At 39.5% G+C, this 250,885-nt stretch overlaps 12 protein-coding genes and 4 long non-coding RNA genes across 29 annotated transcripts; 9 read left to right on the forward strand and 7 right to left on the reverse strand.

Annotated features, from left to right (window-relative positions):
- Positions 1-3,476: 3,476 nt before the first annotated feature.
- Positions 3,477-12,660, forward strand: LOC119792584. The gene is made up of 2 exons (XR_005282007.1): positions 3,477-3,882; positions 11,819-12,660. It is a non-coding gene; the product is annotated as an uncharacterized LOC119792584 (long non-coding RNA).
- A 5,298-nt stretch (positions 12,661-17,958) lies between these two features.
- LOC119792602 (SAP30 binding protein) lies at positions 17,959-45,729 on the forward strand. Of its 3 annotated transcripts, none has more exons than XM_038299306.1 (10): positions 17,959-18,114; positions 19,598-19,707; positions 23,436-23,480; positions 31,946-31,985; positions 36,637-36,725; positions 39,438-39,529; positions 39,658-39,770; positions 39,842-39,900; positions 43,053-43,143; positions 45,188-45,729. In XM_038299306.1, exons 1-10 carry the CDS (start codon positions 18,024-18,026, stop codon positions 45,367-45,369), a joined length of 912 nt encoding a protein of 303 aa, XP_038155234.1. In that variant the 5' UTR covers positions 17,959-18,023; the 3' UTR covers positions 45,370-45,729. The 3 variants fall into 3 exon arrangements, with proteins under 3 accessions (XP_038155234.1, XP_038155235.1, XP_038155236.1); XM_038299307.1 differs by having other exon boundaries at positions 45,191-45,729; XM_038299308.1 differs by having other exon boundaries at positions 43,053-43,139; positions 45,187-45,729.
- Positions 45,730-56,403: 10,674 nt separating this feature from the next.
- Positions 56,404-81,951, forward strand: itgb4 (integrin, beta 4). Of its 8 annotated transcripts, none has more exons than XM_038299315.1 (43): positions 56,404-56,722; positions 59,256-59,338; positions 59,761-59,843; positions 60,078-60,179; positions 60,264-60,468; positions 61,769-61,865; positions 61,950-62,121; positions 63,886-64,149; positions 64,231-64,320; positions 64,403-64,525; positions 65,211-65,378; positions 65,485-65,561; positions 65,642-65,847; positions 66,064-66,167; positions 66,249-66,347; positions 66,443-66,569; positions 66,674-66,799; positions 69,025-69,143; positions 69,234-69,267; positions 69,358-69,552; positions 69,641-69,744; positions 69,819-69,877; positions 70,017-70,040; positions 70,142-70,290; positions 71,579-71,758; positions 71,870-72,018; positions 72,122-72,329; positions 72,423-72,740; positions 73,240-73,415; positions 73,486-73,666; positions 73,786-73,923; positions 74,003-74,185; positions 74,267-74,395; positions 75,336-75,491; positions 77,216-77,383; positions 77,469-77,618; positions 77,972-78,106; positions 79,071-79,220; positions 79,326-79,514; positions 79,607-79,762; positions 79,869-80,033; positions 81,022-81,141; positions 81,225-81,951. In XM_038299315.1, the coding sequence occupies exons 2-43, from the start codon at positions 59,263-59,265 to the stop codon at positions 81,350-81,352; spliced, it is 5,982 nt and encodes a 1,993-aa protein (XP_038155243.1). In that variant the 5' UTR covers positions 56,404-56,722; positions 59,256-59,262; the 3' UTR covers positions 81,353-81,951. The 8 variants fall into 8 exon arrangements, with proteins under 8 accessions (XP_038155243.1, XP_038155244.1, XP_038155245.1 ...); XM_038299316.1 differs by having other exon boundaries at positions 73,243-73,415; XM_038299317.1 differs by lacking the exon at positions 77,972-78,106.
- Positions 81,897-88,304, reverse strand: zgc:194990 (uncharacterized protein LOC568410 homolog). 4 transcript variants are annotated; one of them, XM_038299327.1, is made up of 10 exons: positions 88,125-88,304; positions 86,950-87,046; positions 86,498-86,596; positions 86,055-86,156; positions 85,815-85,973; positions 85,519-85,659; positions 85,225-85,276; positions 85,032-85,058; positions 83,343-83,369; positions 81,897-83,260 (listed from the first exon to the last, which is right to left on the reverse strand). In XM_038299327.1, the coding sequence occupies exons 2-10, from the start codon at positions 87,010-87,012 to the stop codon at positions 82,701-82,703; spliced, it is 1,230 nt and encodes a 409-aa protein (XP_038155255.1). In that variant the 5' UTR covers positions 87,013-87,046; positions 88,125-88,304; the 3' UTR covers positions 81,897-82,700. The 4 variants fall into 4 exon arrangements, with proteins under 4 accessions (XP_038155255.1, XP_038155252.1, XP_038155254.1 ...); XM_038299326.1 differs by having other exon boundaries at positions 82,701-83,260; positions 86,049-86,156; positions 86,950-87,043; XM_038299325.1 differs by having other exon boundaries at positions 82,701-83,260; positions 86,049-86,156; positions 88,125-88,303.
- Positions 88,305-93,416: 5,112 nt separating this feature from the next.
- Positions 93,417-100,175, forward strand: si:ch211-250n8.1. Its single transcript, XM_038299295.1, has 16 exons — positions 93,417-93,590; positions 93,804-93,911; positions 93,986-94,061; positions 94,152-94,308; positions 94,401-94,446; positions 94,532-94,590; positions 94,689-94,724; positions 95,825-95,877; positions 95,961-96,093; positions 97,828-98,045; positions 98,118-98,163; positions 98,238-98,303; positions 98,388-98,447; positions 98,520-98,605; positions 98,683-98,777; positions 100,097-100,175. Exons 1-16 carry the CDS (start codon positions 93,554-93,556, stop codon positions 100,129-100,131), a joined length of 1,311 nt encoding a protein of 436 aa, XP_038155223.1. The 5' UTR covers positions 93,417-93,553; the 3' UTR covers positions 100,132-100,175.
- Positions 100,176-100,211: 36 nt separating this feature from the next.
- On the reverse strand, positions 100,212-102,158 carry LOC119792590 (histone H3.3A). Its single transcript, XM_038299296.1, has 4 exons — positions 102,006-102,158; positions 101,176-101,313; positions 100,945-101,098; positions 100,212-100,852 (listed from the first exon to the last, which is right to left on the reverse strand). Exons 2-4 carry the CDS (start codon positions 101,301-101,303, stop codon positions 100,724-100,726), a joined length of 411 nt encoding a protein of 136 aa, XP_038155224.1. The 5' UTR covers positions 101,304-101,313; positions 102,006-102,158; the 3' UTR covers positions 100,212-100,723.
- A 180-nt stretch (positions 102,159-102,338) lies between these two features.
- On the forward strand, positions 102,339-118,508 carry unk (unk zinc finger). 2 transcript variants are annotated; one of them, XM_038299293.1, is made up of 15 exons: positions 102,344-102,642; positions 104,625-104,834; positions 106,224-106,400; positions 106,500-106,630; positions 109,803-109,938; positions 110,032-110,149; positions 110,239-110,323; positions 110,413-110,708; positions 113,956-114,021; positions 114,116-114,299; positions 114,377-114,478; positions 115,189-115,374; positions 116,352-116,533; positions 116,658-116,918; positions 117,026-118,508. In XM_038299293.1, exons 1-15 carry the CDS (start codon positions 102,491-102,493, stop codon positions 117,179-117,181), a joined length of 2,442 nt encoding a protein of 813 aa, XP_038155221.1. In that variant the 5' UTR covers positions 102,344-102,490; the 3' UTR covers positions 117,182-118,508. The 2 variants fall into 2 exon arrangements, with proteins under 2 accessions (XP_038155222.1, XP_038155221.1); XM_038299294.1 differs by lacking the exon at positions 117,026-118,508 and having other exon boundaries at positions 102,339-102,642; positions 116,352-116,537; positions 116,658-116,883.
- On the reverse strand, positions 118,058-154,029 carry unc13d (unc-13 homolog D (C. elegans)). Its single transcript, XM_038299297.1, has 34 exons — positions 153,896-154,029; positions 153,082-153,108; positions 149,534-149,590; positions 149,395-149,451; positions 149,216-149,323; positions 149,084-149,143; positions 148,831-148,897; positions 141,809-141,989; positions 141,686-141,730; positions 141,543-141,614; positions 141,385-141,454; positions 141,193-141,297; positions 134,940-135,032; positions 134,759-134,859; positions 130,908-131,025; positions 130,485-130,606; positions 130,311-130,401; positions 130,169-130,225; positions 129,583-129,680; positions 129,375-129,426; positions 129,148-129,278; positions 128,246-128,363; positions 127,917-128,069; positions 127,738-127,833; positions 127,454-127,660; positions 126,570-126,644; positions 126,385-126,464; positions 126,185-126,299; positions 121,981-122,052; positions 121,047-121,130; positions 120,832-120,952; positions 120,231-120,354; positions 119,865-120,082; positions 118,058-118,643 (listed from the first exon to the last, which is right to left on the reverse strand). Exons 1-34 carry the CDS (start codon positions 153,953-153,955, stop codon positions 118,531-118,533), a joined length of 3,348 nt encoding a protein of 1,115 aa, XP_038155225.1. The 5' UTR covers positions 153,956-154,029; the 3' UTR covers positions 118,058-118,530.
- A 4,721-nt stretch (positions 154,030-158,750) lies between these two features.
- On the forward strand, positions 158,751-167,746 carry wbp2 (WW domain binding protein 2). Its single transcript, XM_038299300.1, has 8 exons — positions 158,751-158,972; positions 161,013-161,121; positions 163,746-163,881; positions 163,966-164,058; positions 164,137-164,283; positions 164,354-164,476; positions 165,495-165,571; positions 166,711-167,746. The coding sequence occupies exons 1-8, from the start codon at positions 158,914-158,916 to the stop codon at positions 166,756-166,758; spliced, it is 792 nt and encodes a 263-aa protein (XP_038155228.1). The 5' UTR covers positions 158,751-158,913; the 3' UTR covers positions 166,759-167,746.
- Positions 167,747-169,149: 1,403 nt separating this feature from the next.
- On the reverse strand, positions 169,150-174,291 carry trim65 (tripartite motif containing 65). The gene is made up of 7 exons (XM_038299302.1): positions 173,845-174,291; positions 173,670-173,765; positions 170,644-170,874; positions 170,235-170,403; positions 170,076-170,165; positions 169,780-169,997; positions 169,150-169,700 (listed from the first exon to the last, which is right to left on the reverse strand). The coding sequence occupies exons 1-7, from the start codon at positions 174,271-174,273 to the stop codon at positions 169,392-169,394; spliced, it is 1,542 nt and encodes a 513-aa protein (XP_038155230.1). The 5' UTR covers positions 174,274-174,291; the 3' UTR covers positions 169,150-169,391.
- Positions 174,292-177,119: 2,828 nt separating this feature from the next.
- On the forward strand, positions 177,120-186,516 carry mrpl38 (mitochondrial ribosomal protein L38). The gene is made up of 9 exons (XM_038299290.1): positions 177,120-177,242; positions 178,253-178,441; positions 178,518-178,649; positions 178,728-178,930; positions 179,006-179,078; positions 179,176-179,221; positions 179,315-179,473; positions 186,052-186,188; positions 186,312-186,516. The coding sequence occupies exons 1-9, from the start codon at positions 177,158-177,160 to the stop codon at positions 186,446-186,448; spliced, it is 1,161 nt and encodes a 386-aa protein (XP_038155218.1). The 5' UTR covers positions 177,120-177,157; the 3' UTR covers positions 186,449-186,516.
- An 882-nt stretch (positions 186,517-187,398) lies between these two features.
- fdxr (ferredoxin reductase) lies at positions 187,399-204,940 on the reverse strand. Its single transcript, XM_038299330.1, has 12 exons — positions 204,527-204,940; positions 203,682-203,788; positions 195,913-196,008; positions 194,618-194,740; positions 194,417-194,530; positions 194,226-194,327; positions 193,353-193,460; positions 192,405-192,489; positions 189,614-189,813; positions 189,362-189,533; positions 189,115-189,288; positions 187,399-188,606 (listed from the first exon to the last, which is right to left on the reverse strand). The coding sequence occupies exons 1-12, from the start codon at positions 204,606-204,608 to the stop codon at positions 188,476-188,478; spliced, it is 1,494 nt and encodes a 497-aa protein (XP_038155258.1). The 5' UTR covers positions 204,609-204,940; the 3' UTR covers positions 187,399-188,475.
- Positions 204,941-205,416: 476 nt separating this feature from the next.
- On the forward strand, positions 205,417-205,961 carry LOC119792592. Its single transcript, XR_005282008.1, has 2 exons — positions 205,417-205,584; positions 205,660-205,961. It is a non-coding gene; the product is annotated as an uncharacterized LOC119792592 (long non-coding RNA).
- A 5,540-nt stretch (positions 205,962-211,501) lies between these two features.
- Positions 211,502-211,930, forward strand: LOC119792597. Its single transcript, XR_005282013.1, has 2 exons — positions 211,502-211,553; positions 211,629-211,930. It is a non-coding gene; the product is annotated as an uncharacterized LOC119792597 (long non-coding RNA).
- Positions 211,931-216,180: 4,250 nt separating this feature from the next.
- LOC119792601 lies at positions 216,181-219,743 on the reverse strand. The gene is made up of 4 exons (XM_038299305.1): positions 219,509-219,743; positions 217,599-217,964; positions 217,389-217,513; positions 216,181-217,312 (listed from the first exon to the last, which is right to left on the reverse strand). Exons 1-4 carry the CDS (start codon positions 219,582-219,584, stop codon positions 217,139-217,141), a joined length of 741 nt encoding a protein of 246 aa, XP_038155233.1. The 5' UTR covers positions 219,585-219,743; the 3' UTR covers positions 216,181-217,138.
- A 9,000-nt stretch (positions 219,744-228,743) lies between these two features.
- LOC119792593 lies at positions 228,744-234,765 on the reverse strand. Its single transcript, XR_005282009.1, has 3 exons — positions 234,636-234,765; positions 230,926-231,017; positions 228,744-230,798 (listed from the first exon to the last, which is right to left on the reverse strand). It is a non-coding gene; the product is annotated as an uncharacterized LOC119792593 (long non-coding RNA).
- Positions 234,766-250,885: the final 16,120 nt, after the last annotated feature.

Raw genomic sequence — 250,885 nt, forward strand, 5'->3', positions numbered from 1 at the left:
ATCAGTTTGTTCATATCCGACTCATTACTCATGTTCTGTATATTTAAAACTACAATAAATTAAAAGTAGTGAAAAACTCTGGAGTTCAATCATGACAACTGAAAAACAACACACTGTCACAATGATTGTGTGTTTTTTAGTCCCTGTTGCATCTGGAATAAAAAACTACAATGGATGATTCACTGAGGATTTCGGCTTTTCCTCATTTATCTGTTTTATGTGGTGATTAATCCCAGATTCATCCAATAGCCTGGAAGAGTTGGTAACGTTTTCCTTTACAGTACACCAATAACCATGTAATAAAATGGTAATAACATAGAAAATCACACTATATTACTTGGTAACAAGACAAACTGTATTTGGTAATTACCTGCATGTAATTATTACAACTGTATGTTACTATGTAAGGATGGAGACTTTTGGTTTCTATTATTGGCCACCACCTACCTAACCTAAAGGCTTACAAAGTAAATTGCAACTAATGATCAAGTGACTAAAACATTATAAAACTGAAGTCAAGTTTCATCTAAATAAGAGTTTAGTTAAGAAGGTTGTCTTGCTGTCTTCTAGGTTTGATTTACTGTTATATGTCAACTAATAAACAGCATTTTACTAGATAATAACATTAATTTATTGATGTTGGTGAAATGAATGGGTAACTTGGTAATAACTGTTTAAAATCTAGGAAGTTTGACTTGATTTAAAGACTTGAACTAACTAATTCTCCATAAAGTTTTTTTTTCTTTTTACCTAGTAATGTAGTATAACTTGCTATGCTATTACAATGTTATTGCATGATTATTAATGTACTGTAAAAGAAGCATTTCTGAAGAGTTTGAGGATTAAAGGTGAATCCAGTTTTCTATTGGTTTGTTTAGTGAAGGTGACCTTTGTTCCATGTGACTCCATCAGGTATCGATTATCAATCCTTCTCCGCGCTGAAGTTAAATTCCTGAAGATGTCCTTATTGGTGTTTTTGCATTGCTGTTTGTTTAACACTCTCAGGTTTTCAATGTTAACCTGGAATATTAACCATGAACACCCCGTTTGGTCAGAAAATCAGGGAGGACTCCTACAGCGCTGTACGTGTTTCCTGTATTTACTGTTTTCTGCTGTTTATTATTTTCTTCATTAAAAGAGAAAAAAATTAAAAAGATTAACAAACTAAATTGAAAAAAAAATCCATTTCTAAAAGACTGTGCTATTAATTGGGGGAGAGCTTCCTAAGCAGACATGAATATATGTGAAAAAGGCCCCCTTGTTAAATCAAAAATACATGCTTTTTTTCATGGAAAGACTCTGACGTCACCATCAGGCCTGATTAATGCAAGGCTTTTAGAATTAAGGAATTAAACAGAACACAACACAAAGACGGCTAAAAGAACAATATCACCAGGTTGACTTGCTGTAACTGATTAAAAATATGGATTCTACTCCTTTAGTTAAAAAATCCTCTAACTGCAGCGGGATAACAGACGAAAGCACCTCAGCAAGACCCCCTGAAAACTACTCAGTTACCACAAAAGTGAAAATTCATGGTATGGAAAGGCTACATTTAAGGTTTAAACCAGATGGGGATGATGACACGTGACTTTAAACCAAACTCTGACTAGAAAAACCTTTAGTGTGGCTAAATTAGAACAATGCTGCATTGAGAAGCTTACCAAAGCCCCTTTTAGTGGTGTAAAACATTTATTTCTAGTTGCAGCAAACTACCCAATAGCAGTTATAACTTCTTCTCATAACTGAATTATCTTTTTTTTTTAAAGGTGTCATGATGCTGTAACCTTCAGGATAAAAATCCTCGAGCCATATTGCTTTTGCATTTACTGAAGTGGAAAGAAGACATGTTTCTCCATCAGAGGAGCTGAAACTCTGATATCACCTTTTTAAAAATATACCGGTATTCAACGTACACTTCCTCGCTCTGTTCTGATACGGCTTTGGAAAGTGAGTAATGGCTCCATGCTGATGAATTGATTCAGCGTAGAAAGCTGGAAATATTTTCCATACACCCACTCAACTGCTTTCCATCCACACCTGCCTCTAACTGGGTCTGGGTCCAGAGTAGCCATTTTATTAAATAACAGCAGTTAACCAACAGATCAAACAGATACAGCACCCCTCTTCACCTACTTTTCACATTTAGTCACTTCACTTCCCCAAAACCTGAAGTATTTTAGTAATATCCCCATGAGGTTGATGGAAACTTGCTGCAGGTCTTTGGAGATCATCTCCTTACATGTAATTACTAACATGCTTGCAAATGCTTCTTTGCAGCCAAGTTCAGTCAGATTCATTACAAAGAAACTATGCAAAGACAACTTTAGACCTTACCAAGGCTTTGCAGTTGGATTTAGATCTGGACTTTGACTAGGCCATCCCTCTCTAACCTCTGATTATCTATTGCGAATGTCCAGGCTCTTTGGATATTTTTCCAGAGTTGTCTCATATTTAGCTTCATCTATTTCCAAAACCAACTGTTATTAGCTTCCAACGTGGTTGTATGACAGCACCAGTCCCTTAGCATGATTCTGCCACCACCATACATCATTATGGAACAAATGGCCTCCCTCAAATCACTTAGACTTAGACAACTTTTATTGTTATTTTGTTTACACGGTGCATACAAAACAAAATTTTGTTTTGTACAGCTTTCAGACAATGAATGAGCCGCACATTTCCATTCATAAAGTGCAGCACTGATCGCGTATAAACAGTGTGGCAGTGAGATGGTGCAAAAGGCATTGATGTGGAAGTTCAGAGCAGTGCAAAAACAAATGTATATGGTAAAAAAATGCAGTAGAACAACATTTTTGAGTTGAGTTCTATTTGGTTTGGTGTTGTGTATGTTCAGAGTTATGATTTGTGGCTTCATTTAGGGCAGGTGGGCTCTCCTCATCCTCCACAGGAAGTACAAGCGCTTCTGTGCCAGCAATAACCCAGATAAGCCAAAACTGACTTATCCATTCTGACAAATAATGTGCTTTCAAGCTGTTTCAGGTTGTTTTCTTTCTGGAAGATAAAACTTCACCTCATTATTTATTTTTATTTGATTGTTTTTGCAGCCTCTAACAGGTTTTCAACCAGAAAAACATTCCCACATTATGAGCAGAGTGGTTTATTTAATATGTGTCCCTTATCTTTATATTTTTTGCATCATCTACACTGGGTTTATTTTTCACCCCAAAATCACCACTAAAATTTATAGCAGTGTAGCTCAGTAAAGAGAAAAAAACAGCAGTGAAATTGTTGTGAATACTTGTGCACAGAAGAGGAGGAACATGCATTGACTTCAACGTTTCCGTGGAACGATACAGGAAACATGGGTGAATCAACATGAAAATGTTAATGCAACAGCTCTTCAAAAATGTGGGTGTCAGCTGGTGAGACACCAGATGGGAGACATACACACACAGACACACCCAGCAGGGCCTGCTCCTTTTAGAAGGAGACCATCCCCACAGCAACTACTGACAAAAAAAGGGGGCCCTTTCCACAGCTGGTCTGTGGGAACACAGAGGGAGCACAGGAGGAAAGAAAAAAATCTATGAATGAGTGTTTGGTGCCCACCGACGGAGGGTGAGGAGGAGTGAGAGACGACATAAACACCAGAGAAGGGAAGGAGTCTGAAGGGGCCAACAAGAGGGAGGAGAAGGAGGAGGTGCACAAATGAGAGGAGGGGAAAAAAACGAACTGAGCAGCAGTCAGACGTAAATAACTGCTGGTCCTCTGAAAGAGTCGGATTACCTCTAAACGTTGAGAACCAGCGGCCTGCAGAAAGAAGCTGACAGAGAGGAGAGTGTGATGAGCAACACTAAACTTCATTTCTCCTGTCAGAGAACAGAGGATCCCACAGAGCTGAACACATTCACCATAGAGGTAAAAACAGAAAAACTCTTAAGTGTTTTCTTTCTTCTTTTCTCTCAGATGTCAACTTTTACTGCACAAAACTTTTTCCAATAAGAAGTAAACTTGCTCACATACCCTGAGATAGGAACGAACCTCATACTTAGTGACATTTTCTCCTCAGAAGGTGTTTTGGGTCTGTGCTGCTGGTGAAGTATAACATAGGAGAGATATGAGGACAGAGCAGCATGAAGAAGGTCACAAATACCTTGGACAGCTTACTCAGCTGGAGGACTGAGATTCCTGAACATATTCACACCCTGCATAAATACATCTAATGGTAGAATGTGAAATAAAACAGGCTAGTTGAATGGATCAGAGCTTAAATCACACATTGTTCTAAGTGTTGACAACTCTTCCAAGAACCGTTCAGACTGGCATGTCATTTCTAAACCATTTCAAACATTTCGAAATAGTCACTGTGGTAAGAGAAAAAAAATCTCCATCCGGACTGAAAGAATGGTGTCTTTTAACCACTTTCTGAGCTGATGAAATGATAAAAACCTGCAACATAAACACATGTCAATGACAGGTTTTGAATTGTACGTGTTGGTTCCAGTCTGGCCTTATATGACAAACCAAAGTTAAAACTTTTTAAAGTACATGTAAAATTGATCATGCTTTGAAGATGCTTTTCTCCAGCAGGAATTGGGAGGTTTGTTGGAGTTAATATCAATGAGCTAATTAGTGCACAGTCGTGAAAAGAGATAACTATCTACAAAATACTTTTGAGTACATGGGTTATAGGTTAATGGTCGGTTTGAACAAGCACACCTCTAAGTATCTAGAAGCATATATCCTAAGTATTTAATTTTCATTTTAACTGCAGCTAAATAGAAACTTATTAAATAAATAAAAACAAAACAAAAAAAGTTAAAAAAGAAGGAATCTTTTACCTCTACCTCAAAAAGTTATTAAATTTCAATGAGAAGATCAGACCAGCTTACCATTTCTTACTAAAAAGATCCTCCCTGCAGGGTGATGCAAGCAGTTTTTACTATAGGCATGATGCCTTCAGGTGACGATGGGTAGAAACAGTTTTCAACCTATTTAGCAGTTTGACTTTAGCAAAACAAGTTTAACGCTGTTTACTTTCATTCAATTTAACACATACAGAAGCTCCATAAAATACATTTAAATGGTTGGGCATGGAATGACATTAGGTCTGTTTAATTAAGTGTAGAGAGCGACGGCGTTGAACACAACACGTGGCAACTGTTCCCATAGCAACGCCAGCGCGCAGGATTCAAGGGTACTGTAATCTACCTGTTGCTTTTAGTTTTAAATAAGCAAAAAAAATATATATATATATGTTTTAAAAATAATACAAAATGTAATAATTAAGTAAGGAACTAACTATTTAAAAATCTTTAATAATTTTTAAGACAAACTATCTTACCAGAGTTAATTTCCTATCATTAAATGTGTTGGTATTTAGTATTAAAAATAGCTGAGCAAGACATAAAGCACTTATGAAGTGAAACTTGTATTATTAAAGAAGGACAGAGAGAATATAATGTTTAAAACTCATCACTTAAAACAGATTTGAAGGCTTCCTTCTAAAATGTGTCAGTCGCTGATACAGTCATGGGGAGGACTGCTGACTGGACAGATTTCCAGGAGATAGTCCAGAGTAAACAACAAAGTCAATACTAAAGAATCTGGTTGTCCAGAGGGCTGCACATGAGCATTTTCATAGAAAATTGAGTGGAGGGAAGAAACTTGGAAGATAAGGGGACTTATATATGAACCTATAACAATGTAGGGTTAGGGTTATTTTTGTCGAGTCAAATGTTGGAAGATTCTTTAGTCCTCTGACTGCAAAACAAGCCCAGAGGATCACCCTTCCTCCACTGTGCCTATGTTGTTTACACTGATGTGTTTGGGTATCTTCAAACGTGGCACTATTACAGCCAAGTATCTCAGCCTCAGTCCTTCATGTCCAGAAGCTAAAGTGTCAGACTTCTTGTGTTTTGTTTAGATGTTCTTTGGTAAATGTCCTGCTGTTATATGCTGTTTAGAGAGAAAAAATATATTTCTCTTTGGAAACCTTCCAAACAAAAGAGCTGCGCTTGTTTAATCTCAAAAGACTTTTCATACCTAATTAGAAACCCTTGCTTTTAAAGACAACCTCATAACACATCAATTAATGAAATTCTAATATGAATGCTTTATCATAGGTCTGTGTGACTCAGTTACTGCAGTCTTTAAAGGATCATCAGCCAAAAGCCTACATGCACTGATCCAATACCGATATTGGCCCCGATATCCACCAGTACAGTTGCATCAATATAAAACAAGTTTTAGGCAGCTGCTCTATTTAAATTGCATCTTTAAAATCTCTGCAGAGCACGCTACATGGAAGTGTTATTTCTTTTTTCTGCTAACGTGTGATTTATTTGCCAGTTAATAATGTTAAGCACATTTCTATCTGTGTTCATTTTTTACATTTTTGTAACAATGTTTAAACCCTTAAAGACCCAGCTATTGGAGAGCATCTCTTTCTCCTAAAGGCGTTCTCCTTTGTAGCTTCTAACAAAACCAGACTGTTGGTCCTCCTTCTAAGGAACTTATTGTTAGTCTGATATTACCTTTATTGTTACATCCTGATTTATACTCCAACTTTAATCGTAAAAAAAAAAAATCAATTTTTATTAAACCCAGACCTACATTATGGCAATAAACCTTATTATTAAATCCCCAGTAAAATCGTATATTAATCATGGACGAAATTTTGATTTTAGAAGTGTGGGGGATGCAAATATTTTTTTAATATAACTAACTCCAGTGTGTTTGACCATCCAATCACAGACCTGATAGAGTGGCGCTTCAGATGTTTTTAAAGTGAGTTTCTAAGGAGTGACAGCGGTGACAGCCAATTACACAAGAAAAGACGGTGGGCCAATCAGGAGCTAGGGGGTGGCAGTTTTCTGCTTGGTCCTAGTGCTGGACGAGTGTCTGTGTACTGTAGTGTAACATTTTTGGACAGTAAAGCAAGCAGGCGACCAAAATGGATGTTTAAAAAAGTGCAGGGACATGTCTCCCCATGTCTCCCCGAAAAATTAAGTCCATGATATCAATAACCAAGCAAAAGCCAAGTGAACCTAAATAAGGATTTTGTTTCACACTATCCCTCTGAGGTCTTTCCATTGACTTCCATTCATATTGCATTAATTTCCATGCCCTAACCCTAACCGCTACTAAAACATGCCACCCCCACTTCAAGAACAGTACTTCTCCTCATGGAGAACAGTCATCGGTCCCCACAAGTATCTAAAAGTCCCCAAAATGTAGCATGTTTCTGGGAAATTGTCTCCACAGGGTAACAAAGACATGTCCACACGAAGTACACACAAAGATTATAATTAGACTTAGACATATTTATTTTGTCATTTTGTTTACACAAGTGTAAAACAAAAAGAAATTTCGTTTAATACTGCTCTCTGGACAATTTCATCTTTTTTAAAAGTGCAGCCTTGAAAAATAGTAAAAACATTTATATAAAAACAGTAATATCAACATATGACTGTAAATTTACAGTTCAAACATTTTTTTTAATAATGATAAAATATAATAAATGTAATAAAATACAATACAATTACCCATTTTGCAAAACATTCAGCAGTCTAATGGCAGTGGAGAAGAAACTGTTGTGGAATGTGATGGCGGTGGGGAAGAAGCTGTTGCAGAATCTGCTGGGCCTCTTCCCAGAGGGCAGCAGGGAGAACAGTCCATGGTTGGAGTGTGAGGGGTCATTGATGATGTTATGGGCTGGGATTAAATGTCTTTAATGGAGGGAAGAGGAGCCCTGATGATCTTCTCTGCTGTTCTCACCACTCTCCTCGCTTTCTTCCAGTCTAAGGCGCTGCAGCCTCCATTCCACACAGTGACACAGCTGGTCAGAACATAAATAGAATATAAAAGTAGAGTAAATAAGGTAGACACAGACAATGAAATACTGTTTTAGGATAGGCTTCAAAAGGTGAAAAGAGGCATGTTAAAGAAGATAAATAAATTATATATACATACATGCTTTAAGTTACTTTAAAATAACAGTATTTAAATATGCATAAACAACCAATCAATCGATGTATTAAACTAAATAGTTTGATCTAATTTTTTTTTTTTTTTTGTTTAATGCACTGATCACACTGCAAAAACGATCTAGAAATAAGTAAAAAAATTCTTAAATTGAGTGTACTCACCCTTAATTTGAGCAGGTAAGTGAGAAAGTTTACCAATGGAATGAGTAATTTTACTCTTAAAATAAGATAATTAGATAATATGCACTTGAAATAAGACAGTGCAATTGTGTTTTCTTATTTTAAGTGTAAGTTGTCTTGTTCCATTGGCAAAATGTCTCTTTTACCTCCTCAATCCAAGAACAAATGCACTTATTTTAAGAAAAAATGACTTATCTAGATTCAGATTTTTTGCAGTGCAGTGATTTGAGACGATCAGTGTAAATCAGGTCATCTTATAAATAGTCCCCCTTGTCATAACCGCCCATTGAGAATGTATCTGTGGTGACGACAGTCTCCGGTGTCCTGTCCTGTTATGACTTCACAGCTGTGTCCTTATATCCTGGCTTGTATCAGCCGGTGAGGTCTCACCCACACACAGCTGCCCCAGTGATGATGATGATGATGATGATGATGATGATGATGATGATGATGTGAGGCTTCACACGTGAAATGTCAGACCTTAAATAGTTCTGTCTGTTTATAGCTGAGCTGAACATCCAGCATGGCTTCTCCTCTGTGTGGGTGGAAACGTAGCAAGTGAGGGCAGAGGACGTTATTCAGTCCGGTGACATGTGGTTCCACTCAAAAAGGAGGTTTGTGTGTAATGAGAGGGAACTTATGGTATTTAGGGATGCGGAGCCCATAATCTTCCCAGGGTGGATGCTTATAATTAAAGTAGTTCAGGGTGGAGCTCCTTTTAAGTGAATATTTATCTACAATGTCCTCTTGTTTTCTTTTTTTAGGAGTAATCTTTCAGTGGAGGATTTTTACTTTAAATCCAAACCAAAGTTATTTCTGCATTTTATCTGACCGGATCCAGAGAAGATCATGGAGGTTAAAGAAGAGTTTATGGAAATTATTCGTCAGGCGTGGACCAAGCTGCAGGGCCTTCCGCAAGCATGTGCATTGGACCAAGGAGCTTTCTCCGTCCTTATCCTCTTTATCGGTAAGTTGCATCTGACATCGGATCCAAATGCAATTTATTGAGAATAGATAGAATAAAGCATTAAACAGAAAATTAAAAAGTTTGATTTATTTTATTAAAGTAGATGAAGTTTATCCCAGTCAGCGAAAGAATTGTGCTGGATATGCATACTGATATGGAACAGGTTATTTGTTAGGAACAGAAGGACAACTTTGTTTGATGGAAACAAAAGCTGTTCATCACCAGACAGCTTCATCTAATGTCACTGAGAAAGTGAAAGTAAAAAACAAACAACAATTGATTGCGGTTAAAAAACAAAGCTTGGCATCCTGAGGCCCCTCTTCCCACATCCACCTGACGGCAAAAGACATACTTAAACATTACATCTCACAGATCATCTGCAGCTTTCTACTACTTTAAAGTAGTGGAATCCCCCAGATGGATTTCATTTTCTGTTTATCTTATTTATTCGTGGACTAATGAAATATGTTTGTTTCAAGAGTCTCTACAAACTGTTCCTCTGCACCTGCTTGTCCCACATCTTCCTCTGTGGTGATTGTTTTGTTATGTCTGCCTGCAATATAAATTTACCCTTTTATTTCTCAAAAGGATGCAGTAAATTGCAGTAATTCAAACCACTCTATTTATTTAGGTCTTTGTGAGAGTCAAGCGGGAGAGATTTTGCATTTGATTCTGTTACTCAGAGTTGGTTTGGGTCAGACAAACCGACTTAATGGACTATAAACTAACATCAGTCTGTTGTTAGTCAAAACCATTTAAAGCTTATTTAGGAGCTTAAATGTTTCACAATCTGAATCTAAATGCAGAGTCAGCTGTTGAGACATTGTTTGGTGAATGTTACAACATGTGAAAAATACAATATATAATTTTCACCAATAATTAAAAAGACTATTATTATTATTAGATATGGCAACCTAGTGGTTAGGGCAGTGCGCTTTGAATCCAGAGGTTCTGAGTGCGAGCTCCACTCCCACAGACTGCCACTCTGTGTCCCTAAGCAAAGAACCTTAACCCCCAGGCTTTTCCCTGGGCACTGCACAATGGCAGCCCACTGCTCCCCAATGGGATGGGTTAAATGCAGGGAGTCCATTTCATATCTCTGTATTTGTGACAGTGTAATTACAATAAAAGCTTGGGGAAAAAAAGCTGGGAGAAAGCAAAGATTTTCTTTCCAATTTTGTAAGACATCTTTGATCAGAGGACAATAAATTATTCATTCTAGATGAGTTTGCCTTATTGCAGATGCCAAAGCTTCAAATTGTATAAAACACAGCACTTTTAGTGACAAAGGAAAAATATAACAACCTGTACGCCTCTCAAGTTTTCTTTTGTATGCTGTCAGTATATTTGTTCATTATGCAAAATATACTCTTAGAGAAAAAAAAGCGTTGTGAAAAATGCAGCTGTATTTACAATTAACTATAAAACTGCCACAAGCAACCCGTTATCTACTTATGTACATGCCAATAATTACATTTAAAAACGTAAAGGGCATCTTTTTTTTCTTTTTTTTTTTATGTATGTGTATTTGTATAAAGTGAAACTATTAAATATATCATCCTAAACACATAAAGACACAGTTGTTTAAAAAGTATGAACACACACACACACACACACACACACACATACTTAGTACATAAAGCTGTCCCCGCTCTAATCTGATGAATTATACGGTAACAAACTAATGAACAAATGTTAGAAATGCTGGTATTTGATCTGTTTATTAATGAGGACAGTCGTTGCAGCTGTTACCACGACGTGTCTTCCTGTCATCCATGAATCAAAATGTTTCAGCAAACCAGATTTGCTAAAAGTTAAATTAACAACTGTTTAAACCACATACTGTAGGTTTGACCTAAATCACAGATGGCATTTCAAAAACCAACTAAACAAAGCTCTTCTATACCTGTTATCAGTATTTTTCTCCCCCACCTACCAGTCCTGCTGATGGGTTTAGGTCCTCCAATGACCCACGTCTCCCGGAGTAACATTTTATCTCCTTGAATCATCTCCATGCTCTTTAGCCTGTGCTCGGAGACACAGCAAACCGTCTGGCGGTGGCACATATTGATGCACCTTCCTTTCTATTGGCTTTGCATCCAGTGCTCACCCTGACCCCAGTCTGATGTAACACTACTAAAAATCTGTCAAAAATATCACTCACTAGATGAACATTCAAGCAAATAAACTGACTTATAATCTCCTTATAAAGAAGTGTTATTAAAATGGATAATAATGGTTGAAACCATTCCAGCACTCTACAGGGAGGTACAACCACAAGGTTTGAGGGCTTCATCTTTTCCAGCTCAGCTCAGGTTGCATGTTGATGCATTTTTTCCCCATTTATAAGTAAGAGAGTAAATTAAAAATGCTTTTTCATTTTATTTTGGTGTAATGTTCTGTTTTATTCCGGCCTTAGAAAATATTGCGGTGTGAAAGAAAAGCAAAGATAAGAAATCTGTTGTATGGGGCCATACCCTTTTTGACATAACAGATTTGAGAACATTGCAGAGGTGACCGTGCGTATTTAAACCTACATAGCATGATTTGTTCTCTAAAGTAGTAAACTAGCAGATGTTTAAGTTCTTCACAGGACAAGGCTGCACAGATAGCTTGTTTTTTTTCTCTAACATATCATACATGCTTTTTTTTTTTTTTTATCGTTGTCTATTGCTATTTTGACCCTATTTGTTCTCCTGCCTCCTGTTTGTCGTTCCAGCCACAGTCCTTTTTTTGATCTTGATCGCCTGCATCCACTCCTGCTGCTGGAAGCAGAAATATCAGGGCTCAAGAGTTCAGCCGCTGTCGACTGTCTGATTGGGTGAAAGAAAAGCAGAGCCCAAAGCCTCCAACCCTCCTTTTTTCTCCTCCATGATGAAAAATCTTAAGTAAAGATCACAGGTGGAAATCAATATTTGTTACTGGTTTGTTTGGAGGGATAATTTGGGCATTACAAATGTAATGTAAATGGGACAAAGTGAAGAAAACATGGGACTCATCGCTCTGACGTTGGCAGGACTGATTTCCAAACTGCTGCAACATCCAGGGACCAGCGCCATCGGAATCCATATGAATCCATGGAGTGGCCCGCCTCATGGAAAAGCATTGCAATGCAGTACAATGAAACTCTGTGTGGCAGCGTTTTGGACATGAAAGGACCCAGTAAAAGCTGCTTTGTCCTCCAGTTAAACAGATACTGATGTATTATAATTGCGGTTCTTCTGTTTCCAGTTTATATTCACTGATTTAACTGTGACTAAGAAACATGGAAAGGTTACATTCCAACAAAAAATTTGACTTTATTGTTTTTGAATTGGGAGAAAAATGTCATAAAGAGACCATTTTAGTTGGAGAAAACACAGAGCGCCATCTACTGGCTCATTGAGAGCTTTCTTTTTTACAAATTGTTCCTCAGAGGTAAAGCCTGAGCTGTTTATATTTTAATATAACACATTTCTGTATATAAATATATAGAGCTGACACAAATAGTGTTCTATGTGGCTGTAGTTGGTTCCTCTAAGTCTAATTTAATAAATGTTGCATATATTTCATCAAAACAAACTCTACTCTCTATTTCTTTTTCTTTTTTTTTTACAGCAGTAGCTAAAAAAAACTCACCTTTAAAAGTTAATAATAATGATTAAGAAGCAGAATATTTGTACGTCCTAATTTGGATTTCTTGGGACAGACCAAATTTCCATCAGGGAAGTACTGTCTGTGTACTGTGTGCTTCCCTTATCACACTACCCCTCCTTTGTTTAAACATTAACCAGCAGCGGTGGTTTTTACTAGGTCGCACCCACATACAAAGACAACTGTAATCTCCCCAAAGCAGATCAGGAGCTATTTGGATGTTCAGAATGAGTCGTCTGAGCTGAAAGTAACAGCAGACTGGGATATGGGGTTAGTGTGAAAGGTTTCAGCTGCTGGGTCCATCATTTCTCCTGTAGACACGGTTTATTGGAAGCAGGTGAGCTGTGACTGGATCGTTCAACAGGACATGGCGGTGAGGTGAGTTTAAATAAGGAATGTGGCAAGTTATATAAACATTCCTATTAAATACAACCTCTTTTTTTTATGTATTCTATAAAGAAATGTATTGCGTCATTATAGATTTTGAGCATTTTAGTTAAAAGCAAACGTATGAGGGTATACATAAAAGTTAACACCGCTTGAACTTTTACCAGTTTTGCAAGAATCAATAATGTTTTAGTGGGTTTAAACCAAAATATATGTAATAATTAGTGTTGCGCTGATGCCCTTTTTTGACCCCAGTACTGATACACGATACTTGGCTGTGCAGTATCGGCCGGTACCAATACAATACCGAGACCAACTGTTTGAAGTTTATGTGTGTGTCTATATATGAAGAACTGCATAGTACTTGGATATAAAATAATTGCCATCATGGCTTTGTCAAGCTGCTGCCTACCTTTGTGAAGCAGAAAAAGACTAATACTGCCTACCTGGAATGGGTGACAATAGTTGAATAAACTTTTTGCTCTCAAAATGGCATCAGTGCCTTCTATGCTGGTGCACGCCGATACCGATACCACCATTTTAGTGCTGGATCAGTGCAACACTAGTAATAATGAATTGTAATTTGTAGAACTGGGTTTTTCAGTGTAGATAGATGTCTTTTGAGGTGCATCCCATTGGTTGACCATCAGATTCAGATTATTAATGGTAATTAAGTATATCCATTTCCAAATGACAGAATCTAATTTTGATTTGATGCCATTATACCCAGATTTAGTTCTGGATGTTTCTTCTTGCAGGATAACCCTGCATTTTACTACACCCATTATTTCTAACCAGCTCCTTGAAACAAATATTTCCACTGCATAATGCTGCCAACACTTTGCTTCACCATGTTGAGGTAAAATTCAGAATAATGTGCAGAGTTTATTTTTAACCAGACATAGAATTACTGCATCTTATCCAAAACACATTACTTTGTGTTTTATCTGACCAGAGCATCTTCTTCCACATGTTTGCCGTTCCCTAAATGGTGTTTAACAAACTGCAAACAGGGGTTTATACCAGTGTTTACCCAAAATGCTGTTCTTCTTTTTTCTTCCTTTATTTACAAACACGGAAAATGCAGAGAAAATATTGATCTCAAAACGAGAAGTGATGCTCTGCACCAGTATTAGCTAATAGCTGTTTTCCATTTGTAGTCCTCTTCACTCTTTACAAAAGTGTTTACATGGATACTCCTCAAAGAAATTTGGTTTAAAAAGAGGAACTAGGCAGGGATGTCCTCTTTCACCTCTACTATTTGCTATCAGCATTGAGCCCCTGGCAGAAAGAATACGGACAGACCCTAGAATTCATGGAGTAACAGCAGGTGGAGTCACTCATAAAATATCACTATATGCTGATGACATTATTTTGTATATCTCTAATCCTCTGTGCTCAATCCCTAGACTTATGACTAGTTTAAAAGACTTTGGAGAAATCTCCGGCTATAAAGTGAATGAAACCAAGTCAGAAGCTATGATGTTAGTGGGAAAATGGCCTATAGATTTAGATAAAGAGGTCACCTTCAATTGGTCCAAGAGGGGATTCAAGTATTTGGGTGTGACGATTACACCACAAACCTCACAACTATTTAATGGAAATTTTAGTAGCTTAATCACACAAATAAAATCAGACCTGTCTAGATGGGAGATTCTCCCTCTGTCCTTTTTGGGCAGAATAGAAACAGTGAGAATGAATATACTCCCACGATTAATGTATCTATTTCAGGCACTTCCTATTTGGATACCTGCCTCCACTTTTAAAATTTTAGATAAAATTATTAATAACTTTATTTGGCAAAGGAGGAAAGCAAGAATCAGACAGAAGTTACTGTTAAGCCCAAGAAGAAAAGGTGGCCTTGGTTTGCCTAATTTGAAATTGTACTACTGGGCAGCACAACTTAGCGCGGTGGTCCAGTGGCTTGTGCAGGATGAGGAGACGAACTGGATTGGTCTGGAGAACAATGCTTGCCCACTGGTACCTCTTGAAGCGATGCTATTTATGGAGGGAAAAAAATTGGAAGGATTTAAAAATTGAAAATGAGTGGATTAACTGTACATACAGAGTCTGGTCTCTAGTGAGGAAGAAAATAGGAGCACCTTTAACTATATCACGCATGATAAAAATAGCCAAGATTACTGACTTTTTTCCAAACAAGCTAGATACGGGTTACCAGAGATGGGCTCAGAAAGGATTAATAACAATTAATCCGTTATTCAGTGGAGAAAATATTAAGACCTTTAAGTAATTACAGGACAAATATGGATTATGCTCAAAAGATTTCTATAAGTATTTACAATTAAGAGATTATCTTCTATCACATAAAGAATGGCCTAAATTGAAACAAAATACTTCACCTTTGGAAATGTTTTTGATAAAATGTGTGGAGGAAAATAATAAGAGGAAGATCATATCTAATCTATATAAACATTTACAAATGCATTTCTCTGACAGCTCTATAGACATAAAACAAAAGTGGGAACTTGAAATGAATATTGTTATTGAAGATGAGGAGTGGGAGGAGATTTGTGAGAAAGGTTTTAAGATCACCCACAGTCCAAATTGGAAAGAATTTGACTGGAAATTAAAAATGAGATTCTTCAAAACACCTTTCAGTATTTCAAAATACGACAGAAATGCTACAAATATGTGTTGGAGGAATTGTAGTCAGATTGGGGATCACACTCACATTTTTTGGGACTGCCCAGTACTGATTCCATTCTGGCAGGGGGTTCAGATAGAAATTAAAAATATACTCAAGTTTACGTTACCACTGAACCCATTGCATTATATACTGGATTTGACCCCAGGAGATGATATTGGGAAAAAGGAAGTCCAGTTACTACAGATTCTGCTACTAGTAGCAAGAAAAATGATACCTTTGTCTTGGCTCAAGCCTTTGCCTCCCACCCTTCAACAGTGGCAAGACAGATTGAAGAATGTGTATATCATGGAAAAGATAACAGCAAAACTTCATGTAAAAATTTAAATTTTTTTTGAGTGTTTGGACCCCAGCTATTTCCCACTTTGGATGGCCACTTTGATAAAGATGCTAAAACTGCTAATCCCCTTGACATGTCTCTCTCTTTTAATGAAAGACACTGGATATAAACATTTCTCTTTCATGTGAGCCGATGAGAACCTCTAAATGTCAATTGCCAAAATGGACTTAAGTGTTTGCTGAGACCCCCCCCCCGTTTGTTTTTTTTTTTTTTTTCTCTATGTAAGTACATGCATAAATATACATGTGTATATGTTCTGGATTCCTAATAATCTTAAATAAAGAATGTTCAAAAAAACAAAAGTGTTTACAACAGATTTGCAGCTTTCCCACCTGAGACATGGGTCTCTGCTGCTCCTCCCATTTAGATAGACCTTTAAGTCATTTCTCTGTTTAATCCCCTTCTTCATCTGCCTATCAGCTAAGGTGTAAAAACTTGCAGACATTTTAACTGTTAGCGTATGTTGTCCACAAATTTGGCCTTTATAGAAGAAATGTAAAAAGAAAGCCAGTTTTGAGGGAAAAACATAAAAGATCCGGTTACCAGCTTCCCACAGCTTCTATTTTAATTTGACAAACTAGATTTTACTTCTATTGGAATAAAGGAGGAAACATAAGTTTCAGTCTATCAAAAAATCCATCTAAAACCAGCTTCTGTTTGTAATATGACAAGATTTGAAAACATTTTGAAGCGTATGCAGACATATGTAAGTAACAGACGTTCTTTCTGATCTCCTGTGTGGTTTATTTATCTCCTCTGCAGTCTGCCTGAGAGTCAGATGCCCACAAGCTCACCCGACGAGTGGGTGGACTGGTTCCTGTACAGTCTGCAGCTTGATCCATGGATGCTGGGCGGTTTGGTGGTCATCGGCTTGTTTGCAATGGGGACTCTTTCACTGGTGCTCTTTGCTCTGCTATATGGATGCTGCTGTGGCTCAAAGGAACCGAGGCAAAAGAAGAGGAAACAGGGGAAGAATGCAGTGATTTAGTTTCATTGAAATATTTCTTGAACTGAATGTCACTTAAAAATAATTTGGCTGACTATCTTCACAGCAGAGGCATTTTTGTAAAAAAAAAAAAAAAAAAAGAAAGGCCTGAGAACATAGCGGCTAAGTAATGTTTTTTTTTTCTGTCAAATAACATTTAAAAACATTTCACTATTATTGTATTGTATTTTATTTGCACTTATTCCAGAAAATATGAATAGACCAAAAGCCAGTTATCTGTCAGATGGAACTCCTTTTGTCATATAAAAAGATGATCCTAACTCATAAGCAAGGCGGTGGCTGCATCATGTCGTGTGGATTCTTTTTTCCAGCTGGGAAGTTATGCAGAGGTCATGGGCAGACATTTGAGGATCAATACAGGCCATTGCTGGATATTCCTTTGTTGCAGGATGACTTCAAGCACATCCACAGATATATACTGATTTTTGTTTATGCTTTGGTAAAAATCCCTAAAGTCTACTATTAGAATTTGGAAATAAAAATAAATCAAGTTGTGATTACTGTTGATCTTTTATAAGCCACTGAAATAAAATGTATTTTATGGTAAATTCGTGTCCTCTCTTTTTAGAGCCAAAGCTTTAACTATTCATGATCTTAGTTCAAGTAGGCTGGTTGTATTGTCATCTGCTCTGTTACTATATGTAGCTTTAATGCTAAACATCCAAAGCCATCCTGTACAAACACATACATTTGGTGTACAGATCGATTTTTTTATTTAATAATAAAATATTCTTTCACATTATGACATTTAAAATGCTTTACGAAGGACAACATCGCCAACTGGAACAGTTGCAACGTTTGTGCGCATTGCTCACTGCGCAGTTGACGCGTCTAGTCCTCGTGACGTAGTTAACGTGCGCCCGTCAGACGTCTGCGTTTATGCGACGAACGGAATGGCGAGCGGTAAAAAGAATCTCATCTGGTCTCTAGCGGATTATACTGACGATTCAGAGCCGGACTCCGACCAAGAACAAGAAGATACAGGTCAATGTTATTTATTTAAGAAGGACTGTAACTGTTAGGAGAATAAAAGTTAATGTTTATTAGAGAATAGTGACTGAATCTGAGTGTAGGCTAACGTTAGCTTAACAGCTACCCAGGTCATGGCAATCACTAAACTATTTGCATTTAGCCGAACTTAGTTTATGGATATTGTTTACTTTGCTAGTTTTTAAGAGCCTAGTTTTCCTTAATTCTGTTGATGTGTTTGTTTAATCTGATTATAGTTTTTTAGACGGCCTGCCGTTATGTTGTTTTTTTTAATCGTTGCATTCTTCCGGATTGTAATTGTTTATTCTGACTCTTTGGTTGATATTTTGATTTCTGTTGGTGATCTTTAATTTTTTTCTCAGTCTGACCGGGTTAAGCACTATATTTAGACTATATTATACCCATTGCATTCATTTATTTTGTCAAAGTCCTTACTAATGATATTGGAAGCTTGAGAACACGACAATGTGAACTTATTAAAACCTGTTAAAAATATATAGTATTAATGTTTCACTAATTGTGGTAGAAATCCAGATATCCGTCAGAAAATGCACATTTTTAAAATTTTATGGGTAAATATATATATATATATATATATATATATATATATCTCAAGCACAGTTAAGTATAATTATATATAAATAAATAAAAAACCGATGTTAGGTAATTAAATAACTAATCCTTAAAACAAGGTAAAATATTAAAACCTTACACTATAATTATAGCTATGCTCAATTTAGCATTGTTAATATGAAAAATCATCTAATGTCTGAAAGAAAACACCCTTCGTGCCCATGTTTGTGTTTATTCTAATTAATAGTCATGTTTTATGACATATTTGGGCTCAAAATCAATAACTTTTAAGGGGTCAAAATGTGCTGGAAGAAACCTTTACTGCTATAATTCCAACCAGTAGCACTTTTGTCCTAGGTGGTGTGTTTTAAGGTTTTACAGATGAAATCAAGTGACTTTAATTACTAAATATTATAGCAGGGACATCATTAGTGTCAGTGCTGATAACTGTGCTTGATAAATGCTTGAAACCAATATTTGATACTTCAAATGTCCTTCATCATTCCAGTAGTGTTGGTCGACTTGATGGATTGACCTACATCTTAACTACTAAGATCCATACTCATGTAAAGAACAGTGGGATGACTATTAAAAAGAAGAAAATAAATAAGGGAGATAAATGCAGTAATGTTGTCATAATTTTAATAGAATCACAAGTATTTTTTTTTCTGATTCTGCGGAGCATCAGTATGGAGGTATTTGTGAATATACAAACTTGAATTGATTAAACATAATTTTATTTTAAAATCATGTATTTCCTTAACCCAATCACTCATTCTTAAAACTCCATACCAGTATAATTATTAATATTTTTTAGGGGAGGCTGATTATTAAAATATAACAGAGTTAAAAGGCCTATAAAATGGAAGCTGCAGATGAACCTTTCCTGTTTCGTTGTGTCCAGGGGGGCGAGGAGTAGCCCTTGTTTATGGCTATGGAGAGGACGACCTGAACCGCACCGAGGATGTGGAAGAGAAAGCATCTGGAAATGAAGACAGCCAGGATAGCAACTCGGTCAGTATCTGACCTCTGAGCTCCTCCCTACAGGTCTCCTTTGGATCCTGACTGAATCCTGGCTGAAACTAGAAATAAATATTGAGTAATGACAGGAAGCGATAATCTAGTAAACCGCTGTTTTACCGGAATTTCAAATACTGAACCTAAGCTGTAGTAGAAAAACATCACTTTGTAAATATATTATTCCAGAAGCCCAATACTACAAGAACTGAGATTTTATCTGCTGATTCCAGTTTTAAAAGCAATGCATAAGCGTAAACACGGGCATTTCCAGTTTGTTGATGAAGACTGTAGTAATTTGAATCCATAGAGGAAAGAAAGGAAATACGTTTTTGCTGTCTTTGCATCAAATTATGTCTGCAATGTTGATTTTGGTTGATGCATTTATCGACTGCAGACAGTTTGGTATTTCTGGGAAGTTAGGTAAATGCATGGTATAACAAAACGTCTTCCTAACTACTCCTTCTGTACCGATATTAATATGTCCCTAAGCTGCAGCATCTCATTCATGAAGATCTGTGATAAGTAACCAGCAATGTTCAGCAGACATTCCTCACCAGACGTATTTAAATATCTGTGTAGACTTTGTTTCACAGTAAAATGTGCAAATATTGACTGTTAAAGAGGAAATAAAGATGCCCTCCAGGTGCATTAACACAGACCGATGTTTTAAATCCATCAGAAAATGAGCAGTTAGTTAAAAGTTAGTTTTTTCCTTTTATTCACATCAAATGAAGTTAATCTTGTGATTTTATAACATAAAATAAAAAATAATGAATTGCATGGAAAACTCAAAGAAGTTCAATGTTTTAAATGCATTTATTTAAAAGAAAATACCAGTTGGTTATGATGAATTACATGTCATATTACAGAATGAATCAGGCCAACCTTCCTGTTAATCCATTGAAAGAATTGCATATTTTGATTAAGATGTTGGAAGCTGTTTAATGATTTTAGGATTGTTTGAATGAACTAATTTACTTCCTAATTTATTTGGCTGATTTAGCATCATCCAAGCAAGGGTGGAGTACCTTTTGTTTTTTTTGTGTTGAGAAAGAAAACACTGCTGTTAGTTGGTGGAATTGTACTAACTGTGGTTATTTTTCTCTGTCTGCTGCTGCGTTGTGATGAAATCATGAAACCTGGTATAATTGACATGCTTCCTTCTGAATGAGTGCCAAACAGACAGCAGATTAGCACAGCTTGCCGTTTTCTTTCATCGAGCTTTCAGTTGTTTTTCCGTTTGGTTTAAGGCATGTTAGGAATGAGAAAGCAGCTCCTTATGCAAAGTCCACCACATGTAATGGGTCTTGTTCTTAAAAGTAGGGTTAGATGATTAATCATATTTATTGAATAATTTCATTCTTGTTTATGAAGATTTGATTTTTGGAAAATCTGTATTTCGGTTTTCTCACCAATCCAGTCTTTGGACTTCCTCCGCTCAGAGTGACATCAGTACTTTTTGTTCTTCGATGTAAACTTATTACTGATAAACCAGCTCACTGTGTGATCCCACTCGCTGCTAACATTTAGTTTTATATTTTGATTGCTGTGAAACATCATTTTACAAGCAGGTTTCACAGCCTGAATTTCTTTGCTCTTTAAATTGAACTGTCCAGAGGACAAAACTAGTTTTTAAAAATGTGTCTTCTTTTTTTTTTTTTTTTTTTTTTTTACTCTGTAAATTAAGTGAGGAAAAAAATCGACCGATTTAAATTTGGTTTGGAAAAAAAAAATCAGATATTATATTTTAAGGCATATCTCCCAGTCCTATTACTTATAGTCCTACTTAAGATATGGATAAGTAGTAATGTGATTATATGTAGGAAATGCTAAACTTGAAAGACTGGAAGATTTAAGAACAACCTGCACAGAATAGAAAACTGTATATTATTGGAAACGATCAAATAGTCATTATTTGGTGATGGGTTAGTTATTCTACCTTTATGAATGAAAGAAGAGCCACCGTCATGGCAACGTCTGCACCTTTCAGTCAAACACATGTATTGCTTTTTGTCAAGTAACACAGATCCTCAGTTTTCTCATGAAGAGAGTTTGTTGATTTTTAGGCATCTTCATTTAAGTTTTGTTGTATTTTTATTATTGATTTTATATATTTTTAAACTTCAGTAAATTTTTTTAATCGTCCTCTGAATAAACTGGGTGCACAGGTGGCTCTATGGTTCAAGGTAGTGAGTAATAATTTTATCTTTTATTTATCTAAGACACCATCTCTTGGAAAACTAGTTTTTTTTTTATCTAACCAATCAGACCAATGTACTGCAGATTTTTAAGAGCATATTCTTTAGGTTTATATTTATTTCTCTTTTAAATTAAAAATGACACGATGATGACGGATGTTCAGTTTAAACAAAAAGAAGCATTAATTATCAAAGAAAATGCTAATGATGGAAAGCTAATGAAGGAAGTGGCAATGCATGCCTTCTGATCTGAAGCATGGCTGCAGAATAAACTGATGACTGCAAACATGTTTATAAATCGACTGATTCAAAAATAAAACAAAACAACAACTATGATGTATCGATTTATCTCCAATATCCGATATTAATATCGGATATTGGTCTGATATTAACCTAAAAACTAATATCGGATTTTATCAGCTGACTTCTAAAATCTCCAGTATTTTCATGCTGATAGGAACACTATGCTACGCTAAGTTTCTGTAACTCGTTAGTTAATTTTACATTATTCCGTTGCTTTCTTACCTTTTGTTGTTGACTTTGTTTCCCCGGTTTTATTAATACTACTTGATCAAGTCTATTCTGAAATTCTACAATATAAAAGTAATAGAGGCCGGTATTAGAGGTGGGAGAAATCGATCCTAGGATCGATAGTATCAATACCAACTTTGGTAAAGATACTAAACACTATTGGTTAAACAAAATCGTTACTTTTCCTTCTCTCCCGTACGCACTAACTGCAGCAGATTGACCAGTCTGCACGCTTGTGTTACATCGCTTTGCTGCTTCCCTCTCCCCTCTCGTTACCGGCTCAACATGCAGGCTCAGCCTGGCCCCATCCACTCAGTGCTCTCTCCACTCAACACATACAACTATTTTAATAATGTAAATGAAACAATGGCATTCTGTATGGTTTGTAAAAAGCCTATTAAATGCAGTGGAAACACAACAAGTTTATATAAGCACATGAAAAAGCAACACGAGCAAGAAAACCTCGAGCTACTTTGCTCATTGCCCCAATAAATAAATAAATACATAAAACCTAAATGTTAAAAAGTATTGGTATGGTATCAATATCTGCGATACTGACCCTGTATTTACGTGGTATCGTGTCGATTAAAAATTCCCGGTACCGCAACAACATCAGGAACCAGTTGATCTCCACTCATCCATCCATAATGTGACTTTATGACTTCCTGGCTAATAGGTGATCAACAATACTAAAATCTGATCAAGACCCAGATTCTCTGTGCTAAATAAAATTATTCTTAACATCAACTCTTTATAATGTGGCTCAATAAATTATTCCCATACAGAACTGATTCCTCAGTTCACAACACTAACTGATCTAGTCCCTTCCTATAAATTAGCATCCTGTTGTAGATTAGATCAAGTTTTAGATTTTTTTAGGTTCTTTTGTGTTTTATAGGTTATGTGGAAGGGGTCTGCTGCCCTCTGACCCCCCCCCCCCCCCCCCCCCCCCCCCCATTACAGTGTTAACCCTCTGCGTTTTTGTTTTTATAGGATGTGGACGAATCAGACGAGGGGAGGCACGCAGATGATGTGGAGGTATTTGAACAACGACCTGAGGTGGAGTAGATTTGGTTTAGAAATCAGCTCCGATCACTAGATGGCGCTGTGGGCTTATGTATGCCTGGATTGAGACTTCAGGTCACTGAGATGAATATTGTTCCTGATCTTAACTTGCTGCCCCTCTGAGGCTGATAACCTTTGTCTGTTAAAGTTGCTGTGCAGTGAAGAGACAAAGATGATGACTCTATCAGTGTAAATATCACGGTAACTGAGGTCATCTTTCCTGTGCTGACATGTTATAAGCTGCTCACAGAAGCACCACTGTTCTTTGCAGCAGAGGATGATAAGCTAATGCATTGGTGTTGTTTTTATCTTATCTGGTTTGATGTGTGCCTCATGGCTCAGAGCTGCAGAAAACATGTTTTGTGTTGGTTATGATTTCTGCTTATTAGTCTGCAGGAGGAGAAGGGCTGTTTGCTTATCTGATGGCTCCAAGTCTTCTCTGCTTATTTCTGTTGTGAAACAGTTTGAATGTTTCACAATTTTACTGCCTGCTTCTCACTGGGTGCTCACTCTGACAGTGATTTGCTTTCTCCTCTGGGCTCAGTGAAGCCTTTCTGGTCTCAGAAGGAGGAGTAATATCTGGCTTTTGGGCGAAAACGGTGCTGGGGCTGTGCCTTGGGGAATATTTACTAATAAGTTTTGCGATATTTTCACAGTATTTTTAGTCTTTAGCGTTGACTCCATGCAGAAGAACCGTCTCTGTCAGGAAGCCGTAGGTCTGCCAGCCGTGTGGCGGGTCAAACATGTTGTTCCCAAGCAGAGTGTGAATACATTTTTCACCAGACTTTTTGTGTTCATTGAGATCAGATATTGTGCAGTACTCCTGCGGCTGTGAGCGGCTGAGATGATAAAAAAAAGTTGGTTGTGTTATCAGACTTGGTTTTCACTGGTTCCAGACACATTTTCCAGATGACTGTGGTTTGTTTTTGGTCCGACTTGCCATGACCGAAATACTGCCAGACTGCCGAACTACAAAAACCTTTCTTTGAAACAATTTCCTCCGCCTCTCCTTGCTGCATCTTCATGTGCTCTGTGTTGTGGTTTGAGAGGGCGGCGCTTGGTGACGGCGTGCCTGGGTCCGCAATTGTGATTGGTTGGGAGGAAGCAGTGACTAGCATAAACCTACATGATAGGCTACAATGAGAAGGAAGGAAAACTACATTTCTTTTTTATCGAACTTTTATCGACCCTCTTTTTTTCTATTGCGCCACACGTCTATCGATCGATATATATCGTTATTGAATTATCGCCCAGCCCTAGTTTTAGAATATGTCCGTAAGAAACCAAAACAGAGTTGGATCAAGTCAAACGGGCAAATGGAAGACCGTTCTGCAAATGGATGCATGAAGCAGCTCTTTTCTGTTTTTATTTATTTTTTTCCAGAACCATTAGATCCTAATCTGTTTGTTTTGAAGCTTTTAAAGGCTTCTTGGATTGTAATGTAGAGATTGGTGCTGATAGCTGGCGTGACATATTTATGATTAGGGCTACTTTTACCTTTAAAATCTGCTCACTATTGAATCCCAACTGTTTTATCGCATGCTGCTTTTTCCTCACTGAAAACATTCATTTTAAATATTGCTGATAAAACATTACAAATGGTAAGAATGTATGATTTTTGTACCAAAGTTGGTTTTTGGATAGAAAACAGATGTTTATTATTTCCTAACCTTACATTTTAAGTTTGTGTTTTTGCTCACATATGATATTCTTCCTTTCTAAAACCACCAGAAGAAACTCAGGAAGGCAGTTTATTTGGAGGCCTCTGGTGTGTCGTCTAAACAAGTCTAAGCAGAATCAGCAGCCCTGCCCTACGGTTAGACTTTTAGCTGCACACTTTAACCACTCTTAAATATTACCGTATCAGTAAAAATGAAGTACGAGGCTAGAGATACACGTGTCAGGCCTCTGCTGGTCTTTACCTGTTCTAACTGCACTTTTAAGGCTACAACGATACCTTTTGGATTTTGGACCGTACGTGAAAATACAGAACATTTTCATCCCATCACGGGAACCAGAGGCGTAACTTTCTGAAGGACTGGTGTTGACATGTCCCCACCAACTTTGGCATGGAGGGACAGTCTCCGCCAATAATTTCTGTTTTTTTCCCCCCTTTCAGCTGATTTACTTTAGCCAACAGTTACTGGGGTTGGGTGCAGCTAATGTGTTCACAGCCTTTTACAGTCTGTGTTTTTTTTCCTTTCGAGTCCAACCTCATATCATCGGATCTGTCTCTTTGGGACATAATATTATTTGGGGTCGCTATTCACTGCGTACAGAGTATCCACGTGGAGGAGGAGAGACACAGCAGCACTCAGTGGCTACAGATTAAAATTAATTAGAATCAGACTGCAGAGCTTCTAGAAAATTAGTTTCTCTGGCATCATTATATGGGTTCATAAATCTGTTTTTAAGCAGAGCAGAGAAACAATTAGGGACAGCTGCAGATTTAAAGGTAAAACAGATTTACTGGGATATGCAACATGCAGTTAAATATATCCCCAAGTTTACAAGAAAAAATATGCAATGCTATAATAAAATTCAACATATCTTTTTGTCTTTCTTAATTTAACAAGACTCAGAAACAGCTGTGCCAGCCAAACCAGAGACAGACAGACTCACAGGAAACAGACTTAAAATTAAAATATGAGAAACCTACAAGAATTAAAATAATAAAAATCAGTGTATAAATGATTTTGAAGGAGGATAATCACTAATGTAGCTTAAAGGGAAGCCATGCATGGATGGAAGTAAAGTTATGTCTGTACTAGGGATGCATGATATATTGATGTTGGCATTGGTATCGACTGTTATTCATCATATTTTATACCTTAATGTTTTTGAGCCCTTTATAAATAATTCACAAAAGGCAGGCATCTGTCTATAACTATATATATCAGTGAACTGTGGTGTTCTTGTGTTCTCAACAATGGGAAAGCATTCAATAAATATATGTTTGACCTCATTTTTTGGAAAATATAAACCCTATTGAAAGCCCTCTACCTTTACATTTGTTTCTTGAAATAAAACGACGTGTAATGGAGTAAGATCAAAAGTTGTCTGACCAGTTTAGCCAGTGAAAGAGATGTGGAGTTTGCTCATTTACCTGTTGACAAATGAGAGCCCACTGTGACCGTTTGCGGCTCGTTAAACTAACAAGCAGTGATTGTCAACATCAAAGCAGCTGATTTTACCCAAAATGGTTGGATGACTCTACTTGGCACCTGAAGGCAGAATATAGGTATTATGTCTTCTATTACATGAAACTAGTGATGTCCAAATACACCAGTTATTAGATATTGACCTGATGCAATATCCGCATGAATCACACATACTTTTATTACTTATTTAATTGTTGTGTGGAAGTAAAAAAAAAATAAAGAAATGTTTATGTTACCTAAACTGAGAAAAACCGTCAACAATAAAAGCTATGGAGACGGTGTTTCTATCGGATCAGGACATCCCCAATATCAGCATTACACGCACTAAATAAATGTTGATTTAACAGTAAGATTCACCATGAAATTGGCTTTGTTCTATAGCCGTGCAGGTTTTTTTGTTTGTGTTTTGTTGGGTTTGTTGCAACAGCTGATGGAGGGGAACCTAAGGATCTCTTACTAAAGTGTTCATAAATGCTTCTTCTGCTACCTATAGGGTTGGCTTTCTCCATCATAGCTCCTACACTGAGATGGCGGCGTACAAAGTAAACATTAAATAATGTAAATACCTGTTAAGCTTTTATGCTCTAAGTTAAGTCAGTCAAACTGATCCAGTGATTAAGAAGGAGACTGAGCCAATTATCGGTCGGTTAAAAAGCCTTGGCCTTTAACTGATCAGTTCTTTTGGTTCCTTGTTTGCCTTTCTGTTAATTTATTTTCATTTTAAATTTAACCAGAATTACATTCCTCTTTTTGAGATTTGGCGCTCAATTACTTGATAAGGATTCAGCTAAAGTGCCGACAAACTATTAATATATGTGTTGAACACTATTTCTCCTATGAAATGGTGTCTGTTTTTAACAACAGAGGGTTTGCGTTTAAGTGTTCTCAACAGTAGGGCTGTGTTAAAAAATATAAATTTTTGCAATTCTGAATTGATCAATGCATACCAGCAAAGATTGATTTAAAAAAAAAAGCCTTTTCCACTGTCCTTACATCCACCACTACCTACTAATACTCTATTCTTTGCTGTTGAATGTTAATATTCTACAGGCTCCAATGTATTGCATGACTACAGTTATTTTATTCATCTAACGGATAAAAAAGGTTTTAATACCAGCAATCCAATTTGAGATCAGATCGGATTGGATCAGAAAGAATCAATTCTAAATCTAAAGAATCAACATTTACTTGATTCTTGAAATTAAAGTCAGTCTAGTTGATTATCTTCCAATAAAAATAATTAAATACTGATATTTTATCTATTGTCGCTTCAGTCGTGTCCTAGGAGAACACACTTATGCCTTGCCTGCTGTTGGTGGCACCGATTATAAGGCAGGCTTGCTTCTGCCAGTCTGCCTGAGGGCATCTTTAGCTACAATGCTGCTCACCACCATCAGTGTGGGAATATGTGCATGAATAGCTGAATGCAGCATAAACCCCTTTGGGGTCCCTGGACTTAATGGGCTGTATAATTACAGGACACCATCTCCAACAGATTCTCCTCTGGAATCTCGCTCAGCTGATCCAAAACTTAACTATTACTTTCACTCACAGGAAACATGTAGGATTGCTGTTAATCATTGAATTAATTTTAAAATATTACAGTCTTTAAAATAAGGTTATTTACTTTTATCATCAGTGACCTGTTGTTACTAACTAGCAGCCAGCATTAGTAAAACATCTGTCTATTTAACTTACCTGTTCAGAGAGTCAACCTGTTACTTAGATCTGTTTTTTTTTTTTTAAGCTACCAAAGTGTCTTATTCAACAGGTTTGCCAATAATAAACTGGGTTTAACGTTTTAGGAAAGCAAACGACATTCTAACGTAGCCTTCCTGTTATATGTCTTGCTCTCTTACAAGAACAACAACATGGTTTAGAAATAATGTCATTTTACATAGTGTCTTACATCCTTTACTTCCGATTTTATTTTTTTATTACGTAATTGCCAACAAAAATGGTTGACTTGTGTCTCTTTTCACAAAAAATGACCACAAAGGGTTTCATTAGTCGGAAAACCTGTTTAAACACAGAAACAGTCGGATTTTAGTGGAAGTGGGAACAGCTCATTGACGCAAGTCTACCTGGGACAAACGCCTCGGCAAGCGACCCGTGTTAAAATCACCTCGGCTCTGATCGTAATGCTGTGGGAACACCAGAGCTGAGTCGACCTGCTAACTTACGTGACACCATTGAACGCAATGCACTGACGTGAACACACCGTACCAGTCGCGTCTGATCTAACAAGGCCAAACAACTCTGTTTGCAGTCGATAAACATGGCGCAGCGTTGGTAAGAGGGATTCAGACAGATAAAAGTGAAACAATAAAGCACACTTAAAACACCTTGGTTTCCTTACATGGTGCTCTCCATTGTTTACTTTCCTGACATGTCACACTGATGACATCATCAACACTAACCCACAGTGATTGTGTCACAAGACACACATCCACCAAGGGACAGATGTTGTCTGTGACGGGTTAAACCCAGTTTTTTTTGCCAATGAGAATGGAGCCAAATGCTGATTGTTAGTGGGTTGACCCTAGCTTGAAATAACTTTCATTGACCCGGTATTTTCAGTGGGAAAGAGGCTATTGTTACACCAACCCTGCAGTGCATCAGTGTTGTTACGATTACTGAATGGAACATTTTTGATACTTCCATTCAGGTCCCCAAAAAATAAATCATCATCTCAGTGATACAGATTACTGTTGAAAAACAATCGAAACAAATGTTATGTTTTTGATTCTGTAGGCAAAATGATGATGAAACCAGACAGAAAACCTACGTTTTCTACCATCTTTACAGCAAAGTTCTGCTTCTTTTAAACATTTGTTTGCTGGTGTCATTTTAATCGATTTTAAGCAGTACTTCAAAAAATGTAACCATTCAAACTGAAGCCTTTTGCTCATATTGTCAAACCTAGCAGTACTGGAGTTTCCCCCCCTGCAGGAGCTCAGCGGACCCAAAACATAAGCTACTGCTGGGTGTTTAAAGCTCTGTTAACATGTTGGGTAAAATGTCCGAAATATAAGCCGTAGCCAAAAAGAAAAAAACCAAAGGATGGGAGCAATTTTCTATTTAAGGTAGTTGGAAAAATGGCTTAACAAACAGATGAATGATGCTAGCTGTGCTAGTGCTATAAGCTAACATTCCAACATTGATGACTGAGAGCGACTTAAAAATAGCTAAACCTGAAACAAAGAAGCTAGCAAGCTAATGCTATCTGTTTAGATATCCCCGTCACAAGCTGCCAGACTGAGTTCACCTGTCGAGACCAGAGATACTTAATTAATACTTGATTAAAAGTGCATACTACGAAAAAGGATGTACATATAAGGTTGGGAATTGATAAGATTTTCATGATTCCTATTCCCTTATCGATTCTGTGAAACGATTTGATTCATTATCGATTCTGTTAACAATGATCTTGGTTAGTGTACGTTCGTCTACCTTTGCTTGGGACATTCTATTTCTGCCTGCCTTGGTGAAAACAGTAGGCTAAATAAATGTGTCTTATTGCATGTTGTGATCCATCAGCTCTGATCATTTTACAAAAAGTATGTTGCCATGGCATCTAAAGTACTTTAGAATAGGGCTGGGCGATAATTCAATAACGATATATATCGATCGATAGACGTGTGGCGCAATAGAAAAAAAGAGGGTCGATAAAAGTTCGATAAAAAAGAAACGCAGTTTTCCTTCCTTCTCATTGTAGCCTAGCTTGTAGGTTTATGCTAGTCACTACTTCCTCCCAACCAATCACAATCGCGGAACCAGGCATGCCGTCACCAAGCGCCGCCCTCTCAAACCACAACACAGAGCACATGAAGATGTGCAGCAAGGAGAGGCGGAGGAAATTGTTTCAAAGAAAGGTTTTTGTAGTTCGCCAGTTTGGCAGTATTTCGGTCATGGCAAGTCGGACAAAAAACAAACCACAGTCATCTGGAAAATGTGTAGGGAACCAGTGAAAACGAAGTCTGGTAACACAACCAACTTTTTTTTTTTTTTTCTATCATCTCAGCCGCTCACAGCCGCAGGAGTACGAGATGTGTAGGCCCCGGCGCGGCTCTCCTCCGAGGAATCTTCGTGAATTTCGGGAAAATATTCAGGGCATTTATTTATTTGTTATATTTATTTTGGTCACTTTTCCGGTCACTTTAGTTTATTCTTTGTCAGTTTTTTATAACATAACCCAGGTCTCTTAAGTTATTTTTCTTTAAAACAATTCTGTTATGGTTAAAAAAAGTTGGTTAAATAAAGATTTCATTTGAAGTCTGTGTTTGTATTTTTTATTAAAATTAAATCATTTAGCAATATTGTAAAAAGTCTAGGCAGAGCTGCACATAAAATATGGTTTCAAATCTTTTCAATAATTATCGATATCGATCAATATGCATTTTTTTTATCGATAAGCTTTTTTTCTATATCGCCCAGCCCTACTTTAGAATATCTTTCTCCGATTGTAGCTTGAAACTGTCACATATGCTTTTGACGCTCAATTTTATGGAAACTCCTTTTTTTTTTCTCCAATATATAGTTATTTAAAAAAAGAATTGGTAAAATGTGTTATAATTGATTAGAATTGCTCATTCTTCTGCCAAGTGAAGGGTTTTGTTTAGGTTAGAAACCTTATGGGTTTGCTTTGCTGTGACTGAGTGAACGTTGGTGTGAAGTCCAGTTAAATGGGAGCTGAATGTCAAACAGCGGCTGATGAATTAGAAACAACTCGCCGTCTCCGTGTTTTGCGTTTGGAGTATTGCCAGCGATCCGCTGAACTTTGTCCTCCTCCTTTCTTGCGGTGTGGACAATTATTTGATGTGCCGGCATGGTTGCTAGGTGATGGTTCAATTCCTGTGAATAACAGCACTCTTGTGCTGAACCTGGATTACCTTCAGGGTGCTGGCACAGCACAGGGCATATTTTAGAGATTGTGGAGGACGACTCCTGTGGCTGAGACGAGGCTTTCTTTGGAAACTAAACATATTTACAATCTGTACTTGGCTCCTAGAAACGGTTCATAGTGGGCTGTGATGGGGCGGGGTCGTTCTGGGATTTGTTTTGGTCCACACATAGAGCTTTTGTTTTTGTTTTCTTTTTTTTTCACTAGCTCTAATTGTTTAGTAATTGATCCTAACTGTTTAGACTGACATTTCCTCTTCTGTTCATATTTCCCTGCAAACAATGTAGTTATTATGGAGTCTTATTTTTTTTATTTACTTAATTAACATCTGAATGTACAATGGGGTCCCCCCCCCTTTCTTTCTTTTATTACAGGCATCAGAAGCTGAGAAGAAGGACCCCAATGAGCTTGTTGGTAAGTGCTCCATAATTCAGACGAATAAAGTAATAAACAAGGTCATAATTCTCAATAATGGCACAAGTTATGGTGGGATATGATGCACGTTATTGCCTGGTCTGCCTTCACACACTTAAACTTGAGCTGCATGGTATTATGCCACCGCACCCTTGGGAGACTGTCACTGCTTCAACTCTTCAGGGAATAATTTTTATGCAACACTTAAGGATGTTTTTTCTATGAGAATGTTGCTCAGTTTTTCCAGAAGCCCTTTTGTAGGGTCAGACACTGATGTGGGACTCAGACAAGCATAACTTACCTTTGCTAGTCGGACCAGTCTGGTAAGGCTCCAGTCTAACTGGCTGCTGCTAGAGTTTTTAGGGTTGTTTTTTTTTAACAAATACATTTTCCTTAACATTTAGAGTTATCTGATTGGTTCTTAACTATTTCCTCTAACTCCGATAGTCCCTGTTTTGAAATCAGGCCTTTCCACTCTGACTTGCCATGTACACGTCTGGTTTATCAGGCTAATGTTGAGCCATCACAAAGGGACAGGAAAGAGAATTCCCCCCCAAATTGGTCTGATGAAGCTGGGAACATTGGCCAGATTGTGTCGGCATGCTGAAGCGCTGACATCTGCTTTACCTGGAACCATAACTTCCCATTTAGTCCAAACTGAGTTAGATTTTTTAAACTCGTGGCTGGAGCTTCAAAAAGACTGAGTGAGGAAACTCTTTATGTTTAGAAATATGATTCATGATGCACAATGACACTGTTACTGTGTAAAAACTCTTGCTAAATTTGCTTTGAATATAAAACTCTGCCTGAAAAGGAAATTGCTTTAAGCAATCTCTGTCACAGTCATTAGAATCCTTCAGCTATATGTAAGAGGAACAAAAGACAGTTTTTAGCTTCATTTTTGTAGCAGTTTGAATCATTGTTGTACTAAAAGAAACAGATTTTTCCTGCTTTTTATGAAGTTTTGTTGAATTTGATATATTCAGGTCCTTTTCCTTAGTGGCACACACCTTTAATGTGTAATTAAATCAACCTTTTAAAGTAATTCTGCAAAATGATAAAGAGATCCTGTTTCCTAAACCTACATGTCACTTATATTACATATTTCTAATGCAGTTTTCCTTAAGCTTCAAATTCATTTGTTTGTCTTACCTAAGATCAGTCTATTAAATTGAATTTTGTGCATTTTAACATGTCATAAATAAATAAAAAAAAACTTTTAGTTTAGTGAGGGTTTGTGCATTCAGAGAATTAGGTCTGAGAGGTTAATGTTATTAGGCTGATATTAGGACTTTTCATGTCTGTTGGCTGTAGATGCATTTAATAGATCAGTCATTAACTAGACCAGGTTTTAGTGAAGGGCTGTTAACCAGCTGGGAAGCAGGATTATGAAAACTTACCTTTAACTGATGAATAAGGATTTTACCGCAGAGGTGGGGATGAATGTTTCACATCAGACCGGATGTGACTGATGCAGGGAGCGGCGTTTTATTCACCAGCCTTACTGTGAACCTTTTCTCCTTCATGACTCACTGCAGACCATGAATTACAGCACATTTAATGCTAATCATAGACATATTGTTGTCGCTTTTTACTTTGATTTTAAATAAATCAGAATTAGCCCCAAGGTCTAAATGAAAAATATTATATATATTATATACGGTATATTGGTCCGATGTAGAGGAAGGTAACGGTCTTAGATTGGATCTTTGATAGGCCAGCAATGGAGCAGTCCTTTCCATCAGTAAATGTCAGTGTTTTTGGCCAGAAGCCCCCCGTCACCAAGCTGAAGTCTGGTCTTTGTCTGCTGAAGAGACAGACATTGTCCAAGAATGGCCCTTAGGGCACAGATCGCTTCTTTCTTTCTAGAAGACAAATTCTCATTTGGAAGCGAACTACAATCTTGTCTCTGTATTTTGCAGTCTGCTTAATGTGCCTCTGCTGTAAACCAGTCATTTTTCCAGTCGCCGCTGGTTATTTATTACATTTGTTTTGCATAATTGATAATAATTCTGCTGAAGTGAAGCAACAGAGTTTGTGTAGATTCTTTGGGAAGATATTTCAGCAAGGCTGCAGTTTCCCTGCTTGTCTGTAGAGGATTAGCAGGTTTTCACCATATTAAGTCTCTTTTCAGATGCGCTGCAAAGTGCCTATCTGTGTTTAATGAAACACCAGGCCACCACCCTAATGCCTGACTCATCAGGCCTGTTGTGTCAGGCTTTTGTTGATGCTAAAAGGCAATAGTTTTGATTCTTTTTACTTGTGTTTCTATGCTTATGTTTTAATTAAAAATAAAGATGTTTTCGTTGCGAAAATAAGTTTGGTATTTTCTTCACGTTATTAAATGTTTAATAGGATGAGTTTAGAAACCATCTTGTTTGGAAACGTAACAGACAGATGGATGTCCCAGGTTATTACTATGAGATTCTACCAGCAGGAGGAAAAAAATCTGTCTTTTTGGCTGCTTAAATACCTGCCAGCTAGTTTTTGTTTTAGATTCAATCTAGCTGGCAAGTTATCTTTAAATCTATGGAGTGAAGATACAGTACAAATATTGCTGCAAGCAAAGAACACATTTTGTTCATGGAAATTAAAAAAAGGCATGACAGCAATAAAATGTTGTAAACTTATTAAAAACAAAAGTTTGGGGAGTAACTGTAATGTTTTCCCAAATGTATTTTGTTCAAATTCTATTCATTATTCTTCTATTCATAATTAATTATTTTCAAATTAAATTTTTGTGAAGATTTATATTAAAATTTTTTATTTAAACAGATTTTCAAACTATATTTTTTCAGTTTTATGTATTTATTTTTTACTAAATTTGATAATTTAATTAATTCAAATTATTTTCAATTTTTTTTTTTACAAATTTTATATTTAAAAAAAATCTTTTTTTACTTCTCCTTATCAGATTGAGTTTCATGAGTTTCCTTCATTTGCAATTACATTTTAAGGCTGTGGGGGCGGGCTCTAATCTAGAATAAAGAATAAAGATGGATTTCTATTGGTCTGTGTGGACGTCAGCAACATTTTTACCGAACTCTTCCGGCCTACAAATGACTCAATGTAGGTCGGGGGACGCAATCGCTGAAATCGAACACAGCCAGAGAGTGAATGCTATTCTAAAGTGTAAAAAAGAGAAATTTGAAGAAAAAAAAATAATAATAGAACATGAAAATTATTCCGTAAAAATTCAAAAAAATTCAAAAAATATCCACTGGATATTTGAATTTTTACGTAATGACTATGACCTGGATGACTGAGAACCTTCATCAGCAACATGAAAATTACTTTTATTCTCAGTAAAATCTGAGAGAACAGCAAAGTTGCATTTATGACCTTTATTTTTTTATTACAAAGTTTTTTAAAGTTTAATTTCTGGATTGTTTTTTTTTTGGTTTTCCATTTATAAAATGTGTTCTTTGTTTGCAGCAATAATGGAACTAAATTCATATATAAATCTGTTTTCTTTAATTATAATAAATGTGTTTAAATACTGTTTAAATGACATTGATATGACTTAAGTTCCAAAACCTTTAATAGTAAGGCATTGAATATGTTTTGTTTTCTTTGGCTGAAACTGAAGTGAATGAAAGCAGCTTCAGCAAAAAAAAAAAAAATCTTATCAAAATATAAAACGTCTTAATCTTATATTTAACGTTGAATATTAGCTTCAAATGTCAAAATAAGAGACTGCAGCATAGATAGCATTGTTATAGCTCCCATCGTTGCATAAAAATAAAAATATTTTAGAATCATACAGTAAAAATAACTGGGAGAGGACGGCTGATTTTGATTCTTATGTTTTGATGCCCCGCTAACCTTCCTTCTCACCACATCTTAAAGTAAACCAATGTAAACCCAGAGCTGAGTCACATACATGCAAAGTTACTTCACTCTTAAGGGTTTTTAAACCTAAGAGGCTGTGGAAGATTAGCAGAACTTCAAAGCAGGGGTAAATAAATTACAAAAGGAAAGTTTTCCAGTTGAAATGCAGCCTATATCTCCATACCCAGATCAAATATTGGAGGCTGAGGGTTTCTGAGCCGTTTGGTCGTAACAATAAATTACAGGAAGGGAAAGTTATGAAAATTGGCTTCAAGTGCAACTTTTCATTTAATTGAAAGCTGAGTGTTTGAGTGGAATTTTCCTCCAATCTTTTCTGATGATAAATGTTCGCAAGAGACCAAGTTGCCTTTCAAAATGTTATTCTCGTGTTGAGTCAAGTTTTAGCCTGTCTCTGTTCCTCAGCAAATGTCAGCAACCGCAGACTTCTGCTTTTACAGGCCGACATTCACCTAAAGCACATCTGCATGGTGCCTGATGGGGCTGAGTAAAGGCTCCATGTGATTGAGATGTGGTGACACTGAAAAATGCCAGAAAAGCAAAACAAGGGACAGGTCCAAAAGGAGGGAGAGGAGCCTCCCTTTTCCCAAACAAGTCCCAACAGCAGCCCCTCCTGTGCGCTCATCATACCACACCGTGCTGTAAATCCCCCTCTGCTGATAGTTTAACCCACATCCACTCCGTATTACCACCTTCCCTTTTTGTTTCCCCCCCTTTCTGAGACTGGTTACCTGGTTAATGCTCCTGCATGTGAAAACAAGCTGAAACGTTGGAGGTTTCACCTTTTGTTTGTCTTTTTCAGCGCTTTTTTCAGAGAAAGTGAGGAACATGTCCCCAGATCAAATCAGAATCCCCCCCGAACCTGCCGGACGCTGCTCGAGTCATCTACAGGTACCCCGCCCCCAGAGCATCAAACACGACACAAAAAACATCAAATCCTGCTGCTACAGTGTGGAGTGGGGGGGTTAGGGTGTGGCTGTCTAAGTTTAGTTTAAGAGGATCCTTACTAGTCTGTGGGCTCCTTTTAAAATGCCAAATAAACATGTTTTCAGACTAAATGTCCTGTTAGATAGTGAGAAGCTAAACCTGCTCCCTACAGAATCCACCAGTGGTTCCTTCAGAGGATGTTTATCAAACCTGGAAGGTTTACAAAAGCTGCTTAAAAAGCAGCAAATGAGAAGATCTGCAGCTTAAATCGCTCCCTACTAGGAACAGAAATAAATGTCAGTGTTGACATGAATTCTTGGCGTCCCTTTAATTAAAGCTGTGGTCTCCTCAGTCACCTCTGCTCTGGTTCTGCCTTTCCAAACTGCTGCCTTTTGCTCCTCTCCACTTTCCTTCCCTGCGTGGAGTCAAGGCAGGTCAGGACACACAGCTGACTCTGAAAGAGTTCAGCAAACTTTGTGGCCAGAGGGCTGACACTCCCCCACCTGTCTGATGAACATGTTATGATTCACCTGAACAGCCTTCTTGCCTCTTCTGCCTTCAGGACACATACAGGACGTTATGCTCTGACTGGATTTGGTAAATAACAGGTTGTCCATGACTGCACCTTAAAACACCTCCAATATAAAGAAATGAATGAGAGAAGGGAGAGGCCATACAGGCGCTAGAAAAATAAACTAACTTTTGATTGATTTTATTACATTAATAAATAAGTATATAAACATCTCTGATATGATGCAAAGCTTTAGCTGATTAGTCCAGTTTAGTAAAATGTACAAAAAAAGCTGACGTTATGATAATTAATTAAACCTCATGGCATCTATGAGCATGAATCTGCCCGTTTAGCTCATTTCAGCTGCTCTGGTTGGTTAAGCTAACATGCGTCACCAAGGGTCACAGCATGAATGGGGGCGGCAGTACCAGAGCTCACCTCTGGCTGTACTGCTCCTGCATTACTGAACATATCCATCCATATATCCCCTTAACAACATCCTTCATCTTCTCTGTTTGAGGCAAAGACTGAAGAAAGGGTTTAAGGTTTTTAGAACCACGGCCTTAAAACATACAAGATGGAGTCTGATGCCCAGTAAAGTAAAGTAGTACCAAGTTCCCATCTCTATTACCTTCATTAACTGTATTCAGATGACGGCATCTTTTAGGGTGACAATGATTTTGTTTAATGAGCAAAAAGGGTTCTCCACTTCTAGACCCCTGCTGCCACAGGGAGCTGTACATATCAAGGTTATAAAATCCTATAAAAACAACAAAACGGTTTGAAAGAGTAAAACAATGACATGCTCTAAAGCCCAAGGACATGATGAGATTTTATCATGATGTTGGAATTAAAATTATAATCCTCTCCGAACCGATTACCACTATTTATCAACAATGTATTTATATCTCACTGCAGTTATGATTCTTTAAAGTCGTAGGGAAGTCATATTTAAACGTCAAATCATTCTGGCTTAAACATGTATATAACTGTACTGTTTATCAGACCATTTAGTCTCAAAATTTAGAAAATTTCTATTTTTATTTTTAAAGAAAATCCTGTCTTAAAATGTTTGTTTTTTTTCGTTATCTTTTACAGGCCATTTATTTATATGTCAGATCATACACCTAAATTCGGCCAATCCTATATCAACGGTCATCTGTCAATCAATTTTTTTCAGTCATAGCATCTTGATTCATATGTCGCAGCTAATATACGCAACGGTTGAAATCAGAATAATTTACTTTACCATTGAGTTCCATCCCAGTGTTCACAGGGATGGACGTCTGTGTCTTCAGCAGGCGTAGAGCTAACAGAACTGGCAGCGTTGCGAGGCAAGGGCTCAAACATGTACGGCTGTAAGCCTTCTACACCAAACCAAGCTTCTGCCACCCTGGCATCCTCTTCCACGACACCTTTATCCCCACTTTCCTCCTCTAAATAAAAATGTATGACAGAGGAGACTCATCCACGACCTCCGACACTAAACTCTCCTCCTCTTGCATGTTTCTGCTGTCGTTTCTAAGTCACCAATTTAGTGCTACTTGGTCCCAATGTTATTTCCCATTGGAACCTACTAGCACTAAGTTGCTAACTGGTTAGCAAGATGCTTCATGGAAACCGGTCAAAATCAGACTTGCCTGCGAACCTTCTGCCACAACAATCCCGCCCCTTTGATAAACGGCCAATCACATTCACTTTATTCACTCGTAAGAATTCAGAAATGCAACGGTTGGAACAGCCGCTTCCCTATGACTTTAACTTTTATTTCCATAAGATCATCACTAACTTTCAGCAAAGCATCAAATTAATCTTTATTTAGCCGTATTAAACTTGCCTTGATGTTTACTTTTTTTAGCCATATTTGTGTTTGTTATGCTCAAAATTTTGGTGAATAAAATAGATTTTTAAAACAATATATTTCTAATCTTTATTAAATATAACAATATATTTAAGCACCCATATCCTTGGGGCCTGACGGTGAGCTATCAGGTTGTTATGTTTCATAGCTTGGTTGGAAAATGATGTTGCACAGTGAACAGGTAGTCTGTACACTTTAATATGTTCCTGATCAGGTTCTTTTTAATTTTACATCCAGCCTAATGCAGCATCTGCAGATCCCAGTCTGCCTCTCCGTTCACGGACTTGCTTTGTTTTGGAAACAGGAGAAGATCTTCAAGCTGTACGAGAGGAGAATCCACGGAGACTTTGACACAAACAGCCACATTCAGAAAAAAAAGGAGTTTAGAAACCCGAGGTATGCAGCTCGGCTGCAGAGCACATGCCAGCGAGGCACACGCCCTCACACTTCATATCAGATGCACTTGTTTTGCACATTAAGTTAATTAGCAGAACCCTAAACCCACTTCTCTGCTTTTCTTTCAGTATTTACGAAAAGCTCATTCAGTTCTGTGGAATCGATGAACTGGGGACCAACTACCCCAAAGACATGTTTGATCCACACGGCTGGTCAGAAGACTCCTATTATGAGGCTCTGGGTAAGATGCCGCCCACCGTCTTCTTCTGTGTTTGTTCCCACTAAAGCTGACTGCTTGTTTTCTCCTTCCAGCCAAAGCTCAGAAAGTGGAGATGGACAAGTTGGAGAAGGCCAAGAAGGAGCGAACTAAGGTGAGGTTACCAAAGAAAGGAGGAGGAGAAATGCGCTGTCAGGGGCAAGTCTCCACCAGCTGCTCTTCATTTTTACTTAACGATCTTCCTCTGAAGCACACCACTCACTTTTGCCAATTTGAGCTGTCATAACAGCTCAACCCTGCACAGCTCTGCAGCTTGGCTGTACTCTCTAAGATCTTTATTTTTTCCTTTTTTTTTCTTGGTGATGTTGTTGGAGTAGAACCTTCCCGTAAGTGATGAGTGGAGGCAGTGGATGGGTATCGTTCCTGTGGAAAAGTGCTGCAGAATCATCAATAAATGTTCAAACAAGTTTAAACTTCCAGCCAAGGGAGGAATGACTCCACCTAAGGTGGAAAAAATGGCTTTGAAAGAGAGTTTCTAGAGAAGTAAGAATACAGAGGAACCTGTGGATTTGATGAAATGTGTGATCTAAGCCCTCCAGACACTTTAGGCCTGAACACACCGGCTACGTACGACTTTTTAATCTCTAATCTGATTTTTTTCCATGTCACACTGACTGTGTATAGAGAGACTACGACTAGGCAGGGTGAGCAGATCTGCAATTGTTTTTTTCCACTTACCGTATTTTCACGACCATAAGGCACACCGTACTAAAAGGCGCAGTCTCAGTGATGTGTCCCATTTCTGTATTTAACACACACATAAGGCACACCGGACTATAGGGCGCGTTTTTTATATACAGGTACAAGTCCTCTACTACCTTTAAATAGCTCTACTGTGTATTTAAAAATACAGCGTTGTGTGATCACTCCTAAATTAACTTAAAATCCTGAAACCTGCTGACGGAATATGTTCGCTTTTATGGGTGCCTGCAGTTTAAATTATTTAGATGAAAAACACCTGCCAGCCACTGCATGAACCCGGAGGCTGCCCAGCCTAGAGGCTGCTGATGAAAGGATTTCTACTGTCGGTGCACCGCTGGTATGTGGGGGTCTGAGCGCCTCCGAAAGAAATAGATAATCTGGATGAACTGACTTTCTCACTTAAAAACATATTAAAACTACTTTATTCCCACTGATCACAGCAAATATAGCTGCAAGATTTAGATTATTTAGATGAAAAAACACCTGCCAGCCGCCGCGGTGAAGAGGAGGAGACCCGCCCAGAGGCTGCTGTTGAATTAAGTTTTCAGGTAGAAAAATAGAGCGGGAGCAAAACTGAGTATAATTGTGCTTTATTCATGTATTTATTACAAAGTATTAATCAAACCCATCAAAGTCATCATCCTCTGTTTCTGAATAAAACAGCTGCGCTAAATCAGACATGCCAATTTCCCCTTCTTCGCTGTCAGTCACTTTCCGTGCCGCGCGGCTCCTCAGAAATGATGCCGGCTTTTGCGAAAGCTGGAACAACAGAGCTAGCAGACACGTTAGTCCAAGCATCTACAATCCATCCGCAAACTGTGGCGTAACTTGCCTGGCGCTGCCTTCCACTTATCCTGAAACTGTGGTCTCAGTCTGTCATCCATCGCTCCCACGCCGCTCGCAGCCTTACTTTGAACGGCCGCTTCACACCGATGTCGAGCGGTTGAAGTTCCTTTGTCAGACCCCCGGGATAACAGCGAGCACAGCGTTCATTTGATTCACCTTTTTTTCACATCGGCTGTGAGATGGGCACGCAGCGATGGTGATGCGTGGAAAAAACCACCTGGTCTCCTCACATAGGCTACACCTGCCTCAGCTACGCTTTCATCATCTCTTCATCCATCCAGCCTTTTCCATTTGCGTTAATATCATATGTCATCAGAGCGCTGTGTCTGTCTCGCTGTCAGCTCCCAGATCAGCTTCTCTGATTGGTTGATGCGTCCAGCAGCAAAACTTCAATTTTTCCATCTCGAGCAGCAGCAGCGCGTTGGCGGTGCGTCAGATGCTTAAACGCTCCTGCTGCTCAAAACGCGCTGCAGGACCTTTTGCTGCACCTATACGCGCGTCAACCATTGACTTTGCATGTAAACACGCTGCTTCTGCTGCACCTGCTGGGTCCGGTTCACACCGATGTCGAGCGGTTGAACAGCGAGCACAGCGTTAATTTGTTTCCCCATGTTTTTCACATCAGCTGTGAGATGGGCACGCATGGAGTTACAGATTAACAGCGATGGTGATGAGTGGAAAAAAAACACCTGGTCTCCTTACATTCAGCCACTCTTTCATCATCTCCTCAATGAGGTGGTCTCAAAAGTCGCAGTTACAACACACATAGGGTGCACCGCACCATAGGGCGCACCGCACATTTTGAGGGAAAAAAAAGACGTTTAAGTGCGCCTTATAGTCGTGAAAATACGGTATGTCCCTGTGCTATACACAATAAAAAAAAAATCCCACATTTGACTTGGCCAGACGATGAAAAGTTATTATTAGAATTATTATTAGAACAGATAAAAGGTATATGAAAAAAATTATGAGATTTACATCTAAAGAAAAAACCAAAACAGCAATAAACGCTGTGGGACGGTTTCTATGCTGACTGAGGCAGAGGTGATTCTCAAAGAGAGATCTGGAAAGTTGAGTTTTTTTTTTCTTTTTTTCATAAAGAGGTGAGCAATACGCCGCGCTTACCTGCTCTGTCTGTCCCTCGTTATTTCGTTTTTTGTGAGGCTTAGTTTTTTCTCCTGAAGTTTTTTTTTTTTTTGGATAAATTTAGCTTTTTTTTTGTGAGGCTGAAAGAGGATCTCTACTTTATCCCTTTTCTGTCCTCCTGAACTCCTATCATGGGTAAAGTATTGGGTTTTTAATGTTTCATTGATCGTTTTTGCACGAGTCTGTCCTGCTTGCTGTGTATCTCTGTGTGACTCCAAATGGACTCTTTCCCAGTGCGATTAGATTTTATTTTGTATTTTCCGCCAAAGCGGATGTGTTTTACCTTGTAACCGCATCTTCCGGTCAGATCCATGAAATTGCTTCTGAATTGCTGTAGTCCGACTAAAATGGATCTGGGGTCTATCTCAGTCTGATCTACACAAGTCCGTCGCATAAAATCGGGTCGGGTGTGATCAACCCCATTGACTGTCAATGAGCGCTAAAAGCCAGGACCTCGTCTGACACGATTATTTTGTCAGATCAGACGCAAAATCAGATTTGATGTGTTCTGACCTTAAGCCTGAGCTTCTTTTCTGTTTTTCTTTTCTCTAGATCGAGTTCGTCACAGGAACTAAGAAAGGCACCAACGCCTCCAGCACAACCGCCTCCACGACCAGTAGCAGCAGCACCACCACAGCCACCGGTAAGGATCGCTGCTGCAACCTAACCAAAGATGGTTTCATTTTTGATGCCTGTACAAGTTTAGTCCTGATGCGAAGCTGAAGCATTGTTACCGGTAATATTTGCTGTGATCGGGTAAAAAGTAGTTTTAATATGATTTCAGTGAGGAAGTCTACCTTAAAACTTCATATGTGCAGTCAGTTCATCCAGATTACCATCCTGCCTTCAAATATTATTTCGCTGTCAGGGCAGCTCAGACCCCCACATACCGGTGGTGCACTGTCACTAGTAGTCCCATTGAACAGCAGTCTCTGGCCCGTTCATCTCTTCGCGGTTTGCCGTGGCAGCTGAAAGGCGTTTTTCATATATGTAATCTAAACTGCAGGCACATGGATAATAAAAGTGAACACGTTTTGCCGGCAGATTTCTGCATTTTAAGTTAATTTAGGCGTTAATAAACTTGATTCAGAGGAGTGATCATAGTGATCTGCATCAGCAGTTATGTGTTTGTCTCCCTGCCAGCTCCTAGATCAGCTTCTCTGATTGGTTGATGTGGCGCGTCGAGCAGCAAAAGTTCAATGTTTTCCAACTCAAGCAGCAGCTGCTTTTGCAGCATGTCCCGCACGTCAGATGCTCAGAAGTTCACGACGCACACCTTCAGCTGCTCAGACGCGCTGCAGGACATTTTGCTGTGCCTTGATATGCGTCAACCATTGACTATGCATGTAAACTATCTGCTCCTGCTGCCTTTGCTGCTTTAGTTGTGAACGTAGCATTTCCGTCACAATGCGATACTAACGTACCTAATGAGGGGTTTCCAACTATTTCAAAGCCTTTTTTAAAAACCCAAGAGTAATTTCTATTGTTCAGTCTGTTGATATTAGTCCAAATCATAAGCTGTCTCTAGAGGTTTTATTTGTTAATGTTTCAACATTAGGATCAGATGCAAAATCTGCGCCGGACTAGAGTTGTGACAGGCAGCCCAGGCCACAGCCGGCTACGCTCTACCCCTTCTATTCATTCGGCTAGATAATCTGAATCGTTCAATTCCATTTTGAGAGCGAGATCATCTGTGGTAGTAGCACTAGACATCTTCCAGGCATGTGAGGAAAATTAGCAGCAGTTCAGCGGACATGATAAAGGAATGGTAGCCGGCGCGCGCGGATGACGTCATACACACTCCGCTTTGGTTTAAAAAAATATAAATATAAAAAATATAACCGCGGATGTCTGGGGGACAGTGATTTGCCTACATGTTATGAATGCTGGCGTACCATAAAGAATAAATTATGAACAGTTTAGTTTGTGACTTCAAGTCGTTGCCCATAGGAAGACGTTACTTGGATATAACCTAACAGAATATCTTCAGAACGGCTCCAAATGACACAAAACTCATATGGGTGAGTAGAACATGATGGAATAACCTAAAATCAAGGTCCCAGCGTAAAAATACGGCGTTCCCCTTTAATAACATGTACATGAATAAAAACACTTCCTGCTTTAAGGGCGCCACCACCGATGCATCCCCGTACAGAGGTTTTCTGTCCTGTTGGCATGACAGCAAAGAGGGAATTGTTCTGAACTCGAGGCTTTAATGAAAAACCAAATAGATTTTGAGCACACAAGACATTGGTTAAACTTTTTGACCCTCAAGACAGTTCAATTCAATTCAATTTATTTATATAGCGCCAAATTCACAACACATGTCATCTCAAGGCACTTTACAGTTCAACCAGATCATACAGTCAAATTGATACAAAGTTTTCTATCTAAGGAAAACCAGTTGATTGCATTGACTCATTGACTCAAATACAATCCCCCACACTAAGCATGCTTGTAGCGACAGTGGAGAGGAAAAACTCCCTTTTAACAGGAAGAAACCTCCAGCAGAACCAGGCTCAGTGTGAGCGGCCATCTGCCGAGGCCGACTGGGGTTCAAAGAGACAGAAGCAGAGATACAAAAAGCAGCTGTAAAAGGCAGTTTAACAAGTTTCCTTCTCAAACCCATTTCAGTTCTGTCTCGGAGCTTATTCTGCCATCTCCTATTCTGTGTTTTATCTCCTCAGCAGACGCCCAGAAGAGGAAAAGCAAGTGGGACTCGGCCATCCCCGTCACCCTGGCTCAGCCCACCCTCATCACCACTACAGCGACGCTCCCTGCAGTCGTGTCGGTGACCACCACAGCTAGCGGCACAAAGACTACGGTCATCTCTGCAGTGGGAACCATCTTAAAGAAAGCAAAGCAGTGAACTATTGGACTATAGGAGCAGAGCTTCTGCTGAACAAGGACTAACCCAAATCATCACCAAGCCAAAGTCTAGTGGTGACATCTCTATATCTGATGCACAGTTTGTCAAAAGATGTTTTTATATGAGGGATACAGCTGATTATTTAATACCACTTAAAGTCCTAAACAGACTGGTTGAAATATCTGAAAGTGTTTTTTTTCTCGATTGTTGTAGTTAAATGTCGTCAGGCTTTCTCTGTCTGTCTGCAAACATTTTCTTTTTTGTGACATAGTGAACGTTTTTCAGGTATCCTATATTTTTTACACTTCTACATACGCATTGTTTGTAAGGAAATAAATGAGTCGGATGCAACTTTTTAATTTGAATTTCTCTCTATGCGATGTTCCTGATAAAAGTTGTACAGTTTTACTGTCTGCAGGGAATAGGAGGCCATGTTTAAACAGGAAGCGACTCTTCTTTTTTACCCGTTATTTTGAACACAAACCTGAATCTAGTCGTTGGACTGCTGGATTTAAAGCCAACATCCACAAACAGCCTCCCTCCTCAGGTGGAGTGTTTGTTACCTAGCTTTATGTTTACACTCATTTTATTACATCAATTCAGATTTAGAGCTTGTGATTTTATTTAAAATGTGTTTTCCTTAGAAACTGGAACTCTGGATTTCTTACATGATTAAATTCCATTTAAAGTCAGAAAGTCTGCCTCAGGTGATCCAAATCCCGGATGAGATCGTAGCCTGGCTGAATCATTAATGCGCATCAGCTGAATCATACACACCTTTGGCTACAAGCTGTGACAGAAGCCATCCATTTGGTTCAGGGCATGAGTGAATGTTGGCGCTCTGCTTGTACCGTAACGTGTTTTTGCAGAGTCTGGAATGCAGTACTGTCAAAAAATTACAACAAAAAAACCTAAATCTCCATCTCGCAGCAGTCAGGTACTCTTTGCTCTGGTGGTTTAGGTGTTACCACATGTCTCGCTCTGGATAAATCCCCGCCGTGTTAAAGTAAAGGCGAAACGTAAAACGTAAAGATGAAATCTGAGTTTATATGAGTTTTTTTCTTAATTTAAAGAAAATGATCTTATTCTGTTGGTAAATTGTGTCACTTAGCTTGATAAAATCAAAGGAAAACAGGATAACGTTCTGGACCCACATTTGTAAGGATTTCTGATAATGCCGAAGAAGGTCTGGAAACAAGATAAATCTACTATAAAGTCAAAAATTGTCATAATTATAGAACATGATGCAACTCCAAGATCTTAATGAGATCACATTATTTTGTGATGTTGCTTTCAATGAGTGCAGCAAGCTAAAGTTTAATATCGACAGCGGAATCTGTTTTTGTTTTGTACATGAATAAATGAAAAAGTACATGTGGGAACAAGATATAAAATAACCTCTGCTTTCCTGCTAGAAAACATCAATGAACAAGCCTCATCATGCAGCAGCACACGGCCAAATAAAGATGGAGAAAATGGAGAGCGATGTTCAAGCCGTTATCTGAGGATGCGGAAAATACGGCTGGTTGAAATTTACCAGGGTGGATAATGAAAAGAAAAAACAGCAAAAATAGCACATTGTTTAGTATATTAGGTGTGCTAAGAGTTGCAAACCCCTGATCTAACCAATGAAAACTGTGATGCTGTCATAGTAAGAATAAAGCAGTCTAATATATAAATAATTTATGTAAAATATAAAGGCGAAATATGGTTGAAATTAACAATCACATATGGTCTGTTATGTCAGCATATAAGAATTTGATTTAGTATAATGCTGCAAAAACTGATCTAAGAAAATAAACAATTCAAAATAAGTTTATCCCTAATTTAGGCAGATAATTATGGTGGTCGGTCAATGGCATTAGTAGTTTTGTTTTTAAAAATAGGATCATTGGATATTATGCACTTTAAAAAAGTTTTTTCTTATTTTAAATTAAAATAATCTTATTCTGTTGGAAAATTAATAATAATAATAAATCCAATTTGTACCGCACTTTTCATTAACAAAAATCTCAAAGTGCTACACAGTGCAAATAAAATCAAAGATAAAAATCAACATCATAAAAATCATGTGGAGGCAGAATAGGCTTGCTTAAATAAAAAAAGTCTTCAAGCCTCTTTTAAAATTATTCAGTGGTTGTGGAGCTCTCAGATGATCTGGGAGAGAGTTCCAGAGACGGGGGGGCAGCGACAGCGAAAGCCCGATCTCCCATGGACCTTAATCTGGAGCGAGGAAGGTGAAGGAAGTTGCAGTCTTGTGATCGAAGAGATCTGGTGGATGAATGTGGAGTGAGAAGGTCCTTCAGATAATCCGGTGAGGATCCGTTTAAACACTGATTGGTGATGAGCGTGATTTTGTATTGAATTCTGCAGGTGATGGGAAGCCAGTGAAGGTCATGCAGAATACGTGTAATATGGGCAGATTTGCGGGCCCTCAAGAAAATCCTGGATGCGCTGGTTTGAATGTATTGGAGCTTCTGAAGATGTTTTTTATGGATTCCAACAAACAGAGAGTTGCAGTAGTCTAACCTGGAGGAGACAAATGCATGAACGAGAGTCTCAGCATCAGAAAAAGAAAGAAACGGACGAATTTTGGAGATATTACGAAGATGAAAGAAACAGATTTTAGACAGATGCTTAATGTGATTTTCAAATGTAAGTTAAGAATCCATTCTAACTCCAAGATTTGTAACTATGGTGGAAAAGGGGATGTCTTGTCCAGAAAAGAAAACAGTCGTCATAGTTGAAGATTGAACCTGGTGAGGTGTTCCGATCAGCATGGCCTCAGTTTTGGAGCAGTTTAACTGAAGGAAATTCTGAGTCATCCACTTCCTTATCTCCTCCAGGCAGGTAGTGAAAGCATTAAGTGAAGATGGTGATGATGCTCCAGTTCTAATATGAAGTTGTATATCGTCGGCATAGCAGTGAAAGGAGATGTTATATCGATTAATGATTTGACCCAAAGGCAGCATGTAAAGGGAAAACAGCAGGGGCCCTAATACTGACCCCTGTGGGACACCACAGGAGACAGAGACAGCCTGGGACTTGGCCTTGCCGAGGCTAACACATTCCAGCCGATTGGAGAGAAAAGATTTAAACCAGTCCAGAACGGTGTCACAGAGACCGACCTCCACATGAAGACGGTGTAGTAGGAAGTTATGGTCCACAGTGTCAAAGGCTGCAGTTAGGTCAAGGAGAGATGTAGACCCAGCATCAGCTGCCATCTAGATGTCATTAGTAACTCTCAGCAAAGCGGTCTCAGTGCTGTGAGCAGAACGAAACCCAGACTGAAATTTCTCGTACAGGGAGTTTTGTTCTAGATGAAGCTGCAGCTGAGCGGCAACAGCTTTTTCCAGCACTTTTGACAGAAAAGGAAGATGTGAAATTGGGCGGTAATTGGAAAGAATATCTTGATCCAGGGTAGATTTCTTTAGAAGAGGTTTAATGATAGCTGTTTTAAGAGGTAATGGAACATGACCAGATTTCAGTGATTTGTTTATTATTTGTGTGATTAACGGACTTATTTCGGCATGATTAGATTTTATGAGTGATGAGGGGCAGGGATCCAGGGCACAAGATGAAGGCTTCATTTTCTTGAGGATGTTCTCCACTTCACTCTTTGCAACTTCATCAAAGCAGCTCATGGACCCATGGTGTACAAGGGTAGATGGCAGCCGAAGATCAGGAAGGCTGTGGAGCTGAGATCTAAGAGAATTAACTTTGTTTTTGAAGAATGAGAGAAACGGATTGCATTTTTAAGTCGAATCCTCATCCTCAGTTTGTTGATTGGGATGAAGGAGATGTTTTATTGTCGAGAAAAGCTGTTTGGAATTTCCCGGACAGCTGTTGATAATGTTGGAATAATACTTAGACCGTGCTTCCTTAAGATTGTCTCATAAATTGTCTCACTTAGCTTGATCAAATCAAAGGGAAATAAACTTATTTACAGAACAATTGATTCAGAATAAATTTTTTGCACTGCATGTTTTAAGCATGTTGTCTGTGACAGGGTTATGTTTGAGGTTTGATGGACAGTGCAGAAAATTATTGAAGCCTGATAAGGATACCTAACCAGGCTCAGTGTGAGCGGCCATCTGCCGAGACTGACTGGGGTTCAAGGAGACAGAAGCAGAGATACAAAAGGTAACTGTCCAGCTCCACAGGCGGCCCCATCCAGGAAACACACAGCCAGGAAGACGAGCACATCCAGTTAGTCACAGTCAGAGAAACAGGACTACACTGAAAACCTGGCCAATCTTGAACATCTTTAACAGAAGTCACGGATTAACGGACCGCGGTACGGATCCAGAACCACCTACTGGCTAATCCGGACCCAACCTGATTTAAAACATTTCTAAAGTACAGCATGTTGTCCGTCTACAGTGTCTAACTTCACTTGCGCCACTTCTCCAGTCAATATGGTAAAGCCATCCGGAGCGTCTGGGACCAGGCTGCATGTGATACAAATTAGCCAATGAGCTGCTGTCAGTCTGGGCTGCTGCTGCTGCTACTTTTAGAGACAGCAGGCAAACCTGTGGCAAGCCAGGCGATGGGAAAGAAGGAGAAGAAGATGAGAAAAAGAGAGCAGAGAAAGTGTGGACTGCTGGAAGAACTGCAAGGAACTGGTGACAGAAAAGTGAAATGGCGTGCTCAAAGATGACCCTGCACATTTAGAGTATGTTTGGCTCAACCTACTGCTGTGAAGCAGGATTCTCCACCATGAATATAATTAAAAATTAATATGGATCCAGGCTCATAATAAGCACCTTGATATGTACTTTAGAATGGCTTAGTCTGCATTCAAACTCAGGTTTAAAGCCTTGCAGGGCAGAATAAAGCCCACTGCTCTCAGTAAGACAGAAAAAAGAAAGAGAAAATAATAGTCAGTTCATGTGTTTTATAAAATACGTGAATCAGGAAATTGTCTATATACCAAACTGAACGATTGTTGTTCTCTACTTCGAAAAACAATTTAGATTTTAAAATGGAAATATGTTCTTTTTTTTTTATATCTCCTTATTTTAAAAATCAATTTATAACATGGATACCTAAAACTTGCTTTTTATTTCAGTGTTAAATAATGTTTAAAGTAATAGATTATAATTAGGCCCCGCTGATTAATTGGTTACCCCTGCTCTATAAACAAAGGTGTTGATGGCAGCAGCATCGATGATATTTTTTCCAGGATGGTGTCACAGTCAATAAAATTATAAGTATTAAATGCTCAATTTAAAAGAATAAGTAAAGTAGCCTTTATCTTATAATCAATTATTGTACGTTCCACTTTTGGAAATCATCAATACTTTTGACTGAGAGGGTCCTCATGGTATGAAAAATTGCCCAAAGGGGTAAACAAGTAAAAAAAAAAAGGTTGAGAAACACTGATATAGAGAACAAAAATGTTAAAGACCATGTAAGGGAATGTTGCTTTTTTTTTTTTTTCAAACACAGTGTATACGTAATAAATCTATTGTTCCCAACTTGTGAAAAAAAAGGCAACATTTAAACATTTATTAAAGTCTTATAACTTAATTTAGATTTCAAGATTTCTGTGTTTTTGGTTGTGGTTAAAAGGGAGGTTCTGTGATGATATATCTTTATCTATATATATATATATAGATATATATATATAAAGTTTAAGTATAATATAAGGCATTTTGTATTCACTTCCCCCTGTACCAGGGTAAGCCGTTGCCATAGCAGTGCATTCCAGAGGCCACGCCCCCTGTGTTTCAGAGCAGAGAAACTGGTGTTTGTTTCATTACTTTTGAGACCTACTTTTGAATGCTGAGTAGTTTTATTAAGAATTCCCTTTGCCTGACTGATTATTAATAACACATATTTCTCTGTTTTGAAAAACCCAGAACACATTAATTGCTACTTTAATGGATGTAAAAAGCAAATTTTTCCAAACCTGGCAGAGCCATTTTCTTTGTGGGGTTGAGATGACGGTGTTCTGATTCACTGATTTTTAATTACCCCTCACTGCAGGTGTGTCATTGAGCGGAAGCCGATGAGCCACGCCCAGAGCCCAACCTGTCCTGGCTGATTGTCGCCACTTTCTCTGTCAGTTATTATCACCTCTGCAAACACAACACAGACAGATAATAAAAAAAATATATCACTTTCTGAGTCACTTTTACATTTATGTTTTTAAATGCATAATGTTGAGCCAACGGGGGAATTTTTTTCTGATATAAAATAATAATTTGGCTTATTGTCAACATTTGATTGTTTACACACTCCTTTGATCCAAAAAGCCCAGTTATTGTCATTTTGACCCAGACTCCAGTGCTCAGAGTGGAGCACAAGGTGGAGTCATTTTCTGGATGGTCGAGGGGGGTTTGTCTCAAATCCATACTTAATGCTGTCCTGCGGTTTCCCCCCCTTTTTTATAGGATGTGGGTTGAATTGCTCTCCCACTATCCTGCTTTATGACTCCAGTGCAACTCCACAGCATCTCATTTACTGTAAGTAATCTGTTTGTTGAATACAGGCAGTAAGGATCTAAATCAGCTCTCTAATCTGAGTAGATTTAGGTTTATTTATACTTTATTACAGTTTCTATCTGAATTCAAGTTTTATTAGAATAATCTGATCCAGAATTAGGTTATATTTGGTTTGTAAATACTTTATATCACAACCTGTTCATGTCTGTTTTTACTTCATAGTAATAACCTGGTTTGTTCCTCAGCAAAATATTTCTATTTCAACATAAAAAAAGGCATGAATAGTTCTTGAACTATTTCTATTCTCCCTTCTCCATGTATTTACAGTCCATCGCGTAAGGGGCGGACCAGAGACCCTCCTCTAATGAAAGGGTTGCTTAGAAGCGCTCTGCTATTTAAGTGTCAGCCGAGGCCTTCAGAGAGGAGTTTTGTTCCCATTTAGTCAGAGTCCTCCATTGTACGTTAAACCAGATCCAGTTGCTAGGAGCTCAGCTATTCAGTGTAGTGTGTACAGTACAGAGGAACAGAGCTGCTTTCACCTCTAGACCAGATCTGATCCAGGGTCTGTGAATGGAGCAAACTGATGGATGCTCCAAACTCATTCATCCAGAAAAATGATCATGGATTTTTATTTACATGGTAAAACTTTAGGCAAATAGATCTAATTCACGTAGCAGGACTTTGTTTAAACAGCTCAACAGATAAACTGTAGTACATTAAATATCTTTATGCTGGATGTAGTTTAGTGTGCCCAAACAGAGTTGCCATTCTCACTATTTAGGATGTAGCCGTTGCCTTTAATTCACAGTGATTCATAAGCAGAGGCATAAAGTTTACTCAAACATATGTAAGTTAGAGTAGAGCAGCACTACTTTAACATTTTCTTACTCATGTAAAAGTAGAAAGTTGTTGTCCAAGGAATAACTCTATTTGGTTGAATGTATACTCTGTATAAATGTAATCTAAATAAATGTAATCTGACAAACAGTGAAGAGTAAATTCTGGTATTTAAAAGTATAAAATAAAATAGAAAATAATAAGAATAAATTCATTATTTTTGATTATTCATTATTTATTATTAATTCCGTGCAATTACATGCATTGGATCGCACAAGTTAATGCAAGTTCATCGATTTGAACTAATGAGTCATAAGAAAAAGTAGCAAAAAAAAAAAAAAAAAACAGGCCTGAAAGGGAGTGGGAAGTAGAAAAGTTATTAAATCCCGATGCTTATTCACAGTAAACATATATATATTTATTGGCTACGTTTTTCTTTTCTGTTTTTATTATCATTATTATTATTTTTTTATTATTTTTATGGCAACTTAGAGCACAAATTGAAAGGTCAAAAGCAGGCAAAATCACAATTGTGTTAACCGAGCATATAATTAATCACATTGTATCTTTTTATTTTTTATAATACCAGCAATGATTAATACAGAAAAATGGTAATAGTTTACACAGTATCAACAATAGTAAATAAAACTAACAAACAATGGTAATGGATAAATACCAGCAATGGTAATAAGCACACATTGACCTAATATACATTTATGATTACATGATTACAAAATTACCAATAGGGGCTAAAAAAAACATTTTACCAAACATTTTTCTCAGCATAAACTTATAATTACAAATCTTTCCAGCGTATCAGGAGAGGTTAAAGAACTTCCAGTGACAATATCTGCTAGATATAGATCTATATATCAGTCAGCAAATATTTTTTCTATTGCTTATTCATGCATGTTTTGTCCGACTCATTAGTGTATCCAGCAACCACCTTTATTATGGTTTTCTTTGTGTAAATGTAAAATATAAATGTTGTTTTTGTTTGTGTGTTTGTTTTTATTTTTTAGGTTTAAATTAAGGCATAATTTTTTCGTTTTTTATCATAGAAAATGGAGGAAGAAAAACATTAATTATCTGCATCACCCTTAATAAACTTGCACCGGCCAATCTCTAATATCTACGGTTTACTTTGTTCTAATCTAGTCTCTGAATATTTCTATATTGCAAGTCAGCTGGTTCATGATCACTAAGTTACTCATGGTGGACAGAGCATCCAGAAACTTAACTCAAGTAAAAGAAGGGACTTTAAATTAGATTGTTAATTTAGTAAAAGGAAAAAGTACAATAAAGTAAAACTACTTCTAAAAGTACATTTTATCTTAAAGTTATCCAAGTAATTATAACTAGTTAATGACCATTTCTTCAAAAGCAGTTCTAACAATTTATTATACCTTACTAAAGATTTAAATAGTTTTACTTCCCTATAAACAAATAAAATAAATAATTTTGCTGATATGTATTTATTTTTCATTATAATCCTGAAAATGATCATTTGGTTTAAGGAACAGGTTAAAAAAAAACAGAGGCCCTAATAAAACCGTATTTAATAGATGTTTTAAGATGATTCTGTAATTTTATTAATCTTCATTAAATTATATTTAATAATCATTTTGGGGAGTGTTTGCCTAGTGGTTAGAACGTTGCACTTATGCTCTGAAAAGGTTGCAAGTACCGGATTCAATCCCCACAGACTCTCTCTGAGCAAGACCCTTTACCCCTCACTGCTCCCCAAAAGGATGGGTTAAATGCAGAGGTAAATGTGAGATCAATAAAGTTCTATTATTATTTTTATTAATTTCCAAAAACTAACTGATTATGTTTGATGAAAATGCAATACTAGCAGCTAGTTTTCAACTTATTAACATTTTTTTTTAGCTTTGTCGCTTGGCAGATTAAATTACAATGTTTGTTCAGTGATTAGTTGCTGGAATGTCATCTCTTTAGTAGAGGCATTACAAATAAACAAACCAATCTTGTTCTTTCACTAGTGGCAGTGGTTTAGGTCCCACCCCTTGTAGGGAACGCCAACTTTAGCTCCTCCCCCCATAAAGAGCAGCCATGTCTCAGGTCCCTGTGGCCTTTCATTCAGGGACGACAGTCAGAATTAAAGCCAGCAGTGAAGGACAACAGCTGTGACACTGATTTCATAACAGCTAAAAAAAAAACATAAAAATTCAAACATTAACGGTGGATTTCTTCTGTGAAAGGACCCTTCAAAAGTCATATGTTGAAATTAAAGCTGTATACCTCAGCTTCTTTTTCTTAATGTCAGAAAGGATTCCTGACTTTGTTGAAGATTTTGGAAGTAGCCTCTCTCCCCTCCCAGACTGATTTGCAGCTCCATGTCTTTTCCCTTTGAAATTTTGTTAAGCACCAGATAAATGCCTCAAAAATCAAACTTTTAGGGAGGCACTCAAAGATGCCTCCATCAACTACTATTGGCCCCCATATTAAGAACATACGCTGCACTGAAAAAAATCAAAACAAAGCAAGTCTATTTTTCTTGAATTAAATCTATTTATCATAAGGCAATTTGCCAATGCAATAAGTTGATTTCCATAAAAAGAAAAAAACTCCATTATCTTATTTCAACTGTATCATAACTTCTTATAAGATTAACAATATTCATTCATATAGTTGATTATTTTATTTCGCTGCTTAAATTTAGCGGCCCAAATGAGTTTCCTCCCCTAAAATACCAAACAATGTGCTCCATCCCTGTTTTTTGCTTTCTTTTCTTCTGTGCTCTCCCTGGCCCCCCTGGTAAACCTTCTTCTAGGACCGCCACTGATGTTCAGATTTATTATCATCTAAACCTGCAGAGTAATTGTAGACATTTTCTTGATCTCTTTACCTTAAAAAGCATGGTACTGTACTATAAAACTTATAAATAAAAGAAAAAACATATTTTTAGTTGAATTTTTAATACATAGTCGATTGGATTGTTGGGAATATTTAAAGATATTAAAGCCTTAAGTTATGAAGTCTTCACCTACGTTTAAACTCTGTGTATTAAAGAGTTCCTTTGTGTGAGTCTGTTGGGACATATAACTCATCACTTGACATATTAGCTTTCATTGTCATGGTTACGGTACCATATGGACTTGTCTGTACAGGAATGCAGATGCCCTGCTTAACTCTCAGCTCGGTTACAAAATAAAATGAGTTGCAAGGACAAAAAAAAATAAGGATTTGAGGTAATCATTCTGCTAGTGTGAAATATTTGCCAAGCAGAAATGTACCTGTTAGCATGAGTACATGGCTGAGTAAACACAAGTCACAAAAACAGTTTCCCATAGCCTGCAGGCAGTGTTCTTCAATGTGAGCCACTCCCAAGAGGCTGGGAGGCGGCCTGGAAGACGGGCCTGCCTCCAGAACCTCAAGCCCACACAGGTGAACTGCTGCTGGGCTGGAATGCAGCAGGCAGGAGGAGGCGGAGGGGGGGGTTTGACACATTGAGGTGTGGAGCAGCAGGGTGGGAAACAGAGAAAGGGAGGTAACACAGCAGCTTACCTGGACAGGGAAGGGTGTGTGTGTGTGTGTGTGTGTGTGTGTGTGTGTGTGTGTGTGTGTGTGTGTGTGTGTGTGTGTGTGTGTGTGTGTGTGTGTGAGTGTGTGTGTGTGTGTGTGTGTGTGTGTGTGTGTGTGTGTGTGTGTGTGTGTGTGTGTGTGTGTGTGTGTGTGTGGGTGTGTGGGTGTGTGTGTGCGCAGCAGCAAAAAGGATCCACTCCCAGAGCTTCCTCTGACATTCCCTCTGAGTCTCTGTGGCTCTCAGATCTCCCCCTCAGACTCTTGGACATAAACTCCTCACTGAGCTTAAGAGCAGAGAAGTAAATGTTTGACCATAGTGCACCTAACAGCAGAGGAACAGAAAAGCAAAGGGAGAAGAACTGGAACTTTTCTTTTACTTTTTAAGGGGACTTTGAACTTGGACAAAAGGACAAAGATTTTTATATAAGCCAGGTGGACATCTAGAAAAAGAGGAAATACTTTTTTTCTTTAACATAGTTTTGGACTTTTAGACGTGGACTGGGCGCCTCCACTCTCCAGAGGTTTGTTTGATCAGTAATCCTTTGTTTTCACCCATAACTTTCCTAATAACTCCTTTGTTTTCGTCAACTTCACTTCTAAGTGTTGCAAAAGTGTCTGTATGGTGGAGCCTTTGGGGCGAGGCGAGCGAAGGCTGTAAAGCAACAGGTTTATGACTTTATATCACTCTACACGGATAAGGTGGTACGGGGCCTTAAGGAGGATCTCGTATGAGGGGCCCCACCTTTAGTTAAAGGTGTTACCCATCAGCCACCTCTTCTTGTTGGGTGTTTGACTTTTCAATGTGATTTTATTATAAATCAACAATCAAATAAAAAAGATTGCTTTTTGGGTTCATTTTCTTTAGATAATAATGACGCAACCATGTCTCGTATGGAGCCAAGTTTAATTCATTGTGCTTTCTACTAAAAGTATGAAATATTTCTTTATATGCTGCAACTTATTTACCTATTTAGCGTGTATATTTTTAATTTCTCGCAGATTTTTTCTAGAATCTGGAGGAACAATGATTCATATCTAAACAGTTTAAATCTATATCCTTTGTAAATAATAAGTTGTGTTTTGAACTTCAGGTGTTTCTGATTTCTTTGGGTCTAACTGGAGCTTCTTACAGGCAGGATGGGATTGTTTTTGTTTTATCTTGAGGAGTACAGTCAACTTTAAAATGGCTGCAGGTTTTACCCTCCCCTAATTTTTTAAGACCCCCCACCATCCCTTTCCCTTTCTCCTGAATGTGATGTCATGTCAGGGTCAAGCCCACACCCACTGGTGGCAAGTCCACCCAAAAGGTATGTTTTTGTGTGAGGAGAAACAGTTGGAGTGCCTCCTTTCCTGCCAGAGAAGCTTTCAGACAAAGAGCAGTGGAATGAGAGGCTGGAGGCTGTAATTTGGCTCCGAAGCGCCGGCTTGTCTGTGATTTTCATCAGAGTGGGAGCAGAATATAAAGAGCTGGTTTCCATGTATTTACTGGTTCATGGCAAAGTTTGCAAAAGAGCAGATTGTTTGTTGACCGTCTTTGCTTGGTGATCTACCTGTAGGGCTTCACATTGAGGCGTAAACCTGCCTGTCCCATTTGCTTCCAGGAGGTGGTTTGACCTCCAGCTGGTCAGTCTCTCGCCTCAGGGAGACATTCCTTCCAGGAGTTACCTTGTTGTCAACACACAAATCATCCATTTGTTTTCCTTCATCCCACTGAGGCAATTACAGGCCTTTACTGACACACAGCAGTCTCTGTTGGCTGTTTGTCTCTCAGATTGTCCTCCATCCAAGATTCCTGCAGGAAATTATAATGTGGTTTTATAGTGAGGAGCACACACTGCACGCTGCCTGGAGCCTCTCCAGATCCCACCCTGCAACGGTCCTTTCCCGACCACACTGCATCGTGTCTCAACTAGATCTGAAATTATATGATGATACCAAAGGATACATGAGGTTAAATGAGGGGGTTTTATCATGGATTTTGGAAAAGGCGTCAATTTATTAAAGCATGCAAACTCCAAATAGATTGAAACAAACAGCATTTGTTGCATTTATAACTTACATTAAACTCCAGAGTGTTTCATTTTACTTATTTATAGTGGAGTTAAAACGAACTGGAAGAGTCACTTTGTTGGTCAGAATTATTCTAAACTTTAAGTTTTTTTTTTACTTTGTTCAACTGTTTCTATAAAAAGTGAAAAGACTTTAAAAAAATACAAAACCTCTTAAAAAGACTGATAAATACAGTTTTTATATCTATATGTCGGTATTAATACTTATCTAAAAATGACATTTTAATAGTATTTATCCCAGTCCAGGCCTGGATTAGTATCAGAAAAAGGAAAATCTACTTTGGGAAAAATGCTTACATTCTAGGGTGCAAACATTTAGAAAATTATAGATCCAAAATGAATAAAAAATTACACTAACTCTGATATCTATTTGAATATTTAACATGTCATGATTTGGTGTGAAATAAAGCCATAGAGGTTTACTAAGCCGAGCTTGGCTGAGGTTTTCCACGTTCAAAATAAGAGACAAATATGGTGGAATAGCCCTTTATCAGACTGGTTCATTAGATACCAGCTTCAGCACTGGGATTTACAGGTAATAAAACCTCACAACCAACACTTCCAGCTTTAAATTCTGTTGAATGTTCTATTATTATATTATAAAACCAATTGTAAAGTGAACTTTTAATGTAATTTTTTACATATGACTCGACATTTGAATCTGAAAATGTCCCATTAGGGGACGTGTTGGCCTGCTAGTTAGAGCAGTGAGCTTGTGCTCTGAGAAGGTTGCAAGTTCAATCCCCACAGCCTTCACTGTGACCCTCTGAGCAAACCCTTAACCCCTGATCGCTCCCTGGGCGTCGCACAATTGCAGCCCACTGATTCCCCAAAGGAATGGGTTAAAATGCAGAGATACATTTCTCCAGTGTAAGATCGGTAAAATCAAATTAAATTATAAAATGTGTTGGAATCAGGAATTGTTGAAGTAGCAGTTAAACTGTTTTATCAAGCTTTTTGTCTGTTTCTGTTGTTTCTTTTCCAGGAGGGAGATGAGGAGTTGGTCGTTACATTTCCTCGCAGGACTCGGTCTTCTGGCCGTCCTGCTGACCTGCTGCTCTGCTGAAGGTGAAAATCAGAAACATCTCTTCTCTTTAATTAGATCCTTCAATGGATAAAATGATATCTTTTTAAATAGATAAACCCCCTCTTCAGTAATTTTGGGAGAAACTGAGAAAAATATTTCTTCACATTTTACTTTCAAATTTTTTCACAATTCAAATAGAAGAGTTTTGAAGTCATTAAATATTTATGTAGCTGACGTCTGACCAGTAGAAGTATTAAAGGTCCTATGAATACCCTTCTTTTGTACTTTGGCTTCCCCCTAGGCCATGCCACCCTGGGTAGAGAGCCCCATTGCTCATATCTAAGTAGCTGAAATGTTCCTCCACAATATTTTGTGCAACCAGGGGTATTCTAGTAATGCTTTATGCAATGAACTCACTCTGTTCCCTTTCTGTGACTCTCCCTGACGGTCCCGGCCCGAACAGTGAACTACTGCCACGCCTTCAGCTCGGGTTCCTGCTCAGAGTGTCTGCAGGCGGGGGTAGACTGCGTATACTGCCCCGACGAGGTGAGAGCAGAGAACTACAGGGAGCTGCTTTCATAACCTTATTGTTCTCAGACTGAAAATAAATATTTTGCATCATATTTACTTTTGACCTTGATTAACCCATTCAATTTCTTTTTGTTGTTTTTCTGCTATTTCACCATGCAGCCATGTTTGTTTACAAGTTATTAGCAGATGATTAAAGAATTAAAATACTAAAAGCATAAAAACTTTTGCTCGTGCTCCCTGTTTATTCAGACGTTTAATTTTCATCGCTGTGACCTCTATAAGAACATCATCGCCCATGGCTGCAATGACAGGTCTGTCATTAGAGCCAAAAGCTTGCAGAAGATAGAGAAAGTAAGTTAATTGTCCAATTTATATAACATTTTAGTATTCTATATATTTTTTATATTTAATGTTTTCTCTTCATCTGTGTTGCAGAAAGATGCAATTAATGTGGCGCTTCAGCAGTCTCAGGTGTCGCCACAGCTGGCAACCATGACCTTTCTGCCTGGAGAATCTAAAGATTTGGACGTGGAGGTGTTTGCTCCGACTAAAGGCCCTCTGGATCTTTACATTCTTATGGACTTCTCAAACTCCATGAAGGACGATTTGGACAACTTAAAGAAAATGGGCAATCAGCTGGGTGAGCAGACTTTGGCTCTGGAGATGTGTAGCCAGTGGCGGTTCTAGACTATATTTATATTTATATTTATATTCATTAGGAGGGCCAGGATGGGGACAGAATGTTTTCATGGGGGCACAGAAGATCATGAAACAAAAAACAGGGAAACAGTTTATTAACAATCTAAAAAAAGAAAATATTTCTCAAATTAAGTATATTTACCCTTAATATCAATAGGTGAATACGATGACTTGCCAATGTACTGCAAAAACAATCTAGGAGTAAATAAAAATTTTCTTAATTTAAGTGTATTTACCCTTAAATTGAGTACGTAAATAAGATGATTAGCCAATTGAATGAGCATTTTTACTATTGAAATAAGATTGTTAGATTATTTGCAGTTGAAATAAGACAATGCCATTGTTTGTTCTTATTTTTTATTTTATTTTTTTAATTTTATTTAATTTTAAAAATGCACCTATTTTAAGAAAAAAATGACTTAATTAGATTTTTTGCAGTGTGGAATGAGTATTTTAACTCTTAAAATAAGATAATTAGAAAAAATGCAGCTGAAATAAAAAAATTGCTTTGTTGTTTTCTTTCCTCCCCAATTCAAGAAAAACAAAATGCACTTATTTAAAAAAAAAGACTTATTTAGATTTCTAATTTCAGTGCATGTCATATAGTTTAAAACAAAATTTCACGTTGTTCCAATTGAAAATTCTAATTTATTAATTTTACTTTCCCTGAAATAAAAACAATCAATTAAAGTGCAGAAAAAATGTAACAGAAATAATTAGATGCAAATTAAATATGTACTAAAAGATGAAAGTAAGCTTTTGAATATTAGGTCAATTTATAATTATAATTCAGGAATATTATATACTTTTGACTTGTTTTAAATGAAAATGACATGTTTTAATCGAATAAGAATTAGAACTGAACTAAACCGATAAATTCTGCTGTAATAAATTGAAGACATTTTTAAAAAATTTGGTTCAAAATAACATTTAGCAGAAACTGGGATTCTATCTCAATATGACTGAAACTATCACCTTCATTTTAGAATCATAATTAAAACAGAAACCTAAAGAAAAAACTCAAGGGGTCCAAGGGAGTTATCAATCACTATGTTTGTTCCCGTGTATATCATCATTAGATTTTTTTTTTAGTATTATGTCTTCAGTACAGGGGCCATAACTGGGACCAGGACCATTTGTATCAGGGCCCCTCTCTCTTGTCCCTGTTGGCCCCTATCTAGAACCGCCCATGTGTGTTGCTATTCCTGTAATTCAATCTTCTTGTCTTGTTTTACCTGAAGCGGAGGTGGTGAAAGAGCTTTCAGACGACTACACCATTGGATTTGGAAAGTTTGTGGACAAAGTAATTGAGCCTCAGACTGACATGAGACCTTCCAAGTAAGGAGAAAAACAGCAGATAGATACAGAAACTTTTCTTGTTTTGGCTTCTTTCTAACTTAAAATTCCTCTTTTGTATCTCAGGCTTAAACAGCCATGGCCCGATAGTGATTCTCCATTCTCCTTCCAAAATGTTATCAAGCTGACAAACAATGTAGATTCCTTCATATCAAAGCTCCAAAACCAGAGGATATCTGGCAACCTGGATGCCCCCGAAGGAGGATTCGATGCCATTCTGCAGGCAGCAGTGTGCGAGGTTAGTAGAGTCCCATGTGAGACATGCATGTCCTGAAGAAAATACAAGCCTGAAACTTCACATTTCCAATCAAATTTATTTTACTTACTTTATTAATTATGTCATTTATTCCAGATTGTAAAGGTAATTAATGGGATTTTAAAGGTATAGTGGAGGATGTTCTTTTTCTGGGTGGATCATCAAAATAAGTGGTCCTCCTAATTGTCAATCATTCTGGTGATGTGTTTATGTAAGGCCGTCCTACGTGCTCGTCCCCATTCTCACTTACCGGTGGTGAGTCTGACATAGTGGAAAAATTGCAAACCTTCTTTTGTAAAGTAAATTGTATGAGCGATGCAAACAGCAACTTTTAAACAGAGCGTGCACAAGGAGAAACTGAAATTTTGATTTTCAAAGTATTTCACTGAGTGCCCTTTGAAGGGTTAAGAGCCTATTATTTAACTAGAAAGTTAAAAAAATAATATATGTTTTATTTTCATAAGGATAATGTCAGGTACTTTTTAATAGATCTGGATATTATAAATTCTGTATCACTTATTTTAGATTGTAAAACATTAATTTGATAAAATTTCATATTTTAAGTTCTTTATTTCTTTTTATTTCATAATTATGGTTAAAAATAACAAAAGCCACAAATTTATTATCCCAGAAATATAGAATATTGTAAAACAGTGAGTTAAAGAAACTCTTGGTTTGACTTTCTAATTAGCTAATTAACCAAAAGTGAGTAATGTGTGTAAATGTTTCCTGAATCTCTAAATGCTCTTGCTGACACAAGTCCTGAAGACGGTCATCAACATTTGGATGAGCTTCGCCAGGGTTGGACCTGTGCTCGAGTCAAAGCCTCGAGATCCACCGGTCACCAATATATCACATCTTTCATGTTGAGTCACTTCTGAACCAAAGAGAGCATCAGAAGTGTCTCACTCAGGCTAAGGAGAACTGGGCTGTTGCTTAGAGATCCAAAGTCTTAATTTTATACAGAAACCAAAGTGTTAGAGTCTACAGGAAAAGTGGAGCAGATCCACATTAAAGGGTGTGAGTGTGGATTCTAGTATGTCATCTGCTGTCAATAATCAACACAGCCACCTAACATGAGATTTTAGAGCACACAATGTTTCCTTCTTCTGAAAATCCCCGTTGGAAATGCTGAAAATGCAGCATCAACCCACACTTCCGAAGCTAGTAAAACCCGGTTCAGTGACCAGTATTATTGGCTGGCAAACCCTGCCCTGACTTAAAACTGATGTATAATCTGCCGCACCTTGACCAGAGAAAGATGAGAGGCACATGACCTAACAATGAAGATGAGCTTAAGGCCACTGTTAAAGCTTTCTGGACTCCCACCAGAGCCCAGCAGAACCAAAGTCTGGCCGTGTGTCACACAACATCGATGCAGTAACCAAGTATTGACAGCGTAGAAGTTCAGAAGTCTGATATTTCAGTTGCTCCATGTAGGTTAATTTATATAAAAGTGATTTTCTAGCATCTCTTTCAATGCCTTACTTTGACTTGGACATTACAAACAGTTTGAGTCATTAAGAGATGGATTACTGGTGTACTTTTGTTCATTATACTTGTGCCAAAGTCAATCTCACTCACAGATTACCGGGCCTTCAAGATGTCTTCAAGATGAAAAAAAAATAGCAGCCATCACAGTCCTAAGAATAGTGGTTTTGTCATTTGAAGAAAATAGATGCATTAGAACTTATTCATCTTTCTAATTTCCTTTTTCCATATATGGTCCTTTCTTTCCTATTCCAGGATCAGATTGGTTGGCGCGAGCGCAGCACTCATCTCTTGGTTTTCTCAACCGAGTCAGCCTTTCATTATGAGAGTGATGGCGCCAACGTGCTGTCTGGTATTCTGCCACGCAACGACGAGCTCTGCCACCTGGACGCAGATGGAAAATACACAGAGGCCACAAAGCAGGATTACCCCTCTATACCCACACTCATCCGTTTGCTGGGGAAACACAATATCATCCCCATATTCGCTGTCACAAACCACTCCTATACTTTCTATGAAGTAAGCAGACTGCAGCTGCTCGCCTTTATAAATGCTTTTCAGTTTAGAGGCTTCAAATGACTAATTTTTTTGTGTTTGCAGAAATTAAAAGAGTATTTCCCCATTGCCGAAATTGGTTTGCTTCAAGAGGATTCATCCAACATCCTGGAGATCATGAGGAATGCCTTTGAGGTAAATGCTTGAAACTCTTAAATTTTGGGAAAAGTAGAAGGAGGTGCCTCATGGCTGATCCCTCGTATTCTTTTTGTTTCAGAGTATCCGCTCTAAGATGAGCATCCGTGCAGAAGACAGGCCAAAGGCTTTTGGTGCCCAGTTTTTTCATCCAAACAATACAGTTGCCGAGTATGGGAGCTTTAACTTCAAGCCTGGACAGATTGTAAGGATTACATAGAATGAAATATAAACATTTCACTTCTTGATCCAGCTGGATTTGAGGTCCAGAAGATCTCATCAGCTGCGTTTACATTAATCATATAAATGCACTTGCATACAGTGGTTTTCCAGCCATTTTGAAATTTATGTGTTTTGCAAAAAGTGCAAAGGAAACTTTTTTTCACATCACACGAGTCATATATTTAACATAGACGGTTTTGCTGACAACACAAAAAAAGACAACTTGAATTAGTAGGAGGAGGATGGCGATGCCTCGTGATTTTGATTAGTTATTGGGTACACAAACATTTTCACACGTGATTTTAATTGCATTTGGTCTTGACAATGATTGCAGAACTGGGTTGTTTTATTTCAACGTCAGCATAATACTGACTGTCTGACTGCGATTTAAACCAGAGAGCAGCTAAACATAATATGTAATACTAAGACAAACTAGCTGGTGATGGAGAAGCATGCTCTGTTTCCTGCATGTAGGGTTTGGTACAACATGTTTACTGGTTGCTTTTTGACACAGCTCTTTGTCAAGTCTAGCATATGAAATCTTTCATAACAATCTTAATCTTTACAGTGTTTCATTGCGATTTTATGTTATAGACTGACACAAACAACATAGCAAAAGATTTTAAGGAAATATGTTTGGGTGTGTGTGTGTGTGTGTGTGTCTCCAGGGCAAGTTTAAGGTGAAGCTCACAGCCCAACAAATGATTGGTGAGACACTTGTCTGCAAAATGGATCCAGATGAAAAAGAAGGTACAATCAGAGTCAAACCAACAACTTTTAATGCAGCGGTCGATGTGAAGGCCTCCATTTTGTGTCCAACCTGTCCATGCGAGAAGGTTAGAGAAACACACTTAAACTGAAGCACATAAAGGTGTCCTTATGCTAATTTTTTGACCTGTTATGCATCAGAATCAGACGGTCTTTTCATGTTTCTGTTTTCAGACAGGTATTCCGAAAGCTGAGAGGTGCAATGGAAATGGAAAGTTGGTGTGCGGGAAATGTCAGTGTGATGATGGCTGGTGAGACTTTAGAGGACTGCATTTTGCCACATGAGACTCCGCCACCCCCTCCTAATGTCCTCACTTTTTCATTTTTTTAGGCAGGGCCCTTTCTGTAACTGCTCAAAAGCCTCTGAGTCAAACAAGAACCAGTGCAAAGGCCCAAACATGAAAGAGCCCTGCTCAGGCCGTGGAGACTGTCAGCCATGTGGAACCTGTGTGTGCTATAATCCAGACCAGTATGAAGGACCCTACTGTGAATATGACAAGACCCAATGTCAACGTTATGGAGGCTTCCTTTGCAATGGTATGTTGAGTTGAAAGGATGCATTAAAGCAGGTTACTCTGACCTTCCCGGAAGTGTTTCTAAAGGTCTCTGGAAATTATCCTCCCTGGATTATCTTCTAATGAAAAGAAAAGTATTTGGATCTGTTTAAATAGGGAGGTAGAATGTGTTTAACCTAAGGAAACAACACAATACCCTGTAAAGATGTTTAAAATGCTTTTGCTTCACTTTTGTCAGATCGTGGTTCTTGCGTGATGGGTCGTTGTTCCTGTTCAGAGGGTTGGGAGGGCGCTGCCTGTGAGTGCGCCAAAAACAATGAAACCTGCTTGGACAGCAATGGGGTGAGCGGAGCTACTGGTTTACGTTCAGACCACGCTCTCCAATATGTGGACGATGCCTTAACCTATCTTTATGTGTTGTAGAACATTTGTGGTGGTCGGGGCGAGTGTGTCTGTGGGAGGTGTAAGTGTCCAGAATCCAAGATGGAAATGTCTTCAACCTGTGAGCTACAAACCTTTGAGGTTGGTCAAGTATGCAGACTAAAATCATAATGTACTGGTTACGGTGTCTTGAATTTGTAGCCTTGTCTGATCATCCTTTTGAATTGTGCGTCTAGTACCAACAAGGCTCATGTGAGATCACAAGGAGTTGTGTCTTGTGTCAAGCATGGAATAAGGGAGAGTTTAAAGACAAAAATTGCGAAGGCTGCTTCAAAGTCGTCATGGTGGATAAGCTGAAGGAAGGTAAGCTCAAACCCTAAGGATTCATCTGTGTCTCCGAAATTAAGATAAGCTTGTTGAAATTTGTGGTCAAATCATCTAATAGTTGTGTACAATAATGTTTTCAGCGGAGGAAGTGCTTCACCACTGCAGTTTCCGAGATGAAGACGATGATTGCACATATCAGTATACTATCGCCGACAGTAAAGGCATGGAAAATGAGGACCTGCTGGTTGAGGTGCTCAAAGAAAGAGGTGAGATGCATGGATCCAAAGTATACAAATCCAGATGACTGCTTAAATGATACACTATTGCAAAATGAAAAGTAGTTGAAACTTGTAAAAGAAAATCCCCTTTCCCTCCCTTTATCATGTTTTGGTGCAAGTGAGCAAAGAAAAGCTGATTCTAAGTCATGTGTTACTACCATGTTTTTCCAGCCGGCATTAGTTCTTAACAAGGTACACTTGGAAAAAAGACAGTTATACCAAACAGTATACTGCTTGGATCCCTCTTGGACAACTTCTAGATATCAGTGGTTCAGTCCAGGTTACTGTCCAGGTGTATTCCAAGTGTATAACTAATTACCGAGTATATATGAACTTACTTCTTCTAAAGTTCATAACCATATCCTTGGTCTTTGTGGAGCAAAGCTAGGTAAAGGTTTTCCTCTGCTTTGTTTCATATCACCAACGAACACAACCACTACTGGATGATCAGAGAATTTCTGTATAAAGTTGCTCTATATGTGTGATGAAAGTTAGGGGCAAAAGGAAAGGGACAGACGTACTTTGGTCTATGTGTCAAACAGTGCAGACTGGATGGTATGGGATGCACTTGAGAAGTGGAAGTACTCACTGTGTTCCAGAAGGTGATACATTGTAGAGGACCAATTTATCCAATCGTAAAAGTCCTGAAATTAGCAAGGACCAGACTCTCTAGATTTAAAATACAGCAAATCAGGACAAACCCTTAGGCCAAAGGGGAAGCACATCAGCGGGTGCCATGATAAGTGCTTTACGAGCAATGCTGGCAGTAAGGAAGAAGGTAGGGAGAGGAAGCAGGATGCTTCCTATCATAGTTCCTTTAACAGAGGAACCTCTTAATGTTCGGGACTTAGGATAAACAGATTCCCACAATGCTGTGCATGATAGGGCATACATTCACCGACCACTTTATTAGGTACACCTTGCTGTTACCAGGTTGGATTAAATCTTAAATCTTCATGGCATAGATTCAACAAGGTACTGGAAGCATTCCTCAGGGAGTGTTGTCCATATTGAGATGGTAATATGAAGCAGTTCCTGCCAATTTGTTGGCTGCACATCCATGATGCGAATCTCCTGTTCTGCTACATAGCAAAGGTGCTCTATTGAATTCAGACCTGTTGACTGCAACAATATTCAGGCTGTGGCTTTGAAAACGGCTTTGAAACGATGCTCAGTTGGTACTGAGGGACCCAATGTGTTCAAGAAAATGCTCCCCACAGCATTACACCACCAGCATCAGCCTGAACCATTAGAACACGGCAGTATGGATCCACGCTTCCATGTGGTTGATGCCCTACCATCAGAATGTCGTGGGAGAAATCCAGACCAGGCAACATTTTTCCAATTTTTTATTGTCCGATTTTGGTGAGCCTGTGAGAATTGTAGTCTCAGATTCACATTCTTAGCTGACAGGAGAGGCACCTTGTGTGGTCTTCTGCTGCTCTAACTCATCCGCCTCAATGTTCAACGTGCTGTGCATTCAGAGATGCTCTTCTGCATACCTCGGTTTTTAATTATTTGAGTTGAATGCTGCCTATCAGCTCAAAACAGTTGGATCAATCTTCACTGACCTCTGGCATCAACAAGGCATTTGTGCCCACATAACTGCTGATCGTAGAATATTTCGTTTGACAATTCTCTGTGTATCCTAGATATGGTTGTACGTGATAATCCCAGTATATAAGCAAATTCTGAAATACTGAGTATTATCCGTCGGGCACCAACAACCATGTCAAGTTCAGAGTAATTTAAATCACCTTTGTCCCACATTCGGATGCTCGGTTTAAATTGCAGATCGTCTTGACCATTTCTACATGCCTAAATGCATTGAGTTGCAGCCATGTTATTGGCTGGTTAGAATAGCTGTACGTGTAATCTGTGTGACACATGTAAAACTTCACCTCCTCATGCATTTTTATACAGTAGAGCTTGAACTGTCCATTCAAAAATGGCCTGACACATTACACAAAATAATGGCCGCATCCTGAAGTAAACACAGTCTTCTTTTTTTTATTTGAAAAATTAATGACAACCCAACTCGGTTAAAGTGCACTCTTTAACTTTAACTTTAACTTTATCTTAAATGTTAAATGTCGGTTCTGATCTGTCATAGTCTCCTAATGTCCCATCACCCCACCCTAAGGTGAGACACTAACAGGACCACATGGTATACATATGTTTCACACTTGATGTATTTTATATTTCTCTTCCAGATTGCCCACCAGCTAGTCTGCTGTGGCTGCTGCCACTCATCCTGTTCCTCCTGCTGCTGCTGGCGCTCCTGCTGCTCTGCTGTTGGAAATACTGTGCCTGCTGCAGCTCATGCTGGCAGGTACAACCGCTCACTACTTGAAATATAAAAGCTTGATTTTTTTCCAAATGATGGTTCAACTAAAGGTTTTTTCATTTTTATTTGATACAGAGCTGTCTGGCCTTGCTGCCATGCTGCAGGAGAGGTAAACATATAGTATGAGATGCAATAGAACTGCCTTAATCCCCTCGTTTTAAACCACCTACCATGTATACTAAGCAACACTTCCTTTTAGGTCGCATGGTCGGCTTCAAGGAGGATGAGTACATTTTCCGTCAGTCTCAGCTGACCTCTAACCATTTGGACACACCGATGGTGAGGACCGGCCCACCTAAAGGAACTGATGTGGTTCGCTGGAAGGTCACGGATAATGTGCACCGTGCGCCCAATCATCCACAAGCGTTGTTACAACCAAACCCAGATGAAATGAGTAAGTCCCATTTGAGATAAACCTCAGCTAATGTTAGTAGTTAGAGCAGTAAAAGCAACTAAATCTTTTTTTTTTTCACCTTTTTTAGTCAACTTCCCAGTCTCCCTCCGATTAAACAGGCTGTTCTCTGAGAACCTGTCTCGCCTTGATTCAAAGGACGCTGAGCTGCTCCGTAAAGAAGCGGCTGACAACGTGAGCTGGGTTTTTATATGCTGCTGGGTGCATATTCTGATGGTGTCTGATCACTGTTTTGTTCTTGGTTACAGTTAAACGAGGTGTACAGGCAGATACCTCAGGCGCAGAAGGTGCAAGATATTTCATTCAGGTATTTTACTTCTCAATGCGACACTCCCTTTTTTGTTTTGTTGTTGTTGTTTTTTTTAAAATGTCTTATCATTTTCTAAACCCGTATTAAAATGAAATATCTTCCCAGTCAAAACTCACATCAATTTTCTTCTCCACAGAACGCAGAAAAATTCTGGAAAAAGGTAAAAGTTCAATCCAGCATATATTTGAGACTGTTTTTTTTTTTATTATTGCTGTAACTAGAGGTGTTTTATCTCTAACATACGTCATCTATGCCCCTCAGGGAGGACTACACCATCTTGGATACTGTGCTGTCAGCTCCCCGCAGATCCTATCCAGATATAGTCAAACTGACTGAGAAGAACGTCCAGTCCGGAAGCTTTGGTGACCTTAAAGTGGTCCCAGGCTACTATACTGTGGCCACAGATCGAGGTGAGTGGCATAAATTCGTAGTCTTGGTACAGTACAAGGGAATGAATTATTTGTAAATCTATATAAAAATATTTCATATTTATTAATGTTTCATTAATCATGTTACATCTGCAAACCAGACATGAACAAAGTGGTGACGAACAAAACTAAAAATGCAGTTTTCAAAATTTGGTATTTGCATCACAGTTCTTTGTAACCAGAGCTTTAAGCTCTTCGTCGTATGTCTTTACCAGGTTTCTTTTATGGAAACATATATTTTGCCTTATTACGAAATGGTTTGGGCCAAGTTGGATTGGCGAAAATCTATAAACTTATAACCCCTTTCTATAATGCATGCATGCATTATAGAAAGGGGTTTTACGTTTTAAAAAACAATGATAATATTGATGTACACAATAAATGTACCGGCATTTGTTTGTCCTGTTTGCCAAAATAATTTTGTGAATCAATGTCCCTGAGCGAGATGACAGCCCAACAGATTTGTATTCACAAGCAGATCATTATGGTTGTTGCCATAAGGTTTCACTTCATACTTATATATGAAAATTTATGATTTAGGGAGTACAATAATATACAACGGACATGCGGTTGGAAAGGAAGGGGATAAGTATTAAGGAGAGAGAGACCAAGATAGAGACAGGAAAGAGGGAGGAGAAAATTAAACCAAGAGAAAACAAAACAACAAAGCAAAACATGACCTGCATGAGGTGAGAGTGACAGAAAACAGAACGAAACAGCAAAAAAGCTTCCAGAGTAGCAGGAAAATGTGTGTGGAAAACGATTTTATATATCTGTTGCTAGAGCTTAGTATTTAGTATTAGTGTGTATGCATGAACACCTGGAACCATATTCTGTGGTATGTATGGGCATGCTTTTTTATGAAGGATTTAGAAAGCTTCTCCAGAAGGAAAATATGCTCAGTAGGAGGTGTGGGTGGCCCCAGACTAGCCCTACAGGGCCAAGGACTGATAAAGAGGCAACGCAAGCCTCAGATATCCACAGGCACCCCAGGTTCCCCCATATCAGCAGTTTTTTGTTAGAAATCTTTCATTTTGTGGCATTAGTACTTGGTACAGAGTTAATTTGATGGTATCAGAGTAAAGGAGGGAGTTATAAATAACCACCAACCTTTCTTTAGATTTATATGAAGAAAATAAGGTTGAAGATATCTAATTTGCCTTTGCTATTCGAAAATGTAGCAGCGTTTTGTGCTAGTCTATAAAAGCCCTATAAAAGTGTTGATTTCTGTTGATGTCTAACGTTGAAAGAACCCCCTGCTCCCCTACAGAGGCTGCAGGAGCTGTGGAGTTCCAGGAGGACGTGGAGTTGGTGGATGTTCATGTGCCACTGTTTGCCAAGGATGATGACGACGACAAGAAGCAGCTGCTGGTGGAGGCTAGGGATGTGCCGTTGGGCATCGCAGAGATTGCAAAGCGCTATGTTAACATAACCATCATCAAAGACCACGGTGCGTTATATATGTTATTTATACAAATCATTCGTAATGGAATAAAAATGAAATGTGAATACAATCACTACTGCATAGAGTTAATTGAATCTCCCCTCTCTGTCTCCGTAGCCACAACTATCTTCTCATTCCTCCAGCCAAAATACACATACAGCAGGAAGGATGGTATGGCAAAGATCCCCATCAGCAGGGAGATCATTGAGGATGGACGCTCTCAGGTCACCTACAACACACAAGACCTCACCGCCAAGAATAAGAAGGTGAGCTGAGCCTACTCTGTGTTTACACAACGCATCACATGTAGCCTGCGAGGACCGTCACTGACTGAACAGTATGTCCCTCATCTGCCTCCATTGAATTTAGGACTATAAAGAAATGCAAGGAGACCTCTCCTACGGTCCTGGTGAGACTACGAAGATTGTTTACGTTCCTTTGCTTGAGCTAAGTGAAAAAGATGGCTTTTTGGAGGAAAAACAGGTAAAGCAGTTCATTATGGACCTCAGTAACCCGCGGCAGGGAGCCAAGCTAGGACGGTACCCAAGAACCACCATCACCATCACAGACGAACCAGGTAAATGACTGCCTAGAAGTTTTTGGATGATAACTGAAAGCTTGGGTACTGGCTTTAATTCAAACTGTTTGTTCATCTATTTTTTCACTAAAGAACCAAGTGTGATGATGTTCAAGAAGGCTACACAGAACTTCAGCAGGTTAGATCCGACCTACAGCATCCCAGTGGTGCGCTCTCGCAACGAAGACAGCCCAGCCACGGTGAAGTGGCGCACCAAGAAGGATCCGCGCTTTGATCTTTCTGGTATCCTGAAGTTCGCTCCAGGAGAAACGGAGAAGTACATAACGATTGACTCTAAAGCCCATCCTGGTCTGATTCAGCAAGATACCTTCCAGCTGGAGCTGCTTGAACCCAGCTCCAATGCTGCTATTGGAGAAAGGAAGAACACCATCGTCAATATAAAAGACGGGGGTGAGACACAAATCAGGAGACATTTGATGTATTCATAGCTCCATAACAACACCACATTAGTTCCAGTTTCTCTGAAAAGTATTCACACCCCTTGAATCACATTTTGGGGTTTTACATGATGGAGCAGTAAAAGCAACAAAAAATATAGATTTGTTATTATTAATTGATTTATTATCTTCACTCCCTTTATTTGTATGACCTTAAAATATCTAGAGCCACTAATTACTTTCAAAATGTCCTTACAAATTAAGAAAATATTAGCACTCAAGGTGAAGTAGAGTGGTGTCAGCATCATGCTTTGGGTGTTCTTTTTTATGGGGTTTAGAGGCTGATCAAATAGAGCTAAAAAGCTACTTTTGTTGGTCTCTTAGATATAATATATTAAACATTGGAAAAAACTCAAATGGTATGAATACTTCTGCAACCTACTGATCCAGTTTGATGAGCTTGCTCAGTATTGCTGCTTGACTTTGTTTCTTGGAACATTATATTCTTCCAGCAGTACCAAGATCTCCAGAAATAGCGCAGACTCAGTCGAAGGGCTACGAGAGCCCAAAGTGTGCCTCCCCTGGCGGTCTCCTTCTCCCTCCAGGGAACCTTAAGTCCAAAGCGACCGGACCCAAAAACATCCGTCTGAACTGGGACTCACTACAGAATAACATTCTGGGATACAAGGTATGCCTCACTGATCAGTTTCCATATCTCAGTCGCAGCTGCAGTCTCTGAGACTGTGTTCGAACGCTAGGTCAAGTATTGGATCTATGGCGACCCTGAGAAAGACGCCCAGGTTCTTGACGTGAAGACACCTCAAGCCGAGCTGACGAATCTGTACCCCTACTGCGATTATGAGATGCGAGTATGTGGCTATAATGCCTTTGGAGACGGCCTTGAAACCGATGTGGTTTCCTGTCAAACTCTCGAAGACGGTAATCACTGAGAAATCAAAGTTCACTGCTATGAGACATGAACGGAGAGAGACTGGTTCTCCAGTTTGGCTCTGGATCTAGAAGTAATGTGGTGTGCTTTGGACTCTGTTTTCCTGCAGTGCCTGGTGAACCCGGTCGTCTGGCATTTAACGTCATCAGTCCAACCGTTACTCAGGTCAGCTGGGCAGAGCCTGCAGAGACCAACGGCAACATCACAGCTTATGAGGTCATCTACACGCCGATGGATGATGAAATGAGTAAGACATTTTCCTCTAAATGGTAAAACCGTACTCAGATGTGTTGCATTATCCAGTCTGTTGTCTTCTTTTCAAACAGAACCTGTTGGAGCAGCCAAAAAGGTCAAGATCGACAACCCAAAGAAGCGGATGTTGCTGATAGAAAACCTCCAGAGCGCCCAAACCTATCAGTACAAAGTTCGAGCCCAGAACAGCGTTGGCTGGGGCCCCTTCAGAGATGCTACCATCAACTTGGCATCACAGCCTGCCAGACCTCTATCCAGTCAGTTTGCACCAAGCAAATTTGGGTTCTTCAATCTGGTTCAACTGGACGAAATTAACTCCTCCTCACTCCTGTCTGTAGTTCCCATCATTCCAGATGTCCCTATTGTGGATGCAGAGGCAGGAGATGAATATGACAGCTACCTGATGTACAGCAGTGATGTGATGAAGTCACCAACAAGCTCTAAGGCACCGAGTGTCTCTGGTGACGGTGGGTACCAAGAACCAAAACATCGCTTTTAAACTCAAAACTCCCTGAAATTCCCAATGTATTTAATTGCTGTTTTATATAGAGAGTCCAAAACAGGGAGGGGTGTGAATAAGAGCAGCTTCCCCGTCCAATCAGAAGTACATTTTTGCAGCATGATGCATAAAAGGCCAAAAGTACAAACAAATACTACGGTTCTCAGATTTGTATAAACAATTAAAATCATATCATATATACATTTTCCACTCAACAGGAATGCATGATAGTCTATCCAATAAATCCCTAATAAAAGGTTTGTGGTTATAATGAAAGCAGTTTAACTGATGGAATGCACTGCTGCATATTTGGCAAAATAAAAGCAGGCATGTGCCAGACTCAGGAAGTACGCATTTTCTGGAAAATTTTAAATCAAGTTGTTTCAGTTCACTCTCTATACTGAGGCTCTTCAAAACCCCATGTGGTAGAAAATATATGGGGGAAAAAAGTGTGCAGCAGATATATCCTGTAATCTTTATCTTTGTGTTGGTTTTGAATAAAGGCCAGGCATCGGCTCCCGTCCTCACATTTAAAGGCTCACACAGAGCGTCAGAACTGAACTCCTTCTCCTCATGGTTCTGCTTTTTTATTATCTCCATCTGGCAGACATAATAGCTGTAGACAACACTCCAAACTGGGAGAGCAACGAATCTTGTCCCGATGCGTCTCTGTCTATATGGCCTCATGCTTTACAATGACTAACCTCAAGCTCTCCATCCTATAGACCTCCTGTCGCTCCTGTTTATTATCTTTGCTGGTTACTTGTCCTCCTTTGAGACAATAAGGACTTTCCTAAACTAACATGAGATAAAGTAATTTGTTGTTCCATGTGTAGTAAATCAAGCCCTTCTTCCCTGCCAATCTATCCCTGCAATCGCTGCTTTTCTTCTGTGACCACGCAATCAAGGCTGGCAGTATGTCAAGTTGGTGGGGTCAAACCTGGATCTCCGTCAAGTGTCATGGAAAAAGCGAGTGGAGGTCATCCCCAGTCGGCTCAGCACAGACACAGAGATGAGCTCAGATGAGGTTCCCCACCCCGGCTCCTACCAGACGCCCCTGCCAGGTGAAGACAACCCCCCCCACAAGATCGACTGCTAAGACAGGCAGACAGCGAGCATGCCAGCTGCTATGCACGGCCGGTTACTTTGCCAATGGGGCATTGAGGTCGTTTCTCTACAGCTGCATTTCAGGCTTCAATCCTCGTCTGGTTTTTTGCACCTTTCACGTCTATTCTCCCACCGGCTGAACAGCATTGAACGTTGGCATCAACTGCCCCACCTCCAGTTGATGATCCAGGCTTTTTCAGACCCCTGCCCCTCTCTGTCCTCTCCCCATCTCACTTGAGTAGTGTTGATCTAGAGGAAGCTTCCTGCTGTGCTGTTGTGGTACGGAATGAAGAAAAAGTCAGTTCTGGTCAGTTCTTCAGTTTCAAAGATGAGAATTTCATCTGCAGCTACATTTGGCTTTTTATTCTTCTTCTTCTTCTTTAGTAGCATTTCATGAAACATGCAGAAACACATTCAGTGCCTTATAGATTTATTGTGTGTGTCCAACCTTGGTTGTTTTCACCACACAGTCACAAACATCAGCATATTTTATTGTGATTTGAAATGGACCAAGGAAAATTAGAGAAGAAACATTAAGGATGGAAATGGTAACAATTTCGACATCATTTTTTTTAAATTAATGAAGGAAGCAATGTGATGTACATGCATTTGATCTGCCCAGCCATTGAACCGGTTCAATCCAAAGTTGATATATACAGAATTCATGCTCACTTCAGAACTAAGTTTTGTGTTATATGGGGTAAATAGAAAATTCTCTGCAAGTCATCTAGGATTCTTCAGTGAAATCATAAATAATTACTACTTTAATAATAACTTAAAATCAATTTAATGTATATCTTAGTACATGTAAATATACCTTTTATGCAGAACATTTTTTGATAAAAGTAGGTAAATAATGAAAATGAAAATGTAAAGGATGTTTGCCCCAGAAATTTTGTCCCCTACCTTTTACTACCTTTTATCTAGAAATTACGGATAATTAAATATATGCATCTATTTGTTAGCAAAGGCTGTAGGAAAGTATAGTTTTTCTTTATTTAGAAAACATGGATGTAGTGGTTGTTCCTGTTGGAACAGTGTAGATTGACCCTGAGGTTCTGGCGCCTATCCTCTTTTGGCCACCCCTCAGTGTACAATAGCTTTTCACTGGCCATCCCTATTAAAATTTTCTGGCTACGCCTGGGTTGATGAATAATATGCTAAGGGAATGATGAGGCTCCAGTGACGCCAATATTCAACCGTGGATCCTTCAGAAACCCTAACATCTGTGTGGATGTTCTTCTTGTCGGACCTTTAATGAGACCAGTAGTAGTTCTCTTTTCTGTTTTATGGACCAGTGGGATTTTACAAAAAAAAGCAAAACCAGAATTTAAAGCGTTTTTTTTTCATCAGGATGTATTTCCATCCATTTATAAGTTCAGTAGTCTGGTAAATGCAAATATTGGAAACTACTTTGTTTCTCTTTTCTTTCGGTACCTCTGTAAAATTCTAACTGAAGGAAATGCAACAATCTTAAGAGATATTTTCTTCTTCCACATTACAAACATTTGCTATATCTCTGGTGCTCTTTGTGAAAACTTTAAGAGTTTAGGCTGTTAAGGAACCAACAGTGGCTCGCTGCTTTTAGGTGCTTCCCATCACTGGAGCTGTGGAATGCTAAAAATGAAGGATAGTGTGTAGAACCTGTGCTTTTACCTCTATGCTTTGTTGTGTCTTACAGATTACATGATGAATGGAAAGTGGGATCAGGGCTTCCTTTTCCCGGGAGGCTCATCAACGCGCAACCTTTCTGCTTCATCCTCTCCGATGTCCACTCTGAGCTCCAACTACAAGGGAGCAGGCGGTTCCTTCACCACAGAGACACACACCACCTACATGTCTGGGCCCGGTAAGGAAGATGGAGCAGGTACTGGTACTGAGAACCAGTTTGGAAGAACGTCATGATGTAATGCCTGCTCTGTTTCAATACGCAGGAAGCCCTCGCAGACACGAGATGATTGGAGGAGGGACGCATACAACGGAAGTCCACATGAGGAAGCGATCAGAGAACAGAGGTTACCCAGAAGAAAATATTCGGGACTCCATCGTCATGGGAGATGTGACGAACCAGTTCCCAGATCTGGGTACGTTTCCATCAGGCTTCTGTACTGATTTCATTGATTATGAGAATATTCCTCTTGTTGATCCTGGAGGCAGATGTTATGTTAATGCAAAAATAAGAAGAACAGGGAAGGTTACCTGTATGAATGCATGGACCTGACAGCTTGTGGACATTGGTTGGGGCTGTTGGCTGCACAGGAGGCTTATTTATTCAAACTTTGCAGGAGCTATGCTGACTATCGCTCTTTCTCTCTCCCTCCCATTTTGTCTCTTGCTCTCTGTTTTCCTTCTGTTCTACCTGATGCTTCGTCCCCTTGTTTATTTTCATCTTTCTTCCATTCCTTCTTCCTCTTCCTTCTGCTAAATGCGCCATCAGGTGGGTTCGGCTACACTGGGTTGCAGAGCAGCTCTCAGAACCAGTACAGCTACAGCCTGTCTCAGGGTTCCAGGGCCAGGACTCAGTCTTCAGAGGTCAATGAGGCCTTATACAGGCTGGACAGAGTGATCCATGGTAAGTCTCCCACATGCATGCATGAAGGCAGAGGATTTTCAAGAGCAAACCTTTTTGTCAGTGGTGGTTTTTGATACCGGTGGTTATGCAGGGTGGCATCAGCAGAGGGAAGCCCAGTCGCCACATTATGTTGCTTTTATGCATCTGCGGTCAATGGAGAGTTGGCATCTGCTGCTTGCTGCTGAAAAAAGGAACTATTTTATATTGTTTGTCAGCACAATGTTTTATGCTGCTCCATTATTTTAAGATTTTCTGCATTTTTATTGTTTGAGAAAGGGGAATAATTATCAGACATGTATAAAATAGGTCTGTACTGGAAAAAATTGAAATCTAGATAAGTCTTTTATTTTTTTTAAATAAGTCAATTTGTTCCTGGATTGAGGAGTTAAAAAAGACATTTTGCCAATGGAACAAGACAATTTACACTTAAAATAAGAAAACACAATTGCATTGTCTTATTTGAAGTGCATGTTATCTGATCTTATTTCAAGAGTAAAAATACTCATTCCATTGGTAAACTACCTCATTTACCTACGGTACTCAAATTAAGGGTAAATACACTGAATTTAAGAAATTTGTACATATTTCTAGATCGTTTTTTTCCAGTGTGGGTTTGCTGCGTTAAGATGGATAAAATGTGTGACATAAAGAATTAATTTAGAGAGATTATGATGTTTAAAATTGAAATGAACTGACTCTCATTAATGAGTCGTTTAATTTTGCGTCCAGACCTCCCATCACCTATCAGATCATGTGGTCTTTGTCCTTAAGGACATTTCAGTTAAATCAGTAATCATAATCTGTCCTATTTCATAAAATTAAACATTTTAAAATTGGTAACAGTTTATATATACATATATAAAGGTATGCTCAAACATAGTGCTTATGAATGGATTAATGCAAAGAAAATAACAGATTTCTAAGCTTTTCTCACAGATATATCTTATTTTGCTGTTTTTAACAGATGCTCGACTCTCTCCTGGTGTACCAGACACCCCCAGCAGACTGGTGTTTTCAGCTCTGGGACCAACTGCGCTTAAAGTTAGTTGGCAGGAGCCACACTGTGAGAAAGACATCCAGGGATACTCTGTTTTGTACCAGCTGCTCAATGGAGGTACGAATAATGCATTTGATTCCTGTTTAGTTTAAATCAACAGGTCATATCATCCATGTTCTGCACTTAGCAGGTCCAAAGCATTCATCAGTTTGTCTTCTGCAGGCGAGACGAAGCGCATCAATGTGACGAACCCAGCAGAGAACTCTGTAGTTATCCATGACCTGCTGCCCAACCACTCCTACCTGTTTAAGGTGAAGGCTCAGAGTCAGGAGGGCTGGGGTCCAGAACGGGAGGGAGTCATCACCATCGAGTCAGCCGTGGACCCTAAGAGCCCCCTCAGTCCTATGCCAGGTGCCGGCTCTGATTACCTACACTTTTATTTATAAACACGATCATGTATTCATTGTTACCATAATGGGTTTTGGTGCCTCTGCTCTGTCCAGGCTCACCGTTCACCCTGAGTACGCCCAGTGCTCCAGGTCCCCTGGTGTTCACGGCCCTGAGTCCCGACTCGCTGCAGCTCACCTGGGACAAACCACGTAAACCCAATGGAGATATCCTAGGCTATGTTGTGACCTGCGAACAGCTGCATGGTGGAGGTAAAATAAATGTTAAAAAAAAATCTATACTGTTTGCCATACATGTCTCTAATATCTCAGGGTGTAATTATCATTCGTTGTTTGTTTGGGGTTTTTTTTTTTCTAGGTGATTTGCGCACCTTCAAAGTAAACGGTGACACCGCAGAGACCAGCCTGACTGTCCCCAACCTGACTGAGAATGTTCCGTATAAGTTCAAGGTTCAGGCTCGCACCACGCAGGGTTTTGGTCCCGAGAGGGAAGGCATCATTACCATCGAGTCTCAGGATGGAGGTAAGAGATTATGAAGGACTGAAGTGCAGAAATGAGAAATTGTTAAACTGCAAACTCTCCAGAGAGAGAGTCAGAAGCAAAAGGAGAGTCATTGTAGCTCTATAGGAGCTGCAGAGATCTACAGCTCAGGTGGGAGAAGCTTTTGAGAGGTTGACAGTTATTCATAAGCCACTACATCATTCCAGCCTTTAAAGGGGAACGCCTTTTTTTTTTTTTACATTAGGCCCTTGATTTTACGTTATGACATCATGTTCTATTCACCCATATGAGTTTTGTGTTATTTGGAACTGTTCTGAAGATATTCCGTTAGGTTATATCCAAGTAACGTCTTCCTATGGGCAACGACTTGAAGGCACAAACTAAACTGTTCATAATTAATATTTTATGGTACACCAGCATTCATAACATGTAGGCGAATCACTGTCCCCCAGACATCCGCAGTTATATATTTTATATTTCTATTTTTTTTAAACAAAGCGGCGCATGTATGACGTCAAGGGCCCAATGTAAAAAAAATACAAAATTCCCCTTTAAAGAAAAATGGCAAGAAGGCCCCTATTGTTTAAAGAAAGACGGGAGAAGCATCTTATAAAAGATACAAATACAAGGAGATCTTGGATGAAAGTAACATCTTTCCTCCAGCTGAACATTAAGCCTAAATGTCCAAGCAGAGCTACAATCAAATGGTTTGAGTCAAAGCATATTTATGGGTCAGAATGGCTCAGTTAGAGTCCAGGTTAATTCAACATAAGATTATGTGGATAAACTGAAAAATTGACCATTCTAACTGAGCAGAAGCCAAGAGAAATAAAAAAAATTAGGTTTCAGATGTAGACAAACCCTAAAAGAAAAGCAGCTGTTATTGCAGTAAAGGTTTCCATGAGTGACTGGCTTATAAAGCTTTGATTTTCATATAAAAAAAAGTGGGCTTTTACACTTTAGATTCCACCTAAATGACAACTCTTTTGGCCCTCACTATGCCCTGTAGGTGCCTTATCTCAGTACAGCAACCAGTCGGTGACGAGGAGGGAGGTTTTCCAAATGCCAACAGAAGTCACCACCAGAACAAACGTCACCCACACCATGCTTAACGACCCATATTTCTCAGGTAAGAAAACAAAAAAATAAAAAAAATGGATCCCGTCTCCCTTTTGATCTGCTGTGTTCACTTCGTACCACTCTGCTGAACAGATGGGATGATGATGACTCAGCTCACGGAGACTGGAGGCATGGTGAGCCGTCAGGTGACCAGGGAAGTGGTTCAGAGGGGCGTCGTGGGAGGAACGACTGTCACAAAGAGAATGTTTTATGAGTCCTAAAAACTTGCTCCCATAATAGCAACTTCTAGACCAATCAGGAAGCCAAAGATTTCCAGAGCGTGTGCACATACATATCTGTGTGTGTATAGGGTAAGAGTGTGAGATAAAATAAGGTTTTTATCTTTGTTACAAACTGCAGCCTTAAAGCAACCTTTCCCTGCAGTTCCTGTTCTGTTATCCAAGATCTTATTAGGTCCTTGTTAAAATTGAGATGTTTCTAAGAGGCTCACAGTGTTCTTTTTTTGTTTATAAATTATATTATTGTGTGTTAACACATTTTTCCTCAATATATACACCTATTTCAGACTTCTTTTATATTTTTGAATTTGGTTCCTGCTTATTTACATCCACGCAAGACAAACCCAGAGGGAGTTTTTAAGACATGGGAATCAGAAAAATCGCATTTAAAATATCTGCACTTCAATACAGCTGTATTTTTTTATGTATTTCCTTTCTTTGCGTGGCTAATACGTGGCATATTTTTTATATTTTGCTTCAGTGGATTAACATTAGAAGAATGGAAGACATGATAGGGAGAGGATGGTTGAAGACAGAAAGATTGTATTTGCTTTTGCTTCAGGTTCTACTGTACTTTGGGTTCAAACTTTGAAAAGGCTTTTTTTTTTTAAAGACATTTTAGATCCTTTTCTTAATAAATTTACTGAATAATAATGAGCAGTGCATCAAAAAGACATCCAGTAAACATTTTTACATTTCACGTAATTTACATCTAAGCAGGTCCAATTTTTCTTTAGCATTTTTGTACATCATTTATTTTGCACTTAATAAAGATTTATGATAAAACACGACTACTTATCATTGACTCACTCTCATTTTACAGACAGAATCGGACATTTATAGTTCACTCAGATTTACCATCCTTACATTTTGCACAGAAAATAAACAACAGCAGGGGTGCATTAACAAGCTCATGCCTGGAAATGTTTGCAGCAGGCTTTAGAAGAAGCATCACGCAGAGATTAAGAGCTCACATGCGTCAGTCCAGTCTGATTATATCTGTGGAGGGCTGGCTGCACCGAGAGACTCTTTGACTTTAGAGTTGAAGTTATGAAAAATGTGCTGTATGAAAATCTAATCTATTATGTGTTGTGAAAAGAGCCATCAAAAATGTCTATTTTTTTTTACCTGACACTCTGTTTTACCTGACACTTTTTACCTGACAAACATTAATCTGTAAGTTACAAAGAGTCCATTTTACTATGTGTCCATGAAGGCAAAAAAATACGAAAACAATATGGATGAATGGCAGTTCTTGATCCTGATCTCATGAGGCACCTCAGCACAAAGCAGAGGGCTGCAGAGAGTCCGGGTGGTTACTGCATGGCATTCAGGTCCACAGGCACGGCCCGGGACAGAGGCATGGCTGTCGGACGCCTGCAGGTCGGATCACCAGATCTTTGACCACCTCCACGGTCCCAAACAGAGGGTACAGTTCCTCTGTGAAGTTTTCATTGTAAGTGTAGATGTGTGACCGCTTCTCCACATCGTAGAAGGACAGCTGGCCCAGCTCATAGTCCAGATACACCCCGACTTTTCTGGGCATCAGATTTTGGGGTAGAAGGGTAGCGGGCACGGTCAGAGCTTTCAGATCCGTGCCTCTCTCCAGCCGGATGGTCAGGTACCCCGTGTCTGTGTTCAGGGAGCGGAAGCCCTGCCTCACAGCGGATGCTTTGGCAACACCCAGACGCCAGTCTCTCTCGCCTACCTCCACTTCCCAGTAGTGGCGTCCGGAGGCGTAGGCCTCCTTTCCCACAGCACACCACCATCCGTCGAAGCGCCCCTGACAGGGTGGGACAACGCGGCGCTCCAGACCGCAACGCATGCGTTTCTCATCATCAGAGATGAGCAAGTTGGGGTTAGCAGACTCTGAGTCCAGGGTGATATCCTCTGTAGAGCCATGCAGCAGAGAAAAGCAATTAAAGGCTGAATTTAAACTACCTGTGATCAATCAGGTAAATGTTTTTCATACCTGATGCCTCGCAAATCCAGTTCCAAACTGTAAAGAGGAAAAAGACTCGTTACACCTGATAAATGTTAGAATCCAACTAGTTATAATCTGATGTTTAACCTGCTCAACCCTGCAAATAGCATTCATTTTATGGACTTCATGGAGTCTTGTGTTCACAGACTTATACATTTCCTTCAGTATTAGTTCATAATTGATAAGATTTTGTTTGTCTGGACCTGCAGCTGAGCCGATAGTTTTCCTCAATAAACTAACAGTAACTTGTCTAAAACAACCAGCAATACCTTGGTTAAATAAGCATACCGAAAGAGCAATATCCTTAGTTAATATACCAGCAACACCCTAACTACAAATATAACACATTTTGCTCCTTTAAATAGGAAACTACATAAATTTTGGATGGTATCCATTTGAGCTAAGTACTAGCACAAACACTAGCTTAGCCATTACTGAAGTCATCTTTGTCCAAATAAATATTGCTTAAAAAAGAAAATAAAGATACCCTATTAAAATAGACAGTATTCATCTAGGACAAGGGTCTTCAACATTTTCCAGGCCAAGGACACCAAACTGATGGCGAGATGGAGCGGGTACCCTCTAATTATATATATTGTATGAAATTGTGTTCTATCAAACTGGTCCTATAGTCACTATTACATATGGAGTAATGTAATGAAAGTAATTTCGCCCTGAGATTATTAAAGTATTTCTGATTCTGATTCCTTGCTGATGAGACAGGTGTTATGAATGAAACGGTGCCCAGCTTGAAAGAGCCCCTGTGTGTCGCTGAATGTGTGCATTGATAACTGAACACACTACAGTGTGTTGAAGTCATGTTAATGTGTAATCAAAAACTTTTCAATTAGTGGAAAAAAATTACAGGGGGGAATATAAAAAAAGTATAATCCAAATTTTTGTGACCCCCATGCGGTACCTCCAAGGACCCCCTTGGGATCGCGGAACCCCTGTTCAAGACCTCTCATCTAGGACCAGGAAGCACACTATCCTTCATGATATTTAATGGTGAAGGTTATAAAGTGAAAACTGTCAGGTTAACCTACCTGGTTGAGGTTCCTCTGTCATAAGCTTGGCTCCTCCACCAAGAACCAAGGGATAATCTCTTATTTTAATTCATAATACAATAAGCTGCTGGATAGTTCTCACGCATAATTATATAGTTGTAAAAAAAAAAAATCTTGATCATAGGATCAGGATTTTAGACATATTTGAATATTTTCAAATAGGAATGATCTCCTTTTTTAAAATAATTTTCAAATCCTCAGCTTACAGAAACGTCTGCTACAATAACTTGATTAATCATTTAATTGATCCACACTTCCCAGAGAGGCAGCCTAAATAGACAAATAATCTATGGGTTTTTTTCCCCTTTCCTCTTTCTATTATGTTACTGAAACCATGACTGAACTGCACCGGATCAATATGCCACATCTAGTCGGGAAAACATTAAACACCTCCTGGGGAAAAAAAGGGTTTCCGTTTTTTTTAGGTATATTTGGATTTTGCAATCAACATATCACATAAACCAGTCAGGCAACCTTTTCTGTTTTTTGGTTTTTGCTGAGGTCTCTCTTTTTTTTCTGCATCCTTATATGATTGTATTAGGATTTTTATTCAACAGTATTGACTGTAGACATTATTCCATTCGCTTTCACAACCCACATGTGAACTTACCACCGTGTGGGATGTAGCGGACTGCATCTGAAAGAAAAACATCAAAACATTATTTCAGTGAGACAACCCTAATTTGTTGTGGCTGTATTTTAGCAGCTTGTATGCAGAAGTTAAACAAGGATAGCTGCACAATGTGAGCATCCTGATCCAGCTTTAATTTTAGCTTTAACAGATTGGTTTCCTCTCGACTCACCAATCCTCTGGCTCCTCTGCTTTTTCATCAGCCACTGTTTAGTCACATCCTCCTACACACAGAAACATAAAGCGAAATCAGGCCAAGGTGAACTGGACAGTCAGATAAAGAGATTAGCATGACTTGATATCATGCAGCACACATACAGAGTTTTATCCCTCTTAAGAGCCTGTTACTACTGACCTGAAAACAGATCTGCTGTGTTTTCACTCTATCTGGCTCAGAATAAAACTCAGTAGCTACACATAAAAGCAGGATATAGAAAGAGAAACAAACACTGACACCCGTCCAGACCTTTATTGGGCTGTCAGCATTCAGCACAGCCAGCATGATGAGCTCCATGGCTGGGAGCAGGTTGGGCAGGCGGCCTCTCTTCCACTGGAATTCCAGATCATCCAACATCATGAGCACCGGCTCACCTGGCCAGACAGGAGCCTAGTGACAACAAACCAGAGACCAGGAATGCTGTTATCTTCAGATATGACCAGCAGATTATCAAGGTTTATGGTAATCATCTTGATCAGACACATTCAGGGAACTGGGTCAGACTTTAATCACTTTGACTCACAGCCTTTGTGTTGAGCATTCACCTGAGCCCTGCTTTTAATCTCCCGGGTCCAGTCCATGATGACCCGTTTGTACGGCCCCATGTCGTATTCGCCCTCTGACTCCAACATGCAGAGAAGGTGCCCCTTCCAGTCCCTCTTTGCTGGTTTTTCGTACTGGTACTCAGATGGCATGATCTTGTGCTGAACGAAAGACCAGGAGACATTTTTAGTATTTCGTTTTGGCTGGCAAAACGAGCGTTGACGCCTCGCTGGTACCTGCACCCTCTTTTCCAGCACAGCAGCCCAGTCCACGATGAAGTCTCTGCAAATGCTGGCAGACCAGATGTCCTCACCTGTCCAGATGTGGCTGAGGATGTTTGATCTCTGAGAAATGAAGGAATAAGAGTCAGCCTCTGGTTCTCCCTTAATGTCAGCTCCATATCCATGGAAAAAAGAACTAAACCACATTCTGCAGAATTAGTAGCTGCAAATTACAACTATTTTCAGTTGGTTTTCTTTGAATTTTAACCTTTTATAAATGAGAATTATGGTGGGAATAATAATTTCTCTTTTGAATCAAACCAATTTAAACATGTCATATTCTTTTATTAGACATTTTTGGGTGTAAACATGGCGCTACCCTGAATCTCTGGTTAATTAAAGTCATTATAGGGTGAGATTTTATGCAGGGCTGCACCTCAGAGGGAGCAAAAGGAAAGGCTCACCTGGCAGATCCTGTTCAGCTCCCGACCCAGCTCCATAATAAATAACTGACTTTCCACCAGCGGCTCCTTCTTGTCCTGCTTCACTCTCTTGCGAGATTCCTTGAAGAGAAGCAGAAGGTCATGACAGGTCGTTTGTAGGCAATATTTAGATTATTTTTTAGGGGAAAAAAAGCTAAAAAAATAAACCTCAATTTATGATGTTTACAAATCAAAAACAACTGACAGCATGGCTTTTGTTGTTTTGATAGTTATTCCCACTGCTATTGTCTTTAAAAATAGTGTTTTTACTACTATAACTGATAAAGAGAATGCTATATTTTCACTTTTATCTTTATCATAATAAAAATCAGAAATCATGAGGAAATTTTAAGTCCAGGTCGCCTATCCCGAAAGTTTATGCATGTGCATACAGGTCAGTGAAGGTCGGTCGTCCTGACAGCGGAGTGCCATACCTTGAGTCGGATCTTGAGCTTCTTGGCCGGCTCGATAAGGAACTGTAGGCAGCCTTTCATCATGCTGGCGGCTGGAGAGCGAGGCCGATGCCCTCTGCTGCGATAATAAAACAGCTTTAGTACACTGGCACACATCCTGTGAGTAGCTGGGGGGGTTGGAGCCCCCCCCCAACACCAAGCTTTAGTGAAAGTGATGAGAAAGCACAAATAGATTTATTAGGAGGTGTGCACAGAAACGCAGGAGCACTGCAGAACTTTGTGCGCTCAAAGCCCACAGAGGGCTCATTATCAGGCACCCTGAGCTGTCATTACACAGAAGGGTGGGGGGGGGCAGAGGACCGCCCACTCGGTTCAAACAAGACCACAGAAATATTACTGAAACTGGCCAAAAATAACGCATAGTCACTCTATTTCCTGACATGTGTGGGTCGATGGATCTTGATCCGCAGCTTGAAATTGCAACTTTATTTCCCTGGAGTTGTGAGGCAGCAGTAGAGAGCTACTGCACAACTCTATGAGGAGGAGAAGGGAGGTGTGGGGGGGTGTTGGACCAGCTTGCTGTTGATTCAGCATGTCAGTCCGCCCCTGCATGCCAGGTTTGTTGTGCTGAGGGGATTTGCAAAGCAGAATCTAAAAAGATGCAGCTGAGGATATTAATGTGGACTTAAAAAAAAAAAAAACATGAATCTGATTTAAAAGAAAAAGACTTGAGGTATTGCAGCAATCTATCACTTTTTATTCACTCTAAACACCAACAGTATGCAATGAAGGATGCATGCCTGCTTATGCATGAAATCATGGCAACGTGATGCAGCTGCCTGAGAAACTGAGGATCTGCCACTAAGTCGTTGTCTGAACAGTGTGTTTATTGGTGCCTGAGTGTTTAAGTGGCAAAGGAGCTGGAAGATTAGAGGAAAATCCAGGATTAACGCCGGTGACACTGCAGCAAAAACACATGTAGTGACTTTCTGTAGGAGTAAACCCTGCCAACAAGTCCTGCATCAATATGGAGATGTTTATATAATAATGAAATAAATAAACCAAAGCAAACACGGTGGCATATATGGCGTCAAAATGGAAGAAAAAAATTAGTTATAGCGAAATTCTGCCATTTTCTTGAAACAATAACATCTGTTTTCCTGTGTGACGTTTGATTAAATAATATTTATTCTTACCTTGGTTTTATCTGGAGAATGCGTTGGCTTCTGGGATCCCGAGGGTCTCCTTTGTTCAGATGTTTTCAGCAAAGACTGATTAAATCAGAACCAGAGCTCCGCCATCCTTCACAGGAGTCGCTCAGCTGCTGGGGGCGCGAGACAGCGCGCGCCGCGCGCCCTGATCTGACACCGCCTAAGAGAGGTGCAGTTCCAGGGAGCTGCCGCTAGAGGGAGCCGAGAACAGGGATGTTCCCAAATGAACCTCTGTATTATGACAAAGCGCTTAACATACACATTGATTATTATAGGCCTATTGCATTTCGCTTGTTTTAAAACAAAAAAATAAGTAAATGTAATAAAATAAAAATGACAGTTAGAGGTATTTCTGGAAATTTTAATCGGAATTACATCAGGCTGTGTCTGGAATCTGGATAACTGAAGGATATTAAACTGCTTTTCAAATCCAGCCTGTGCCAAAAACACTCTAGTTTCCATGCAAAATCCTTGTGCAGATCCTGCTGCAGTGAATCAATAAAAACTCTGAGCTTTAATATGAGTTAAGGAGGGAGTAGGTTGTCTTATGATGAGGATATTCTCCTTCACATATCTGAAAAAAAAAAAAGAAATCTAAGTCATTTTTTTCTTGAAATAAGCACATTCTCCCTTCTTTGCTGCAGCAGATCTGAAGGTTTGATTCATCCAGCTGACTCTATAAAATAACCTTTACACCAGCGGTGTCCGACCTTATTGAGATAGGACAAAATCACCAACAAAACAAAAGGTAGATTTCTTTGAAATAAGAAATATAGAAATAATTCTGGTTTTGTTTATTGCTTTGTTTACTTGGTTTTAACTGGCCATTAGACATGAAAAATATAATTAGTGAACAAACATTAAGACCTAAAAAATGATATGAATGAGATATTACCAGTGCCAAAAAATGTGCTCTGTTTTTACTCAAAGTAAAATTTAGGGTTTAAATAAATTACTCAGTTAAGAGTAAAAAAGTATTTGGTAAGAAGGCTACTAAAATGAAGACTGCTAGACTTCCTCACCAACAGACCTCAGTCAGTCCTGGTCGGACAGAACACCCCTGATGTCATCATCCTAAGCACAGGCCTGAGCCCCCTCCTGTTCACTCTGATGACACATGACTGCGTCCCCAGGTTCACCACCAATCACATCGTGAAGTTTGCAGACGACACCACGGTGGTGGGCCTCATCAGAGACGACAACAACCAGGGCTACAGAGAGGAGGTGGAGCAGCTGGTGGGCTGGTGCAGAGATAAGAGCCTGATCCTGAATGTGGAGAAGACAAAGGAGATCATCCTGGACTTCAGGAAGAACCAGCCTAACCACGCTCCACTGGTCATCAACAGCTCAGCTGTAGATGTGATCAACAGCACCAAATTCCTGGGGGTGCACATCACAGACACCCTCACCTGGACTGTAAACACCACCTCACTGGTCAAAAAGGCACAAAAGCACATGTACTTCAGGAGAAGGATGAGGAGAGTCCACCTGTCCCCATCCATCCTCCCCACCTTCTACAGAAGCAGCATAGAGAGCGTTCTGACCAGCTGTCTCACTGTGTGGTGTCAAGGCTGCAGCACCGCAGACTGGAAGAAGATGAGAAGAGTGGTGAGAACAGTGGAGAGGATCATCGGTGCTTCTCTTCCGAGCCCATAACATTATAAATTGTATATGGAAAGAGGTGTTGCAGCATTCAATGCAGGTCCAGCAGATTACGAAACAGCTTCTCCCCCCCCCAATCAGAGGTCCCAGATTAGCGGCCAAGATCCACCTGCTGGCTTAACCAGACCCAAACTGATTTAAAACATTTATAAATTACTAGATGTAGTCCGACTGCAGTTTCTACTTTCACTTGTGCCGCTTCTCCTTTTAATACGGTAAAGCCGTCCAGAGCGCCCAGCACCCGGCTGCACGTGATACAAATTAGCCAATGAGCTGCTGTCAGTCTGGGTTGCTGCTGCTGCTGCTGCTACTTTTAGACACAGACCTGTGGAAAGCCGGGCGATGAGAAAGAAGGAGAAGAAGATGAGAAAAAGAGAGCAGAGAAAGCGTGGACTGCTGGAAGAACTGTAGTGAACTAGTGAAAAAAAGGGAAATAGCGTGCTCAAAGATGACCCTGCACATTTAGAGTATGTTTGGCTCAACCATTTAAAAAGTCAATGTATAACATGGATGCATTAACACCTCATTTTATTTCAGTGTTAAATTCTGTTTAAAGTAACAGATTATTAATTAAAAATGTCTCCTTGTTGTTGATTTTCTTTATTCGGACCCTGCTGATTTTTTATTGGTTGCCCCTGCTCCAAATCATGTCACAGTCTCTGCATCAAACTGCACCATGTTTTTTTCTCCCAATGGAAATGTCATGAGAGCTAAACAAAATAAAAGTCTTAAAAGTCTAAGTTTAAAATAACTAGTAACTGATCTACTACTGATAATGATAACAACAGATTGAATATTTAGAAAATGATGTACATTTATTCAAAGAATAGGATAAAAATCAACATATAATATACATTAATAAAATCAAAATAATTGATGGAATGGAAACTCTTTAAAATATTTTTTTTGATATAAAACTCAAAAATCATTTAACCAATAAGCCTTGAGTAAAAATAAGAAGAAAGTGTGTCTCTCAGTGGTGCATATTTGTTTAAAACAAGCTTGTTTTTATTAAGTGGAGTTACTCACGATAGATGAAGAAGCCACTAGCTAGACATTTTACTGAACTAATAGCAGAGGCGTAGCCAGAACATTTTTATAAGGCAATAACCTATGTACACTGAGGGGTGGCCGACAGCGGATCGGCACCAGAACCTCAGGTTCAGTCTAAACTGTTCCAACAGGACAATTAACGAGCAAAATATCAATATTTTCTAAATAAAGAAAAACTAAATTTTCCTACAGCCTTTGCTAACAAATAGATGCATATTTTTAAACACCTGTCATTTCTAGATGAAAGGTATAGTGGATAAAATTCATTCCGTTTTGAGTTCTGGGGCGTAAATCTTTTCCTTGGTCATTACTTACCTACTTGTATCAATAAACATTCTGCATAAAATGTATATTTACAATCACTAATATCTATATAGATTTATTATTTGATACGTTTTTATTAATATTGTTATTTATCTATGATTTCACAAAAAAGAGCATGCATTCTGTACTAATCATCCTTGATGTTAGAATATTGATGTGTATAATTAACCACAAAAAAAATAAAATGTTTTGAACATTTACTTGGGAGTATTACTGCTGCCACCATCTGTGTTGGAGGGAAAAAAACGGTAGGGGTGGCTACAGGGGTGGCCAATGGCTCTGTTCGAATTTAAGGCTGCGTCTTCCAAGGAGGCGGTCTACCTGGCCTGGATCCTTTGAAGTCCTTGAAAATAAGAAGGCCGGAAGATCTTTGGATGTGAATTCAAACAGGTCTATCCTTTGGTGGCTTTTACCGCTTACTAAGCGTGATAGTTGACACACAAAGCAGGAAGAGAATGAACGACGAACTTTTCAAAACTGTTTCTTTTTCATTTTTCTTTCTTTTTTTTATTGTAAAGTGAACAAAGAATAAACTCATGTGAATCCAGAGTGGAATAAAGGGGACAACCACTGGGAGCATGAACAAATAAAAGCCAATGTAATGATAGAAACCTTAGTCAGTTAAATAACCTGCTGCTGTCATTCTGCACATCTCTGATGTTGCTGCTATTTTCAAATATCCATTACTATAAAAATGTCCATAGCTGTATATTTATTCTATTTATTCTCCAGCTGCACAGTTTTATATTGCTGAAACGTTTTACAGTAGAGTATTTTATTGTTTATATTTGAACTCTTTTGTTTGTTTTTTAAATACATTTTTCTAAGGTCCACATTTGTGTGACCATTTTCAATAATCTTTCTGCTGCTGTAAATTTGCCCCATTGTGGAACAATAAAGAGATTTTCTATTACATTCTATTCTATAAAAGGGGCAGAAAGACATAAGTAAATCTAAACAATGTATGCATAAAAAATATATCTGCAAAATCTCTAATATTCAACAACAAAAAATACTTAGTTAAGCAAATTCTGCAAAACAGCAATAAAAAAATTAAACTCCTATCAGATTTATAGTCCCCACCCTGCAGATATATTAGAATCTGTCCTTAAATTACAGCCAAACCCATTTACACAGTAACAGATAAAAACCTGTAGATAAACCAAACATTACCGCCACATATCTGACTCAATAACCATTAAAATAACTATTTTCATTCATTTCAAACAGAACTAATCACTGAACTATTCACATACTTGTATTATATTAAACTGAACTTCCAATTTTCACCACTGTTCGACCCCAAGTACCATTTCTTCTAATCATGGAGATGCCGGCTTGCTTGGTCTCGCAATGAATTCTGGGATATCTAAGGATAGCGAGGATACATCGGACCCATCCTTCAAATCTGGCAAAAAGAAGGACGCATTTGGAGGCTGCATAACGAGGAGTCTTGGAATCCGACCAGACTTTGGCGCGGCGCTATGACATAATCGTCCTTCGAATCTGTGCTTCGGAGTATGCAGCACATAAATATGAACACAGCAATTCAACCATTTCATTCAGGTGTGTTGGTCAAGGATGAATCTAAATGTTGCAGGAAACCGGCCTTCAAGGACTGGAGTAGCCCGCCCCAGACACAACCCATAAATTCGAACAGAGCAAATGATTGCCTACCGGTGGCCATGGCCACCCCTGGTCCCCGATCTAGCTCTGCCACTGAGTAAGAGAAGTGATACTTTATTAATTTTTTTCTCAAGAAAAGCCCAAACAAAACGATGTAAAACCACTTCTAACGTTTTGTTTTCAAAAGGTTACTCAAGTAAATGTAACTGAGTAAATGTAACTAGTTACTTCCCACCTGGAAATGACGTTGAAAACATGAAAAAAGGGAAAATTCATCAGGGTCACTTATCAAAAGCACTTGCTTCATTTAGCCACAAGGGGGCGCCAGAGTCCAATATTGAGTAAAGGTCGATAGCTATTTGTGTTACTAATCTTATTATGAGAGATGCATATATACAATTATGATTCAATCATCAACGATTCTATTAAATCAGATCAAATTTTACCCTAAAAGATGTAGTAATTGAAGCGAAAACAGGCCCTCAGATCAAATTCTACATCTCATGTAGGCCTGTAGATGGTGGAAATATTAAGCATGAGCAAAAGAGATCGACCTTTTCATGTTTGCAGCAGTCGGTAATATTCCCAACTGAAGCAACAGCGCCCCCTGTGTCGGTTTGAGTCCATGATCATGTGGATCTGCGTTTAGTCTGAGGAAGGAAGCTGTGTGTTTTTCCGCCTCCAGATGACGGCTCCCTGCGGCTGAAAGCGTCCAGAGACCCCCGCTGCTCTGCTCCATCATCACCAGCATGGCGCCCAGAGACCCTCTGCTCGCCTCCCTCAGAGGTAAGCATCCTCATCAGGACCATCACTGCACTCAACCTATTCCTTCAACATATCAGCTTCTGGGTTTTCAGTAAAAACGGTTGTTTTTATCATTTTTCTCTGACACCAGACCCTTTCAATCCATTTTATCCCACTATATTTTAGATCTGATCTCTTCTGCTCTGTTTCTATGGTTTCATGCAGTATTATCTGTGTTTTATTTTTATCTCCCAGTGTGTGTCCTGAATATGCAGTCAGATGGTGGCATGGTGACTGACTCCAGCCCTCATCTCCCCTCCTGCTGTGAGCTGCTGGAGTTGGTTCTCAGGAAGGGGCTGCATCGTGAGCATTAACTCCATTTTTAATCATCCTTTCTCCTCCTATAAGCACTAAATGCTTTGAATATTTCTCCCCAGAGCCAGTCCTCAGCCTGGTCCAAAGAGATTACTGGCATTGTTTCGAGCAGCTTCATCATCATGACACCTGCAGCAGGTAGAACAAGTTGGCAACATTTTTCCTGCATTTGACTCACCTGAAAGCTGCTGCAAAACTTTAACCTTCTGGGACTTTTTTTTCATGCAGGCTCTCTGCTCTGTCATTGGCTGTTGAGCAGACCAGAGCTTGCAGGAAGCTGATCTCAGCTCAAGGTCGGGGCCGCTACCTTCTCAGGCTGGCCCTCAGCCGCAGGACTCTGTCCCAGTTCTTCACCCACCTGCTGCACACGTCCAGAGTGCTTGAGGTCATTCATGCTGCATACATATTTCCCTTTATGGCTTTAATTATAGCTTATCTTAAACGCTCTGAAACATATTTTCTCCTTTACTGTTTCAGTGGTACAGCCCTACATTATCAATCCTCAGGAATGAGGAATTTGTTGGTAAGGCATGTAACTTGGTTTGTTTCATTTATATGCATGGATGGGAAAAACATGACATGAAACCTGTTTTTTTATTTTTTCCCAGAGCCTTTCATGTCACTGCTGCTGGTCCTCTCTCATATGGAGTTCAAACTGGACATGGAGGTCAGTGAAAAATGAATGTACTATTTATATTTTTACACCGCACATTACACAATAATAATCCAACTTAAAAACAATAACTTTTTTTTTTCTATAAACAGAACTGCAGTTTTTTAGATGAGAGCTGGCTGCTACCGGTAAGGGCACTACAGCAAAAAGATATCAAACTGATGTTCAGAAAATAGAGCTACAGTATATTTTCATATCCGTTTGACTTGCCCATATCTTGTCACATCATAAGAGCAAACTCATGCATTGTATTTGAGAGACCAACATGGAAATTAACCAACTGTCCCAGCTGCAGAGGTTCACAACTTAGGTGGACAATTTTGTTGATATGAGTTGTGCGCCTTATAGTCAAGCTTTGTGGAAAACTGCCTAGAAGATCTTACACTTTCCACTCTATTGGAGATAGCAAACATCTGTAAGAAGGTCATTGGTTCAGATGAGGCCAAAGCTGAACTCTTGGACTAAAAAACTAACGCTGCACTTTACTGTGAACACACCATCCCAATGGGAAAGCATGGTGGTGGCAGTATCATTCAATGGAGATGCTATTCTGGAACAAGGATAGGAAACTGTTTAGAACTGAGGGGAGCTAGGAAGGAGTTAAATACGAGGACAGTTAAGGGCAATCAGTTCACAATGATTGGTTCCATGTCTACTCCGTTATTTGTCCCAAACTGCTGTCCAGGAATCTACAATAGATGTTTGTAGGAGATCGTATATCATCCAGAAACATACTTTTGTACAGCCCGTGCCTTTTATTTTCAAATGCACCAGATGAATTTGATCTTTCTGTGTCTGAAATGACCTGATCTGGTTTACATCTGGAGAGAACAACACAGATGACTGTGTGAACCTGAGGTTAGAGGCTAAGAAAGATGTGTGACTGGGCCAGAGGTCTGCCTTCCTGCAGGACTCTAAATTTAAAGTCAAAGCTCCTGTGGAATGTTTTGATTAAATCCTCAAAATCCGGAGCTAAATCCTGCTGAAACTGTATGGAAAGATTTCAAATTTCACAAATGCAAAAAAATTTAGGAAAAAAAAGTCAGTCTCTACATATGGAAAGCTGGAAAGTTTTAACCATTAAAATACACTGAATATGAGGTTACAAAGGAAAGAAATATTGCAAAAAAGTTGACAGTAGTCAAAAATAGAAAATGCATAGTAAAAATTTAAAATCTAAGTAAAGAGATGGAGAGGAGTTTTAACAGACTGTTTACCCATACTGTAGGTGTGTGACACTTATGAAGTTGTGCCCTGTCGGGAAGTTGGAATGATTTTAAGGTTCGTATTTTATATATTACAAAGGAAGAAAAATATTCTTAATTCCAGTCGTGTGTCACGATCTCAGCGTGTTTCTTCCTCAGGTATCTAAGCGGCCGTGTCTTTGTCCTGGACCTGGTCCCTGGCAGTCAGGCTCACGTTGACATGTTTGTCTCTGCTGGTGACATCATCGATGAGATCAATGGGACTTCCCTGAGAAATTCCAAAAATGGACAAGTGAGGGAATCCTATTTTTTGTTTTTCCACATGTTATTTTTTTTCATCTTCATAAATTAATAATATAAATTAATCATCGGCATAAAAGATAACCCAGGAAGTTAACCACCAGCCTCCCAAAGATTGCCTATTCAAATTATGTAAGAAAAAGCAAGTTTATTTATATAGCACATTGCAACATTTTTGCTAGAATTCTAAGGCTGCATTTCTTCAAGACAAGTGAAGCATTAAAACTACGATGTTTGATACTATGTTTTAGTTTTAGTGAGGACACAGGCAGCAGTGATCAGTTTGACTAGAAGTAAAGGTATCAATGAGTTTTCCAAGAACCTGCTCAGATATTCGGCCTTCTTTAGATGATAAAAGGTTGACTTTGTCTTATGAGCCTCTAAAGGTTCAGGTCTGAGTCCATTACTACACCCAGATTTAGAGCCTGATTGGTGGTTTCTAGCTGCAGTAACTGAGGTTCTGTGCTAATTTTTAAATGTTCTTCTTTAAATGGTCCTATAGTCACTCTATTACAGGTGGAGTAATGTAACGAAAGTAATTTCTCCCTGGGATTATTAAAGTATTTCTGATTCTGATTACTGATTGATGGGACAGGTGTTGTGAATGAAACGGTGCCCAGCTTGAAAGAGCTCCCGTGTGTCGCTGAAAGTGTGAATAGATGACTGAACACACTACAGTGTGTTGAAGTCATGTTAATGTGTATTTAAAGACATTTCAATTAGTGGAAAAAATTGCAGGGGGAAATATATATAAAAAAGTCTAATCAACCAAAACTTTCGTGAACCCCATGCAGTACCTCTGTGGACCCCCTAGGGGTCGCGGACCCCCTGTTGAAGACCTCGGATATAGAGAAAACATTGAGACGACAGGAGGAAGAGCTTAGTTAGAGTAAGATTTCCTTTTAAGTTCTGTAGTTTATTTGTTGAAGTAAAGATAATTTCTGGTACTGGATGCATTTTTTTCAGTGAACTTTGGAGATTCATTTCAATTCCTGGTAGAGTTGAATTCAGATTCTACAGTCACAGGAGCACTAGGAATAAGTAAAATGTTCTAAAATTAGGTGTATTTACCCTTAGTTTGAGTAGATAAATGAGATAGTTTGCAAATTGAATGAATATTTTACTCTTAAAATAAGATAATTATAACATGCACTTGAAATAAGAATGCAATTGTGTTTTCTTATCCATCCATCCATTTTCTGTCATGCTTATCCCAAGCGGGGTCACGAGGGGTGCTGGTGCCTATATCCAGCTGTCTACGGGCGAGAGGCGGGGTCCAACCTGGACAGGTCGCAGGGCAACATAGAGACAAACAACCATTCACGCACACACTCACACCTAAGGCGAATTTAGAGAAGCCAATTAACCTAACAGTCATGTTTTGGATTGTGGAAGGAAACGGGAGTACCCGGAGAGAACCCATGCATGCTCAGGGACAACATGCAAACTCCATGCAGAAAGACCCCGAGCTGGGAACCAAACCCAGAACCTTCCTGCTGCAAGGCAGCAGTGTTACCCACAGACACACTGAGCACCCTGCGTATTCTTATTTTAAATGTAAATTGTCGTGTTCCATTGCCAAAATGTCTCTTTTATCTCCTCAATCCAAGAACAAATGCACTTATTTTAAGAAAAAAATTACTTAACTAGAGTTTGATTTTTTTTTTCATGTCACACATGTCATATAAGGTGGTGTTATATGCTGCTTTGTAATCCTTGCTTCCAGGCTGGCGTTGTTTTGTCTCGCCTTAAGGGCCGCCCTTTATCCATCCGTATTCTGAGATGCAGGGCTCAGGATGGAACAGTGTATCGGCCCCTTGTCAAACTCTTGAGGGATCTGAGGACAGAGAATCCCAATATGCAGCTCAGCCTCAATCCCCTCCAAAAGGAAACCGATGACAACCGAAGGCCTCCTGGCGTATCCCAGTGTCTCAAGGAGGGAAGGCAAGTGTGTGAACCGTTTATTTCAAAGCTCCAGGTTTGATTTTACATAATGATCCGCCAATCTCTCAGCAGAATCGTCTACATTGTGAAGTTCTTGGGAAAAGCAAACATTGGAATGGTAATTATCTCTGTTTAGCTTCTCTTAAAATGCTGTTTAAATGTGCTAACAACTTGTGTAATGTTAACCCTTAGTTTGGAGGAAAAGAAGTCCTGCAGCATGCAATTCCACAGGTGTTGCGTCAAAACCTGTCTAGCAAGGTAAAGCAGTCGTTCAAATGCCTGCAGGCACAATGCAAACTATGTTGTGATACCATTATCTGCTCGCTCTGATCCGTCCCTTAGGACGTGCTTTTGGATTTGAAGGAAACACATGTGACGTGCACAGACAGAAACAGTACACAGGTAAGAAACATATCAGCAGCAAAACATTCAGCTCCACCCCATGTTATGTTTATATTATCCATGTTTCCTCAGAAACTGTTTGAGCATCACTATCCAGAGATTTCCTGTGTAGGGAGGTTTGCTCAGCCGGGCTACATGATATTCGCCTTCTGCGTGGCGTAAGTACAAAGCATCGCGTTAAGCTGAACAATCACTTCAGTTTGTTTTTCTGATGCAAATGAATATCTTTTCACAGAGATTCTCCAGAAACGCCTCAGTCCAGCGGTTTTTGTTGTGTGGTGCTCAAAGCCAGCACCATTAAGGACTGTGAGGATATAGTCTGCCGCATTGGTGAGGCCTGTTGATGGGTTCATTTTGAAAAACAAGACAATTATGAAACAAATTCATTGGAAAGAGGGATTTTGGGATTGTTAATATTGATTATGGCTTACAATCAATTTTAGATTGACCAATAAATCAGTGGTCCAGATAATTAGTATATTTGACTAATTTACAAAAGGTATTTCTAATATTTCCTAGGTTGGATAATCAGTGTCAGCAACCTCCTTCCGAATGAGGAGCAACATTTTTAGAGAGGAAAAAAGGTTGAAGGGAAGAAAAAGTGATATAAACTTTGGAGTTATTTCTTTAAAAACTGCACCAGAGAGGTTGGATTAGAACCAGAACTCACCCAGGCTAAAGGAGAAAGTTTTCTCATTATTTAAAATGGAAGCACATATTGAATGGAAAGGCTAAAAATGCTAATTATAGTTTCCATAGACTATAAAGAATAGAAAATCCAATTATTGTCCCACAATGGGGGAGTTGTGTTTACGGCAGCAAAAGGTTATACAAGTGGTTACACACTGTGCACCCTAGAAAAGTGTATAACAATATACTGCTATAAATACAATATCAAAGTATATACAAGTTAACTTTACTAAACACTATTTCAACTTTGATCACTGTGCGGTCAAAGAGAGCCAGTGCCACCGTACCGAAATGAGTATATATATATATATATGCACTTTCCATTGACTCCTGTAAGATAGACTATTGGCCAAATCCATTTAAAATCAAGTGCATGTCTGATTCTTATTTCAAAAATTATTTTGCAGACCATAATTACCCACTTAAATTAATGGAAAATATGGTTATTTTAGGAATTTTACTCAACAGGATTTGTAATGTTCTGACAAGTGATTAAACTGATTAATTTCATACTAAACAAAAAAACAAAAACAAAAAAACACACATCTCACATTTATCTTCAGACAAGATAATCACTTCATGTTAGATCAGGAGTCTGCATCATTGGCTTTGTAGCCCCTTTAGAATAGTAAATGTTTTCTTGCCCTGTTTTGGTGTTATTGTGTAGATTTAGAATCTAGAAGTGCCGCTAATTCCAAAGGTTTGTTGGTCTTTGCGTCATATTTACACAAGCATCAAACATTTCAAGTTAACAGATTTCCCATTTTGATAATCATAGATGCACTTATTCTGGAATTACCATTTAATTTTCTCACCATTTACCAGCTTGTATCAATTTGCTGACATCAGCATCCCTAGTCCAATAGTAGTTAACTTCTAACATTTGATCTGTTGTAACTTCACCATGCAATCTTTGATCTACCTATAATTTCACCAACCCTTGTCCTTTCTGTTCACAGCTGCTGGTTTCAAGCACACAGAGTGGTTTGTATAACCACAGATCAACCCACCCATGTAAATAAATGAGTTTAAAAAGTGCATTATTGTCTGTATACATCATGACAAGACACAAACTTGTATTCATAAAGAGCTTTAATAGAAAGACATGTGACCAACATCTCATAAATAGTATTAAATGTAGCTGCCAAGATTTTTGTGTTTGATAAAACGCATAAAAAGCGGCCCTAAACAACGTCAGGGGTCTGCAGGGCTCCCTTTTAGTTCAGAGGACTAACTGAGATAACCGATACATCGAGACTGCTGATATGCACCCAGGGTGGCATGCTGGCATTTAGATAGTAAAGAAAAACTGCTCCCAGAAGGTGATCAGAATTGATTCTTGAGATTTTAGAGATCGCTCCCTCAACAGGAGCCCAACATCCACAATTAACTGGAGTAATTACATTTAGTGATAACCCAGAAAGGTTATCTTGTCCATGGTGCACTTGGGCTAGTGGAATGGTTGGTATGTTGTCTATCACTAAATAGAAAAATTCAAAGAATTTATAAAAACAAAAACCCAAGGAAAAAAATGTCCACAAAATGGATAACTATGATAAATATGTCATAATGCTGGGATTGGCCACTTAAGCCCTTTCACCCCTTATCCTGCGAGCCAGCTGGATGTCCTTTGGCATGATGGTGACACGCTTGGCGTGGATGGCGCAAAGGTTAGTATCCTCAAAGAGACCCACCAGGTATGCCTCGCTTGCCTCCTGGAAAAAAACAAAAACAGAGACAAAGTAAGCAATTTGTAACACTTACCCCACCAAAAAAAGCCAGGTGCAGCATTGATATAACGGTTTACCTGAAGAGCTCCGATAGCAGCGCTCTGGAAACGAAGATCAGTCTTGAAATCCTGAGCAATCTCCCTCACCAGACGCTGGAAGGGCAGCTTGCGGATAAGCAACTCAGTGGACTTCTGGTAGCGACGGATCTCCCTCAGAGCCACGGTGCCAGGCCTTTGAAAGACAAGAAGTCAGATTAGCACGTTTCAACAACAACAACACCGCATATGAATGCAATGAAGGTCCCATACCTGTAACGATGCGGTTTCTTCACGCCTCCTGTGGAGGGGGCGCTCTTCCTAGCAGCCTTGGTAGCCAGCTGCTTCCTGGGAGCTTTCCCTCCAGTGGACTTGCGGGCGGTCTGCTTGGTACGGGCCATCTCGCAGTTCCTAAAAGTGTGGTGGAAACCAATTAACTTTGAGCAAATTGTTCAGGGACTGCCGAAAAGGAGATTTCATCTGTAAACAAATGCTAAAGCTAACGCCGCTCCCCTCCCCCAACACCGCATCCATGGAAGGCGTCGGCCTCCCATGGATGCCTTTAAAGCCTTTAAAGGCTCAGCAATAAAAAAAAACTGCTAGTCCTCAACGTAAACATAGTTGTGGACATTTTAACACAAGAAACGTGGTAATAATTATTTGTTTTGGTACAGAGCTTTGTATTAACGCTAACCAGGTCAAAACAAATGGCGCTCGAAACAGCGCGGTGGCGCTTCCACCTCGCCATTTTCAGTTTCGCCTTGAAATACGGAAGAAAAAAACAAGGACTCACACTCAATTCAAGCAGTTTGCTTAGGTCGTCACGTTTCATGAGACTGAATCATTAAATACAATTGTGCCGCCAGCTACTTTTAAGCTCAACCGTTGAGTGTTAACCGGTATATTTTGATCTTTAGCGATAAAAAAACAAGACTCAAGAACCTCCATTGTTCTATTTTTAGCTAACGCTTCCATTTCACGTAAGGCTGTGAGGAAATAATCGTAGACAAACAAGAAAACGACCCAACTAAAATCCAAAACCGGTTCAGATAGCCAATTACAGCCTCAACAGACACAATGAAATAAATATATATATATCTTACCTGTTAGTTTACCGTATGCTAAGAACTCGTCGAGTTCGACTAACATCAAATACAACCCAATGAAAAATGTCTACTGGAGAGAAAGAACGAGGCCGAGTTATAATACTTCAACGTGACGTCATGATTTTCGCAGACGGCGCGCCATTGGCTGATCCTCTCACACGGGATATGGCGCAGCCAATCAGATAAAACAATCAAATATTTGCTGTAAAACAACAATAAAGCGTATGATTAAATGATCTTGTGTTATGTTCATTGATCAAAGAACGCTGTTTATTGAAAACATCTTTTCATATAAATATATTATTATAGTTATCGATAAACTTCATGTCCCATAGTTCTGTGTTGCGTCTCTTCTCTACTACTACTTCCTGTTGCCTCGCGCAAGCTCACAGCGTAGGAGAATGCGGATTTCGAAGCTAAAAAGAAGAGCTAGCCTGTAAGCTAAAAACAAGCTTCTTGTTGTTAGGCTTCAGACTGGTTAAATGTCTAAAACAAATTCACAGCCCCCGTCGTCTTCGGCAGCGACGACCGCAGCAGGAGGGGCATCCTCGTCCTCATCGTCTTCGCCCGCTGGGGGCTCGACTTCGCCCGCCACCGTGTTGAACGTTCAGCCCGAGAAACCTCAACATTACACGTACGTAGCTGCTTAGCAGCGCTAGCTGGCTGTGTACACAACCTCACGTGCCTGTGTCATACACAAAACAAAAGCTTGATTTTACTACAAACTTTGGTTGCGAATTGAAACTTTAAAATATCTGGAATGAGCTATAGAGTGCTGGAGAGCAAATGTTCCTGGTCCTAATGGAGAGGCCTAATGTTACTGAACATTACTGAAAATATTGTAATATCATTTTATTTTTGACACTTTGTGACACTATTGCAACACATTTGGGCGGTTTATGGTTTAATTCGATTCTATAGTAAAGTATTTGTTGGGAAAAATATAGTTTTTGCAGCTTATGTTGCTGTTAGCTTTGTGGTATTATAGTTATAAGGTGAGCGCTTGAATTGTCCAAAACAAACCCAGTGGCATTAAAACAAACTTCACTGTAAATGCTTTGATCTGTTTAGCTGTAATAGGTTTTGGATGTGGCTACTAGCTTTGCAGATTCCGATACTCTGAGAGCTTAGCTGTTGTTTTTGTTATTTGTTTTGATAAATAGTTTTCTAACCCGAAAACATACGTTCTCACTATCTTCAGTATATTAATTTGACCCAGTTGTAAAAAAAGGCTGCCACCATTGTGTTGAACCCTCTGGGATGGTGGTTTCAGAGTGATTTTTTTTATGGTGAGTTGCAAATAGGACAACTTATTTATTATTATTATTGTTTATTAGCCAAAAAAAAAAAAAAAAAAACACTGAACCGCTTTCTGACACAGGCCAGTTTAGGGAGGTTTGTTATATACAGTAGGACTGCAATGATTGTTTTACAAATTGCTTAATCTGTTGATAATGTTTTTCAATTAATAATCGGATAGGCAAAGGTTCCTTAAAGAAGACTTTTTGCTAAATTAAACCAAGTGAAACGAAGGCTTTCCACTGGAGGAGTTCTGGATAGGCCGTTTGGACAGACAAAAGGGTTGTTTTTTTTTCTTAAATACAAAATGTTTACAGTTTTTTTGTTTTTGTTTTTACAATTTTGGTGTAATTGCTGCTAAAGGTGGGTTACTCTGTCAGCTAAAGGCATGTTTTAGAGTTGCACTCCATCCATTTTCTGTCATGTTTATCCCAAGCGGATGAATGAGGGGTGCTGGTGCCTATCTCCAAATGCCTACGGGCGAGAGGCGGGGTACACCCTGGACAGGTCCCCAGTCCATCGCAGGACAACACAGAGATAAACAACCATTCATGCACTAAGGAGAATTTAGAGAAGCCAATTAACCTAACAGTCATGTTTTTGGACTGTGGGCGGAAGCCGGAGTACCCGGAGAGAACCAAAGCGTGCTCAGGGACAACATGCAAACTCCATACAGAAAGACCTCGGACAGGGAATCGAACCCGGAACTTTCTTGCTGCAAAGCAGGAGTACTACCCACTGTTCCACTATGTAGCCGAGATTACTAAATCAGTTAATGATTATTTCAATAATTGATGAACCCGATAAATTGTTTCGGCCCTAATATTAGTTGTCCTATTAACAGAATCTTCTCAATGAATAGTGCATTTCTGCAGTTCCTCCAAGGTTCCAGTTGACCCCTTGGCTGCTACTCTAATCACTGCTCTCTGTGTTTAACTTGCCAATTTAGGCTCATAATATTTCTATGTTTTTTTAGTTGTGTTGCACTTTTAGCATTCTTGATTACTGATTGATCAGTAGTCCATGAGATATTCAAAGCCTGGGATTTTGTTGCAAACTACTCCACATTTTTACTCTTTCCTTGTCATGTTGACTTGTTACTTTGACTAAAATAGTTTTATTCATGCTGAGATAAGTATACACATGGAGGGACTTTTAACTAATTACCAAATTTACTTTATATTCTTAAGTTACAGTATATGCAAAACTGTTAAATTGAAGTGAAAGCTTTAAGCTTTATGTAGGGAGAGTATTTGCCTATTCAAAAATGCACGGTTTGACTCAAAATATTTTTTCCGGTGTCTCCTTCTTTTCCAGATATCTCAAAGAGTTCAGAACTGAGCAGTGTCCCCTGTTTGTCCAGCATAAATGCACACAGCACCGTCCGTTTTCCTGTTTCCACTGGCATTTTCTAAACCAGCGGCGGCGCAGGCCCATCCGCAGACGAGACGGGACGTTCAACTACAGCCCAGATGTCTACTGTACCAAATATGATGAGGGAACAGGCACTTGCCCAGAAGGAGATGAGTGAGTGTCTCTAAGGCTCCCTTCTATGTCATGATTTCTTGATCAACCCACATAGGGTAATTTCCCTTTTAGGATTCAGATTGTAAACACGGAGTAAAATGGTACAAGCGCATAATATGGTGATCCTTGTTCCACATCCTATTTTCTCCACTCATATCTGTTCCAGTGGATCAGAGATAAAATGACAGGGCTGGAAAAGTTGATCAGAACTGATGGATGAAAGCAGATGCATACAGGGAACATTATGAAGAAGTCAGTATCTCTAGGTTCAATTTGCCCAACTAACAAATAATAAAATGTTCAAAATGAATCAAGAAATGTATATACTTGATGTACAAAGTAACCAGGATTCTTTCTCCGTTTTATTTGTAGAAGTTTCTTTAAAGGTCCATAATGTTAATTTCATTCTGCTCTTCTAGCAGAATTTGCAGGTCGTCCACCACATCCTGTTAAACCACCTTTTACATTAAAATCCTGAACTGCTCTCATTCATCTCCCAAATGTGTGGGTCGTAGTAACTAAGCATTAAGCCTTTTCTGCAGACAATCACTCCTGATTTGACTGTAGTATATCATGCATAATCTCCATTGGAGTTTTAGAAACTACTTTGTCTCCATTATGGTGCCGAAAATGACATTTACACTCAAAAAGAGAACAAATTCTAGACTGAAAAGAAGTTCTTGGGTGTGGCTGTGGATTTTAAAGGCATGCTAATCTAGCTTTTAGCAGCATCAACTATAGCAGCAGATTCAAACGTGTTCTTTATTTCCCATTCTTCTTTTTAAAGCCCCATGAAAGTAGACCTCAACAAAAACACATTTTCTTGAGAAGTTTTAAAATAAGAAACTTTTGCACACTGTCGCTTTAAATTTATCGCAAATGTTTTCCATTAGTTGGAATGATTAAAGCATACACTAAAGTAGGGCTGCAACTAATCATTATTTCGCAAATAGATTAATCTGTTGATTATTTTTTTTAGATTAATTGGTTCATATTTAGATAGCCAAAGGTACCTTTAAGAATTTTGTTTTTAAACTAAATTAAATCAGAGAGTATTGACAGATAAAATTTTTTTTTTAAATCTTGAATGCAAAATGTTTATATATTTTTTTTACAATTTTGGTATAATTACTGCTCTAAGTGGGTTGGTCTGTCAACTAAAGGCATATTTTACAGTCTCCATACTCCAGTTAATTAATCGATTACTAAATAAATTGACTAATATTTCAATAATTGATTAATCATGATTAATCCGATAAATTGTTTCAGCCCTACACTAAAGCAAACACTTTTCTGATGCTCCTTGAGCCTATTTAGGGCACCAATGTTTTATAAGGCCTCTGATTAATTAATTTATTCTTCTGAACGTTATTTTTTTTTGTACTCTAGATGTCCTTTCCTGCATCGAACTGCAGGGGACACAGAACGGCGATACCACCTCCGCTATTATAAGACGGGGTCATGTATCCACGAAACGGATGCAAAGGGCCACTGCAGCAAGAATGGCTCCCACTGTGCCTTTGCTCACGGATCACATGACCTGCGCACTCCTGTTTATGATATCAGGTGTGCAACTTTAAACCCTTTCCTAATACAGCAGCCATTCAGCTTTGTGTTCAGTTTGTTGTTGATGTTGATGTCCTCCCTGTTTTCTGCGTTCCACAGAGAAGTGCAGGTGCTGGACTCTCAGGGAGGGTCGGGGGGAGCAGAAGGAGGTGGAGGGGATGCCCAGTCGGGACAAGCAGCGAGCACAGCTCTTATAGAGAAAATATTGAGCGAAGAACCGCGTTGGCAAGGTACAGCTGCTGCTTCTTCTTTTTCTGCTAAAAAAACAAATGATTAGACTGCGAGTATGAATATGTTGAATAGGATGAGATTTAAATAAGGGTTAGTGGCATCATGTAGGGGTCAAAGCATAGCTAAAAGCTAGCTTAACTAACTCAAAATTCACTAAAATCGAAGCTAACGCTACACAGGTGAAAGAATTAGCGGAATCCAATGCTAAAAGCTAAGAGCCTAAGGCTACGTTCACACTGCAGGACTTGATGCTCAATTCAGATTTTTTTGTGATTTTTTTTTTGCGTTCCCGTTCACATTTCCAAATATATGCGACTTGTATGTGATCTCCTGTGTGAACTGCAGTCATAAAACCTAAGTGCCCGCATGCGCAGTAGAGGATGCAGTGACGTCACAGGCCAGCATGCTCTGTGTTTACAGAAGTAAACATAGAGGGTAGTGCTGGAGCGCATCTAGCGATCTTTCCCAACCTTAAATTAATTTTTCCAAGATAGTTAGACATAAATACTGCTCTCCACATCATCGTCTGCCATGGTTGTTGTTTTTCTTGGCACTTCTGTGTAGCAAGAATCAGAAGAGTGACCTTTGTCGAGTATTAATGACATTCAGGTCAGATGAATGCGACCTGGCCGTTCAGACACGGGTCGCATTTGAAAATATCAGATTCGTATCTGATTCAGGACCACATAGCCAAGTGGCCTGGGTCACATTGGAAAGAATCGGATCTGTGTTGTTCAGACAGCCATGAAAAGATCAGATCCAGGTCGCATATGGGCAAAAAACATCTGATTTGGGTCACTTCAGGCTGCGGTGTGAACGTAGCCTAAGACAACTGTCTAAAAACGTTTGTTTGAGAAAGGGAGGGGGTGGGGCACAGCAGAAATGGTGGCAATTATACTAATCTTACAATGGGTCAGTTAGACCAGACAGGGTGGTGGTCTGTACAGATTCCAAAGCAGTTTTAGAAAGTATTCAGGGAGAAGGAACTTATAGCAAAGGTTTAGTATTAGAAATCCCGCACAGTCTGTTTAGATTATATAGGGGTGGGCATTGATATTTGCTTATGTTGGCTTCCTGCACATGAAGGTATAAAAGGCAATGAAAAGGCTGATCTATTAGTAAAAATTGCTTTAGAGGGAACATTAATGATTACAATTCATTTTGGGAAAAGGGAAGGAAAATCAATTATTATGAGTAAAGAAATGGCAAAAGAGGTGGAACAAAAATAAGAAAGGAAGAGGATTATATAAGGTACAAAAATCAGTATTAAATAGAATCATTAATGAGAGAAACAAAAGGGAAGAAGTAATAATGATCAGATTAAGAGAGGATCATGTTTATTTCCTGTTTCATACCTTGAAGAATAAGCAAACTCTTCAGAATTTCAGAAATGCTATCAGCTCTAAAGCGGAGGTCTTCAAGAGGGGGCCCGCGACCCCTAGGGGGTCCACGGAGGTACTGCCTGGGGGTCGCGAAAGATTCGGTTGATTAGCCTTTTTTTTTTTATTCCCAACTGCAATTTTTTTACACTAATTGAAATGTCTTTAAATCCACATTAACATGAATTCAACACACTGTAGTAAACAGAGAAATGGAGGCAGAAGATGTCTTTCAGTCATCAATGCTCACATTCAGCGACACACAGGAGCTCTTTCAGGCTGGGCACCGTTTCATTCACAACACCTGTCCCATCAACCAGGAATCAGAATCAGAAATACTTTAATAATCCCAGGGATAAATTACTTTCGTTACATTACTCCATATGTAATAGAGTGACTATAGGACCAGTTTGATATAAGACAATTTCATTCAATATATAATCAGGGGGGCCTTGCGCCATCTCGTCATCAGTTTGGTGGTCCTTAGCCTGGAAAACATTGAAGACCCCTGCTATAAAGTTTACCATAGTTAGCAAAAATACTAACCCACTGCTTAATGATTATTTTGTTCCAGTATTCGCTATTAGCAGGTTAGCGGGTCCTTTTTTCATCACTATTACAGTAGCCTCTGTTGAATTTGACTAATATGCCTAAATTCTAGTTACAGTTTATCAAGGCTACATTTGTTGGTACACTTGGAAAGATAAAAAAAGAAAAAAAAACTTGAAGTTTTATTATGTTATTTTACAACATTTAGGAAAGGAACTTTTTTTTTTGTTTTTTGAGTTTTTATGGCACTAGCGGCTCATTTTTATGCAGACAGTGCTGCAGACAGGAGGCCGGCTTGTTTCGATTTTATGACTGCAATTGCGGAAAACAACTGCTTAAGTTGGACCAGCTAGAAGATCGAGGTTCGCGAGAACGCTGAGACCCTTTTTCCACCTGGATCCCCGCTCTTTTTCGCCCCCATGTCCCTCTGTTGTCGGACAAACTTGCCCCTTCTTCCTCATTGCCTCGGCCATATCTAGACCCACATCGTATAGCGCAGACCACGCTCAAAATTGAGCATAAATAAAAAATGTCTGCGTCAAGCTCACTGCGACACACTGCTGCAGGGAGTATAACCAGCCCTTAAGGCCGTTCATGGGTCATGTACGCTGGCACAGCCGCGTGAACTTTTAATCGGGAAATAATGTCTAATCTGTTTTACTGGGCTTAAAATATGATTTGACACAGAGTTCCTTTGTTTTTACAACTTAAAAAAATGGAAAACTCAAAAAGGTATCCCAGTGAAATAAAGCAGATATGTTATTGGTGTTAATCAATCAGGAAATGGCAAAAAGAAAACCGATTCCTCATTGATTTGCTCACATCTACAGAAAGATCAGTTTGAAAAAAACAACAACACGGGTTTAAACCACAGAGAAGATGAGCTGTTTTTAAAATAGTCCTTAATGTTCACTGTTATTGAGCTGCAGCTCAGAGTCATAGTTTCTCCATAACAGCACAAATCAAAGATTCATTGGAAAGCAGAAAAGAGTTTTTTTAGTTCTACCATCACAAATGTTTTAATGAATATATGGGAAAGATGACTCCTGGGGCTTTGTCTTATTCTAAACGCTTAAGGAAACCTGTTACAGAGAAAGCCTTTATGAAAATTTATGCATATCAGGTCATTGTCATGAAAATTATATTTTTACTGGGGCTTAAGTTTTTCAAAGCTTTTCAAATGTGATGTCTTTTGGTCCATTCCCGTCACCTGCCTTATAGATAAGTTTTCTCTCTCTTTCAGATAACAATTATGTGCTGTCCCATTACAAGACGGAGCTCTGTAAAAAGCCTCCCCGCCTGTGTCGCCAAGGATACGCCTGTCCTTATTACCACAACAGCAAAGACAGGCGGCGCAGCCCGCACAAGCACAAATACAGGTGACTGTCCTTCCCAGCTGTTTAAGAACTGCATCATTTTAAGCTGCTTCCTGCTGTACTGAAGGCAGGGCCTGATTGTTGTGGCTGTCATAGGGCGCTGCCGTGTCCATCTGTGAAACAAGGCGAGGAGTGGGGAGATCCCAGTAAATGTGAGGGAGCGGAGGGATGTCAGTACTGCCATACGAGAACGGAGCAGCAGTTCCACCCGGAGGTTAGATCGTTTTTGTTTATTTCTGTCAGAATTGAAGGCAGGAACCACAGCGGATGACCTGGAACAAATCCTTGTTGTTTTTATTGCAGATTTATAAATCCACCAAGTGTAATGACATGCAGCAATGCGGCAGCTGTCCCAGAGGACCGTTTTGTGCCTTCGCTCATGTAGAAAGTAAGAAGCAGCTCTGCTTTTCGCCTCATTTTCTATCATACTTACATTACTTATTTTGTTATTGTTGTTTATTTTTGAATCTCCACCAGAGCCTTTTGTTGCTGAGGAGCCATTATTCCCAAACCCTGGTTCCCCTCCTCCCCCCAGACTCCCAGACCCCCTTCCTGGCCATGACGCCTCTCCAAGTCCTGGGGTTCACAACATGGGGCTTGGTTCGGCATCGGACCACTTCTCCCCCTCTGCGGTGTCCTGTGTAGCAGAGCAGGGGCTGCTGGGTAGTGTTCTGTCGCTATGTGAGGGCGCCAGCGGGGGAGTAGACCCCCTGTCTCCATGGGCTGGTGAGAGAGGGTACGGCAGAGCACCAGGATTCGAACGGGAAGATCAGGTGAGAAGGAGTTTGGAAAGCTGGGATCATCCCTCACTCCTGTCGCATTTAGAAACACACGTTGATTTTTAATCCTCTGGGTTTTAATGGATAGACACTAACATTCAAAATAGGGAAGTGGAAGAAATAATTTTTTAATAAAATAATATAAAAGAGAAATAAATAACCTCAAAACCCTCTGAAACATGGCCTCCACCTACAAGCATAGACAGGTTTCAGGTATTACAGGAGACAATCCCCCCCTTAATGACAATCCCCCCTTTAACGACCGACCCCTAGAATCATAGACAGGTTCAGATATTACAGGCTAACGATGGAACTAACGACCCATTCATCGGTTTCCATTGCATGTTTCCAAGCGATACAAGGCGATGTCTATATAAGACTCAAACTCACTGCGGATCCAGACATTTGAATTGAGAAAGCTTCCTGGAGAGGTGGCGAAACGTCTTCAAATCTTGAAAACCAAGTCCAGTGGATATTTTTTGAATTTTTACGGAATGGCCTCCACCTAAACTGACAGAGCCAAAAAGAAACATGCTGGCATGTAACAAGCAGAGATCCATGGCTGAGGTAGGGGAATCTGTCAAAAGGAATGAAAGGATCTATCTTTAAAAAGAAAAAAGGGAATTGTCAGAGAAGTCTAATTCCCAATTTTCTGTGAGCCACACAGGGAGCCCAGCAAACCCATTAAACCAAGGTGCTGTGGTCAGATGGGACCAAAACTGGTAAACGATGCAAGACAAAGCTGTCAGTAATGATTAGTTACTGTTTTTTAGGAGGATTTTTTTAACAGGAAGATTGATAGTGACTGAGAGTTTGTGCAGGCATTGGCCACACTTTGTGTGTATTTATAAAGGGTATTATTGTTTACGTAAACTAACAAAGGTACGAAAATGAGACTTTAGAAAAAACAAATAACTAAACTAATTACAACTAACTGAATTTTTAGAGGGAATTTGTTTAATTTTTGTTTTTTCATAATGCATAAATATGAGGGCTAGTTTCTGGTTGCAGTTTACTCTTGTATCAGATTACCCCAGCAGATGGCAGACAGGTCATGTGTTTTGCTTGCTTGATTGATTGATTGACTAGACTATTGATCTCACAGTGGAGAAATGTTCTTGTTACATCAGCTCAAATAGTCAAAGTAGAAGGTGCCAAAGGAAGAAAAAGGTGCAGTATATAGTGCGATTTGACAGCTTTGTTTTTTATAGTAGGATTATTATACAGGGTTATTGCACAGGGTGTTTACATGGGAATTTATATAGATGGATGGATACATATATATATATATATATATATATATATATATATATATATATATATATATATATATATATATATATATATATATATATATATATACACTCACCGTCCACTTTATTAGGTACCCCATGCTAGTAACGGGTTTGACCCCCTTTTGCCTTCAGAACTGCCTCAATTCTTTGTGGCATAGATTCAACAAGGTGCTGGAAGCATTCCTCAGGGAGTTTGGTCCATATTGACATGATGGCATCACACAGTTGCCGCAGATTTGTCGGCTGCACATCCATGATGCGAATCTCCCGTTCCACCACATCCCAAAGATGCTCTATTGGATTGAGATCTGGTGACTGTGGAGGCCATTTGAGTACAGTGAACTCATTGTCATGTTCAAGAAACCAGTCTGAGATGATTCCAGCTTTATGACATGGCGCATTATCCTGCTGAAAGTAGCCATCAGAAGTTGGGTACATTGTGGTCATAAAGGGATGGACATGGTCAGCAACAATACTCAGGTAGGCTGTGGTGTTGCAACGATTGGTACCAAGGTACCAAGGGGCCCAAAGAGTGCCAAGAAAATATTCCCCACACCATGACACCACCACCGCCAGCCTGAACCGTTGATACAAGGCAGGATGGATCCATGCTTTCATGTTGTAGATGCCAAATTCTGACCCTACCATCCGAATGTCGCAGCAGAAATCGAGACTCATCAGACCAGGCAACGTTTTTCCAATCTTCTATTGTCCAATTTCGATGAGCTTGTGCAAATTGTAGCCTCAGTTTCCTGTTCTTAGCTGAAAGGAGTGGCACCCGGTGTGGTCTTCTGCTGCTGTAGCCCATCTGCCTCAAAGTTTGACGTACTGTGCGTTCAGAGATGCTCTTCTGCCCACCTTGGTTGTAACGGGTGGTTATTTGAGTCACTGTTGCCCTTCTATCAGCTCGAACCAGTCTGGCCATTCTCCTCTGACCATTCTCTGTAAACCCTAGAGATGGTTGTGCGTGAAAATCCCAGTAGATCAGCAGTTTCTGAAATACTCAGACTAGCCCTTCTGGCACCAACAATCATGCCACGTTCAAAGTCACTCAAATCACCTTTCTTCCCCATACTGATGCTCGGTTTGAACTGCAAGAGATTGTCTTGACCATGTCTACATGCCTAAATGCACTGAGTTGCCGCCATGTGATTGGCTGCTTAGAAATTAAGTGTTAACGAGCAGTTGGACGGGTGTACCTAATAAAGTGGCCGGTGAGTGTGTATATATATATATATATATATGGTATCGAATAGTAATTGCACATTATACATTGTACAAGTTATTGCCGTTTTAGTGTCACTTTGTAGAGTCTGGGATGAATGACCTGCTGTAGCGCTCCTTTTTACAAACAGGGTGTAAAAGTCTTTCCCTAAAAAGGAGCTGCTCAGCTCCTCTACAGTCTGGTGCAGAGGGTGGAAGGTGTTGTCCATGATGGATGTGAGCTTGGACAGCACCCTCCTCTCAGCCACTGCGTCCAGAGTGTAGCCCGGGACAGAAGCGGCCTTTCTCACCAGTTTGTTCAGTCTCTTTCTGTCCTGCTCTGCGCTGCCAGGGGCCCAGATGCCACCTGGGAGTTATAGAAGGTTTTAGCAGGGGCCAGCTCACTCCAAAGGACCTTAGCCTCCTCAGGAGGTGCTTCAGTGGTCTGTCTGTATCAGGGATCTTATTTCTGTATTTATTAATTTGTTAGTCTTTCCACTGGTGTGTAAGTCGTATTACATGAAAGACTAAATCTATAACGGAAACATAATAAATGCTAAAAAGCTAATTCAAATTAAAATAGAATAAAAATTCCAAAGTAAGAAAGAAATAAAAATACAAACCAAACCATAGAGTTTCCAGACCTTGGAATCAGTCACTTAAACAAACAAAACATCTGTCAGTGTTATAATATAGAGAATGTGAAGAAGTGTTGCTTATATTTTTTCTTAATGTAATTTCAGAACAAACACAGAGGTTTTGCTCTTGAGCAGCGCAGCAGAGAATTTGCTTCAACGCAGAGCAAACAGGTAAAAACGCTCCAATCGAGCATCCAGGGCTTCGTCTGTAAACCGTGTCTCTTTGTTTCTGCAGAAGCATCAACTTGTTCTGTTTCCTCTCCAGGACCTGTTTGTGTTCCTGCCCGTCGGCAGCCCTTTGAGTCTGTCCTCCAGCATCCCCTCCAGTCTAGCCGCCACACCACCCAGCCCGGCCACCCTCGGCCCACCAGGCTCCAGCATCTCCTCCGGCATGAACGCCAACGCCCTGCCTTTCTACCCCACCAGTGAGACCGTGGAGTCGGTTGTCGGTACGTTAGGCTGTAGATATACATTAGAATCCACATATATCACTACGATCCAAACAAGCTGTTGTGGTTTGTCACAGAGTCGGCTCTGGATGATCTCGATCTGAATGACTTTGGGGTCTCTGCGCTGGAGAGGAGCCTGGAAGGCAGCTCAGGCCTGCCCAGTATGGGGGTTATGCTAGGTATGTTAAAGCATCACCGCAAAATTCTATTCAATTCAGTTTATTTATATAGCATCAATTCACACGTCATCTAAAGGCACTGTACATATAGAATTCAACCAGATCATCCTGTCAAATTGATTCATAGTTTTCCATCTAAGGAAAACCAGTTAATTACATCAATGAATGCAATCCCTCACACTAAGCATGCCTGTAGTGACAGTGGAGAGGAAAAACTCCATGTAAACAGAAAGAAACCTCCAGCAGAACCAGACTCAGTGTGAGCGGACATCTGCCGAGGCCGACTGGGGTTCAAGGAGACAGAAGCAGAGATACAAAAGGCAACTCTGAATCAGCTTCACAGGCGGCCCCGTCCAGGAAACACACAGCCAGGCAGACGAGCTCCGAGCCAGCTGCCATGTCAGAGGATGAAGAGAGCACATCCAGTCAGTCACAGTCAGAGAAACAGGACTACACTGAAAAACATCTATAAAAAGCGTGTTGATGGCAGCAGCACAGTTGATATTTCTCTCCAGGATGGTGTCACAGCCAAACAGGAAAAGACCAGATGAAGCTACTATGAAAAAAAGCAGAGAGAGCCTAACGTTAGAGATTGAACTAACAGATTCTACAGAGTGGGAGAATAGAGATAGAATGAAGCACAATGATGAAAATAGACACAGACTGGCAATATGTTTGTTTCTAATTAGTTCATTTGCTGTTTTTTGCAGGAGGAAGCCAGATTCAGAGCTCAGCTCCAGTTAATATTCCAGGGTCGTTCAGCAGCTCGGCTCCTTTCAGCTCTCCTTCTCCATCTCCTCCAGTCAGGCCACAGGCCTCACCTTTCTTCTCTCCTCATCCGTCACAACCGAGCCTATCAGAAAGCCCCTTCCTCGGACCATCCCACAGCTCTTTAGGTACAAAAAACTAGATTACAGAGGAAATCTACAGGCTTTATTCTTGGGGTTGGGAATTGATAAGATTTTCACGATTCCGATTCTCTTATCGATTCTGTGAAACAAAGAACTTGGTAAGTGCACGGTGACATCCATCTACCTTCGCCTGGGACATTCTATTTCTGCCTGCCTCGGCGAAAACAGAAGGCAGTGAACGGGAGCTGCCAGCCTCTGAGCCAGCCAGGCGACCCGTCTTGTCACAGCCATCTAAATCTAATGGAGAAGGCCTCCGTTTAATGAAAAAGCATTACTGTACAATTTCGGGATATAAACTCATCTCCCCCTGATTTAAATAAACAAGGGTCACCTTTATCTCGCTCCCTGAACTGCGGAGCAACTTCGTAGCATGTTTACTAACCCCAAAGAGAGGTAGGAAATTGGTTTATTTCCAGAAACGTCATGATTTACAAGGAACCACATTAAGCACAGCCAGTGATATAAAACTACTTCCCACCAGAGTTGCCTTCCATGCTGGTCGTAACTTTAGCTTCTGTCCGGAAGGCATCAAAAACATGGCATTCGTTAAAATGTATGCCATGTTTTGTGCGCAGGAGTTTCTGCATGTTGGATGTATTTCCTCCTGCGCATGTTATTGCCACTTTACATCCAAACTTTCGATCAGCTTACCCGATGGGACGCCATTTTTTCTATTTTGCTTTTCTAGACTTGCGCATGGTCACGTCCTACTTGCTTACTGAATGTCGTGTGCGTAACTTGCTTAAAAAACATGACGCAACTTGCATAAAAAAACTTGACTTAATTTGTGCTTCCCAGCGCTGGGCTGCTTGGAGCCGTTAAGAGAACCGTTAAGCAAGCTGCCAAACGATTCCATGGAATTGGAACACACGGAACTGGTTCTGAACAGGAACCAGTTTTTGATTCCCTTTCCTTATGCTTCTAATATTAATAATCCACTGTTTGTTTTTCTTATTTTGTAGGTCTGAATGGTATGAGCACAAATATCTGGGAGCATTTCCCTTCAGGTCAGGGTTCTCCTGGCACTCCTCCCGCCCTGGTGCCCTCCGCCCCCCCTGCAGAGACCGCCAGACTCAAGCAAGAGCTGGAGGACGCTCACAGGGCGCTGAAGCAGTGGGGTCACAGCTGGAAACACACAGCTCAGGTAGGTAGGTAGAGGAGCGCGCGTGAGGAGCAGCGATGGCAGCGTTTTCTTTGTCTTGTGCGATCGCCTGCATATTTACTGCCTCAAACCAACCTGAATGGTTGCACACTGGTTTCTGTTCTAGTCGTGGGCTGCGATCAGAGCGGATGCAGAGGAGTCCAGAGCAAACGCAGCGCGGTGTGCCATGGAAGCAGAACGGGCACGGGAGGCTGAAGAGGAGGCGCAAAGGCAGATCTCTCTCCTACAGGAGGCGCTGGAGAGCCTGCGTAGCAGCGATAATCCACACCTTGCACTGCATCAACTCCAGCTACTGCACAGACTGCCGCTGGAGTCGGTTCTGAGCTTACAGGCCCAGCTCTGTAACTGTTTACATGCTGTAGAACAGGTATTTTCCATATTTGATCTTTATGGGAAAAATACAGCGTCTGTAAATATATCTTAAACGTTAAGGTGAAAAATCTATAAATAAAACGGTGATTTGTTGTTCATTAGGTGGTGTACAGGAAACAGAGACAGTGCTGCGTGACGTGTGGAGGCCAGAGCTCAGCGTCGCTCCCCTGTGGCCACGGGCTGCAGTGCGACAGCTGCTCCACGTCCACAGAGTGCCCGCTATGCCCCGAACAGACATCAGAGCAGCAGCGCTCCTGACCTCACCGCCCTGTGGGGCCGCCACAGATTCCACAGCATCCAGTCCTGATTCCACACCAACCAGCCTTGGATTCTCACCCACATTTCAACACCATAAAAAGACCAGAATTGTACTTTTTAACATCACCGTCTTACTGAGAATTAGTCACTAAAAAAAAATTTAGTTTTTTTTTCTATTGTGGAATCAGGCGTGATAGTGTTGCTAGTGTTACCCAAGGAAAATTATACATTCTGGTGGTTTCTGTTCACGACCAGCAACACTGTTCTGCTCCCCTGCATTTGACTTATGAAAATAACCTGCTGTTATATTTTACTCTGACCCCCCCCTAACTATGAAGCATTTACATAGGTAGTTTTAAATGATATATTTCAAAAGTATAATCTCACTTTTGTGGCAACATTTCCCTAGAGTGACATGCATCCATCTGGATAGTTTGATTTTCTGAGGAGTAATGAAGTCCACTTAGTATTTTTCGGCACTTAAAACTCCAAAGACGTTATGGTCGTAATCCCCAAACAACAGGGAAATCTCGTCGTGGTTAGCTGTGTTCGTCATGGTGTCGTGATCGTGTTGTCAGTTTTAAAACTGCCTCGATGGATGGAGGATTTTTATGATATTTCAGGGAGTAGTAAAAGGTCACTCTTGAAAAACTTCAATTTAGTCCCATTTAAGGAGCTGGGTTTCTGTTTTTATTTTTTAAACCTCCTCCCTTCCGTGGATTAGCTATTAAAAATTCAAATGCTCAAATATAAAAACTATAATTTGCTCAAACGTGTAATCAATGGCTTTGAGTTTGTTCACTCAGGTTTTCCTCTAATATTCCTTTTTGCAGAATCTATAGGAAGATATAAAATGAAACTAACAGACTCAGTTGGTTTTAAGGTAGTATTTTATTTTTTACAGCCCTTATATTAGCTACGAATCAACCTCAGAACACTTAAGAAGGCTTTTTAGTTTATTTTTTATTTTTAAATCAATCTGTGACAGCTTTCTCTGCCAAATTTCTACAGTTGTAATCTTTGACATTTCAGTCTCAACTGTGTATAATTTATATATTTCATATATATTATATATAAATGTATACACATACAAATGTGATGCTCTTATCTTTCTCTTGCACTGATTTTGACAAACCATCGGGAAGCATAGAGGCGTGTAAATGTTTGGATGCAGGTGTGAGTGTTTCCGATCACTGTGATGGTCATGTTCAGTATGTTGTCCGCTCACAACTCATGCAACAACAGTGTTTCTTTCTGAGTGCATTCTTTTTTTTCTCTTTCTTTTTTGGTACTGATCATTAAAACAAATTGTATATTTTTGGAGGAAGAACTCGTCTCTGTGCGTTTTGTCACACTTGGGCGGCCTCCTGGGACTGTTTCTCTCGTTGGCGTCGCTTCTTTACGAAAGCCTGAGCCTCTCGCTCTCCTTTCCTGGATTCCAGCAACTTCAGGATGCTGTCCTCTGCAGACAGACGTAGGGAGATGTTAAAACTACATGTAGAGTTTCAGCTAATTAACATTTTACTTTGTAAAAATCCTTAGATGCTTAGAGAAAGAGATTAATAATAATTTAACTTTAGGAGATTAGAAAAGGAACGTAATTTAATTATCTCTCATTCCTGGGTTTTGATAACAGGTCCTGCTTCCAAGACCTTTATTTACTGTGATGTCTGGAAGGTTCTTTTATAATATTCTTTTAGCGAAACTTGTTTTAGAAGATCAAAGAGACGTAGATCTGTTTTATAGAGCTATCAAGACCAGACTCCAAAATTTAAAATAAAATAAAACATGAGCACACGTCATAAATTTATGAGTAAGACTCGTGAATTTCACAGTATAAATCAAAAAATTTACAAGCAAAAATTTTACATTTGAGTATGAATCATGAATTTAGAAAAACAAATCACAAATTTTCGAGTAAGAATTTTAAATCAGGGAATAATATTCTCTACAAGTAAAAGTGTTAAATTTAGAAATATGAATCATACATTTAAGAGTAAAAGTTAACTAAGAATCAGATTTATAAATGATTAAGTTTAACGAGATCAAATCACAGAGTAACTAGTGTCACAAATTTCTGATTATGAATAAAACATTAACAAGTACAAATAACGTATATATTTACAATCAAAATTGTAAAAATATTATACAAGCAGATATAGTAAATGTATGAATACAGATAATAAATTTACAAGTAAAATTCATAATTTTACGAGTAAAAATAATTTTAAGAATTGTTAATTAGCAAATATACATCAGAAATGTATGATTAAGAATCAGAAATTTACAAGTACAAATCAAATCTATTAGAATCATAAACTTAAAAGTATGCACTCATAGACTTCTTAATCATACTTTTGAATACTTCATACTTTTGAATTTCATTTACAAATCTTACTGGTGAATTTGTATTATTGTGACCTTCTAACTTGTATTCTCACAGACGTAGACCTAATGTCACGTCTATCAATGAGTTGACAACACAGAACAAACACAAATCTGAAATTTATTCCTATATTATTGGATTTTCTTTTACAAGTTTAGACATTCAGACATAAAATTTTATTGACAGTTATCTTAACCCATAATAGAGTTTCTGTGGATCCATCTGACTTATTGGGCTCTACTATAGCAAAGTATTCAGTCATTTCTTTAGCATTACTCCTACTGATGTGAGTCTTACCATTAGGTTTAGGATGCATGAGCGGCAGCCGTATTTGTAAAGATGAAGCGTCTGCCTGGTTGCTGAGGTCCTCTTCTTTCTGTTCAGAGACTCCAGGTACGTCCTCCAGGGCCAGGAAGGCCTCGCCCTCAAAGTCGTCCGGCCTCAAGGTGTCGTGGTCCAGAACTGTGATGACCAAACAAGCTCCTGGAGTCTGGCACTGTTCCAGTGAAACCAGGCTGCAATGCAGAAAGAGAAACAACTTCTCATCCCAAATCCTGTACGCTACAGCAGAAGAAACCCGTTCCCTGCCATTTAGCTCTAAAGCAATGAGCTTATTAATGTAGAAGACTCTGTAAAACTGAGAAAGCCGCGGAAGCTACTCACAACTCAAAGGTTTCATCAAAAAGGGGATTGAGGTCACAGCTTTTGTACTGGGTGCAGCGAGGCTCTATCTCTGGAAAGATGTGGTTTGGCTCCAGACACAGGCGCACGAAGGGATCACTGAGCCCTAAATTGAAACATGACGTTAACTTCTCCACATTTGGTCCAATTATGAACAACTCAATTTCCATCATATATTAACACAGAGTAGAGCTCTTCATTGCGAAGGACACAGGAAACCTGTGGTGGAACATAGTGGGGGCATCCTCATGCTGTGGGTCAAAGCTGATGGGATGTTAAATAGAGCTAAACATGGGGAAATTCTTGAAAACAAATGGTTGGAGGGCAAAAAAGATTTGAGTTCACCATCCAGCAGGAAGAAGACTACTGTAGATTATCCTGAATACAATTAGAAACACATCAAGTTTCATTTGAAAGACATGTTTTTAAAAGCATTTACTTCCACTATAACAATTATCTTTGACTTTGTGTTGGTTGATCTATTATACACATAAAGAAATTAATGCATAAATATATATAGGAAAATGTGAATCAGTCTGAAGTGATTGGAAGCCACTGAGTAGCTGGGATTGTTCTGGTTTACCGTTAGAGTCCATTGGTAAGAGGCTGACTGCATTCAGCACATCGACGCGCAGCCTTTGGTCAGATCTTCTGTAGGTTGTGAGGAGGGTGACTGCTCCATATTTTTCCCCATTGTACTGGCTCTGTAATACAGCCAAGACCGAACAAAACCAAAGAATCAAGACAGCCTCTCCCAGTAGTTCTAAGGAACACCCAGCATACTGTCTATACCCTCACCTGCTCCAATATTTTCCTTTTAAAGAACCTCTCTATAAGCTGGTGGCTGGTCAGCGAGTGGTGAGTGAGGTGCGCCTTCAGAGTCTGTCCAAGTTGAAGGAAATTAGAGAACGGGATGTAAGTTCAGTTCCATTCAGCTTATTCATATAGCGCCAATTCAAAACACATGTCATTTCAAGGCACTTTACAGTTCAACCAGATCATACAGTCAGATTTATTCAAAGTTTTCTATCTAAGGAAAACACTGGCAGAAATCGAAATCGAAATCGAGGTGATAAAAGAAACATTTTGCCAATTGAAATAAAACTATTTACACTTAAAATTAAAATTAAAACATTTGCATTGTCTTGTTTCAAGTGCATATTATCTAGATACCCTTTTAAGAGTAAAAATACTCATTCCATTGCAAACTTCTCATTTATCTACTTAAATGAAGGGTAAATACACTTAATTTAAGAAATGTTTACTTATTTTCAGTTTTTCCTGTGAACCAGTTGGACTGGACAAAATCAAAATCTAGATAAGTCATTTTTTCTTTTAAATAAGTGCATTTGTTCTTGAATTGAGAAGGTAAAAGAGACTTTTTGCCAATGGAACAATTTACACTTAAAATAAGAAAAGGCAATTTCATTGTCTGATTTCAAGTGCATTTTAGTTAGATATCTCATTTTAAGAGTAAAAATACTCATTCCATTGGCAAGTCATCTCATATACCTGCTCAAATTAAGGGCAAATGCACTTAATTTGAGAAATATTTACTTATTTCTAGATCCAGACTCATTGACTGGAAGGCAATCTGAAGGCTTGTAGTGACAGTGGAGAGGAAAAATCCCCTTTTGACAGCCTGTTCATTGCTATATGTAGACGTTCGTCTGAAAAGATGATTTCATGATGTAATACAGGAGACATCAGTTGTTGGTGTCCACATTCTCACCTTATATTCATCAGAGTGTAGAGTCTTCTCAGGAAGTCCGTTACCCTCTGCATGGAAACACTGTTCCAGGCACTAAAAACAGAGCACATCACAATAGGTTCTAGAGGTTAAAGCTTAAACACAAACTGCTCCAGTCTGTCACTAGGACCAATCTTTAGGCTACCAAGAAGGTTTATCAGTGTGTTAAAGAGGAGTTTTGACCATTCTTAAAGAACGGCATAATTGAGGTCAGACACTGATCCAGATCTTATTTTGCTCCTTTACTCTGATTCATCCCAACGAACAAGGCTCTGTGCAGAAAGTTCTCCTAGAGTTCTCCTCCATACCTATATGTACAGGTGTAACTTTCTGATGGACTGGTGTGGACATGTCCCTACCAATAATCTCTACTATTTTCCCACTTTCCACTCATTTACTTTAGCCAAAGGTAACAGAGGTTGGGTGCAGCTAACTGGGTTCATAGTGTTCTCAGACAGTGTTTCTTTTTTCCTCTCTCCTGCTGCTCCCGTGTCCCGCCTCTCGGTGTAACATCATCGGATCTGTTGCTTGGAGACATTTGATTTGCATTTGGAGAAGAGACGCAGCAGCACTCAGTGAATATTAACCAGCAGCTGCTTTGATGTATGTTTAGGTATACGTTAGGAGCAGGGACGTGCAGAGGGGGGGGCTAAGGGGGCTTGAGCACCTGCCCCTTTTGTTCCATGATCCCAATGTGCCCTTTTGGTCCTTTTTTTTTTTTTTTTTTTTTTTATCTTAATTTTTTTTTTATTTGACACATGTACTGAAATTATTATTATTATCTTTTTTTTGGCAAGAAAAATGTAACCCATGTTAAAATCTAGCATAAATAGGGATCTAACATAAATAGGGATAAGTAGTTGGTTAAAAGTCTGTAGACAGAAAATAACGTCGCTGTCCCTTTAAGAAACCAGCGTTACAGGTGCAGTGTCTGGGTGACGCTGCAGTACGCAGACCCGAAGGAGAGAGCAGAGGAGGAATCGGAGAAAAAAAAGAGCGGTGATTAATTAACAGTTAAAAGTTAATATTTTAGTAAACAAAACATAATTTACCTGGTCGGGAACTGACGAGGATTTTATGAGAACTAAGCCTTATCGGTTTAGTGAGTTTTGTGTTTATTTTTCTGTATTTTCATTGTGTTGTAATTTTTCTGTTGGTGGAGAGTTATTAACTGTTATTCAGTTAATATATGAAGTTTATGAAGAAGAATTTATTTGCATATTTTGAGTATTTAAAAAGAGTTTTATTGTGTTTTTGGCCTGTTACACAGGTCAGGTTTTTTGTTTGGATTGGAAGCTTGGTCGGAGCGAGGATTACCCCTTGCTCACACTGGCTCCGGTGCGGTTACCGAGCCGACGGAGACCGCAACTCCCGCACACCCCCTCTCACTGCCATGTGCGGCGTGCACATTCACAGACGGGATTCAAGATGGCGAGCCAGACCTAGAACTTCAATTCATCTTGTCCATTGAGGGAGGGACTTTCCCGCGTGTGGTAATCCCCTGCCAGAGCGGTAGGGATATCAGAAACTAGGTTGAACTGAACTAAAAAATAACTGGAGACTGATTGAATTATTAATTTTTTTTTGGACTGAATCAAACTGATTCTTTTCGTCGAACTGATATTTACATTTGGACTTGAACTTGAATTTAAAGTGCCATACTTTGATTTTCATATGTTTAATTTCTGAATGTGATTTGAGTAATTGTGGTCCACTTGATTTAACTGTGTTGAAGGTATTTTGCAACCTGTAAAAGAAAGGAAAAGAGTTAACTCAGGAAAAATTTAAATCTTAAAATAGGTGCAACCTATGAAAAAGATAGTGGTCTAATTAATCCAAATTAGTCTAATTAAAATAACCTAGGTGAACGAAAGAGTGATATATTCTTTTTTTTCCTTCTCCCTTTTCCTCCCCATTTATACTTACCTCATTATTAAGAATCCGCAGAGTATTTTTGGTTTCATGTATTGTATTTTATGTGTGTTTTGCATTCATTAAATTGCCGGCCATTTTCACTTAAGCAGCGGTCTCTGGTGCTATTATTTTGCTCCCCACTCCTTAGAGCCTAGAACTGGTCCAGTGGCGCAGTTAGTGGTGTGATACTGGTGCTACAAAAACAATACAATAAGCCCTCCGGTCACATTGTTACCTTTGACCTTTTGCCGGTGACGACGCACTTGCCTCTCGCACAGTCAGATAAGGCGGCTAACTGTGGAGCTAAAGGTAGCGAATATTCCACATTACACTGTGGCCGCTGCTCATTTGGCCCTAAGCAAGATCAACCATGATCGGACGGATGGCTATGTCTTCAGTCTGCACCGCCTCTCCAATGTCAACCTGAATAGAGATGTAATTGAAACCAAATGAGCCCCATGGATGATGCAGTATTGTTTGATCTAAAACACTGTTTGCTCTGTGCTTTTAGTCTTTTACATTGAAAATTATGTTTTTTAATTCACAAAAAACTGTTCTGTAATGATTACAGAACAGTTTTTTTGTGAATTAAAAAACATAATTTTTGGTGAAAATACTGGAGTAGGCTTCCTACTTGTCAGACAACGGAAAACTTTGAACGTTGTATAATTTCTCTACTTTAGCAAAGAGTAGCGGTTTAAACGGAGGAAAGTATAGGACGCGGCGCGCCTTTCTCTGAAGAACCACTGAGCGGAAGGAGACAGCCAGGTGAGGAAAAGCTGTTCTTATCTATCGATTCAGTATTTTTATCATACAGACATTAGGCTGTTGTTCTTGTGTTTCCCTTAGCTTTGATTGTATGTCTCACAATTTTGTCATTTATCATTGTTCATTAAACTCTGAAAGCTATGTGACTTTGTTAATATTCTGTCCTAAAATGCGATAAGATGTGCCCTTTTTTTTTTGAGCACCTGCCCCTTTAGTGGTCTATGCACGGCCCTGGTTAGGAGGCGGGATGATTAAAAAAATAAGAAAAATCTGTTCGTTAGACATACGGAGCTTTTCCAGCTATAAATGGCAACAGATTGTAAGTTTAAACAAGTTAGTATTATAACGCAAGAAGCTTGAGAAAACATAGTTTGTTCTTCTTTATTAGTTAAAACAGCTGGGCTTCTCAGATGACCATGACTCCCAGTTACAGGTTAAAATGTTTTCTTATTGAACAGGCAGACTCAGGCTGCAGAGCTTCTACATATCTTGAAATGTTGTTTCTGGCATCATTATATTAGTAAAGATGTTCATAAATCTTTTTAAACAGAGCGCAGAGAGAAGCAGGGAGAGCTGCAGATTTAAAAATTAAAAAGTTAAATAAATAAAAAAATTTAATTAGAAAATTATTCCAAATAAAAATCATTCACCCATTTTTTTTTTACATCTTTGTCATCACTTATTCTAAGTTTTGTTTAGATGATAAATCCAAAATTTTTATCATGACTAGAAACTTATGATAAGGATAAAACAGGGGTCACCTTACTTTTATTGGGAAGGAAGGAAGGAAGGAAGGAAGGAAGGAAGGAAGGAAGGATCAGCGTTAACTTATTCTTCATACATAATAATCATATATTTATTGTTATTTTAACTCCTTATTTTCTTTATGATATTGCCATTTTGAAATCTATAAATGTTTAAATACTCTGTGTGATTAAAATGAGGAAATGCTCAATAAATTATTAAAGAACAAGGGAAACAGACTCAATAAAAAAGTTCATCTGAGCACACTGGTGAGTTGTGCTGTTTTCAGAAGATGCTGTGGGCACCCCATCAGGCCCCTGAGGGCCCCTTAGTGCCCACGGGATAAAAGATATAAAAAATGCCCACCCCCACTCTGTTCATGCTAACCTGTATGCTGATATGTTCTGTTTACCTTCCAGCAAAAAAACAGACACGACAGTCTTGGACAGCGCTCCTAAAATCTGCTGTATCTTTATATTATTGTAATAATGCTCTGAACTTCCATATCAAAGCCTTTTTTGTAACATGTTTTTTCTCCCGCACTGTTTACATTTGATTACTACTGCACTTTATGGAATGGAAACGTTCTGAAAACAGTACAAGACGAAATGTCATTTTGTATACACTCAGTGTTTACAAAATGACATTAAAAATGGTCTAAGTCTAAATCTAAGTCTAAATATAAAACATGGCTAACAGGAATTTAGTCATTTGTTACCTTAAAACCTTAAATGAGATACAGTCGGACGAGTGGACCAACCTGCAGCGTATAGAGAAGCCTCTGGCAGAACACCATGAGTCCTTCTTGCTGTGAATGCTGGGTAGCAACCTGATAGAGGATTTTCACTGAGTTTTGCCACAACGGAGTCAGAAGGCTGGTCAGAAAGAAAATAAAAATGAGGCATCATTTAATATTTAAAGCAATAGAAGAGATTTTTCTCATTTGGCAGTGAGGAGCACCTGTTAAAGTTCTCTTGAACCAGGTTTTCATTCATGTATTGAAGCTCCTGTTCAAGGTAGCGCATCAGAGGGGCTGCAGCCTGAAAGCAGAGCAGAGAGGGATGATGAAGGGAGAACAGAAGCTGTTTGCATCCAGGGTTAGCGTTAGATAAGATAAGCAAAGTGAGGTCATGAGGAACACTCACATCCTCTGTAGACTTGGAGGGAATCCTCCGCCTGGTCGACATGCTTCTGACCAGAGTCTCAATGTCTGTGTTCAGCTGAGATCAAACACAGAACTTTATCAACATGTTTTCAACATTTCAAGAAACAAAGGATAAAAACAAGCCAGCTTGTCTGCAAAAGTATTGGCACCCCTCTTAGTTTTCACGTTTTTACTAATTAAACCACAAACTATGTTTGTATTCAACCCTTTGAAGTCAATATTTTATTAAACTGGACTTTGACTAGACCATCTTAACTCACCGTGCTGCAAGTTGAATCTCTGCCACAATAAAATCTTAAACAGTAAACAGATTTTTTCAGCTTTTATTATCATTACACTGTCACAGGTACAGAGCAATAAAAATTAACTCTCTGCATTTAACCCATCCCATTGGGGAGCAGTGTGGGGTTAAGGGTCTTTGCTCAGGGACCCAGAGTGGCAGTCAGTGGGAGTGGAGCTCAAACTCAGAACCTTAGGATTCTCTTTAATAGCTGAAGAAAAATACCTCCACAGCATGATGCTGCCAACACCTTGCATCACCTTAGAAACAAAATGCTCAGGGTGACATCTTTGACCTTCATCAAGTGGGGACCCTGTAACAACTTAAAAATGATTACCCTACAGCATGACGCTGCCACTACCTTGCTGTCTTGGGATAAGGTTCAATCAGGATGAAGCGCAAACAGATTTTAGGAGGATACGGCAAATAATTGGCTTCTGCTAAACCTGGGCAGTTTTCCTTTGACTTCAAAGGTACCAACAGCTTTTTGTTGGTTTATTTTAAAAAATACCCCCCAAATGACGCAGAAGTTGGTGTTTGTAAGTTGGCTTTAAGTTCAAGGGGTATGAATACTTTTGTTATACCTGTTTTCCAAGTGTGTCCAGTGCTGAACGAATCTCTTTGCAGAGGATGCTCTTGGCCTGCTGCAGCTGCGAATGCAGAGTGTTTTCAAACTGGCTTTGGCCGATGACGCTCTGAGTGCGAACCCGAAGCCCCTCCCAGTTGAGCTGAGTAGGAAGCCGGGTCAGGACCAAGCGTAAGTGCTCCAGGTCGTTCACTACAACACACAGCTGTGAACAAGAGAAAAAACAACAACTCAGAAACATGAAACTTGGCAGGATAGGTTTCTAAGTGAGCATGTGCCTACCATGTTGATGGCACTGCTGTGGTCCGAGTTCTCAGACAGAACCCGGACCCTCTCCTTCAGGAGATGACAGTAGTTCACTACAATCTTACACACATCCTGAAAACATAAACAGTTGCTCTTTAGTTGTAGCAATCGACCCAGTAGAAGAACAAAGTCGTGTTAGGAGATGCAGTCTGTACCTCGGTGAGTTTCACCATGAGCATGAAGGCCTCTTCAGGATCAGGCCAAGACAGCTGCTCCCACAGCTGGCAGATCGGCTGGATACACGCTACCAGGTCTACAGCAGAGGAGCTGTGCTTTATGGGGACGACACCAGTTTGCAGCGGCTGGAGCTGAGTGGACAATGGCTTTAGTTTTAGAGCTTTGTGGGGTTTGGCTAAAACATGGAGGCCACTATTGGATTCTATTGCTACAGTTGGAAACAGTGGCGGTTTTTGCATGAATGGCATCCTGAGTAAGGCCCTCCTTTAAAATATGAAGCTACTCTAGGAAGACATGGACGTGTTACCTGGTCCACCTGCACAGCCCTCTCCACCCGGTCCTGAGTGGTGGTGAACGCCTGGTTGAGCCAGTATGGCAGAGCATCCCTGAAACCCTCATGAAAGTCTGTCAGCTGGAGTAAGCCCCTGAAAATACAAGCAGGTTCTTCACCTTTCACATCACATGTTAAAAGTGTTTTCTGTGCATTCTGCTGACAGCATTCCATTTTATTGGTATCAATGTATTTTGTTTTAACTTATTGTATTTATCGAGCTATAGCCACCATAATAGCATCATTCCTAAAAAAAACTAAAAAGCCCCTAGTAATAAACTAAGAGTAAAAATCTGTTTTATGTTTCTTTTTTTCCTTCCCCTATACTCTGATACTACGGAAGCCCTGAAAGGCAAGTGAGAAAAAATTTAAATTAAAATTAAACATACAAACAAAATACTGCTGAAAGAAAAAATGAATCTTTGTTTAGATTTCTAAGTCTTTTTTTGTTCACCACTAACACAACTCAAAAGAAAAAGAAAAAAAAAATCAGTTTTTTTTGTCCCAGTTGCCTTTCAGGTCTTCCGTATTTCCCTGTATCCACTGCAACCAACTGAGAGGCTGGCCATCAACTGACCATTCAACAATGTGTGCTAACAGATTTCATATTTGCAAAAAAACATAAATAAACAATAATACAGACAAAAAAAGTACCATAGTTTGTGGATAACAAAATGTGCATGAGTTAATTATAGATCAGAGTATTTCTGCAAGGTACTGTAAATAGTTGTTTTACTGAAGCGTGCTTAATGATCACTAAGACTAAGCATTAATAAGCCAAAAAAAAAAAAAAAAAAATGAATCTAACAGCGGCTGGTAGGTTAGATAAAAAATAAATAAATACAACATATTAAAAACAGGCTGCAACAATTTCGGACCTTTTCTGCAGGAAGGCCTTGTCTTTGTGGATGGCCTGCAAGCTCAGATAGACTGGGAACAGGCTTTTGGCGAGGTTCAGCTCCATTTGGCCCTCCATAATGGCTAAGGTTTCTTTCACTTCCTTTGCAATCTATGGAGAGCAATAAACAAAAAAAACATCAATAAGAGGTGATTAATAAAGAGGGATTTCATGTTGAAGGTCATGAACCTATCAGTAGCAACTTACCAGGGTGTCAAATTTCTGATAGACAACAGTGAAAACATCGACCTGCACAGCACTACAGAGAGGATAACAGATTAAATTAAACACTTTACTCATATCGGGCTTAATCACAGAATACAAGTACAGGAGTCTATGTGGTTTATGGGGGTAAAAGTCCCTGTGTTTTTATAAAAGGCTACTTTGGCAGGAAATGTTCCGTTGCTGGTTTTACCTGACAAAAACTCTGTTCCACACATCCTTGTTGTGTTTTATGTCGTCCTGTACTTCTGCAATAAGCCTAGAGAGGGCGCTCCCGATCTCTGTCAGGTCCTGTATTGCAGCAGAATCATCCAATTAAATCACATCCCCACCCTAGTGTCTCTGATTACATTAGGGGTAGCATAAATTGGACTCCATAGACACAAGCATGCTATTATTAATCAGAATAAAATACATTGTAAAGGAAAACATTTTATTTGCAAAAAAGGAGAGTGTTATTTCACCTCTTCCTCTCAGTTGGGATTAATTTGTGTTGGTTTATCACAGAACATTGAGTAGAGGTTCTGTGATATGGAGATTATGGTTTTAAACCATGAAATGTGGAAACATCTAGGGGGGTGAATACTTAAAAAATACAATATATGTGAAAAACTAAAAACTGAATATAAGTAAAAATTATCATCCTATCTACTTGCATAGAATGGTTATACTTATCATACAAGGCTGTATTACAACATAAATACATAAAAATAGTGCTGATAAAATCATTGTGATTATGATCTTTATCAATTAATCTTTGTAAATCATTGTGACTCTACCTTAGTCATTGGCTGGTGCAAGCCCTTTTTGATTGTAAACCACTCCTCGGTTCCTGTCTGATATAAAAGTTATATTTCAAGATGATGTGTTTACATAAAAGGAGAATGGTAATCTACAATTATAATTTCAAAGATGGCTCACCTGGATGGCATCATAGACACCATCATGAAGCTCAAAGTGGGCTGGATTCAGTTTCTGAAAAGCCTGAGTCTTACAGATCTGGACCAAGATCCTGGATTAATGACATGAAAAAAAAGCATATTATAAAATAACTACTCATAATTGAAGCACCTCTGTTTATTTTCTGACCATTACCTTAGTAATGTGTGTAATTTTGGAGTCGCACTGGGAGTAGGGGGGAAGATGTCTCTGTATTTGGAAACCAAACAGAGTCCGTACTGCAGGAAACCATGTAAAGAGTCTCCAAGTTCCTGTTTCTATTAACAAAAAACCAACACTTTACACAATAACCATCCGTGCTGAAATCTTAACTTCTAGTTTAATCTAAGTTTTCACAGAAAACAAAAGTTACTCATGCAGATAGTTTCAAATCAGCTTCAATTGATTTAAATGTTGTTCACACCATCGGGTTTTAATTTGTGTCTTGAAAAGGGAGAAACTGAGTCCAGGTAATTGAGATATTATGTGTCTCTGAAATGCATTCAAATGTCAGATGAGTTCAAATGTAACCACCAAGTCATATTGTTTGGTCCCTGGCGGTTAGTCGTGGGTGTATACCTGCTGGTAGGGCAGCTCCTGCTGATGCCAGTGGTACTCTATGCTGGTGAGCTGCTGGAACAGCACAGACGAGTCCACCTCTAAGCTCTGGTACAGTTTACTGTAAGCCACCCACTTCCTGGCAGCGGTAAACACAATCACAATAACACTTGTTTAGAACAGAGAGATGACAGAAAGCTCATATATATTGTTATGTCAACTAAGCTATGTGGTCGACAGTGTTGTCGAAAGTTCTTTTATAAAGATATGTTGGTGAAAGAATTGTGGTGTGGTATCTAAAATCTACCTATAAATAAGTGTATGGTCCACAGCTGCATGGTGCATTCTTTTTAATCCTCCCCACCAAGTGTGGTTTCGAGGGGTACTTATGAGTAGTCAGTGTGTTAGATGAAGAATCAGGGAGAAATTTCCACGTGGGAGGCAAGCTAACGGCTTTTCAGAACACGGAGGGATTCCCATCATCTGACGCAGCTAAAACAGAAAGGCTGTTTCACAATTCACAAGAATGCGAGTAGGGGCTTGTGTCCTCGCCAAGTATGATCTTGAGAAGAACACAGGAAAGCATGGAGAATGTGAGCATGCAGCATAAATATGAGTAAATTGGAACAGAAGCGTACTCGTGACGTCACCATATGCTGAGCTCGTCTGGAGTTGCATTTCACCTACTGTTATTAATAGTCTCTAGATAATAATAAATCTTACTTTGCTATTTAGTGGGGGGATAATAATTAACAAAGTAAGATAAACACAAATCAAATGAATATTTTGCCAAATAAAACTAAAAACTAGCCATCAGAGCCAGAGGTACTTCACACACGGATATGCAGAGAGAGGGCTGCTGCAGACAGGCTAATGTTAGGCCTGGCTAAGGTTAGCCTCGGAGGTCCGCTGGTTGCCACGGTCCTCCCAACATTGGACTTTTTTTTTAAATGACGTATTAAATCAGCCTCAAATTATCTTAAAACATACTTTTATAGAACAGCAGCAGCGAACAAGTGAAGTTTTGAATGGGATTCCTAGTAACAGAGCACCGCCTGTGTACGAGGGTCTGGGCAGCTCTGACAGAAATAATATTTGAAGCCAGGATGGTAATCTAGATGAACTGACTGCACTAATGATGTTTTCAGGTGGACTTTCTCACTTCAAAATAGATTCAAACTAGTTTTTACCCACTGATCACAGCACGTGCGTTTTTGCTGCTCTTGCTGCTTTAGGTGTGAATAGGGTGACCAGATGTCCTTTTTTTCCCGGACATGTCCCACTTTTCATACCTAAAAAAATGTCCGGGGGGAATTTTAAATTCATCCAGGATTTTGGTCGATTACAGTGCGGCAGAGTCGTGAGCTCCGGGGCTGGGGACAGAGCGACCGAACCTGACCCGGTGACGGTAGCCTGGACACTGGCGGCTCCGTGCTTCCCCCCGCCTGCCCGGTAAGGCGGGGAAACCCAAATCTGGTCTACATAGGTGTGAGCATCCTGCTCGAGCATTGGGGGGTAAATTCATTCATGTGTCAGGGTACGCGCACAGGGGGGAGGGACAAGCAGACGACCATGATTGACGTGTCAGGAACCAATCGTGTACAACGGACCGTCTTTTGTGATTGGTTGGGGTTATTCATTGATTTCACACTGTAGCTGGGACCATTTATTTTAGTTTCACTTCCAGACCTTCTATTTCACTGCTTGCTAAGCGGCTTTGGGGAGATCTTTAAGGTAAAAATGCGTTAGAAAAGATCTCCTACAGCACCTTTAATACTCTTAGCTCTGTGAGTGCTCCATTTGAAGCTGCTGCTTCCACAGTGCATGCTGGGATAGCTGTTAGACTGGAGAACGGACAAGTCTGTGCTGATGCATGACAATATGAAGATGTATCTACTTGTCTTTTAGGCTATTTATAGCCTAGGGCAGAAAGAGAGATCCTCTTAATGAGTTTTCAATTTCAGTTTTCCAAAATGCTCATCCTACAAAAAATGAAGGTATGACATCATTTATAATATTAAGATGATACATATAGGATGGATGAAAGGTTGGTTGTGCATTGAAAAATGCTTTGCCAGATATATGAAATGTGTGCTTGTGCCAGGAATAACTATTTTGTTTATTTAGTTTAAGAGCCTCCGTGTTATGAACAGGTTTCTTTTTATGTATCAGACAAATGCAGCAGTAAAGAGAAAAGATAAAGAGCAAACATGCATAATGGACCGCAGACCCAATATAAAAATAGTTTTATCACAATCATGTCCATAAATAACATTTCCAAAACCATACTTCATTTGCAAGTTAACCCTGACCCTTGTTTTCAGCTAGACCAAAGTTTACATGTTTGATCTGTAACCAGGCTAGTTGAACTTCTACAAATGAAGCAGGCAATCTGTTGATCTATTCATGCAAGAACTCTTTACATCCAGAAAAACAGATTCTGTCATTTAAACAGCTCTGATGTGACAGAGCCTTTAAACGATCCCAACTGCAGCAAACACTTGGTAAAATGTTGCCTGCTAGTAAGTACTTCAAACAAACCTTCTTTAACTAAAAAATTAACACTGTCCTTAAAGCAATAAACAAGAACTGTACTAAAGATAAAAAAAAATTAGGCATAAAAAACTGCTGTCCAGTTTGTCATGATGTACAGGCCTTCCTATAAGATCATGTGATGTAAAAGTCGTCAGCGTATGCAGAAGTTGAGGTTGAAACAGGGATCAGTTCTAATTCTCAGTGGTTGAACCTTAGAGGAGTGGAGAAAAGATGCTTTTTCTGTACAATTTTTCACTCATAGATTTTCCTGAGTTCACTCAAAGCATTTCAGAGCTGCAGAGGAGCGTAAGTAGGGATGGAGCCTAAAAATTTACTCAACCAGCCAGAGGGAAACGGGTAACAAGTCTGTAGGGTGGATTTAAAGGCCTGCATGATAGACATGATACCCTAAGATGTATCTTATATTTACCATTTTAATAAGATTTTAAATGATCTTTATCTTGTTTGAAAGCCCTTACATAGGTTTGTATTTCACTGGTGTAAATGAAATACACATAAATGGTCCTAGAGCCTAAGATTTGACATCCCTAAATCAGTGGCGATTGCCCCTTCCTTGTGGCCCAATTTTTGAAAAACACATAGTAAAGTGCCCTCTCAGGAGGCAATATGTGTCCTAAAGTGCCCTCAAGCGCCCTCTCGGGAGCCAAAACTCGTGCTAAAGTGCTGTCTCAGGAACCAAAACCGGTGCTGGAGTGCCCTCTTGGGAGCCAAAATGCATGCTACAGTGTCGTCTCAGGAGCAAAAACACATTCAAAGGTCCCCTCATTTGGCCTTTTGGGAGCCATAATACATGCTAAAGTGCAATCTAGGGAACTAAAATGCGTAATGGAGTGACCTCTCCAGAGCAAAAACTCATGCTACAATGTCCTCTCAGGAGCCACAACACATACTATAGTTCCCTCACGGGTGCCCAAATGCATGCTGCAGTGCCCTCTATAGTGATGAGGATGTGTTATATTGTATGTGTCATTTTTTTTCTTTCTTTCCTGCCCTTCAAAATGTCTGTGCATGTCCCTGATGTTGTAGCACAAGGTTGTAGGACCTAATTGGATCAAGAAGTTGACTTCTGGAATGTAAAAGGGGTATGGCCAGGAATTTTTCCTTCAGTCGACCATCCTTCTCTAATACTAAGACTAAGATTGTGTTGGTAAAGGTGGGAATATTTTCAATTTTTATTCTGATTTGACTTGAGCTCATGTAGACCAAATAAATCAAATTGGTCTCCATTTATAAGTCATTCATTCATGTTTATTACAAAGGTTTTGCAATTTGCTTTACTTTTACAATAGTCTATAAATGGAAAAGAATGTGCTTACGCCAGGTCTTGGAGAAAAGGTGAGAGGTCGTTCTGCGTAGCGTAGAGTTCAAGCAGGGTCTGGGCCTCACCACACAATGCCCCTTTCCATGGAGCAGAGCTCTGGGCAGGAAAAATGTAAAAGTGGGGTTAAAAAAGAAAAAAGAGCCAACAGCAGTCTTGAAAGAAAGTGTTAATTGCACCTGTTGCTTGGAGATGTAAGCTTGAACAAACTGCTGCAGAATCCCACAGTAGTTGGTGTAGGCGCTGCGACCTGCACTAAGAGTCCCGTCTCTCTGGAAGTAACACAAAAATACTTATAGTTCATGTTCTGATACACTGTACACATTAAAAAGTTACCAGAACTGAAATATTTTGACACTATCAGTTACCTTAAAAAAATTAAGTTGATAAATTTAAAATCACAAGTTATTAGAAGTTTCCTATTACTAAAGTTGTACTTCCTCATTTAGATTTCAGTTTAATAAGGATAATTATTTACTCCAATTATAAACATTCCACTAACTACTATTTAAGGGTTTTAGTTTTGTGAACTCAAATGTTTTTATTTGCTAAGAGTTTATGATTTCTGTTCGAATGTTTCTTTTTCCAAAAATGCAAAGGACACTAGGACTAGTACTACTACCTATTCAGATATGTATAGAGTGAATTCTGTTCCATTATTATTGGAGGTAAATATGTTTTGTAAATGGAAAAAAGAAAACTATAGATTCATCTGATTTTTATAAACTGATTTGTAAACTAATATGAAAAAAATGCAATCTGGAAATTAAACTTTGAAAGAGTTTTCAATTAAAAAAGCAGTTTGACAGTAAGTTTGCCTGTTTTGCATGTTTTTTTTACTTTTTATTTTAGGTCTCAATTTTAGGTTCAACTGCAACTGTTATGGTGTGTTCAGACCAGATGGGGATTGTGCGGCAAATAAGACTTCCTATGAAATCTGAGTGGGAAGGGAGCGGAAGCGGGCAGCGGTAAATCCCATGTGGTGAGGGCGTTAACTGCTCTGCTCGCACCTCCTGCAACTTGACAAAACTGAGGTGTTGTCAAACAGCAGCACCGCATGGAGAGAGCAGAGCAGTGATCGCTGAAGTTGAAAGGAGCTAAACTTTTCTATGACACTGTGACAAGGCAACGAATCAGGGACTGCTTATAGGGGACGCTTTTTTCACCTCGAATGGAATACAGAGGAAAATATTTTAAAAAACTGTTGTAACTGTTAAAAAAAAAAGGTAGAGAGTTTTGTGAGTGTGGTTTTTAGGTGGGTTTATAAAAAGATGTTTTAATTTAGTCCTAGAAGCACTGCTCGTTGTCCTCACTTACCTCCAGCAAAGACCCTAGTCTGTCACTGCCCATTGCCCAGCATCAGTGCATTCTGTGGGGGTAGATTTACATGGAAGTACAGCAGAGTCTGACCGTAATCCAGAGGAACAAAAGCAAACTCTTTTTTTTCTGTGCTTTTGGAGATTTTCCAAAACTTGATAGTCTCCCCAAGGTGATTCAAACGTTTATTTTATGGAAGACCATTTAGTAGCAGCCTGTTATGTTAAGTTTCATCTGTGCTTTTATTGTAAAATGCCAACAGCTATTGAGACTTTGACAGGAAATGCTATGGGGTTGCCAGGGATAAGGACAGCTCCAAAACAAAGGATCTGAGAGGCTGGTGATTTACACAGGAATAACAATAACTTCATATCAGGAAACAAGCACAGCAATTACATCTGCTGGGGTGGCGATGTCATTGGCTAAAATTAAAAAGGATTATATCTTAGGGTGACCATATTTTCATTTTGAAAAACCAGGACACCTTGGAGCGGGGGGGCGGCGGTGGGGGATCTCTGTTCCCATGCATAGGCCTAGGTAATCCTACAATAACATGATATTAACAGTTGATTTATTAAAAATGCTTTTCAGTAAAAGTCAACAGCAATAACTCCAATAACAAATGATAATTTTATTCAAAATGTATTTATTAAAAATGCTTAACAATTCCTGTAATGAATGAATAGCACAATGATAGAAATAATCTCTCATCTAAACATCCCTCACTTAACCAGTGAGATGCGTTCGCTGCGCGTCAGAAAGCTATGGTGCACTCAGGAGCATTGGAACATTTTAAACTTACAAGAATGAGGCATAAAACAGAACTGTATTTTACTGAACTGTATTGTATTTTTTTTTTGTTTGTTTATGCATCTCACTGGTCTGTGAACGCTGTGCTGTGTAGATGCGCGTTTGATTTTCCACTTAAGAGAAAGCTTTGCAAACTCCAAACTCACATCGGCTATCACGGTTTAGTGTTGTGTGTAAATAGCAAGAGACCACAACAAATAAATCAGCCGTACCATGGTCAAAATCTTTGGATTTAATGTTGTTCAAAAATCCGTACTTTTGTAAATTAATCTGCCAAATAACCACAACTTTTTTCCCACGAGAGGTATTTTTAAACGTTTTTATATCATTGATATAAGAACCTAAGCTCGTTTGAACATATTTTAATCCGTTTTCCTCGTCAATATGCAGTTCAACAGAGCGAGGCGCGCTCCCGCGACTGGGGATGCATATTTCGGCAGGCATGCACTTTTGGGCATAACACCTGGAGATTAGATGAATGGTAGGACAAGTTTTTTCTTTTAACAGTTCAAACATTTTTTTTGTATGTTGACATAATTTTTTTCTCAGTATATATGCAGCAGAATTATGTGCTATATTATTAGCTTGAGAATGGGTAGAAGATACTAATATAAATAAAATATTTTGTAGTGATTATCTGCATTGAGTATTCAAAAGGGATGTACAAATAATCATCAAAATGGGCTTGCACTGATGAGCATCAACCAAGAGGTCTCAAATAAAATCTCATTTGATGATACCATCAACGAATTTGCCATTAGGAAGTCCAGACGAGTCAAATTTTAATGCTGCACCAATTTTGAAGGTGAATAGAAATACCTGAAACAACTGATAGATAGAACTACAAGAACTTCAAACTTTTAATTTTGTAATGGTATTCATAAAAGCACTTTTGTTTGTAGAGGGTTAATCCTTTCTTTAATCACTAATCAATGTCAGAAATCGGGGTAAATATACCTGATATATTTTATTTAGAGGAAAATTTTGTTTATCCCATTTCTATTTATGTTCAAATGATTTAATTGAACTGGAACAGAAAATTTAATTTAATGTTTATCAATTACTTTTTTATGTAGTCCTTGGTTGAAGAATTTCTTAAATGTATTATTTTTTATTGTTATTTGGTAATTTCTGAAATTGATTTATTTAATATTTGTTTAATGTGTGTTAAATTTGTTAATTGTCTGAAATAAATTCATTCATTGATTCAATCCAGTTTTTTAGTTATACTTTACCTAAGTGTCCTTACAGATGGTTAAAAGTGTTTTTGCACAGTCCTAACTTTGAGTGTGTAATAAATTATTTACAATAATAAAAAAGAAAAGGTACTGAAACCTATTCTGGTATTTGTCTATGCATCACTCCATGCTAAGTTACAGTTTTTTCTGAATGCTTAAACACAACCTTGATTCTTATAGCACAATTTCTAAAACTATTAATACTTATAGCAAATCCACTCACTGAGTTCACAAAACTAAAAGAACAAACACTGCTTTGCACTCAATTTGCAATTTTGTAACACACACTTTGCACAACTGTAGGCACAATTCACCGCACAGCACTCTTTGTGAAACTGTAAACACAACACAATGAAGCACTAAACAGTTGCTGAAAACAGTACTGGTATTTCGCACGGCAAAAGTGAGGGGGGCGCAAAACTCAATCTCGCCTAGGGCAACCAAAGGGCTAAAACCGGCCCTGGCTACCATAACTATGCAGACGACACACAGCTTTACATCACCATGTCACCAGGTGACTATGAACCAATTCAAGCACTGAGGAAATGCTTAGAAGAAATCCATGCCTGGATGTGCCATAATTTTCTTCAACTGAATAAAAACAAAACTGAAGTAATAATCTTTGGACCAATAGAGGAGAGATCTAAAGTTAGCACACAGCTTCAGTCGCTTCGGCTTGTGACCACTGATCAGGCCCGAAATCTAGGTGTAGTGCTGGATTCAGACTTGAACCTCCAAAAGCATTTAAAGACAATTACAAGGTCGGCTTTCTATCACCTGAAGAACATTTCCAGGATTAAAGGACTAATGTCTCAGCATGATCTGGAAAAACTAATCCATGCGTTTATTTTTAGTCGCATTGATTACTGCAACGGTGTTTTCACAGGTCTGCCTAAAAAGTGGATCAGACAGCTGCAGCTGATCCAGAATGCTGCTGCCCGTGTCCTCACTAAGACTAAGAAAGTAGAGCACATCACCCCGGTTCTAAAGTCCTTACACTCGCTCCCTGTATCTCAGAGAATAGACTTTAAAATATTTCTGTTAGTCTATAAATCTCTGAATGGCTTAGCACCTAAATACATCACAGACTTGCTATCAGTGTATCAACCCTCCAGACCACTCAGGTCTTCTGGCTCCAGCGTGCTCTGCACACCTAGAACCAGAACTAAACATGGAGAAGCAGCATTTATTTCCTATGCTCCACTTATCTGGAACAAACTTCCAGAAAACTGTAAAAGTGCGGAAAGCCTGAGTTCCTTTAAATCAAGACTAAAAACACATTTTTTTTAGGATTGCCTTCGACTGTTCTAGTTAAGCAGTTCAACCAAAACATATTTTCTTTAGTCCAACTTTTTTTAATATTCTTTTTTGTTTCTTTCTGTTTTTATTTTATTTTATTATTTTTTTTTTCCTACTTGCTTTGATTCTGTTTTATCTTCCTGTATTTTAATCATGTAAAGCACTTTGCATTGTCTTTGTACTGAATTATGCTATACAAATAAATTTGCCTTGCCTTGTCTGAACGCACCATTATTGTAATAAGTATTACTCCACATTGCAGTGTATATTATTTTGAGAAAAATAAAAGTGCTTAAAAATATCCTCTTTGAATAGCATCAATTTAACCCAACAGTTACCTCGATTATGGAGGAACAAGCCACACCCATCGCCGGCTAGTCAGCCAAATGGATCTTATTCTCACAATCTGAACAAGAACGTTACTGTGGCTAAGTTGTTCAATGCTTAATTAATACACAAATAATTCAGATTAATCAAAAATGTTTCGTGAATGGTAAATGACCTTTACTTATATAGCGCATTTTCAAGTCAGGAGACTTGACCAAAGCGCTTTACACTACATTCAGTCATTTACCCATTCAAACACACACCTATGGTGGCAAGCTACATTGTAGCCACAGCTGCCCTGGGGCTCACTGACAGAAGCGAGGCTGCCATACACTGACACCACCGGGCCCTCAATCAAAATGTTTGATTTAAATGTTGTCAAAAACAATAAAATCTCTACACCAACTCAACTCATTTGAGTCTTATCTACTTAGTCTGATTAATTACTTTCAACATTCGAGTTGAGCTATAGCTTCTGGAAACATGGAGGTATACATGGCCCGACAAAAGTATTCATAGCCTCTGAACAGAAGAGTCAGCCGATAATTAAGAGCTTTATAGCCTACATAAAAAATAAAAAAAACACACAATGTGTGGTGCAAAGCTGTTATTGCACATTACACTGCATGGTGCAATGCAGTGAAGTAATCACCATGCAGTTCACATAGGAGGGATAGTGTAGATGTAATCTTAATCCTTTTATTGTCCCAAAATGGGAAAATTCACTCTCTTCACTCATTTAACCCATCCCCTTGGGAAGCAGTGGGCTCTCATTGTGTGACTCCCAGGGAGCAGTGTGCGGAAGGGTCTTGCTCAGGGACCCAGAGTGGAGGCAGTGAGGATGAAACAGGATACTTGCACCTTCTCAGAGCACAAGTGCACTGCTCTAACCCACTAGGCCAACATTCCCTAGATAGTTGGAGTTTATTAGATGGGAGAAATTTAAGGTGCATGCAACAAATGGTCTAGACAAAGTCCAGACCAAATCCTGTGACGTCTGTAGTATAATCTAAAGGGGCTTTTCTGCACTTTATATGACCAAGCTTCTGCAATTTTTTAGATGAACGGAAAGCATTTCAGTCTGTAGATGTGTAAGTTGGTAGAGATGCACTCTACAAACACAAATTTGTGTGAATGGGGTGAAACATAGTTTTGCATTCTCTAATTAACTTATCACCCTGTAGGGACAGAGTCAAAATGCACTCCAGATTTTTATGATTTAGTTGTTAAATTGTTTCACAGACACTTTTCCCTTTCACCTTACAATAATGTGCAATTTAATGCAGCTCTATTTATAAAAACACAGTTAAATATATTAAGGTTGGCAGAATAAGTTATTTAACCAAATGTATAAAAGTTTAAGGTGTAGAAATACTTTTGCAAGAGACTGTTTACAGTTCCAACAGAGGTTCAGGATGGCTTTTAGAGGAAATTCACTTACAGCTTTGTGGATGAACTTGAGGAAGAGGTGACACTGGCCGCGGTCAGGATACGTCTCCGTTCTGGGCTCCAAATTGTACCAGTTGTCCTCAGTGCAGTGGAGGTCCTGTCATTTTGTAAAATAGTTGGGTTTTAGACTAAACAGAACAGATATCAAGGCTAAAACAATAGGGAAAAAAAAATTTCTTGCCACCTGTAGCCTTAAGACAATATTTCCTAAAAAGTCATCCGTGCCTTTCTCCTTTTTGGCCTCCTTGATCATCCTAAGCAGGGAATCAATCAGAAAAGCAGGAACATTCATCAGTTTTAGTTATTTAAGCCATTAGATAAGATAGAAAGGAAGCTGGATACCTTCTTAAACTATTAAAGTTAGTTTTAATATCTTCCAGTTTCTGGGTGAGAGACACCTCCTCATCTTTGTCCCTGCAGCGGAAGAACAGAAAGTGAACCTTAAATAAAAGCAGCCAAAGTGAAGCTTTCTGTGCTCTTCTTACCACATTTCGAGGTGAAAACTAGCCCTTGTCAGATCGCCAAACTCCCTAAGAAGGTAACAAGAAAGATTAGTTAAAATATCTCTTAAGAGCCTCTTTAGAAGCTTGTCACAGATTTAAACTCACAGTACGAAGGTTTGGTTCCAAATGGGGTTTAAGGTCTGCTTTTTAATATCAGTTTGGTAGATTTTCTCATGGGATACGGTGCCCTTCACCACATATTTGCTGGGTTTAGCTTTTGAATGACTGCTCTTTTTCTCCTCCTCCTCTTCCAGTACCATCAGGAGGCAGTAAGGGTCACTAAAACCTATATAAAAAAAAACAAAAACAAACAAACAGTCAAATCTATTCTTTTAAATTGGCAAAAAATTTTCACTAGTTAACCCTCAAATTCAAATTTGATAAATGGTATTTAGCATCTTACAAATATATGAGGAAACTACAAGAAAACACAGACTATTTTGTTAATCCAGAAGCTTCCAAAGTCAGATGGACTATAAACTCAGCAGCAACTTTGCCATGCTATCTATTCATACTGGTTATATTACTGGTTAATGAAATTTACTAACTGGGCAATGGCATCGCAACAATCCAGTTCATTTAGGCAAATATCCATTGGGGGACACACACGTGGACAAAACAACTTGAAAAGGGTTAAGAAAATTACTTGTTACAACTAAGACATGCAGAATATAAATTTAAGGAGACAGAAGCAGACACACAAAAGGGACATAGAAACACTGATCCATGAATACTTTCTATGTTAAAAAAGGTAGTAGTAAACCAGCTCTATAGGTGGCTGAGGAAAGGAAAAGTTAAGCAAATGAGCTATGATCCAGTTTTCATGTCAACATGATGAAAGAGAGTAAATCCAGTTAGTCACAGTAAAAGCTGGGCCCTAAGCTATGTCTAGGTGAGAATCAGGACTAAACACTGAAAAACATGCCCAACTATATGAATAATAATGGTAGTTATTGATGGCAGTAGTCAACTGAGGCCTCTAAACAGAGCACCAGTCCAGATGAAGCTACTTTGACGAGAACAAGTACAGAGAACATAAAATTTGATTTTGAACTAACAAATACTGCAAAATAAGGGAACAAAGATTTTAGGCAGAATTATGAAAATATGTTCCTTTTTCCTCCATCAGCCTATAGCAGCATAAGAATAGAGATAGTTCAGGATAAACTGACATAGTCTAACTTTAAGCTTAATGAAAAATTAAAAAGTCATGTTACAAAAGCAGACAGAGTGCCCAACGCAGTGACTAAAACTGGTAGCTGGTTCCACAGGAGAGAAGCCTGATATCTGAAAGATCTGCCTCCCATTCTACCGTTTGAAATTCTAGACACCACTAGTAAACCTGCAGACTGAGAGTGAAGGGCTGTGTTAGGAAAACGGTAAATGGCCTGTACTTGTATAGCGCTTTTTAAACTCAGAGGATTTGACCAAAACGCTTTACACTACATTCAGTTATTCACCCATTCACGCATACACACACACACTGATGGTGGCAAGCTACACTGTAGCCACAGCTGCCCTGGGGCTCACAGACAGCAGAGATGCTGCCATACACTGGCTATACCAGTCCCTCCGACCACCATCGGTGGTTGAAGTGGTCAGAGGGATCATTCCTTATCAGGGACATAAGGAATGATCAGATCTATGATATAAGATGGAGCATGGTTATTTAGATCTAAACATGTGAGAAGGACAATTTGAAATCTGTTCTGTGTCTAAAATGAAGCTAAAATAGGAGAAATATGATCTCTCTTTTTTTTGCTACCATCTCTAGATTAATGTAATCTCTAAACATAGAGTAGGTAAGACCTTCTCTTAGCTAAGAGGGAGAAACTGAGGCTGGAATATTTAGACATTATGGTCCGAATTTGTTAACAACATGAAAGTAGTGATGCATATTTCTTGGTATCAATGTTTTTTGTTGTTTTAGCTAAGACAACAGCAACCAAGACCAAGGAGTAATGAGACAAGGCCAAGACCTTTACAGGTCCAGACCAAGACATTTAGAGGTCTTGGTCTTGTACCTTGGTTGGTGTGACTACAACACAATGTCTAACACATTTTGATTTTATACCACAAGCATTTAGGCATTTGCAGAGCCAAATGGTAACCCGGGCATTAACAAGGAGTAAAGTTGCCAATAAATATACATGGCCAACTTTCATCCTTCCATCCATCCATTATCTGACACGCTTGTCCCGAGTGGGGTTGCAAGGGGTGCTGATGCCTATCTCCAGCAGTCAATGGGCAAGAGGTGGGGTACACACTGGACAGGTCGCCAGTCCATCGCAGGGCAACACAGAGACAAACAACCATTCACACACACACTCACACCTAAGGAGAATTTAGACAAGTCAATTATTAACCTAACAGTCATGTTTTTGGACTGTGGGAGGAAGCCAGAGTACCCGGAGAGAACCCACGCATGCTCAGGGAGAACATGAAAACCCCATGTAGAAAGTCAGGAATCAAACCCAGAACCTTCTTGCTTCAAGGCAGCAGTGCTACCCACTGTGCCAACTTTCATTTCCTCTTTTATTCCATGTACAGGTGCTGGTCATAAAATTAGAATATCATGAAAAAGTAGATTGATTTCAGTAATTCCATTTAAAAAGTGAAACTTGTATATTATATTCATACATTACATACAGACTCATATATTTCAGATGTTTATTTTGTTTAATTTTGATGATTACAAATGACAACAAATGAAAATCTCAAATTCATCATATCAGAAAATTAGAATATTGTGAAAAGGTTCAAAATTGATGGCCCCTGGTGCCACACTCTAATCAGCTAATTAACTCAAACCACCTGCAAAAGCCTTTAAATGGTCTTTCAGTCTAGTTCTATAGGCTACACAATCATGGGGAAGACTGCTGACTTGACAGTTGTCCAAAAGACGACCATCGACACCTTGCACAAGGAGGGCAAGACACAAAAGGTCATCGCTAAAGAGGCTGGCTGTTCACAGAGCTCAGTGTCCAAGCACATTAATAGAGAGGCGAAGGGAAGGAAAAGATGTGGTCGAAAAAAGTGTACAAGCAAGAGAGATAACCGCACCCTGGAGAGGATTGTGAAACAAAACCCATTCAAAAATGTGGGGGAGATTCACAAAGAGTGGACTGCAGCTGGAGTGAGTGCTTCAAGAACCACCACACACAGACGTATGAAAGACATGGGTTTCTGCTGTCGCATTCCTTGTGTCAAGCCACTCTTGAACCACAGACAGCGTCAGAAGCGTCTTGCCTGGGCTAAAGAGAAACAGGACTGGACTGCTGGTGAGTGGTCCAAAGTCATGTTCTCTGATGAAAGTAAATTTTGCATTTCCTTTGGAAATCAAGGTCCCAGAGTCTGGAGGAAAAGAAGAGAGGCACTTCATCCACGTTGCTTGAAGTCCAGTGTAAAGTTTCCACAGTCAGTGATGGTTTGGGGTGCCATGTCATCTGCTGGTGTTGGTCCATTGTGTTTTCTGAGGTCCAGGGTCAACGCAGCCACATACCAGGAAGTTTTAGAGCACTTCATGCTTCCTGCAGCTGACCAACTTTTTGGAGATGCAGATTTCATTTTCCAACAGGACTTGGCACCTGCACACAGTGCCAAAGCTACCAGTACCTGGTTGAAGGACCATGGTATCCCTGTTCTTAATTGGCCAGCAAACTCTCCTGACCTTAACCCCATAGAAAATCTATGGGGTATTGTGAAGAAGAAGATGCAATACACCAGACCCAACAATTCAGAAGAGCTAAAAGCCACTATTAGAGCAACCTGGGCTATCATAACACCTGAGCAGTGCCACAGACTGATCGACTCCATGCCACGCCGCATTGCTGCAGTAATACAGGCCAAAGGAGGCCCAACTAAATACTGAGTGCTGTACATGCTCATACTTTTCATGTTCATACTTTTCAGTTGGCCAACATTTCTATAAATCCCTTGTTTTTATTGGTCTTCAGTAATATTCTAATTTTCTGATATGATGAATTTGAGATTTTCATTTGTTGTCATTTGTAATCATCAAAATTAAACAAAATAAACATCTGAAATATATGAGTTTGTATGTAATGGATGAATATAATATACAAGTTTCACTTTTTAAATGGAATTACTGAAATCAATCTACTTTTTCATGATATTCTAATTTTATGACCAGCACCTGTATAGAAGGGGCGCTGTCGGTAGAGTATATATGGGAAGTCTTTATATGGGAGACTCCTTAAAGATCAAAAAGACTGAAGATGCCCTCACAAGCTAGAATCTTTTTCAATTGATTTAGCATTGTGAAACTTCCTTACATTATTCACATTAGAAGCAATGATGCACTGGAGGAATGATAGCTCAAACTAATCTCTCACCCCACTGAAGAACTTCTGGATTCTTGTACAGCAGCTCCAAAACATTTTCAAATAAATGCCAATTTTTTAATCACATTTGGAACAATTAGCCAGGGCTAAACAAGCCTACCCTCTATAGCAGGGTCTTCAACGTTTTCCAGGCCAAGGACCTTCAAACTGATGGGGAGAAGGAGCGGGGACCCCTAATTATATAAATTGTATGAAATTGTATTCTATCAAACTGGTCCTACAGTTATTTCTCCCTGGGATTATTAAAGTATTTCTGATTCTGATTCCTGTTTGATGGGACAGGTGTTGTGAATGAAACGGTGCCCAGCTTGAAAGAGCTCCTGTGTGTCACTGAATGTGAGCATTGATGACTGAAGGACATATTATGCCTCCATTTATCTGTTTACTACAGTGCGCTGAATTCACGTTAATGTATATTTAAAGACATTTCAATTATTGAAAAAAATGGCAGGGGGAATATAAAAAAAGTCTAATTAACCAAAACTTTCGCAACCCCCATGCAGTACCTCTGTGGACCCCTCCACTATAGTAGACATATCCAATAGAGCATTGCAGTATACTTAAGTCATGATGTTAAGAGTTTTATTCTAGTTGTTTTATCCATTTACTGTCACGCTTATCCCAAGCGGGGTCACGAGGGGTGCTGGTGCCTATCTCTAGCTGTCTACAGGTGAGAGGTGGGGTTCACCATGGACAGGTCACCATTCCATCACAGGGCAACACAGAGACAAATAGGACAAATCACCATTCGTGCACACACTCACAACTAAGGGGAATTTAGAGAAGCCAATTAAACTAGTATTCATGTTTTTGGACTGTAGTCGTTTTCTATATAACAGACCAAATTTATCTACCATTGCTTTCTTCAGTGGTCAGTGGAGAATCTACACTACTAATTTTAAGTTTCCTAAATATCAGAAATTAATCTTCTTGGCACGCGGCCACCAAGAATAATTCATTGAGGGCTAAAAAAATTATTCTGTTACTGAGAATTATTATTTTAAGGCCTTCACAGGAGTCTGTCTCTTCATCATTTAGGAAGCTGGTCTGGATCACCATCTTCTCTCGGGACACGAGGGAAGGAAAGTCTGGATTTTTGCTGCTCTATATTGTGTGTTCAGAACATTTTTAAGTCAGTGTTATCAACAAGTTTCTGGATTATTTGGAATTTTCTAATTTTGTCTTTCAGGTTAAGATGAAATGTAGAATTTAACAAGATTTGTGCTGCGGCACTGGAGAGGAACATAATTTCTATCATTATTTACAGCTTCATTAAACTAAGGCAAACTAAGAGATACGAAGAGATACAGATAATCTCAGAATTCGGACTTTTTTTCTCAGAATTCTGAGTTTTTTCGGAAAAGTCTGACTTTAATCTCAGAATTCAGTTTTTTCTTAGAATTCTGACTTTAATATTAGAATTCTGACTTTTTTCTTAGAATTCTGACTTTAATTTCAGAATTCTGACTTTTTTCTTAGAATTCTGACTTAAATTTAGAATTCTGACTTTAATTTCAGAATTCTGACTGAATTGTGATAGCTAAAACCATGTTAGCATTAAGCCGTAGTCATGTCTGTTTTAGAGACTAAACTAGCTCTCTTGTTTTAATCACCTTCTACTCCTCCATTAATGAAAAAGCATCACCGGGGACCCCTCGGGCATGTGAAAAGGCACCCAATTCCGTTATTTTCCACCAATGTGTTACTGACTCTCCCAAACAACTCACATCTTTGTCAGTGAAGCTGAGTGCTTCCATATCTCTTCCTTCATGGTGCCCATCTACATTAAGATCCAACATTCTGAGATTAAAGTCAGAATTCTGAGGTAAAAAGTCAGAATTTCGAGATTAAAGTCAGAATTCTGAGATTTAAGTTAGGATTCTGACTTTTTCCCCATATTAAACTGAAAAATATTTGAAAATCAGTTAACTTTTTTTAATTTTTGCAGTGGCCCTAGTCCTCTTCGATATTGAGAAGCTATTTATTGAGGTATAAAAAATTGAGAACCACTTAGCCCAAGAAGAGGTGTACTTTCAGAAATATATTTAGAATAAGGAAGATATATTAATAAGTAAGAAGCTGGTACATCTAGACACATCAGACCTAATAAGAGGTTTTTAGAAGCGTTATGTGAACATATCATGTCATCATCACTGTTCTTTGCAATTGCTTTTTTTTTGTTCATGTAATAATATGTTTTTTAGATGTTTAATATTCTACTCTCTCATCAAGTGCTCAGGACTATTTAGGCTATATTTGATAGGGGGAATTCTCTGAAATAACAAAAGAGAACAAGACAATCATGAGGCTTAAAGGTTATCTTTAGGCCTATCTTTATCCATAACAGTTCAAGTGGAAGTCTCCGTCCCCAGGTAGGCAAAAATATACCAAACTGTCAAAATTTATGGCTTCAAAAGTGTTACACTATTAATACAGTGAATGATAAGCAAAAGAAAATGTGAGGGTAACCTAGGCTCAGACTGTTTGGATCATATTGTGCATTAGCACTGCCTGTCAGCTGGCTTAAAGATGGTTACTTCACCTGTCCTTTGGTTAATAAAAAACAAACAAAAAACAATAACATCTTTTTGTAAATAGTTCCAATCAACAAGTGGATCAGGTGCAGAAACAAAAAGAGCACCACCGTTACCCGTATTAAGGTGATACTTTGGAAAAACAACAATGCGTTTTTGTAAAGCACCTGATTGCAGGCTAGCTACTAATTAAGCCGTGTTGACTTTTAGAGGTTAAACAGGAACTCACCACTGACGTCTTTTCCAAGGATTTCCTTAGCTTCCTTAACGGTGACCATCAGACAGTATACTGGTGGCTGTTGGGAGTTTCACAAATAGTCAATTACTTTGAAAATAAAGCAGTATGAACAACACCAATGCCTTGGTTGCGTGGACGGGACCAGTTAAGGTTCTTTCTGTGAAATCTATATATAGATGCCGGGGTCTCAAATGATTAAAAGGGAATGGAAAAAAAAAAACTCAAGTTGATTTCCTTTTCTCACCTCTGTGCTCTGTACTTTCTCCATCAGACTGTCGTGCTCTGCCTCCGTCATAGTGAAAGCCTGGTAGATAGAAAGGAAAGTGTCAGCAATCGGCCAAACAATGCCTGCTGTTAATCAGTAAAGGGAGATTACCTCCCGGATGTACTGGTGAAGCTGGCTTTCTGTGAAGACCTCTGGTGATGCAGGTTTACCCATCTTATGGGTGATGGTGTACAGAAGCTCCTTATAAAGAGGCTTCAGCTATAGACAGAAATCAAAGTTAGGGACTCGAGGTGGAACAATGGTGTTTCAATCCAAAGATATGCCAGTACCTCCATCTCCTTGTTCCGTCTTGCTTTTGCCTCAGGATTTTCATCTTCTTTTAAGTCCTAAAACAAACAGAGCAGTTTCTGTTTGAGTCAATGCTTATCTTAAAAACATATAAATTTAAGATCTGAGTGTGTTACTGACCCTCCGGTCTCTCTGTCTCCTTGTCATTCCAAGTTTACGTGAATGGACGGGGGAAAACTATAAACAGGAAAAAATGTGTTTTAGGTTTACATTTTAAACATCTAGCTACTCTTTTAACCAGGTGATGGATTTTCTGAGACGATTTGGGACGAATTTAGGAGTTACAACACAATCACCATTTAATAACAATTTGCTTTAAATATTATTACAAAATTAAAAGAACAGAATAGAATAGAAAATCACTGTATTGTGCCACAATGGGGAAATTCTGGTGTTTACAGGAGCAAAAAGATTATAGAAAAATGTGGACCTTAGAAAAGTGTATAAGAATAATATTATAGAGAAAAAACAAATGAAATACTGTACTGTAAAATGTTTTAGCAATATAAATACTATGCATCTGGAGAATGAATAACCATTTTAAAGCTATGGAAATTTTCACCGTAATGGATAATTGAAAAATAGCAGCAACATCAGAGATGTACAAAATGACAGCAGCATGTTATTTAACTGACTAAGGTAGAAACTGTGCAAAAGCAGCATGATTATAATAACTAATTAGATATTACAGGAAAAAAATATTATCTATGTTTTTTTACTTGAACACATAGAGTTCATCAAAGCTATAGTTTTGCAGAATATTGTAAAATGTTGCTGTTTAGCTCACAGCTGAGTCCTTTGTTGGTGGGACTTACTGGATGAGCAGCCAACCTGCTGCTCATAGTGTGCTAATAGTAGTTTTGAAATGTTTCTTTGATAACTGTGATAGGTGGTGTTGCTTTAGTTTCCACACTATGGCTAACTGTCTGCTTTTCTTAGGAACTTGAAGTATTTCACAAAAGTTATATTTCTCATTCTTGTAAGTGACGGAAAGGTTCAGGACCTTTTACAGCCAGCATATTAAAGCAGTGGTAAAGCTGCAACATACCATGCTCCATCCACCAGAGAAACTCTTCATTATTCACTGTATTATAGAACATTTGCAAAGTTTTTGATGACAGATTATTTTTCTTTACATCTAGAAATAAGCCCATGTCTATTAAAATGTAATTTCTTATGCAATTAGTTAAATTCTTTTAAATTTTTGCAACCTAACTTTTGGTAAATATCATAACTTTCAACTTTTTTTTATAATTTGATTTTACTGAGTAACAGGTCTTTGCTTAAGCTGGCCACCCTGACAAATCCATCCATCCATTTTCCATCACGCTTATCCCAAACGGGGTCACGAGGGGTGCTGGTACCTATCTCTGGCTGTCTACATGCGAGAGGTGGGGTTCACCCTGGACAGGTCGCCAGTCCATCACAGGGCAACACAGAGATAAACAACCATTCACACACACACTCACTCACACCTAAGGAGAATTAAGATGCAGAAAGACCCAGGGAATCGAACCCGGAACCTTCTTGCTGCAAGGCGGCAGTGCTAGCACTGCTCCACTGAGCAGCCAAAACCCTTTTATGTTTACATCCTTTGTTCAGGCATGGTGAGCAGCACAGAAGCAATGGTGGTTCTACAATGACTTTGCAGCAAGAAGGTTGTTGGTTTAAATCCTGCCTCTGGCCATTCGGCATTGAATGGCCAGAGGTAGGATTTGAGCCTCTAATTTAAGGTTGATAAATCTTTCTAAATTGGCCTTCGGTGTTGGATGGTTGCTTGTCTCTGTGTCCACAGGTTATAGACACTAGAAGAAGGATCCAAAGGACATTTTAAATACTGTAGGCTCAGGCTCATGTTATGCCAATATTTTGAGAATATCCGATCCACTTAGACCACTGACTATAATTGAACTTTTTTTGCAATTAACTATTTTAATGAATTCTAAAAACAAATATTCATAGAGGTTTTCAAATTGAACGTTTGATTCAATTGTAAAATGTTTTGATTGACTTTTGATTTTCATTTTTTAATTTTTTTTAATTTTTTTTTAATGATTGGACCAATTGACTGATTGAGAGATTATGATCACTGATCAAAGTAAGCCCTTGCTGTTTGGTATTTTCTATTATTATAGACTACTGCGGCTGACTATCTTTCTCTCTCTCGCTCTGACTATAAGACTCATGAAACAAGAAATGGCAGCCTCTCCTTTTAGCTATGACAATTTAGATAAAGATATTTTGTTTAATAATAGATCAAAAAATGTAGTGCATTGTAATGGTAAATACTAGCATGTCTGTGTCCTGCCAAGGTCCGTTTTTTTTTTTTTTTTTTTTTACAGCCAGGGGGAAAATATTGTGCTTGAGTCAGTTGGTCCAGGCCTCACATGACTGTGATGCTTCCAGAGGGAAGGCTGGTGATAGGCCGGGTGTGCCCAGGTCCATCTGAGGAGTCATTTCAAGTAGATCTACTTGAACAAATGCGTCTTATATGAGGAAGAAAAATGCCTCTGAACCTTTTGATAATATGGGTGGTAGCCTAATAATAAATGCAGCAATTTGTCAGACACATCTGGAGGAAATTTTATGCTAATCTGCTTAATGTGAGGGATTGCATTCGATTCAATTAGTCAATGCATTTAACAGGTTTTCCTTAGATAGACAACTTTGAATCACTTTGACTGTTTGATGATGACATGTGTTGTGAATTGGCGCTGTAGCAACTCCTTAGCAATCCTTGTCGCTTGAGAGGTGGAGATAGAGTCCTGTATGTGTATGACGCGCTGCCGTCATTGATCAAAAATGCACACGGAATCCAGGAATTGGTTTGGTGTTTTAATCCTGTCCAGAGGCTCATGTAGTCACTCACAACAGATTGGAACGTACATGATGTGACATACTGATTCAGATCATAAAGCAAACGGTCAACAAGAAATACGGCTACCCCGCTCCCCTCTCTCCTCCGGAGTGCAGGTAAACACACCCATTTAAGCAATCAGCTGTCACCGCATGTGTCACCACAGCAACTATGCCCACGTGATACATACACATGCACAGCCATCATTATGGCTCCTACAGGCGCTATAGAAATAAACTGAATTGAATTGATGCAACGTAAAGGCAACTTGATTTCTCATTGGCTGTTATGGGAAAAAGAAGGAGTTTTTGTCCCTTTAGTGGCCTTAATATCATGAATCCATTTTCGGGTTTATGATACTGTCAAAAATAAGTCAAGTTGTCACTGATTATGATGTCGGATAGTACGCGGTAAAAACAGGATCAGAATCATTTGAGCAGGTATCGTTATGACTTAGCAAGAGACAACACAATAGTTTGAAAAAAACAATGGTTCCACAAAATCATTCTTATCTGAAAATGTCAGATTTCTATGAGGACGAACTTTAACCCCGCTGGTTAGCCATAGATTCCAGTAAGTTTATTGCCTGATAAAATTTTCTTCTTACTTAATCTTGCGCAAATTTAAAAGAAACTGCTGAAATATACCTACTATATGCTATTTTAAGTTTGATTTTGTGTATTTTTAGGGACATCCGTCTGAATTTTCCTCTCAGTCTTGCCTTCAGCCAAGCATTTGTCTTTGTTATTCAGACAGTTGATATACATTACATTGAAAGAATACAGTTTGAATATAGGCTGATATTATTTACCTGCCTGTGTCTTGGTGCGCCATGTTCCTGGAAAACAGTTAACAGCAAAACTCACTTAAAAACCAACAAGAGAGCTGCAAATGTCAACAAACACTTTTACTCAAAACTAGAATATTTTCTGTACTAGATATGCTTAGGAAATAATCAAGTTATTGTTTAGTTTCTCAAAATGCCTCCCTCACAGAGTTCAAACTTCCTCTATTGCTGATTATGAAAATTACTTAGAGGCAACTGTGATGGTGCTTAATACTTTCAACTGGGAAAAAATGAAAACATAACATCTGAAGCGGGAATGTCACATTTTGAAGGTAGACATGCAAATATACACGGATACAACCTCTTCATGCAGGAGGCAAAGCAAAGCCAGATGGTTTTTCAAAATGCATGACCACAAAAACCCTGCACAGATGCCCTGTGTTTAATAAAGCAGCATTCTAGCCCATCAGAAACACACACTTCTTTAAATAAGTCGACCAAAAATTAATATCAGAGCATATGACCTAAATATACATCTAAAGCACCATGCTTCATAGTCACCGGACCCTAAAATAGTCATCAGGAGATGGTGACTCAGAGATTGGACATACTTTTTAACAAAAACAGCAGCTTTGATCCTGTTAGGATTTGAAAGCAAAACACAAAAACCAGGGAATATACTAAATAGAAAAACTGAAGCTGAAAAACACTCATAACCAAAGTTTTCTGTTCGTTTGATCAGTTTGATCAACACCAGATCTCAAGGCAGATTACCAGCAGGCTGCAGACACCATGTGGAGCGCTCATCAGCTCTTTAAAGTGAATTAGAGAAGATTACCTGTTCAGGTGTTTGCAGTAAATTCTCTCCTTTTGTCGTGTGCTCACTTTGACCTGCCATAGTGATGCTTCTGTCTTATCACCAGGCTCCTTCCTGGTGAGCTGGTGTGCTCTGTGTGTGAGATATGGGGAAGCTGTGTGTGCGATGTATTTCGATGTACTATCACACAGCAGCCGGAAGTCATCACTTCCTGTTGAAGCTGGTAACGTCAGTGACTGTGACTTAGGAGTTTTTCTTCAACTTGTGTGTTCCTTTACCTCTGAATACAACACTACAGAGCTCACGCTCCACTTTTTGTTTGGAAGCGGAAATCTGAACTTACAGGCACAAACATTCACTCTATTTTGATAAGGGACTGACCCCCTGCTGATAATTTGGTGTTAAATATAACTTGGTCACGAATGTAAAACTTTTGATTAGATAAAACTGAATTAGCAGCCATGTGTCACCAGACCAGTCAGAAATATGCAGTTTATTAAAACCTATGAAAAGTTAAGAAAATCTTTTAAGGATTTTGTTTTACATCATTATCAGAAGTCAATCAATAGATATGATGATATCCACTGAATATTTAAAACTTTGTAACTTTTTTTTTAAACTTATATACATGTTAAAAAGTGGTTTATATATTTAAAGTGGAAGAAAATTGCTTAAAGGAATTTAACCTTTTGCTGCTATTACACCTGCAGGATACTGAATCCGCAAGCTTTGCATATCTACTGTATCTTTAATTTATTCTGCTCTGGAAAATAACATAAGCTCATTCAGAGAACCTCTGTGAATGTTATTGTTAGACTGTACTATGGATTCTCAATATGATAAAGGTCTGAGGTTTAAATGGGATATTCTGACTCTAATCTAAACATTTCCATCATAGTGGATGATTCAGGTAGTTACCTGCTGGAAGGTAAACCACCACCAAAGCCTTTTACCTCCTCTAAGAACTGCTATGTTCTTTACTTTGACTGTGACCAGTAGCCGCTCTCCAAGCTTGTGGCAAAAAGATCAAAGCTCCTTGTAATTGAGATATCTGCTCCTTTTAAATCAAGAATTGTGCTGTATACTTCCCCTAAAGAATAAGATTACTTTAAAAGGTTCAAAGTTGAAGGGAAATCATATTTAAACGTCAAATCATTCTGGCTTAAACATGTATATAAATGTGCTCTTTATCAGACTATATTGTCCCAAAATGTAGCAAATTTCTATAAAAAAAACTCCTGTAATAAAATCTGTTTTAGTCAGTTAGTTGTACGTCATCTTGTTCACCTAAATTCAGCCAATCACCAACGGTCATCTGTCAATTAAATTTTTTCATTCATAGCATCTTGATTCATATGTCGCAGCTAATATATGCAAAGGTTGAAATCAGAATCATTCACTTTACCATTGAGTTCCGTCCCAGTGTTCACAGGGATGGACGTCTGTGTCTTCAGCAGGCGTAGAGCTAACAGAACTGGCAGCGTTTTGAGGCGAGGGCTCAAACATGTACGGCTGTAAGCCTTCTACACCAAACCAAGCTTCTGCCGCCCTGGCGTCCTCTTCCACAACATCTTCGTCCCCGCTTTCCTTCTCTAAATAAAAAATGTATGACGGAGGAGACTTATCCACGACCTCCAACACCAAACTCTCCTCCTCTTGCATGTTTCTGCTGTCCATAGCGTTCCTTGACAGTGTCGTTTCTAAGTCACCAATTTAGTGCCACTTGGTCCCAATGTTATTTCCCATTGGAACCTACTAGCACTAAGTAGCTAACTGCTTAGCAAGATGCTTCCGAGAATCCGTCAACTATCAAATTTGCTTACAAACCTTCCACCACAACAATCCCGCTCTCTTGATAAATAACCAATCACATTCACTTCATTCAATCATGTTAGTTGTGCACCACTCGGGAGAATTCAGAAATGCAGCAATTGGAACAGCCACTTTCCTACGACTTTAATGTCACTGTCTTTATCTCTGTACCTATACTGGAAGTATTCCCACAGCATGATGCTGCTACTATGGTGTCCCGCCATGGTGTGTTCAGGGTTTCCTCTCTTTGATCTCATCGAACCAGAGTATCCTCTTCTATGGCCTGAGGCAAACTTTAAACAGGCTTTCTGATGGCTATATGTCAACAGCTGCTTTCATTTCAATACTACTACTTTCTGCTATGCCAACAGATTCTCCCTCCTGGGTTCCAGGGCTTTGTCACCTCCTCCCAATTCCTGTAAAAGTCATGGCTGCTTATCTATAAACAAAGTCCTTTATTAGAGATTTAAAGCTCAGGGTTTGTGTTTTGTGACCTCATTCCACAGTTTCTTGTCTGGTCTGTCTGCTGAGCTCCTAGGTTTTCATGATGCTGTTTGTACGCCGATGTTTGAGGCCTTCACCGAACACCATTACAGATAGATTCATTCTATATTTTACAAATTTGGAAGGTAGTTCGTTGCAGTAAATTTTATTTAGAGACAAAAGATAACTGAACTTAATGTGAAAAACGTCTTATTTATATTTTTGGATCAAGACAAAATTTGAAAAAGGTTCAATGCATGAAATGAGGAACGTTTCAAATCGCTTCCTAATTTTAATTACACACTTCAAGTACGTATTATTTTGGGTATTTTCTCAATATTATTTCTGGCGAATCATTGATTTTTTTTTTTAACCACTATTTCAAAACAAAACAAGGTTTCTTGAAATTTTGCACTGAGTTCTGTTTTCCTTGAAGACCCAGCCCTTCAGCAGTGGTTTTCAATTTTGGGTTTGATGCTCTTACATGTTTCCCATTGAAAAAAATGTTTCAATCAGAGGTTATATATTTTTTAAACAAATTATGATTTTTTTGGGCTAAGTGTTGTCAACAAAGAGCACATTGAGCTGAAAGAGTTGTCCTTTGACCTGCTCATTTGAACTCAAAACTGTGTATATTCTTTGTTTGAGAAAAAAATCCTCCTACAACACACATTTGCATATAACTATCAAAACAAGGTGGATCTATAGCGCCTAACCAGTCCCAATGTTGCAACACTACCTAAAATGAGCTGCTCCGCTAAAGTGAAGTTAAATGCTGGGTAAAAAAAAGAAAAATATTTTTAAATTACCTTTTTCTATGATTCACTTATGGACCTAAACACATTTTATTTGTTTTAAGACTGTGTTTCTATACACAACAAAGCAATAGATTAAGTGATCAGTCGTGTTTATGCCCTTTTATTTACAGCCATATTTTTCAAATGACCCATACTAGATGATATTTTAGATCTTGTGTGTCTTTATGTTTTCGTGTATCTTCTTTATCTGCGGTTGTATCATAATTTGTTGAACACTTTCATTTTCACTTAGTTTTGGTAGAACTCTAGAAACCTTTGTCACTGTTTTAGTCTTTAGCATTCTGCCACATATATTGGTTTTAATATCCGCTGGTATATATTGTGCTATTTTTTCCTTAATTTCTATCTGGTAAGTTCATTTATTTTCATTTTTTGCTTAATTTCCGTTTCCATTTGTTTATGAATTACTGTATATTTGTTGTCCACTTTGTTCTGAAATATAATGCTAAAGGAATTCCCAGTTCTAAATATCCTCTGAAAAACTGCAAGGCAACAATGCCTGTTCTTCTGTTAGCTTGTGCTGCAAAGACAAAATAAATGGGAAAAACAGCAAAACAGCAATGAAAAAAATCCTATGTGCTCAAAGAAAGCTAAAACATACTAGTAGCTAAACTGAACAACACAGTATATCTTCTCCTTCTATTTTTAAGGTGCAAAGCCATTACGACTTACAAACTGCACTCAAGTATTCATGTAAGGGAACATCAACTCTTTTGCCCATTGCAAAATAAATACATGCACTATCAAATAATATGTTTTACTGATCAACGTTCAAGCACTCGAGAATAACATTGGTAATTATCAACGCTACTGTCTTTGACAACACGGTTTTTTTATAGAATTGTTGTATAACTGTAGGTATTTTGAGCAACAAGCTGCTTAGCTCTGTGTAAAGCTACATCTCAGCTATTCAGAAATAAAAGAAAATGTTTAATACTGAATTTTGTTTTTATTTTCTATTTTTATTAGCTTAACCATTAAATTATATCATTCCTTTTTTTTATATTTTTAAATTTTATTACCTGTCCTAGGGAGACAGAATGCAGGAGGGACCTCACCTTGATGCCGTGGCTCTGTGGTTATGCAACGTTAAAGCCAAAAAAAGGCTGGAGTTTCACTTCCACAGAGAACATGGAGGATTTTATTCAGTTGTGGGGCTTTAACAAAATTTTATGCACTGTTTCAGATGATGGAGAACTACAATACAACAAGCTACTCATTTAATGATTTTTAGCTGGCACTTGTTTTTACATAGATAGCTATTTTTAACACACACTTGTTTTACATTCAGTAACTGATTCTATTGTTTGAATAGTGTAAATAAAGTGCTGTTAAAAGTAAAAAAAATTATATCAAAAAATACATTTTGTTTATTAGTTTGAGTATTTAGAGACTTAGATTTATATACGAGTGTATACAAAAATAAATTTTGTTTAAACAGCTTTAGACAGCAATAAATACATTAAAAAAATAGTAATATAAACAAATGACTGTATATTTACAGTTCTAACATTTTTTTAAATAAGTAAAATAACCAATTTTACACAGAATTCAGCAGTCTAATGGCAGTGGGGAAGAAATTTGTTTTTAAAATTTTAAAATATTTGCGTTCTTTTTTTTAAGATTATAAAAAAATTAAAAAAATTATATTTATTTCCTAAATCTAAAACACTTTTTAAATTAATTTTACATAACATGTTAGTATATAATTTGTAGTCTAGACTTTTACGTCTTTGCGTTTGGATCCGCGCGTGCGTGACGTCACGTGAGCGTAGGGCGGAAGAGAAGCAGGTGCAGCCATAGAATAAGGCTCATAACAACCGTTACCAACGCAGTGTGAGGGAGCTGTCCAGGCCTTTTTTTCCCCTGAGAAAACCTTTTGAGTTTAGCTGTTTTCGCTTAGAGAGACGCTGGAGGCTCGAGGCCATGACTTTGAACCAGAACCACTCAGAGTCTGGCGGTGTCATCATCAACAACAGTGAGAGGTAAGGTTAGTTTTTAGTCACCGTTAGCCACTGTCGGCCATTGCCTGTGGTCGCTATAAACGCGTCACTGCAAATTAATAAAATTAATTAAATTAAATTAATAAAAACACAACCACATAAGCAGTCTCAGAAGTAAATTACATCTAGCTATTCAGCCACGTAGAATATGTTAATTAACCCCAAATTTAGTAAAATGTCAACTTTACATATTGACCTTATTCTCACTTTTAATTTCAGTGTAAAAAATACATTTCTAGTGGATAAACGTTGTTCCAGCACGAGGGAAAATTGTCGCCTTTAGCAGACCTGGCTCTCAGCTCGTGACCAAAACATGAACATTAATCAAAACAGACTTCACGTGCAATCACAGGAAAACTACACAAGAGGACTAGGGCCACTGATAAAATAAAAAAAATAAGAAGTTAACTGATTTTTAAATATTATTTCAGTTTAATGTGGGGAAAAAAGTCAGAATTTTGATACTTTTTTTCTGAGAATTCTGACTTTAATCTCAGAATTCAGATTTTTTTTTTCCAGAAATCTGACTCTTTTCTCAGAATTCTGACTTTCATCTCAGAGTTCTGACTTTTTTTTCTCAGAGATCTGACTTTAATCTCCAAATTGTGGATCATAATGTAGATGGGCACCATGAAGGAAGAGATGTGGGGGCACTCAGCTTCACTGACAAAGATGTTTTGGTTGAAAATGACGGAATTAGGCGACTTTTTACGAGCCCGAGGGATCCCCAGGCATCTAATGGAGGAGCATGATGGAGGAGCAGAAGGTGATTAAATCAGACATGGCTACGGCTTGATGCTAACATGTTTGTTAGCTGTCAGAATTCAGTCAGAATTCTGACTTTTTTCTCATATTTTACTGAAACAAAATTTAAAAATCAGTTAACTTTTTTAATTTTTTTTAGTGGTCCCATTCCTCCTCTGTAGGAAAAGCGTTAGAAATCGGGGTGGGTGTTGGTTTTCGGATGATAGTTTAGTGTTTTAAGGCTGTTTTTCCTGACTGCGACTATTCATGAGCACCAAATGCATCGCAAAGAGAAGTGGTCGTCCACACTCTGGCCTCATCTGTAGGTTTGGTTTGTTTGGTAATAAATAAGAAGGAGTGTTTGCTAAACTGTGCAGGTATGAGAGCATGAGACAAACTTTCATGGTTAAAAAAGAGCAATATGTGTAAAATTTAAAAAATATGAGTCGATAACTCTGAAATTAAAGAATAATTAACACATTAATTGGTATTTGGTATATTATAAGGCTACAGCTGTCAAATAAATGATTAATTATTCATTATGTTTACGATTAACCAATACATATAATATGAATGCTGAAATTACAAATGTTGGAACATAGAAAAAAACAAGTAATGCACACATTAGATGCATGTTCGTGACTTAATCATTAAAAAAACTCCACTGAAGGAGTTTTGGCTGCAGCATGTTTACAGACAGATGAGCTTTTCAACCTAAATGCAAAATGTATGCTTTGCTTTTACAGTTTTGGCTTAATTCCTGCTCTGAATTGGTTTTTATTTTTATTTTCTATTTCAATCCAATTAGAGTCTATATTCAAGTTAACGATATTTTGATTTCTAAATTAGTTCAGTTATTTCAATAACAAACAAATCATAAAAACTAAGAAAAAAATCAGTTATGTTTTTGTTTGATCAAGAGTTTAATTGAATTATAATATATAATATTATAGCAGGGTTGGTGTAAATTCTGGCCTCCGGATTCTTCTGGAACAAACAGGAATGTATTTAAGAACATCCATCAGTTGTAAACTCGGACACTAGATGGCATCAGGGCCTAATCCTGTTATTTCAGGGCCATGTTTAGTAACCGGACAGTTACACAAAAAGCCAATTGTCTCAATCCTAAAAGGGTGAGTAAAGGATTATGAAACTGAGGTTTGAGCCATTTTAGGGAAACGTTAGTTCAAAATAAACATGATAGCGTTCATGATGCACATAGAAAATCAAATAAGTTATATTCTGAATGTATGTTGAAGTGTTTGTTTGTGTCACTAGCGTGTTGATGAGTCATCCTAAAGTGGAGTTGGTTTTCTGTGATGCGGACACCCTGCCTGAGCCGTTCAGAAAGAGCAAGAAGGGGAGCCTGTACTTGACACCGTACAGGGTGAGACATTTCTTTTGTTGTTTGTTCCAAAATGTATGAGAACACCAGAGCCGTCATCTAATTTCCATAGCTTCATTTCTTAATGCCAGGTGGTCTGCTTGTGGCATGACCAGTAACATCCATGTGCTTCAAAAACCTTGCAGCTTAATTTGGTTGTGTTGACAGTTCTCATTGCTGATTGCTTTATTTTTTTTATAATAAAACAGCCAACAAACTTCATCTCATTGTAGTAGTATCATCAGCATCAGCACAGATGAAGCAGTAAAGGCTGATTTATACTTAGAAACCAGGTCTAGGGCAGATATGCCCCTGCCACAGACCCTCTGGTGCACCTCTCCAAAATTGTAGGTGCCCGCAGACAGGAGGCATCTGATTGGTCAAATCTACATCCGTTCTACACTATGCATATTTCCTTTTTGGTACCTTACCGGCTTGTTTTGTTTGTATGACCACCATTGTGGAAAACAACTCATGAAGATGGACCAGCTAGAAGGGCGAGGTGCATGAGAACACTGGGACCCTTTTTCCACCTGGATTCCCGCTCTTTTTTCCCCTCTTGTCCCTCCGTTGTCGCTGTGGAATCATATTTTTCCTTGGCCTATTTTGTAAAATAAAATGTTTTGAGCGTGCCTGTTTGAATAGGAGTAATGATACAGAAATCCTGTAACATTCACTATGCTGTACTGTTTAGGGGTACAGAAAGTAGATGCCTCCCAACTCTAGACAAGGGTGAAGGGAAGGTCATGAGGTAATGAGTTCACACAGCCTCCTTGATGCCGTGGCTAAAATTTATGTCCTTGATTAATTGAAGTGTTTTTCTTTGGAATAACCAAATGTTAGAGTGTGAGGGAGATCTTTATGCTTAATATAGGTTCTCCATCAACCAACACGACACAACGTTCTGCAAATTAATATACACAGACACATCTGTCATCCCTTTATCAAGCTCTCCGCTTAGAAACATTAAAATTGTTTACAGAGAAACTCTGATTTAACAAATTCAGGCAGACACAGGCATAATAACCAAGCAGAGGCGGCGCCATGGAGTGAAATGAACGAATGTCTCACTGTTAGCAGTTTCAAACAGCAACATGTTGCTGAAGCTCTTTCTTAACTTTCTATCCATTTTCTGTTCCAGATGTTACTTTAATGGTAGCTTGATTTCATAGATCTCACTGACTCTTCTTTCTTTTGATGGAATGACAACAATTTAAACTAATTAACCCTGAAAACCGACACGCCAGCTGCAGGTGTAGTTACCAAAAAATCTCATCAGCGAATAAAAATGGAATTTGGACTTGCAGAGCTGTGTAATATATAATGATATAGCCTAATAAAATGGCTTGTTGCTTTCAAGTAACAACAAATGTAGTCATATAGTGAAAAAATGGGTTTGAATAACAGCAGACTGATTGAGCTAGACTTGTACGTCAAGTCACGTTTTATGTGTTTGTATCTGAGAGAAGATTAGAAGTAGGAGAGAAATGGTGAATTTGACGTTTTACTCCTAAATCACTCGTGCAAACGTTATAGGGACCAATTTATTTGTATGAACCTTTCTTGCATTAGGGTCCATTGTTTAGTCTGCACAATGTGAGACTAAGTTCTGTACATAGAGGGACAATCGCGGATACTATCTCTGATCAATTTTCCTTTTGTTTGTTGTCTTTTGTTTAGGACATTGTTAATCAGGGCTTCCGCGGATCATTAAAAGTCATTAACTTATTTTTTATTATTGAAATTAAGGTCTTGATTACCGTGGAATTTAAAATGCTTTATAAAAAAAAAAAAAAAAAAAAAAAACATTTATAAAAACAATTTTGCCCAATATATCAGATATAACTGGTTCTGCGTGTTTGCGCGGAACTGCTTTCGATTAAGCATGAAGCTGTATGTTCGGAAGAGAAGCTAGAGGCGGAGAAAAAGGGAATGGGAAAATGCATATTTCAACAGAAGTGACTGGAAAATGAGAATTCGGGACATGGCTGCAGCCTGTCGACAGAAAAGATGTGTGTGTACTTGTTGATGGCATAAAAATTATTTCTAAGAGCATTAAAAGAGCATTTAAAAGCATTAAATTAGAGTTACTCATTCCTGTATAAACCCTGTTAATACATCTGATCAAAATATCTTCACAGGGCCACTTTTTCTATTTCTTCAGAGAAAAAAATGTATTTTTCAGAATGAGGCAGGGTTTGTGTCAAAACATTTACCGTAGCTTAGTTTAGTTTAAGCTTAGATTTCCTTTTGAACTGTGCTTCCAGCTTTCTTTAGAGCTTGCCTTGGGTGTCCAAACACCCAAAATGCTATACGGGATGTAGAGGTAACACTGAACCCAAGCCGAGCATCTGTATGGTGAAACATGATGGTGGTATCATTATGCTGTGGGAGTTCCTGTCTTCCATAAAGACCAGGAACATTTAGCTGAATATGCTGCGGTCATTATAAAGGAAAAGATGTGTGTAACTTGTTGCCATGTTGTCTCTTCCTTTTTTTTTTGTTTTGTCATCTCGGTGTTTAAGGAAAACATTTAGGACAGATTTGAGTTTAAACTTGAAGCAGAAGGGTGAATCGTTGTGCTTAGTTGAACGTGAGCGACCTTAGTAACCAGGGCTTGATTGCAGGTAATCTTCGTGGCTAAAGGACGGGATGCGCTGCAGTCCTTTATGATGCCGTTCTACCTGATGAAGGGCTGTGAGATCAAACAACCCGTTATGGGTGCCAATTACGTCACTGGCACTGTGACCGCGGAGCAGGGAGGTGAGTACAGCGTGTCCAAGCATAGCTTAGGCCTGAATTGTTACATGGAGACGAGCTTCTATCATCTTATTAAATGTCTTCCAGGTGGATGGGAGGGAAGCGCTACCTTCAAGCTTGTTTTCGCTGCGGGCGGAGCCATAGAATTTGGACAATTCATGCTGCATGTTGCAGCTCAGGGTAAAAGAAACGAGACGCAAATCTAAGCAGCGGATTTTAGTTTACTAAAATATTTACTGATTTATTTATGTGTTGCAGCTTGTAAAGACCAACCTGTGACTCCTGGCTTCGGTGGATGCCCTTATATGGCTAACGGAGGCTGTGGTTACCCCCCTCCCCCTGCTAATGGGATGTACCCTCAAGGACCTCCCCCCAGCTACTCCTACCCCAATCCTCCTCCTCCAGGTAGGGACCAGGACTGGACAGCATGTTCTACGCCTGCTGAAAGTGATCCTACAATCTTATTTTGTTCCAGGGGGGTTCTACCCGAGTCCTCCAGCTTTCGATGCCTCTGCCAGCTATGTACCTCCACCCCCCTACTCTGCTCCTCTGGGTCAGCAGCCGCCACGTGACCCAGATCTGCCGTCCTCAGCAGCAGGTGAGGCTCTGACTCCACGCAGACGGCTCTCAAACACACAAAATAAAATGGTTTTCATTGTTTTAGGTGTAAAAATAGACAATCGTGTTTCTCTAATATTTTAAATCACAATATTTTTTTTATTAGTCTGCTGTAATTAGTCTGGTGAAAGTATTCACACCCCTTGATATTTTTATGTTTTTATACATTTCAACACAAAAGTCTTTCCATTGCATCAGAAGGGAGTCTTAAGTGAAATGATTAACTTTAATCTTCTCGGCTGTAACCATATCTTTTCCTTTTTTTGCATCTTTGCTAATTTATCCCACTCCTTTGTCTTTTGTTCTCTTCTCAATATTGGAGACGTTCATTCCTCTATTTAATCCTTCTAATCTTGGATGGAAATTAGCTAATATTAGCATAGCGGTGAGAACTTTAAGCGTATCGGCCTGTTGCACAGAAACACACTGATGAGGAACCCTGTTACATATGGATGGTTTGTGTGCTGTGTTGTTCCTTGTCTAGGAAGGGATGTAAAGGTTGTCATCTATCTATATGGAAGTGACGCACAGCCAGTATCATCAGTATTACCAAAGGATGGAGCCAAACATTGCACAGATAATGATCTCTAGGTTCATGAGAAGAAAAACAACACTGCTTGTTTTTAAGAAATGTTTTTTTGGTTTGAGCTGTTTCACTTCAGATTAATAGCTTGAACTTTTAGGACTTACAGTTGCAGAAAAACGGGGTTCTGATGTCTCATCTGGGCTGAAACGTGAGCCTGCAGGTTGTTTTTAAAGAAGTGAAACCATGAATCGTTTTCCGTCCACTTTACAACTAATTTTACCTCTTTTTACTGCATAAAATCCTTGAATAAATAGATACAATTTTGTGAAATCAGCACATAAGGGGTGTGTATACTTTATTTTAAAATGTCCATAAGTTCTTAGGCTCTTTTCTGACCTTCACGGGTGAGATTTTAATAGTGAACGACATATTAAGCTAACATCCATTCCTGTCCTCTGCCATTCTTTCTTAGCGGAGGCTAAAGCAGCAGAAGCAGCAGCCAGCGCCAGCCCTGCCACCCTGCCTCCTACACATGTGTACCTGCCACAGGTAATATTATGCTCTAAACTTACCTTCCAAACACTTCGATATTTAACAATAAAAGTTGGAGGCCAAGTTTGATATTAAATATGGATTTTCTCAGGTTTAATCAAATATTCATCTATTCATATGTGATCAAATATCCTTTAATAGGTCTCCCCTAGACGACTGTTTAACCCATTAATGACACCCTAAGTTTAACGGCCCCACAGCATGATGCTGCCATCACTTAGCCTATGGCTCCTCAGCATGGTGTTTCCTTTCCGCATACTCGGTCACTGCTCCGCTCCACCTACAGCCTGCACTATTCGCCCGCACCGACTTCCTCTGAGCTCGAGGGGAGCATGCGCGATATTATGGCTAAAATTCAAAGGAGCAAAACATGCTGAAATGAACGTTTAATATGACACATTAAAAAAAATCCTCATCAGCATCCAGCATATGTGCAGCTTCTGCCCAAATATTTTCTTTTTGTTGTTGATTTCTGTTCCTTTGACTGGATTTAATTAAACTTTTATGCTTCTCTGTATAAAATATATATTTTTAGGGAGATAAGTAATCTGCTTCCTGGTCTGTTGAAGTACCAACAGTTGGCATCCAGTCATTTAATTAAACTGCCTTAGTTATTGGGAATTATTCTCTAATTTGTTGTTACCAATCCATCATTACTATATTTTAATTTGACAAACAGGATCTTCTCGCTGTTCTTTTTTCCTGTTTGGTGCGATTATAATTACGGATCTCGACCTGGAGCAAAACATAGCTCTGCAGTGATGGACGGAGAAGAATTATGTGGACGGTGACTTGCTGAAGAGTAGCAGTGAATGTGGAACAGCTCTCATTGGTTAACATGACAGACGGGTACTCTGCATGAGCGGGACGGAGGATGTGGAATCTGGGGGTTACAGTAACATTGATGATGGAGCAGTTTGAGGCTACTGGCGGCGTTCAGTGTTCATTCTGAGCATCTTTACTGATCTGCTTTATCTGAAGCTGATAGTTTGGGTCAAAGTGTTAAAGAAATGGGGAACTTGTACTTTAGATTTGAACCATAATCACTACTTTTTAAACTTTGTGGGTTCATTTTTATGATATCTGAAGTTATTAGTTCTGCTCCAGCAGTCACAGCTGCTCTCTCGTCTCTGCAGGACAAGCCTCCACCGTACTCTCCTCCAGAGGACAAGAAGAACCAGTAGACGTCCTCGACCCCCCCCCTGATTGTCCCACTTCCTTCTGGACCATCTCTTCTCTCATTCCACTGACTCCACATCAGGAGGGATTTAGTCCTCATCTCCCCTCTGGGTCTTCCTTACTAACATTTTCATTCCTCCATGTCTCCCTCAGTGTGGTCTGCTTGGTTCTCCTCAGAAGCACCTTTTACTTCCTAGAAAGTAACAAGAGACAAGAACGGATGGTTCTGGTGTTGGTTGCCTTCCCGTTGTGTCCCCTGAACCCCTCCCCACCTTTAGCTCTAGATCTGATGGTATTTGTTTCACTAAAATGACCAGAGGCGAACTAAATGCAGGCTTATTTTTCTATTCTTTGGTTGTACAGGTTTAAAGAGAGGCTATTTTATGGAGAACACTAAGGTGAAGTTATGGAGTAGTTTTTGTAAAATCTCTGTTTTGACATGCTTTAGTGGATATAAGAGGACTACACAGATTAAAGCCCCCGGCATTGAATCCCTGATCCGGGATTAGAGCAGAGGGTGGATTATCCCGCCAGGAGCAGACCAGCCACCCGATGATGTCACGTCCTGTTCGGTGATGCTCAGACTACACCTCATTTCTCTGACGTCCATTTTCCCCTGATAGTAACATGACCGCTCAGAGGACCGTCTCAGTTTCTGTGCTCGTAATCTAAACTCCTCGGTTTCAGTCGATCTGAGCGTGTCAGTATCTGAGCCTCCATCCTTCCTTCCTTCCTTCCTCTGTGGTCATTTATCTGTATCCTGTATCTTGTCGCACATCGGCTGCTGATTCTTTGCACTTTTAGAATGCTATGCATCAGGCTACAGTTTGCTCTGTCATGGCTGGATGTACAATAAAATACAGCTCTATTTATTTCAAACTAATTTATTGAACAGTTAATGCAGAGTGATTCAAATAGGAAAAAAGGCATGATTTAAACAGAAGCATGTGTGCATTAGGTAAAAGTTTTAATAAATGGCTCTTAACTCATAAATGAGAGGTGTTTTTATTCCCTCAGTCAGGATTGTTGTCACATTTTGACAGCATTGAATGTCCACCTTTAAAATGTGAGAAGGGGAGTAAAACCAGTAAACCTCTTCGCTCTTTTTTGTGCAAATCCACAGCGGTTTCCCAAAATCCTGAGCCCCAGCTACCTGGACCTGCTAAAGGCTTATAGCTAAGCTCATTAAACACTAAAAATAAGGCTGATTGCTGTAAACAAAGCCGAAAACATCGGAAAAGTGCTGCTGATTCCAGCATCTCGCTGCAGAAATCACTTCCTGAATTCATGCTGAAAGAACCAAACTTGTTTCTCAGTAGTACCTCTACGTTCTGAAACGTAGTTTTCTAATAAAAGGCTAATCTGACTGCAGCAGATGTAGGGAGGTGATGTTCGACTAGAAGAAGCTACGTGGCTTTATTATTCCAGTGTTTCCAGCAGGAATCCTGACCTTCAATTTATCAGGTTTAGCTTTCATCTATAAACCTGAACCGTTCTTTTCAAGTGTAGAACAACATTAAAACTTTTGTAAAAACAGTTAAATCCACAATCTTGATTTTCTTTTAATCCTCCAAATGAACAAATTTAGACATTCAGGTTTGAAATGTTTCCTTCCAAGCAGAATCTTCCTGCTTTTGAAATGACATCACGGATATTTGGCCTCTCTATTTTGCAGAGGTTGTTTCCTGAAACAAACTCCACACAGCTGAAGATGGGATTATGGGAAGGAGCTCCACATTAACCTGATTGCTTCATCCAGTGTGTGCAAAAAGCAGGATAACAGACCATATTATGATGTTACCACCGCCACGCTTGACAGATGGAAATTATGAAGATTCACCTTTTAAAAGAATTTAAACTATAAACACTGTACCAGCTGTCAAACACAGTGGTGGCTGCATCATACTGGGGGGCGAGAGGTCTGATAAATATTGGGGTGCAGTAATAGAGGACAACTTTTTAAATTCATCACCTTAAATTAACCAATTGGTTGAAACAAAGACAAGCGCTCAGATAACCAGTTGGATAAGTTAACTGGTTAAAAGGGGGATTTTATAGGAGGTGGATGAACATATTTGAACCTGTATGGATCATTATAAACACGTCTAGATTTGAGAAAATCCACTATATGAGGGCCAGCTGTTTAAAAAACAGTTTGTTTCCAAATTTAAACGATTAAAATAAGAGAGGGACTAACGGGACGTTTCTGGAACCATCGGCTCTCTATAAACACAAGGTCTCCTCTTGACGACTATGTTTAACCCATTAATGACACCCTCACTTTGGTTACAAAGTGAGGGTGTCATTAAGTTAGTGTCTCCTTTAATCCTGCAGTCAATCTGCTGAATCACATCTGTCGATACGAACATACAGCAGAGACGGTTTGATATGAAATGTTTTTTTTAGACGTTTCCATCATTTGCTTTGAAGCATCTGTTTGGCTGCAGAATGAAATCGGATGCAGTGAGCTCGATCCAAAATGGTCTAAAGTAGGATGAAACCATTCAGATGAAGATGCTTGAAGGTTTCCAGGAGACGATGGTCATAAACCAGCAGTCACTTAAAGGGAGAAAGAGTTCTAAACAGATAAAAGGAGTTTCTCCGTGTTTAACCAGCTAGTTGCGCCTCCTGTTTGGGCTCACGTGGAGCAGAGGGTGATGCTGACGCCCTCTCCTATCCAGCAGGCAGGAAACAGCTCCTGGGTGAAGACACAGTGGAAGGCGTGGAGCCTGGTCTGGCCTTCGCCGTAGTAAGTGAGCGTCCCCGCCTCGTAGTCCAGCAGCATGCCGATGCGGCTGTGGTGGGAGGGGCCGGCCAGAGTCTCCCGCCGCCCGTTGTGCCAGGCGGAGAGCTGGTGCTCGTCCAGCTGCAGGCTCCATGACAGTTCATTCATTCCCACCATGCACCTCTTGCCCTTCTCCTTCCTGGGGATGGTCTCATAGGTTACCTGGATGGACAGAAATGCATTTGAAATGCGAACAAGTCTGCATCTTAAATATCCTGAGCGGAACCAGCAGCGGCCTTACCCCGAGGTACGCCCACGGTTTGGACACCTCCAGCTCCCAGTAGTGCTGTCCGTTTTTAAAGCCCTGAAAGCAGAGAACCTGCCAGGTGTGGTCAAAGCGCGCCTCGTGAGCTGGGACACGGCGCGGCCCAGAGGTCAGGTGCTCTGCCCTTCGGTTCTCATGAGACAGATACAGGTGTTCGTTGGCAGTTCGAGGGTCAAAGGTCAGAGTGCACTGATCTGCAAAGAGACGGACACAAATCTGAGATCAGAACAGTAAAAGCTTCACCCCTGTGGTTGATTCCAAGCAGGACTCACAGGCGCTGAGGCCTTCCTTCCCTCCTGGGAGGCACGGAGCAGCCGGACTGGGAACCACAGCCAGAACCGGCCTCTTATCCTGAGGAGAACCTGCAAATCCAGGAGTCACATGAGAACACAGGTGAGGAGAAAGTCCTGAGGAGCCCAGCAATAGCTCACCGTCGCCGTCCTGAACCACAGCAGTGCACACGGCTCTCTCCAGGTCCTCAGAAACCAGCTTGGAAACTCGGGTCAGAACGTCTGTGACACCGTTTAATCGATCCAGAAGATTTGGCGACACATCTGTGGAGATGTCGCTGAAATGTGGCACTTCTACCCGTGTTGATTCCTGAGAAAAAAATTAAGTCTTCTTAGAGGAGATCAAAGTGATTTAAAACTACATATTCCAAGTCTGACAACAGCTGTTTTTTTGTTTTTTTTTTAAAGGAGGGAAGTAAAATCAGAACTAAAGAGAGTTATATTTATCCGTGCTTTCATTTCTTTAAAATCCTCCATTCTGATTCCACTGCTCCACGACCGACTAAAACAGTTGATGTTTTGTAAACACTGCCGTCTTGGAGGTACCAACCCTGATGAGGTCTGTATCGGAGAGCTGGCCCAGAGCTGCCATTTGATCGCGGGTCTCTGTCAGGATCTTGGAGCGCTCCTCGAGGCGGGCCAGCCGCGTCTCCGCCTCCACGATGGCTTCCTGTTTCTGCTCCTCGATGAACCGCTCCGTGGCCTCCTGCTTCTCAGCCAGGATCTTGATCAGACTGGAGAATTTCACCTTCATACAGGAGGAGGTCTGATCTACAATAACCTGCCGATGGAAGGATCGGTTACACAGATTGCTGGAGAAAAACTGGTTCATGCAGTTTAAAAGCCTTTTAGTCTTTAAAGAGTTTGATTCATGCATCGACCAGTCGTAACTGCCTCTTTTAGGAGCATCAAGGTAATAAACGTCTCTAGCGTCTCTGCAACAAAACCCTTAATTGGTTTTTACTGAAATTGTAAGTGACATAAAGTGAAACTACAAGATAATTAAGTGGAAGTATATAAACCCTTTTTTTCTTGCGTTAATCTTGACTAATCAATGCAGCTTCTCCAGAGTTACCACAGGGTTCTTATCTGCTTCTACGATTAATCCTGACAGCTAATATTTCCCCCCTTAACTCTACACAATGTCCATAATTAAGCTAAATTTCTCCCAGCATCGTGCTCTTGTCAGGTTGACAGCTGGGTACAATAGGAGGCATATTAGCATAAATAGCAAGCTGGACACTAATGCTTGCCAGACTTTGGCCATTTCTATCGTCTACATTTTGAAAATCGGTCCTTTTCCGACTTTTATTGGTAGAGAAACTTTGATCTGATCATAGGAGACTGAATTTATATTTTATGTTTATCTTGGTATGCTTTATGGTATATTTGTTTTATTTATATTTATTTATAATATTTGTTTTATCTTAAGTTTACTTTTCTTCAAATTGTTAGATGTTCTTCTTAATTAATATTAATTTTGGTCATTTCTAGATTGCGCTATTGTGGTTATTTTGTTTTTATTTAAATGACTTGTTTGGTTTAAGGCTGTGGGACTTTTGGCTGATGCATCATGGGAGTTTTTTGTGTTTAGCTTCTGTATACATGTTTGGAACCTGTTCTATCAACTTACTAAAGATTTTTTTAAAGCATTAACATCTTTTAAATGCTACACTGATATTAATGTCTGTATCTGCTCAGGAAATTCTAGCTTGGGTATTGGGTCCATTTCTATAATAACCCTAGGTTAGGTTAAAAATCTCTAGAACAGCAGGAAGGTTTATCCTTTTATGGACGTCTGTCTTGGATTTAATAAATCCCATGAGTTTGAAACCTTACAGTTTATATTTGTGTATTGTTTTATTTCACAGTTGCTTCTTGTATCTCTGCTTCTTTCTCCTTAAACCCCAGTCGGCCTCGGCAGATGGCCGCTCACACCGAGCCTGGTTCTGCTGGAGGTTTGCATTTCTGCATTAAAATGTCTAGTTCCAGTGGGGTGAAATAAGCACTTCCTGTTGCCTGTCGTCATGGTGACTCGTCAAATTGTGGCTCCACTGATAATGGCTTGTTACACATGTGTTTAACTCTGAGTGGTTCTACTTAGAGTTGATTAAACTAATTCAGAGCAGCCGTTCTGATACCGAAAACTCAGAGTTCCAGACTTCAGGCTAGATCAATTTAGAGGTGAGGATTTGAATCTGAGTTTGCTAAACCTGCTTATTGAAATGGACCCCACTGAAAAGTTGCGCCCTGCATGGATAGCAGGTATAAAGAGAGGTGGATGTTCACTATTTAGTATCATGATTACCCCAAAAAATAAAGGAAAAAAAGCTTAAATGTGCAAAGATTTTTTTAGTACATCGTTTGTCACCTTTTTAGTAAACCAAGTAGAACAGGTTAGTTTGCAAATGTGGGCGTGCAGGTGGAGCAGTGGTTAGCGCGCATGACCCATGTACGATCCTTAATTGCAGATTATACTTCTGCAACCGCACATATCAAATGTCGCTTGCGTCTGGTCGCGAACCAGTTTTGCTGGTATGCTTCTGCACTGTCGGTCTGGAATTTCTAGGGACGCACAGCAGTTTCCTGCCAAAGTACAAGGGGGAACATATTCGAGAACTCGCAAGAACTTTGGCGGTTGGTCACGAGAGCTTCGCCGGTGCCAGCGGGAGTGTTTATCAGGCAGCCGGAAAGGCATACCAAGGACCAATCACAGCGGCTTTTTAAAGTCTGCCATTTCCGCTAGACGTCTGTGCGGGTTTGCGACCGTCCAACGTGTAATAAGGACTTTTTTGAGGGGGGGCGTGGTCGCGCACAGAGACAGATTTGCATCAATCAACCAGGGTTCAAATCCGGCCTGTGGTCCTTTCCTGCTTGTCTCTCCCTCTTTCTCTTACACCCTCTTCTGTCAAGGCCAATTTATGCTTCTGAAGCATATCCTCTGCAACCGTCAAATCTGTCTCAGAGGTTCTGCAACCGTCGTCGCACATCTCAAAAAAATCCTGACTACGCGTCGGACGGTCGCAAACCCGCACAGACCTCAAACAGAAGTGTGTAAACAAAAAGAAGCTGTGATTGGTCCGTGATATGCCTTTCCAGCTGTCTGTGTGCTCATCCCTCTTGATTCGGTGCCGGGGCGCGCCATTTTTAAAAACCAAGGAACAACTACAATGGACAACCTACGCGTCCTCCTTTTTCTTTTTGTCAACTCCATTAACAGAACCTGTTCCTCTTTGATGTCTAGCAACTCTAGATCCATCTCCGTGATATCTTGCAGACCCTCCATTGTTGTTTTGAAAGATAAACACTCCTGCCGCTGCCACCAAAGTTCTCGTGACCATCCGCCGAAGTTCTTGCAAGTTCTCGAATAGGCTCCCCCTTGCACTTTGGTGGGAAACTGCTGTGTGTCCCTAGAAATTCCAGACCGACAGTGCAGAAGCATACCAGCAAAACCGGTTGGCGACCAGACCCAAGCAACATTTGATGTGTGCAGATGCAGAAGTATAATCTGCCTTTCAGCCTACTGTCGAAAAAAAGAGCCATTAGTGCCGTAAAAATGTAAAAACTGAGCATCACCTTAGCGTGATTGATATTCTCCGTCAAGTCATTTATATTCTTTTGTGTTTCTTCAAGGCGTTTCTCCACCTCCTTACTCTTCCTCTCCAGAAGCAGCTGTAAGGAAACAGAGAAAATGCTTTTAACCTTCATCCTAAAAAGCTGAATGAAACTGAATAAAGGTGGCAGGTTCTACCTCTTGGTTTTCCCGCTCAGCCTCCAACAGGACTCTGTCGTGATTGATGCATTCTTTGATGCCACATTCGTAGCAAACTGGCATTTTGTCCTGTCTGCAGTAATAAACCAGAGGCTTCTTGTGGCGATCGCACAGCAGCATGGTCCTCCCTCCATCCCCTGACCTAATCGGATGCTCCCTGCAGGATGCAGCCGTGCTGTTGGCAGCCTCGGCCAGCACCGACAGGGACACGTTCCGCTTCAGAACCGGTCTGGAGGGGAACTCATCGTTGCAGATGGGGCACCGAGGGCCGATGTTGGACCTGCTCTTGGTGTCCCAGTGAGTGGTGATGCAGTCTTTACAGAAAGTGTGGCCGCAGGGGATGGTTACAGGGTATCTATAACGCTCCAGGCATATGGCGCAGGTGAGATTTGAATTCTGAGACTCCATACTTGCAAAGAAAGAATGCACATCTGAGAGGAAGAAAAGACAAAGAGATGTCAGAGTGGTTTATAAATGACAGCAAACAGAACTACAGAGCCGAATAATAATGATACAGTGACCGAAACAGGGTCACTAAAATGTAAAATGTCTCATTTTTATTTTTCGATAACCGAATGAGATTAAAACACAGCAAAGTAATAAAATCCTAGTGATAATAATGTATGTAGAGCTAACAGGCTAACCTAGGAGGGCAGAGCTAGCTCTACCGTTAGCATTACATTTAGCTAGGAGTCTGACACAAATATTCAATAACATTGTTGAAAGAGCCAAACTATTAAACTCCAACTTATTAAGCTTTTGTTTTCTGACCACTGAAGTATAAAAAAATAGCAAAACAAATCTTACCACGACTTATTCTTGCTCACTAATATCTGAATGTAGAAGCTTCTCTGGTGACGTTAAGACGCATAATATGATGCCTTTAAGGCCTGCGGAGAAAAAGAAACACAGCGAATGGAGCGGCATCATTGGAACAGGTTCTTCTTCTTCTTCTTTTCAATTATGGCGGAACACAAGCAACTTTAAGGTGCATACCGCCACCTACTGTACATGAGTGTGTAGCAACATTACTTTACATCAAATTCAATTTTCTAATTTTGTATTCTGTAGATAAATAAATAATGCTTTCCTTAATCTGTGAATATCCTTTATATATCCTTAATTTCCCAATATTCCTTTAAGACTCCATTCTTGGCCTGTCCTTCCAACAATTCTTCTCAAATTCTCCCTTTCTTGTTCATAAGTTTTACAGTTCATCAGTACGTGTTCTACATTTTCTTTTTCTCCACATCCTTAGCTTTTATCATTATTTTTCCTCCATATTAAATATGAATTGTCATTTAAATAGGTATCACCCACTCTTAATCTAATCATTATTACTTCTTCCCTTCTGCTTCTCTCATTAATGATTCTATTTAATACTGATTTTTGTACCTTATACAATCATCTTCTTCTCTTATCTTCGTTCCACCTCTTTTGCGATTTCTTTACTCTTAATAAGTTATTTTCCTCCCCCTTTTCCAAAATGAATTGTAATTGTTAACGTTCCCTCTAAAGCAATTTTTACTAATATATCTGCTTTTTCATTGCCTTTTACATCTTCATGTGCTGGAAGCCAACTTAACCAAATATCAATGCCACCCCTATATAATCTAAACAGACTGTGCTGGATTTCTAATACTTATAAAAACATTTAAAAAATTAAAATAAATAGTAATATAAACAAATGACTGTATATTTACAGTACTAATTTTTTTTTTATAAATAAATAAAATAAAATACTAAATCATTTCTATCATTTCCTTCTCCCTGAATATATTCTAAAACTGCCTTGGAATCTGTACAGACCACCACCCTGTAACTGTTAATACCTAGTGATAGACATAGTAATTTATACATTACTATGTATATTAATACAGTTTAGTAAAATTAATTTAAAATCGAATTGCAAAGACTTTCTAACAATCAGTTTATATGGCGGAGTAACAAGCAACAGTTAACAGAAATAATAATGTACTGTAGCTCGTAAACAGTGACAATTCTGGAGGGAAATTAGACTGAAAGATTCTTTAATTTTAAAATAATTAATCAATCTAGTTTGGGCATTGTTAAATTGTAAAATTATTTGGTCCTCCTCAAGGGGAAATTTGCATTCCATATCCATCTTGGAAAGTGCGACATATTTTACCTTTATTCTAGTGAAAATCCAGAGAGACATAAACTATATTTGAATACACAACAAAGAACACTAACATTGGTAATTATTAGCCATCCTTTAGTGGGTTGTATCTAACTGACTCCTGACTTTCACCTAGGACAAAACTCATTTAGTTTAAATTATTCAGAAAATTATATTTATTTGAAAAAGGATGGGTTTTTACAGAATAAAGGATAAAATATGAATGCGGGGCCCTGATCCATTACTAAAGTGATGATATTGCTATCGGCGAGTACTAACAAATAGGGCACCGATACCATTTTGAGAGCCAAAAGTTTATTCAACTATTGTCACCCATTCTAGGTAGGCAATAAAAAGGTCTACTGGATTCACTTTGCATTAGTCTTTTTTTCCTGCTTCACAAAGGTAGGCAGCAGCTCAACAAAGCCATGATGGCAATTATTTTACATTGAAGTAGTATGTAGTTCTTCATATATAAACAAACACACATAAATCAGGGATCGGGGCCAAAAAATGACATTGGCGCAAGAATACTAGTGTGTAGAAAAATAAATCCTCATCATATTGCTTTTTATTAACCAGGTCAGCCTCTTTCAATAGATATTAAATTGGTAAAATGTTCAAAAGACTCAAAAGAATTACATCTATCTAGATGTAAATAACAAATAATTCATTCAGAAGACAATAAAAGGCCCTTTTTGAAATATACTTTAGAATAATATATGAGGTCTTGTAGTTTTTTTTATCTTTAAATATTCAGGAGAGAAGTGTGTTGAGTGCCAAGTTGTGATTATGATAAACTAATACACTAAGCTAAATCAGAAAAGAGAATAAACTTCAGGAGTTTTCTAATTTGATGATGGTTTAACTTTCCTTCTATTTCTCTATTTTTTTCTATTGCTATGTTCTTTTGTTGTATTATGTGTTCTAAATTACATTAGAGAGATTTCAGAAATGTTAACTAACATTTCTCTACCAATAAAAAAAGTAACAGTGACGGGAAACGGTACTTTATCCGGGAAACGGACTGCTTAAATAGTACCTTGGTCTTGACGTGTTTCTCGTTCGGATTTCTGTCGTGCATTGAACGCATCTTGCTCATTTAATTAGGTAACCTCCCGGCCACCGTAGTTATAGAGGAGGCAATCCAAGATGGCGCTCCGCTGTGTCTGTGCTGCTGCCCTGCGGACTGGGACAGAAATAGGGGTCAATAACGCGAGGACAATTGTTACAACAGGTATTTTGCTGATTTGCATCATAATTTAGAAGTTAGGATCAGAATCTTAATGCTCGCTTATCGCCGTGTGAAACCGTTTTTGAAAAAAATCATAAAATCCCCAAACATCATCATGGCCTCGATACAAAATCTTCTTTTTTCCAATATTAATTATGTTAATGATCTATTATTAAGCAAAGGAAGACACGCAAATATAAGCTCCCAATTTAATTAACATATAAAGGGAAATTAATCCTTAACTGGCTCATCCGACTAATAAGTGTTAATAATTTGATAATTTATAAATGGAAACGGATCCATTTAACATAAAGATTAAAAAGGGCCTGGTTGTTTTCTAACATAACCGAGAGGTTAGACTATTTTTGTGATTGTAATTATTCCATTTTTACCACTCGCAACCATAATGGTAAATCTCAATATGTTTAGAACATAGAAAAGTTCATTTAAAATTGTGATCAAATTAAAAAAAGAAAAAACAAATTGATGAATAAAGAGAGAAACTAAATCCTTTCAAGTTCAGACACAAACATTTTCTTGGATGAGACTTTGTTTTCCCAATAAAATCACATCATCCCATTTTTTTCTGTAATAGTTAAGTTATCTTTGTAACACTGGTTAAATAAAGTCAATTAAGTCATATTTAGCTAACGATGTGAATCGATGTTTTCATTTAGTATCGATTTAATTGGCTCTTTCATCATTTTATCCACATATGGCTATCTTTAATATCTGTAGTACCCTGATCATCCAGCAGAGGGCAGTAGACAAATATAGGCTTCAAAATGGGAAGTTTGTGAGACAAACAGCAGCTGAAAGGAAAAAGGTTGGAATCTCATGACAAGCATAACTAGTCACGAAAAGAGGTGTCTGTGAACATGCCTGAACATGCCTGACTTATTATTAAAAATTTATATTATTGGTTCAATTGTTCTCATCTTCTAAAACTGCAGCTCTGTAAGCTGATAATGTGAAAGCCATAGTATAGGTTCTGGATGTTTCTTTGCTCACAGCGGCCCTCAGCAGACGGGTCCCTCCGCTGGGTCCTATGCCCAATGAGGAGATCGACGCATCAAACCTTGATTCTTTGGAGAAATACCGCAGCTACACCCGCTACTTCAGACAAGCTGAGGAGGCGAAGAGGAAGCGAGTCTGGTGGAGGACCTACAGGGGTTACATGGAGGAAGCCGATCCTGAACATGGTGAGGGATGAAACCGGAATCTCCCAGGGCCCAGATGAGATTTGAATGCATCACGTGAGTGTTGTTGTGTTTTAAGGTGCTGAGCGAGTGGACATCGGGCTGCCTTACTATCGACCCAGCCGGACCAAAGAGGTGAGGGAGAGGAGGAACGTGATGAGAGAAAACAAGAGGAACGTTGAGCTGGAGAGGGCCTCCCGTCTTCGTACTTGTGAGTTTTGGTTTGATGTTCATTGCATATTGCTTTGAATATGGTCTGAGGTTAACACGCCTGCATGCGGCCCACTAGTCAAGATCCCCTTGGATCGAGTGCAGCAGACCTGGGAGAAGACCAGCAAACCGTTCGATGTGAAAAAGTTGGCCGACCACTATGGCGTCTTCAGGGATCTTTTCCCAATGGCGTATTTTCTACCTCAGATCCCCCTCCGCATCAGTTACAGCCAGGGAGCTGATGGTCAAGTTCATTATGGGAATCAGCTGACACCTACTGAGGTATGTTCAAGCAGTGGATGGATTTGTCTGCATTGGATTTGTCCTCTGACTTTATCTGCTCTGTTTTGCCTTTAGGCGGCGTCCACCCCAAAAATCAGCTTCGATGCAGAGGAGGGCTCACTCTGGACGCTCCTGCTCACATCTCCCGGTCAGCATTAACTTTTACATGAGACCCTCCAAACTATTGGCCCGACCAACTTGTTTTTAACATCCGTTAGCAATGAAATGTTTTTTTTTTTTTTCAGACGAGCATCTTCTGGATAACGAAGCAGAGTATCTTCACTGGCTTGTGTAAGAGCTTTTAGATTGCTTTATTTCTAAATAGATGTATTTATTTATTCAGTTCAGTACTGATGTTGGAGCGAATGGTTTGTGGTCCTGCAGGGGGAACATTCCAGGCGGAGAAGTGCAGCTCGGAGAGGAGCTGTGTCACTACCTGCCGCCGTTCCCAGCCAGAGGGACAGGCTTCCACCGCTATGTTTACGTCCTCTTCAAGCAGGAGAAAGCAATCAGCTTCCAGGAGGATGCCCGCCCATCGCCATGGTAACAGATGTTGAGATACTCACTGATGAAACTCCTCGTTGTAACACTTCCTTTTCGATTCCCAGCACCAGTCTTTTAAAGCAGCATGTGAGGTCAGAGTTTCTGCTGATCACCAGTGCAGCAATATTCACACCTGGGCTGAAACGGCTAATCAGATTAATGGATTATTGAAATAATCATTTAGTAAGCAATCAACAGTTCAGTGGTGTACATAGATTGTACTGCATTTTATTAGTTGAAAAAGCAAACAAGTATGCCAAAATTGTAAATGTATAACAGAGATGGGGACTCGAGTTTGTGACTCGTACTCGAGTCGCACTTAAGTCGCATATTAAATGACTTCAGACTCGACTTAGACTTGCATTTAAAGGACTTCAGACTCGACTGAGACTCGTGATTTCCGACTTGTGAACAATATTTTATTCCAGTGTAAAAACACTTATTCAAGTGTTTTTTGTTTTACTAACTTGATTGATCGCCGCTCGCCTTACCCGCACACAGGAGAAAACTCAAAGACCCAAACCGTGAAGCACTCAAGTTCAAGTGTTTTATTTATACAAAAAGCCACAGCAAAAGTGGCATAATAAAACAGTCCTTTTCTTCTCCTGATAAAACCTAAAATTCAAGAGTTTTCCTTAAAAATCAGAGGCTGGAAGTTGGGCTCCGCTTGTTATGCTGCTTCTGGTGCGAGTGATCGGCGTGGAGCACCCACTGGCTGATCCACAGACTCTGCGGCGCTCCAGCACTGTTCCACTCCCTGGCGTGCCACGCCCCTTTCCAGGCCGATCCAGCTACAAAGAGAAGCAAGGAGAACGCCAGCATCCACGCGTCAAAACCCCGTCGGAAGATATATTCCTGTTAATGCTTTAAGCGAGGGGGAGCGCTACTTACAGGCAAGGTTCCTCCTCTGCCCTAATATTCCTTACTGGGCCATCTGTGCGCACGGATCCCGCCTGCATCTCCCCCAGCAGCGCGTCCGTCTCTGTCATCTGCAGATTCCGTTCTCTTTCTCCTTTCCTTCAGACTCCTTTTATGTCGGCTTTAATCAGCCCTTGCTCACACCTGAGCAAAGCAATTACGCAGCGCAATTAATGCACTCCGCCTCCTCAGACAACTACTTCAGTCCAGTGCGCATGGATTGTCACAAGGGAAAAACAAACCAAAACAACCCAACATGCAGGAAAAATTCAAGTCTAAAATAAAGGAAAACAATCATATAAGAAAGAAACATCAAAACATGCAAAGCTCAAGAAGAAAATACAAAGAAAAACAAATCATATCTTCCTCTCCAAACATGCAAAGCATTAAACTAACATTAAAATGAAAGAAAACCATAAATCATATTTTTCCCTGTGCAACACACTGACGTCACTGACGCAACAGTACGTGGACGGCAGGATTGTGATTTTTTTTTTTTCCCACAGTCCTCATTTTCAATAAAAGAGCAGACATTTACTGCTAAAACTAGAAAAAGTTGTAACCACAAATGTCAGGTAAATACTGTAAGAAAATGCAAAATGTATCTGGAAAAAATTTTTGCGTGTGCTTTTTTTAATTGTATTTTTCATTTAGCAGTTCAAGATAATGATAATTCCATAGATATAATAGCGACCTTTAAGCTATACCGTCTCAGTGACGGAGATGAAAACACAAGGAGAAACAAGCAAGCACGAAAATTATTGCACTTTTTTAACACTAGAACTCCTACGGAGGGGTCAATTTTCCTTTTTACCTAAAAGTCCTACAAGAGGGTCATTTGTCCCTTTGGACCTCCTGCGGACACTCCTTTTGTTGTGGAAATGTGGCTGTTAGCAGCTCATAGCTGTCACTTGAGTCACAGAGTCGCTTGAGCCTGTGTGGGGAGGCTACACAGGCTCAACTTGGCCAAGGCAAGCTTTTAGTATAGATTTAGTGGATTTTTACGCAGTGAATCATCAGGATCAACGAGAATTTGGGATCAAAACTCTAAACATTTATTGTTAAAAAAATACAAAACAAAACATATTTACAATGAATGCAAAAGCAACTGTTTTCCCAGTTTTCGTGTGGAAGGTTGTGGCATAAGTAACTTATTTTTGTGTGCCAAAAATAGAAGAAAAAGGAATTACAAAGAAAAAAAGCATATTTACAAAGAATGCAAATGAGTGAAATACATTTGAGCAGTCACTAACAATTCTGGCACTGCCATTGCTCCTTTCGGCATTTCCCACGTGTATTTGTAACACTTTTCACAGCGCACTTTTGCACGATTGTCCTTGCATTTGATTTTAGCCTGACATTTGGCTCTTTGTCCTAGTTGTGGTGTGGAGGGTTGTTGCCGAAGCAATTGCTCCTTTTGGGCCTTTTTCATACCCATGTGGGAGTGAGCCAACTCTCTTGCCAGTTCAAACAGGAAATCCACCCGTCTTTCCTTTCTCCCGGTGCATAATTGATAGAGCACGTGGGCATTCAGTGCTGCAATGTCTATCATGTTGTAGAACACTGCTACTGGCCAGCGCCTTGTTGCTGCACGGACAGTGTATTCCCGCACCCTCTGGTCCGTGACATCGACGCCGCACTTTGTTGTGTTGTAGAGTGTGATGGTGTTTGGCTTCTTTTTGGTGGTTTTCTGTGTCTCAATCGTGCTGTGCATGCTGCTGAGAACATACACAGTCTTCTTCCGCTTGGGTGCATACACAGTCAGTGTGGCACCAGTGGATGAAAATACCTGGGTGGTAAATTCATTGCGGTGCATCTGTCGAGTTGACGGTGGGATTTCTTGGCGAATCCTGTTGACTGTGCCGAGGGTGGTTGTGTTCCGGCTGAATAGGCGTTTTGCAAGTGACAGTGATGTAAAGAAATTGTCTGTGGTAACATTTCTGCCCTTGTCCAAGAATGGTTCCATCAACCTCATAACTACACTCTCAGACACTCTCTCCCCACGAGGCCGAGTGGGGTCCTTGCCAAGATATGGGAGGATGTTGCAGACGTATTTGGTTTTCAAGTCACACGCCACCCAAAACTTGATACCAAACTTGTCTGGTTTAGTTGCAATGTACTGTAGGAAACAGCAGCGAGTCTTGCACGGGAAAAGTTGTTCGTCAATAGTGATGTCTTGACCAGGAATGTAGGATGTGAAAAGAGGGACAAGAGGGACTCTGGAAAAATTCAGACAATGGCTTGAGCTTTCAATCACTGCACTATGGAACTATTGATTACACTATGGAAATACTGACTTGAATTATGTCTCATTTCTTTTACTTCTATATCTCTATATTATATCATAAATGTATCTGTCAACACTCTTTCCTGGTCATGTTAATCTTGTCTGCCTCAACTGACCTAGTATGTTTTTTTTGCACATTTTTTTGCAACTCATAGAATGTTCTTTGCACAATTATCTTTATTACTCTTACTTGTACATAACCATTTGCAAGGATGTACTAAATGATTGAGACATATACAAAAGCATTTGAAATTTGATGAAAGTTATGATAAATGCCATTCTGTTGTGAGGAACTGCAAATTAGTTTTGGGATTTGTCCATGTTTTGAGAATGACATCTCAATTTCAAAAAATGAGCCAAACCAAGGGAGAAAAACTGTATTGTAACACACTGGGGAGAAGCTGTCTGTCCCTGTTTGTCTTGGCTGTTACCACTGTGAGGTGTGACCCCCTCACCCCACACACGGCCCATAACAGCCTCATTACCATGACAAAATGAGTGATTAGTGTATTCGGGAAAAGCCGCCGGGACAATTGACCCCTCCCTGGAAGTTCTAGGTAGGCGGAAAAATCCTGGTATTTCTAGTGTTAAATGAATCAAGTGATTAGAATTTTTTGTGCGATTAATTGATTATTGCGACAGGCCTTCTCAAGACTTGAGACTTGACTTGGACTTGCAAAAAATGACTTGTGAACATGTCTGATGTATAATAATGATGATTATTAATAACAAGCAAGGTTGGGAAAAACAAAATAATCTCTGAATAAATTCTGTCCAGAACCTTTTAAGTGGGAAAACTTTAGATTCACTTTGTATAAAACCTTTTTTAAGGCTACTTTTTGCAATACAATTATTAATTCAATTCAGTTTATTTCTATAGCGCCAATTCACAACATGTCATCTCAAATTGCAGATACTATGATGGATAAAGTGTGAACTCTCCCTAAAAAAATCAATTTATGTAGGGGAGCTTTGCATTATTGTATTGACAGGTTTAACATGTTGTGCTATAAAGATGCTGCATGTGAGGGACCGAGATGAAAAGCATGAGGAGTCACAGAAAATTAACACAAAAATAGGGTTTTTTATTTTTAACCCAAAAAACAAACTTACAAAAAGTACATGGGTTCAAGTTATAAAAGAGGCCAACAAAAAAGAGAAAATTTAACTCACGCAAACTGTGCCCAAACTAACTGGCTGCATAAACAAATGTAACTGACCTCCCAAGAAATGACACACAAGGGTGGATATATATATATATATATATATATATATATATATATATATATATATATATATATATATATATATATATATATATATATATATATATATAGACCCACAAATTACAAACATTGGCAGTACAGTTGGGTTTGGCAAAAAAAACAACTAATCTTTATCTTAGAAAAATGAAAACACACCAACTGCAAACAAATCCTAAGTGAAAAATGCAAAAAATTAGAAAAGGAAATTTCATATCCCCCTTTAAGCTGCAGCTGATGGAACAGTCCAATTTCCCCCTCCTGCATTTAGCAGATCTGAACCCTGGCTGCCATCTTCTGTCTGGCCAAACTCCTAGGGACTATAGGTAAGATACAGATTAGTGACAAAAACAGAAAGAAATATGAATGAGTGCAAACAGATACAGTGAACTAAATGTGCGCGCTTACAAATAGAACACATGCATTTGAACTAAGAATAAAGTTTTATTGCAAACTAAAGTATGTGTATGGATTAAATAAATAAAGGTTCATGTAAAGTCCAGACTTAAGGTGTGGCCATGGGTTTGGCCATCACACTGCTGATTGTTTTTAACAGCTCAAGTTGCCGAGATGTGATTGTTAGATTGTTGGTTTCTGTATGGGGTAAGATAACGGTCAATAATATCGTTTGCGTAGAGCTTTGAATTTTAAATGAAAGTCAAAATTGTAAATAAATGTGGGATTTGTGGTTGTTCTTTGTTGTCAAATCATAGACGCATGTGGAATTAGATCTGTGGGATTACAAGTTTAGAAGTTATGAATACAAATTAGAAAGTTGCCTCTTTTCTAAAGTACAAGTATAAATCACAAAATGGTGAATTTAGGGATGGGAATAAAACTTTACTAGAACAAATCACACATTTCTGAGTAAGAATCACAAATTTAGAAGTAAAAATAATAATAAATAATAGTAGAAAAAATTGACAAGTTAGAATAAAAAATGTATGAGAATAAATCCCAAATTTGTAAGAACAAATTACCAATTTACGAGTAAATATCAAAAAAGTCATATGGAACTTTTCAATGTCATTTTTTATTTGTGAATTTGTGAATTGTATTTCTGCTGTTGTACTATTCTCATTCATTTATGAAAACAATGAGCAAAACACAAATTCTACATTTATCTTCATTATTGACTTTCGTTTACAAGTTCAGACCATCTACATGTATGATTTCATTCTTACCACATACTTTCTAGGCTAAATGTTATTAAAGGTGTTAGTGTGAAACCTGCCTCTGGCCACCGGAAGCATCTGACCCATCCAGCACAACTAGCTTAAAACATATTATTTAATGAAAAAAACGTAAGGAATTTAGATTCTGTTAATCTGTCATAAACTCGATTGATAAATGTCCAAGAATATTCAAATACTTTTTTTTACAGCATTTTGCTGTCAGATTTTAGCCCCATCAGATCTGTGCATGGCAACACTAACAGTTTTACTGCTCTGCAGCTCATCATTGTTAGCATGAACCTCTTGGCTGCTAATCTGATTCATTTCCTCACTGCCTAGCCTGTGACATACTGTAAGGGGGGGGCAGCCATGTCTCGGTTGGTGTGCACTTGTGCCAAACTGTTGCTGAGCTGAATTAAGATCTTTTAAAGCTTTGGAAGTTTTTTTTTTTCTATAATCCAACTCTACTTTAAACCTCCCCTAAAGTTGACCTCCGGACATGATGCTGTTTCTGCACTGATGTTCTTACAGATCGGCTGCATTAATGGTAACAATTACACATTCAGAGACTTCTGAGGGTTCTACAAATACGCAGATTTTTGTTTGCAACAAATTTAAATAAAACGTTGCACCATTTCTTGGTCTATTACTTATGCCAATATTCTGAAGCTACACATTTGGGTGTAACATAAGAAACTGTAAAACAAAGATGCTTCAGTCACCAAATACAAAATGTTTTTTAGCTCAGATGTTTTTTGTTTTTTTTAACAAAGTTGTCTAAGGAAGTAGAGGTTCTATCCAAATAGAGCCTCTGCTGTGGTTGTTAATGTAGTAGAAAAACTAAAAGCCTTATGAATGAGAGCTGTATCCTCTGATGGCATCTGTGCCTATATTCTATTGTTGCAGCTAAAGGTGATGTTTGTTTCCTTCCCTCAGCCACTCCCTGGTTGATCGCACCTTTAAGACCATCGATTTCTACAGAAAGCATCAGGATGACATGACGCCTGCAGGCCTGGCCTTCTTCCAGAGCCAGTGGGATGAATCGGTTACCAACACCTTTCACAGCACACTCAGTGAGTCCACTTTTATTTGAAAAAAAACAACCAAATCTGCAGTTTAGTTATACAGATGAAATGACGGATATGATTTTCCTAATGACATAAAGACTACCTTTATGTTGCATGTTTTTGCTTCAGACATGAAGGAGCCAGTGTTTGAGTTCATCCGACCTCCGGTATACCATCCTCCACAAGTCAAGTTTCCACACGGACAGCCGCTACGCTATCTGGATCGATACAGAGACGGGAAACAGCACACCTATGGCATATACTGATTATTACCATGCCAACGTGGAGTCTTTATGTTCTTATCATCCAAATAAAACGTTTCTCTGCTTCCCGGTCTGTTCTTTGGTTTTATGAGGCTCATTGTTTTTAACTTGTCCTGTGATTATTCAAGTATAAGGATTCATTATCAGTATTTCTTTTAATTTGTTAGTGAGGAATGGCACCAAAAGTGTTGCCACCGGTGCAGAGCTTACTTCATCTGGATGTAGTGTAAAAACTTTTAGACAATAGTTTTGTTACAAGTCATTAACAGGAGGAGACTGGAACAGTGTTATTCCATTAAAGTCCAGCTTCCCCCAAAATGTAGTCAAATTGGTAGAATTCTGCTCCAAGGTAAATATAATATGCATCGAATGCTTTAACTGTGGGTCTATGGGGAACCGGTTAGCTCAACTTTACAGAGAACCTTATATTCTCAAAGGACAGCTGGAGAATTAAAACACAGATTAAACACATTTAAGACCAGAATTAGTCTGAGACAGAATATGATCCAGATGCTTACGTTGCTGCATAAACTTCATCCACTTATTTCCTATAGCATTACTGTCAGCTTATCTATGGTTTAATTTTGTGTAAAGTGTAATTGTCATGTTTTCTCTGCAAATCTTTTATTTTTACCCACTGAGGCAGTTATAAACCAGAAAAAGTCTTAATGGACACAGTGGATTCAAGGAAATCTAAACTATTAAAGAAAACAGACCAATGGAAATCAGTCTGAACAAACTAGTTAATTGTTTGTTTAATAAAAGAAAAATCTCCTTGGGACTTGAAACAAGTCATCCAGCAGAGGGCAGAGTTAACCTGAAGGTTAATCACCTTTGGAGAAAAAAGTAAAGATTCTGAACTAAACAAGAGCAGCCAGACACTCATGTGAATAATAAATCTAATAAATAATGAATTGTCTCCAGTATTAGTAAACACAACACCACTCAAATGATTTATCATTTCATTTGAGTCCTTTAATTGCAAAATGTAAAAAAATCCAGATAGAACAAAAGCACATTATTAGTTTTCACAAACGATGAAATCAGAGATTAAACAGGAAGAAAACCAGAATCAAATTACTAAAGAAAAAAAAATAGAGGTTCAGTTCTAGATTGTATTTCCTGATTGGGTCCAAACTCAGGTTACAACCGACACAAACATCAAACTTCTCAGAAACACGCAGAGCCTTGCAAATGTATAGTCAAACCCTTTCAGATTTTTTTTTTTTTTACATTTTACCGCATCAGTATCACAAACCTTAATCTGTGCTGGGATTTAATATGATAGAAAAACAAATGAGTTGAATTTCAAAGCGGAAGGAAAATCATTTGCTTGCAGGTTAGAATCAGCAAAGGGAAACATGCAGAGTTTCAGAGTCACAGGGACCAACTTTCCTGTCCACAGCTCCCTCTGAGGAACCTCCATGGCCCACAGCGGGTTTAAACTCCATCCATAACCCAAAGGTTCTCCTCTCATCCGATGGACAAACACATGCAGGAAGGAACTAATGCAAAACTTTCCAACTAATAAAAATCTAAAGTGTCATAAAACCAGTGCAGCCAACTTCTCATTAGAAGTCACTTTATCACAAACACACTGAAGGGGTTGGAATACTTTTGCAAAGCACTGCAGTTTTAACAACATAAACCTTCAAAGGTACCATCAGAACAACAACGATTTAGTTTTATTAAAACCTGAGGTTTTAATAATGCTAGTTTGGAGGTTCCCTTCTTTAGGGGTTCCTCATGGTGGGACTCTTTGCTCTTAAATATAATCCAGTCAGTTATAAACATATCTATCTCAAACAGTGAATATTTGTGGTAAAAACAGATGCTGAGCTGCTTACTGTGTTTTTTTACGTTTCTACACCTCCTGCAAATATTCTAAAGTATGAAACAGTTTAATTGATGACGCTTTAAATTCAGCCTGCTTCCAAAGTCCTTCTTGTATCGTATGAAAATGGTCCCCGCTGATCCTGGAACCTGTGCAGCCTCTCCATCCTCCCGGACCCCCCCCCTGCTGGTTCTGGTCACGTCCGGGCCGCTGTCAGCATTTCCTCCACCGTCAGTAGTTTCTCTCTCGGTTTTCCACAAGCGTCGCCCCTCTTCGTCTCCAAGCTGTCGATCTTCTCCCAGTCAGAGAAAGTCACTGGTTTCACTCCTAAATGCAGAAAAGCACAAACGCTGAGCAGCTGCAGCAATTCAACCGGATGTTCAGCTTAAAATAGTCTTTTAACATAAAGGTGGGAGCGGGGCCTTTTAGGTCAATCAAAACAGAGCAGACTTTAGACTCTTGGCTAGCAGGATGGTAGCCCTTAATACGAGCTGAGAGAAAGTAGCCTCTGTTGTTTGGCAGAGACTAGACCTCTGGTTGATTTCCTAGTGCGTCCAGGAATGCATGGAGCAGCTGAATCACACATATTGCATCAATCATTTGATTTTATTATTGATGTAACATATAATTTTATTTCAATTTTATTGTGCAAGAAGAGAAATATCATTTTTTTTTCTTTTTTGTAGAACATCAGGAGTGAAAACAATATTCTATATGTTTCTTTAATACCTCACTTTCCTTCTATTGAAGTTTGCATGGTTCTGAGCTGTTGTTCATCTCTGCATTTGATCAATATGGTGCTATCAGTGTGAAAGCTAACAGGGGATGAAGGTACCTCTCTCCTCCAGCAGACGGCTGACGACCTGCGATCCGGTTCTGGCAGGAGACACGTCCAATGTTCCAGACTCCATGTCCTCCAGCAGGGATCGAGCCGTGTCAAAGCTGTTGTTCATAGTGGTGGCTATCACACCGGTGGGGCCTGTTTTCAGCCAGCCGCTGCAATATAAACCTGAGGAGACAGACTGAGGTATGAGGCGGCTCTTATTAAAGGATTTTTGTTTTTTTAGGAGTCTGTGACAAACCTGCAGCCTGGGGAACCCGGCCTAGTGAGTTTGGCACGATGGCTCTATGGGGGTCAAAGGGCACCGTGGAATCGATGGGGAGGCTCCTGTAGCCGATGCTGCTGATGACCAAACCACAGGAGACATCTTCCACCTCTCCTGTAAGAACAGCCTGAGCTCCATCTCCAGAACCCTGAAGCAAGAGAAGCATTGATCTGAAGTAGGAACCCTTACAGGGTCATCTAAGGTTCTGAAAACAAACCTTCTGCTCACCTCAAGCCTGTTGACTGCAAGTCGAATACCTGATGTTCTGTTGAGGTTCGGCTCAGACAGGATTTCTGTGGGGCTCCGGTAGAATCGGAAACCCCACACCTTGGTGGCGTTTTTGCGCCTCTCCAGCTCCTTATCTCCCGGTGCCTCTAGAGCTGTCTTCAGCAGCAGCTCGGTGAGACGCTTTCTGGGCCTCGCTACATCTGGGACGGCAGAAACCAACTTTAAGCTTTAAGTTATTCACCAAAATATTTACTGATCAGGTCTGAGAAGCTCAGCATGTTTGTTTACTCTTCATATGTACAATACTGATCTTCAGGCTAGAAAAATGATTTTCTTAGCTGGTATTTTTTTCACGTTAATCAGATAAAGTTTCAGGGCTAAAAATAGATGGATGTGAACAGCTGCATGATTTAAAATGGTGCGCAGTTGACCACATGTTATGTAGGATAAGAAAAGAAAAGAGAACAAACGGAACGATATGTCAAGGTGCAGCAACTCTGCAATGAAGCATGGTGGTGGCTGCATTATTCTCCTCAGCAAAGGCAGGGATGCTGGTGGGAGTTAATGGATGGAGGTAAAAGTTGGAAAGTTCTGCAAAAAAAAAAAAAAACTGCTAAAGGCAGCAAAAAGTCCTTAAAGTGCTTTAGAAACAATATTATGGAAGAAAGACCTGATCCATGGCTAGGCTGACGTTCAGTGGAGAATCTTTGGTTAGAAAATGGTTTGATATTCACGGCTGTTTTCCAGCTCATCAAAAGAAAAATTAACCAAAGATTCAGTCTCTTCATGTGCAAAAATGTTAGAGAAAATATCAGAGATGGACATCAAGACCTGATTGATCAGAACCGGTTCTAACCTTTCAGTTCCCCTGGAATCGTTAAATTTTCTTTATTTTAGTTTCCTAGATTCAACCACAGAGAGAGGGCTGCCTAATATCAGCGAAGGAGAATCTGTAGCACTGTAGGCAACCATCTGTGATGCAGCATTAGAAAGTGTGGCTTAAAGTTCAATAAAGTTATGACCAGTCAGCTTCCTGGGACCCTGGGGACAGGATGATGATGTGCAAAGGACGGCAAATAGCCAACATGATTAATCACTGCCAGAGTCAGAATGAGAGCCTCATCTTTGAGTGGCTGCTTCCCTGTTAAAATGTAGATTCCCTTTTTATACCAATTATACCAAAATTGTAAAAAAAAAAAAAAAAAAAAAAATTTAAACATTTTTAATTTAAGATAAAAATGTTTTTCGTCTGTCAATATGCTAAAAAAACTATAAAAGTTTAGTGTTATCTGGTTAAATTTAGCAAAAAGTCTTCTTTAAGGAACCTTTTGCTGTCCGATTATTAAAGGTAAAGTGGAGGATGTTCTTTTTCCCGGAGGGTCATCACCATAAATGCTCCTTCTAATTGTCAATCATTCTGGTGATGTGTTTACGTAAGGCCGTCCTACATGCTCATCCCCATTTTCACTTACCGGTGGTGAGTCTGACATAGTGGAAAGAATGCAAATCTTGTTTTGGAAAGTAAGCTTGTATGAGCGATGCAAACAACAACCTTTAAACAGAGCGTGCACGAGGAGAAATGTGCTTGTGCACGCTCTCGCACGAGTTTAATGGGCGTTCCCTTTTGGGAGCAGGTACGTGGTTGTGCATGTGAACATTTTTTTAAAGTGCAGAGGGCAGGTCTTTTCAAAATCTAGAGTAAATCCTCCACCATACCTTTAATCGAAAAAATAAACGTCAGATTATTCGATTTGCAAAATAATCCTTAGTTACAGCCCTAAACCAGATCTAAATCCAGACAGAATTCTAGTTAGCAGCTAATTCACATGGAAACTCTTCTTTTCAACCGAATCGAAAAAAGGAATCAGAAAAGGAATCTTTTAAATTCAAATGACGTTAAACCCTAGTCGACATATAATCCACATTAAATATGAACCTCCAGTAAAACAACCAAATTAAATAACTATAAACCAATTATATAAAATAACCAGTTTGCAGAGTAAAAACAGGAAAAATAAAGAATAAAAAGAGATTTAAATGTCAGTTATGCAGGTTGATGCTCAGCTTGAAAGAACCACCAATAAAGTTCATCTTTATAGTCTGGACCAAGGAGCGTCCATTCATGGACCTTAATGCTCTGATTGAGGTGGAAGGAGAAGTAGAAAGTGCAGAGAGGACAGCAGAGAGAATCACTGGATTGGGTGCACAAACTATAGCCTCTCAGCTCTGTTTTTACTAATTTCTATTTTAATTTCCTTTTTTTTTTTCAATATCCTGTGCAGGTGCAGCACAAACAGCTACCAGACAGCAGCTTCTAAAAATCATCCCTTGCTGTTTATAAGCTGAACTATTTACAGGGTCGAGGTTCTGAGAAGCCGCCTGAGGCCGAACCCAAGGAGACTGTTTTTAGCAATCGCTCTTGTCAATGCCGCGTCTCCATCAAGGCTAAAAGCTGTTGGCCAGAAGGTCAGCTGCAGAACGGCAGAGCAGCATTATCTGCTGCCTGCTCTGAGCTCTCTGTACGTCAGAAGCGATCTGAACCGATCAGCAGTTTCCGTTCAGCTCAGTATACGGGCCATAGGCCTCCACATACTGAGCTTAAACTGTTAACCACAACATGCATCTCTTCCTCTTATATGTCGGCTCAATGTTCTGCATTAGTCAAACGCAGATTTTCTCATGAACTCGCATGTTTTCTGTTCAGGTGATGGGAACTGAGATGGTAAAAAAAGAAATTATCTGTAAATCTTGAGTCAGACTTGGTATGAAAAAGCCTTTATCTGCCTCTGACCTTTAAGGGCTTCAGGGATGCCTTCAAAATCAGCTGCCAGCATCTCAGGCCTGGTTCCTGGCAGGTTCACCATTTCTCTGAGCTCCTGTAGACGAGGTGAGGAAGTCAGATACCACAAGAATCTGTTTTCAAAGCTACATCAGCAGCTTTAAACAAAAACAACCTGCTTTTGAACAGAAACCCAGAAATAAACCCAGGCTGCAGCTTTTCCCCAGGTTCCTCTGATTTATTGTCTTCATGCATCTTTTTGAAGTAAAATTATCTACTTCAATTATAAGTGATGACATCAGGATATTTGGCCGATATTTAGTGTTGGAATTTCACTTCACTGTGTTTAAACCAGACTCTTTATTTTTGAAGCTCAGAGAAGCAATTACAACAAAACTCAGCAAACAATTATGTTTATTCGGCACAATTCAGCCAAAAAAGAAGAAGCAAAGCATAAAAACCATTTCCTAAATTACATCTTCTACATTAATTATAGGGAATAGAAAAAAACCAGATGATGCTAACTAAACATATACGTGAGCTAAAGTTTTGGTTTGAAGTTTACACAACCCCAAATATAGAAGACGACAGCGATGATTCATCCCTGTTATTCTGAGAAGGATGAGATCATTTCCTAATCTGCTATAATCTATCAATCTATAATCAGAAATTATTCCAATAAGTGGAAACCCATAAAGACAGGGGGGTCAGTCTTTGGAGGTCAGGGTTACTTATGAACTTTTCATGCTAGCAAGCATATAAGGAAGCCAACTTAGAAAGCTGTAGTATAGTGAAAGAGCAAATCTACAGAAGTCTGAAAATGTCAACTTCTGGTGCAACGCTGTAAAGAAGAGTAGGTCAAACACCAGGGTTAGCTTGGCTTTCAGTGCAACACAAAGATCTGTCTTCTTGATAAAGTCCTGTCCCCCCGCCCCCACCCCTCTTTCTGATGATACACACCTTAATTGTGCAAGCGACCTGCATGGGTCCCCTCCTTCCAACTATCAGCACCTTCTGAACCCGACTCTCTGCAAGAGCTTCCAGCGCCGGCTGGGTAATGTCAGTTTTCTGAAAAAGAAAAAAATATCTATCAGATGGTAAAACACATAAATAGCACTGTGTTCCTGACATAATCTAAAGGTGTTTTAATACCATCACTGACATCATCAGGTTCCTTCATATGACTCTGCCTAATAGAACATTTTTAAGGGTTTATTAAGATTTTCATTTGAAAAACATTGAATTAAAGCGCCTAAATGAAGCGCCTTGCAAAAGCATTGGTTGTCTTTAAACATTTTCTCACTTAGTTTCATAAAAACCACATTCTATGAATGCATGCATCATAGGATATCTCATAATTGTGGCTTTTAAAGAAAAATGATTCATGGTTTTCTACTTCTTTTTTTTTTTTTATGAGCAAAAATGTAGAAAACTCCAGCATGCATTTATACTCATGACTTCCTCCCCTCTGACACCTTCCAAATCCATTCTGCTGCAGGGCCTAGATCAAAGCAAATTCCTGCGGTAGAACGGTCTAGTCAAAGTCTAAACTTAAATCTAGCTGAGAACCTGCAGGTAGAGCTGAAAGTTGTTGTTTATCTCCTTTTAATCTGACTGAGCTGGAGCTTTCTGGAAACAGAATGGGTGAATCTTCAGATGTGAAAAGCTGGTAGAGAGAGTGGATCTATGAAGGACCCTAACCCTTCTATATTGGTATCTACAACCGCTCAAAGGAAATTAAAGAAAAGGGATGATTTGGCTATTTAACAAGATACTTAAAATATATTATTTATTTTTTCTAGTTAAAAAAAAGGGAGAAAAATCCTTTCTCACCTTTAAAATATCTAAAGGAGAGAGGAGTATTCGGGCTACATCCAAGGCCACGTTGCCTTGTCCCAGAATGACGGCTGTTTCGCAGCTCAGGTCTGGATTGAGCTGGAGGAGGAATCCAGAAAGTAAAAAAAAAAAGCAGCTTATAAGATCTGATTTACATGAAAAGATGTGTATTTTTCTGCTCTACATACCTCCCGACAGCTGGGTAAGCCGTTATACCAGCCAACAAAGTCTTTGGCTGAGTAAACACCAGGCAGATCTTCACCTGGGATCCCCATCCTCCTGTTTCCCTCTGCTCCATAACTCTGCCACAAAAAAAAAAAAAAAACGTAAAAAAAAAAAGTTTGGATATCAGGAATCTCTGCACGCCTGCATACAGTCTGTGTTCTCACCAGTACGACGGCATGGTACGCCTGCTGCAGTTCGCTGATCGTCACATCCTTCCCAACATTTATGTTGCCATAGAAGCTACAGCGAGGATGTTTGGCTGTTTGGGTAAAAGTGTTGATGACATTCTGAAAAACCCATAAAAAGGTGTCAAAGTAGTCCTTTAGATATATTCAATTTACACTAATCTGTAGGTGTAAAGTAAATATGTTTGCTAACTGCTCTTTAGAGGAAAGCATTGCAATCACAAGAGGAAAACAATTTGGAGCCCATCTGCTCAGCCTGCTGATTAGATCGCCGGGTTTCCTTCATATCAATTTGTGACAATGCTAAGCTACATCTTCAATGCTTAATATAAAGTATGTTCTATAGGATGGTAAAATGTTTTGCAATCAGTGCACCACTCTGCACGGTACTCTTAAAGCAACATGACCTAAAAAAAAACACCAAAGCAAATCTAACGTTGAGCCAACTGGCCGTGACTGCGAGCTCAAAGGTCCCATAAAGCAACAGACCGCAGTTCCTGTTTGGCACCGTCTCAAAGTTCAGATCAAGGCTCTGAGATAAGATCATAAAATATGAAATCTCAGGAGCTAGAAGACAAAACTAGAGGCCCCGCAAATACCTGACTATGAATAAGGATTACTTATGCAAACTTAGGCTTTTGTATCTATTAGTTGCTGTTTTAATAGAACTGGTTTCACTTTGGTTTGTTTCTTTTTGCTCTCCGTAGTAAATGAATCATGCGCCATGCAAAAAGTAATTAAGTGAAAACTCTCACATGATGTTTTTAATCAACTTGCCCAGCTGTCTTAGTGGCGGTTTTCCTACTCAGCCAGTCTAACTACCTTCAGGCTGTCAGCAGGTTTGCAACAACACGCTTGTTGTGTGTTTTTTTGCTGACACCTTACCTTCGTCATAAACTACAAAGAGATGTTTATTTGCTCTTAAAACCTTTCACAATGGTTTTAAAATGCTGTGCATGTAATGGTTTCTGATTTTTCTGACATTTATAGACAGAAAAGTAATTTTCTGCATCCTTGTATAGCCCTGCAAACAGCAATTAACACCTTTTTACTGATTTATTTTATTTATTTATTCTCCTTGTAAGTATCTTCAGAAATTCCAGATTTGTAGACTAATTGTTCCTGCACCCCCGACTCAGGGTTACTGCAATGTTCTTGGCTACTTCTTTAATAAAAACTGACCAATAACTTTAACTTTTTTCTTCTACTTCTCATTTATCATTACTAATCAATAATGTGATCTTCTGCTGTGTGGTGAGCATCAGCGGGTGCACCTTGACTTCAGGGTGATCAGGGGCCACTCCGAACCTGACAAGGCCGAAGGGGACGGGCAGTCGCTCGTAAATGTCCACCTCAACATCCTGACGAGCCTGAGAGAGAAACCAGATTGAAAAAAATCAAGCATGAAAACTTAAAGTGAAAAATATGTCATTTATTTATAAAACCCTAATAGATCTAAAAAAACAATTCAACCCTACATATTAAAGCAAAATGAGAGAGAGGGGGGCAATTTAACAATAACAGAGGAGGGATGGACAATAATGTAGAAATATCATCCATCCATCCATTTTCTGTCACTCTTAATCCCAGTTGGGGTCGTGAGGGGTGCTGGTGCCTATCTCCAGCTGTCTATGGGTGAGAGGCGGGGTCCACCCTTGACAGGTCACCAGTCCATCCCAGGGCAACACAGACACAAACAACCATTCACACTCGCACCTAAGGGGAATTTAGAAAAGCCAATTAACCTCACAGTCATGTTTTCAGACTGTGGGAGGAGGACTGTGGAGATACCAATGGACATATAATATATCTCTGCAATGGAGGGCTAGTTGGAGAAAATGCAGAAATCAAAACACAAATCCTCATCATGTGTTTTTGGACTGCCCAACTATAAAAGGACAAATGGAAAGAGATAAATAGGGCCTTGCAAGACATCTTTTAAGCAGAACATTCCTATAGAAATCAGGCTTATGTATTTTGGTATAATTCCTCAAGAAGTTTCAAAAAGAAATACATACTTGATGAAAATTTTATTAACAGCAAGTAAGAAAAACATTACGAGAATATGGTTATCACCAGACAAATTTAGACGACTGGATCGATTTGATTTACAACATGTGTCATATGAAAGAATAACAGCCTGTCTCAATAACAAGACTGATCGATTTCTTTCAGTGGTGGCAGATTTGGGTAAAACTTAAAAGATCTGATTTAATTTTTAGAGACATAACTTGACTACATTTCTTGACAATTCACTTCCTTATGACAGCCATATTTCATAATTATTTTATACTATGTTTTTCATTGTTTTTTTTTTGTTTCATCTTTCACACTTTTTACTTCTTGCTTTATAATCTTTAACAGTAAAATGAGGTTGTATTTTTGTTTTAGACTATAATAATACAATGGCTTACACGCCCTTGTTTCAAATGGTGTGATGTGGAGGACTGCGCTTTTTAAAAAAAATTATACTTTCTTGAGAATCAATGAAGATAAAATAAAAACAAATTAAAAAATCAAGCATGAAAAAAAAAGCAAAAATATGCTTTATTATTATTATGATATAGAAAATTATCCATCAAACATGATCGGAATAATGAGGCCTGTTTGAAGAAACCAAGATAAGGGATTTAGTCAGGATTTTCTGCATACCTGGGCCTGATTGAGCCTCACAAAGCAGTAACACATCAGTTACCATGGTGATTTATTCTGTACACCTATCCTGCTCCCGACAAGGCTAGCAGCAAAGGCTAACTCCATCCTGGTGCAGCCACTATTTAGAAACCACTGCGTTATCAGTGATTCTTTTCCTTTATCTGCATGTTGTGGTATTTACTATCAGCCTACATTTAAATGCACAAAGATATATTGTTATCTAGTAAACGCTTTCATTATTTTACTATTATTTTGGTAACCCTTAGTGGATCATAATTTATCTCATTTAGAGCATTGGGGGGGGGGGGATCAGAGGAACAGCACTGCAGCGGTTCTGGTCCAATCTGAATGATCTTACATTTTGTGTCAGTCTGGGAAATTCTGTGTCCTCAAACGTTCATGTATTTGAAAGTAAAAAAAAAATCATATATTGTGATTTCTGGACTGTTTTTTATTTATTTATTGTTGTTTTCAGACTATATCTCTCACAGTGGATGTACACATATGATGCAATTTCAGACCTGACTTTATGGAGTTCCTCAGGGCTTAGTCTTGGCCCTCTTCTTTTTACTCTTTATCTTCTCCTACTTGGACCCATTCTTAGGAAGCATAGGGTCTCTTTTCACTTCTATGCAGACAAAAGTCAAATCTATGCCCAACTGAGGTGGAAAAAACAAACAAGCTCTGTTGAATCTCCTTTGAAATGATAGAATAATGTAAAAGCATGAATGGCTTTAAACTTTTTACATATCAATGAGAAAGAGAAGGAAGTGATACATTTACATCTACGCTATCTAGATCACTTTGTAAAGCCACAAATGTAGGCTTCAAAATAGACAGTTAAATTAACCTCAACAGGTTGTCACATCGGGGTTCTTTTCAGCAGCAGCAGCAGCTGGCGAAAATAAAGTAAATGCTGAGAAAAGCACACTTTGAGACAGTGATCCACACTTTTCTGATCCCCCGGCTGGATTACAGTAATGCACTTTATTTTGGTGTTAGTGGGTCTTAAATTTCCTGTCTGCAGACAGTTCAAAATGCTGCTGAACAACTTTTAACTGAGGCGCGTAAGTTTGAGCATTTCTCTCCAGTTATAAGTTCACTTCACTGGCTGCCAGTTAATATTACGATTCAAGTTAAAATTCCTTTATTTTGTTTTAGGTCTTTAAATGGTATTGCCCCCCCCCCATATCAGTCATGCTTCCTCTTTGACAATTTTTAAAGTCTCATCTTTTCTCTCTAGCATTTAATACTAAAAGGGATGTTGGTTGATTTTATGTTTTATTTATCTTATAAATATTTTCTAGTTCTTTTAACATTTTTCATCCTTAGTGCATTTTATGGTATTTCTGCTTTTGTACCTAACTATTGATTTGTTTTAATGTGCTATATAGATAAAGTTGGATTGGACTGGATTGGATTATTAACTTTATAGTTTTCAATGGGGATATTGTTACTGTTCAATATATTTTTTAAGTTATTTGTTGTTTATAGTTTGACAGAAAGGCCTAATGGACTTTTTCTCTGTTGAAGGATTAGAGAAATAGTTGCCTGTATGATCGCTACTACTTTTCTGTGGATGACATCATCTACCTTTGCAGACTGTTGGGTCCATTTATTCAGATGCCTTTACTCTTACAGTAATGGCCGCTCACACTGAGTCTGGTTCTGCTAGAGGTTCCTTCCTGTTAAAAGGGAGTTTTTTCTCTCCACTGTCGCAACAAGCATGCTTAGTGTGGGGGATTCCCTTCGAGTCAATGAGTCGATGCAATCAACTGGTTTTCCTTAGACAGAAAACTTTGAATAAATGTGACTGTATGATCTGGTTGAATTGTAAAGCGCCTTGAGATGACATGTGTTAAGATTGGTGCTATAGAAATAAACTGAATTGAATTGATAACAAACATTCATAATAACATATTTTCTCCTAAGAGGCTAAATCCAAAATTTGGTCCAAATCCTTTACCAATACAGGTGACTTTCATGGGATTTTTGTCATGAATTAAAAGTTAATCCCTTTAAAACAACTTCATACTAAGAGACTGACTGTGTTTGAACGTCGAAAGATTCCTCTTTCTGTTGCCGAGAGGAAATTTAACAAAAGATGGCTAAAAATGCCCTGTCTGCTCTGAGAACTAAGACCTAATCACGTAAAAAATATGTCGAGTTGGAGACACTTGGACGGACCCTTGACTAAAGGTGAGAAGATGCCATCTATTTAACTTTTTATTGCAGTCATGTTCCAGTTCTTATCTTCTGTTAAAAAAAACTAACATAAGTGAAATATTGAAGTGTTTTTTAAAGGAAGCATGGACCTTAGGTCCTATTCTTATATCCGACTGTTGATCTTGAATGCAGCTGTTTCCTAGTTTCCTTAGCTATCAAATCGTAATAGAGGATGTCTTCCTATATCCAATAGTTACCCTGATTCCATTTTCTCATTTCTTTCCAGTACTAAGAATGCAATAAGTTTAAAATTTTCCTGCATATGTTTAAAGTGAAGCTCTGTGGCTTTTAAAAACATAAAAGGCAAAACACCGACCTGAGATGAACGCTTTATATCACTGTTTTTAATCTCTTTATGGACTCGGATGTTGATGTAGGCTAAGAAGTCGGTTTCCAGGGTTTAGACCTTTTAATCACAGGTTATACTGGATTTTCACTGCTAATGCAGGTGCATAAAGACAAAAGGAAATGGAGGATGATGAAAATTAAAAAATCAGATGGAAGAAAGGAAAACAAACAATTTGATTCATAAAGGCTCTATAACTGAACCGGAAACAACTGGAGGAGGAACTAAAAAATCTTTACAGGCCCCTATTTGGATGGTTCTGCTTCAGGATCCCTATTAGTCTGTCAGTCCACCCGCCTCTGGCTCACTTCCTGTCTCCTTACTGACAGCTTTGCTCAAAGGAAAGTCCCCAGACTATCATTGCATAATAATAAAAAAAAAAGAAACGTTTTCCTCCCTCATAATCGGTTGTTTATGTCCTTTGAGAGAGACACTGTTCCAAAACAAAGCAGAGATAAAGATATTACCAGCAGGAGCTGACATGTTGCACTTCAACAGAGAAAGAGAAACAAATATGCAACAATTTCAAAATTAAAGTGTCTTTTTATCTCTGGGGTTCTAAAAACACGGCGTCTGAGCGACCGCAGGAGTTCAGATTACGTCCTTTGGAAGAGCCTTTTAACAGCCGCAGAACAATGTGCTCGCATCTCTGCTGAAGGTGAAAGAAAAGTCAGATTTCTGTTTGCTCACATATTTCTGAGCATCTATGAAGTCAATGTCTGTAAAGAGACATTTATATCTAGTGGTTGTCTGCTGCTCATAAGGAGTTCATCACTCAAATTTACCAGAAGTGAAGTGAAATCATTAGTAGAAGGTAAAATACAATGAAAGCAATCAAGCATTTTCATCTTAAAGCTGAGAATGCATCAGAATAAAGCTGGTGACTGAAACATGACAGCACGTCATTTCCTGTTCTAGTTTGACAGATTGTAAAAGATAATGAAGTATTTAAGGCTTGACACGTCTGCTGGAGTTATCATTACCAGTTTACTATAAATGCTCCATTTCCTCTGACCTCTTTTTTTTTTATGCATCTGCTGGTATAAATATTTATTACTCCTAAGGACAGTTTGAAACTGTTTTATTACGGCTTCTATCATTTGCATATAATTTAAGTTAATGAGAATCCCATTTTGTAAGAGTTTGGAAGATAATGGACTTTCTAGACAGCTAGAGATTGTCTTTAATCAACCAGATGCAGATCTACAGCATCTCTAGCAAAGTGTTGGATTTTTTTTTTTTTTTTTTTTACATATGCCACCATAGCTTTATTTGTCTGAGGAAAAGTTTCTCTACACTTTATGTTAAATTAAGGGCTGAAACTATTAATTTGTTAGAAATTGAATAATCACCCGATTCTTTTAGTAAATTTATACTTGCAAATAAAATTTTTTTTGGAATATAGAAAAAAAATATTTTTTGCACATATTCATTGGATTTGAGAAACATGTAAAAGTATAACAGCAATTGAATGTACAATAGGAAAATTGCATTAGGTTTGTTTTATTTAATGCTGTGGGCAGGTTATTATTTTAGTAAATAGTTTGTTTTAGAGTCTGTGTACCATTATTTTAGGCAATAATTTGATACTATTACCAAATGGATTAATTATTTGTTTTAATGGCACGCTTTAAAAAACTGGACACTCTGTCACGGTGGTCAGAGTGTCCAGCTGCTCCCCCGCCGGTGATGTTGTGTGGGAGCAGCTGGACACTCTGACCACCGTGGCAGAGTGTCCCCCCTGTAATTGACATTTATGCACTATTTTTGCACGCCACGTATCACTTTACTTGGATTTAGTTTTACATATGCATATATATATATATATATATATATATATATATATATATATATATATATATATAACTGTAACTGGAGCGTGTAACAAAAGTAATTTCCCTCTGGAATCAAACTATTTTATTAACTATTTTTATTTCTTCCAGATACAAACATCTCCTACTGTAAAAGTATTTAAGTCCTCCACCTGGTTTGATTTCTAGAATTTTACAACTGGATTACATCTTTTGATGATGACATCCAGATTATTTACTTATTCCAGCCCACAGCAACAATACTGTTCTGATTTTCTACTAAAACATAAAAACACTAATTGGACAGAAGCAAAAATAGTGTCTTTACATGGATTTGATGAGCTAAGCTCAGTTAATAAGGTTAGCTTTATCTGGCTCCTGACCCTTAGTAACATGAGGGATTTCATTACATTACATTGACAGTAATCCATCCCTTAATCACATCTCATTTGGATTACTGCAATTCTTTGGAGTTGTGTTAATCCCGAATCAGTGAGCTATCCTGCAATTGTCCAAAACAGGGAGTCTTTTGTGTGTCGTCTAACATGCAGGAAACCTTGTAATCGTCTATGTTGGCCTTTCCACTTCACTCTGTCACACATTGGTAGATTTAGGCTTTAGAGGTAATGATGGAGGCCAAATTTACAGTACAGTAAACTATTTGTTTGTATGTTTGTTGTTATAATTCCTTTTGCGTTTTGAAGGTCAAAAACCTTGAATTAATTTCTCACTACTGATGTAAATATCCCGACCAATTGTAGCCTTCAGTCATTAGAGACGACAATGACCTGGACTACAGAGAGGAGGGGGAGCAGTTGGTGGGTTGGTGCAGAGATTAGAGCCTGATCCTGAATGTGGAGAAGATGAAGGAGATCATCATCGATTTCAAGAAGATCCGGCCTAACCACGCTCCACTACTCATCAACAGCTCAGCACCAAATTCCTGGGGGTGCACATCACAGACACCCTCACCTGGACTGTAAACACCACCTCACTGGTCAAAAGGGCACAAAAGCGCTTGTACTTTGTGCGGATGATGAGGAGAGTCCACCTGCCCACACCCATCCTCACCACTTTCTACAGAAGCACCATAAAGAGCGTTCTGACCAGCTGTCTCATTGTGTGGTGTGGAGGCTGCAGCACCTCAGACTAGAAGAAGGTGAGAAGAGTGGTGGGGCTCCTCTCCCCTTCCATAAAAGACATTATATCCCAGCACTGTGTGTCCCGAGCCCGTAACACTATTAATGACCCCTCACACCCCCACCATGGACTGTTCTCCCTGCTGCCCTCTGGGAAGAGGCTTCACAGCATTCGATGCAGGTCCAGCAGATTCTGCATCTGCTTTTTCCCCGCTGCCATTAGACTGTTGAACTGTTGAAAACTCTAATCAAGTCACAAATTGAGATTCTAAATCACACAATATCTTATTTGCACTACAAGGCAAATTTTCAAATCCCTTTAAATAGAATTCAACTCATTGTTTTACAGCATTTTCCAGGTCTGCAAACAGAAAGAGACTCCACTGTCACTGGTTAGGCTCCATAGAAGTTTGCTAGCTTCCACATCAATGCATTTTGCACCATGTCTCTCCTACATTGTTTACATTTTTGATCACTGCTGCACTTTATAAATTGAAATGTTCATTTCACTACTAAGCTGTTCATTCAGTGTTGAAAAGCTGTGCGCATAAAAATTTCATTTTGTATACACTCTGTGTATATAATACGGCAATGAAATGTGTCTAAGTCATTAGGTCACCAGTTCAAATGAGAAACAAGGTAAACCAGTCAGTTGTATGCATTCAGACCATGAAGGGCTAATATCAGCACAAAATTCTTAAATTAATTATTTTTCAACCCTTTTTTATGCAAGTATTCTAACTGAGATCAAGGATTTCGCTTGTGGACAGCGAGCTTCCTTCATCAAATATTCAGTTGATGAAGGCAGAGTTTATCTACCTGAGCTACAGATAGTGCTTTGTATTATCAGAACCGGAAGTACACACCTTGATTAGATGCTGTGCCGTGTAGAAACCTGCTGGACCGCTTCCAACGATACACACCTTCGGGCAACTGGAAGTAGACAAAAATGCCTTCCCGCTCCAACCAGTGCCTACAAAATGACAAGTAGATGAAGCAAGGAGGAAACAAGGGCCAGACATTTTACACCTTGGTACATAATTAGGTCATTAAATAAATTATACAAAAATAAATCAAGCAAACAGACAATAAAATCTAATTTCCTTTTGACCTTCAAAATAAATATTTCTGTACATTTTAAACACAAACAAATTTAAAGATATAAAGTAAAATTTTCTTACTTTAATAACCTACATATTCACATGTTGATGAGATGTTTAAAGCATGCTTGTATTTTGTTTTTTAACGTGAACCAGAAACTCTCCTCATCCTCCCTTCGCCTTTCTGTCCTCCAATAAGCTTTACCTATCAGAGTCGGTTGGGCGGAGCTTACACTGTTTCCTGCAACGTGATTGGTCTGTGGCTACGCTGCTGTCGAGCTCAACCAATCAGATGTTAGGGTCTATCTCATGATGCTCTTACAGCTTAAATAACTTTATGGACCGTAGAAAACTATTTATATATTATGTATATATATATGGTGTTATAAGCTTTTGACGTACTGATGGTTAAATTACGCAGTAACTTTTTAATTGTGCATTTAATAAATATCTTATACGTTTGGATAAATCTGAATAAATGTATGTATCTCGTTTTTGTTTTTGATTTTAGCACTCATAACCCTACTTGGAGATAAATTAAAATTATTCAGTAATGTATCCAATAAAGCTAGGGTAAAGCTTTCAATAAAGGCAACAGGACAGTGTCTCACCTTTATTAAGTCCCCGTTTCCATTTGTTTCCTCCTGAAGTCCATAGCTTTAGCTGAGACAGCAGCAGTCTGCAGCTGCTCATGTTTCCTCCCTTTGTACAGACGAGCTTCCACACATCAACCTAACAGCTGGGTGTTTGTACTGCTTTCCGCTGACCAGCTTCTCATTGCTCGGTCTGCCTGTTTGTTTCTGAGCTTTGCTCAGGAGGACAGAGGATCAAAAGCCAAGGTGGGGACCGTTTATCCTCACTGTCACTGGCTGCCTGTCCTTCATTGGTTTAGCTAAAGCTCTCAGCTAACCCACTAAGTTCACCTTCAAAGTCATCTGTCATCTAAATAGCTATTTTTTTTTACTTAAAAGCTAAGTTATGGATATATTTTGTTTATGAGGATGCACTTTGTGTTACAGCAATAACAGTCCGTATAAACCAAACACAGGCCGCTATTGGTTCCACATTCACAGCTCTCTCATCTGTTCTTAGCTTTAACCCCACAAATAAATAAAACCTGAAACTTAACATTAAAAAGTAATTTACAAATTTAAGTATGAATTTATTTAAAATATAAATACTTTTATCATCTTAGCAGTAACTTTTTATTGCAAGGACCTATACCTGCAGACACAAATTGTAGAATCATTACTGCAGTGGATTTATCTTTTCTTAGATGCATTTTTATTTGCAGAAAATATACAAATAAAAATATGTCCTGATTTAATTTAATCCAGAAGATTCTAAAGCTAATTACTTGTTATAATAGAGTTAAATCTTGATCATTTATATACATTTGTTTGTGTTATATGTTCTTCTTAAGGTTTCTCCACAGAGATACAGATTTAGGCCTGCCTCTGTTTGAACTTCAGTACTTGTGATAGCAGCCAATTGTGGTGGGATGGTGTTCCACCCTCCCAACTACACACACCAGGTGTAGTGACTGATTGGGGGGCGGGGCAGATAGCTTTAAAGCTGAGCAGTCCGCTGCGAGGTGCGTGTGCTTTGTTTCCTTACCGTGTGTCGGCTGCCCAAGTGGCTGGTGTGCTCGATCCACTCATCCAAAATAGTAAGTGCCATTTTGCCATCTGGGCTGGGGATTGTTGTCGGGTTCTGGTGCAATACCTGCCGTGCGTTTCTGCAGCGTTGCGCGGCTGGCGTTGGCGGCTGCAGTTGGAGGTTGGTGCGGCGAGCGGCTTCCGTCCAGCCCTCGCCTGCTGATCCGCTCCCTCCCTGGTCGGCTGTGTCACCACATCTGGGATTCTTCCGGAGTTGCAGCGCTTGGACGCTCCTGCTGTCTTGTCTGTCTTGCCGGTTTTGTTTGGGCCGCTCTCGGCGGAGCCTGCTGACGCTTGGGCTGGCGGAACGAGCGGGGCACGACTCCTCTGGCCCCGTGAAAAGACATTAGAAGTCGGACAACGACAGTTTGTCCCATCGTTTGCAGTGGTTGTGTTCTTTTCTTTGCCGTTTGTTTGCTTATTATTTAAATTACTAATTTGTTTGCTTTCCTTTGTTTTGATTTACTAATTTGTTTTCTTTTGCATTGCATGATTTGTTTGTTCATTCATTTTTTTGGGAATAATTTAAATTGTCCTCATTTTTGATGCCTTTTCCTTCTAGGGGCTGAGTAGTGGGCCCGAGGCCATGTTTTAAAAGAAAAATGTTTTAATGAAATTTGTTAATAAATCATTGGAGACTACTCCGTGCTCTGGTGTGTCTTGCCTAAAAAGATCTACCTCCTCCAACTCCATCCTACCTCCGGTGGATGGAGTTGGTCGGCAGAATGTGACGGTTGGAGGTTCGCTGGGCGCTGCTCCTTCCCCAGCTGTGGCTGGTGGTGTCATGCCTGCTGGCGCTGTGGTTGCTGAGCGGTTGGTGGTTGTGCCCAAGGACCGGCGATGTCCCATGTTCGGTGGTAGGACTGGCATTGGGATTGGTGAGTGGATCGAGGAGGCCCAATCATGTATTCGGGCCCGCCATTTGTCAACGGCAGACCAGGCTTTCTTCCTTTTTGATCATCTAGAGGGGGAAGCAAGGGAGGAAATAAAGTACCGCACCAGTGCAGAGAGGAATGATCCAGCTAAGATCTTGGCTATTTTGAGGGAGTTGTATGGTTGCGCCGAGTCCTATGTAACTCTTCAGCATGCATTTTTTTCTAGGAAGCAGCAAGAGGAGGAAACACTGTTGCAGTTTTCCCTAGCATTGATGGCCCTTATGGAACCAGTTAAGCAGAATGCTCCTGATGGGTTGTTGAATGCTGATATTCTGCTGCGTGACCAGTTTGTAGAACATGTGTTGGATAGTGCTCTCCGCCGGGAACTTAAGCAGTATGTTCGGGGTCATCCCACTGCCACCTTGTTGGATGTGCGTGGGGAGGCAATTCGGTGGGAGAGGCAAGGGTTTCCAGGTGGCGCTAGGGAGCGTAGTCATTCTCTCCCTTCTACATATGGGCTGCAGTACAGGGTGTATGGCAGTTCTCGGCTAACTCCACCTACTGCTGCCTGTTCTGAGTTTAGTGAGTTAAGGGAACTTCTAAAACAGCAACAAGAACAGATTAACCAACTCACCCAGTGTATTGCTTCTCTGCAGACCTCTTTACCACAGGTGCGGCATCCTCGTCCAGGTTCTGTGGTCTGCCACAGGTGCCAACAGCCGGGTCACTTTGCCAGAGAGTGTGATGGTGAGCGGGTTCGTGCCCGGGTTAACTCTGTGGCAAGGCCAGCTAATGTTAACCAGGCGGAAAACTAGCACCCACTGAGCTGTTGAGCCACAACTCAGGTGGGGGAATAGCAGGCTCGCAAACAGCAGCCGCGTCAAAATTGTTGGCATCCTGCCCAGTCATTGATGTCGTCATGAGTGGTGTCTCTGTTACTTGTTTAGTAGATACAGGTTCCATGGTGTCGACAATCACCGAGAGCTGTTTTCAGGAACATTTTGCATCATTGGGGCATGATGGCCTTCAGTCATGTCACTGGCTGTAGCTTCGGGCAGCCAATGGTCTTTCCATCCCATACATTGGCTATTTAGAGTTGGATGTCACTCTGGGTAACAAAGTGCTTCCTCATTGTGGAATTCTGGTTGTGAAGGACCCCACTAATGTTGGTTCTTCTGTTCCTGGCATTTTGGGAATGAACATAATTAATCGTGCCTACCAAGAACTTTTTGGGGCACATGGAGGCTCTTTCTTTGATTTACCTTCAGTAACACAGTCTCCTGGTCCAGTTGTGGAGGCCCTGCAGCAGTGTCATCAAGCAGCAGCTAAGTCCCCAACACAGTTGACTGGTGCTGTTAGGGTCCGGGGCCCTCGACCAGTGAGGATAACTGGTGGGGTTATGAAATTTGTAGCTGCAACCTGCCCTGAACAACTTGCTGGTCAGGTTTTATTGTTTGAGCCTCCAGAGTCCGGCTTACCAGCTGGCTTATTAGCCTCTACATGTCTCATTCAGGCTGTGCACGGTACTGCTTATGTTCCTGTCCTAAATTTTGGAACTACGGATGTTGTACTCTATCCCCGAACTCACCTTGGTTTGTTGAGTCGAACTGAAGTGGTTAGCCTGCCCCGTGATGTGACAGAAATAAGACCCTGTGCTACAGTTTCTTCTCAGGTCGCTCTTGGTCCAGAACAGAGTTTGCTTGATTCTGTTGATTTGTCTGCACTGACAGAAACTGAACAAAGGCAGGTCCAGTCACTTCTACAGAAGTACAGCTCTGTTTTTTCAGCTCATGAAGGTGACTTGGGGTGCACTAATCTGGTGTCCCATGACATTCCCCTGTTGGATGAGGTCCCGGTCCGGCAGAGGTACCGACGTATCCCTCCCTCAGAGTACGAGGCTGCCAAGTCACACATTAATCAGCTCCTACAGAACCAGGTAATAAGGGAAAGCAGCAGTCCTTATGCCTCTCCCATCGTTCTTGTTAGGAAGAAAGATGGCAGCCTGCGTATGTGTGTGGATTACCGTCAGCTTAACAGCAAGACGAGAAAAGATGCTTTCCCATTGCCTCGCATTGAGGAAAGCCTGGACCATCTTTCTGGGGCCCAGTGGTTTTCCACCCTAGATCTAGCCAGTGGGTACAATCAGGTTCCTGTGTCAGAACAGGATAAGTCAAAAACTGCTTTTTGTACGCCATTTGGACTCTTCGAGTGGAACCGTATGCCTTTCGGGCTTTGTAATGCACCTAGTACCTTTCAGCGTCTAATGCAGAGGATGTTTGGGGACCAGCAGTGCCAGTCTCTTCTTTTGTATTTGGATGACATCATTGTGTTTTCAGGTTCAGTCTCCCAGCACATTGAGCGCCTGGAAACCGTTCTTGCTCGGCTCCAGAGAGAAGGTCTGAAGGTAAAGCTTGACAAGTGTTCATTTTTCAAGCGACAGGTTAAATACTTGGGACACCTTATCTCAGATAAAGGTGTAGCTACAGACCCAGCCAAGACTGAAGCTGTGGCTAAATGGCCACGTCCCACACATGTTTCAGAGCTTCGCTCCTTTTTGGGCTTTGCAAGTTATTACAGGCGCTTTGTGGAGGGTTTTGCTAGGCTAGCGGGTCCGCTTCATAGGCTGGTGGCACAACAAGTGGGCACAAAGCCCAGGAAGGGGTCTGGCCAGGCTTTTCAATCTGCTTGGACATCAGAGTGTGAGGAGAGCTTTGAGGCCTTAAAAGTTAAATTAACATCTGCACCAGTGTTGGCATATGCTGATTTTTCACGTCCCTTCATTCTAGAGACTGATGCCAGTCACAGTGGACTTGGGGCAGTACTGTCACAGGAAACAGAGGATGGAGTGAGGCCCATTGCATATGCCAGTCGAGGTCTTAAACCTTCGGAGCGTAACATGGCCAATTATAGCTCTATGAAGTTGGAGTTTCTGGCATTAAAATGGGCCATGACTGAGAAGTTCCGGGAGTATCTCTTGGGCCACCGGTGTATAGTTTACACAGATAACAACCCGTTGAGTTATCTTCAGTCGGCCAAGCTTGGTGCCATGGAGCACCGTTGGGTTGCGCAACTTGCTGCTTTTGATTTCGATATTAAGTATCATTCTGGACGCAGCAATACTAATGCTGATGCGCTTTCCCGCCAGCCAACATCAGGAGCCAGCCTGGCAGAACTCTTGTCATGTACCTCTGTTCCAGAGGCTCTTCAGTGTGCCCCAATTCCTGCTCCATTGTCGGTAACCCAATCTATGGTGACTGTTTTGCTGTCTCATTCTGTGTCTGATCTTTGTGCTTTGCAGGAAGCTGATCCTCTCCTGAAGGACATTTTGGGTTTTTGGAGGAGGCAGGTTTATCCTACTCCTGAGGAGAGGCAGCGCTTTCCCAAATTATCCTTGGTTCTTTTGAGACAGTGGGGTCGTCTCGTGGAGAGAGATGGTGTGGTGTACCGTCGGGTCCATCGGTCAGATGGTGGTGAGGAGGTCTTACAGCTGGTTTTGCCGTCAGTTCTTAAACCGGATGTTCTGACTCAATTACATCAAGAGCATGGACACCAGGGTGTGGAGCGCACCACAGAGTTGGTACGGCAGCGCTGTTACTGGCCGGGGATGTCTAATGACATCAAACAGTGGGTACAAGAGTGTCAATGGTGCCAGGTTGCTAAAAATGTACCATCTAGCTCTGGCACTTTCATGAGTCATCTGTTGGCTTCTCAGTCAAACGAGATTGTTGCCATGGATTTTACCATGTTGGAGCCTTCACAAAATGGCCTGGAAAATGTTCTTGTAGTTACTGATGTATTTAGTAAGTACACCATTGCTGTTCCAACTCGGGATCAGAAGGCAGCCACTGTTGCCCAGATTTTGCTCACTGAATGGTTCTTTAGATTTGGGATTCCAAGTCGCATTCATTCAGATCAGGGTCGGAGTTTTGAGAGTGCGTTAATTCAGGAGCTCTGTAACCTGTATGGGGTTAAAAAGTCGCGCACTACCCCTTACCACCCTGCTGGAAACGGGCAGTGTGAGCGCTTTAATCGAACACTTCATAATCTGCTGCGCACTTTACCAACATCTAGGAAGCGGGATTGGGCTTCCTGTCTTCCACAAGTACTCTTCTGTTATAACACTACCCCTCATCAGAGCACTGGCGAGTCTCCGTTTTTTCTTATGTTTGGCCGTAAACCTCAACTGCCTGTGGATTTCTTGTTGGGTCGCATTCGGGACCCTGCACCAGGTGAAGTGGTGGACTGGCTGGCTGAGCATCAGACCAGGTTAACTATGGCGTTCCGTCATGCTCAGGATCACTTGTTGGCAGCTGCAGGGCGTAGAAAAGAGCATCATGATCAGGGCATCCGGGAGGTTCCATTGCAGGAGGGACAGTTGGTTTACCTGCGCGATCATGGTGCTAGAGGTCGCCATAAAATCCAGGACCTCTTTAGCCCGGTTATCCATCAGGTCGTGAGAACTCCAACAGCTGGAGGGCCGGTTTATACTGTGGCGCCTGTGGGTGATTTGCAGAGAACTCGAAAGGTGCATCGTGACATGCTGAAAGCTCGGGTTGGGCCAGAGCCTACGCCAGTACCCCTGCAGTTAAAACCTACCTTTCCTTCAGGGGGACTGGATGACTCTTTGGAGGATGATTTGTGCTTATTGGTCCCCGATACTTCAGTACCATCCACCTCTGCAGCTCCACAGGTCGCTTCAGGACATGGTCACCCTGCTCAAACTTCTGGGACAGCTCCTCTACCCTTGCGTCGCACTGTTCGTTTTGGGGCTGGTCAGCACTCGAATGTCCATCACCTTCCTCGACCTGTGGGTCATACTGCAGGATCTAGTCAGCCAGTCTCCAACTCCCAGTTAGCAGTTTTTCGTCCTTGGTGCTGAGGTTTGTAGATTCATCGTCGGGGCGACGATGCAACACAGGGGGGTAGAATGTGGTGGGATGGTGTTCCACCCTCCCAACTACACACACCAGGTGTAGTGACTGATTGGGGGGCGGGGCAGATAGCTTTAAAGCTGAGCAGTCCGCTGCGAGGTGCGTGTGCTGTGTTTCCTTACCGTGTGTCGGCTGCCCAAGTGGCTGGTGTGCTCGATCCACTCATCCAAAATAGTAAGTGCCATTTTGCCATCTGGGCTGGGGATTGTTGTCGGGTTCTGGTGCAATACCTGCCGTGCGTTTCTGCAGCGTTGCGCGGCTGGCGTTGGCGGCTGCAGTTGGAGGTTGGTGCGGCGAGCGGCTTCCGTCTGGCCCTCGCCTGCTGATCCGCTCCCTCCCTGGTCGGCTGTGTCACCACATCTGGGATTCTTCCGGAGTTGCAGCGCTTGGACGCTCCTGCTGTCTTGTCTGTCTTGCCGGTTTTGTTTGGGCCGCTCTCGGCGGAGCCTGCTGACGCTTGGGCTGGCGGAACGAGCGGGGCACGACTCCTCTGGCCCCGTGAAAAGACATTAGAAGTCGGACAACGACAGTTTGTCCCATCGTTTGCAGTGGTTGTGTTCTTTTCTTTGCCGTTTGTTTGCTTATTATTTAAATTACTAATTTGTTTGCTTTCCTTTGTTTTGATTTACTAATTTGTTTTCTTTTGCATTGCATGATTTGTTTGTTCATTCATTTTTTTGGGAATAATTTAAATTGTCCTCATTTTTGATGCCTTTTCCTTCTAGGGGCTGAGTAGTGGGCCCGAGGCCATGTTTTAAAAGAAAAATGTTTTAATGAAATTTGTTAATAAATCATTGGAGACTACTCCGTGCTCTGGTGCGTCTTGCCTAAAAAGATCTACCTCCTCTGCTGGTCACACAATCATGACATATTTTTAGATTAACACATTTTAGTGTTTACTGTTTTTTAAAAGAGGCTTCATACCATATATGAACATCGACTAAAGACAGCATTTGCTTCAAGAGCAATGTTTCCTTAAGGTTGTGCTGTTTAGTAGTATCTTCAATATGTTAAACAGAGAGTGTTGTAGTTACATAGTCATAGCCAGTATTGATTATATTTTCAAGCAACCTTTCATTAAAAGTTGGTCCCAAAGTTGTGAGCAAGCTTTAATGTGTAACCATAATTTTGGGGTTAGATCTTTTCTGCCATTTGTTAAAATTCTAACCTTAGACTTCCCTGTCACTCTGGTACATGGTGTATCATGTATCTCATTTCAAGTAGTTAGGGCCATTTACCGAAAGCAAGTCAATGTCCTGTTTCTATGAAAATTGTAAAATCATGAAGGCCAGTTTTAACTTTTATTCAAATGTAAAAAAAAAAAAACCTTTGGGCCATTAGAGCTATTATTTTCACATTATACCATATACATGCTGTTCATCAGGTGTGGTTTGAGTTAAATGTTGTACAACTGACCCAGATTAATTACTGGAGTGTTTACTTACCTGTCTGAGCATGGCAGCCACAACTATTTTATTAATTGTATTGTTATCAGAGGTGTCAAAAGTACACACATTTGTTTCTTAAGTAGAAGTATAGAAACTGCAGTTTAAAAACACTATGGTAAAAGTTGAACTTTCAACTTGACCTCTTTACTCAAGTAAAAGTGAAAAAGTATGCGCTCATAAAACTACCTAAAGTATAAAAGTATAAAGTAACCTTTAAAAAGTAACCTTCGAAAAATTATTTGAGATAGTCCCAAGGATGAGGGAGGCCTTGTTGGTCTCCATCTCCCGATATGCTCTTGCCTGTGTCCGACCTTTCAGATATTTCAACATCTTTTTCTGGATCCAATATTGTAGCATGGCATAGACAATTCTCGTTTACAGTTTGAGGAACACCTGCTTGCTTCAGATGATTTCCTTTAGCTAACCAATGAGTGTTTGCGTTATATGACTCATCCAATTACACTAGTTTTCACTAGATGTGAATTGGGCCAATGATTTTTATAAACATTAAACCAAAGCCAAGAGTAACGAGTAACGATTGTTTTAAAAATGTAAGGAATAGAAAGAGATACTTGTGTGAAAATGTAATGATTAGAGGGCAGAATTAGGAAGAAAAATAAGCGATGGAGTAAAGTATAGACACCTAAAAAGTGTACTTAAGTACAGTAACGAAGCATTTGTACTTTGTTACTTGACACCTCTGATAGTTCAGTCTAAATCCAAAGATAGAGGATAGTTCCAGCTGGTTGGCTGCCAACGCGGCACGGCGGATGCCGCACAAAGAGTCCCAGAGAGTTATGTATTGGTGGACAGAGGACAGGCAGGATATCAGAACTGAGCAGACAAATGTATTCAGGGTGCTCCAGAGGTCGAAGCAAAAGCTGATGTCGGTGACACGGTCGTGTGTCAGTGCCAGAAGGTCAGAGATCCTGTGAAGTGCCGAAGGAGAATCCAAGACAGATTCGGGTCACAGTTCCACTTGCAGTACACAAGCAGCCAAAAATCAGGCAGGAGTCATAAGAAAGGTCAGGCTAACAGAGGAATAGGCAGGCTCAGAGGTCAAGAGGCAGAACAGGTCAGGATTAGGTAGTCAGAAGACAAGAATGCTAGAATAAATCTCACCAACGGCTCGAAATAATCTGGCACTGATGACTGGTCAGAAAGCTGGTTATATAGTGACTAATGCAGGTGGATCAGATGAGTGGGTAATGAAAACTGGACAGCGCTAAGCAGGTGCGTCCATCCAGTCATCCATCCTCTTCCGTTTATCCAGGGTTGGGTTGCGGTGTCCTGGGTCTCCTCCCAGTCAGACATGGCCAGAACACCTCACCAGGGAGGCGTCCAGGAGGAGCTGAGCTTCTCACCCTTTATCTAAGGAAGAACCCAGACACACGATGGAGAAAACTAATTTCAGCTGCTTGTATCTGGGATCTCGTTCTTTCGGTCATGAACAGAGGGTAGTAATGTAGATCGACCGGTAAATCGAGAGCTTTGTCTTTTGGCTCAGCTCTCTCTTCACCACAACAATCTCCCGCTACAACTTCCTCTCATTCATGGACAAGACCCCAAGATACTTAAACTCCACTAGAGGCAGTACATCCTCCCTAATCCGTTGAAGGCCCTGTAGCCTTTTCTGAATCAAGACCATGGTCTGGAGGCACTGACCATCAGTCCAACCGCTTCACAATCGTCTGTGAACCGCTACCCTGAGAGCTGTAGATCACGCCCTGATGAAGCCAACTTTTATTGTCATTTGTCTTAGTCTATGTCTACCCATGCCCCGTGATGGCTATATCCCCCAGAAGTACAAGGGAGACCCAAACATACAGGCATCAAGATGATGGGCAACAAGTATGCCCACTCCTGCTTGATGCCTCTCACCAGGGGCAACTCCAGAGTGGAAGAATGTCAAGCCTCTCTCAAGGAGACTGGTTCGAGAGCCACAGTCATATTTTAAGGTAAGTCCCACTATCTCTAGCCATAACCTCTAAACCTCGGGCACTAGCTCAGGCTCCTTCCCCACCAGCACCAGGGAGTTGAAATTCCATGTTCCAAGAGCCAGCTTCTTCAGCCAAGGATCAAAACACCAAGGTTCCCGCCCTCGACTGCCACCCAACCCCTTTGGGCCCTCCTACAAGTGGTGAGCCCACTGGAAGGGGGGCCAATTCTTCCTCTTCGCAATGTCCAACCAGGCTCCATGGGTAAAATCCCAGCAACCAGGTGCTTGCTAGCGTGCCCCACCTCCAGGCCTGACTCCAGAGTGGGGCACGCTAGCAAGTGACCTGCATCTGGGCGAGGGAATACTATATTCATTTGTTTTACTCATCATAAGGGGTCTTTGGGCTGCTCTTTGTCTGTTCCCTCACCATCTGCCTTTGGTGACCCCACACGTAAGTAAGTGTGTGAAATGAGTAATCAGACCAGGCATCAGTGCTGAGATCATGACAGATTGTTGTTGTTGTTAACTCATTCCAGATGTTTAGGGTGCATGATTTGCTAACTGTAGTGTTTCTCAGCATATAATCCATTTAAACCCAAACAGAATAGGTTCACAAGTAGATATTTTTTTTATCATAATTGATTGTGTGAAACAGTATCAACTTCTCCAGGTTCTCCCTTATTCCTTGGAGGATAGAGCATTTTGAGAAGAATGCTGGAAACTTGGTGAGATCTTAGAATAAGACCTGTTCTGGTGAACTCTTACTTTTTGATAAATAAGCCCTGATATGAGTGCAACCCATCTAAATTGTGTCTTCTTTAAGCCCCTGTCTGACGATTTAGACGGCATATGTATGACGTCCCAGAATCATTAAAAACTCTGGCATACACTGAATTTTCTATGCATGTTTTTAATTTTGGGTGTATACATACACTATTCATAATGAGTCCAGAACTCATGTCCAGCAACAGCCTAACTTATGCATAACGCATACGTCAAGAAAATTGACATATGCAAAATTTTGAGCATGCTCAAAGTTTCTTGACATACTTGTCATATGTTCATGTGTGCCAGCATGCTTTAGCTTGCTCTTGACTTATACAAAACTGACTCAGAACTTATCCATTGTATGCCAGCCTTTTTGCCAGATTTTTTGTACGTCAAACATACGCTGGCTAAACGTCAAGGTGTGACAGTGGCTTTACTAGTGAAGATGGTTTTACCTTTCCTTTCCTTCCTGTCACAGACAACCAGCTCAAATTTGAGAGAAGTGCAGATTTGCTGTAAAAACAAAGAAAATCAAAAAGGTGACTTTATCAAGAATATAATTTTTGGAGTCTCTTTCTGTTTGCAGACCTGCATGTTCTTTACACTGCAAACAGCTAATGTGGGACGGGAAGATGAATTCTTAGGGTGTCTTCTCAAAGTTCTCAAATCTCAGAATGTTTTTTCTCACACTTTATTTTTTAATTTCACAACCACAGTCTTCAAATATCTTTAATGCGACTCCGTGTGACAAAAATTACAAAAAAAACAAACTGTCAAACGGATGTGAAATGATGCAATGGTTTTAAATGTGGCGTACACCCTACATGTATCAACCTCGTGTCATCGTTGATCTTGATCCTCTACTTTTGCTATGAGTTTCTTAGCTGCTCCATTGTTTTTGCTCACTGTGACAAAGGTGGACCTTCATGTCTTAATTGGTTTGAAATAATGTAATATGCATATTTAGATGAGAGATTAAAAAGTGCTCTGTAGGATTTGTACCAGAAGTTGTTTTATCCTTTGATGTCTCCATAGCTCTCCTTTAAACGTCTCCATGACCGTGCGTTCACCTTTCCTTTGTTATACAGATATTTTTTACAAACCTCTCAGGCCTTGGATTTTTTCCAAGTAGTAAAATCACACATGCAATTAATCTAAATGGTGCACAGCTGAGCAGCAAAAGTTTAAATCCTCTGGGTGATACTTCAAAGCACCTTTCTAATTTTATGAATAGACAAAAATTTATGTTACATCCATTCCTATATTTATGTTTCAGTCATGAAATAATTTGACAACATGACGTACATGGAACAACTTAACGGGTCAAGTAAATCTTGACAATCAGAATATGTAAAGAAAGTTTTTCTTTGCAGTTTTCCATCACAGAGTTCTGCCTCACATGCATACACACTTCGGTTCATTCAGGATGTGGTGGCTGAGACACACTTCTGCAAGCAAAAACAGTCATTTGTTTGTAAAAGATGAAGGCATCGCTAAAAGCTGATTTTAAAGATAGCAGTTCCTCTAAGTCAGACAGAGTAGCTTTAGCGTCCTTCACTTGCAGGCCTCAGATTTGTATGGTCTTTTCGCTTCTGCTCTGGGCGTCACTGATTGCCCCAGATGCCGTAGTCGTTTGTAGATGTCATCATGTAGGGGCAATGATAGGGGTTCGGCTCCTGCGGGTAAATGTTCCCAGGCTGAATGGGTCTGGGGGCTCGTGAAGGTCTTGGAGGTAAGGGAGGTGCATAAGGTCTGTCAGGTGTGAAATCCTTTTTAAACTGCAGGGACACAATGATCGGATCAGTCTGAGCACAGGTTCTAACTCTCAGCTGATATTAGAACATGTCACCTTACCCTCCTGCACCTCACAGTCATTATGCCGATGATGACGATCAATATGAAGGTAAATGCTGCAATGCTAGAGTAGATCAAGGTCATTTCAAGAGCGTGGTCACTGCCCTTTATCTCTGGTCCATGCTCTGGGAGGGAGAAAATTAGATTTTTAAAGAAGAAAGTGTAGCATTACAGTTCTACTGATGTTACTAAGCACCACCAATTTCTCACCTGAGACGATGATGACGGTGCCATTGCTCTCAAGGGATAACTCAACATAGTTAGTTTCATTCATGTAGGTCCAACTGCAGTAATACAAGTCTGTGTCATTCCGCCCCAGCTGGAACAGCTTGATCCTGACCTTACGGTGGTCCCCCGTTTTCGGCTGGTTTTGGGTTACATCGATTCTTTCTTTAAATGTTGCTTTTTTGGTTAGTTTTCCAGCGCCATTCCCGTAGAAGAGGTACAGAATCTGCTCATCTCCAAGGAAGTGCCTTTTAAAACTGAGGCCAATGGGTTTCTCCAGGTTGCTGCTGCATTCAATCTCCATCGATGAATTGACCCTCACATATGAGATAGATGACGGGCTTTGTGAAGCTGCCAGATAAAGAAGTGCTTGTTATAGGTTGACAGCACAACACTATCACAAAACCAACGTAAGAAAGGTCTAAAATACAGAAATCTTTTTTTTATGAATTTATGAAAACTTGAAGGTGATGTGTAGCTAAATCGTCTGGGTCGATGCTTGTAGATTTACTTTAGGTTTCTGTTTTAGCTGCAAGTCTTTAAGTGTTTGACTCTCGAAAGCTTTGCTCGTGTTTAGATAAAAAAAATTCAAATTCTACTGGATCAACTTCACGGACTCCCAAGGTGCATCGAAATGGCGAAATGGGAAAGAGTGTAGCAATGCCTAAAACGTTCTTAGCTGACCGATGCGTTCTGGCTTGTGGACATCATCAGGAAGATGGGAAGCCAAAATGTGTTGCTCAAGTGATAAATTTGCTTCCTATTATCTTTAAATTCTTCTATAGTATTTGCTTGATGTGTAGAGAGTGAAATTGTTGATTAAACTTTATTTTGAAAAAGCATCTCTGGACATCAATATTCACATTTGAACCCAGATCATAATCAGATAGGCGCATGCTTTCACTGGGTCATTCTAACAGAGAAATATTATCTAGTAACTATAGATCTATGTTTATGTTTATTTAACTCGGCCTCAAACCTTTGTGGGTCCTGTTTGTAACTCTCTACATTTTCTCACCACCTCAAAAAATCATCCCTTTCTCTGCTGCCGAAAAGCACTCAATAACACAATGCTGTCACCACCACATCTCTAATGGGGTATGCAGTGTTTAGGTTTATGTGTTGTGTCCGTTCTTTAGCCAAACAGCTGCAATCTTAATTCCCCCAACATCTATTTCCATTTGTTTGTTTTGTTCCCTGCAGCTCCCCCAGAGTCAACAGGGTAAACTGGACGTCCTGATGAAGCCAAAGTTCATAGTTTGCAGCTTGCCCTGCCATTTTTGGATGCTGTGTTACTTGGCCTTCATGCTGTTGTTTGTTCACTAAATATATATATATATATATATATATATATATATATATATATATATATATATATATATATATAACTCCTGGGGTTCACAGGACGGGTTACTCTGATTAGATTGTGTAGACTTATCAAAAAATGTAGTAGCTTCTGATATATTAATTGCTTTGAATTTGATTTAGGGGTACCAAAGTAAGGGGTTTCTTCACTTATACATCCCATCCTGTTTTATATTATCATCCAAAAATATACCAATAATAACAAATGCAAATCTTTTCCTCCCAGTTTAAAACAATGTACAACTTTAGGCTGGTCAGAAAGTTCCAATGAAATAAGTTGTGTTTTGTGATAAAATTGTTAAAAGGTTTCTTTTGTTAGTCAAATGTCATACATGCATTCTGTCACAGAATGTACCTGCCTAGCCTGCAAATATAGCTACTGTTACTGTTCAGTGGGTACATGTTGGTAAAATATCATAGACATAAGCATGAAATGGCTGTAAAACTACAGAAAAAGATGGATCCTAATCATTAACCTGCCTCAGATCACTAACCCAGAGCTGTCTTGTGTTACACGTGAACAAACTCACCAGTGTATGATTTCAGTATCACCTCAGCAGGCATGCAGAGCAGTCCCAACACACAGCTCCACCACTTGGCTTTCATCCCGCAAACGGGCTGGAGGCAAACGGCCACGCGCACAAATTTTGCAAGTTTATACGGACTGTAGAGGGTGGATGTAACAACAACTCATCCGTGGTTAGAGGAGGAAACTCTTCAGACTCTGTCCTCTGAGCTCTGAGTGTGTGGGAGGTACTCTTGTTATTGACAGCTTTATATCTTCCATCACTTATTACAGGTTCTCAAAAGGAAGTTGAGTTCAACTTCCTTTTAAGAACCTTAGTAAATACATTTAGATTGTTCTGAAGAACAGCCACTGCTCTCTGCTGTCAGCAGCTTTAGCTGAAATGTGTTGAAAACATCTGAGGAAGAAGATATCATCTTCTCTCACGCACATTTAATAATCCCTCAGCCGATGAATGATCCTGTTTCAACTCATAGCAAAACAATTTCCAAAGCAAACAGTTGCTGTACAAATTATTACAATACAATTTAACATTGCATCTACCAAAGAAGCAATACATGTATAGTAACTTTAAGTAATAATAATAAGTAATAATACATTTTTAGTCAAACGTCGACTTTTTTATGTAAATACATTAAGGATGCTCTACTTGAATGTGGTGATTAAAGGTTCTTGAATAGCATTTTGTGTGTTTTTTTCCTTTGTTTATTAAACAATGTTTTCTTTAGTTGACTTTGTGTGCTCGTTATTTCTGCTCGTTATTAAATTAGGTTTTAATTCTTTATCTGAGGGATTTTTTGTTTTGATCTTGCCGAAGCCTATTATATTATTATGGTTTAGCCGTATGTTTTTTTTTTTTATATTGTTAGGTCTCTTTTCCTGCTTTTTAGTTTATTCTTTAGTCATTTTGGTCCGAATATAGTTCTACCATGTCATGTTATATTTTTTAAGATCTTTTCAGTAGGTCTGCTCCAGTTCAATTCTGTTTGTGTTGCTTTTTATTCTTGCTAGTGTAAACACTTAGATCACATTCACCTGTTAGAATTCCTGTTTTTTTTCCTGCCAATTTATCATGCAATTCAGTTCACCTGCTAAACAACCTTTGTTGTTTCAAATCAACACTATGCCAGTTGCTGTCAGCCTTCATGAGTGAATACTACTTACCATGCCATGCCTTTTTGCTATGCCATGGTCTGAATCTCAACTATTTTTCCATGCCATGCTTACTGTCATGATTCTGTCTATCAATTCTGCACTTTTTTGGTTCTGTTCAAGTTTTCTTTTTGAGTTTTCAGTTTCACTTTCATTTATGTTTTTTCTGTATTTTCTAGTTTTATTGGTTTAATTCCCATTTTGTGGAGTTTTATGGATGCATTTGAGTTCTTATATATTTCTTGTTTGACCCCTGTTTCCCTCTTGTGTCAGTCTCATTTATCTTAGCTCCCTTCTTCCCTTGTCAACACCTGCTCCCAATCTGCTGATTAGCCTGGACCTTTTTACTGTTTCCTATATACACCATCTGTTCAATCACTGGTTCAATTGCTGGTTCCTCTCCTCCTGACATTTTCTGTTTTTTTTTTTTTTTGTATTTTGGTATGTTTATGACTTTGTTTCTGTTACCACCTTTTGTTGCTAAGGTAGCAAGAAACCACCTCAGATTTAGTGTCTATATATTTGGTTCCTTTAAACCTCCACCCAACCTGACACTTTGTAACCCACTTCTAGATGTTATATAACTGTCATATTAGGACTACTCAATGCACTGTTCTGCCTCACACTGCCTGTCTGAGCTTGGGCCCTCAGAAATTATTCTTTTTTAGGGCAGGTTTCAAAGCTCATCAAAACTCTGGTGCTTTGGAAAATATGGATAGTTTGTTTACAAGAAAATCTTCATATGGTAGAAAGTCTATTGCTCATTCTTTTTCTGTAACTGTGCTGTGTTTTTGTTTTAAATTGGTTGAATAAAGGTGGTGCACCTCTTTTCCACGCCTTTTTCCTTCCTGTTCACCCCTGTTACAGTGTCGTTTTACTCAAAACGATCAGTTGCTTTAACCACAAGCTTGTTAAAAGTACCAGTTGAAAGTGCTCCAACCCAATTCAAAAGGATATGACTCACTACCTCTAAGAGATGAATCAGTAACTGATATAATATAGCCACTGGCACCCATACATTATCTAGTTAAAATGTATTAAACTAATGATCGCATTGTACAGTAGTTATTCTGTTTAATAATAAAACTTGGTTACAAATAGTACTCAAATGCATTAAAAGACTTGATATAACCAAAACAGCACAAAAGAATATCAGCAATATCGATGAATCAAGGCAGAAACAGTCTTTAGGTAATTTTTTTAATTAATTAAGTTTCAGTTAATTAGATATTAAATAATTACCATTAAACTAAAAGCAAACATGATGAAAATCAAAACTTAAAAGGAATTTGTATTAAGGCACAGATGTGGATCTGTAATTAAAAGAATAAGCTAATTAACAGTGATGAGCTTCAACAGGCCACAGAACAAGACATAGGTATGGACAGAGCCCGAACAATAAACGACCTAACCTGATAACAATGATGATTGGCTTCAACAGGGAGCAGGGGAAAGGAGAGGTGGATCAAATCAGAACAATAAGCTAAGCAGCTAACCGTGTCTAACTGGTTAGCTGGTTGGTTTATTGCCACAGGCTACAGAGGAGGAGGGGCAGACTGAGTCAACACAATAATTTAGCTGGCAACAGTGGTTAAATTCAAACGAAACCCATAGGAAACAAAGAGAAAAGTAGCACAAAAGAGAGAGGCAAAGCTGGGGAACAGTGACATTGGAGGATTAAGCCCGGCATACACTGTGCGACTTTCCAGTCGTGCGAGAAACTTTCGATCGGCCCGACTTTCAGCCTGAGGGGGTTACGAGCGGCGATCCGCCTCTCACGACCAACTCCTGATCAGGAATCATTCCCGACCATCGTGGGCAAATCACTCTCGGCTCAAATCGCTCAGGGCGCACGCAAAGAAGGTTTCTTCTTTTTATTCTTCCTCAAATGGCACAAATTGCAAAGGCAGCACGGTTCACTATAGTGAGCTTAATATTGGGAACAGATCTGTTCATTACAATCCCGGACATGGCGAAATGAGTCAGCTGAGTGTAAATAGGAGATGACGTGGTCTGCTCATGCACTCTTTGTTATCAGAGAACCGAGCCACGACTGAACCGTGCCGAGCCCTACTGTTGAACTAGTACTATATTTAGCACGGTTTGGTTGAATTTGGCACGGCCCAGTTCAGTTGCTTTCCATTTACACTCAACAGTTATTTTGGTTACCGTGCTCGGACCGTTCTCAGCACGGTTTCAAAAGGGTAGTGTAAATCGGGCTTATGTTGGTGCAAGATTATAAACATTTTTCATAATGATTACTGTATAAGTCAGAGTCTCTCTGCATTTAAAACAAAGTTAAGATGACTTAGATACAAGAACCCTATATTGACAGAAATTAAGATAAAAATCTGAACAGTAGATGGCCAAGTTAACTTTAAGTGGGAAACTTTTGATTCAGTGGATAATTCCTGACAGCCAAAAGTAACTGTGCCAGCTCAAGACCGGGCCGGTGTGACTGAATTTTCTGAAAGCAAAAGCCTGTTCTCAATACCACAGTAAGCACTGATTGCAGATTATCTACTAAGCATTAGCCTACAGGCACACATATAGTCTGACTAAATCAAATGAATAGCTCTGCTTCTTCTTCTGGGACTGACGACAACAGATGTCCTATTATAAATATGCAAGTGGCTTACAAATAAATTAGTGGAATATGCCACCTGATAGAAGTGCCATACCAGTAAAACAGTGACTTATGCAATTGCTGAAGTTGGTAAACAAATTTTACCTGAAATGTCTTTGGCATATGCCAGTTTTAAAAATGTCATGCCAGATACCACTTTTTGCCCTAGGTGCTTCTGCTTTATAGAGGCTAGAGCTGTACACAGAGTTGATCTTTCTTCAAATATGGGCTTGTCGTTGGTAAGCCTAGGGATTTCTTCTTGTCACCAATCTTGTTGGTGCTTTTTATGGTCAGGATTTCAATGAGCAGAAAGGTAGAAGAGGCTGTCTGGTTTTAGAAACTTAGTTCCTACTGATATTGTGCTTTTTTTTTTGCCAGACTCAAGCCATGACATTTAGTGGCAGAGGAGTTATTAAAAAGTAAATGGGAAGGAATGTGCCCTATTTGCAGTGCTCATGTTAATGATGAAGAACAAAAAGTTGGGCCACAATAGCAAGTCTTTTGAAAGAAATAGAGGGCAATGTTTCCAAAGTTGAATTCTGGTTCACTTATCTTCTCAAAGTTTGAGGACAAACTTTGAGAGTTTCTGAAGAAGACGGTTGGCAAGAGATGTCACTGCTGAACCTCTGAGGATTACTGCATCTGTCCAAGTTGGTTTGGAGAGTCCTTCTATGGCACTTACTCATTTGGTTTAGGGCAGAGGTCACGGATTAGTGGACCGCGGTCCGGATCCACACCCACCTGCTGGCTAATCCGGACCCAGCCTGATTTAAAACATTTATGAATTAGCACATGTTTTCCAACAGCAGTGTCTAATTTCAATTGCGCCGCTTCTCCTGTTTGTACGGTGAAGCCCTCCAGTACCAGGCTGCACATGATATAAATTAGCCAATGAGCTGTGGCTATCGGGGCTGTTGCTGCTAGCTGCTTTTAGACACAGCAAGCAAACCTGTGGCAAGCGATGGGAAAGAAGGAGAAGATGAGAAAAAGTGAAAGAAAGTGTGGACTGCTTGAAGAAGTGTAAACTGGTGACAGAAAACTGAAATGGCATGCTCAAAGGTGACCCTGTACATTTTGAGTATGTTTGGCTCAACCTGTTGCTGTGAAGCAGGATTCTCCATCATGAACAGAATCAAAAATGAATATGGATCCAGGGTCAAAATGAGCACCTTGATATGTGCTTTAGAATGGCTTTGTCTCCATTCAAACCCAGGTTTAACGCCTTGCAGGGCAGCCTAAAGCCCACTGCTCTCATTAAGCTATAAAAAAGAAAGACAAACAAACAGTCAGTTCAGGTTTTTTTTATAAAACATTTGAATCTGGAAATTGTTTATATACAAAACAGAATGATTGTTGTTCTCTACTTAAAAAAACACTTTAGATTTTAAAATGGAAACATTTTCTATTTTTCTTTTTTTTTATATTTTTTTATTAAAAAAGTCAATGTATAACATGGATGCATGAAAAAACTCATTTTATCTCAGTGTTAAATTATGTTTAAAGTAACAGATTATAATTAAAAATATCTCAGGACCTTTACTGGTTGTTCATTTTTTCTATTTGGACCACGCTGATTTTTAATTGGTTACCCCTGGTCTGGGGGAATGCACAGGGTCAGGTCTGTGAGAGCAGAGACATGCAAAATGATCAAAGGGATGGTATGGAATTACAGAGCCGGTTCAGAGTCAGAGCCAGGGGAGGATCCCGGAGAGAGGTAAGGGCACAGAAACAGGTCAGAGATCCAAAACTGTAATTGTTTTTTTGTTTTTTTAGGTCCAAATACATGGGAAATTACACACAAAATAGAAATTGTAAGACTCCTTTTTTCTTTGGTTCTCAGACGGTTATGACAGGTCCGATCGGATTCAGGCAGGCACAGAGAATCAGGAGGCAGAATCCGGTCAAAATCAGGCAGACAGACAAGAATGCAGAAGTAAACTCACTGATGGCTTGTAATAATCTGACACCAATCACTGGTCTGAGAGCTGGTTATACAGTCAGTTGAGCAGGTGAATCTGATGGAGGCTGATTGGGATCAGGCCAGAGCTGACAGGTGTGATGATTTCTGAATCAGACCAGAACTAATGCCAGGAATCATGATATAAAGAGACTGTAAAGACTCGGAAATCATTATGAGGACCATATATCTCCTTCCTAGCATTTAAATATTTAGGTATAATCTATAATGTCGAACAGTGTATCATGAGGTGATGGTGTTTTTTTTCTTTTACCCTTGGACCCGTTACCCCAATGACCCGACCATCGATTGGCAGAAGATTGATGGAAGGATGGGTTGAATTGGGCTTGAAAATTTATCTTCAGCTAGATGGATTTTAAACCTGACAAGAGTTTCTTTTAAATGTAACATTTCTTTTATCTTGCTATAATTGCTCAAATTAAAAATAAAGGTGTAGATTGATGGACAGGTGGACCGCCTGATGGATGAAGTAACAAAGAATGAAATCAAATTAGTGTTGTAAAATGTTTTTTTTTAATCAATAGGCAGTGATTGTAAACAAATGACTCATTCTTACAAAGATACTTGAAATCAAATATCTGAAATAACTGCTTCCATGAATCCCCTCCACATCATTTGCAGATATGAATGTGCCTACAGTAAAATAAGAAATAATTACATTTTAACCTAAAGAAATTAAATTAAGAGAATTAAAGATTAACATTAAACATTAAGAGAATTAAACATCCTTTCTATCTAAAATGAGCCATTCCTTTTTAGATAGAATCACATTGTAATATGTGATCTTAGCTTGTCTTACCTCATCTGCTTCTCTGTGACTCCGTGAAGTCTTTCTTGTGACATTTTCAGGTTCTTCTATCTGCCCTATCACCAAGCACTCTCCGTTCATGATGACCTGGTTTTACACCTGGCCTTGAAACACCTGGTTTCATTTACAAATCACATCCTGCTGGGTTTCATTCTCTCAGTGCTATGGTGATGATAATTATACTACCCTTTCCCTTATCATGGTAAGATTTTTTAAATTCTTTTTTTTTTGTCTTTGTTTGCTTTTACTTTCAGTCTTATTAAATCATGCTACCATATAATGACTGAGGAGATTTTTTTTATTTTTTTTTAATGAATGGTACATATCTTTTAGTCTTTAACATAAATAAATGTATGTCAACCAAACAGAGTGTACTTATGTCCTGTTTCTCTAGGATACGAGATGAGTAAAGAAATGCAGATCTTATTTGGCTCAGTTAAGGTTGGTTTATATTTAAGAAAAAAGGAATAGCTTCCAAATGAGGGGTTTAAGGTGATAAAACTACGGTGGCCCAGAGGTGTCAACACTTATGCAAAAGCTGCAAGGCAAATACAAAAGCTGCAGCATAAATACAAAAGCTGCAACACAAATACAAACGTTGCATCACAATTATAAAAGCCGCAACACAAATAAAAAGCTGCAACAGATATATATATATATATATATATATATATATATATATATATATATATATATATAAAAACCACAACAGAAATATAAAACTACAACCGTGGCAGCTTTTGTATTTATGTGGCAGCTTTTGTAATTGTGTTGCAGCTTTTGTATTTGTGTTACAGCTTTTGTATTTATGTTGCAGCTTTTGTAACTGTATTACAGCTTTTGTATATGTGTTGCAGCTTTTGTATTTGTGTTGCAGCTTTTGTATTTATGTTGCAGCTTTGTAATTGTGTTGCAGCTTTTGTATTTGTGTTACAGCATTTGTAATTATGTTTTGGCTTTTGTATTTGTGTTTTAGCTTTTGTAATTGTGTTGCAGCTTTTGTAATTGTGTTGCAGCTTGTGCATTTGTGTTACAGCTTTTGTATTTGTGTTGCAGCTTTTGTATTTATGTTGCATCTTTTGTATTTGTGTTGCAGCTTTTGTACTTATGTTGCAGCTTTTGTATTTATGTTTTAGCTTTTGTATTTGTGTTGCAGCTTTTGTATTTGTGTTGCAGCGTTTGAAATTATGTTTTAGCTTTTGTATTTGTGTTGCAGCATTTGTACTTATGTTGCATCTTTTGTATTTATGTTGCAGCTTTTGTATTTATGTTTTAGCTTTTGTATTTGTGTTGCAGCTTTTGTATTTGTGTTGCAGCGTTTGAAATTATGTTTTAGCTTTTGTATTTGTGTTTCAGCCTTTGTAATTGTGTTGCAGCTTGTGCATTTGTGTTGCAGCTTTTGTATTTGTGTTGCAGCTTTTGTATTTATGTTGCATCTTTTGTATTTATGTTGCAGCTTTTGTATTTATGTTGCAGCTTTTGTATTTTGTTGCAGCTTTTGTATTTGTGTTGCAGCTTTTGTATTTGTGCTGACACCTCTGGGCCACCGTATAAAAAAATCTTGATGATGCCCAAGACCTTTAGTACCATATTTAGGGGTTGAACATGAACACAGTATTTAAGAGAAGAACTTAATTATTATTAATTTATAATTATTAATTTTACCAGAACTGAAGTATTTAGATAGAGTGACTGTTAAGTGAATTGTACTCTAACCTTTAAATTTCCTGTTTTCATCAGACATTTCTCATTGAACCAAAGCATATCGTAAACAACCTACTAATTTCGAGTCTACATGGAACAATGCTTGATAGTCTTAGTTTTGGGTATTCCTCCATGTGTGGGTTGAAAAATCTCACATGTTGCAACCAACAAGGTACCTGCCCTAACCTGTAGCTTCTGCGGCTGGTGGAGGTGGGGGAGGTTACTGTTTATGTAACAAATTTTCGGTTCCAAAACAGATGTGCAGTTTGTCAACAGATGATTGACTCACTAAAAGGTGACAAGTATGAAAGTGTTTTTTTTTTTGTTTTTTTCTTACGTTTTCTCTCATTTTGTAGCTTCAACATCCGTTGTAAAGGTGCTTTCAAAACCACTGAGAACAGTTTGCTTTGCTTTGCATATTTCACTGTCTTTATGAAGTGTATCAAGAAATGTGCCATAATTCAAACAACTTGATGGGATCAGATTAAAGTTTTTTTGTTTTATTTTTTTGCTTTTATTAAAGCTAATTCATGTAGATAAAGTCAAAGCTTGTCCATGTTTTTATGCACTCTACTTTAGGTTCTCCGTTCTGGGAATGAGTTCACCTGAAACATTCCAACTGAAACCAAAAAAAAAAAAATACCCAGTGAAAATTGGTTAGAGAGAATCCTCCATGTTCTCAGAAATCAGTGTTTTTCCTGTACTGCGTGTCAAAAAACGTCAAGGAAAATGTCAACAATACGTCAACTAAATGTGAGTTAGATTTCTGACCGTGGAAAGTCTGTTTTCTTATCAATCTTGATGCCATTGTATTGATGGCTGCTGGATGATATAAGTTACCGTCAAAACTGTTTGTTTTCACTTCAAGTGTTTTTTATAACTGCACATTATTGGCAATGATTTTAGTGATATTTACAGAAAACACCATCACTGTTTCATTACATAAAAAAAGAGAAATATATAATTTTCCGTGCTTTTTAATTGTAGTAGTTTATTCAGTCCATTATACATAAAAAGCAAATCCTACTTCTATCCTGACAAGGAGGTAGAAAAGGGTAAGATAAAATGAATTTCATAGACAAACATTCGAGCTAAATGACATCAGTGTTATTGTTTGTGTGCTGCCAGCTCACCTTTATGAAGACCTACTTCTAAGTCACTTCCGGTCAGGTTAAAGAGATGTGGAACAAAAGTTTTAGCTCCAACTTGAATAAGTTGTTATACTAGAAGATTCATAGGTAATAATGTCATTTTCAAAGTACCCTCCATTTCTTTCTGTTGGATACATTTCCAAGACAACTTTTCACATTTGCATAGTCAGAAACAAAAGACATACCAAACAAAAGTACAAATTTGCCAATTTATGTAAAATTACAAGAAAAACAGCAACATCTGGTTGCCTTGTTCTGATGACAAAAACAATGAACCAAAGCATAACACTTTCCAGAAGAAAGAAAACATTCAAACTCAGATCATTACATCATTTGCATTCTGACTGCATTAATTTCTCAAAAGCGAGTCTCATCTCTATGAAAAACTGGACTTTAATAAGACCAGATCCAGAAGATCGGCTTCTCTTAAAGCTTTCATCTCTCCTTATCATTTTACAACCTGAAGATATCAAAACCACCAACCTATAAAAGACCCCAAATACATTGAAAAGTATAATAAACAAAATAATGTGAAATACTTTATCAAATGAACTGAATTAGCTAAAATAGTATTATTTTAAGTAACTTCTTATTGTAGCCAGCTACATTTAAGATAACCCACCCAACACTGGTCACCATGGAGACCGTATGAAAATGGTGTGAGGCTGTTAGACATCCTGCATCTGGGGGAAGACTCTACTTCACTAATATCCTCCACACAAGGTTAATGTTATACAGTCTTACTGTATAAAACTAATACATACTCCCAATAACACACACTACTATACATATAACTAAGTTAATATGAGCATATATGCCAAATGGAGCTGGTGATCAAATATGAATAAATTTAAAACATTTCTACATCCTTTTTGAGCTATAACAACAAAGAGGAGAGGATGGTAATAAGTGTAACTAGTGCTACAGGAACATATCTGGAGTAGGCAAAGGACACTTCCTGAGAGTAAAATGTAGTCATATTTAGAGCAACAGAAATGTGAGAAATAACTTTCTTTTATAACAATTGCCAGTGTGAACATATAAAGTATTAACACTTCAATCTCCATCTGTATTTCCTTGTGTCTGGCTTCAGCACTGACCCACTCTATGGATAAAAAGCTTGTAGATTAAAGCCGTTTATTTTTACATACAGCCGCTACCAGCAGCAGCTTCAGCATGCGGACGCAAACTGTCCAGGTTTCAGGTCAGCGGACACGCCACAACCATGGGAACCTTTGTAGGTTCCAAAGAGCAAGAAAGAGCAAAAATATCTTGCATCTCTAAGGGATATCATCAAACATCCTGAGGAGTTTCTTGATTCACTTTCTGGTGTGAGTTTTCTTTGTGTTTTCTAATAAGAACAGTCAAAATGGCCGCGACAACGACTGCAACGAGAACACCCACTATGCTGGGAATCAGATATGACTGGTTCAGCTCCTGTTCCCGGCTCCCCTCCTGTTTCGGGCTCTCCTTGAATTGGCTCGATTCAGCTAAAAAAGTGAAAACACATTTTGTTAATCTTATTTTTTTTTCATAGGTGAAAAGAAAATAGACTTTCAGATGCTAAAGGTCACTCACACAGGATCTGAAGAATGACTAACTGGTCATCCAAACCACAGGGGGCCCTAATTCCAACTGTGAAATTTTCTTCTTTTTGAACATCAGAGATGTTCAGGAAGATGTAGTTAATGTGATCCCAGTCACAGAAATATGTTGTTGATGAGCTGTCCGGACATTTAATTATATCATTTTCGTTTTTCCAAAAGTAATCTGTACCGGTACAGCTCTTGTTATTGTTCCAATTTATTGTACAGTTTATTGTCATTTGGCCTCCTTTTGTGACTGTTACGTTCTTGGGGCATTCCAGTGCAACCACTAAACAAAGATAAAAAGCAAAATGTGGAAAACTCGTGAGGTTTATTTACAATAGTGTGTTTACAGTAGTTATTTTTGTCTTACTCTCAAAATATCAATTTATAATACAGACAAGATAAAGAAATACCTTGATCTGATGAAACAGCATTTTGCAGGATAAACAACAGAGCCAGGTATATCCAAAGGAAAGACATCAGGAACTGTTTTCAGCTTCAGGGACTGGAAAAGAGAGAGGAGATCATCTAAAACCTTTTGATTCAGATATATACAATTTATAAAACTCAGTCTAGATTTAATGTTCTTTCTTTTTATCTGTTTTTTTATTATTATTATCAGAAACATTAACATTTAACTGCTCAGAGAGACCTCTGTAATCTAAGATGGAGCTTCTAGAATGTTTAATGTTATGTTCTTTTTAAGGTGATGACTTCTCTAATGACTTCAGACATCACGGTTGCTTTTTGTTTTAATACATGTGCAATGACTCCATCACCCAAACTCTGACTATACATTTTTGGCAGTAACAGCCTCCCATACAGATTACAGAATCAACCTGAAACACCTGCTTTTTTGGAAGATTTGTAATCATATTGATAGCCTTAGTATTATGATACAGAGTAATGCTTTATAGTAGCACATCATTTGATGGGGCGACGACACACAGATGTCTTTTTTACTTTTTTTGCAAACCCACACACCTCCTACTGTACCAGCGATGGCTGGTGATAGAAAACTTTTTCAGGGATGCACTTCAGGTTGAGGACTATTCAGTTCAAGTTTAAGTTAAAAATACTTTATTAAACCCAAAGGTAAAAGAAAAAAAATTACTACTAAGTAACAGTTATAAGTTTTTTGGGTAAACTAAACATGTTTTATGAAAGTTCGAAGTCATTAAGCAGGTTGCAAAGTGCGGCTGAGGAGCTGTCAAAAACCCCGACAAGTCCTGGCAGCTCTGTCGTGTTTGACGAAAACATTTAAAGAATGTCACGATGTTGTGGAATCAGTTTGCTTTTTTGCCAAAGGCAATCCCCTCCGGCAGGTGTAAGTATGGATTATAAAACCAGATTTATTGGAACGGCACAGAGAAACATAGAGACGTCTGATAATGACTCAGTTTTTCCTACAATTAAATTTTCCTCTCAAAGACAAACAACCTTTTTTAGGAAAATGACGGTTGTACTTTTCTTTTTATATCTCAACTGTTTTTATATACCTCCAAGGGAAGTTTATACCCATGACCTTATCCACAATTTTGTAACTGCAACCTGAAAATATTTCCCAAGGGATTTTAATAGACAATCAAAAAGCAGTTAATCATTTTGAAGTGGAAGTCTTTATTTCAGTGAACAAGCACACTATCCACAGCTTAATCCATGGACTATGTGTGTGCTTTTAACATACGCTGTTATATTAATAGTTAATCTCAGTTAATCTCCCACATAAGTCTATAATCATCAGTTGTGTGAATCTACACTCAGGCTGTATGAGGAGTAAAAAGCAAAGCTGAAGCTCTCCAAAGTTTCCTGATTGGATTTAGTTTTGGACTTTAACTTTTTAAGTCTTTTGCAGCTTCTATTGGGGTTTCATCCAATCACCCTTCAGCATGATACTGCCACCACTATGTTTCATAGTGGGCTTTTGTACTCACTCCTCAGGCTCTATTTTTTCCTCAACATTCAGCTTTTTAAGGATAAGTTAAAACGTTCAGTTTTAACTTATCGATAATAATAATAATAATAATGATCGGAGACTAATAGTTGGCCTTTAAACGGAGTGCTGCGGTCTATCTTTAGCAGGTGAGTTTACCTCCTACTCTTTATTCAAAAAAATACTTAAAGTATGCCTTTACATTCACATATGGCATTGTTTTAATTTCTGAATACGATGCCATGTTATTATGAATAAAATCAATACTTTAAAAAGTTTAATAACAAATGTACCTCTATACAGATAGTCGTGATATGGATGATGGATGGTAGAATTATTGCATACATTATATAATATTGTGTGTTTAATATTTGTCTGGAAACTCAAAAGAAGATTTTATTCTAAATATTTTTGCAATCTGCCTTAAATTTATCTGTGTCACAGTACTACAGTATGTTGCTATGCCTTGACAGCGTATATGACCTGCTGCAGTGGGAGATGCAAGCTATCCATGTGGAGAATACTTTCTCTAGGCTGTTTAATTTTAATGAAGAAAATCTGTTTGACAGAACTGAAATGGGACGATTTTTTTTATGATTACTGTGACATCTCATCTCTCATCTTCAAATTTCTCGCTTATTTGTTGCCAAATCCGCCGCAGGTACCAGTCTGGATGTTTGCAGTAGCTTGAGGGCAATTTGAACCTTGCACTCTTTCACAACCAAAATAACTTTGGCGTTAACCCAGACTTACGAGGGGCGTTCAGTAAGTAATGCCTCTGATCCACTCAGTTGTTTGATCTAGATGAAATTTTTCACGTGCAATTACTTAAATGTCTATAGATTAAGTGGAAAATTACATCTCTGAACTAATTGTGGTTTCTGATTTACAGGTGCTTGAACTGAGTCTGAAATGTAGCCATTTGAGTGTCGGGCAGTGATCCGTTTTTTGTATTTGAAAGGACGCACACTACGGGAGACTTTTCCTGAAATGAAAGTAAACTATGGTGATGATGCAACAGATCATTGCCCGACATTCAACAATCTCCATATCAGACTTGACTCAGTTCAAACACCTGTAAATCAGAAGCCACAATTAGCTCAGAACTGCGATTTGCCACTTAATCTAAAGAGATATAAATAATTGGACATGCAAAATTTCAGCTAGAGCAAAAAAATGAAAGTGTGTCAGGGGCATTACTTTTTCCTTACCCTCGTAATGGTGCAGCTGATCATAAGCATTACTAAGACATCATGTTTGCCAAAAAATTACATTGTACAAATACTGTGGCTTGATAGTTACTGTGGTTATTTTAGTTGGTTATATGCAAACCAAAGAGATTTTAAAGTTATCTGCATGCAAAAATATTCAGGTCTATCCACAACTTGTTCTGTAATTTAACTCTCCAATGTATTTAAGTTAGTGGTTACTTTTTTCACAGCTGTAATGTCTGTACATTGCACATAATCTATTTTCTATTTTCTCTATTTCTTAAAGTTTGATTCTTTCTGACATAACTTTGCAGAGGCGGTATCGATTTAACTGATTTTAAGAACTTGAATTTGAATGTTTCTTGAAAAAAATGAAACCTCCTATTCCTCAAAGGATTTAATAACGCATAAAAATCAGAGGTTACAACTCTGATTTGGTGCGGTACAGAGAGCTTGATATGATTACTGGAATAAGAGGAAAGGACATTTTTCTTCCTGCTTTCACTTTGCAGCAGCAAACTCAGCAAAGACAGTTGATTAATAAACCAACAGCCCAAATAATATTACTGCAAACAAAAAAAAAACAACTAAAAAGTCTGAATAAGAAGAATGTAATTATTACATGTTAAGTTAAAGGCTTCGTGTTCCAGCACAGATTAAAAAACAACCAAAGCAGAGAATAAAATAAATAATTAACAGGTGAGACTGAGGGATAATAACAAGGTTAATCTGCAATATAAACACCAAATCGAGTTATGTTGTGCATCAAATCTTCCTAAATCAGCTTAAATTTTATATCTATTAAGGATGAAGAAGGAAAATTCCTAAGCCGAAGATTTCAGTCAACAACCTGCATGACAACTATTTAGCAATGAATGATGACTAACGATGAAATATTTCATAAAATGATTAAATGAACCACAAATGGCCATAAAGTATGAAATAAGCATCTGCACGTAAAGTGTAAAGTTTTACCTACTTTATGGAGAAGGTTGTTGTCAAGTGAGCATCCAAGCAGGAATCTGGAATATTGCAACAAGGCTCATACTGATGTGAGTTGGAGTAGATCCTGGAGCTGATGTCACACTGGTTATGCAAAAACAAAGATGGGTAGATAGAGAGAGAGAGAGTGAAGGAGAGAAGGTGAAGGAGGGAGGAAGGAGCATCTAAGAACAAGGAAGAGGAAAGTATAAAATCATGCTAGGATTAAGTGTTTGTTCCTCAGCATTGCAGTCAAAGGTCAAATCCAACCGCAAGTAGGAGAAAAAGTGTTTTGGCTAGCATCAAGACACAAGCCGACGTTTTCACTTTCGCGAGAAACGTCGGCATTTATGTCTGATTAAAGGGTCTCAGATGATTTTTTTAAACCAGTGTTTAATTAGGAGATGAGAAACTTGCTTAACCTGATGAGTAAGATGTCTCCATGATTAAACTTGACCAATATTTATTGTGTCTTTTAATCCAGTACGCAGGGGGGTAGGTAAAAAAATCAAAATGTGTTAGAAAAGAACTGGAAAAAAGGAACATGTTGATTTCAACGATCTTTAAAACAACATGTTGCAAATAATCTATCTACATTCCAACTTATTTGGGAATGATGCCAGGAAAGAAGATTATCTGTTCCAACTGTAACAAACTTCAACAGGAAGTTGGCTAATCTCGAATTTAACTGGTAAAGCATGATTGCTGGCTTTTGCTGCAATAAACACTCTGAGGGGTTAAAATAAAGCACTTGAAACTTAATGTTAAGTAAAGTGGAGGATTGATAAAGCTGTGGGCCTGCTTTTCTTAAAAAGACCCTGTATGATAAGCTACAAACAATATTTTTTGAGTTAAATTTTCCAGCTAGAGCCAGGACTGCATAAAGGATTTAGATTTATAGATAAACCTTGAAGCAACCTTCATTATGCAAAATTAAAGTGAATTATTTTATCTTTGCAGATCACCAGCTAAACAATAACAACCAGCTTGGATAGAACTATTTTTCCTTGATTTGTCAAATTTGTTAGGAATCCAGTTTGGGTGGGTCTTTTGTGTGTTTTGCTCTCTCCACCACCAAGTGGTGCCCTGTCCTCCTTGGGCCTCCCTGCACATCTGTGGCTTGTTGGATCATTACTGGAGGAGTATTCGAGCAGTGGGCTGTCACTACCTTGACACCAGAGTGTTTGCCAGTTTTGGGTACTCTAGCCAAGCTGAGATTAGCTGAGTTTAACCTAAGATTTGTTTCTCTGAGTCTTATCTAGTTTTTTTTGTCTTTGCTCTTTGGCAGGAAGCCTTCCTGAGTAACTGGATACCTGGACCTTCTTCCCCTGGAAATATTTACAGAGAACACACTGAGGAGTGGAAAACCTCCACATGATCCGTTCAAGTCCTCTTCGGAAATCCAACTGACAGTCCGCTCCTTTACTCCCCTGGGTCCAACGTTTGTCTATCTGTCCGCCCTCCAACGAGTTCCCTCTTCTCTGGATAAACCCCCACAAGCTGGATTCAAGGATTGACAAGAGCCCCCTCAGACGTGAGTCCCTCTCCAGTAATTTTCAAGCCTCAGTCAAATTTCCTACGGTCTTGTCATGATGGGTATCAGGGAGGCCCAATATGCAGAACACTGACGACACGGATGGGAAGTTTAACAGAGTTTATTGGCAAATTCACACATATAATAAAGACTGATGCAATGGTTCTGGGCTGGGACCGGTTCACTGGCGTCTGTGAGAAAGACAGTTTGGTTAGCAAAGGCTTGGTTGAGACTTGACTGATTGTGTTCAGGTTTGTACCTTGATGAACGTAGAGGAGGATTTGGGAGCGGAACTGTTGGGTCCGGAGAAAGCTTGGGTTGGCAGAGTCCTTAAGCTGTTTCAGCGTCTTACTTCTAAAGGCTGTTTTGACCTTGGCTTGTGTTTCCAGCTCGGTATCCAGAGCTGCTAGGAAATCCAGAGAGTGAGTCTTCAGGTTTGGCTCGGAGGGCTGGCTCGGCAGGTTAAGCTCTTCCAGAGCTTCACAGGAGAAAGAACAGGAAACCTGGAAGCAGAGACAAAAGGGTTAGAATCCAGGTTGGACTCAAAGGAGACTTGGTTCACTAGGGATCTATGGCTTAAGTGCTAACCAACTGATTAAGACTCTGCGGCGTCGAGGCAAGGTCTGAAGGCAGCTTAAGTAGTCCAGGTCCTCCAGATGAGATCATCAGCTGCAGGTGTGCAGAGCAGCTCAGCAGGGAGGATCCAGGGCGGACTCTGCTGGAGAAAAGGTGTATTTCTCCAGCTCCCAACAGTACCCCCCCTCAACGACCGCCCCTTGGCGGTGCGGAAGAGGTAGACGGGAGGGAACGCTCATACTCCTCGATGAGAGAAGGGTCGAGGATGTATGAACCAGGAACCCATTGTCGGTCCTCCGGACCGTAGCCCTCCCAGTCGACGAGGTACTGCCAACCGCGACCTCGCCGACGGGAGTCCACGATCCGGCAAACGGTGAAGGCCGGATGTCCATCGACTTCCAGGGCGGGTGGAGGGGAGTCGGATGGAGGGCAAATGGGACTAGAGATGACTGGTTTAACCTGGGAGACGTGGAACGTAGGGTGAATCCTGAGTGTCGGGGGAAGTTGAAGACGGACGGCGGAGGGGTTGATGACGCGAGTGATCTTGTATGGGCCGATGAATCTCGGGGATAATTTGCGGGACATCCCCCTCAAGGGGATGTCCCGGGTGGACAGCCAGACCTCCTGGCCGACGTTGTACTCGGGGGCTGGATGTCTCTTGGGGTCAGTGAACCTCTTAGAGGACTCAGAGGAATGGTTGAGTGCTTGGATGGTCTCTCTCCAAACACGCTGGCAACGACGGATGTGGCGATTGACAGTCTTCACCGATATCTCTCTCTCGTCAGCAGGGAAGAGAGGTGGTTGGTAGCCGAGGCTAACTTGGAAGGGAGACTGACCGGTAGATGCAGACTTGAGTGAGTTATGGGCGTATTCTATCCAGGTGAGATATTGACTCCAATCGGTGGGATTATTGGAGGTGAGACAGCGGAGGGTGGATTCGAGGTGTTGGTTCATCCTCTCAGTTTGACAATTTGACTGGGATGATAGCCAGAAGTTAGTGACACTTTACAATTTAGAGCAGAACAGAAAGCCTTCCAAACCTGTGAGACAAATTGGGGACCACGATCTGAGAGGATGTCCTGGGGAATACCATGGAGGCGAAAGACGTGCTTGATCAGCAACTGGGCGGTTTGATAGGCCGTAGGAAGCTTTCTGAGAGGGATCAGATGACAAGATTTGGAGAAACGATCTACGATGGTTAAAATAGTTGACATACCTCGAGACTCTGGGAGACCAGTGACGAAATCGATGGCAATATGGGACCAAAGACGTGAGGGCACAGGGAGCGGTTGCAGCAAACCGGAGGGTGGCTGATGAGAGGCTTTGTTCCGTGCACAGGTGGAGCAGGCAGACACATATTCCTTTACATCTCGATGCAAAGTGGGCCACCAAAACCGTCTTGAGATCAGTGAGACTGTTCGGCTCACTCCCGGATGAGCAGAGAATCTTGCCGAGTGCATCCAATGAATGAGACGAGACCTAACAGACGAGGGGACATAGGTACGGTTAGGTGGTCCATTACCTGGGTCAGGTTCTGTGGCCAGGGCAGCGTTGATTAAATCTGTTATCTCCCAAGTGACCATTCCAACGGTACATGAGGCAGGGAGGACAGGTTGGGGTGACTCAGGTTGATCCACAGCGTAGAGACGAGAGAGAGAATCGGGCTTGGTGTTCTTAGATCCAGGTCTGTAGGAGATAATGAGATTAAAACGTGAAAAGAAGAGAGACCACCTTGACTGTCGAGGAGTAGCTTGTTTAGCGGACTGGATGTAGGCGAGATTCTTGTGGTCAGTCCACACCAGGACTGGATGCTCTGCTCCTTCGAGCCAGTGTCTCCACTCTTCCAAAGCCAACTTAATGGCCAAAAGTTCTCGGTCCCCAACGTCGTAGTTGTGTTCTGCGGGAGAGAGTTTACGGGAAAAGAAGGCACAGGGATGGATTCGTTGATCAGAGTCGAGCTTCTGAGACAAAACTGCCCCTACACCGGAGTCAGAAGCATCAACCTCTAGGATAAATTGCTTAGATGGATCTGGTTGGATTAGGACTGGAGCTCTGGAAAACAAGGTTTTGAGTTTGTCAAAAGCTGCTTGTGCCTCAGGGGACCATCGAAAAACTCTCTTGGAAGAAGTTAATGCAGTTAATGGGAGGGCGGTTTGGCTATAATTTCTGATGAACCTCCGGTAGAAATTAGCGAAGCCCAAAAATCTTTGTAGCTGCTTACGGCTTTCTGGAACGGGCCATTCTAAAACAGCTTTTATCTTTTCTTCAGAAGGCTTAACCTGCCCGCCCTCGAGCTCAAACCCCAAAAAGGTAACTGAAGATTGGTGAAACTCACATTTTTCAGCCTTTACAAAAAGTTTATTCTCTAGAAGTCTCTGAAGAACCAGGCGGACATGTCTCTTATGTTCAGATAGATTCTTGGAGTAGATCAGGATATCATCAATGTATACGAATACAATCACATTGAGGAAGTCTCTGAGGACGTCGTTCACTAGGGCCTGAAAACATGCGGGGGCATTTGTTAAGCCGAAAGGCATGACCAAATACTCGAACTGGCCCAAAGGAGTCTTAAATGCCGTTTTCCATTCATCTCCTTCACGTATCCTAAGGAGATGATAGGCATTTCTTAAATCGAGCTTTGTGAAAACGGTAGCTCCTTGTACAGGCTCAAAGGCTGAGGCGAGAAGAGGAAGAGGATATTTGTTTTTGATAGTGATTTGGTTCAGGCCTCTATAACCTATACAGGGTCTCAAAGAACCATCCTTTTTTCCAACAAAGAAAAATCCTGCGCCCAACGGGGATGAAGAAGGGCGAATAATTCCTGCAGCTAGCGACTCGTTAATGTATTTTTCCATTGTTTCACGTTCTGGTTTGGAAATGTTATAAAGTCTACTGCTGGGTAACGGAGCACCGGGTAATAACTCGATGGCACAGTCGTATGGTCTGTGTGGTGGAAGGGACGAAGCACTGACCTTACTGAAAACAGGAGCCAAATCATGGTAATCAGGGGGTACCGGAGTAAGGTCAGGGACGTCCATCTCACCCCCCACCTCTAGGGGACCCCACAGCGGGAGCTGCAGAACGGAGGCAGGTCTCGTGACACAATGTGGACCAGGACTCCACATGACGATCGGCCCAATTAATATGGGGATTATGCTTCTCCAGCCATTCATAACCCAGTACCAGTGGGGAACATGCGGATGAAAAAACAAAGAAGGTTATGGACTCTCGATGGTTACCTGAGAATAGAAGTTCAAGGGGTTGAGTTTGGTGGGTGACTTGATGAAGTTTTTTCCCATCAATCGCAGAGACTCTGAGAAGCTGAGTTAAAGGAACCGTAGCAATTTGGAGCTGTTGGACGAGATCAGTGTCTATTAAATTACGTTCACATCCAGAATCAATGAAGGCTGAAAGAGAGAGGCTCTGGTCGAAGAAAAACAACGTGGCAGGAAGCAAAAGACGAGGAGGTTTTTCATTTTCTTCATGGCCCGTCAGACTCCTCAAAACCTCTGACGGGCCCCGGCTTTTGATCTTTCTGGACAGGAAGCAATGAAGTGTCCACTCTCACCACAATAAATGCAAAGTCTGCCCAAAAATCTCCTTTGCCTTTCCTCAGGAGACAACCTTGTGTGTCCAACCTGCATCGGCTCCATCTCAGTTTCTCCAGGATCAGTAGCCTGAACAGGCAAAGGGAGAGGCTGGCTCTTTGGCTTTGGTCTGGATAACTGTTCTGTGGGGGCAGAAACAACAGTCACGTTATTAGAGGCGGGGGCAGAGGAAAATAACGCCAAACTCTTATGTTTGCGGCTGTTTCTGGCCCGAATCCGGTTGTCCAGTTTTATAGTTAATTGGATTAGTTCTTCGAGTGTAGCCGGTTCATCACGGGTAGCCAACTCATCCTTAATATTTTCGTTTAATGCCTCGAAATAAGCACTCTTTAATGCACCCTGGTTCCATCCGGAAGCAGCTGCTTTAACCCGGAAATTTATAGAAAATTCGGCCACAGAAGAATTTCCCTGTTTTAAATGAAGCAGTGCTCGAGAATCAAGGGTTTGGTCAGTATCTTGGTTGAATACCTGGGAAAATTCAGAAACGAAATCTGAATAGTGACAGCTTAAGCTTTCATCTGAGGCAAATCTGGCTTGAGCCCAAGCCAGAGCTCTTCCTGTTAACTGGGAAAGGATAAACGTTATTTTCTTGCGGTCCGTGGGAAAACTGGCAGGAGAGTTCTGAAAATGAGACGACATTGAAATAAAAATCCCTTACAATCAGTTACGTTACCAGAAAACTTCTCTGGGAGACTTGGGCGGAACTCGGATGACGTCACAGCCGGTGACCTCGGCGGAGGAACTGGACCCGGAAATGGTTGGGTTACTGGAGCGGGATTAGCATTACCCACGTAATTAGCGTAGTTTTGAAGCATATGATTATGCATATCAACCAGACGGTACAACTCACGGAGGGTCTGAGTTTGTCCTTGTATTTGGACATCTTGTTCTTGCAATCGGCGGAGGAGATCATCTGCTGGGCCTTGTGTTTGGCCGCAGTGTTCTGTCATGATGGGTATCAGGGAGGCCCAATATGCAGAACACTGATGACACGGATGGAAAGTTTAACAGAGTTTATTGGCAAATTCACACATATAATAAAGACTGATGCAATGGTTCTGGGCTGGGACCGGTTCACTGGCGTCTGTGAGAAAGACAGTTTGGTTAGCGAAGGCTTGGTTGAGACTTGACTGATTGTGTTCAGGTTTGTACCTTGATGAATGTAGATGAGGCTTTGGGAGCGGAACTGTTGGGTCCGAAGAAAGCTTGGGTTGGCAGAGTCCTTAAGCTGTTTCAGCGTCTTACTTCTAAAGGCTGTTTTGACCTTGGCTTGTGTTTCCAGCTCGGTATCCAGAGCTGCTAGGAAATCCAGAGAGTGAGTCTTCAGGTTTGGCTCGGAGGGCTGGCTCGGCAGGTTAAGCTCTTCCAGAGCTTCACAGGAGAAAGAACAGGAAACCTGGAAGCAGAGACAAAAGGGTTAGAATCCAGGTTGGACTCAAAGGAGACTTGGTTCACTAGGGATCTATGGCTTAAGTGCTAACCAACTGATTAAGACACTGCGGCGTCGAGGCAAGGTCTGAAGGCAGTTTAAGTAGTCCAGGTCCTCCAGATGAGATCATCAGCTGCAGGTGTGCAGAGCAGCTCAGCAGGGAGGATCCAGGGCGGACTCTGCTGGAGAAAAGGTGTATTTCTCCAGCTCCCAACAGGTCTCTGAACTGATCACTGTGATCTTCCCTTCACTTTCAAGTTCCGGTTCAGCAGTCCACTGAGTTCCAGACCCAACTTCTGTTATTCATCTACATATAATAAACCTGTTAAACCTTGCTCTTATACAAGTTGAAATGTTAACCTGTTGATGATCATCTCTTAAACTGTAACCTTGAAATTTAACATAGATATATATAAAAAGATTCACAGTTCACTGCATTTTCATTACTTGTTAAATTAATATAACCTTGATACTAAAATGTTTCTAAAAGGGAGGGATCTAAACTAAATTCTACACACAGAAAACTATAATGGCATATCTGTCGACCTAAAAGACTATTTTATTAAAATGCAATTTTAAGGCAAGTTTAAAAAATAAGCTGTCTACTTTTGATTTACTGATCTATATCCATGGTGTGAAAAACGATAAACAGTTCTAAAAGTAAAGCAGCCTGGGGTGATATGAGTTCAAATAGTGTGTGACTTCTATCAACTGTCACTTTGAGCCTCAGGGCTTCAGCCTTTGACATACCTTCGATGTTTAAGCTCACTCGGTACTAACAAGTAATACTTCCTCTTTAACCAGCCTGCAGTCTTCAGGTTTTGCAGTTAATCTCAGCTGATAAGCATTCATAGGCCAGCACAATACTGGTTATATGCAACGCAAACAACTACCATAATTTATCTTTTATTTCATTTTAACAATTATTAAGTTGTTTTTTTCAGTTTATTGGCAGAGAAAACTCAATAGGTGAAGGATCTGTTCCTTTTGATAAACCTTATAGTTAGAGTGATTCAGGTTATCCTGAGATATTTCTATAGTTATGCTGTTATAGGCTTAGATTGCTGGATTCATCATTATGCCTTATTCTATCTCATTGTCCCATGCTGCAGAATTTGTTAGTTCAGTCCCTAACCTTATGCTCTCTCTGCTTTTTCTTATCATAGTAGCTTCATCTGGTCTGTTCCTGTTTGGCTGTGACACCATCCTGGGGAAAAAATATCAGCAGTGTTGCTGCCATCAACACCTTTGTTTATAGATATTATAGCTTGGCCTGTTTTTCAGTGTAGTCCTGTTTCTCTAACTGTGGAGCTCGTCTGCCTGGCTGTGTGTTTCCTGGACGGGCCGCTTTTTACAGTCGCCTTTTGTATCTCTGCTGCTGTCTCTTGAACCTCAGTCGGCCTCAGCAGATGGCCGCTCACACTGAGCCTGGTTCTGCTGGAGGTTTCTTCCTGTTAAAAGAGAGTTTTCCTCTCTGCTGTAACTACAAGCATGCTTGGTGTAAGGGATTGCTTTTGAGTCTATAAGTTGATGTAATCAACTGGCTTTCCTTAGATAGAACTTTAAATCAATTTAACTATATGATCTGGTTGAATTTTAAAATGCCTTGAGACGACTTGTGTTGTGAATTGGCGCTATATAAATAAACTGAATTAAACTGATTAGATGTTTTTATCCCTCATAAAATCTTTCTGCCTTTTAGAACATGTGTTTAGGAGCCCCACTCATAGGACCTTAATTAGCGACAGTTGTTTTTGAGGTCTGAGTTCTCAGTTCTGAGCAAACTTCCCCATCTTTGTCAACTCACCAGCCCTCTAACCAAACCTGTGCTGTGAGAAGTGCTATTAGCCCACCTCAACTTTTGTTTTTGCTGTTTTGTTGCATTTATATGTGTTTAGATCATTAAACACATTCAATATCAGACAAGGATAAGAGTAGGAGATCATAAAGTTGTATCGTTTTGTAAATGTTAGACGGTATGGCTTGCTCAGCAGTAGTTGTCTGACGATAAAACCATTTTATTTCCAATACAATACCGATATTGTAGCTTTGAGAATCGACCCATACCAAAATTTACCCAATACGATATTAGCATGAATCATACTGCCTTTTATTACTTATTTTATACTGTAGAATGTTAGAAAAGGCTTGATTGAGTAATATTGATATAACAGGGAACAAAAGTAAAAAACAAAAAGTATGAAAACAACTGACCCATGTAAAAATAAGCAATGAGTTACAGAAACTTTAAACAGAACTACATAAATATCAGAGATTTTAGAGACTACCCAAAAAAATCAGATATTATTCTTCTGGTTAATATGGGCTGCTCAGTGGAGCAGTGGGTAGCACTGCTACCTTTCAGCAAGAAGGTTGGGGGTTTGATTCCTGGCATGGGGGTCTTACTGCATGGAGTTTGCATGTTCTCCCTTAGCATGCGTGGGTTCTCTCCAGGTACTCCTCCCACAGTCCAAAAACATGTCTGACATGACTGTTAGGTTAATTGACTTCTCTAAATTCTCCTTAGGTGTGATTGTGTACGTGAATGGTTGTTTGTTCTGTGTTTCCCTGTGATGGACTGGTGACCTGTCCAGGGTGTACCCTGCCTCTTGCCTGTTGTCAGCTAGAGCACCAGCACCCTTTGGGACCTCACTTGGGATAAATGTGACAGAAAATGGATGGATGGCTAATATCAGACCCATCCCTACTCAGCAGAAGTTTTTGCCTGGAACTCACTGATTTGTGTGTCTCTTTATTATTGATGGATCATTAACTTAACTAAGAGAAGTTAAGCCTGCAGAGTTTAGTATGTGGGGTTTCTAATGCTCCAAACCAAAAATGTGATCTATAAAAGAGGCTCTGTCTTTACAGGGCAGAGCAAAACTAAGCAAATACATTTTATACATTTCAAGGGTAGATTTTATTCTTTCATGACCTGTTTTTGTTATTATCGTCATTATGTCGTCAGCATATTCTTGCAGTAACTTTGGTTGGCTGGTCTTTACTGGGAAGGTTTATTTCTCCACTAGTGGACAATGGCTCTCAATTCCCAGACTGATAAATGTTTCTCTTCTATGCAGTATTTTCTGGGTGTAGGCCATACTTAATCTTTCCATAGAGGTTGGTGGTAATTGCATTGTCAACATATCTGTCTGTTTTTTTCTTTCTTTTAATAAATAAGATTGACATTTGATAACAAAGTTTTCAAGTTTTTATTTTTATTTAAGTACAAAAGCAGCCATTCCTTAAGGATGCTATATGTGGAGCAATTATATTCATGATTTTAAGGAAAATGTTGCTTCCTCTCTTATTTTTTTATGACGTATTTTTTGGCAGTTAAGGAAGCCCTTAACTGTTCAGCTGAGCTAGTTTTGCTTGTTTTATCTGTGAGCCAGCTGGTTCATTAACTAGGTGTGTTTTCCACAGAAATACAAGGCATTTCTTTTCTTTAAATCCACCAGTAAGAGAGGTGGAGACCCATGCTGACCCTTTAACAGGTCTGAACATGACACAGTTGTTGAGGTGCTGAAAGCTGTTGGCTGTGTCAATACTTCACTGTTTCATAGAAAATCTTAATTTGATATTAACAACCGTTATGAACTATCACATGACTTTGTAAACTCATAATGTTGTTCCATAAATTTAATGCATTTATGTCATTTAGAAAAAAATTCACCCTTATTTTGGTTTGATCTACTGACCCAAGTAGGCATAATAACCATAGTCTAAAGATGGTATTCCAAAAAAGTAAAAAAACAAAACAAAAACAATCCACTGGACTTTGTTTCCAAGTTTGAAAATGTTTCACTTCCCATTAAGGAACCTTTTATTGGCAGAAGAGGAAGAGAAATGTCTTCAAACTTGGAGACAAAGTCCAGTGGATTGTTTTTAACTTTTTTGGACTGACTATGACCTGGATGATTAAGAATCTTCACCAGCATCTAAAGATAGTAAAATAGTAAAAGAGGAAATCAATGAAAAAACAAAGATAAAAGGCAATATATTAACCAAGAACTTTATCTCTGTTTCAAAGATTTTTTTTTTCTGTTTCAGTCCACTTATTTCATTCTTTTTTTTTAAATTCAGGGCTGAAGGATAAAAATCTAGTTTTTGATACATTAAGATATCATGTAGGCCAATAATGATTTAAAATAATTTAACAAACCTAAAAATTGGTCATGTTGAAAAATAGAAAGGTGGAAACAGTTAACTGTGGCACCCAGACAGTTAGAGTTCAATGCCTTTGAAGATCACTTGAAAATAATTTAGCTCTTTTTGCATCAAAGCTGCTTAAAACATTTCATCTTCCTCATGCCAAACCACACATCTCTGATTTTGTTCTGCTGGGGCTTGTTTTCCAGCCTTTTCCTGCATGCATCCTTGCTTTCTCTTATCTTGACCCTAAGTTGCTTTTGTATACTGTTCATTACTTTCCTGTCTCCCTTCCTGAAGGCTATTTTTTTCTTGTTAAGCAGTTCTTTCAGATTACTTGATCCAGGATTTATTACTTAGAAAGCATTTCACCGTTCAAGTAGGGATGGTGTTATCAACACGAAACTTTATGTAGTCAGTCGCACACTCATTCATTGCATTGATGTCCTCTGCATGTGGCTGACACAGTGCATCCAAGTCTGTAGCCTCAACACAACCTTGCAGGGCTTTTTCAGCTTCTTGTGTCCATCTTCTTACAGTTCTTTTTTTTTTAATGCAGGTTATCTCTTACAAAACAAGCACATTTTCTGTTTTCTCTGAGTAGAGAAAACAAGGATTATTATCTGGTCTTCACTTAGAGATGTTGGAGTCCTTTACTTTAGCATAAAACAAGTCCAAAGTTTTGTTTTCTCTGGTAAAGCAGTTAAAAAACTGTTGGGGTGCTGGCAGTGTAGCAGAGAGTGAGGTATAATTGAAATCACCAGTTATTACCACAAATGCATGTGGTTTTGTGTCTGTAGCTTTGCAAAAATAGAACTGATTACATCTCACGCAGTGTCAGCAACAGCAGAGGGTGGAATGTAAAAGGTTTCTGACAGAACACCGGTAAACTTTCTGAGCAAATAATATGGCAAAACACCAATTGCCAGCATTTCAGTATGGTATATGGCCTGTACTTATGAGGTGCTTTTTCAAGTCAGGAAACTTGGCCTAAACGCTTTACACTACATTCACACACTGATGATGCTGCCCTGGGGCTACCTGACAGAAGCAACTGGCTCCACCCTCCAACCACCATCAGTAGACACTGCGGGAGAAGTGTCATGCCCAAGGACACAACGACAGAGCCGGGGCTTAAACTGTCAACCCTTCAATTTTAGGGCAAACTCCTACATCCAAAGCTACTGTCAACCCAAATATCTGGGCTGCAGTGGGAACTCTTCCCAGAAACATGTCCTGGAGGACACCACCTGTTGTTCACAAGCATAATATTCTTGTAACTAAATTAAATACTTTAATGTACATGTAATGTACTTTTATAGTTTTCCCCACATTTGCATTTGGTAAACATGAGTGGTGCTGAAACCTCAAGTTTATGCAGGAATGTAGAGATCGGCAAGCCACTTTAACACTTAATCAATAATTTTAACTATCTTGCTTTACCTTTATCTACAATGTAATTTTGATATTATAGATAATGTAATGGAGTTGCAGATATCTACGATTTCAGTTGACAATCTGAAATTGAATTCAATATATATATATATAGAGAAAGGACCATGAAGATATCTTCAATTACTTAACATTAAATATACATTGAGCTTAAATTATTACTAGTGAAAATTGAATAATAGACTTCTCAAACTGGAAATACAAATATCCAGAATTCATACTATATACATATTGTTATTATATCCATAATAACAAACCCAATATACATAAATGACAATAACAGTTGGAATTTTCTTCTTCTTTAATTAGACTTTTAATCTAATTACAGATATATTGCATAAGAGTTTTAATGAGGCTAAATGATGTTATGATATCAGGAATGAATCGTCACCTGTTTCTTTAAAAGAGCCATTCAATGTGACTTCCAAATGTATTAAAGTATCACATTGCTGGAGAATAAAGCTGTTCTGTCCTTGGCTCTTTTTAAATCCTATTCCCAAAGAAAGGACTCCTCGCTATTTCAGAATCAGAATCAGGGATTTTCACCTGTTTCACCTGTTTTTCTGTAAACCTGCTGCTTGGTTTGTCCTGAGGAGATAAATATATCTCAGTCTGAATACCTCAAATTATTTTCTAACCCCAACTACTGTTTTTGCCTGTAATTGGTCTCTGTATCTTGAAAGAATTTTTAACTTTTACCGATCTTGAAATGTTTTTATGGCTAATGCATCAGTTTGGACTGAACCAGTTGATACTAATTTGCACTGACGAGGGTCAGGATGCCTTCCTCGTCATTGATTCCTTTTCCACCTCAGTTTTTGTGCGTGTTCAATAGCTCTTCTCTTTGATATTTCACATTATTACACATTACTTCATCTCAGAGCTCATTTGTTTTGGTTTCTGAGTGTGGGTAAAACGCTGGCATGTTCCACGCTTATTATATCCATTTTAAGTTAACAAAGCTTGTAGCGACTATCGCCCACTTTTCAATTGCTTCTGGGTGCGGGGAATCTTGGTATTAACACGCTTACAGAATGATGTCCAGACCGCGAGATGAGTTATGGGCTTTCCCATTTATTGGCGGTCTTGTACAACAAGTTAGATGGACAGGTAGTTATGGACCGTATGACCTCCCGTCACCCAAACCCTTTCTGCCCTCTCACCTTTATAGCTTTCCCTTCCACACCGCCACCAGTGGCAGAGCAAAACACTGATCAGTGTGTCAACCTAAACAAAACATCAAAAATCAAACCATATCTAAACACCAGCAACTATAAATGGTTCCTACAGAGCTGTTATGTAACCATGTCTGGGTGATAAGGAACTCAAATCTTAAGCTTTTAGCTGTCGATACTTCCTACGTTAAATGGAACTCAAGATTGTGAAAACATTCTGTCCCTCATTTTAGGAAGTGAAACCCATATATCTTGTAGTTAGTTTTGGGTTAAGTATACATTAGTGGATTCATACCCTTTTTATGGCCTGCAGTCTGTTCCTATTCTTGACAGTTCGGTTGTATGAGATTTTCTTCAGTGCAGTTTATTTCCTAAAGTCCGTGCACTAATTCCATAGGTATTCCTTGGGTTTAGTGTGGTTTATTTAAATTGTTTATTCTAGTTTATTCCCATTAGGTGTGATTTGTCTTTTTCTTATTATTTAGTTTTCTGATCATGTCCAGGTTCAGTTCCCTCCCTCAGTTGCCATGCCTTCCCTCTGCTGTACAGCTCAGGTTATACACTCCACTTCCACCATCCAATAACCTAGATTTCTCTCACCTGTGTCTCCATGGCTTTTCATTCAATTTCCCCTTTTTTTCAGTTGGCTGGTTCCTTTCATTTACTTTTTGTTTTTCATTGATCTTTATTGCTTCCATTCCAGTGACACCTGGCAGACTTCCTCGTGTGAGACCAGTTCTGTAAGTTTTTTTTTTTCTTAGTTTCATCACTGAAGTGTTTCCTGCTTTGCCTTTGAATCCTCTTTAACGAAAAAACAGTACAGTGATGCAATAAACAACAACAACTCAGTGTCTCAGATAGGTCGATCTTGTGATGATAAAAATATTGGAAATGAATTTGCGTCCTGTCAGTCTGAGTCTGTCAGCTTCAGTGATGGGAGAGAACGCTGACTTGACAGGTGTGGAGACAACAGTCAATGACACTGTCTGCATGAGTGTAAGCCGCAGAAAGGGTGTCGCTGTTAAGAGCGCTGCATTAAGCATATTTATAGGACGTTCAGTGAGCGACAGTGTGGTAGGAAAAGGTGCACCAGCAGCAGGAACAACAGCATTTGATGTCTCCTTTCAACACAAAGTAAAAATCACAAAGTTACTGGTGGATATTTGCAGCTGCAGAACAACACGCCGACAACAATAAACATTCAAATAAGTGATGTTAGGAAAGTCGTTCTCCATGGTCCATCTAAGGGTCTCTCCTATTCGGTATCTACATTTTCCCCCCAGCTTTTGTTGTCATTTTACTGTCACAAAGACAGAGCAACGAAATGAAATCTCTGCATTTAACCCATCCCTTTGAGGAGCAGTAGGTTGCCATTGTGCAGCACACGGGGAGCAGTGTGGGCTTTAGGGTCTTGCGCAGGGACCCAGAGTGGCACTCTGTGGGAGTTGGGCTTTAACTCAGAACCACAGGATTCCAAGCGCAATGCCCTAACCATTAGGCCACCACTCCCCTACATGCACCGCCTAGCTCAGATCTTTATAAATAACATGTTGTCATTACTTTGCAGATGGCACACAGCTAAGTAAATGCATAGAAGAAATCATGTGCAACAACTTCTTCAACGACTGCAAAACAAAGCCCTGCTTCATGACCAGCCTGCACACTATGCTCTGAAACCAGAGTAGATAGAAGATTCTAATGTAAATAATGAGAGCTACATTTAAAGATAAGGAAAGCACTACAACAAAGGCTGCAGGATGGTTTATAAAAGGTACTGAGTGAGGCACGGAAAGGTGATTCTCACAGAGCAATCTGTGAAGTTTGCCGAAGGTTTCTTTTTTTTCATATAGGGGTGAGCAGTGGTGGGATGTAACAGAGTACAAGTACTTTGTTACTGTCTTTTAGTACATTTTTCATGTACCTATACTTAACTTAGGTAGATTTAATCATGGATACTTTCTACTTTTACACCACTACAATTTACATTAAGTACTCATACTTTTAATTCCAATGCTTTTCTTTACACGTTACATGACACATTGTTTCTGATTTATTTGTTTAGCTTTGTTTGAGAGAATGAAAATAATCAAATGCTAGATGGGGATTGGTCCACTGAGCGAGGAGGTAACATTGGACCCGCCCTCCAAGAAGAGTGAGGTGACCTTCATTTACTGAGCCTCATTCCAGAGCTACACATTTCCAAATGGATTCCAGCATGGAGAGTCCGCCAACAGAATTGTGAACCCCTGGTCTTATATGAAAGACTTGTCCTCTATAACTGGCTCAAAAAATGACTCCTGGTGATTCCTGTGCCACCTTTGT

Source organism: Cyprinodon tularosa, unplaced genomic scaffold, assembly GCF_016077235.1.
Source record: "Cyprinodon tularosa strain WSP-4 unplaced genomic scaffold, ASM1607723v1 ctg424, whole genome shotgun sequence".
Classification (NCBI taxonomy): Eukaryota; Metazoa; Chordata; class Actinopteri; order Cyprinodontiformes; family Cyprinodontidae; genus Cyprinodon; species Cyprinodon tularosa.

Excerpts from the sequence above, each read along its gene's own strand:
- wbp2 (XM_038299300.1), top strand. The coding sequence starts at position 158,914 with ATGACTTTGAACCAGAACCACTCAGAGTCTGGCGGTGTCATCATCAAC. Across the intron at positions 158,973-161,012 it reads ATCATCAACAACAGTGAGAG|CGTGTTGATGAGTCATCCTA; the intron begins GTAAGGTTAGTT and ends TTGTGTCACTAG. Across the intron at positions 163,882-163,965 it reads TGTGACCGCGGAGCAGGGAG|GTGGATGGGAGGGAAGCGCT; the intron begins GTGAGTACAGCG and ends AATGTCTTCCAG.
- unc13d (XM_038299297.1), bottom strand. The coding sequence starts at position 153,955 with ATGGCAGGTCAAAGTGAGCACACGACAAAAGGAGAGAATTTACTGCAA. Across the intron at positions 148,898-149,083 it reads AGAAAGTACAGAGCACAGAG|CCACCAGTATACTGTCTGAT; the intron begins GTGAGAAAAGGA and ends AACTCCCAACAG. Across the intron at positions 120,083-120,230 it reads TTTGATGAAACCTTTGAGTT|CCTGGTTTCACTGGAACAGT; the intron begins GTGAGTAGCTTC and ends TCTGCATTGCAG.
- si:ch211-250n8.1 (XM_038299295.1), top strand. The coding sequence starts at position 93,554 with ATGGCGCCCAGAGACCCTCTGCTCGCCTCCCTCAGAG. Across the intron at positions 98,046-98,117 it reads CAGTGTCTCAAGGAGGGAAG|AATCGTCTACATTGTGAAGT; the intron begins GCAAGTGTGTGA and ends ATCTCTCAGCAG. Across the intron at positions 98,164-98,237 it reads GAAAAGCAAACATTGGAATG|TTTGGAGGAAAAGAAGTCCT; the intron begins GTAATTATCTCT and ends GTTAACCCTTAG.
- mrpl38 (XM_038299290.1), top strand. The coding sequence starts at position 177,158 with ATGGCGCTCCGCTGTGTCTGTGCTGCTGCCCTGCGGACTGGGACAGAA. Across the intron at positions 177,243-178,252 it reads GAGGACAATTGTTACAACAG|CGGCCCTCAGCAGACGGGTC; the intron begins GTATTTTGCTGA and ends CTTTGCTCACAG. Across the intron at positions 179,079-179,175 it reads GCTCCTGCTCACATCTCCCG|ACGAGCATCTTCTGGATAAC; the intron begins GTCAGCATTAAC and ends TTTTTTTTTCAG.
- itgb4 (XM_038299315.1), top strand. The coding sequence starts at position 59,263 with ATGAGGAGTTGGTCGTTACATTTCCTCGCAGGACTCGGTCTTCTGGCC. Across the intron at positions 69,144-69,233 it reads GCTGCAGCTCATGCTGGCAG|AGCTGTCTGGCCTTGCTGCC; the intron begins GTACAACCGCTC and ends TATTTGATACAG. Across the intron at positions 73,416-73,485 it reads ATAACATTCTGGGATACAAG|GTCAAGTATTGGATCTATGG; the intron begins GTATGCCTCACT and ends TTCGAACGCTAG.
- LOC119792602 (XM_038299306.1), top strand. The coding sequence starts at position 18,024 with ATGGCGAGCGGTAAAAAGAATCTCATCTGGTCTCTAGCGGATTATACT. Across the intron at positions 39,771-39,841 it reads CTCCTATTATGAGGCTCTGG|CCAAAGCTCAGAAAGTGGAG; the intron begins GTAAGATGCCGC and ends TTCTCCTTCCAG. Across the intron at positions 39,901-43,052 it reads CCAAGAAGGAGCGAACTAAG|ATCGAGTTCGTCACAGGAAC; the intron begins GTGAGGTTACCA and ends TCTTTTCTCTAG.
- unk (XM_038299293.1), top strand. The coding sequence starts at position 102,491 with ATGTCTAAAACAAATTCACAGCCCCCGTCGTCTTCGGCAGCGACGACC. Across the intron at positions 102,643-104,624 it reads GAGAAACCTCAACATTACAC|ATATCTCAAAGAGTTCAGAA; the intron begins GTACGTAGCTGC and ends CTTCTTTTCCAG. Across the intron at positions 106,401-106,499 it reads ACTCCTGTTTATGATATCAG|AGAAGTGCAGGTGCTGGACT; the intron begins GTGTGCAACTTT and ends TGCGTTCCACAG.
- LOC119792601 (XM_038299305.1), bottom strand. The coding sequence starts at position 219,584 with ATGAAAGCCAAGTGGTGGAGCTGTGTGTTGGGACTGCTCTGCATGCCT. Across the intron at positions 217,514-217,598 it reads CACCGTCATCATCGTCTCAG|AGCATGGACCAGAGATAAAG; the intron begins GTGAGAAATTGG and ends TCTCCCTCCCAG. Across the intron at positions 217,313-217,388 it reads TGACTGTGAGGTGCAGGAGG|TTTAAAAAGGATTTCACACC; the intron begins GTAAGGTGACAT and ends GTGTCCCTGCAG.
- LOC119792590 (XM_038299296.1), bottom strand. The coding sequence starts at position 101,303 with ATGGCCCGTACCAAGCAGACCGCCCGCAAGTCCACTGGAGGGAAAGCT. Across the intron at positions 101,099-101,175 it reads AAGAAACCGCATCGTTACAG|GCCTGGCACCGTGGCTCTGA; the intron begins GTATGGGACCTT and ends TGTCTTTCAAAG. Across the intron at positions 100,853-100,944 it reads CTGCTATCGGAGCTCTTCAG|GAGGCAAGCGAGGCATACCT; the intron begins GTAAACCGTTAT and ends GTTTTTTTCCAG.
- trim65 (XM_038299302.1), bottom strand. The coding sequence starts at position 174,273 with ATGGAGTCTCAGAATTCAAATCTCACCTGCGCCATATGCCTGGAGCGT. Across the intron at positions 170,875-173,669 it reads AGAATATCAATCACGCTAAG|GTTATTGTAGATCAGACCTC; the intron begins GTGATGCTCAGT and ends TTCCATCGGCAG. Across the intron at positions 170,166-170,234 it reads TGTGGTTCAGGACGGCGACG|GTTCTCCTCAGGATAAGAGG; the intron begins GTGAGCTATTGC and ends CTGGATTTGCAG.
- fdxr (XM_038299330.1), bottom strand. The coding sequence starts at position 204,608 with ATGAGCAGCTGCAGACTGCTGCTGTCTCAGCTAAAGCTATGGACTTCA. Across the intron at positions 194,531-194,617 it reads CGTACCATGCCGTCGTACTG|AGTTATGGAGCAGAGGGAAA; the intron begins GTGAGAACACAG and ends TTTTTGTGGCAG. Across the intron at positions 189,534-189,613 it reads TTGCAGTCAACAGGCTTGAG|GGTTCTGGAGATGGAGCTCA; the intron begins GTGAGCAGAAGG and ends CTCTTGCTTCAG.
- zgc:194990 (XM_038299324.1), bottom strand. The coding sequence starts at position 87,084 with ATGTGTGCCAGTGTACTAAAGCTGTTTTATTATCGCAGCAGAGGGCAT. Across the intron at positions 86,157-86,497 it reads AGCTGAACAGGATCTGCCAG|AGATCAAACATCCTCAGCCA; the intron begins GTGAGCCTTTCC and ends TTCATTTCTCAG. Across the intron at positions 85,660-85,814 it reads AGATTAAAAGCAGGGCTCAG|GCTCCTGTCTGGCCAGGTGA; the intron begins GTGAATGCTCAA and ends TGTTGTCACTAG.